Below are 261,013 nucleotides of genomic sequence, written 5' to 3' on the forward strand. Positions count from 1 at the left end.
TGTCCTCTGACTCTCCAGTATACTTGGCCTCTCCCTCTCTACTTGCTCCTTCCAGTCAACATTTACACGGGATCCAGTCTCTCTCGTCTTCAGCCGAAACACAGCAAAGCTCCTTACTCTGATCCCCTTCACAGCCCAGCATCTAGAGAGAATTGTCTGCACCTGCTGTCTCTATCTCCCCTCCCACATTGCCACTGCTGTGATGAGGCTTCTGCCCGGATTGCTCCCCTAAAATGCCCTCACCAGCCATCCAGTTTCTGCAGAGCTCTCTGCTGCTTGATCACTGTCTGCGAGTCAACATTTTCTTCCCCAGGCACCCCCTCCCCCAGATTTCCTCCTCATGGCTCCTCTGAACAGGCCTCCTCCATCACCTCCATCCGCTCCTCCTCCATCAGACCTGCTGATGCTCCTCAGAGCTCCCTCTCCAGCTTCTCCTTGAGAGTGTTCATCCATTCCCACTGTCTGAGGAAGGCCACATCCTCCTAGCCACCTTCTGTGACCCACGGGACCAACATAACACCCCTGCACTCTGCCCACAGAGGCCTGTACCCGCCATGGTGACCCTTGTCACATTGTATCATAAGTACTGGTAGACTTGTGTGCTTCCACCATCAGGCTACAAACCCTCAAGGAGCACATCCATCCCCAGTGCTCAGGACACTGGGGAGCAACAGGCTGCAAAGGGAGGCAGAGGCCAGATTATGAAGGACCTTGAGCTTTTTTGCAGAGGACCTTGGGCTTCATCTTGTATGAGAAGGTGGGCCACTGAAGAGTTTTGAGCAAAAAGCATGTCACATCTGTGCCTTCAAAGCATCCCTCTGGCTGGCCAGGAGAGGCCGGAGGGTTGGAAGAGAGTCTGAAGGCAGAGAGATCTGCTGGGGGTTGTGCAATAATCCGGGGCTGGATCATAGTGATGAGAGTGGGGGTGGTAGCGGACAGGATGTGGGAGGCCTACAGGTCACCCAGCTGGCTCCGTCGGTAGAGCATGTGACTCTTGATCTTGGGGTTGTAAGTTCGAGTTCTATGTTGGGTGTAGAGACTACTTAAAAATAAAATCTTTTGGGGTTGCCTGGGTGGCTCAGTGGGTTAAAGCCTCTGACTTCAGCTCAGGTCATGATCCTGGGTCCTGGAATCGAGCCCCACATCAGAATCTCTGCTCGGTGGCGAGACTGCTTCCCCCTCTCTCTCTGCCTGCCTCTCTGCCTACTTGTGATCTCTGCCTGTCAAATAAATAAAATCTTAAAAAAAAAAAAAACTTTTTAAAAAAGAAAAGAAAAATGTGGGATGCTTACTAGATCTAGCTGATCAACCCAGGTGCTGGAGAGGGGGCAGGGGGCAAGGAAGAAAAGGAGACAAGACCCACTCTTAGGTCTCTGGCCTGGGTAATCGGCTAGATGTTGGCGCCCTGCACAGACATAGGGAGTGGGTAGGAATTGAATAGGGAGAAATAATGAGTCCAGTTCATGACACAGGGACTTTGAAACACCTGGGGGACATCCAGGTGGGAATGCCTTTTAACTAAACAGATGGTGGCGGGTTGGGGTCTGGTACTAAGAAAAAAATCTGGACCAGGGGGTGGATTCAGGAATTATCATGGAGGCTCAGGTGTGGTCAATGCCATGGGCATGGCTGAACTTGCCCAGAGCAAAAAGTGAAGGTCAAGGACAGAGCCCGAGAGAAGCTCATTCACGGTAGGTAGCTTGTGTAGCAAATATCCACTTCTTTTTCCATGGGAGGCAGATACCTCCCCACCCCGCCGATGCTGGGGTGGCCACGTGACTGGGGAGCAGGCGGATGCTTGCATGGATCGGCTTGGCATCTGGTGCTCCGTTCACCCACTCTGAAAACATATGCCAGGCAGCCTCTACACTTCAGCCTGGGCCCCAGCAAGGGGGACCCTGGAGCAGACCGAAGCAGAGCCGCCCAGACTGACGGCAGACCTGTGAGTGAGAAATAAACGGCTTTTACAATAGGCCACTGAGATTTTGGGGCTGTTTGTTATGTAACATTATATCAGCAATAGCTCTCCTAATAGAATTTTAAGAGGAGGCAGGAGGATAAGAACCCTTTCCAGGATCACCGGAAGAACAACTACAGGGGAAGGAAGGAAATCAGGAGAGAGTGGGAAGAGAGCCTCAGGAGCGTCCAGACCTCTGGTGCTCTGAGGTCTGGGGGGGATGTTCGCACCATCTGCACCACACCCGTAATCTTCTTTCCCACAGGTGATGCTTGGGTCACCTTAGCTGCCTTGCCGGGCTTGAATCTGAATTCCAGATGTGGACGACTCCCCAGGCTACATCTTCAAGGCAGACTTCACTCCGGAGCTCCAGACTATAGTCTCCCTATCCCTGGATATCTCCATCTGGACCTCCGATGGGCTTTTCTAATTCCACACGTCCAAGACTGCCTTCCTCATACTTGCCACCTACAGACTGCTTCCCTTCCGGGTCCGCCCAATGGGCAGCCCCCCACCCATGCCGGAAACCTGGGAGTCAGCTTTCACACCCTCATATGCTGTCAGCAACCGAGCCCAGGGAACTCTCTTCCATCAGCTTCCTTCCATCTCACCTGCCTCAGCACCTCTCCCCACATCTGCTCCTCTCACCCCCACTGCCTTGGGGGCTCCCTCTTCCTCCAGGCCTCCTGGAGTGCTCTTCCTAAAGCACAAGGAGGTCATCCCTGGTGAAAGTCCCTGCCTGCAGGACAAAGACTGAACTTCTTAACATGATGCCCAGGGCCCTGAATGGCTCAGCTCAGTTGAATAAATCCATGAATGTCATTCATTCTTGTCTGGAACATATTCTACACCTGCCCCCAGCTCCCACTCAAACCTCAGTTTAGACCAAGCCTGGTCTCAACAGCTTTCCGGATCCTTCCCACCACTTTCCACTCTGTCCCGCCTCTTCCCTCACCGGACAAATTAAATGCCCCTCCTTTTTATGTTCCCCTTTCCAAGCCCCATGACATCCCATACTGGACCCCTTCTGTGCCCTCCCTCATCGCTCTTAGCTCAGTGTCTTTCCTTTCTGGTTTTTATTGTGGTGAAACATACGTCATGTAAAACTTTACCATTTTAACTATTTTTAAGTGCACAGCTAAGTACGTTCACACCGTGCGCCCATCACCACCCTCTATCTCCAGAACTTCATTTTCCCAAACCAAAACTCTGAACCCATTGAGCCAATGCCTCGCACTCCCCCTGCCCTACCCAGCCTGTGGCAGGCGCCGTTACAGTTTCGTGTCTGTGAACTTCACTGCTCTAGGTCCACCATGCGAGTGGACCCAGGCAATATTTGTCCTTTTGTGTCTGCTTATCTCACTTGGGATCACGTCCTCAAGGTTCATCTATGTTGTAGCCTGTGTCAGAGGTTCCCTCCTTTTTCAGGGCCGAGTAACATTCCATCATTCCTCAGCTGACGGACGAGTCAGCTGATGGGTTGAGTCCGTGTTGTGGCTGCTGTGAATGATGCCGCTATGATCACTGGTGTACAGATATCTGTTTGAGTCCCTGCTTTCAGTTATTTGGGGTGTGTTCTTAGAGGCGGAATTGCTGGATCATACAGCAGCTCCCTGTTTTCCAGCATGGTTGCAGCAGGGTACGTTCCCCCTACACTGCTCGAGGGTTCCCCTTTCTCCACATCCTCCAACACTTGATATTCTTTTTCTTCTTTTTCTTCCTTTCTTCCTTCCTTCCTTCCTTTTGCTATACTATGTATTATAAGGAGCCTGAAAGTGATCAGCTCACTTGTGACTCCAGCCATTGCTACAGTAACCGGCTTCTTGAAATGTTACCTGACAGCGCCTCCCCTCCTGTGCAGAGGTGCTCTAGTTCTCTGTTCTGGGGTTTTCTCTAATGCCGTGGCAAGGGGCATCTGCTCCTGTCACAAGGACTAGTTATCAATCACCCCACCTAACAGAGCTGCTCCCTGCCGCAGACTTCACTTCCCTACCTGGAACATTCTTTCTTTGTGTAGTTAACTGTCCTGCATCCTTTAGAACTCAAATATCACCTATACCAGGAAGCCCTCCCTGATCACCACTCCCTCCCCCACAGAATCAGACTCTGCTCATAACATCCTTTCCTTGGCATGGTTTGTCATGACATATTTATTTGTGTGCCTATTGAATCAACCCTTCTCTTGCTTGCTGGGCTGTGAGCTCTGAAAAGACGGAGACTGGGACTGTCTTGTTCACCTGGCATTCTTGCCACCTATCAGGGGGCACAGCCCATACCAGATGCTCAGAAAATCTTTCTTAAATCAATTATTTTATTCAACATTGAGCATATTTTTACTGAGTACCTGCTTTAGAGATAGGGATAAAATTCCCACAGAGCTTAAATTCTAATGAGGGGAAAGGTAAGAAAAACAAGTAAACATATACTATGGTAGTTAGTAACGGTTGCTAGGGAGGAAACTAGACCAGGACGAGAGGGGCAGGTGCCAGTCCACACAGGTTCATTAGGGTGGGCTCTGGCCATATTCAGACCAGGGACTTGGAGGAAGGGAGGCATGAGTTGGGGGGAGGTGTTCAGGCAGAGAAATGGCAGGGATAACGATGCAGCAGGTGAGGGCACATGGAGACGTGCTGGCCCCAGGCCAGTGGAGCATGCAAGGGGGAGCTGCCAGGAGACACTGTGGAAGGCTTCATGGTGGGTGGCATGGGAATGAACTCATGGCCAAGACATCCTGGAGGGGGGGGGCACAGCAGAAACCCCGAGGGACCTAAGCATTGTCTTCCCCTCCCTGCCTACGCTTGGCAGCACCTTGCCTTGTGTTTTCTTGCATTTTTCACCGTCCCTGGCTTAGGGCCCAGTGCCCAGCACTTAGTAGGTGCTTTCTTGATATAACTAACCCCATTCAAGAAAATGCCTAAAACCATTTTGCTCTAACAAGCTGTCTCAGCACAGGTGTGTGTCCTGCAGAAGACAGTTCAAAACACATTTGATTTTAAACTTCGCTTCCTTCTTCCTTAGCACCTCTCTTTTTGCCGGCTCTGCTGTGCTAATAACATCAGGAGTAATCATCTTTTTCAATTTAGAGAATGTTTCTCCAATTACTCTCTCTGCTGAGCCTCCAAACAGCCTTCAAAGCAGTGACTCTCCACTGTCCAGAGGCAATCAGGAGCACGGGCTTGGCCAGCACTGACTGATAGCCCAGCAGGCAATTCCCCCGAAGTTCCTGGACCCCTATCCCCCTGCCTGCCCTGGACAGGGACAATGAGGTCCTCCTTTCCCAGACAGGCTCTCAAGGCGAGGTCATCAGCCCAACATCCACCAGACAGGCTTGGACGCTGGATTTTTGTACCCCCTCATCGAGGCTCCTGATCCCTTCAGGGAAACGTCTGGTAACATGAGGGCTGACCAGCCTGAGCCGGAGCCCCACTACCCCCAGCAGAGGAGCCCAGGGTTTTGACCAGACGCACTTCCACTCAATTCCAGGACTCATTGTGTCAGGGCAGGAGGGAGATGGGCTGCATGCTCAGTGACCACCGAAATAGCTGCACACACCCCCCACCCCCAGAAGGGGAGCCCTATCCTTCTAGCAGCTGTGTGAGGAACTCTGAAAGAGACCTGCTCACCAGGGAGAGGTAGGGACAGCCTCTGGCATCCTTGGCAAGCACAGTTTCACAGGTTGAGCCCATGGGCCTGGAGTCTTTTTCCTTTAACTGCCACCTTCTGGAGGTCTGGCCATTGCCAACCTGATCCCAGAACCCAGCATTTCTGCCCTCCGATTTCTGGCAGCTGAGTGAAGGAGTGGCCATTCTAGCCCAAGCTTGGACTTGACCTCTCCTTCTCCTCCCACATCAACTGCCTCTTACTCCTCATTCTGGTCACTCAGTTATTGGAGTCTCCTTTCACCATAGTTGCTGGGCACTGGAGAACCGTGGGTGAATGACGACCATTCCCCTGGGCAGGAGGAGTTCACACTCCCATGAGGGAGATGCACACATGTCCACACCTACACACTGTGACCTACTGCAGTCTGTTGTGGGTTGTTGGGCGGGGGGCGTGTCCCAAGGGCTGTCAGGGGACTCCTGGTCCAGTCAGGGAGCTCAGGGAGGCTTCCCTAGAAGGCTTCCTGGTAGAGGTGGTACCTGCCCAGGCTGGATTTTAGGATTAGGAGGCATCTGTCACAGAAAGAGGTTTTTGGACAGAGGATTTCCCAATAGCATAAGCTCGATGGAGTAAGGATTTTTGTTTGGTTTATTACCCAGTACCTGGAACAATGCCTGGTATAGTAGATGCTCAATAGGCAGGTACTAGAAGAAAGAAGAAAAGGGAGGGAGGGATAGAGAAAGAGAGGAGGAAAGAATGAATGAGCCTGGGGTGGATATACTAGCAATGACTGGGTGTATTCTGAGGACCAAAAGTACAGTAGTTCCTCGAGGCTGTGGTTTAGGTGGGTGGGGCTGGGAAACGGGCCTTATCTCATCCCATTGTTGCTGGTGTCCCTTTCTTATCTCCACCCTGGGCCCAGAGCTACTTCAGGGATGAGACCATTTTTTCCTTTTGTGGTTCCCCAACCCCTGGTACACACACTGAGTTGATGTACACACAGGTTCTGAACCTGTGCTGGGTGGTAGAGACACGCAGATGACTCAGACTTTGTTCCTCTCCCTGCCAGCTCTGGCAGAGGAGACAGACAGTAAACAACGGCTACAACAAGAGGCAGAATGACCACAGAGAGCCACTACGGAGGTTCAAGCAAAATGAGACCAAGCAGGGGGATGTTGCTTCGGGAGTGAAAAGCAAAAAGGTCTTAGAGAAGATGGCATCGAACGGCATGGTAACCCTAAGCAATGGTCCAAGGGGGATGTTGGGGTGGGAAGAATTTCCAGTAGAGACAGCAGGCCCAAAGATGTGGTCTGGTGAAGGTGGAGCTGGGGGATGCAGTGGGGAAAGGGAGGCTGGGGTTTGGGATGCTGTTTGTTTTTAGGGGTTTGGACTGGATCCTCTTGGATCACCATGTGCACACTTGGTTGGGGCTGCTGAGTGGTCCCACTTCCCAGGAGCCTGTCAACTCCCTTCTCTCCAGCAGGCTGGGGGCTCCCTGCTCCCTCTCTCTGAGTCCTCTCTTTTAGCCTCACCAGGAACCTACTGACACAGGGCCTCATTCTGGGTCAGGCCCTAGCAAAGGGCAGACCACAAAGACAGAGTGCCTGGCACATGTTCCCTGAACGCCACTCCTCTCCTCTTGCCACATTTGCTCCCAAAGAAGGTGCTAGTCCTTTTTTCGGTGGGGGTGTGGGGGTGTGGGGGTGTGGGAAGAAAACTGTAGAAGGGAAATCAGCATCACAGAACATGAGATTCTCAAGAGATAGTAAAGATCTTCTAACCCTCCTTTCCCATTTGACAGATGAGGAAAATGATGCACAGACAGGTTTGTGCTGCAGGCCTGGTGCTAACAGGGCATAACCAACTTGGTAGATAGACACTGCCATAGTCCAGCCAGAGAAGGGCAGTGTTTTCCTTTAGGCAGGACCTGACCGATACTCATGATCCTTATAATCTGTGGGCCTTGCAGACCCAAGATGAGTCAGGTTTCTTGTGAGTCAGTCTGTTGACAAGCCATCCTTGGCCATTCCTAGCCCATCAAAAATATAAGTCCAGGGGAAGGGGATGAACAGGCCAATTTAATTAGTGTGGGCTCTAAGGTACCTTAAGGTAACCCTATTAAATTAAACCGCCTAGGGGAAAAAATAACTGTAATTATTTCCTTCTCTCCCCTATCGTTGTATTTCAACTCCCTCCCAACCTCCATGCTTCCCTCATTCACAAAACAACCTTTAAACTAGGGGCTTCCATACAGACAACCATAGAAGAGGGTTCAGTATTTCCCCTTTTCGGTACCCTTCCCAGGCGATCTCCAGGTCCCAGCAGAGAACAGAGTGCGTCCAGAGACATCCGTAGGGCCTGGCTGTATTCTAATTTAGGGAGGCTGTTAACACTGAGTAGAACATTATTCCAAAAATGCACCGAGTCTCCTTCCTGAACCAATGCAGATCGGTTTGCTGCGGGGCATTTCTTTTAAAAGCCCCTTTTCTCTTTTCAACAGATCAAAATAAGCAAACTTTAATGGTAGGGAATTATTCTTTATTTTGTTGAAATTTAGTTCTGAGTTTTCCTACTTGAAACGTGTTTTCCCCAGGACACTGACCTATCCTTTAATTGTTTGGTGCGAGGCATGTTAGGGGGAGGGGCGTTACTTGTTTATTGGAACAGCGCAGTTAAAAAAAAAAAAATCAACCTAGGCTAACAGTTTCAAGGCTCCCCTAAAGATGTATCCAAACAGGCAGCCAATCAGCGCTTACACAGCTTTTTCTGCTTGACTCTTTTAAAGAGACAGCGCCGACAGTGTTTTATCACATTTAAAGAGAACCGCGCTCTGAAAGCAGTCAGAAAATGGGGGAGTTTTCCCCTATTTCGCTGGTTTCTGGTCTAAGGAGGGAATCATAGTGTCTACTTGGGGTTCTCAGCGTGGACACAGAGGAGTCAGCGGCAAATAGCTGGGTCACTCTGCCAGCACCCCCCCCATTTCCCATTGTACACCTGGGTCACTGACAATGGAAGCTTCCCCTCCCCTCAAGCCTGACTCTTCCCCCCCCCCACTCCCGAATTTAGCTCCATTTATTTGAAGTTTGCAGATTTCTGTGGCGCGCATTTCTACGTTGCGGGGCACCCAGGTGACGCCCCGGTACCCGGGAACGGCACAGTCTCCGGCGGAGAAGCCAAGGGGCTAACTTGCCAGGGCTGGCAGACCTTAGAAATTTGGGAGCAATCACTCTCCCTTCTCTTAGCACAAGTCCCCCGTCCCCTCCCCCAGGCTCCCCAAAGCACGCCGAGGACCTCTATCGCGCGGCTCCACTTTGGGGCTTTCCAAAGTATTTTAATGATGTAGTAAAGGAGCAGCCGCGCGCCTCGGCGCCGGCTCGGGCCGCCCAGCTCGCAGCGTGGAGCCCCGGGCCGGGCTCTCGGAAGGCGGACAGGGCAGGAGGGAGGGCCGGGGGCGGGGCGACTGGGGAGCAGACTGGAGTCTGAGGAGGGGGTCGGGGTCGGAGCTCAGGGGGGAGGGCCGGCGAGGGGGAGGGGGAGATAAGGGCTGGGCCGACGCGGGCCGGGCAAGGGGGGTGGTGGAAAGGAGGCGAGAGTCAGATAAGGGAGAGGGACGTGGCGGGAGGGAGCCGGTGGCGCTCCGCTTAGGGGTCCGCGCCCCCTCCCCTTCGACGCTGCCGCAGCGCCCCCCGCCCCCCAATGGTCCCCGCCGCGGAGAGCGCCGGGCAAACCCCCTCGTCGCCGGGGCCAGGAAACGAGAGCTACCCCGGCCCGATTCGAGTCCCCTCCCCACAGCCACAGAAAAGAGAGGCGCGCGACCCCGGGCACCCCCGGCTCAGCCGCAGGAGCAGGGGCAGCGGCTCGGTGGAGGCGGCCGCAGCGGGGACTGCCGCGGCCGGGCGCTGACAGGGCGTCCCTCCCGGGCCGCTGGGCCCGCCCCCGCGCGCCGATTGGCCGAAGCCGCCATCAATCGCAGGACGTTGACGCCCGCCTCGCTTCCTCGCCCGGGTAGCCACGTTCGGTTGAGCTCCAAGTAGACCAGCGGCAGCGGCGGCGGCAGCGGTGCCGGAGGCGCAGAGGGCGGCGCAGGCGGAGCCGGGCGGGCGGGCGCGCGAGCGAGCCAGCGGGCGGCCGGGCCGGCGGGCGAGCGGCAGCGGCGGCGGCAGCGGCACCCCAGGCCGAGCCGGCGCGGGAGGAGTTCCAGGGCGATGGGGCCGCGGCCGGGGCTGACGCTTTGACAGCTGGAAAGAGCGCGGAGCCAGCGCCTGGGGGGGAGGGAGGGGAGCGCGGCGAGGAGAGCGCAAGCGGGCGAGCGAGCGAGGCCGGGGAGGGGGCCGGGAGCGAGGGGGCAGCTCGGGAGCAAGCCGGAGCGGTAGCGGCGGCGGCGGCGGCGGCGGCGACGAGGCTCGGCGCCCTCTTCTCCGCAAACCATGTTTGCCAAAGGCAAAGGCTCGGCGGTGCCCTCGGACGGGCAGGCTCGGGAAAAGTAAGCCCTATTTTCCAAGTGGCGGCCGCGCCGTCGCCGGGCTGCGGGAGGGCGGTGGGAGGCAGGTGGGCGGGCGGGCGGGGGCTGCTGCGCCCCGGGCCCGGCGCCGCCTGCCTGGCCCCTTCCCCGAGGCCGCGGCGGGCGGCGTGGGAGAGCCCATTGTTGGGAGGCGGCGGAGGCCGGGGCGTCGGGGGGCGCCGCCGGCGGAGGGGGCACCTGGTGGCCGCGGGGCGTGCCGGGCGCGGGGGCCCCGCGGAGAGGGGTGGGCGAGGTCCGGAGCGCGAGCCTGGGCGCCCGCCGCGGCGGCCGCACTTTGCCCCGCGGGCGCGGGCAGGGGGCGCGTGGCTCCCGCAGCCCCGAAGGCTCCTTTTGTCCGCCCGCGGCGTGAGGAGTGCGTGCCGGGGGCTTTGTTCGGCGGGGAGCGCTCTCCCTGGCCTGCCCCTCGGCCTCGGCGCCCGCCCCGCGCCCTCCGGGGCGCCGCGCTGGGCAGGGACGGCGGCGCGGGCTTGGCCCTGGGCTTGGGGGACAGTTGCTTGGGGGGGAGCTGATGAGGGTGGCGCTTTGCTGCCCTCTCCAGAGCGCGCTGAGCACCCCGGAGTCTAGGACTGAGTCTCCCCGGACCCTCAGAGCTGGAGAGAGGGTGGCAATGAGTGGGTCGGGAAAAGGAGGGAAGCTCTGGGGTCGGGAGGCTTACAGAGTTTGAGAGACCTAGGTGGATTTGGCCCCGATGCCAGTTGGAAGTTCAAGTTTGGGGGGCTGCTCTCTAGCCCTCACGGTTCGAGGCAGCGCGTCCCCTGGTACCCACCCCCTGACTGCTTCCACCCGCGGCCCGGAGACAGGGCCGAGCTAGCAGCTCACCTCTGGTTGGGGCCACAATGGGACAGCGCAGACAGGGCTGGAAGGCGGCTGGCAAGGTCCAGAAGCGAGCGCCCCGTGTGATCTGACTCCTTCCCTCTCTTTCTGTGCCCCTTGCCTACTTTCCAGGTTAGCTTTATACGTCTACGAATATTTACTGCACGTAGGAGCACAGAAATCTGCACAGACCTTCTTGTCGGAGGTGAGTGGAACTCCCCCCCCAACCCCCATCATCCAATTTCTTGACACCCCCTCTTCCCCACTATTCTTAGAGCCTTTGTTTTCAGGAGCAGCCACTGTGGCCACCATTTTGAATTTTTATCACCTTTTGGCATTTATTGTTAGTTGGTCTTCACAGCCTTTTGGCTCCGGGAAGCCCCCAGCCCACCCTTCCTCTCTGCTCCTCTAAGCGGTCTCTGCTCTCTGCTTTCCAGATTCGATGGGAAAAAAACATCACGTTGGGAGAACCGCCTGGGTTTTTGCACTCGTGGTGGTGGTAAGTTTGTGTGATAGTTTTGCGTGTGTGTTTGTTTTGTTCTGAGACCTGGGTCTGGGTGAACAAAGACAGGCAGCCTGGAGCAGAAGCCCACGCCTTAGCTTTTGGGCTTGGCACGGACCAGGGCGCCTCTGGACACTCAGACCAGGGCTGGTGAAGGAGGAAGAGGACAGCAGAGGCTGGTTCCTGAAGTTTTTGCTTCTCTTTGCCGTCCTATTGAGAAGCTCCTAAATCATGCCTAGTGTTTATATAGAAACTCCTTTACTTTCCTATCTCTCTCCGGGGCACCAGGCGGGGTCTTGAAAAAACCTTGAAGGATTTTTGTCAATTCTGCATGCTGCTTTAATTAGAGGGAGTGTGGGGGTGGGGTAGGGCGGGGAGGATACCAGGTCTGTTTTACAGCTGGCCTGTCCCTTCCTTTTTCTTCTGTGATCACCAAACCTTTAGAGAGCAGCTCTACTGGGGCCTTTCCCAGGCACCCTGAGAAAAAAAGCAAGAAGGGGCTGCCACTTCCTTTAAAGATACTGATTCAGACTGACTGGACCTTCCTCTCCTCTGTGGGCCCTCCCCCCCAACCCCCAGCATCCCTAAAACCACAAAGTTTCATTTTACCAAGAACCTTAACTGGTTGGTGTTGACCTCACAGAGTGCTTGTAGTCGGTAGTTGGTGGCTTTCCCTTATTTGTGACCCTTTCCCTCTTTTATCTGGGTCCTGCTGGGGTGGGACCTCTGTAGGTCCCGGTCTCTCCTTGTAGGTTTGCGTAAGAACAGGGGCTTAGGGTCAGCAGGAATGAGTCGCTGTGAGTATAAGACCTGGCTGTCTCGCGGGACCGATTGGTGGAGTCTCTGGCGTCCTTTTGAAAAGGACAAGAAAGCAGAATGGCTTTTGATATTTTGGTGGAGTTCAGAAGGATCGGAGTGCCACGTCTTGGGATCTTAGCTGTGCGTTTTTACCTGACCACCAGTTCAGGTTACTGTTCCGAGTCTCTTTGAAATACGGGGGGGGGGGGGGGGGGATGAAGTGTCTGTTCTAACTTGCACAGAGAAAATGAGTTTTTAATTATTTCTGCCAAACTTGGAACTGCGGTGCTGTGGCCTGAGGATTCTACCTGTAGGAGTGGGTGATAGGTTTTCTGGGGTGGTTTTGGAGAGCAGTATGTGAGCGGGGTGGGTGCGTCTGACCATCACAGATTTTTGCAGAAGTTCTGTTTAGGAGTAAATGTTACTGAGAAGGGGGCCAGGGAGTTTGTAGTGTTCGAAATCTTTAGTGTGTGGAGAAGTTAATCCAATGTGTGCAGCTTCAGGGGACAGAAAGGAATGTTTTTGAGCCTCTGTCTGCAGCTACTAGGAGCCTCCGATTTTCGATTTTCTTGTTGTGTCCGATTTTCTTGTTGTGTCCGTAAGCGGCCAGGGGCCCCGCCCAGCCCCCGCCCCAATCTTCTCCAGCCTTGTCTCAGGCCCAGGAACAGGGAGAGTCTGTTGTGCTGGACCTGAGCAGTGGTGGCTCTGAGCGGCTGTGTCTGTGGTCTTGTTAGAAGTTGCTTCCATGCCATTCGACACTGAGCAAATGACAGCTGAGACTCTCCAGGTGGGAGGAAGCCTAGGCGCTGATTCGGAGTTGATCAGGTCCCGGAATTTGGACACCTTGAGCGAGATGGCTTGTTTGATGATCAGCTGAGTCGGCTGTTGCTGATGGGGACAGCTCTAGACTGGGAGTCAGACTTATGCCCAGGTGCCTGTTTCCTTTGAGTGGTTCCCAGCCCTGGGCCTTGGGCTCCTGACCCCGAGAGGGTTTCTAAGGCCCCGTATTAATACCAGTGACTACCCCGTGTTTGTGTAAGCTTTTACTGGCTGACAGATGACTTGTGGGTCTGTTCTCATGTAATACAAGGTGTTAGAGTGACTATACCAAATCTTGGAGGCGGGGATGAGGCAGAGCTATTTAGCCCTGCCCCCTACCCCCACCCCCCTTTGCTGGATAGGTGGACAGGTGCCTCTCTGAGGAGGGCTATTTCAACATGAAAGGACAAGATACTGGGTTGTCGACAGCCTCTCCTTTGGCTAATTCATATGCATTCTTTAGGGGTGTGGGGGGGATGGTTCTTGCATAAGAATTCCTTGGGGGAGGGCCTGGATGGGACTGAGGGGTGAGATGGGAGGGGTGGGGGTGTGCACTCTGGGCTCTGGGATTAAGAACCTGTAGGTTTTCTTTATTGCTAGTCACCCAGATTGCTCCGCCTATGAATCATAGTCCTGACTTTGACAGTTTAACCTTTTTGTGAAATGTAGCCATTTTGGTTGGGGGGATCGTGGTGAAAGGAGCACAGATGAAGGAGGCCCGGATTCTTACCCAGATTCCTATCTGTCCTATCTGAACCCCCATGAATGGGTTGTACTAATCCATCCAAGCTTCAGTTGCCTCTTGAATAGAGTAGGGTTAGTCACCTCCCTTAAAGCACCAGGGTAGTACAAGCAAGGTCATGGGCGGGAGGCATCTAGCGCACAGTAGGTGCCTCATGGCCAAGAACTAATACTCCTAGGGCAAAGGTCTGGCTTGCCAGAAGACGTTGGTCCATTGTGTTTTGAAGCCCGAGTTTAAAGGCTGGACATGTGGGATTATAGCCTTTGGGAGACCCCGTGCTGTTAGCCCCATACATTGTGCACTTGTCGCGGGTATACGAGTGATAATTAGTAACCTGATCTTATTTTATTTTTCAACTTGCAGCGTATTCTGGGACCTTTACTGTGCAGCTCCTGAAAGGCGAGACACTTGTGAACATTCGAGTGAAGCAAAAGCCTTTCATGATTACGTGAGTAACAAATTTTTAATCCTGGCAATAATTATAGGGTTGGATAGCTCTAACTTCTTTAGTACCAGAAGCAAATACACAGCCATTTGGCAGTGGTCTTTGTTTTCTCCTGGCCTTTTTGTTCTGCCTACCTCCCTGCTGCCCTTGCCCCGTTCTAACTTGGGGAACCGTGTTTCGTAATGTGGTAATTATGCAAAAGAGTATAGATATCTATCTGGAGGATAAAATGGTGGTGTTAGGGCTCAGCCGTAAGAGGCTGATGTTCAGAGCGGACAGTTAGCTACCTGGGAAGGGACTGAGTCTCCTCGGTGTTGGTTTAATTAAAAAATTCGCCATCGCCACCGCCACAAAACAAAAACAAATATGAAACTTGTGTTTCAGAGCTGAAGTGGTGGTTGAGTGAGAGTTTGGTGAAATGGACTCCTTCCTTACTTTCCAGGGAGCAGTCTTTTCAGATTATGTTTTGAGGTGTGTGTGTACGAGTGTGTGTATTCACACGTGTGTGTTTGTTGGAGGGCTCAGGTTATGCCCACTGAGACCATGTGTACTTTGAAGTCCTTGACTGGTCCATAATCTTGTGTCCAAAATGTTCTTGTGAAGATAGTTAATTTCATCACATCATAGCGCTTGCTACCCTATCATTCATCCTCTACCTGGATGAGTTTCTTAAGATTTATGAAATGCTTATAAGAGCGACGTCTGCCGCATATCCATCTCCCATGGCAGTCCCCCTCAAAAAAAAAAAAATTAGACTCCAAACATGGGTTGGAGTCAGAATTTATGATCAGATGAAACACGATCTGGGGGGAGGTGGGAGATGGAAGGGGAGGCGTCTGCAGTTCTTCGAAGCCTCCTTTCAGGCCTCATCTCCCATTGGCCTTGTAGATGGGTGTCTGTGTGTATGTGTGTAAGAGTGTGAGTGCGCGTGTGCACGTGCACACAAGAGGTGGTTTATTTGGTCTTGCACTTTTTCATGAGGTGGGTAGGAATGGTCTCCAAGTTCTAGGGCATGGAAGTTGGTTTCTTGAATGTTGTCAGGGCCCATCCACTTGGCCAGGCCACGTGTGTTCCCTGCGTGCAGAGGGGGGACGCACCTAGGACATCAGAACCCATCTGGTTGATTTTCACAAGTGCCATTACCATGAATGTCTTTATGGTGACAATTGCTCCTATAGTAGACAGAGTTAGCCGCTCCGCAGGAGGCTCACTGGTTTTGAGACTACTCAATGGGATGAAATCTTGTTTGGACTGAAAAGTTAATGCCCTTGGACCAGACCGCTGAGGAAGTGTACCTGTTCTTGTGCCCTCTCCAGGGTTGAGAAAGAGAAGCTGGCGCACGGTACTTATGGTCTGGTAAACTTTCAGTAGTAAAAGGTGAGGTGACTGGTTCTCTTGTGATGTGGTTCTTCTGGGAAAATCCATGGTGATGATCATAGGGTTTCCTGAGCTGGAGGTTGGGGGAGGAGGCCAGAAGGAACATTAAGCATATAAAAATAGTTGGTGAGTTTGACCTTTCTACCTAGTAAAAAAAAAAATCTTCCTTTTTTTTTTTAAAAAAAAAAAACTGTTGGAGAGTGCGTTCCTGTGTGGCCAGTCTTTGCTGTGCAAATGGTTTCGTTTTAGAGTTGTGGGGGATAGGTGGACATGCCTATTTCAGGTAAATCTCTTAATAGAGGATGTCTTTGCTATCTTTTGCAAGTCATTGGAGAAGTTAATAATTTTTAACTAAGTTTGGTGCTCTAGCAAATGATGTAAGGTGGTGGGAATTTGTGGTTTGGTCTGCATCTTGAAACAATACGGGTGGCCCTGAAAGCTCACATGGGTTTGCTTTCCATAATTTATTAAGGAATGGTGGCAGAATTACGTGGCGAGTTGAAATCAGCATAGATGTGTAGAAGATGCTACTAAGCGTTGAAGTCCCACCGATTGAGGCCCAGGATTCACAGATTTGGGGGATAAAACCCTTTTTTTTTTTAAAAACCTTTTTGCTTGGTGTTATTGGCCTGAGAGTGAGGTCGCGTGGGGGGAGGGATGGAGTAATGAACGGCGACAGGGAGGGAACATCTGTATGGTGGAGGAGTTATGGGGTGACATTGGATTGCCGGGGTGACAGGACCAACTGGTAAATTAAGAGAAATTTAAGACAATTAAGAAAAGGTACTGTCTCTTCTCTTTGGCCTTCTCAGATCTTCGTGTCTTCTGTCCATTCCCATGGCTACCATCTAGTTAGCCCTCATTCCTTCTTGCTAGAATTGTTGTTGTTGTCTCTTTTCCGGGCTCCCTTCCTCTTGTCTGGAATGCATGTCTCTCTTATCCATTCAAATCGTATCCATCTCTTAACTTCTTTGTGGACTTCTGTGATGGTTTCCAGCACACTCTGATCACCCCACCTCATTGTCTGTGGAGACCATCTATCTGTGTACACAGAGCCTTCGTTGGCGGCTCTCCACGTACTGGGCCCCCATGCTGACCACTTTGGTTTAGTCTCTCGTTTCCAGCTGCCAGTGGCCTGGTGAGAGGGGGATTGTTAACTCCATTTCACAGATGAGGAAGCTGAGGCCCAGAGAGGCGAATCCGCAGCTAAGGGGTAGAATGAGGATCCAAACACAGTCCATCAGCGACTCCAGGGTCGCGGCCCCTGACTGCCAAGGCTCAGCCCCGCCGGTCCCTGGCGAGTGTCATTCGTTCGCACCTGTTCCCACTACTTTCTCTTCCAGGCTTGTCTTACTAATTTTTTCCCTGCCTGAGGCTGTTCATCCGTCTACAGAGCTGTCCGTCTCTGTAGCTCCCACAGTACCTTGCACACAGTAGGCATGCGTGCTCATTGAATGAAGGGATTAAGGACCTACAGGTAAGGAAAAATAGGTCATTTGGGCTCACTGACGAGCCTGGCCTAGAACAGCCATTGGCGTGTTGGAAGATGTTCCTTCGGTGCTTTCACTTTTGCTGGGTGGTCTTGAGTGAGGTGTTCTAACGCTGGTTAACTAGTTACCTTACATCCTGTCGGTAAGAGTGGGCAGTAACTGGCCTTCCCTCTGCCGTTGAGGTGAGTCAGAGATTCTTCTGGTTTGTGGGGGAGTCTGTGTAGCCCAGGTGCCACCCAGGCCTTGGTGGGGGTAGTGAGTATCAAGTTCTTGCGGGGCAGGGGTTGGGGAAGGGTTGCCCGGTTGCTGCTGTGGGGCTAGAACGGTCTTGGAAAAGGACCTCAACTGGGAAGATCCTGGTCTCTGCTCTCCTAGGGAAAAGATTTTGTGTTCTTGACAAATTGTCTCCCCTTCTTGACAGCAGGGTCAGGGATCAGGTGATGGTAAAGGTTCCTCTCAGGTCAAAGCCAGGCTGTAGGGCCTGGAATGAACCAGGTGACTCAGTGGGGGCGGGGGCTTACATTTTCTTTGAATTGCTGAGTTTTCATTTGAGTCAGTCTGTCCTCTCTCCTGCCCTCCCCCGAGCCCCCAAACACCTGGAACGTTATTTGTAAGCCCTGTTGTTGACCACGTGTAACGTGGAGTGTTTGGACATTCAGTATGAGAATAGACTTTTCTGAGAAATCGGTTTATCCTAAGTCAGAAGAGCCCCGAGGCCCTGGGAGGAGGCTCATGGGGACCCTGCTGTGGTTTTGGGGGGCTCTTCTACTCTCACCAGAGTGGCACTCCTCAGGGTATCGGTAAAAGGCCTTGGGGTGTCATTGGGTTCTCTTAGATCCTGTTGTCTGGGGCCTGGTCTTTTGTGGGGTGGACACCTGTTCCACCTGTGTCTCTCACCTCGGGCCAACTTCTCCGCTTGCTTCCCCCCACCCCCCCGGCCCGTGTGGCTGGTAGAAAGAAGTATTTTCGGTGCCTTCTCGGCTGCCAATGGCCCTTTCCCTTGTGTGGTAGCTAAATGTGTGTTTTCTTCTTGGTGGAGGAATGAGTGGAGTAGGTGTGCCCTGGCGGTGCAGCCTCTGAGCTGGAGGCGCTGGAGAGCCATGGGGGCTCCTTGCACGGCTCATGTCACGGCAGTCCTTTTAAAGCCTTTCAGGGCAGGCTTGTAGTTGGGCCTCATGGTGGCTTTATTGGTCAGGGGTTATTGTTGAGTTTCAGCCCCATTTCACAGATGAGGAAACCGAGGCCTGGAGTTCAGATAGTCTGTGCAGGGGCATGTAGCGGGGGTCGGGGGGTGGTGGCAGAGCTGGGACCAAATATGGATCTTTCAGGTTCTTCCTCTCAACTTTTGACAGCCCTCATTTATGAACAGAATTCCTGCTGAATGGAGGGGAGGTGCTGGCATTTGACCCCAAGTGTGCCCATGTATAGTCACTGAGGAAATGCATTTGGCAGCAAGTTAGTCTGAAGCCCCTGAGAGGTGAACTGCGGAATCACTGGCAGTGGGGGACGGGAGCTCGGGAAGGGAGTTTGTTCTGGTACAGTGGCTCTCTTGGCAGGGAAAATGTGATAAAAGCTCTGGCCTTTCCTTCCAGAAAATACCAGTGTCCCCACAAAGGAGACTTTGTACCTGATTTCGGAAGGTGTGCAGACTGCTGCCCCTGACCCTGGCCCCTCTGTGATTCCCAGGGAAGAACTTGGGGCGGATACTAGACATGGAATCCCATGACCTTGATGAGCGTGGAGCCTCAGTTTCTCCGCTCTGAAGACCTGAGGTCCCTTTCTGCTCTGCCGTCGTGAGCCCCTGACAAGGAGGGCCTGGCTCCCTTTCCCCCATGCCCCCAGCTGTGAGCCTGTGTCTCCAGGCTGCCAGGGGGGATTAGGCAAGTGCCCCAGAGGCCTAGGCGTGGACGTGAGCTGAGGTATTTGTGGCTCTGTGGCAGGGGTCCAGCGTCCTTGGTGGGTTTGAAATAGCAAAGTGATATTTGAGAGGGCTCTCCTTGGATGTGCTGAGCTGGGGTTCCTGCCAGGCGAGGAGTGTCCGTGCCTGCCAGAACCCTTTCGGGGGGCAGGGGCGGGAGGGGGCGGGAGAGGACAGCAGTGCAGGCAGAATGGGAGGGGAAGGGCCACGACGTGCCTCTGAGGAGCTGGGGAGTGCTCTCCCCAGAGATAAGCCAGCCTAGCCATCTGCCCAGAGGTCCTGGCAAGTTCGTAGCAGTTGCCTTTGGCTCTGACCCTTGGCACCCTTGTGTGGCAGATTAAAAAAACAAAACATACACACAGTTATTTCTTTCCCCACCCGCCTTGGAGCTTAGACTTTGTGTTGCACCCTTTCTTCGGGCTCCTACCCCATTTGCTGCCATTCCTCTTACCCCAAAGGCTGCCAGACTCTTCCATCGGTAGCTAATTAAACACTAAATGAGTAACTGGAATTGCATCTTGCCAGCACCCAGGCTGTGCAGCCACCTTAATGGGTTTCAAGTGGCGGCAAGACCCCAAATTGCAAATCCTTGCCCTTTATTTCAAGGCAGGAGGTGGGGCCGGGGCAGGGGCGGGTAGAGTGGTGGGGACCCAAACAAAGTTTTTGGCAGTGGTCACTTCATTTGAACTCCAAGACCAGCCGTGTGCACGTCTCTGCATAATGCCATCTTTGTTAGCTAAGCATTTGCAAACTTGGACCAAGAGTTAGCTCTGTGGGCCACTGGGCGGGAGGAGCCAGAGACACCCAGCTCTCCCTGCAGTGTCCCTGAGGCTGTCTTAATTTTCCAGGGGAAGCGGGTGCTCTAGTGGAGACCTCAGGCCAGACTTGCCTGGCCCCCTTCCCCTGACTTGTGTGTGTGTGTGTGTGTGTGTGTGTGTGTTTAAGTCTTAAGAGGGAGAAGTGGAAGGGAGGTGTGTGCGCTTGAGGGCCTGTCAGCCAAGATAACAGAAATGTTACACTAGCTGTAGCCTTTATAATAGTGTCTAGGGTTTAGAGTATTTAGAAAAATTAATCTTTTTTAGCTTGGTAATAATTCTGACCACGGCACAAGTGCATTAGACGATTCACATAAACTTCTTTAATACATGTTGCTAGGAGCTTACAGCAAATAGACAATAACGATTGTTTGTTTTTGATTCGCCAGGGTAATGGGGTTTTCTGGAGCCCTGGCGAATGGGCTTAAGAAATGCTTCTCTCCCGTGTTTTGGTTTTTTTTCTTGGGTCTTGAATCCTCTGGATTTTGAAGGGCTTGGGCTCTGGCTGGTGGCTTGGACGCACACCTAAGTTCAGCCCTCACTCTTGGTTCCTGGCAGGATGATAGACTTTTGTGTTCCCTGCTGTGTGGGTGGGGGAGTGGTGATCCCTTGGCACGGTTGTCATGAGAGTTGAGTAGTATCCCCTACATAGAATGGTTGTCTCTCTGTGCCTGGTGCCTGGTGAGTTTGTTTCTTTTGTCTCTGCAGCCCTAAAGTTTCCCTCCAAAACTTTTAATACAATGGGGACAACAGCATCTTTTTCTGGGAGGGCAAGCTGGCCTGAGGGAAGTGGACACTTTAATTTCCCATGGATGCCCGCCAGTGTCTACGTTCCCCTGATGTGCCATGGCATCCCCCTTCCATACCAGCTGTCTTGTCTCCTCCCCACGCCCCTGCAAGGGGCAGAGCGGGCAGTCCTGCCACAAGCTTGCTCCGATAAGTGCTCCCCGGAGACGTCTGCACCCCTTATCTGTGTGGGGCAGAGAAGTCCTGTCCCCATCCCGCATGGTGAAGTGGTAAAGACCCAGAGGGGGCTTGTGACTTGACATCAGCAGAAATCAGGATTCAGATTTTGGCTCCACAACAACCCCTTGTTCCTGGGGGAGCCTCTGCTGCTCAAGGTCCATTCTCTCCATGGTGGAATAGGCACAGGGTCATCCTGGCTCATCCTGCTGCAGAGGGGTTGAGAGAAAGCAAGGAAGCCCGGCCAGAGGTTAGTTGTGCGGTAAGGTGCTGTGTAGACGGTGACAGGAATGGACGGGGTCGAAAGCCGCTAAGTCGAGTTCCCCTGTTCGATATGGAGACTGCCCTTGCCCGCCTCCCATCTCACTCAACTTTTTGATGGTGCTAGGAGTCCCAAGAAGGAGCCTTAGGAAGCCAGCTGGGGAAGGGTAGCTGTCGCGGGTCTGTGGGAGGCTGATGCTGGTGCGGGGCTGCTTCCTGGTTGGGCTTCCTGGCCCAGCCTGAAGGACGTGGCGGTTAGTCGGCTCCCAGACCAGGAGCAGGAGACGCTGAGGTGTGTGCGGTGCTGGTCTGATTCACTGACTGGCTGCCTGCTCCGTTCACCGTCTCACTGAAGAGACAGATGCAGGCCAGGATGGGCTAAGTGCTCCGAAAGTCCTCGTGCGGGATGATCTCTGTCTTCCGAGGGACCAGGTTGCTGTCAGGACAGGTGGTGGGCGAAGGTGAACGGTCCCAGCCCCTGTGGCTGCCGAGAGATGTATTTAGCGTATATCTGTCTGCAGCAGGGTTGGAGGTGATGGAACTGGACGTCACCTCGTCATCTAACAAGTAGGTCAGCTGAGCTGCAGGGGCACCTCACCTGAGGTCTCCAGTAGGACTCACACCTGCAGACCCCATCGGGATCCAGGACACTTTCCTCTGCCTTGTTGCACTCCAATTGACGTGCAGACTCAGGCACGTCAATTGGCCTCTCTGTTTCTCTACTTCCTTAGGTAGAAAATGGGGTTGATGACCTCGTAAGGTTGTCCTCAGGTTGAAATGAGCTGAGGTGCCTTCACGCACCCGGCACCCTGCCTCTCTGATAGGGCCCGTCACGGCAGAAGCACCGCACCAGTGTGTGTTACTCCTTTTGTGACTGCACCTGGGGCCCTGGATGGATCCTGGTTTTCTCGTGGCCAGAAGGGCGGCAGCAGCAGAGTGGGCTTGGTGTGGGAGGTATGTGCCCCTGGACTTGAACTGTCACGGGCTGCCTCACCTGTTGATTAGCGCTCTGGATCCCTGGGTACGAATCTACCATCTTCTAAGTACTCCTGAGCAGCTGGGGGCTGGGATCACACACACAGCCTCCAGACCAGCCCAGGTGCTCGTGAGAATGAAATGAGACACGCCCAGGGGTACCCTGGCTGGCACCTGGACTGGGTTGTTCATTCAGGCGTCCGTTTTCTCTTCTGCTGTCCACGTCTTGACCTAGGAACCTGGAGCTTTCCCCTGCTCCTCCTCTGACCCTTTGTGTGGTCCCTGCTTGGTACCACACCACCTGAGATGGGGGCTTTTTCCTCACCTGCCCTCTGGCCCTTCTGTAGGGCAGATGCCAGCCTGGAATGTGGTGGTCTCCGCCAGGCCTGCCAGAACCCACCCCCATGGGAACACCCCTCCTTTCTTCTTTTATCCCCAGGAACTCTGTGTCTGTATTCACTTGCTACTTGCTGCCCAGAAGGAGAATGGTTAGGGTCAAGGTTGTATCTCTTCCCTTCCCAGCTTGTAGATTGCAAGTTCTTGAAGGTCAGGAATGCTTATCTGTACCCCCTGTGTGCCACCCCCCACTCCTGGGTCCTATTTCAGAGTCTTGAATAAATCCCTAAACTGGGGAGCTGGACTCTGAGCCTCGAGAAGTAGGAAAGGTCTGATCCCTGCCCGGGGATCAAGTGTGTTAGATACACATTTTGATGGAGGCGGGCAAGTGGCACATGGTAACGCCTTGTTTTGCAAACTGTGAGTTGTGACCCATTAGTGCCTTGGAAATCAACTTAGTGGGTCACGACTGGCAGTCACAAAAAAATGAAACCACTGTTATCACACAGAGTAAGCATAAGTATTATTTGGGGAAACCTCTGTTTTCTGGGATCGCCTTGTGAATACACACATGTCCTGAGTTTGCGAAGTCAAGCTTGCCTTCTTGGGGATCTTGGTCTAAACTTTGAAAGCCACTAGCCCAGAGAGGGCTGAGATTGAGTCTTGGAACCCACAGGTGGGCCGACTTAGGCCAAGTGACATGCGATTGCTGATCCCGCTTGGTGACCTGTAATAAGGAGGGAACGATTCCCACCGTGGCAGGTTCTTGAGAGCGCCGTTTCCTCACCGTGCCTCTCGCCTCCCGCACGGTGCCTCGTGGTTTCCGCGGTGGCCGCCTGTGGTGTTTGCTGCTGTATTATTCGTGCAGAGAACACGTAAAAGGTGCTCAGCAGATGCTTGCCGAACGTTGAACAAGCAGTAGCTCCCACTTGAAGGCTGCAGCTTGTCCCTGCTGGCTGGCCATCGGGCCCCTCCCGCCCTGGGTGTCTGCGGGCGAGGCGGGGGTCCCTGGCCCCCTGAGGAGGGTGTTGTTTGAACATCTGCAGGGCTCAGCCTCTGGCCACGGCAAGAGGCGAGAATCTTGAGAACTGGTCTCAGGGCATCCCGTCTGACCCAGCTTGGCCCAGCTTCCCAAATTCTCTGTCCCCTCTCGGTGACAGCTGTTTGCACAGCCCCCGAGGCAGGCTTTGTGTCTCCCGTTCTTTGTGTGTTTGGGGGAAGCGCCTGACATTTCACTTCTGTTTCACAGTCCTCTGACCTTAAGAAGCACGACTGCTCCCTGGGGCCCCTGTCTGAGGTTTTCCTCTGATCCTTCTCTCCCAGTCACAAAAGGCTGTTTGAGAGAGCAGGCTGTGGGGTGACACGCCTCCCCCGTGCCCGGGATGCTCCATGCAGCTTCATGAGCTCTCGGGGTAGGCAGAGCGGGACTTTGCAGATTGGAGTGGGAGCGCAGTGGGCCCTTAGTTCCAGGTGTCTGCCGTGGGCTGACTCTGTGCTGGTTGGTGCAAGGGACCGAAGCAGTGTCACGGACGGTACGCAGAATTTGGACTTGGAGGACCAGATGTCCAAGTGCTCGTTCTTCCAGATGGCCTTGGGTGAGTCATTTGGCCTCTCTGAGCCTTCGTTGGATCATCCGTGATCCGAAATGAAGTGAAGGAAGGCCTGGATTTTCTTTTTTTTTTCCCCCTGCCTCTCAAGCATTTTGGGTGTCGGGTGAGAGCCTGTGAAAATGGTTTGTAAACTGTGGTTCCCCTGTTGAGAAGGCTTTTTGGAATGTGAACAGACTGTCAAATCATAGAACGTGTGTTGAGAAGCACTCTCTCAATTTACAGATGGGGAAACTGAGGCATAGTGGGACCGTAACATAGCTCGTCCGTGGTCAGATGGACACCTGATTCCTGCAGCCGCCACTTAAGTCTGGAAAACCTTTGTTCAAGAGGCAGGCGCCTGTGCCTGTGCCACAGCTAGGAATTTTTCAGCTTGCTTTGGGCGATGCCGTGGGCTTCCTGTGGCTTTGGCCCTCTGTGGCCTGTGCCAAGGGGGGGTGCAGACGGCCCAGTGGGCAGGCCTGGCGTTGGGCGTGTGCACGCTGCTGTTCTTTTCTCGCTGTCTTTTAGAAGGCTTCCAGTAGCAAATGTTATCCTCTCTCTGGAGGCCCTTCCTCTTGGCAGCACCGGCCGCCCGCCGCCCGCCAGCTCCCGCTCAGCGAGCCCGCTTGTGTTACATGAGGCCGCCCTGGCCCGCGGCTCCGGTGGCAGGTTTCACTGCGGATCTCAGGGCTGGGGAGCCACTGCAGACGGGGGGCGAGGAGGGGGCTGTTTACGGCATGACAGGGAATTTCAGCCACCACGTTATCTCCGAATTGGCCAATTGATGGTTTCAGCAGAGCATTTCAGCATCGGGGAAGCCAATACAATTTGAGTTAGTTGTGATGACTGCCACTTTAAATACCGCAGTGAATTTCTGTCAGGAGCTAATGCGTGGGATGGGGAATTGCAGAAAACTTGATCACCAGAGTGCATCAGTCGATTCTGACCCCAAGCTATAGAAAATGAACTGAAATCTAGTTGACTGTCGCCACGTACTTTCTTTGGCATTATTTTGCTAGCAGCATCTCTGTCCCAGGGAACTTGAAGAGAAGAGATGAGGTGAAAATCATGGTGTTGGACTCTGGCCGCCACTGCTGGAGAAGGCAGCCTTCCATGGAGGGTTGAGCCGTTGGGAGTTGGGGCAGTAGTTTCTTGCTGAGGGATAAGTAAACCGTGGCGTTGTGGCGTAGTAACAACTAGTCCCTCATCTGACGAAGAAAACTGGTGTTTATTGAGCACTTGCTATGTGCTAAGACCTTGAAGAAAGTGTTCTTACTCAGTTTTTGTCCTGTTGGGGCAACACAGGGGACAGGATCTTCTTCCCGTTTCATGAAGGAAGAACTGTCGAGAACAGTGAACAAGTTTAAGCGCTAACTGTATGCCAGGCTCTGTTCTGAGCCCTTTAGGCTTTATCTCTTGTCGTCCTCAGAACAGCCCAGTGGGTTAGGTTCGGTCTGCATTCCCTTTTTGTAGAAAAGGAAAGAAAGGGAAACGGAGGCACTGGAGGGATTCGGTCATGTTGGAGGTGGACTTAATAGGGAAAGTGCTTTTCACTACCACAGCATGCTGGAATTAGTACCAGATTTGACGTCTTTGCTGCCTAATTAACTGACGACCCACTGCCCAGGCCAGGGTAGTTTAGTACTAGCCTTGGGAGGAGTAGGTGGGAGTGTGTCATGTGGGTGGTGGGTGAGCTGAAGCCCTGCCTGTGGGTCGGATGGTTCCTTACCGGGCTGGTTTTCTGTGACCTCACCTGGGAAGACCGCCTCTTGCTTTGGGCCTGCATCCCCCCATGGAGAGTTTTTCCCATGTCTTCACTGACAAGGCCACCTTTTATTAATCCTCCACCACCACCTGTGGACTCCATGCCTGAACATATTTCATTTGCAAATAGATTGCTTGCATCGAGTCATCATTTTAACTAAGAAATAGGAAAAATGAGAACTATGGCGTCGCTGATTAGAGCTGCTTAGCAGCTCAGGGGAGCTGGTGTGAGCACTCCAGGTTGGTAGAATTCTACTCAACAGAATACATTGGGAATTTTGGTTCCATTTCAGTTGAGGTAGACTGGATTTTTTTGAGCCAAAACAAACAAACAAAAAAACCCCACCAGCCATGCTTCAGTCTCCAGGAGGGTTTTCAAGAGACCTGGTTAGCATCCTCTGACTGGGAACCTGTGGCTTCCATCCTAGCAGTGTGGGAGGCTCCTTTGGCCTTGTTTTGGAACGGGCAAGGGTTGGGCTTTGAGGAGAGAAGGCCCTCGTGTTTTCCACCCCTGGGGGTCAGCTGGGGCAGAATGCAGAGTTTGTCCTGGGTGGGTCATCCTTTGAAGGGCAGGCTGCTCAAAGCCTTCCTGTAGGGAGAAAACTGGGGGGCTTGGGTGGCCCAAGGGCTGTAAGACTGCGTGGAAGGCTCCCATCTCCAGAAGATGCTCCCCAGACCCCTGTTCCCTCCCCTGCAAATAAGTCCCACCTTCCCTACTATTCTGAGTTGGCATCCAGGGGAAGGGATGGTTCACTGGGCAGAAATCCTCTATCACAACCAGACTTCCCCACTGACTGGCTGTGTAAGTAACCTTCGACTGACCATCGTCTTCTGTCTGGGCTTCACTTTCTTGATTTGTCATATGGGGCTGGTTGAGGGATACAAAAGTGATTTCTGAAACAGTGGTGACCAGCCTGCATTTGCCACACACCCTGGGCCAGGCCCTGTGCGTGGGCATGATGTTTATTCCTGGTCACCTTCTGCCGGGCAGAGGCTTTTTTATCCCCTTCTCTGGACAGGGAAACTGAGGCTTAACTGGTGATGAGGTCATTAAATAGGGGAGTCATGGTTTGACCCCCAGGCCCTCATTCCTAGTCTTCTGAGCCATTTATTCTAACAGACTTTTAGGTGACTTTCAGAGTGGGGGACCTCGGGGGTCAAAATGCACTTTGAAAGAACTGGATCATTTCCGGAGAAACCTGTAAATGTGTGTCTTAAAAAAAAAAAAAAAAGATGTCAGTGACAGTTGGCTTCCTAGTGAGATGAATGCCGGTAAACCTATTTTGACTGTTAACTTATTTTGTTGCTTAAAAGCCAGTGACATGTAGCATTGAATTTATTTTTCTTCACAACGTTTAAGTGTTTGCCACTTCTTGAGTGACGTGTGTGATTTTGGGAATTGCCTGTACTTTGGGAATGTAGGCCACCGCTCGCATTTCCAGCTTTTGCCTTAAGAGGGACTTGGGGGCAGGTGTGTGCGGGGCTGCACCTGAGCTGTGGCTGGCGAGCCGGGTGTGTACCTGTGTCTCAGGGCGTTGCCGGAGCCAGAGCCCGCTCAGAAGTTGGGGTCACGGTGGAGAACCAATCACAGGAGTCTTTGTGACTGGAAGCCTAAATATTTATTCTGTTCTGTCCCTAATGAAAACAAATTGTCAACAGTTGTTCAGTAACTGACTAAATTAAAATCTGTAATTAGTCAATTAGATTAAAGAGTTGGCACAACCTGATTGTATCATGCTGGTTAGGTTATTAAGAGAAAGGGTGTGATTTTTAATTACTGAATGCTAATTTTGACAGTTTCAAATAGAAACAGACGTGTTTTTCCCCCCTTTTCCTAATTCTGAATGGTTTGGAAAGTAAAGACACTCAGTGTGTAAATTATGGTTTTTTTTTTTTTTCTTTTTTCTTTTTTGAAGGAAAATAATCCGAGAAGGCCCTGCCATAGAGTGGGGAGAATTTACTTAAGAGGCCACATTGGATTTCATTGGATGGGTTAGCTGGAAATCCTTCCTTCCTTGAAGGATGGATGGCCTGGAGTTTGGCAGCTTTGTTTTTGCTTTAAATGAGAAGTTGGATCTGAGCTCCAAGTAGTTGAGTCCCCCCTTGTCTCTCACCCCATGGGGCTTTTCTGACCAATGCCCCAGAAGCAGTGGGCCGCAAGAGACAGAGTCCGGTGAGGAAACAGCTGTGTATGGGAAGTATGGTGGGACTCAGAGACACCAGCACACGTGAAGAGCCGTATCTGACTTTCTAGAAAGTATTTTCTCACGTACGGGGCAGCCATGTGAGAACGACAGACAAGGTGTAAGTTCTTACTGCTCTGCTTTATGGCTGAGGAGAGCGGAGGGCCTAGGACGGAGGTACCCAGGTGTGGGGTTGCGGGAGGGGTGGACGGGTGGGTGGGAGCAGGGCTGCACGCACGCACGCACGCAGGCACGCACGCAGGCAGACAGGCAGGGGTTCTGTTAGGCACGCAGGCCAGAGAGGAGAGGGGCGTGGCAGGAAGATGGGGTTGGAAGGCAGGGCCCGCTGGTGGATCTAGGGATATAGAAAGCCAGCAGAGAGTTGAGGATGAATGGAGTAGGCTGATTTTAAAGTGGAGCAAGTAAGTCCCTCCATTTGGTTTTTCTGGGGGATGCTATCTCATTGCCTCCCCTGCGAACCCTGGGTTACGGGTTGTAAGCAGCCTTGGAGCTGGGGGATGAAATTGGAGCTGTTTCCAGACCCCAGCATAGCCTGGATCCCACCTCCCCACCTTCCTGCTCAGCTCCCAGGGGCTCACATGTGGTCAGCCCTGGAGGCTGTAAGGTGCTCTGCACGGAGGTCATCTTATCTGGAGAGCCGCAAGCCATAGACGAGGTCCAGGGGCCGCTGCAGAAGGCAACCAGCCTTTGCTGGCTCTTGCCTGGGTCCTGTAGTGAGGGACGGTGGGTTAAGACTCTAACCCTGGATTCCCCGGCTGCGGGGCTGCTGTTTCCTTACGTCCTGCTGGGCATCCTCCCTGTGCCTCCGGGAACCACACTGAATGGTGCTGCTGACAATGAAGCACAGGCTCTACTATTTGCCATCTGAGTTTTCCATGATCCGTTTTGGAAGCACCAGTTAAAGTGGCCATTAGTTCTCAAGTTTAACATTAAAGCAGCTGGCGATCCACAATGAGTCTTTTACAATTTTTTTAATGTTTATGTATTTATGTATGTATTTGTTTTTTAAAGATCTTATGTATTTGAGAGAGAGAGAGTGAGAGAAAGTGCATACAACGTAGGGGTGGGAGGGGCAGGGGAAGAGGGAGAACTCGACCCCAAGACGCTGGGATCATGGCCTGAGCTGAAGGCAGACGCTTAACCAATTGAGCCACCCAGGCGCCCCCAGGATGTCTTTTTTTGAAGGAAGCAGTTTTGCTATTTGTATTTTTATACATATATGGGGCACTAGGGAACCAGAGTTCAGAGAACAAGGTGAAGCCGCCTGGGCTCTAATCCCCAATAGGGCTTTTACTTATTGTGTAACCTGTGCCAGTTGCTTAACAGAGCCTCAGTGGCCTCATCTGTAAAACGGGCTGCACTTAACTTGCAGTACTGTTTTGAGGTGAGGATGCCGAGCACTTTAGAAAATGCCCTTAGTATTTCTGGAATAAAAGAACGAGAGGCTGAAAGGTAGCCAGTGCTGTGGGGGACAGTATCCCTGCTTATTGAGCTGCACCAGGAATGTGTAGACACACGAATAAATGAGAGAGCCTGAATAAAAAGTAGGAAGTGTTTACAAGTGGTGGTTTGGTGTGTGTTCTGAATTTGGAATTCCTCTTTCAGACTCAGGATCCATAGCCAGGGTTAAAGAGGCGGTGTGTGTGTGTGTGTGTGTGTGTGTAGCGGCAAATAGAAGAAAGGAAGTGACATGGCTGGGAGAGAGTTTATTTTAAAAGCTTCCCCACTGATAGATTTGTAGTCCTGGGTAAATAGGGAAGCTTGTAAAACTTGATTCATTTTCTTCCTGAAGTCTGTTTTTGCTGGGGAGTGGGAGTGAGGACAGAGCTTCCCAGAGAACCAAGTGCTTTTTGGTTAGAAGTGTTTGTGTGTCCCCAGCACACCATGTACAGGGCCAGAGCAGGGTCTCACCTCCACCCTCTGCCCCCAGATCATCTTTCCCTTCCCAGGACTGAGGGCCCGTTGCTCGGCTTTGGTCTGGTCTCACCTAGGGATGAGCAAGGACTTCCTGCACTCAGGATGACTTCCTACTTCCTTCCTGGCCTGTGCTGCCCAGAGCAGATTGGGTTTTCTCTTTCCTTTTAGTTAGGCAACATATTCTCCCTCGTCCCTGTCCAGGCCTGTTCTGGAGGCACGGACAGGCGGCCTGAGTGACCACTGTCCAGCTGGGAAGCTAGGGTATGTTCTAAATTGTAGGCCCATGTGAGCTGCTCAGGAATTAGAAGCTACTGCACCCAGGAAACGACTGCAGAAATGGAAAGGTGGTCAGCAGGGAAAGGTGAGAAGGTGGTTAACCTTGTATGTTGGGAAAAGAAAAAAACAGGGAATTTTGGAATGTTGGCTGCGTATTTTTATGGTTAGGGTGGAATGTGAACCCTGAAACTTAGATACCAAACATAGCCAGGCTGTAGTTAAGGGAAGGGCCAAGCTCTCTACCTCAGGGCCTTTGCACAGGCTATTCCTCCTTGCTTGAAGCACTTTCCTCTGTTCTTTCTCCCCGTGGGGATCTTTATTCATTTTTCATGTCTCAATTCAGATGTCCCTGACTTCTAAGAAACCTCTCATAATCATCTTTGAGTCATCGGGCAGGAGCCATAAACTTGGAGCTTTTAACACCTGATGGATATTTTCATATTTGTGGACTGAAAGTGATCAGGAAGTACAAAGAGCTTGCCCACCTCCCAGGGCTCCCGTCTGTGCATTTAAATGGCTCCCTGAAGCCTTAATACCCCTGGCACATGTCAGAGTTCTGCTGCCCTGCCCCTGCTGTTCACCTTTCTTTCCTGAAATAGGGCTGTGACTTTTTTTTTTTTTTTTTTTAAAACAAGGCTAGTGGATTCAGCAGGTGAGTTGTTACACACTCCTTAGCCACTGTCCTGCTAGGGCTTTGATGTGTTGGTGGCGCTTCTGACATGAAGTGTCCTCAGAGATGTGTGGAAGAATGCTCCGGGTTCAGTTCGCCCAACCTTTTGCCCACTGCTGAGGTCTCTGAGGCTAGAAGCCCCGTGATGGCTCTTCTGCCTGGTTTCTACCCTGGGGAGAGGGTAGGCAGGCACCTGGCCAGAGTCCCGAACATCGTCCCACAGCTGGTGCCTGAGTGCGGCGTTCGCCTGGCATTGCGGGCAATAGCTGGCTTCTGACTCTCCTAAGACTCCCGCTTATCTGGGCAGGAGGAGTATGTCATGATTTGACCCCCTGTCACTCAGCATCAGTGGCGATTTTATCAGGCCACACAAGTCTACAGTTGGCCTGTGCATTATCTGAGAAGACGGTTTGCTTGGCAAGGAGGATAAACACAGTTCGGAGATGGGGGGTGCTCAGGCCTTGGGCCTGGGCACTTTGTGCTGTGGGGGGCTCCTAATTGCAGGTAGCTCTTCACCTCTTCTCAAGGGAGAGGAGGGCCGGCCACACCCTAGTGGAGGGGCTGCTTTAGTTCTAAGCCTACCTTCAGGGTTTTCCCAAGGCTTGAAATCACTTCCTTCAGACACTACCTTTTTGTTTGTTTGTTTGTTTGAAGATTTTACTTGTCAGAGTGAACGCAAGCACAAATGGGGGAGCACAAATAGGGGATCGGCAGGCAGAGGGAGAAACAGGTTCCCCGCTGAGCAGGGAGCCCAATGTGGGACTCCGGCCTGGGACCTTGGGATCATGACCTGAGCTGAGGGCAGCTGCTCAACTGACTGAGCCCCCCAGGCACCCCCAGACATTACTTCCTGTTGAGGCAGTCCTAATGGTGCCGTTTAGGGGGAACATTTTTTCCAAAATCCACTGAGGGCTCAGAGCAGATACTTGTTTTTCTCAGATGTTCATCCTGTGGTTTCGTCTTTCGTTGGTCAGATAGTTGGTGCCTCTGAGGTGTGGCCGCAGACAGTATAGCAGCAAATCATTTACCCTCACAGAACTCACAGACCGTTCCTCCCTCTTCCCTGGGGTTTCTGTGTTTTAAGATGCTAACTGCATCTTTGAATGCAGATACATTTGCAGGTCCGATGGGCTTGTCCTCCAGGAGGCACCAGGGAACGCTCCTGGTGGCCCCCCCCAAAAGCGGGTCTCCCCGGAAAGCAGTCCCTTGTGCCCCGGCCTGTCCCCGCCCTGTGGCCACCACGGCCTGCGGCTCTGGCTTTTGGGCTGGCTGCTTGGAGTTGACAGACTGTTCACTTCCTTCTCTATGAAGTGGTGGTAAATGATACCTCCGGGGTCCCAGTGTCGGTGTGTGTGCGGCTGCACACAGCCGAGCTGACTGAGGGCCTTGTCGGGTCTGGCTACGAGTTTGGAGAAAGCCATGATTGTACCTTGGAGACAGAAGAGGCGGAACAAAAATGTCCTTGCACGGCTGTTATTCTAGTAAAACTTATTTAAAGATTGGTTATTGGAAACACGAATCCACAAGAACATAAACTAGAGAAGAATGAAAGACATGCTGGTCTAGGGATGCGCTCAGGGACCTACATTTTCTCAGACCTGAGTTAATTTTTCCAGACTTTGCCAAAAGCACAAATCCTCCTCCTGGTTGGGGGGTCGGACACTGACGCTAGGCTGCGGGCCACCTCAGAGGCACAGGTATGTGCCGCCGTGTCACCCTCCTTTGGTGAGTCAGTGAGTTCTGGAATATCTCGTCCTGGGGAGGGCCAGGGTCATGGGCCAGGGCCCCTTCAGGCCTGGCCCATGCAGAGCAGCCTTGACGCCTGAGACACACGTGACTTCTTTTTTTTTTTTTTTTTTTTTTTTTTTTTTTTTTTAAAGATTTTATTTATTTGACAGAGATCACAAGTAGGCAGAGAGGCAGGCAGAGAGAGAGGAAGGGAAGCAAGCTCCCTGCCGAGCAGAGAGCCCGACGCGGGGCTCGATCCCAGGACCCTGAGATCATGACCTGAGCCGAAGGCAGAGGCTTTAACCCACTGAGCCACTCAGGCGCCCCGACACACGTGACTTCTTTCCCCCTCCCTGTTTTCTGTATGAAAACGTTTACAAGGACCATGGGTCCCCTTGGCGTTCTTCTCGTGAGGACAGAAGCTGTCATGGAGAGCCCAGTTTTGATCCAGAGTGGATTGGGGCCTAGTCCTTGGCCTGATGATTTGGTGGGCCAGTTGCAGGGGCCCCATCCAGGGTGTCACTGGGACTCAAGTGTTGGTCCTGGGGCTGAGGAGGATCCGTGGGAAGGGAAGCCATAGGGGAGGTGTGGCTTTGCTTGTCGAGGCCGAAGAGAGGGTCACTCACTCCTGCAGCAGCAGTGTCTGCTGCTCTGGGTGAGGGTCTGCCCCTGACCTGATACAGGTCCACCCCTGACCTGATGCCCCCCAACCCCGCCTGCTGCCTAGCCTCATGCACATGGGAGGGAGGCACCTGCCACAGCTCTCCCAACCTCTCTCTGGTCGCTTTGGCCCAGTTCCATTTTCCCTTCTCGGAGCACAAGCTCTTTACCACTCCTCAGGCCCCCATTGTCCCCGCTGCAGGACTGGGAGTGCCCTTTCCCAGTCCCAACAAATGAGTGAGCCCCCAGTGCCTCACTGTGTGATTGCACACAGTTGGTGCTCATTAAAAGCCTTGAGTTTTAAAACAGTAGGAGCGGAGGACCTGATGCCCGGTCATCGGTGCTCTTGCCAGGAGGGTGGGGACCGTGCTACCTGTGCTGTGCCAGGCACTTTGGAGGGGCTCAGCTCTGGGGGAGTCAAGTGGTTTTTGGAGGGGGACTCTGGTGTGGCCCAGGCATGGGGGGCAGCAGGGAGAGAAGGGAAGGAGCCAGATGGAGGGAAGGAGCTAAACATGAAGTGCATAGGAGGGCTGTGGCCTGTCCACAGGGGCACCGGTGGCTCCTGCCTTTCTCCTGCTGTCTCTGCTGGTGGTGACAGCCAGCCTCCTGGCTTCACCCTTAAACTTCCCCTTTGTTGTCTTGGACCCAGGCGTGGACGCCAGATTTGCTTTGTTAATGTAAAATGTGATGGCATCCTGTCTCTCCCCTATGAAAATCAAAATCAAATCAAAATGAAACAAATCAGGAGCCGCAGTACAGACCAGCCCTGAGGTTTCCCTGACTGTGGGACAGAGGCTCCACACCGCGAGCCAGACATTCCAGGTCTTTCTGGTCTGACCTCGCCCACATTTCAGATTTTGCCATCTTGATTGCAGACCTCATCCGAGTGTCGGACCCTCTCTTCGATATAGATTAATTATCGCAATCTCCCGGTGGGGCAGGTGGTGGTCTTAAGGGGAAAAAAACCCAAAGGGCCAAGCAGGTAGGATTTGAGAGTATGTGAGGGTACAGAGGGTGGCTGGTGTGTGGGTTGCTGGTGACAGCCCCCCACAGACTAGAAAACCCGGCACCTCGCTCCTGCCTCCTCGTTCCTGTATAGAAAGTATCATGTCTGTCACTGGCTGACACTTTGAGGGTTTGTCTTTTCTCCAAATAAATAATTCTTTGTCTCTCTTCAGGGTGGCGGATGGGGCTGGAGAGAGGGAGCTGATCAAAGGCAGCCTCCCTGACTTTGAACAAGTGGGCTGAGGAAAGGGGGCCTGGACAGGCAGGAGCAGGGGCGGGGTGGGGGGTGGCAAGGAGAGCCACCAATGTGCCACTGAGGCGGGAGGGGTGTCCCTATCACCTGAAGCCGCCTCCCAGAATGTGTAAATTGTGCATTCCTGGTCAGGGGATGTGTGAGTGAAATATTAGGCTAAATGGAGAGTTCCTTCCTCAGAGGAGAAAGCGGGCTCCCTTTTCCTGTCCCTTTGTCTCTTGTCCCCTTTGTCCCAGCCCTCCAGCTCTGCGGCCTCCCCTCCCCCAGCGGTTCCTTCCTTTGTGCCCCCGCCACTCACTCACCAGTGAAACTTAACTGGAGCCTCCAGTGGCTGCCCAGGCCCCTGCCTTGTCTCCTCCCTGTGGAACAAAAGTAGCTGGTGGGTCCTGGCCAGGCTGTCTGCACGTGGACTAAAAGGGACCAGATAGAGGGGCCCCAGCCCCCCAAAAGTGGTGGTGGTTAGTTTTGAAGTTTGGTGCTTGCATTTGGTAGCCCCTCCAGAAGGAGCAGCATTATTGGGGGGCCTGCTGCCCTAGTTAGATCTGGGGCTGGAGCTATGGCAGGGGGACCCCCCTTGCCTGGTGAAGGGCCCTAGGGTCCCCTTAAGAGCTCTTCTTTCTCCTGTCCTGAGCAGTTTGGGGGCCCTTTTGGTCACAAGTTTCTATGTGTGACACGTAGAAATAACAATAGGCAAACTCTCAAAGAGACAAAACCATACTTCTGGGTCCCAGAGCACCCACTTTTGGGACGAGATAGGCTTCATTATCTTTAAACCAGTGCTATCCATCACTTGGGGGTTAAGCAGAGATTGGGAGAGGAAAACTGAATTTGGGGAAAAATCTAGCTGTTAACTGGTTGAGAATATGGAGAGGATGAGCCCCAGTGAGTCTTTTGTGGTTGAAATGGGAACTCCAATGCCTGATTTCAAACCTGGTGGCCAAGGGTATGAGGCTGTGTGATTGCTGAGGCCGTGTGGCCGGGCACCTCACATTGGACTTGAGGGAGCTGAGGCCTGTGGAGGTCAGGTGGAGGTGGCTGTGGGTTTGCTGAGGCAGAGCAGAACTGAGGCTGGCTGGCGTGGCTCCGTTGTTGCCCACAAGTATTTTTCCTTACTTAAAGTATTTTGAGTTATTAACTTAATGATCCTCATTTAAAATCACGTTACAGGAGGGACACCTGGGGGTCTCAGTGGGTTAAAACCTCTGCCTTTGGCTCAGGACATGATCCCAGGGTCCTGGGATCTAGCCCACAGCGTGCTCTCTGCTCAGTGGGGAGCCTGCTTTCCCCTCTCTCTCTGCCTGCCTCTCTGCCTACGTGTGATCTCTGTCTGTCAAATAAATAAAATCTTTAAAAAAAAATCACATTACAGGAGATAATGTGTAAATTTAGAAGTGTTCTCTTCTGCTCTGGACTTACGTAAAAAAATTGACATCAGGTCTCCACGTGCATTTTTGGATGAGTGTCTTAAATGCTATCACCCAAGCCACTTTTTTGTCTTCTAACCCACTTTTCGAGCACGTTTCACCAATACTCCCATCCGAATCGTTTGATAGATGGTATTTTTTAAATTTGTGTAGGATTTCGTCTCTGGGAATTTTATCCAAAGCCACAGGGATCCGTTAGAACATGAAAACGGGCGGATTTGTAACATTTGGCTCCTTGGTATCTGTTGCTGGGGACACTTTGGCAGATTTGAGACCCCCCATTTTGATGCTGGTGAGCGGGGGGAGGTGCTGCCCTTTCCACGTGCCCAGTGTGATCCAGGACAGATGACAATAGTGCCAAAGGCTCACTTCTCAGGATTCAGTATGTGAAGAACGTGGGTTGGTGCCCTGTGGACAGTGAGCTCCCAGCAGATGCGCTGGTGGATGTGGATGTGGAGATTGGACTGGTTGGAGCACTCTGGCCCTTCCCGTTTACAGAGTGACTTTGAGGGCTTATGAGGCAAAGCCTGGAGACAGTCCTTGTCTGGAAGGCCAGGACCCCCGTGGGTTTTGATTTGGGGTTTTGGAGTGGGGGAACCATTCCAGAGGGAAAGGGGTGGTGTGGCACTTTCAGTCTTGGGAGCAAGAGGAGGCCCGTGGCTCAGGGACCATTTACTCATCGCCCCCTTGAGAAGCAGTCCCTGGGGCCTGCCCTCTGGCATTCCTAGAGTGGAATGTTTTAAATTCCCTGGGTTTGGAGCCTTTTTGCCCAGGAGGTAAGAGAAGCCTTGACCAGTCTGTAGATAGGACTCAGAAAAACATTTATGTTCTGTCTTGCATGTGTCTGTACTTCAAAGCTGGCAAAAGCGTAACTCAAGACCTACAGGGCCACCAGGTTCTGCATGTGCCCAGTGTCTGTCGTTGTCATGGTCATTGTTTGCCATCTCGCCATGTCAGGTGACACGCACACCCCTGGTCCTTGGTGAGGATGGACAGTGGCTGCGGGGTGTGTGTGTGTGTGTCCAGCTTTACAGGGCGTATTTGCATCACCCTTTGTAAATAAGGGCTGCTTTGAATACCCACCTCAGGTGCACCTGCATAGCGGGCCCTGGGATGCCCGATTTAGATGGCTGATGTTAATTTGAAACTGAAACAATCAGAAGTATGTATCTCGAGAAAAAAAGAAGAGCAGTGGGGGCCAAGACCCTTCGCCCCACCCCTGCACCAGAAGTCGTCACCCAGCTTGGGCTCCATGTGGATGGCAACGGTCCACTTGGACCGCCAGGCCCAGGCCCAGGCCCTGCCTCTAAGCCAGACTTTTCCCTCAGATACTCTATTTCATTGAGAGAATTAGCAAAATGAAATGGAAGTGGCTTGTGTGTTCACATTACTTTATGATGCTGTAAGCCATGCATTGCTTTTTCCAGCTGTGCACTGTTTCCCCAGACGAGCAGTTTCTGGCCCCAAAATGAGAAATGAGTATGGGGGTGGTAAAAATCAGGGTAAAATAATTTCTAAAGATTGGAGACCCTGAGGGATGGTGTGGGGGGCAGGGGCAGGGACAAGGGTTCTTTTCTGAATGGGCAAGGCCTAAGGGCCTTGTGGCTGTGTGTCTGTGTGTGTCTGTGTGTGTGTTTGTGTGTGTATGTGTGTATGTGAGAGAGAAAGAGAGAGAGAGAGAGAAGGAGGGAGAATGGAGAGGGGGCAGAGGGTCAAAGGAGATACCAGAGAAGGACCTAGAGACCCGGAGGGAGTGGGAGGGGGCCCTAGGAGTGGTGGCAGCTCTGGGTGGGGGGAGGGGTTACTATTTGCATAACTGATTGTTGCTCCGGGGGATTGTGGTGGGGGAAGGGAGGCCAGCACAAAGGCTCTTTCCTCCCCTCCCAGACCCCTCCTTTCTCCTTTCCCCTTTTGTCCCCCCTTTCCTCCCCTTCCGGTGCCAAGCCTTTGAGCCTAGTCAGCACCCCCTGTGCCCCCATGGATGGCTCAGGGTTGGCCCGGCCCTGTTGCCCGGCGGACAGGTCTTGGCTGTCCAGGCTCCTGTTGCAGGCAGGGCCACCACAGCGCCTGTGGAGTCAAGATAAAGTCCAAAGGAAGGCCTCTGGCTGTGCATCTCTCTTTAAAAGCTGGTACTTTGGGGTGCTTGGGTGGCCCAGCCATTAAGCAGCTGCCTGTGGCTCAGGTCAGGATCCCAGGACCCTGGGATCGAGCCCCGCATCGGACTCCCTGCTCCGTGGGAAGCCTGCTTCTCCCTCTCCCACTCCCCTTGCTTGTTCCCTCTCGCTGTGTTGCTCTCAAATAAATAAAATCTTAAAAAAAATAAAAAAGCTAGTACTTTATAAAAGGCAGTTTCTGTATGAACTCCAAAGTGCTTGCCTTGACTGTCTTTTCTGCCTGAAGGCAAGACTTCTGGGGGGAGACTGTGGCCCATGTCCCCTCTCTTAAGGTGGTTTCCCAGGGCCTGTTGTCTGGGGCCACAACCTGCCACTTGGGGATCTACCGGAGTTGAGGGTGGCTGCTGGAGGCAGAGGGCTGGTGGCTGGGGTGGCCCAGAGCAGCCTCAACTAAGTCTCAGAATGGGAGGCCCAGGCTGGTGAGCTAGAGATGGCCTTGCGTGACTTCTGTGTTTCGCTGCCCGGTGCACGCCGGAAGCAGTACTGTCTCCTGCGCCCCCCCCCAACCCCCCACGGCTTGGTTAAAGCAGTAACTGAACGGATGGTCAGGCAGGGATAAAAGAGTACCTAGTGGTTTTGTCATCCACCTCTGAGCCACCTCCCTGCCTGAGCCTCAGTTTCCCCGTCGGTAAAATGGTGATGACATTTTTCCGCCAGGCTGTCCTGAGGCTCAAGTGAGATTCACTGTGGTGGTTTTTGCCATAATGCTGAGCTCGCTGAGTCCTCCAGGCTCTGACCGGAGGGGCCTTCCCAGCATCTGGGGACAGAAGCAGGCCCTAGACTCCTCTGTGGACAAGTAGAGACTGGACAAGTGGAGACCATAGGGCAGAAAACTAGTGGGCAGTGCGGGGAGCTGAGCTCAGGGGTTGTCAGTGTCAGCGACCTCCAGCCTGTCTCACCTTGCCTCTCATCCCCTCTCTCCTGTCCTCTCCTCTCTCCTGTCTTGCTTGCTTTTTCACAAGACAAAGTTATCTGTTGCGAAGTAAGACTTGTACCTGTTCACCCAGGGTGTGGAGTGCCATGCTACCATTTACGTCTTCCCAGGGGGGCTCTTCTCCCCTCCCCCAGGCCAGAGTTCCCTATCTGTGTCCTCAGTCTTAGGCCTTCCAACAAAGTGAGGACGGAAAGCATTTCAAAGCAAATTCCTGCCCTGGTGGCCAGCCAGTTCCCCTGCTCACACAGGTTGGGAGGGGGGTGTGGGTATTGTGGACATCAGCGACAGCTCCCCCTTGGGTCTCCAGGGGCCAAGGCTGGGTGCAGGTGTGGGCTTGCCTTGGGGAGGGAGACAGGGGCCTGGGGAAAAGCTTGTGCCCATGAACAGCTTCACTGTCGGCAGCGTTCTCTGACTCACAGCATCTTCATCTGTGAGGTGGGGTGATCATTGAGGGTGATTTGTGAACCAGTTTCTCTCTGGAAAATGTTAGGTATTTGGTATTGATAATCCTGGAAAGGCTTGAGCAGGTAAGGAACTTGAGCTGGAAGGGGCAGGGTGGTGGATAGGATGAAGGAAAGGATGGCGGCCCTTTTGTGGCCAGCCGAAGGGATTAGTATCTAAGGGCACAGGGGCTGAGACAGCCCTCTCAGGGTGGGTGCTCAGAGGAGCCCGTGTCCACCTTGTGGGAGTCAGGAGCCAGCCTGCCAGCCAGCCGGCCACTCTGGCCACTCCCCACATGCCCCGTGTGTCTCTGTCTTGTGAACTTCCTGGGTATAGCTTGTCTTTCCTGCCCGAGCAGGTTTCTAGGCTGGTAGGGATGATGGGCTGAAAATAATAGCAGCTCTAGCTCCAGTGGTCGCAAATCAAATATAGCCCGGGACAGGCCCAGCCCATGGCACGCAGCTCTGAGGCCTCGGTGTGCATCCCTTGGCGGGGTTGGGGGGGATGAAGGGGGTGGGTCTGCTGAGCGGCATTCCTGTTTTTTAAAAACACTTGCTGACCCATCTAAGTCCCACCAGCACCCCCCCCCCCCCGCCCTCCAGGCCCAGTTGGCTGGATTTTGGTAACGCTTCTCAGCTCTACAACTAGAATCAGGGAAGGCAGTGCCTGCTTTTTATAGAAGAGGAAACTGAGGCCCAGGCAGGGAAGAGGCCGACTTGATTGATGGAAAGAGGCCTCAGAGGCTCTTGCAGATTTCCCTCCAGCCCTGAGCAGCGGGCTGCTAGGTCTCACCTTGCTCCCAAGGCCGTTGCCATTAGCAACCAACTTCCCCTGTTGGTTCTGGGGGCCCTCGAGGGGAAGAGGGAAGAAGGTGGAAGCCTGGCTGTCAGTCAGTCAGGTGGCATTTCAATGTCTGTGTCAGTGGGTTAGTGCAGGTGACACTGGGAGGAGGGCCTGGGCACATCAGAGCCATCCAGTGTGGGGACCCGTTGGTTTGCTATTAATTGTTCCCAGTAGCGGGGAGATTACACACAGGGACCCTCGCTTTGTGCAAAAAGATGCCACATGGCTGTTATACCGTACACGCAAGAAAACAGAAAAGGGAGAAAAGCATTGGCAAAGAAGACGACTAGAAGACGACTAGGCAGCAAGGTCTGCTGGCATCGGGTAGACTTTGCTCTTGTCCTGGCCCAGCTGTTCTCCAGCTCTGTGCCCTTTGCTTAGTTACCTGGCCCCCCTGAGCCTCAGTTTACCTGTCCATAAAACGGTGCAAGGTACAGGTGTACGTTAGTAGTGCAGGTGTGTGATGCTCAGCACCTTCCCTGACACTCCCAGCTCCTTAGTGAAAGATGGCTGGTGTAAGAACCGGAAACCTGGGAAGGGTGGCTGGCCAGTCAGTCAGTTACATCTGTCGAGTGTTGTCTAGGTTCTGCCAAAAGCCTGGTGTCTGGGGATGCAAAACTGGGTGAGGATCAAGCTAATGGTCCAGAAGGGCAGACGGATTTGACCATCGAGTGGGTCGGTCTTGGTCTGTGCTGGGTTGGGGACCCCGGCAGAATCTGAGGGGAGCCCTGAGAGGGCTGTGTCTGGCTGCTGCAGGGCTTGGGGGCTTTCTGGAGGGGACATTGCAGCGGGGCTTCTGAGAAGACAGGGAAAGAGAAAGCAGAGGGAAGCACATCCCAGGCAGGCGCAGGTCTTTGTCTTGGAGGACTGTGGGCAGTGGGCATTGGTAGCGGCTGACAGGTGGGCTCTTAGTCTGTGCTGGGCTCTGGTCTTGCCTGTGTGAGGTGACTTAATTCCCGAAACCAACCCTGTGAGGCCGGCGTTATCCCATTCTGCAGTTGAAAACCTGGGCCACAGAGAAGTTAAGGGACCTTTCCAGGTGCACACAGCATTCAAACCCCTAGAGCCAGGCTCCAGAGACACCCCCTCCACCCACCACGGCCTTGAGTCACTGCCTGGCTTGACAGGATCCAGATCTAGTTGCTGAGAGACAGAAGTTCATGAACTAGTGGTAAGACCCACTAGTTGGGTGCGTTGGGGAGTCCTCTCCGCCTCCCTCTATCTGTAAACTGAGAATAACACATGTCCACGAAACGAAGTGAGGTTCTTGGATGGAGTTTGCTTGTGGGTCATGCGCAGAGAGAGCTCTGTGAGCAGGGGGCTGTCACCCCCAGCAACTAAAGGAAGGGTGGTTGCAACTTAGAAAATATTCAACCGTAAGGCAGGCTCCCCTCCCCCACTGTCGTTGTTTGAGAGGCCAGGAGCCTGTGGGACTTGGGCAGGATTAGATAAAACGTGGGCAAAGTGCCCAGCACAGCACTGGCACGCGCAGCCCCAGTAAACAGTAGTCATTTTCATTATTGTGTCTTATCTCTCGATATTAGTAATTATTATTGATGGTCTTCTCATCAGCCCTGTGGGGTGATTTTAGCTTCACTTCATAGAAAAGGAAACAGCTTGGAGGGTGGGTAATGCGTCCAAAGTCACAGTAGTTGGCAAGACCTGGGGAGATTCTGAGCTGGGTGTGTCTCACACCTGTCCCTGCCCTCCTGTGTTACATCACGGGAAGGCTCCAGAAGGCCCTCCTGTGTGTTGTGTGTCGTTAGGTGAGGTTTAACACTTGACCCAGGCTTTCTCAGAGACAGCCTTCCAAACATGCCAGTTGTGTAGGGCAAAGCGTGCTTGTGGACATGTGGGCTCTTAGTCTGTGCCAGGCTCTGGTCTTGCTGCGTGGAGTAACTTAACCGCCATAAACCTGTGACACAGGCATTATGCTGTTTTGCGGTTGAAACCTGGGCCCCAGAGAAGTTCGGAGACTTTTCCAGGCTCACACAGCTTGGAAGACCCAGCATCCAAACCCCGAGAGCCAGGCGCCAGAGACCCCCTCCCACTTGGATGCTTGAGCTCTTGATGGTGACTCTCTTCCACCAGCAATGTCATTGTCCCAGGTCCAGGTGTATGACCCTGCCCTTGGCCAAATCCAGACCCGGAAGACCTCAGTCTTGCAAGAACATGCAGCTCCTATGCAGAAAGTCCAGTATGGTGACCCAGTACAGTTCTAAAAATAATGCATAGAGAAGTGTCCGCAGCTCTGGGGCTGCTGGGAGACCTCAAGGCCCCATTTGGGTTGTGTTCTGGCAGCGATGCCATGGCTTTTCTCCCACCTCCCCACTGCTGGGGAGAGGCGGCGGCCCTGTCGATTTGCACCCTGGGCCCTCTGGCTTTGGGCATTCAGGTCCCCAGGCTGTGTGCGCCCCCGCAGCACAGCAGCAAGCAATGCCGGGAATCATCCTTGAATGTGCCGCGATCCCAGCGGCCCTAGGCCCTGTGTGCTGGGAGCAGAGAACCCTTCCCAAGTCTGGAACTGAGTCTCACCTCGTCGGCGCTGCCACCCTCACAGCTCCCATGCTTGTGCTAATTCTTTGTTGATTTAGAAGCCTCTTCAGGATCGTGTAGTGCCTCAGGGCCACTCTTGTGGAGAGGAGCTGTAATCCCTCAAATATCATAATCCCCCACACTGGGTACTTTGGAACGCGGGCTCCCGTACACGAGCTTGTTGGCACCCTCCAGCAGTCCTGGGGGAGTGACGGACAAGGCTTCTTATCCTGGTTTGTTGATGAAAAGGCAGGTAGGTGGTTTTTGTGACTTTCCCCAGTCACACGTCCAGTGTACGGTGAGGCTGCGAGTAAAATCCAGTCGGGAGGCTAGTCACGGGGTACGGGACAGATGGCAGGTGCTCGGCACACACACCCACGCTCCTCCCTTGCCTGTGTCAGACATGGCACGCTGATCACGGTGACTCTTTCTTGTCCCCTGGGTTCGGGGTTATTTTCACTCGCGCGTTCAGCCAGCCATGGTCAGCTGAAGAACATCAGCCGGTAAGAGGAGTTCCTTGTCATCTTTGTCCCGCACCAGCTGGAAGTTGGCCGGTGATGTGTGCGTTTCCTGGTTGTTTGGATTTCTAGATAAGTGGAAGTCAGATGCATACTGTAACTGGATTCCAGTTGGAGGCCCTGGACCACCCTGCCAGAGCCAGCTACCAGCTTCCAGAAGGCCCGGGAGAGTCTCTGTGAGAGGCGCGGTGGTTGACTGAAGAAGGGCTGCTTGAGTCAGAGTGCCAGACGGGGCCCCAGAAGGGGATGGAAGGTGGGATGCACTAACTGCTGAGACAGGGTCGAAGCCTCCTGGTTGGAGGAAGCATAGAGGAGGCCACACAACTCCTTTCTATTCCAGACCCCCTGAGCTCCACGCCACACCAAGACCCTCATAGGATGGGGGGATCCTGAGTGGTGCAGGGGTGATGACGTCGAGGGGTGTGTGCACCCAGGAGGCCATGGGGGGGCATCCTGGGGGATCCCTTCTCGGCCAGAAGGCCAGGGACATGTTCTCGGACTGGTTGGTGAGTCTGAATATCCAGGCCTGTGCTGGGTATCTTCCTACACCAGATTTGAGGTGGAGGTTGAGTTTGAAGTTCTCATTCAAGTTGAACTTTGAATTCTGCATCTGACCTTGGATAGCCAGACCACGAGCACTTCTTCACCTCAGCGTTTCCTCCGTGCTGAGCCACAGAAACCATCTGCCACGGTCACCTAACTAGTGGCTCTCTTGTTTTGATCACGTAACTCTTCAAACATCAGCCGATTTCTTGCTGTCAGCCTCCACATGGATATTCTTGACCTTGGTTTCCAAGGTGCCTTTTCATCCGTCCACTTAGCTGCTCAGACCCTCTCATCTCCCCCAGCAGTGTCACCCCGATCCCCGCCTTCCTGCCCACAGGAAGGCTCCCTGGTTCATCCCCAACCCTAAACTCGTGGAGCTTCTTTTGGAGTAAGTTCAGCTCGAGCCCTCACCTTCTCCGGGAAGACTGGCGCGGCCCCTCCATTTGAGAGGACTCTTTCCCACATGAAATACACATTTAAAGAAAGTCAACCGGAACGATTAGAAGGGACCTTACAGGCATAGGATTCAGTGGTTTTTAACTTACTTTTTTTCCCTTTGTAGCAGGAGAGCCCTTTCTTTAAATGAGATCTTATGTGGGAGACCAAATAGTAAAACAGAAAACATAGCTGTCCACTAGTGTAAGGGAAGTGGGGGGCCGAGAGTCCTGCCCCTGAACTTCCCACCTTTATGCTTCCCCTCCTGCCCCCCGTGGCCCTCTGATTTAGTCCAGCTCCCAGGTGGAGGGGCGATGGCATGGGGTTCCCATGCCTCCCAGCCACATCTGGGGTACTTCCTAGTCTGTCAGCATTTCCCAGCTCTTCATTGAGATGTTCAGACAGGTTTCAGGGAAGGGTCTGCAGCCAGATGCTTGTGAGAAATTCAGGGGTAAGCCATTTCCTTACCGTAGGGCTTCTTGAGGTTTATTTCAGTGCATTGGGTTGTATTGCAGATCTGAGAATTGGGGTAGGGGAGGATAGTGGAGGTGTGGCTAGACAGTACACAATACAGTGATTCTCAAACTCGTTTGACCACAGGACCTTATTTGGTTGAGGAATCCTAAAATGGTTTCAGAAATATGAAAAGTAGGGGGGCACTTAGGTAGCTCAGTTGGTTAGGCATCTGACTCTTGATTTTGGCTCAGATCATTATCTCAGGGTCATGATTTTGAGCCCCGAGTTGGGCTCCACGCTGGGCATGGAGCCTGTTTAAGATTCTCTCTCCCTTTCCCTCTGCTCTTCCTCCCACTCTAAAGAAAGAAAGAAAGAAAGAAATACTGCGGGTGGAAAGTGACTGGGTTGTGAGTTGGTGATCGATTCCCGACCCCTCCCCAGGACAGCTGTGGGTCCAGTTGTCAGTCTAAGGACAAGTCCCTTTCCCCGGACTATGGCATAGCCTCTCCATCTCTCACAGCTGTCTGTTCTTCATGAAGTGTCTGGTTGGGTGTCTGGCGAATGGCTCCCATAAAGCCCCTGCCCAGCCGTGTCATTAGATGCTTGTTGTCTTTTTCAGTGATCGCCCAAAGCCTTCTAAGGTGTGACACAATTTACCTGACCCTCACTAGGGAACTGTTGGGATTGTTTCCATTTTTCTCATACTGTAAACAGCACTGTGATGAACATCCTCGTGGCTAAAGCATTGTGCCCATCGATGGGATGGCATTCGTGGATGTGGAACGGTCGGGTCACGTGGTATCCACAGCACACTGTATAAACACAAGTGTGTCCGCACCACACTGGCTTCTGAGTCTCACTTGTCTGCGCAGTTCCCGGCAAAGGTGCTAACCAGCAGTGTCGGAAGATGCCAGCGGCACCAGAAGCCTTGACCTTGGTAACCGGCACCTGGGAAGTCCGCGCAGGGCCTCGTGTTGTGGGCTGCGCTGCCCTCTCCAGCCAGTTTGGCCCTGGAGGGCTGGGACCTGGCCCCTCGTTAGTTCTCCTCTCCTGCCTGCTAAAGACTCCAGTGGCCGGGACTTCATACATATTAATTGATTTAGATTTAGATGTTTTTCCCCATGTAAGAGCTCGGTAGTGGAGACCCATTTATCTGAATGCTTTTTATGTCCCTGAAACCTTGTGCAAGAGGCACAGATGGGACGACAGAGACAGTGGGGCATCGGGGGCCTCGTTTGCAAGAAGGTTTCTGTCGCCACTTTTATAGCCTGGATCTTGCCTGGCTCCTGGAGGGTGGCCGGCCTTCTCAGAAGGGGAGTCTCGGGGGTGGGGGTTTATGGGCAGCGGTGGTTGGTGGCATTCTGTTTTCGCCCACGTAGATCATTTTGGAGAAGGACCAACTCGTGGATATGGACTAGAATGAACCCTTCAAAGCCACGGGGGAGGCTGCCATACTCGGGCCTCCTGTGTGCAGACCACGTCAGAACCACATGCCACATCACCGGAGCCTCGTGAAAACCCAGAGCAGGAGGTCAGGTTCCCCTCCTGCTCAAGGGATTCCAGGCTCTTGAGAGTTCTGGTACCTTGAACAGTGTCACACAGCACTCGGACTGGCAGCCTGGTCTGTCGAACTCAAAGCTGGACCGCAGTAAGCATTTTGTCCGGGAATCTCTTAACGTTTTATTGGAACAAAATCTGAGTGGTTACAAGGTCTTGTAGGAGATGAGGGCAAAACACGATGCTTAATTTTTAATTATGTGATTAGTACCTAAGTACTTCTGGTATTGAATATTGTCAAAACACAGAGGTGTATGAAATAAAATGGGAAGAGCATCTCCCCGCCCCTTGCTGCCCTTTTTCTGTGCATTTCCATGTGTTAATGCCTGCTCTGGCTCAGCCCTGAAGGCCATTGCGATTCTGACTGGAGGCCCTATTGTATGCCTGCTCTGTTTCTTTAATTTCAGCAAACCTGAATTAGACAGCAGTGTGCTAACTAACTCTGTAACTTGGGTAAGTCGTGCATCCAAGAGAGAGTAAGTGTTGGATGCCTCATCTGTATCCTTGGGGTAACAGTCCGGAGTGTCACAGGGGTTTTGAGAGAATTATGAGATAGCAGTGTCATGGCCCAGTGTGTATGGCACAAATGAAGTTAGGAGAAGGCTACCCAAGGTTGTGCCCCCAGTGTTGCAGGCTATGGGGAACGGGTGTAGTTAGTACTCTGCCTGACTGAGAGTCACATGGACAACAATGATATAAATAGCCATGAATACAAAATAAGCTATAAGTCAGCTATAAATGCCACCAGAGAGGTGTTAGCAGCAGATGGGGCTCCTGGCTCCAGTGCGGAGCAGTTAAACCACAAAGGGAACCAGGGAGGGCTTTCTGAGGGAAGTGCCCTCTGAGAAGGAAGGGTTGGGGGCCTTCATAGTACGAGCTTATGTCGCCTTGAGTTGGTGTCAGTCGGTATTCACGTCATTCTGTGTAAACGGACACGCCAGGAGCTCTGAGGCCGGAAGCATAATGTTCGTTCCAGGTGAGGGGTCTGAGGCAGACAGAGGGGAAGCAGCCCGCCCTGGGTCACAAAGCTGGTAAGTGTCCGGGCTAGGACTGGAGCTGAGGCATTCGGTATTCCATGCTCTCAGCGGCTGTGTGGCCCAGGCCGCTGGATTTCCAGGAGAATCTGGCTGGAGGAGTGGAGCAACCCAGGCCGGCAGGGCTGGGGGCGGAGGGGGAGGCAGCTGTTAGCAGAGCTGGGAATGGCAGGCTGTGCTGGCAGGGGGGAGTGGCCGTCCTGACACGGCAGGATAGGGTGATGGTAAGCAAATAAGGGAGCACCTAGAGCCACTAGCCTCCGTGGTAGTTGGGCCTCCCCCCGCTCCTGTTCCGTCCCTTGAGTGGGGGAAGCTTCTGGCCTTCCTGGCATCCACCCGATGAGTGATCACTCCCAACCTGCCCGCCCGGCTCTCTGGCTGCTCAGTGGCTCCTAGGCAAGCGTCACCCGCCTTCGTGGTCCTTCTAGCATCTCAAACAGTTGAGCCTTCTTGGTATTTCGGTCATTGCTTTTTTGAAGTTCATTGAAGAAAATCGACTTCCAGAGTTGTCTTGTACTAGCCATTACACACGCACGCACATGCACACAGTATGCATTCCTTCCTTGAAGGAGCCATGTTGGTGACACGACTGAGCATGTCCTCCCCTCTCGTACCTGTGGCTGCCAAGGCCCTTTCGACATTGTGTGTGATGCCCTTGCCCTTTGATTGCTTCACCGTGCCGCACAATGGAGCCTCTGTCAACACGCCAGCTCATTAATTTTCACTTGGTCCTATTGCTTCATCTCCATGCGCCGTTCACGTTGTCCAGTATTCTCCCTGGTGCTGGTTTGAGGGAAGCTCTGGAAAGGGCGGATGTGGATTCTGACCCTCCCCCCGTCACTTCTGTGAGGGCCTGGGTCTCTTCCATCTTGTCTCCCTCTCGGCCCTGTTGTCCACAGCTGTCTTGGGGAAAGTGCTGGGCACTCCGTTTGGGAGAGGTCTTAATTATTAGAGTGTTAAAATGAGCACAAATCTCACTAATTTGGTCTCCTCCAGGGCAGAGTTGTGTGAGAACCAAGAGAAGCTGGAATTGCGGATAACTGGTAAAAAAGACCGTTTCGGTTCAGTACTACCAAGTTCACTGTGGCAAGGAGGAGTGGCCGTCTGCCTGGGGAGGGGGAGGGCAGGATTTGTAATTAGCACATGTGCTTTGGATATGTGGAAGCGGTATTTCTAAAATCTTTTTCTTTTAAAATTTTATTTATTTATTTGACAGAGAGAGAGATCACCAGAAGGCGGGGGGCGGGGGGGAAGCAGGCTCCCCGCCGAACAGAGAGCCCGATGTCGGGGCTTGATCCCAGGACCCTGAGATCATTACCTGAGCTGAAGGCAGAGGCTTAACCCACTGAGCCACCCAGGTGCCCCTTTTTCCCTTCTTTTTTTTTTTTTTTTTAAAGATTTTATTTATTATTTGACAGAGAGAGAGGCAGAGAGGCAGGCAGGCAGGCAGAGAGAAGTGGGGGGAAACAGTGGAAGGGGTATTTCTAAAGGGCTCAAAACAGTCTGTCCTTTTGAGTATGAATTTGCTTAGACCATCCCATGTCCTCTTCCCCTCCCCATTTTTCTACATTGCTGATGTTAACCCTGGGCTAAGTATTAATTTTTTTTTGTAGAATCTGATTTTGCTTATATTTTTTCCTGTCGCTGGTGTTTTGTTTTTTAAGATTTATTTATTTGTTAGGGAGAGAGAGAGAAAACACGTGATGGGGGGAGGGGCAGAGGGAGAGAGACAGAGAATCCCAAGCAGACCTCCCCACAGAGCTCTGGTTCCCAAGGAGGAGCCCCATGCAGGACTGGCTGTCAGGATTGTAAGTTCATGACCTGAGCCGAAACCAAGAGTCGGGTGCTCAGCCACCTCTTGAGCCATCCAGGTATGCCTGTCACTGGTGTTTTATTTTGTGTTCAGAGGATTGCTAGGTTGGAAAGCAGGAGGCACCCCTCCGTCTTTCTGGCAGTCTGACCATGGCAGGTCACTTCCTCCTCTCCATGCCTCGGTTTCTCCATCTCTAAAGTGGAGGTGCTGAACTAGCTATCCTTGTCCTGAAACCTGGCTGTTTTTACGCCCCTTGTGTTGGGCTCTGGAGTAGGTTTCAGCAAGCTTTCTCTGCGAAGGGCCCGGTAGTAAGTGTTTTAGGCTCTGTGGGTTGTGTGCTTTTGGTCGCAACCACTCAGCTCTGCCTCAGAGCCCAAACGCAGCCATACAGAATACAGAAGCGGAGGGTTGTGTCTGTGTTCCAGTAAAACTTTGTTAACAAATAGCGGTTTGGGGCCGCCTTTGGCTTGTGGACCTTAGTTTGCTAGTCCCAGCTCTAGAGTGTTCTCTTGGGATTTTGTAATGTTTTCTTGTGCACGAGACTGGTCTGTAGGTAAGAATTTCTTACTTGAGTTTGAGACCAACACCTGAGCCCTCCGAAGCTTGACCTTGCCAGGAAGCTGGTCTGTCCCCAGTGTTTCCCCTCTGGTAACGGGGGAGGTGGCCTGTCCGGACTTCTCTAGAGAGCAGGAGTGCCTAGCCCTATGCAGATTGCCGTGTTCTGAAGAGTTGTAAGATAGGGTAAATCTGAGTCTGAGTAAGGAAGTTCTCCACCACAAAATAGCATACCTTTCCCCTATGTCCTTTCCCTGTGAAACACATCTACAGTGAGAGAGCAAAAAATCAAACCCTGCTTGCTTCTGTCACTGTATGGCTTTCTTGGTGTTCTATTACATTAATACAAAAAATTGGTGGTTCACAGGGTAGTTTTCAGGGACACCAGTGTTGTGCTCCCCACTCGTCTATGATGTCTTGTTTCTTTTCGAGGCTACTTCCTTGAGGGCCCAAGGAGACTGTGGTTAGTGAGGGGAAAGGAGCATAAATAAAGGTTACCCCTCTTCTTTGTAACTGTCAGTGTGGTATCAGATGGCTGATTTGGTAGCAGGGTTGTCTGTCATTTCTTTGAATTGTGTTAAGTAATACTTTTGCTCCAGATGAAGAAATGCTCATTATTTACATAATTGCTGAAGGCTGTGTGTGTGTGTGTGTGTGTGTGTGTGTGTGTGTGTGTGTCCTCCTTTTGAATGGAGGAGAAGGGAACACTTGTCCCCATTTCCCAGACTGGCAGAACAAGGCAGTATGCCATTACGAGCTTTGCCCTTCTGGATTGAAAATCGCACATGGCTGCGACAGGCAAACGTCTTTATCATTTTCCTGTGGAAACAGAGATGTGACTCAGCAAACAGTCTCTGGGCGTTCAGGGGTGCTGCACTAGAGTGGGCTTCCGACAGGCCTACTGCCTCCCTTCCCCGGGAATGCCCTCTAGAAAGATGGCCAAGGCTGGGAGGGTTTTGCCCCCGCCCTCTCTCCCAGACTCCACACGTAAATACGAGGCTGCGTGAAGCAGCTCTTTGAGGCTGAGACTGGTCACTCCAGCCCACCACCCCCATCCCATCAGATGAGTACTCCAAGGACGAGCACACGGCTCTTCAAAATGCAAGTCTCTGCTATTATCTGGGGGGAGAGAAAGAGGGAAAAAAAAATTCACCACTAAAAGCAGAACTAATCCCCAGGGCAGCCTAGCATGTGGCTGAGATACTCTGGCAAATGTTTGGACAGCTTAAGAAGATAAACTAGGACTTAAATAAATAAAACCAACTACCTGGTCTATGAACAAAGTTAGATTTGGGGGCCTGCTATTTCCTGAAGCTTTCAAGGCCAGGAGCATAGCGGGTGGGAAATGGACCATTGGGCGTTCCTTCCTGGTGGAATAAGCTTCCTTCTCCAGATTGTGGGAGCCTGGGCCCATGGAGGGCCCGCCTGGGGGAGCCTGGGGTGGGGTGCAGGTTTCAACCTGATGGAGCCCTCACTTATCCAGTGGACTGCCACCTACCTGCCCCACCCCTCAACCCCAGGGGGGCCTCCGCTCCACTCAGCAGCTAAGTCAGTCTGTCCACGAGCGAGCCCTGGTGGCCCCCACTCTTTGCCACACCTGTTTTTGGGGATGAGAGGACTATCAGTGGAGAGTCTGCTCTGTGGACTAGCACCACTCAGTGGGCGTGAGGAAGTTTTTTTTTTGTTTTTTTTTTTTTTTTTTAAAGTAATCTCTATACCCACTGTGCGGCTTGAACTCACAACCCTGAGATCATGCACCGTACACTCTGCTGACTGAGCCAGCCAGGTGCCCCGAGGAGGTTTGTTCTTCACTGAGCACATGTGGGTGTTTGGGATGGTCCAGGGAGGACCAGTGTTGGAAGTGAACACCCAGCAGGCTCTTGGGGGAGCTCCTGGTCCAGAGTGAGGAAATGAATGACCCGGGAGAAAAGGGAGGGATTTTTCAGGGATTTTTCCTTGCGAGGATATTTGTGTAGACGTGTTGATTTGTGGTCTCCCCTGCTTGTCCTAACCATGGAGGCAAATACCTCAATAAAGATAATCAAATAAGGTGCCAGACTGGGAGTGAAGAGATGTGAATTCTAAATCTTGCCTTAAGCCACCCCAGAAACCTTTGCCAGGCCTCATACCCCTCTTTCCTGAGCTGTTTTAATTATGCCCCCTCAGTCTCTTTCCAAGAGAACTTCTGGTTGCACACTCATTTAGTGAGGCAGGGAGAGGTGAAGTGGGGGCCGGCGGGGGAGGGCTGGCACTGCCTCCCAGCCAGGGAGAGTTAAAATGAGGCCTTTTACCTTTTAATGATAACGTGCATTGCCCGACTGTGTCATAGTGGTGTGGAGGGCTTGAATGTGTCCGGTGTGTCCAGTAAGGTCACTTGTCTTGATTTGGGCTGTCACTTCTGCAGCTCATAGATGCTGTGCTGATATATACCGCTGATTAGGGCCTTGCTCGTCTTGCTGGGGGCTGTGGGGTGGGGAGGAGGTTCTGCACACTCCTTACGTCCTCCCCGAGGCCGGGGAGGGCTAGCTCTCTTGGGGGCAGCATTTCTCCGCTTGGTGCCCGCCAGCCATCAGCGAGAGGTGAATTGCAGCTTCTGAGGGACTCTTGTCTTTTTATTAGGGGTGGTCAGTTGTCTCAACTGTTTGCCCTTCTCTTCTTCAAACCTCAGTTCATTCTTCTGAGAAAGGAGCAAAAAGCTCAAGATGAGCTATGTAAGATAGACACTGACATCTTTCTAGTTAGGACAGGCCAAGTTACAGATCGTGAATCTTCGAGTAGCGTTATTTTGTGAACTGGTCTTGGTTATACTTTGTCCCAGATTGGCAGCCTCCCGTTGAGGGCAGAAGTGATTGGAAGGCGTAGAGCTGGAAGTGGCATGGGTCCCTCTGTGAGTGAGGGTCTGTGAACTCCCTCTGTACTAACCCTAATCCTTGCACGAGGGGCTTTGATGTGCATTAGCCTGTAATCCAGGCTGCAGCCTGAAGAGGCAGCTAGGCGTGGCCTCCCATTTTGCAGATGAGGAAGTTGAGGCGCTAGGAGGTTCAGTGACATCCCCTAAGTCCTGTGTCTTGAACCGAGCTGGGATTTAAACTGAAACATTTGGGCTCTAAAGCCTGTGTTCTTTCTATGGCACCACACTGCCTCCTAGCTTCCTCCCTCGTGGAAGCTCCTGGGCAGGACCCAGGCAGGCGTCTGATCAAAGCCATCTGTAGGCCAGCTCCCCTGGGTCACAGACTTTGGAACACATTAGAACTGGCTGGGGACTCCCTGAGCCCTTTGGCATTAGCATTTTTTTTTTTTTAAAGATTTTATTTATTTATTTGTCAGAGAGAGAGAGAGAGTGAGCACAGGCAGACAGAGTGGCAGAGGGAGAAGCAGGCTCCCTGCAGAGCAAGGAGCCCGATGTGGGACTCGATCCCAGGACGCTGGGATCATGACCTGAGCTGAAGGCAGCCGCTTAACCAACTGAGCCACCCAGGCGTCCCTGGCATTAGCATTTTATAGTTGAGAAAAGATGGCCTGTAGAGAGAAGTGACTTGCCAAGACGGTGCAGTGACGGTGTTTGCTGATGCTTTTTAGATGTTTGTCGAGTATGCACTGCGTACCAGCGTTCTGTCCCGTGATTGAGGGTAAAGCAGCGAACGAAACAGACAAAATTGTTACCCTCGTGGAGCTCAAATGAAGGGTTCCATATTCCCCTGCCATAACTCCTTACCCTAAGGATCTAGACAGCTCCTTTATCCCACCATAGATTTGGAGAATGCAAAAATAATTTTTGTGTAATATTTTGAGCCCGAACACAAGGAGAGAGGTGAATCAGCGGGAGGAAAGAAGTTATGTAATCGACTCCAAAACTAAAGGAGAAGATACTTGGTTTGCAGATTTGTTTTCAATACCCATTCTTCCTATAAGTATTTCTCGAGCACCTGTTAGGTGCTGGGCACTGTTCTCCATCCTGAGCATTCAGCAGGTGAACAAAGCTCTGAAGGAAGGACTAGCGATTACAGTACGCTTGGTTCTTGCTGAGACCTGGCAGGTGCCGGACGTCGAGCTCTGACTCCTCCGTGGGTGATTGCCCATCTGTGATCTGAACATTGTCCCCGTGTAGGTGGTGAGTGTTGACTGCTCTCTGCGGCTCACCGTCTGCCCTCAGCGTGCCAGGTTGGGTGATGCTGGGGTGCCCGCTGCCAGTGTGGCGGCTCACCCCCCGCCCCCAATGATGAATGCCAGCCTGCCTCATTCCTGCTCTCGAGTCTGTGCTCTGCAGAGGCACCCTAAGCATTTGCGTGTTTGCATCATGGAACTTTCTTACTTATCCCGTGTCCCAGTCACCACCTGCAGCTTTTGCCAGAAAAACAATGACCTCTGCAGCCCAGAAGAATTTGACAAGGATGTCTAGGGAAACTTTCTGCTGATAAAAAGCCCTCTGCAGGTTAGTGAGGGGCAGGAAGAACATTTTCACATCCCTGAGGAGTCCTACGCTTTTTTTTTTTAAAGTCTATTTTAAAATACGAAAGACCCGACGGCTCCCCTTTGCATTTCCCTCCCATCAGCATTTTATCAATTGATAAAGTCCCTTCTGAAGGGGAGATCTTCCCCAGCCCAAGTTTTCTCTCCAGCATCTGCTTCACCATCCGTGATGGGGAACTCACTACCTATGGGGCGGCACATTTCAGTTTTAGGCAATTAGAATTAGTTTGACTCCTTCTTCCTTATGTTTTTTTTTGGGGGGGGGGGTAAGTTAATTATAGCAACTCATTCATGTTCTCTGTTCTTCCCATAAAATTCCTCCGCCTCCACCAGTGGGTTTCCATTTAAAATAGCTCCTGTTCTGTTTTGGAAGGCATCTCGCCTGGCTTCTGGTTTGCCAATGTTCTTCTGAAACGGTGGCTTCCCAGACTGACCTCCAGCCCCACTCTTTGGCCTGGCACCCTCAAAGTGTCTGGAGCTGGCGAGAGGGAGAAGGGTGGCGGGGCGAAGACGCTCTGGAGTCAGGAGCTGGCCGTGATCGGCTTTGCTCTGTGGTAGGTATTAAGTACGTTCCCAGGCCTGTTTCCTGCTTCCAAATGCCAACATCCCTGCCTCTTATGTGAGGTTTAGCTTAATCCCCAACCTTACCTAAATGTTACTTCTATTATTATTCAGAGCCGTGGGTAGAATTTCCCTGTGTTGTTGAAAGTGTGGGTGGGGACGCAGCAGCCGGACGCCCACTCTGCCTGGGATCCTCTTTGCTGGGTCCTTTGTTCTGAAGCCCTGTCCAGCCAGGATGGTGCTGTTCCCCTAATGTTGCTTATTAGGATGTCTTCAGAGATGAGATGGGACGGCTTCCTCAGTTTACAGCAGGGGATACTGTGGCCCAGAGGGTAGAAGTCGGCTTGTCCCCATTCTCCTGTCCCATGGCCAGTGAAGTTGGCCTTTGTGGCTGGAAGCCAGGCTGCTTGTCTCTTTTACCTGGTCAGAGCTGCAGCCCCTATAAAAGGGTCTTTAGTTTAATCGTTGTGGAATTGTCTAGGGGGTTTCTGGCTGGTTAGCTTTGGCCGACAGGTATTGGGGTTTACGCAGAAACCCTGAGGCTCTGTCCTTGTCTTCCTCTCTGTCCAGCTGAACTGCGCGCGCTGGCCAAGCCTTGGGGGCACACCCAGTGAGAGTCCCAGAGTGCAGTGTATCCTTCAGGTCCCAAGGGCCTGCTGAGCAAAGGCAGGGGTGGAGAGCTGGCAGAGTATGGAGTTGGCTGCCAGGTGAGAGGTGCTCCTTGAGGGCAGACAGGTGTGTCAGTCTTCATGTTTGTCCGCCTGGCGCCTGGCACATAGTAAGTGCTCAATATGGATTTGTTGAAAGGATTGGGATAAATGAGAGCAAACAATGGATGAAGCTTGGCCTTAGCCTGCCCAGCTGGTGGGCTGAAATGGAAAAAGCCAGTTACTTTTTATCTCCCAAATGTTCTTGGAGCTCCTGCCTCATCCTGGACACCTTAAGAGGGATGTAAAGGTGTGGTCACAGCCCAGCCCCTGAGTAGGTTAGGGAAGGAGACCCTACTGTAAGGATACCCCATGTCTCGATGGTATGGGAAGTATTCTGTAAACACTGATTGCCTGTCTGCCTTGGCCTTGAAGTGTCCCTCCCCAGCTGTTCCTGAAAGCGTCCCTCTGGATATCCCAGTGGCCAGGGTGTGCAGCCAATGATAAAACTCTAGCCAAAGCTCGGCTCTTCCTCTTCCTGGGGATGGGGACCTGCCCTTAGCCACCACTCACCCCACGGCCTCTCCTCAGCTCCTGTTGAACTTGACTGACTGACCACTCTCCGTGCAGAGGGCCTGGGTGACAGTGAACACGCTCATAAAAATCATCACTCCTCTCTGGGTGCAGTGCCCTTTGTGGCATGTCTTGTTAATCACTTGGCAAAGAGAACATGAGGACTTCAAGTCACTTGCCTGGATTTCTTCCCAGGTGTCCCCCTGCATGGGTGAGAGAGGTGGAGGTGGCCACGCTGGCTGGACAGTGGTTGAGGGTGGTTAGGTGACAGAGGTGGGCGGGGTTGAATTTTTTCCTTTTTCTCTGCTAATAGTGTCAGGACACTGGCAAGTCATCCCCTTCCTGCGCTCCAGAAAACCCTGTTGAAGTACTGCGCACCCCCTTGTTGCATATCCTGCCCCCTACCTGGCTTTCTTTTTTTTAAAAAATACTCTATTTATTTGAGAGGACCAGCCCGTGGGAGCGTGCAGGGCCAGGGCAGAGGCAGAGGGAGAGGGAATCCCAGGCAGACTCTGCGTCCAGCGTGGAGCCCAACGTGAGGCTTGACCTCAGGATCCTGAGATCATGACCTGAGCTGGAATCAAAGAGGCAGATAGATGCTCAACAAGATTAAGCCACCCAGGCATTCCCCACCACCTGACTTTCTAAGTAAATCCACAGCCTTCTATCAGGAATGGGGCTATGGTGTGTGTGACGCACTGTGGCCTGGTTTGTCCCATGCCTGCTGATGTAGATATGAGGGTGGGGTGGGGGGTGTGCTAGGCTCTCTGGGGACACATGGCAGCTCCTCTACCCACTGCTGCTGCCCAGCCTGTCCTTTGGGTCCCTCCCAGGGTGCCTGCTTCCTTTCCTCCCCTCCCTCCTGCCTTGGCTTTGTCTTTGCTCTCATGGGGAATTGGCCCCACTCTCCTTGCTTCCTTCCTTCCGGAGACCCTCTCTGGTCCTCTGGGGAAACCACACCGGCCCCCCGCTGGTAGGTTCATGGGTCAGGAGCCTCTGCTCCACTGACGGGCCCTGGCCCCTTTCTCCTTGAAGTCTGCTCGCCATGGACGGTGTGTGAGGTAACGGGGCTTCACCCCAGTGCTGAAGCCTGTATGGCGTTTTTCTGCCCCTTTGTGGTTTTATTAAGTTTCTGCTGTCAAATCTGAGAGGCTGAGGGAAGTCCTTTGAAAGATTTATTCCCCACAGACCCCATGAACTCTGGACCCCGTGAACTCTGGTCGTTGAATGCAAAGAGGGTTTAGTGGGTGGGGGTGGGTGGGAGGCTTTGCCTCTGAAAGGAGAGGGGCAACATCCCTGTCCCTGCTGGTGCATCTCCCATTTGTTGGAGATGCAGGGGATCAGGGAGGGACAGACTGGCCCCCTGAGCCCTAGCACCTTGGAGCCTGCACGCAGTTTCCAGGAACTGTGTGTGTGTGTGTGTGTGTGTGTGTGTGTGTGTGTGTGTGTGTGTGTGTAGGGGGCGGTGGGGGGGTGGGGGGGCTGCGGGGAGGTGGGAGCTTGTTTGGCAGCAGGCGCCTATCAGACAACTGGAAAGTGCCAGTGCTTTGCCTGGCCATCTGTCCCCCTCCGCCTGGCTCCTGTCCGCCTTCTGCTTACCACAGAAGGGCCCAGCAATAGTCTGCAGCGCAAGGGCATGGAGCCTGGCCGGGAGGGGCAGGCACGGTCCCATCTTGCCTTTGTTTACTCCCGGCTCCTCCCTGGCTCCCGCACCCTGTGCATGAGTTGCCAGGTGCCCCGAAAGTTTGCTGCCGCCTGTCGCAGTGGCCTGTCGCCGTGGTCCTGTCGAGGTGGTTTTGTGGCTTGGCAGCAGAGGCAAAGGAGGGTGGATGTGTGCTGCCTTTCTTTTCTCCCGTTTTCTGTTTGCTTCGGTGGAACCTCCCCCTTTCCCCTTTCCCCCTGCCCACTGTTTTCCTCTAGCCTTGGTTTAATGTGTGAGAGCACAGCCAGAGCCGGCCAACTCTCCAGGGTTTGGGCTCGCGGGCACACCACCCTCCTGGAGCTCGGGAAAGGGTTAAATATTATGGGGAAGTTCAGCCGGCACTTGCAAGATATGGTTGCCGTAGCAACAGGCCTTCTAATCTGGTAGGTGACCTGAGAGACTGGAGAAGATGTAGGGGTTGGTTTGGCATTTCATTATTTCATGAGGCTGCCTCTCCAGCTGGTTTCTCTGCTGAGCTTAAAGCTTGCTGTTCCTGCCACTAGAGTTACTGGCACATTCCGAAACAACAGTGTTGATGGCACTAGCAGTGCGTTAATGGGGGTCTGGCCAGGCAGGGTGGGCGGAGGAGAGGGAGCTGGGTTCCAGGAGCCTGAATGTGGGGCTTGTCCCCTCGAACAAAGAGGGGGGTGTGGATAGAAGGCTGTGCACTGGGGTTCGCTTTCCTGCATACAATAGCTGCCGTCTTGGAACACCACTGTGTCAAACGAATTCTAGTGCCTTGAGAGGGACTGGCTTTGTAGAAGGATTTTCAGGAAACTTCTTTAGTTGGATGAGAATCCTTAGATTTGTGGGGGGGGGCGCTCCTTAAGGTGGGGGAAGGACCCCCCCCCCCCCACTGCAGTGTCAACACTGGGCTCTCTCCTCTTAAATTTCCCTCCAGGTGGATGTGGTCCAGAAATTCCATTCAATTCTGCACATCAGTTGCCTGTGTCCTGTGCTCCCAGCCCTGTGCCCGGAGCAGAGAGATGTGGGACCAAATGCTTAGTTTCATTCATTCGCTCAGCAGATGTTGGTTGGGTGTTGCCTGAGTCAGGATCCACAGAGTGGGGGGAGGTCACACCACTCTCATGGCCAGAGAGGCTCCCCGGTCTACAAGGGGCCTTCCTTTTAGAGTGACCTTGAACTGGGGGCACCTTTCTCGGAGGGGTCTGCTCTGTTTCTCCTCTTTTCCCCTTGGCTGTGATTGCCCAGAAACCCGAGGGCCTGATAATTGGCATGAGTAGAGGCTGTGCTCCTCTGAACGCTGTGTCCTATGTGGAGTTCTGTGTTAGCCTGGGCCCCGGGTTCAAAGGGATTTCTAGTTGTTTGGCTTCCTGAGTTTCTTGCTTTTCTGAATTTCTTCCCTCTAGAGAGGTTGAGTGTGCCTGGAATCTGTGAGGGAATTTTACATGCCTTCCTCCCTCTCCCTGTTGAGAGAGTGAGCTCTGTGCAGAGAGGTCTGTGTGTTTAAGGCCCGGCAGACAGCTTTGGAGGCTCTCTGTTCCCATTTTCATAGATGCAGAAGCTGAGGACCAGAGGCCATGGCGTATCCACTCCTGGGCCTTCTGGATCCCAGACAAGCATTTGCCCCACTGGACCAGGTCCTGGTTGGGCTGTCCATCTACCGTGTGTATGGCAGATATGTGAGAAGGTCGGGCTAGAATGTGGGTCTTGATGGGTGGGAACAGGGCAGGAGGTCAAGGGACGTGCCCCCTCCTAAGATCAGGAGAGTCCATAGACAGTATGGTGCATTGGCTGCAGGCTTTGGCTTTCTGGTTCAGAGGATTGGCTTGGGGCAGTGGGATGGGAGGCTCACCCATTGCTGGCTAGCATGACTCCGTGTTGGGACGTGGGAGTATTCTTGGGAGGGCACGTGATGTACCCCCTGTAGCCGAGGGCCTGCAGCCAGCTTGGGTTCTGGTCCTCGTGTGCTTTGGCTGGTAGGTCCCATCTGCATCACAGTCTCCCGCCTGTAAAACTCTGGCATTGACCTCGTCATCCTCTGTCTCTCTCCCATTGCTCAGTCCAGGTCTAGGGATGGAAGCAGCATCTCTGCAAAGTCTCTCTGTACTTTTAGGCCTCAGACTGGCTTTTCAGTCACTGTAGGAGGTGGCTTTAGGGTTTTGCCTAGTTTTTAAATATTTGGGGTGTGATTTTTGTCCATTTCAGTGCATTTTAATGCATTTCTCAAGCTTTTGTTTTTGGGCTGTACTGTAGCGTTGAAGACTGGGGGGTCAGGCCACATCTTGGGGGCAGCCTCAGGACCCTGCCCACTTTTGTCTGACTTTCATGGAATCTGGAGACGTTAGTCCGAATTGGGTCCTGATTCTGCGTGTGGTTCACTTCAGTACACTAAGCTCTAATATTCCTGTGGGGAGAGAGCTTCTCAGCTTCAGCAGGGAGGTGGGGGGGGGGTAGCAGTTACACAGGGCCTTTAACATCTCAGAACAGCTAAAGGAAAAGATCCTTAGCGTTGAAGCTGTTGGGGTTGGGCTATGTGTACGTGTAGGGGTGTGTGTGTGTGTGTGTGTATAAGTGGGTAAGTCACTGTGTAGAGTAGGGCATGTGGGTTGAGGTGAAGATTTTTGGGATCTCGGGGATATAAAAGTAGAGGTGATTTTGCTCTTTCCCACCTTGGCTGAGATTTTGGTCCAAAGTTCTTTCTCTCACAATGGGCCTGATTTCCACGGAAGGAATAGATGTGCTGTGTTCTAATTAGAGAGCTGAGGCTTCATTGGACGCAAAATAAGTAAGACAGACTGTATTCGCTCCAGAGCTGGCCGAAGCCCTCGAGAGGCCTGGCCTCCCCACAGCAGGGGTGTGTGGAGAGCCTTAGCGGTTTCCTCACAGATGAGGAAACTGAGGGCCACATAGGGAATGGAATGACCGCCTGAGGACACATGACCATCAGGGCCAGCTCTTCCCTCTTATCCACTGCCCCCCAGTCTCTCCCACAGTTCTCGGGTTTGCCATCCAGGGGACGCACCTCAGAGTCTGCTTACGTTCTATAGGATTGGGTAGTTTTATGTTTGTTATGGGGGGGTTCTTAGTTGAGCCTCACAGATCCTATGGAGGTTCTGCTATCATTAACCATCCTCTGCTTTAGAGTAGGGAAAAATGGCGAAGAATTTACCCCCATATTGACATTTTAAAGCAGCTGATTGAGATGATGGGGAGGTTTCCTCAAGTTTTGCCTCGTCTGTGTATTTCTGTTAACAGTAATGATTGTAGTAAGTACCGTGCCTATCATGGTAGACTCTCGGATGGCCAAAAACATGAGTGAGATGCAGCTGCTTCCTGCCACAGAGCCTATGAGGCGAGACTCAGGATAGCCACCGTGCTCTGTGTTTGCCTTGTTGTGTTAATGTTGCCATAGTAAGACATGACGTGGATTTCTTTCTTCTCTGGAGAGTGGGAGGTGAGGGGAAGCCAGGTCGTGGTTTGGAGATGAGATGAAGCCTCTCAGGTGGGGGGGGGGGCGTGGACCCAGTGGGGACAGTTTCTGACAAAGGTTCCCTCAGGGTATTTCGTGGGAAAGTTTGACTCCTTTTCACGATGTCCCTTGAGGAAGCCTCCATACCTACCAGCCAAGAAACTGGGACCCATTTGGCTTTCCTGGAGAATGTCACTTCCTGGGCTAACAAGTTATTACTTGCTAGGTGAAGGAGCACTTGAATCAGTTTCCTTCAAGCTTCCTAAGGTGTCCTGTGCCATTTCTGAAGTTTTGGATTTTGATGAGGAAACTAGTGTCTCTAGGCCTTTGGTCCTTCTATGTACCTTGATCCCTGTCTAGCCCAAGACTCTGCAGACTGAGAGTTATTTTTCATAATAAGGAAGCCTGTTAGTTTGCCTGGAGAGTTCCCACTGTGTCTTGGGGATTGGTTATGGAGAAGAAACAGAGATGTTTCGGTGGGCGGATGGGTAGGTGGGAGGGTGGAATGGGTGGACGGCTGTCTGCTCGAGTGGGTTGAGTATGTGGCTCCAGGCTCGGATGAGTTAGAAGTCTTTCCAGAATGCCCTGTAACATTTGAGGACTTCTCAACAGCGGGGTGTACAGGTAGCAGGCAGGTCCTGAAAGGGCCCAGTGGAGTTTCTGACCATTCCCTTCTTAGCATCTGCTGGAAGTTCCTTCCTATTAGGTTCATCTGTGGAGGAACCTTGACTTTCGTGAGTATCCAGCGTGCCAAAGGAATATGGAACAATGGAGGAAGATTGTTTTTAAAGCTTAATTTATACTTGAATTATCACAGCTTTACCCTTGAGATCTGTGAATTTTTAGCCTTTGTGGCTTCAACAGTTCACAGGTGACAGGAGTAATTTATAACCTCCCAGAGCGTAACTTTGATTCTCGGCTTGGCCCCCTAGTCGCTGACCCTGGTGGGTAAGCCTGGCCCACTGTCCAGTGCCCACAGCTCTCGGGGGCTGCTTATTCATACACAATCTAATTTCATCCTTACAGTAACTGGGAATTGGGCGTAATTGCTGTGGCTTTTACACCTGAGAAAACTGAAGGGATTTTATGTCCTGTGCACACTCATTTTGAAAAGTAGAAGGAAGAAAAAGTCACCCTGTCATTCCACCACCTGTGCGAACACTGTGCTTACTTCTTTTGCGGGGTGGGGAGTGGAGGGGCATATTTCCTCTCAGGCTCTTTTCCTTCTTGTCCACTTAGCATTTTTGTGTAATTGTGTTCTAGTTAGAAAACTCTAGCAGTGAAGAAGCTCTGTAGGCTCCGTTTCCAGACTCTGGGTCTCCCCCCAGAAGGTATTGTTTCTGGGGGACTTTGGCTTGGGGCTTCACTTCACAGTCCCTGGGCCCAGCTAACCAGAGGAGCGGGAGTCTTCCATGCAGCCAGCATCCCTGGCTCAGGCATTCAGACCAGAGCAGGGCCCTTTGTGTCTAAAGTAGTAGTTGATTGGAGTGCTAATGAATCAATTAGAAAATTACTTGCTGCTGAGGTCCTCAGCCAAGCGAGGGTGTGCGCGGTCTTAGAAAGCCATCCGAAGGCCATATGCGTGTAAATCTCTCTTGGCTGTGGCCCTTGTAAATTGTGCTGCAGCCTTTCTTGGACCGGTTCATTGCTTGAGAAAAACGGGACCTCTTCGGCTTTGCAAGGGCTGCCTTGCGCGTGGGCCAGTTTTCTAGCATGCACTTTGGTCTCTTCTTCTGTGGTGAGAAAGCGAAGACCAGAGGACCTAGTAACGGCATCTGTGTCTCACTTTGAAAGAGGAACGTTTAGGAGCCATTCCCTTGTTCTTTCTTTTAGTCCTCTGCAACATCCCTGTCGGGAGGGACTGTTACTATCCTGTGCCAATTTTTATGGCTGGCGGGACTGGAGCTCAGGAAGGGGAAGCTACCTGCCATTCAGTCACCTGCCCGAGGCCATGGTTTGGCCTTAGATCCCCAGTCTTCTAGGTGTTCCTCTGTTGTCCTGCCCTTCCACACAGATGCCTCCCCGAGTCCTAGATCTTAGTGAGTCTTCATAGCCCCAGGTGGGGAGTGGCAGGTGGGACATGGCCCTTAAGGGTGGCATGGTAAAGGCATTTCTAGTTCAGTACCCCCGGGTTAGGGTTTGGTGAGGTTTCATTTGGGGCAGAAGAGTTGGAATGACAGCCAGCACATAGCTGAAGGGACCCGGGGTGGGTGATGGACTTGGGCGGGGGGGGGGGGTCCAGGTGGAATGTGGTAGGGAACAGCACAGGTGTTGACCTGGCCCGTCCTTGTGGAGCTGACGTGCTGGGGGCTGGTCTTGTGGGAGGCATTGGGTCTCCACGCAGTTTCTGTGATGTACTTCAAGACACTTGCCGGGGAATTTGAACCCGAAGTGGACATGGGTAGAGGGGAGAGAGGTTAAAAAACACCAAGCCGCCAAGCTGGCTCTTATGGACATCTTCTTTTTGTCCCCGCGCTCCGTCCTCAGAAGAGCTTCGTTAAGGCAGGTATTGTCACTCCATTTTTGCAGGTGAGGCCACTGAGAGCACATAGCAGGTGCTCAGTAAAGGCGCGTGTTGGCCAGATGCATGGCTTTTGGCCCAAAGGCAGTGGAGCTGGGTTTCTAACAAGACATCAGGCTATCTGTCCAGTGCTGGCACCTGTCCCTTGAGGCCAGCTTTGTTTTGTGGATTTGCTTTGAGTGTGAGTGCCAGAGCCTAGGAAGATTATAGTACAAGGTCCTGCTGTGGTCTCTAACCAACTAGGTGTGTATTGCCATCATGGCTGCTGCTGTCCCTGCCGGAGCATTCCTTTGTTTCTGGTGGTTTCATAGAAGTGGAAGTGAGATTTAGCAGCCACTCAGCTTTCCCTGCAACTGTTGTCAGTCCGCTGGCCTTGCTGCTTGTGTGCCTCCGTCTGAGTGCTAGTGTCGCAGGGGAGTGTGACTGGGATCCACCTGCCCTTATGCCTCAGGACCTCTGGTGACTCTGCTCCTTAATTGGGCAAGGGTGAGACAGCATGTGGAAACCATGAACCTCATTTGTCTGCCTGGCCAGCATCTTGGTCATTCTGTGTTGACTGGCCACACCAAGTTTTAGATACTGAAAATCCCAAACAAATCAAAGCATAGCCTCTGGTAGGAAGCAGGTTGCCTTTCTCCTTGTGGAAGCTCAAAATGCAACAGCTCTGTGGGTAGTCAGCTCTCTGGTGTTAACCTGCTTGGCAGACTGTTAAAGTCAAGTTCCAGGGGGTCGTCAAGTTGGTGGAAGAGAGAATTACAAGCATGGGGCTGGCTGTGGTGGGCAGGGCAGAGGAGGTCCACTTTCTTTGCCTCTTGTCTGTGCTCTTGACCTTCAGGGTCCTTCTTGAACTTTCTCCTTTGCTTTCCCTCTTTCTGCCAAGTCTCTTAACTACCAGCCACCTTCTACCTTATTCCCTACATCTCTGCATTTCCCAATACCTTGCACATTGCCTCAGATTCTCCTTGGCTGCACTCAGTTGGCAGGCCAAGGGACAGAGTCCACCACCCAGTAAAGATGACTTTGTATCACTGGGACAGGACTCTGTCCTGTCCCAGCAGATGTCGGTGGAAGGTCAAGGGTGGGTGCATGGATGTGTGGAGGTGGGTCGCATTACACTGCACTGGGAACAGTGCAGAGAAGGAGGAAGGGGCAGGTGAGAATGTAGTTGTAGGTTGTAGTGTTGGAGAGAATTCAGGATGGATTCATTTGCTGGGTTGTACTAACAGACTACCACAAATGGGCTGGCTGTAAACAACAGAAATGCAATATTTCATAGTACTGGGGGTTTGAAGTTCAAAATCAGCGTGTCGGCAGGGCCATGTTCTTCCGAAAGCCCTAGAGGAGGATCTGTTCTGTCTGAGCCTTTCTCCCAGCTTCTGGCATTGCCAGCAGTCTTTGGCATTCCTTGGCTGTGCCTCTGCTGTCACATGGTGTCCTCCCTGTGTGTCTTTGTGCCCACGTTTCTCTAATTTCATAAGGACACCAGTCATAGGTGAGGTCCCACCCTACTCCAGTAGGACCTTATCTTAACTACGTCTTCAAAGACTTGTTTCTGGATAAGGTCACACGAACAGGTATCAGGGTTAGGACTTGAAGGGATCTTTTAGAGGGACACAACTCAACGCACAACGCAGGGTGATCGTGCCGGCCCCAGATCCAGAGAGCATGTTCAAACTCTGGTTTGAAAGGGCCTTAAATTAAGAGCCTCATTGGTTCTGTAATTTCAGTCCGTCCAGTACGTTTGTGTTAGGGACCCTGCGCATGCCGGTTTCTGGGCTTGGCCCTGCGCAGAGAGGAGAGACTGCGTGGCCTTCACAGTGAGAAGTGTCTGTGGAGACTGGGCTTTTATATGCACGTACTTGAGGGGTGAGAAAGGTGGACAGGCTTTTCCCTTCCTGCCCTATTAGTTTTGAGGCCACCTGGATCCAGCCAGGATTTCCTCTCCCTGCTCCCTGGAAGAAGGTGATGGGGAAGGGCGTTAGGAACCCCTGGACCTGGAGGTTCTTTCAGTGTTCGGTTTCCTCCTCCTGAGTGAGGGCAGGACTTAGAAGGTTTCTAAGAAGGTGCTTCCTGGGGTCCGTTCCTGGCAGCCGTGGGAGCTTGGAACCATTTTCTTGGAAGGGCAAACGCTGTATCGTTTCAGGAGGGATAGTGCTTCATAGGGGCCCCTGTGTTTTGTTGTGTATAAAAATGAAGCCAGGGTGGGTGAGTGGCCTATGCATTGGGCCAGCCCCTTTACTTCCCTCCCAGAAGTTTCCTGTAGGAGCAGCGGGAGAACTGAGATTAGTGTACTCGCCATACATGAGAATTCTTCCCAGGACTTTACAGTCTCCCTGTGTCTGAGGAGGATTTCCACACAGAGGACAAGAGTGGAGCAGAAAGCATTTGTAGCTATTGTGTTGGTGAAAACCAATGTAATGTAAATAGGAAGTTGGGATTATATGTATCCTCAAAACGCTGCCACTGAAAACCACACACACCAGATGAAATTGACAACACGTGCCTGTAGCCTCCAGAGTGCTGTCTGCAGGCGGTGGGGGGACTTCATGCTCCTCACTGTCCTTTCTCTCGTCCCGTCTCCCACCCCCTCCCCACTAAAAAAAGAGAAGGAAATTAATTAAGCATTTCCTCCAATTCCTTCGCCTCTTCCAAGGCCTTCACCACCCTGAAGATACAGAACATGTTGAGTCCAGAAGATTCAGCGCCCTTTCTGTCGGTCACTACAGGAGGACAGTTGTATGTCCCTAAATGACCAAACCACAGGGGATCCAAGGAAGTATCTAGGAAGGACTTTAGTCTCCCCACTCTGCCTCCAGAGTGATAGCTCTCCTGAGAGTGGCTTGGATCCCCCATCCCCAGAGTCTACTTCTATAAATATTCATGATGTCAAGCCTGGGGATGGGCTTCACACAGGTAACTCCGTGAGTGATGAGTTTCTTGTCTTACTTCCAAGCAGCATTGTGGATGTGTGTTCATGATGAAGGAAATTAGATAAAATTCTGGCACTTCCACTATCCAGGGATTAGTATTGTTAATACCTTGATTTGTATCTTGCTGGTAGGACTTACTGTCGGATTCTTCCCTGCCCCTAGGAGGTCAGGTGCAGTGGGATGGTATCTGTAGTCTACTTGGCTGCTTGAGCCCGGCCATCCAACCATAGCAGCCTCTTGGCCAGCACCCTCCCCAGTCTGTGCCTGGCTCCTTGACCACTACCTCCCTTCTTGCCCTCTGGTCTTCTCTTCTTTGGAAGTGGAGACCGCCTGCCTCAGTTTGCCAAGTTGCATGTCCTCTTCTAAGGTTCTAGAACCCATGTCGCACGTGGTTTTCCTTCCAGGAGGCTTGCCCACACACTCACTACCTGTGGTGTTCCTTTCCCAAGTCCGGAGCTCTTTGTAACCCATGTTACCAAGAACCAGTTTCTTTCCCTTGGGAAGAGGGGAATGGGGTGTAATCCTTGCTCCCAAGTCCTAGAGTCTGGGACTGCTCTGCCAGTGGGAACCGCATGTGGGTCCAGTATGGAGCATGGCTTTAACCTTCACAGGCCCACAGATTTCCGTGGGACTGATGAGTTGGGTGTCCTCTCCAAACAGTATGGGTGGAAATCACTGTGTGTGTGATAAGTCTGGGGGATTGAAGACCTTTTAAACCCTTCCCTGCGGCCCTTCAGGGAGAGGCGTGCCCTCTGCCACTGGGCGTGCCCTATGGCTATCATGGCCCTGTGGTGCCCATTTTGTCTTCCGTAGGATGGGGGCGGTGACAGACAGCCATGTGCCGGTTATGCTGTTGAGATAGTGACTGTGGTTGTTAGTAGCAGCTCACATTAGGCTGGGTGCCCACCCTTCCCTGTGATCCAGCGAGGGGCTATACTCCCAGTCCCATCTCACAGGTGGGAAAACTGAAACTCGGAGAGGGGAAATAAGGAGCCCAGGGCCAGGGAATCAGAGTCAGAGTCAGGACCGCAGCACGGGTAGTGCGGTTTGAGAGCACGTGCCAAACACCCAATTTGCCGCAAGGGATGTAGTAGGTGCTCAATAAGTGGTAATAACAAAAGCCGCAGGGGTTGGGCACCGCCAACCTGTTGGTTGTGGGGCTTCCCCTCCCCTACAGGCCCCCACCTGTCCTAAGTATCTCCTTGGTGCAGGATCTGGGCTCCAGAGCTTTGCAGGTGGGTGGAGGCGAGCTCAGATCCGCCAATCCTGGGAAATGTGTAAAATCCTGTTCCTGAAAACCGGCCGGGTTCTCAAAGTGTCCCGGCTGGCGTGTTTTCCTAGTCACGAAACATGATCCATACGCTGTATTTTAGGACTTCCCATCTGTCGGCAGAGAGGGTTTTCACTTGAGGGAGCTCAAAGCGTGGCAGCTCCCCGGGGTTGGGGTGGGGGAGGTAGGAGGGGAGGTGGGCAAGGGGGATCTGTGACAGCAGGGTGGCTCTGCTCCTACACCCAGAGCACAGCCTGCGTGCTTGGGGAGCCTGGCACCTGGCGGACAAGATTGGGGTCCTTGGGAGGTTCCGGTCTGCAGCAGCCTGGATCCCTTTTCCCATTACTTAACTCAGTTTTTAGACAGATACCCCTGTTTCAGTTAAGCAGACTGAGGTACAGGAAGGTTAAGTGTCTTGTCCGGGGTTTCTAGGCTGCTCTGACATTAGAACTTAATGACAGTCGAAAGACTGTCCAGTGTCCTCTCCCTCCCCTGAGTCTGTCCTTCTTCTTGGGGTTCAGCTCTGTAGGTGGTACAGGGGAAGGTGTGGGAGACCTTGCCTGGGAGGGAGCGAGGACAGGGAGGGGTGAGGTGTGGGCCTGGCCCCTGGAGGTAGAGGCTGAACACCCAGAGGACTATGGATCCACCAATCTCTGAGGGAGGGCCGCAGCACATTCGAGGGTTTCTTTTTAAAAACGCATTAACTTGACCATAAGCAGGCCCCCTGTTTAAAAATAAATTAAAAAAAAAAAGATAAGCCAAACAAGTGGGAGTGGGAGGCAGGGACGGATCAGAACCGTAGAAAAACTAAAAGTGTGTTTGAGGGGGTCTTTCTTGATAGGCGGGCCAACTCCAGGCCAGGAGGCCATGCCTGGATTCTGAACCCAGAGACCATCCCGTCCTGTGCCGCTCTGCCCCAGTTACCTGTCTCCTTGGCTCAGTCTGTGCAGGAAACTTGAGCCAAAGCCAAAGGTTCCAGAAAACCCCCTCAGGGTTGAGGGTGGGTGGGGATGGAGGAGGCCTCCCATAGAGTATGGCCGCAATCCACGTGTGCAAACTGGTCTGGCCAGCCCCAGCACAGGCAGTTGGGTCTCCTTTTTCACCCGTAAGCCACTTGGCCCTCTCTCAGTTTCTCACAAATGCCATTCCCTGCCTACAAGGTACATCCCTCCCTTCCCTCGCCCCCTGGTCTCTCGTTTAGCACCTGCCCATCCTTCAGCTCTCGGCCCCAAGGATACTTCCTGATCCTCCAAGGGTCAAGCCTTCTGTCACATAGACCCCCAAGGCTCCCAGTACTTCTCTTTCATAGTGCTGACCACAAGTGTAATAAAAGAATTAACTTACCTTTTATAGCATTTAGCAGTGAAGCTTGGGGCAGGCAGGGACTAGTCTGTCCTGTTTGCCCAGCATGGCACAGCGAAGGGGGTATTAAATGCTGGTGGAGTGGGTGGGTGGCAGGTTTGGCCCATGGAGGCTGTATGGGTGAGGATGGATGGGAACAAACATGGGGGATCGGAATTCACTGTGATTTCCTAACGTTTCTAGAGGTACGGGCGCACTTCAAGGTCAGGATATGGTTTCCAGTGGAGCGCCTAACACTTGAAAACCAGGGAGACTTCTGCCCGCAGTGCCTTAGGCCAGGGTGCACAGCCTCCTGGAGTCTGTGTGTCTCAAAGCCGAGACAAGCTGGGTGAAAAGACACAGAGCCCAGAACCCAGAAAGGACTTGGCGGAGATCACACAGCAGAGCCTTTGAAGACCTTGAGCTGGGCCTCAGTGTAGTCGTTAAAAAGACAGTGAATCAGGCACCCGATGCTAGGTATTGTTCCCTCGCTCTGTGTGGCGGCTCCGTTGGGGAGGCACCATTTGTGGGGGAGAGGTGGAGGCTCAGTGAACTTGGTCACTTGCTTCAGAGCATAGCAGAGGTGGCATCCGAACTCAGGTCTTTCTGATTCCACGTCCTGGTGCCTCCCAGCAGCGACAACGCCCGTTCTCCGATTGGCTCTGGTGGGGACCCTGGCTCCTGCTAGCCAGTGAAGAGGTAGCAACTTAGAGGAGACACCCCTGCTTCCAGCGATCTGTGCTGGCAGGGGGACTGGTGGTTCCTGGAGACCCCCTTTCCTTGTCCACCTGGCTTCACCTTTCTCCATGTCCTTTCTCACCACCTCTGAGAGAGCTGCAGGAACTCCTCTGTCCCCTGGGCCTCCTGGAAAGGGACGGAGGGTGATGAGGCAGAATTTGCACTGTTCCGGGAGTAACTTTCCATCATTTGTGGCTAAAAATAAAATGCGCACTTGCTCCTCACTGCCTCTGGGCTTGCTTTTGGGGTTTCACGGGGAGCCACATGCCCCTTGGTTCCCCCCATGTTTCCTCCCCTCTGCAGGCATGGGGACTCCCACAGTTTGGGCACAAGGGTGGGCTCGATGCTGCTTGCCCAGCCTGAGAAGAGAGCCCACGGGGCCTGGACGAGAAAGTGCCTCTGTGCTTCCCTGCAGCCTCAAACATCTGTGCAGGTGGGCTGGTGCTCTGGCATGCACGGGGACGCCCGCTCCCTTTGCAAATACCACTGCAGCTGAAAAGAGAGACAGGCCCCCTTAGAGGGCTTTCTTTGTGCAGCCTGCTGCTTTCTGATATCTGGAATGCACAGAGGTAGGAGAGAGAAATTAATTTGTTCAATTAATTTTGTAAATATTGACTGAGCAGAAGTTTTATGCCAGTCACATGGCAGGGACCCGAGGGCTACCCGAAAAGCAGCAGGACACACAGTCCCTTCCTCAAAGGTGCTTATCCTCTAGGTGGGGGAGGAAAGATCTGAGTGTTCAGATAGAACCAGAGCAGGCAAGCTATTGGGGTCCTGGCTCCCCACAGCACCCTTCCTCCCAGAATTGGTTTGCAGCGTCTGCCAGAGTGGGAGCTAAATGCCGAACCACACATTTTGCCTTTCCCTCTTTTTAGGCACTTTAATTCCTTTCTCCCCCCACCCCTGCCCCCCAAGGGAAAAAATTATTTATTTATTTATTTTGGGGGCTGGGTACCCCGCTAGTACTCTACTTACATTCATTTACCTGGACTCACACTTACCCTGGGAAGTAATTTTTACTCTCATCCTTATTTTCCAGTTGATGAAATGAAGGCCCAGAAAGGTTAATTAACTTTCCCAAGATCCCACAGCTAAAATGTTGCAAAGCTTGGATTCAGATGTAAGCACATTGATTCCCGACAGCTCACTCTCCTAACTGCTAGCTGTATGGACACGTCTACACTGAGCACGTGTGTCCGTTAAGCACCTACTCTCTGTCCAGCGTGAGTTATCCTAAAGGTGCTTTCTCTTTCCAAAAAAAAAAAAAAATCTTTACTATGCTTTCCCTTTGATCTTTAATATTCCTAGTGACCCTGTGGGAGAGGAATTGTACCCCCAATTCCCAACTTCCTTTAAAAAAAAAAAAGAAAGAAGCCCAAGGTCTCTGTAGAAGGCACCACCCTTTAGAGGCTGCTGTTAAACCCTCTTCCCAAAATCTAGATTTGAGCCGGTGGGGGAGAGAAGTCCTCCGAGAGCACTGTGCAAACTGTAAAGTGGCTCACCAAACGAAGGCCGTGGGAAAAAGCTGTGTGCACAGAGGGGCCCACGGCCCTCATGCATCATACTTGGGGACTTCTTGCACTGTTGTCATGGTCTGGTTTCAGGTACCTGTGAAAAATTATGGTAATTAAAATGTAATTTGGAGTTCCCTGTTGGCTCACAGCAGCTGGTCCAGATGCAGGAGGCTGGGGCTGGCCGCCGCTGAGCAGGCTAAGGTTTGTTAGGGGTGTCACTTTGTTCTGCCCTTTGTGTTGCTGAGGAGGAGGGTGGGGGCAAGAGATAGAGCCGCTATTTTTACATTGTTCACGTCATGTTCAGCATTACTGGATGTTTGTGGTTGGGTCCCTGTTTAGCCTCAGCCGAGAAAAGAGAACTCCCTCTGCTGCTTTGGCCTGCATGGAAACTCAGGCTCACATCCCTTGGGTTTATGTATTTTCTAAAGGCAGAGGGACCCAAAGTGACCAGGCGGTCACCCTGGATAGGCCGGAGTGGTCTTATTAGGGCAGAAAGTTCTGGGGTGCCGCAGACTCCTTCCTGGGGTGAGGGTGGCCTCAGAGGCGGGAGGCCCTCTTGGCTTCATTCAACAGATGGGTTTTCAGTGTGAGATAACATGCCGGGTCTTTTTCCAGGTCTTTGAAGAGTGAAGTAGAGCCTTGAACAAACTCAGGGGTTAAGGGTCAGCCCCCACTCCGTAGAAATCCACGTACCCTTCTAACTCCCCCAAAACTTCACTATTTCTAATAGCTTCCTGTTGACCAGAAGCCTTACCAATAGCATAAACAGTGGATGAATGCAAGTTTTGTACGTTTTGTGTCTTCTGTAGTGTGTTCTTAGAATAAAGTGAACTTGGGAAGAGGAGATGTTACTAAGAAAATCATAAGGAAGAGAAAATATGTTTATAGTACTGCATTGTAAGAAATCTGTGTGGAAGTGGGCCTGTGCGGTGCAAACCCGTGTCGTTCAAGGTCAACTGTATTACCCCTCAAGGATTTCGTAGTCTAGTTGGGGAAATGGAAAGTAAATGTTGAATTTGGCTGGGCTTTGTTGTAGGTACTGGAGGCCCCGTACTGTCTTAGTAGGGGCCACAGGGGCTGTGGGAATGTGGAAGAGGGGCACCGGGATCACATGGGGCATCCGAGGTGGCTTCCTGGAGGAGGCGTTGAGTTGTAGGAGCTGACTAAGGGAATTGGGGGGCAAGAGGTTTCAAGTATGCATTTTGGTTCTCTTTACTGTTGAGCTTTATTTGTATACATACGTGACATTATGGGTGGTTATAAGTCATTATATCTTATTTTATTACCCAGTTCAAGTCCTGGCATTTTGTTTTTATACCCAAAGGGCGTGCTGTCTTTGAAAAGTTTGAGGGGGGAAAAATGCTGTGTGTCAGCCAAGCTCTTGTTGCTTCAGAGGCTGGAGACTGGAGGTCAGCCTGGGCCACACAAAGCCTGCCCTTGAAGTCTCCGACTCTCTGGGCCTGTGGGCACTTTCGGCACCTCTTCCTGCTCAAAGGGCAGACCAGGGTGGGTTATTGCATCAGAGGGGTTAAGGCGGCTGGCTTCCCCAGACCCTGGGCTCTGGCCTGTCTTATGCACCGAGCCCAAGTGTGCGTGACGGGGCCAAGCATGTGGTCCTACCTGCATTGCCTGCTGTTTGAGGCCTGTCACCCGGGGACAGTGGGGCTGCTGGCAGACCCCACTGTGAAGAACAACTGTGGGAGCTGTTGCCGAGTGAAAGTGTACAGAGCAGAGGGCACTGGGCCTGAGGCAGCCTTGCATGGTGTGGCACTTCAGAGCTGGGCCTCGCACCTCGAGTTTGCGAGAGTACCGCTTCCTTGTCCTTTCCACTTGCTCTGTTCGTAGGCATTCATCGATTCATCGATCTGACCTAGGTTCTGCCAGCAACGTAGCAACTCTCTTCCCCCGTGCATGGGTGCCATGTTGGGAGGCCGGTGAATTCAAGACAGTCCTGCCCCTGAGGGGGCTGCCAGTTCTGCGTGGTCCCCATGCAGGTGGCCATGGGGCCTGACCTGCCGTGTGCCGTCTGGGACCCTCTGCAGATAGCTGGAATGTCTTGGCGTGTCCCCACCATCCTTGTGAGCCACGTGCTGACACTGCAGCACGCCAGCCCTGTCCTTGGTGTGGGATTATTTGCAGTTAGTATTCCAAATGTCAAGTTCCCCTTGACTGGAGCTGAGCAGACGAAACAAAATGGCAGACAGATTAGAAGGGGCTTGAGAAGCCTTTTAGGATTTGAAAACCTTCCGTTGTTGACTTTGAGAAGCTGCTGAACCAGGCCAGTCTGCAGAGGTAGGACGCCTGCCAGGTGCCCATTGGCTTTCAGGGCTTGGGAGGCTCCAGCCAGTGCTGGCTTTTCTCCTCCAGGTGGTTGGCAGCTGGGGTGCCCACCAACCTTGGGTGGGAATTGGATCCAGTTCCTTTCTTGTTAGTACCCCCAAAGCAGGAGGGGAGGAGGGTGGGAGGTGAGGGACCAGGTCCTCCGAGGGCTTTGGGAGGGATTTGGGTGGGTCCCCCAAGATAGGGGGCCATGTCAGGCAGTATCTGTTTAATCTACGTTTTTTTAAAAACGATTTTATGTATTTATTTGAGAGAGAGGACAGATATAGTGAGAGAGAGCATGAGTGGGGAGGAGAGGGAGAAGCAGACTCCCACCAAGCAGGGAGCCCAGTGCGGGGGCTCGATCCCAGGACCCTAGGATCATGACCTGAGCTGAAGGCAGAGGCTTAACCCACTGAGCCACCCAGGTGCCCCTGTTCAATAGATTTGTCTTGCCTACTGCAAAGACTCAGTAGGTGAAAGGGAACTAGGCACCTTACCATATTAATAGTTCCTCTGGATGTCAGTGAACGGTTTAAATAGGGCTTGCCAAAGGTACGGAAGTTCCTGGCTAGAACCTGAGGGTGACCGCTAGGAGAATCTTAGGGATGGTCCTGTTCATTCCCTATTTTCTGCAGATGTGGGAGCCGCAGCTCAGAAAGGTTAAGTCATCTGGGCAAAGCCACACAGGAAGCCGTGAAGCTGGAATTTGAGTCTCTCCGGTTCTGGTGCTCGTGCTTGCACCACGACGTCACGTTGGCTCTTGCTCCTGGTCGGGGTTGGTCCTTCTGAGAGACTCGTGTGTCCTGCCCTTCCCCCGACTGCTTCCTTTTCCTGCCTGCATTCCCCAGGAATCCCTCTGCTTCATTCAGCCTGGGAGAAGTCGTAGGAACTGAAAGTCCGAGTGGGCACCCAGTCCCCCCAGCTGCTTCTCCACCACCTTCCAGGGGACAGAATGCTTGTCTTCCACGGTGGTGCCTGTATTTTCGTCCCCCCCCCTCCGAGGACAGGCCATGAGTCTCGCTCCTCGTTGGGCCGCTCCGAGTCCCAGAAAGGGTTCGTGAAATTGATAGGTCTGGCCTCAGGGGAGAGAGGCTTTAAATGGCGTGAACCTCGGAGGACTGTGGTGGGCCAGTTTGAGGTCTGGCTGGACGTGTGATCTTGAACGCCATCCTTGAGTCTGCCTCTGTGTCCTGCAGCCACCGTGGGGCGGATGGCAGAAAGGTCCTTGTGCATGATGGCTTCTGCCAGTGGCCCGCCGTTGCCGGACCCTGAGTCCAGGAGACAGATTTCGCTCCTCTTCCTTGCACACTTAGGCACAAGTGCCTTTTGTTCCCAGGAAGCACAGCTTGCTCGGTGCCCATCCTGGAACTATCAGCGGAATGTCATAAATCTGATTTGTGTTGATGTTGAAGAAATGAAACACATTTCTGTGGGGGGAATGCAGTGGAAGCCTCGAGAAGGGGCTTTGTTTGTGACAACAGTTTACACGTGTGGCTTTCATTTCGAGAGGATGGCGCTTTCCCTCCTGCCTTGTAGGACTCAGGTAGTCAGAGCCGTCTCTCATGTCCCAGTGTTGGGCAGACAGAGGGCAGCGCTGGCCCTGGGCCCTCACAGCTGCGGCTGTCCCCTGCCTAGTTCGGAGAGGCCAGCTTCTCTGGGCCCTGTCACCTCTTGGGGATCGCGGTTCTGGGGACAGCGCCTCCATGCTGGTTGAGTCAGAGCTGATGAGCGAACCCTCCTTGCTCCCATTCCAGGGGAAAAACAACAGGATGTAATTTAATAGGCATAAATGTAGAGTCCCGTACGCGGGTTCAAAAAGTACCAACTTCACAGGCACAGGGTGGGGAAGCTTCATTTGAACCGCGAGTGAGAAAGTGACCCTTGGCTTTACCTGACGGTTGGGTCCGTGTGCCAGCGGTTGGCCATGGCTGAAAGAAAGGAATGCAGGCTCACCGAGCAAGGATCGTGTCCGAAAGGAGAAGGATGATGTTGTTGTTGTTAATAATTCATAATAATAGCGAGGTGCCTTCCGTGCGCTCCCATTCCATCCTTAAAGTCCTCCTTTGAGGCAGGTCAGAGGATCCTCTTAATTCGGAAGAGGAGACCGAGGCTTTAGAGACAGAGTTTCTTGCCCCTTGTCACACTGTGAGGAAGTGGCCGAGCCGCCTGGAGCCCAGGGCCCGTGCTGTCTGGAGCGAACTAGAGGGTCACCAGATGGTGGGGGAGCTGGATGAAGAAATGCCGAAGGAAATGGCTGGTGTTGAGCTTGAAGGCGATTTTACTGAAGCCTGTCTCCTCTGTATGGGCCCTACTGTGTGCCAGGCGCCGTTCTAAACCGTTTATACTTATCAGTTCCATTATTACACTGTTTTGTCGATGAGGAAACAGAGGCACAGAGACGTTGCGTTAAGACCCCGAGTTGATCGGGCTTGGAAGTTTGGAATTCAGACCTGGTTTGTTGGGCTTGGAGTTGTTGGTGTCTCGGCCTGGCAGCCTTAGAGAGGACGAGTGTGGTCAGGATGGGGGCGGTGGGTGAGGGAGGAGCCAGCTGTGCCCTTTGTTCTGCCAGGCGGCCGGTCTGTAGGACACTGCTGTGTTTGGATCCAGGGAAGAACCGCAGCCCGAGGGTGGATGTGTACACAGGAGGGGCTTCTGCTTCTGCTCTCCTGAATCTGGACACCAGGTGGTCACAGAGGAGCCCCCTGGGGGGAGGTAGTGAGCTCCCTGCTGCCGGGTGACTACCCACCCGTCGGGGATGCCCAAAGAGGTGGGAGGACGAGGAGCCGACGTGTGTGTGGTAGGAGGGGCCCCAGGGGCCTCTCCATGTCGCTGGCTGGCTCCCACTCCTTTGTTGAGGACAAGCCAGGCTTTCCTGGCACCTCCCCCACCCTCAGGCAGTGGTGCGTCCCCGCGGACTGCTAGAGGGGAAGTGACCGGGTGTCCGCTGGGTCCAGCCTGCCCTATTAGGAAGCCCCGGCTGTCAAGCCCAGCAGAAGTGCTGACGGAGGCACCGGGAACAATGCTGCGTGGGAGGAGGCGTGTGCATGTGTTTGCTCGCCTCCTGACCTGAGTGCCAGCAGTGACACACTTTATTTGTCCCCTCTGGTCCCCGGTGGGCACTCAGCCTGCCTCCGAGGCGTTTGACTCCCACGTGGGCCCCTTGTTCTGGGTCAGCATTGGCCATGGCGCGGGGGAGCCAGTCATCTAGGGGTGCGCCTTTGGCTTCCCTGGCCTCCTGGGAGTTCTTACCAAGGAGCCTCGCTTTCAGCCCAGTCATGTCCCCTTGTCCCAGGCCAGGGAGTGGAGGCCCAGAGAGGTGAAGTGGCTCACCAGAGGCCCTGTAGCCAGCAAGTGCAGCCGAAGCTACAGTCAGGGCCGGGAGACTGGCGGTGGGGGCCGGGGGCTTGCAGGATCCTCTTGTCCACCCGGGGAGACAGGGCCCACCGTTGCAACTTGACCTGGCCGAGGCATGGCCGGTTGTCAGGGGCTTAGTCGGGACTGGCACCCGGGACTCCTGGGCCCCTCCCTCTTGCAGCCCCCTCCTCCACGTTGGGGTTCCTTGTGACCCAGGTGTGTGGCAGCTTCTGCTGCGCTGACTGATGCAGTGGCTGTGGCTGCCACCCAGGCTTCCTGGCCATGCGACTGCCGCCGCCGCCGCCTTCCTTGGCCGCCACCGTCACCGTCTGATTATCCCCCTTGTCACTTCCTTCGCCTCCCAGGACTGGGAGCAGCAGCTGGTTTCCAGGAACTTAGCCCAGTGGAAGGAGCGTGGGTTGAGCTAGGCAGCTTTGGGATCTAGTCACAGCTCTTCAGCCTGTGAGCTGGGTGACCTTGGGCAAGTTGTTTAACCTTTCTGAGCCCTGGTTTCTCACCTGGAAGATAAGGTGATTTGGAGGAGATAATCTCCAGTGAGTGACCTTCCAGCCCTGCAGGTCTGTGACTAACAATTTTCAAAAGAGTGAGTGGGACCCATATGGACCTGTGCTTGGAGGCTCTTCTCTTGGGAAGGGCAGCTGGCGTGGGCTGGTGAGAAAGGCCAGCGTGGGGCGGTGTGGGCCATGCACGCATTTAGATTCTGGCTTCGCCAGAGGACTGTTGCCTGGGCTTTGGGTGCTAGTGGGCCCTTGGGGCATGGGACCCCCACCATTCTTGGCCCCTTCTCTGCCAGTTCTTCCTCCTGTGCACCTGGACTGCGGGCACCAACACTGCTTGTCCTTAGTGGCAGCTGCTCAGGGGAGAGAGCTCGCTGGCAGACGCTTGGCTAGCTGACTGGCGTAGCCTTGAGGCAGGCGTGACAGCCAGGCACAGGCAGGAGCCAAGCCTTGCCACCCGTTCCCTGCATTGGATGCCACTGGATTTTGTCATGGGAGGAATGCCAGCCCTGGGCACCTGGGTGGCTCAGTGGGTTAAAGCCTCTGCCTTCTGCTCAGGTCATGATCCCAGAGTCCTGGGATCGAGCCCCGCATCGGGCTCTCTGCTCAGCAGGGAGCCTGCTTCCCACCCCCCCACCGCCTGCTTGTGATCTCTGTCTGTCAAGTAAATAAATAAAATACTAAAAAAAAAAAAAAGGAATGCCAGCCCTGTTCTTAGGCCTAAAGGGGGACCCCCTCCCCTCAAGGTGAGATCGCACGGGCGGGGTGGAGGGAGGGGAGTTAGAATTAAACCAGGAGTCTTCAGCCTTTGTAACTGCTCAGTCCCGTAGTCCTGTCGGCTGCCTACATAGTTTTCGTTCTTTGGTTTTCGCCTTGGCTGTGAAGTTGCACTATTTTCTGAACTAATCCTGTTTCGTGTAACCTGAACCCAACTATCTGGACATGAAGGGCAAGCTTTTTTCTCCTCTTCCTTAACAAAGGCTGTCCTAGACCGCAGCATCTGGAAATGATTCAGCATCTGGTCTAAGTGCTGGGTCCATGCACAGACACACTTTCATGGTGTAACGTGCCCTTGCCCAGATACTGGGCCTTTGTCTCTCTAGCGACACATGCACCTCTGCTGCTTTCTACATCGTGATTTCACCTGCGGAGGTTATCTTGCTGGGACATGTGCTTGTGTGTACACATGTGTAAAGCTCTTTTTTTACTTGCACTGAGGAAATATTCAAGGGCTTGATGTATAGAAAAGCATTTGCATTGATGGATGTTGCTGTATTTTTTTTTTTTTTGCAGAGTTTAATAAACCATATAACAGTGCCTTCAGTGACTGTAATTAGCTGATTCCTCATTATTCCTCCCGTCAGCCTCAGCAGGCACCCTAGGACCCCGTCCCCACTACCAGTGTGGTGGTCTCCTACCAGAGTTGAGTGCTCTGGAGAGCTGGCACGGTTAAGGGTGGCCAGTGGTGGCCATCCATTCGTGGTGTCTCTTTGCTGCTTGCTGTTGGTGTGGGTGGGAGCCTGTCTTAGGGGGATTTTGGAGCAGGCTGCGTCCTTCAGATTTGGGCTTGGGGGAGGAATGTTGGGATGGCACGGGGCTGGAGCTGTTGGTCATGCTAAGGTTTGGTCTCTGTCAGCAGACAGACCTTGTGTCCTCACCATGGGCATGATGGGCAGGAAGCTCTGAGGACCTCTGTGTTCACTCTGGTGGAGAACGGCCAGGGGAAAGTGAGATGGCCAGTGATGGTGGAGAGGGTCCCCTGTGAGCAAGGAAGGGGTCACCCTTGCTCCCCATTACCTCAAGGGACTGCGGGCAGGCTGACTTCTAGCAATACCATAGACTCGACATCAGGAAGAATTTGGTAACCACCGATGTGAATGAAACAGAAGCAGATGGGTGGTCTTGGAGGAGGTGCATGGGGGTGAGCAGGTCATGCCAGCTGACCCAGGGGGCTGTATTACTAGCTTCCTCTGAACTGCAGGTGAATTGGGGCTATAAAGTAAGGTGGGTGACACCTCCCTCGTGGTCACCACCAATCATTCTCCTGGCCCCAGTACCCCTTGGGGCAGCCCTCCCTCCATGATGGTAGCAGTTTGTGGTTTGTTACTTTTTTCCATTGACAGCTGAGTTTGGCCCAGGTCTCCCTTGGGCTCTGGCGGGATGGAGAAGCAGTCTCCCGTGGGTTTTCAGTTCTGCCCTCTTTGCTTTGGGGGGCTGCCTGCCACGAAGGATTTAATGCAGGTGTCTTTCCTCCCTTGGTTCAAGGCTCTGGTGGGTGGGTGCGAGGACTGTATAATATCTGAACCAGGACACTTCTGGAACCAGGCCACGCTCTGCATCAGTGTGCTAGGCAGTGGGCGTCAACTGGATCGTTTGGGATGTATGGTTCCTTGGTTTATGTCGAAAGGCTCTCCCCGCAGCTGATGCAACATTGGACCAAAATTCGCCCAAGAAGCCATCCTGGGCTCCTCTCCCTTGCGTGCCCCAGCCCTCACGTACGCTTTGGGGTGAGGAGGACAGCCACAAAGTCCAGCCCCTGCCGGGGAGAGAGAAGCGGCCAGGGCAGCTGTTTGCTGTAGCAGCGTTGGCTGCTGGGGCACCCAGATACCTAAGAAGTGGGGGGCTCCCTGCTTGGGATTAGGCCTCGGAGCAGTTGACGGGGAGCTGGATCCTGGAGTTAGGTCCGAAACATGTCTGTTCCTGGTGAGCCTGTGCAGAGCCTGTGGCTCCCTTGAGGGGAGGTGGCTACCCTGTAGTGCAGGGCCTGGGCTGAGCCTGGGGCCCCGGGTGGGTGGCAGAGGCTCTGACAGGGTGCTGTGTGTGGTGGCAATCTCCAGCCCAGCCCACTGTGCTGCTGCCTCTGCGTCATGACTCGGTACAGATTGTGCGGGAGGCCCAGGCTCTGTCACATGCAGTAAGCCTTGCCCCATGGCAGGCATGCTCCTTGAACGGAGAGAGGAAGTGGTCTTGTCCCTGGTACAATGTTGCCTTTAAAAAAGCACCTTGATTTAAGATTCCCCTTTTTGCAGCATATTTTAAAATGTCAGAAAGATAAATACTCAGCTTTCTTAATGTGTCTGCTTTGAACAGTCTTTAAAAAAAAAAAAAAAAAGTCTGTCATTCATTCTCAGGGTCACAGGCTTATTCAAACTCACAGCTACCCTCCTCGCTTTCCGTGGTACGACCGTTTCTCCTCCAGGGTCAGAGTTTTGGTGGGGACTAAGGACTAGACTCTCAAAGTCCCTTTTTTCCAAAAGTCCGGGAGATAACATTTGTTCCCCTGGTTTTGAATCTGGTAGTTTCCAGAACAGTTTTTTGGAACTTTACTGTTGGACCTGTGAAACAGGCATTGGCTTCTAGCTGCTTCCATATGGGGACCCTTCTCACTTCCCATGAAAACCCACCATTCAGAGGATCTGGGGAGGGAAAGTGTTGTATGCTCCAGCCCTGGGTCTCCAAGACGGGCAGACACGGGCTCCCCTGTTCCAGGATAACCGGGAGGAAATTAGGCCTGGTGTCAGAGGAGCCCCCATTGTTGTGGGGATGCGAGGCACCACATTTCCAAGCTTGGGGTAATGGCTTCTTTGCTCAGTGACAGTTCTGGAAGGGGGTTGGGCCACAGGTTGGGGAGACACTGCGAGGGGGTCAGATCAGTCCGTGGCCTTTATATCCTGTTGTCATTGCTTATGGCTTTTTGTAGACACCCGGGTGACCGGGCTGTCGATTTTTCTCCCAGAAGGAGTTGAAGGAACCCCAGGTCTTTCAAGATGTGAGTGAGGATGTCAAGACAGTGTTATGCTGGTTGAGGAGTGGGCAAAGCCGCCTTCTGCCTGAGGGAGAGCTGCTGGGGGCTTCTGGTTTGACTGGGAGTCATGCATAGTTGGGCCTGGGATGAACCTGGTGCGTTCTCTCTGGGCTGGCCTTTGCCATGATAGAGATGAGGAAACAGAGGCCCAGAGAGGTGCTGTGACCTGGCCAAGGCCACACGCAAGATCAGCAGTGAAACCGGAAGCTTGTAGTTACCTCGCCCTACAGTCTCCGGTGGGCCTGGCTTTTGATTCAGAGGCCCTGACTGTGGCATGTCAACAGAGCTCTGGGACACACCTGGCTCTCACAGGGCCTCTGCCCTCTTCTGGCCAAGCGGGTTAGATCTCCTGATGACTGTCCCTTCGGCATTGGCATGGAGGACCTTGCCTCCGCTCGGTCGTCACTCCCCTGCTGGGTGGGCCCTGGTGTGTTCCTCACAGAGCACAGGGCCAGGAGGGGAGGGCAGGGCCGGCTGCCTAGAGAGACCATCCCGATGGCCGTGCAGAAGGGGAGGGGGACACCCCCCCCCCGGAAGAGCTTTCGTTCTCCCGCCCAGTCCCCGAGTCGCTCTTCCTCTTCCCCTAAAAACCATTTGGAGGATCATAACATTTATCATGAGCTTTATTATGGGAGACTCTTCTTCATGTTTAAAAATAAACGCTGGCTTACAGAACTATATTTGGTACATGGAAGCCGTTTGCATGTAAATGTGCTTAAAGGACACTGCTTTATTTAAGATGCAGAGTGTGCCCTGGCTAGAGGGGTGCCCTGGGGTGGGCTGTGGGAGGGACCCCCCAGGTCTGCCTTGCTCAGGGCAGTTAGTTGGCTTGGAGTCTTCAGTCCCATTGACTCTGCCCTCCTTTCCCCGGGGACAATTGCAAAACAGGATAACTGGTGCTTAAAAAATGCATAGAAAATGTTTCTTATCACCACGTCATAATTGTTATGACTCAGAAAAGTAGAATTGCCATTCTCCTCTGCCTGTCTGGCCTCACTTTTGTTGCCTACCGAGTCCCCAGCAGCAGCTGCAGAATCATAAAAAAAAGGGAGAGAGAGAGAAAGAAAGAAAGAAATCCAGGGCGATGCTTTATTTATGTTAACGGCTACATTTGACTTGAAAATTCTGTCCCCTGAGCCTTGGGGTCAGCACGTTACAAAGTGATGGATGGCTGTCAGGAGCGGGCTGGGCGGCAGATTGCAAAGGGGGAAGTGGACAGATGACGCCACGGGCTTTCGGGGGCTTAGCAGAACTCAGACCTTGAAAGGAACGCAATGGAAAACAAAAGCAGATGGAGAGCTCTGCTTTGGGCTCTGCCCTTCCCTCTTCTCTTTCTTTCCTTTTCCCTCCCTTTCAGTTGAACACTAGGAATGTGGCAGGGACACCCCACTGCACCAGCACACTCCAGAATGTTTCATTGTTGGGGTGACTCTGGGGTAAGACCCTAGAGAGGCTGGGCCTGAGATGGTGGGCCCCCCACCTGCCAGTGTCTGAGTCCTGTTTAGAAACCAGGGGGCTCTTCCTCTGGGGCACCTCCTGGTCAGAGCCCCATAGACCTCTCGGGGTCCCCCACCTTCTTCTTGGCCTCATTTCCCAGGTCCAAAAACCAAACAGGAAGGACCACCTCTTCTGGCAGACCGGTCCCACCTTAGATCCAGGCTACTTCGGATTACGTTTCCAGAGGGCTTTCTGGCTAATCCTTGTATATTTTTGCCGGTGGAAACAAATGGCATTGGACCCACAGGCCTGTTTACAGATGGGGAGACACGGGAATGATGGAGGAGCTTTGAATTTTAAACATTAGCTAATGAGATTGCAGACGGGGGCACTGGGTGGAACGGCCTGGGTATTCCCAGGGAACACTGAGGGAGAGAAGCAGGCCGGGCTTCCTTGCTCATTGGCTCCACGGACCTTTACGGATCCCTTACCGGGTGCCAGTAGCCACGGAAAGTAAGAGCTCTGAGTGCTGCCCTGGGGTGTCCCAGCCTGGGTAAATAGAGGGTATGCACAGAACTCTGCAGGGAAGAGGGTGCCAGGAGGACGAGGCTGATACTTCCCAGAGGAGGAGCGGGAAAGGGGAAGGCGCTTGGGGAGGGCATTCTGGGCCGCCGCTAGGGACATGGGCGGGCACGGAAGAGCCCAGACCGAGCTGAGGCTGGAGCAGTGAGTGTGTGCTTTAGAATTGGGACGCCTGTCCCCAAGCGGACAGGATGGCCATTGGCTGTGATTCGTCATTTCCCCTGCCTCTGCCTCTCCCTCCTTGGTGCTCTCGGGCAGTTGTGTTAGAGACGGAGCTGGCTGTTCATTCATCCGCTAATTGTTTTGATAAGAGACTCTAATTATCCACTGCGATCATCAGATTACCGTGAGCTCCAGGAGGGAGATTGGAGAGTTTGAGCCCACTGCTGCAGACACTGGCAGCACCCTCTCCCCGAAAGGGACCCCACGTCAGCACCTAGCCCTTTGTGCCCCGTTCCCAGTTGGTGCCCACTGAGCTATGGCATGGAGGTGTCCCAGATGGCTGGGGTGGACCCTGGAAATCCACTGGAAAGCACAGCCCTGATCAAGCAGGACTTTCCCTTGGATTATCTTTTCCACTGTGTTAAGTCCACAGATAAGGGTTTTGGTTCTAGGGATTTCAGAATAAGGTGAGGAGTATGGAGAAAATCAGAGGAGAAGCAGTAATGCCTCTAATGAATTGACATCAGCAGTCAAGACATTCAAATGCCTTTTTTGGGGCCGTTTGATTAAGTTCTACTTACATGTGATTTTGGTATAAAGAGAGCAATAGGCAAAAAACAACCAGGAAGGCAGATTATAAATTAATCCAATAATCAAATCCTCCAGCAAAGGTAATGGAGAATGATGGTGTTGTAATTGATCTGATACGGACTCTTACATCAGTGGGAGTTACAGAGTGAGGGAGCATCTCATCTTGGGACGATGATCATGATCGCATCTGTCGCCCACGGAAAGATCTGGGGTGGCTTGTGTGATCTCTCCCTGCTCAGGACTTGTTGGAGGGGAGGGTTGTGCCCTCAGGGATTGTGTCTGCCGTCATTTAGGCAATGTCTGTAGCTCCCAGATGAGCTGGTGAGCCTGGTGACCCCTGAGCTAGAGAAGCACGATGCCATCCTGCCTTCTCCCTATGCGATCAGAGGTGAGGCTTTTTGAGAAAAGGGCAGGCCTGGGCAGTGCAGTCTGGCTGGGGACTGGAGTCAGGGTGGGGGCAGTGGGCAGGGGTGTGACTGCCCAGGGAAAGTCAGATCCTGGTCGGAGACACCAGGCTGCCATGTGTGCTAGCGTCGGAGGCTCTGTCTTCTCAGTGATAAGATGGTATCCCAGTGGGTGATGCCTGAGTTCCCTCTTGGCTCTGCTTTCTTGAGTGCCTTTGTTCTCGAACCCTCCCCCATGCCCAAGCACAAGCAGGAAGCCAGAGAACTTAAGTTTAGCTTTCCTTGGTTCTCCAGCATTGGCTGCTCCTGACATACTTTTCCCACCTCCTAGGAGAGGGGGGCCAGCTCTCTACCTTGGCTCTCCCATTGTCTTCACATTTGGGGCTCAGCTAGCTGGGAAGTTTGGCAACACCTCAGGCCATATATCTTGTAAACCGCCCTCCAGAAACGACCTCGTTGAGCAGATTTACCGATGTAGTGGGCCTGCCTGTTCTCAGGGGCCGCCGTACTAAATCACGGCAGGTCCAGTGGACTTGCACGCCTCGACACGGAACTTTTCAGAAAATTTCAGGCAGGATATATCACTGCCCCATTAACTCTCTGCCATTAATCTCTTTCTCCTAAAAACCTGGAGTTGTCCCCAAAGCACCTGGAACTTGGTGAAAAACGGACCCATTTGGTAAATTCTGTAAATCAGGCTGGCTTTTTCCTTTCCTGGCTCCCCAGGGGGGCTTGTCTCTATCGCCTTGGGGATGGAATGCCCTGGGGGGGGCGGGGGGAGGAAGCAGGTGAAGCTGCAGCCTTTCAGGCTTTCCTGGGAGCACCCCCGGGATGGACAGTGGCCTTGAGGCTCTCCCACTACCTGACCTGTGGGATCAGTGAGTGAGCAGTGTTCTCTGGGGGTGAAGACCAGGGCTGTCATCCGTGAGGGCTGCCAGAGACTGCGGTGGCCCGTGGAGTGGCACAGAGGCTGGCGAGAGAATGGGGCCACGCCAGAGGACTGTGTGAAAGGTGCAGGCCCCTTCCCTGATTGCCAGAGAGGGATTGTTTTCTGACAGGGCTTTGCCTACAGCCCAAAGACTGTGGAGAGCCTGTCCCACGTCTGGAGTCTGTGAGCTGGGGCTTTGGAGTCTACAGACCTGGGTTTGAATGCAGCTTCTTTGGTCACTAACCACAGGAATTCAGGGGTATTTGGAAAAGAAAAGATGTGACTTGGAAGAGTGGAGCCTAGGTGGTCAAAAGGAAGAATGAGAAGGAGCCGCTGTGACCTCCAAGAAACAGGTTCTGTGGGCCCCAGCTCCTCCATTCTGCGTCTGTAAACTGGGGGGAGCACACTCAGCGAGCATGCTTGAGGATTAAATGAGAAGGTTCTTGTAAAACGCTTAGCATAATACCTCGTGCCACCCGACTTTCAATAACTGATACTCAGTAAATCTTATGGGGGGGCACAGGAGAGGTGCTGTACCCTACTTGTTTGTCCTGCTGGGGTGGGCCCATGCTAGCCTGAAGGGAGGGGACTCTCGTTTTTTGCCAGTTCCCTACCTCCATTCCCCCAGTCTTTGCAGCCTTACTTAACAGGTAGAAGCAGAGATGGACGGTTGCCATAGGCCTTGCTGGGTCTGTACTGCTCACCTCTGGATGAATTCCCCTCAAGTCTCCCCTGTCCCTGGAATCCAGGCTTCTGGAATCCCAGATGGAACCTTTCCCCCCACCGCCCACTGCCTCTGCAGGCCTTCTCTCTGCCCTCTGCTTGCCTGAAGGCAGGTAGTATGGCAGGTAGTTTGGCCAGGAGCAGTCCTCCACTGCCTGTTGGGACAGGGTCTGGCTAGCAGGCTGGGACAGGAGGCTGGAGCACTACCTTCTCCAGGGAAGATGGGGAGCCTTGGTATCCTGCCCTGCTGGAGAAACTGGTTTCTCAGGCCTGCCTCCCAGCCCCACCTGCGAGAGGGGTCCCTGGGGCTGGGGACATGGATCTTGTCTGTTACCAGGATAGTTTACTTTTCTCCTCTTTTGGCAAAAGTCCGTGTTATCTGTGCATCTCTTGGCCTTTTACAAAGCTAATTAAGCCCTAGAGGCAGAGTTTTTTCTTTTTTCTTTTCTCTTTTTTCAAAGATGTTTCTTTCTCAGCTAAAGAATAGTTTTAGGTGCTCTGGGAGCTTAATTGACTTGCTCCAGGGCTGACCAGAGGTTCCCAGTGCTAGGGGATGGGGTGGGGGAGGGGGAAGGACGCTGGACCTCTCTCCTCTGTCCTCCCTGGAATGTTCTCATAACTCAGATACCCTGCCCTTTCTTTGTCCAGGAAGCCTGGAGTCTTCTTCTGAGTTCCTTAAAAATCCGAAGGCTAGGGTTCAGTGAATAGACCTGTGGAGTGTAAGTCATTATTTATCAGTATTGTCCCAGAAGGTGGGGAGCCTTCTGTTTTTATTCCCAGGTCCCCACCCACCTACCCCCAATAAGGTGCTGGGTGCAATTTGGAGGAAACGGGTGATTGTATAGGGTGTCTGCTCCATGACACTTGCTGTGTTAGACTTTCAAAGCTGCCTGGTGACACGAGTTGACTTAACATTTGAGGTCTAAAGTGGGCTGCTGGATTTGTCTGAACCTGGCTTCGTTGATTGGAGGGGCTGGGGAGATAGCCGGCTTACTTCTTGGAGACCACAGCTCTCCCTTCTTGTTCTTCCCTTTGCCCATCCTGGGAGAAAGGGCCTTGCCTTCTGCATCTCTTGAGTGCACACCCCGTGTCGCTGCCTGACTTGGCCTGGCCGTTATCTTTGGGTGCCGGTAAGTGCCATCTTGAATTTCTGTGCCAGATGCGTTATTCGGTGGTAGTGATAAGAAAGAACTGTTTGTAGTGAGTCCTTGAGGGACATGCCTCCTGGCCTGGATCAGAGAAGGCTGGCCATTGTCGTTGCTGGTGGCTGCCAGCCAGGGCCGCTTATATGCATACACTTCAATCCACAGAAGCGTTCCAGTTCCCCCAGCCAGCGCTGCAGTGCACCCCGTCAGAGCTCAGGTCCGTGCGGTTCTTCAGTCTGCATCAGCGCTGTCCACCACCCCCTTGCTGCCTGAAACTGTGCCTTACTCTGTCTCAGCAGCCAGCCAGCCACAGGAGGGAGAGCGGATACTTGTGACCAGACCAGAACCTTCCTGAACAGTGAGCTCATAAACTGTGCCTTAGGAAGGCTGGAATCAGGCCCATAGCTGGGCCCCAACTATGGCCTGGGAGGTTGTGGGTAGACTAAGTTTTCAGTCCCAGAGCTTTGGAAAGGGCAGGGTAGAGCAGTCCATATTCCATTTTCCCAGCCAGCTTTCTGGTTTTATTTCCAGGCGGTCCAGCGTTATGTGAAACATCATGGCTTCCCTCTTTTCCTTCCTTACCCAGCCCCTCACTTCACAGGCCGAGGGCCTAACACTGCACCCCCTGCGCACCCCCCCTTCATCCACCATGGGGAGGCATTCTGTCCATTTTTGTGCTGGTGGTCTTCCACTCCGTCTCCTCCATTCTGCTCTTCCTGATCAAAACAGCACACAGTAGGCACTCAGGGACGTCAGAATGAGGGACTGCGGTTGGTCTGCCCCCCCCCCCCCCTGCAGAGGGCATACTGGCTGCATGCCGATGCACCCGAGTTGTACCTGTCTTCATTTGATCTGCTCGGCAGCTCCCTGGGTTTAGCCTGCGTTCCCCCGTCTTTCACGGGGGCAGAAGCTGGGGCTCGGGCAGGTGAAGGCCCGTCCGGGCCCCAGAGCTGGCCGTCTGATTGTGCAGAACTGCCCAGAAGAGCCCCTGCAGCGTCCGCGGCTTATCCAGATGATGCAGTGCGCGCACTCAGGGCAGTAGCTGCGTGGGGTGAAGGGAGCCCCTTCAGGGACAGATGCCAGGGATGGACACCTGCCAGCCGCCGGGCCTCAAGCAATGGCTGGCCGCGCTCAAGTCCCTCACCTGGACGCTGCGGCCGGAGCTCTTGCTCTGCAGTGGTCGTCCGGCTGTGCTGCACCCGTGTCTTGACGCCCCTGCTTTCTCTTCTGCTTCATGTGCAGCCCGTGCTCTCCAGCTGGGCCCAAGGTCTTGCGGGCTCGGCGCCTTTGCTCCAGGGCATCCCTAGTCCCTCATGAACAGAGGGGCTTCTTGGAGTTCCCTGGATGTGCCACGTTCCCGTGTGTCACTGGGCCTTGGTGCGTGCCATTCCCCTCCACCCAGGATGCCCGTTGCTCCTTTTGCTTGCCTTTGGGGGGCCAGCTTGCCTTTAGGGGACTGGGCTCCAGGTTCTTCCCCAGCACACCTTTTCTGCCTTCTTAAGGCGCTCGCATTATTCATTCATCCCACAAATGCATTGGGTGAATGTCTCCATTTGCCAGGTACGTGCTAGCTGATAGACTGACTGAGATTGGGGATTGAAGTTATTTGTGCTTATCTCTCCCGCCTAGGTTCCTTGAGATCAGGGCCTGTCTGTGTGGCTCTGCTCCAGGTTCCAACACCTGGATGATACTTGGGATCTTGACTGTCCAGCAATTGGGCTGTTAACTTAAAACCTGTTCCGTGTAACCTTTGTCTTAGGCGTTTGAGGCCCAGCCTCTCTCCTCCTCGGATCCTTTTTTCTTTTTCCTCTTTTTTGGGAATTGGGGCTGGAGCCCAGAGCCAACATGTCTCATCTTAGAGGCTGGCTTTTCTTCCACATAACTTTTTTTTTTTTTTTAAAGATTTTATTTATTTATTTGAGAGTAAGAGCACAAGAGAGTGAGCACAACCTAGGGGACAGGGGAGGGGCAAAGAGAGAGAGAGTGAGAGAGAGAGAAGCAGATTCCCCACGGAGCAGAGAGCCCGACGCAGAGCTTGGTCCCGGGACCCCAGGATCATGACCTGGGCCAAAGTCAGACACTTTAACCAGCTGAGCCACCCAGGCATCCCATCTTCCACATAACTTTTATCTGATGCTTTTCTTCCCTTGGAAGTCACTGGTGATTGTGGTGAATTTCTCCCCCACTTGACTGGAAGGCCCTAGATGCTAGGGCACATCTGATTCACCTTGAAGCCCTACCCCCTTCTCTGCCTGGTATGGAGCGGGTACCTGAACGTCCGTGATGGTGGGAGCAGCAGGAGGTGGCCTCCAGTTGCTGGATTTCAGGGGGCTCTGTGAGCTGAGAGAGCCCCCCTCTGTCAAAACCTGAAAAACTGCGGAGTGTGTCCAGACAGTGAGTTCGGAACTGGGCTCTGGAGCACTGATCTTTGTGGTTGGCTGGTTCCTTAGGCCTTTCCCACACCACCTGCCTCCTTGAAAGAGGAAGGGGCCAATAAAAGGACAGTAAAAATACCGGAACACCGTGTCTTCACCCCCCCCCCCTTCTGGACCCTTTTTAAAGCCTAATAAATTGATGCAGAATCTGCTTTGGGCCATTTTTCCTGGAGGCAGTCATTGTGCCTTTGGAAGGCTGATGCCTGCCTGGAGGGTTGATTGTTAACAGACTCAGAGAGGGTCTGGATCAGAAAGCAGGTAACAGAATGGGTTTCCTGGGAGTGGGGGGGATTAAGGATCCTCCTAGTTGTTGGGCTGAAGGTGGGCTCAGTGGGTGGTAAGGTTTTGGAAGAAGCTGCTGAGCTGCTGATCTGGGAGGCAGTGCCCTCCTCCCTGGAGAACCCCTGTCCCATGCTGTTGCCGCCACTGCCGCTTGTGTGTTTAGAAATTTCCCCATTAGAGGTAAATCCTCAGGAGTTCCTTTACTCTGGTTTTTGCCTGCCTTTCTCCTCAATGAAAGCACATTTCTACACCGCTTGGTGTAGGCCTGGCTGGGAGCTACACAGGTGGTTTGCAGGCTGGTTCCTGGAGGAACTTGGGACAGTTGAACAGGGACGGAGGTGGGCTCAAGTCTAGCTCATCACGCAGAAGCTGTGTGAGAAGGAAGTCAGCTCTTCTCTGAGCCTCCAGTTTCTCATCTGGGGATGGGGGGTGAGGCTAGAGTTCCTCTTCTCCAGGTTAGAAGAATTAGAAAGCGTGTGTGTAGGGGACACCCAGGTGGCTCAGTCAGTTAAGCGTCTGCCTTCCGCTCAGGTCATGATCTCAGGGTCTTGGGATCGAGCCCCATGTCGGGCTCCTGGCTCAGCAGGTGAGTTTGCTTGTCCCTCTCCCTCTATGCACTCTCTCAAGTAAATAAAATCTTTAAAAAAAAATAAAAGAGTGTGTGTAGGAGCATTTGGCACATACTCAGTGCTCAGTAGTGGTCGGGTCCCTGTCCCCTGTTGAGCGTGGTCTGCAATAGCTAGTGTGGTGTAGAAAGTCTAGAATGCAAAGGAGTCAGCCGCGGAAGGGCAGCATCTCCAAGACTTTTATAAAATGGGAATACCTCCAGGTCAGGTTGCTGAGAGGAGAAAAGGAGATCGTGGGAAGAAGGTGCCTGGTATATCCTAGGACACCGTGAGCTTCTCCGTCCACTCATCCTCTCAGTGAGTTCTGAGGCTATGTTAAGTGGTGGAGGTCAGGCCGGGGCGAGTAGTCTGCTAGTCTGGAGGATCTCTGCAGTGGCAGAGCGGAGCAGAGGAGGGGGAAGGCTCCTGAGTGGAGCTGGGGATCTGGGAGCGAGGCCTGTGGGGGGCAGTGCTGCCTCCCTCTTCTGAAGGGAGACCCTGGTGGTAGTGGTGAGGGGGTGGGCGGAGGTGGGGGTGATTCTGGGGATGTGGCCCCTTCCCAGCATCCTGTTCCTTTAAGCCTGTGCTTCCAGCTTCTCTACGGGGAGGTGGGACTGCAGAGAGCTGCTTGGAAAGCTCAGTCTGCCCCCTCCCCCAAACGCTGGGGGTGTGAAGATGAACTGGGGTAACTACAGCTTGGTGTTTTGGTGTCTGCAAGAAAAGCAGAATTGGCTCAAGCTGCTTTCTCAGTTAAGGGGATTTAAGAAGAAAAAAAAATTTAATCCAACCCTGGTGATCAATCTGACACCTTCCCTTTTGAGCCCCAGATGGCTGACTGGGGCAGAAAGTTGGCTGCCGCGGCTGCTGGGGAGCAGAACGGTGTCCCTGTCTCTGTATAGGGAGAACCGTGTACTCTGTATAATAAAGCCCGCCTGCCTGGTTTGGGTTTTGGGGAGGGTATTTAGATATTCCCAGAAGGCTCCTGTTGGTTAAATGTCATTCTCAGAAGTGTCGTGTTAACACAGAGCTCGACTCACCCGGTTTGGCTGCCATGGTTCAGAGTCTTCCCCCCACTTCTTTTCCCCTCGCCGAAGTCCAGGGCCTGGTCACGCGCTAGATGGGTTTGAAGGAGGATGGAGACCCGGGCATGGCTCTTCCCCCACCTTAAGCAGGGCTGCCTGTCTTTGGAGTCCATTGGAGGGACAGTTTGGAAAGTGAAAGGACAATGTTCACTACACCATTATCTTATCACAGCTTCTAGACTCGGATTAAACGCTGTCCAGGTCTGCACATGTGTTTGTGGCCTGCTTTTTCTTTTGATAAGCATGCTTCTCATTGTTCCTAATTATACTTTAATGGCTGCGCAGGTTTTATTTAACTGTCATTCGTCTTACTGGATCTTCCTTCCTGTCTTCCCTGTTCCCACCCCTCCATTGTACATAACACTGCAGTGAACATCTTAGCATTTCATTTTTGGATGATTTCCTTGGAATAAATTCCCAGAAGTGAAATTACTGGGTCAGAAAGTATGGGCCTCTCCTTTCAAGATCCTTGAGTCATTTTGCCAAATTATTTTCAAACGGATTGTCTTGATTTACACTGATGCTGGAATAGATGAATGGGCATTCTGACTGCATTTTTGCTTGCACTGGGGATTATGAAACACGTTTTTAAAGGAAGCTCTTTTTTTTTTTTTTTTTCCTCTAATGAGAAATGTTCTAACCCTGACTTTTCTGCTTTTTGTACCAACCCCCACATCTGATTGCTCTGTGCTTCTTGGAGCGCCAAGTAAAGTGTGCCGAGTCCTTTCTGCTCCCTGGCTGCTGAGGGCTCACAGCAGTCCAAGAGAGAGGAGAGGGCGGCTGGTGGGAACACAGGTAGACCAGGTGTGATATCCTGCAGGATGAGCTTTGATTGCTGTCAAGGTTAAGGAGAGGAAGTTGCCTTGGAGAGCCTTGGCCTTGAGGAATGGGCGTGGCCAGTGCTTGCCAGGCACCCCCTCACTCATCGTTTTGTTCCCCAGTGTTTATGGGGCCTCCTGGGCACCACGCTCAGTGGGGATAGGGAGATGGATAGGAGCCAGACGTCTTTCCAGGCAGACAGAGTCACACACAGGGAATTTCTATATGATGTGACAGATGGCTGGAGAGGGTGCCATGGGTGATCAGGGCCGGAGTGACAAGCACTGCCGTTCTTTTGTTCTTGGGATTTTCAACTCCCTTCTCCCTTCCCTGTTCATCAAAGGCTCCCCTTACGAGCAAGGAAGGCTGGGCAGATCAACAAGTATTCCTTCCTCGTCCAGTATTCATACACAGGTGCCTTTTGACTTCATGGACTTGTTGTGCTGAGAAGAGGCATTGGAAGCCAGCAGCCTGGTACCTGTTGGGGTACAGTGGGTGATGGGGTGCTTACTGCCTAACTAGGCTGCTCAATCTATGCCCTTTCCCTCTAGGGGCCCTTTTGGGTCCTTTTAAGGAAGGATCTAAGGAAATATTTAAGGCCTTAGCATATTGGTCCTGGGAAGCAGGATTACAGGTGTCAGGCCCAGCTTTTTCCCATCCAATTAATAATCTAGTCCCAAGTCATTTTTGCACTCGGAGGCTTCCTCCCGTGTGTGCCAGGTGGGGAGGCCCTGCTGCCCCACCGGCATTGGTGAGACTGCCCCAGCCAGGTCTGGGTACAGCGGAGAGGCTACAGCTCCTGGTCACATCGTGTCACACGGAAGGTTCTTACGCCCATCTTCTTGTGGGTGGAAGAGCTTTGTGGCGTAGGGGAGTCCTGTATTGTTTCTGCTTCTCCATGGAGTTTGTGCGACACGTTAGGTCTTCATACTTGCTTTTTAGGATGTGTCCCACATGCTGGGTTAGTGTGGTTTGTCATTGTGTGGTCATCCTCCCCGCTGTCCATCCACCAGAGAACCAAGTAATCCTGTCTTCTGTTGGGGACTGGGGCTAGGGTTACATGTTGGGGGCAGGGGGCTGTTTGGGTGCCTGGGAAGAGCCCCAGGATAGGAAGGGAGGTCTGGTGCTGGGCCTGACTCTGCTGCTTACTCACTGGCTGGCTGGGCCCTGCCAGGCCCCCATTTTCATCTCCATGGAGAAGCCAACCACCTTGATTCTTTCTAGGTCTACAAAACGAAAATCCCAGGATTCCTGGTCACTAGCTGTCCTGAGGTTCCGGGAAAGCTTGTTTGGGGAAAGGTTGGGCATCTTGAACCTAAGTAGCGTGAGCTTAAGACCTCTGGGCAACCTTCAGCCATCCCCCCGGAAGGGGGACTCTAGTCTCTAGTGCTTTGTGTAAGACCTTGCTGATTTCAGAAACTTAGACCCACAGCTGGCTTCGGTGTGGTCATCTCCCTTTCCCCTCAAGTGCCTGGTTGGGGAGCAGAGAAGCCTGGAAGTGGAAGAGGACACAGAACCCCCAGATTGTGCCCGGGATGGGGTGGACCATAGGACCAGCTCCCAGCTGCCTTCCATTGTCTGCCAGGGCAGTAACCTTAGCCCCCTCCCCTAGGTCCTCCTTTTGAGAATAAACATATCAACAGGATTGATTACCCCATGGGTCCCTGGGCAGCTGGCTCTGGCCTGCATCTGGGGCTGATTTCTCCGCTGTCGCACACCCATTGTTTTGGATTATTCACTTCCACAAATCAGAGGTTGGCTTCACTGCCCTAACCCTACCACGACCCCCAGATGCTTGTTTGTCGGTTGAATGAACACTTCCTGCTCAGTGGGGCCGGTGGGGGTGGGCGGGGTGGGGTGGGGTGGGAGAGCCTTAAGCACACGTGGGCAGCCTTTGAGCCCCACCCCCCTGCCCTGATGCCGACAGGATGTTCCCATCCCAGCTCCTCCCCAGCCTGCCAGCCTAGCCTGCCTTTCCCAAGTGGATTCAGAGTAGAGGAGACATTTCCAGGAAGCTGGCTCAATCCCCTGATCTGGAAGAAGAACTTGGTGGGGAGGAGACTCTCAGGGGCGTCAGCTGGGCGCTGTCCTGTGGCCTCTGCCTCCCAGGTGGAATGGCAGGTCTTGAGTCCTGGCATCTCCAGGCATGGGGGTTGGTCTGCTTTGAACACTGGGCTCAGGAGCTGTGACAAGACAAGACGGCCTTCAGGGCAGAGAACAGGTCGTGACTTTGCTTTGAGCCCAGAGTGAAGGCTATGGAAGCGTGAGCGGGAGCATGTTCTCTGGTCCTCTGTGAAATCCCGTCTGTTCTTCCAGGCTCATCGTGAGCTACACCCTCCTTGTGAAAGGAAGCCCTCTTTGACCACTTGCCCCAAACAGTCCCTTTCCTTTGAAATACTACAAAGCTCAGAGATGGCGCTGTGGGCTGGAGCCCTTTTCCTGTGGGCTGCTGCTTTGACAAGAAGGAGAAAAGGCAGCTAGGCCAGGGAATGCTGGGGAGGTGCAGTTGGGTGTTGGCTGAGACAGGTGTGGACGAGAGCTTCTGTTGCTGGAGGGTGCGCCCGGTGCATCTGCCCAGCTGCTGCGGGTGCCACTGGGACCCCGGCCCTGTGGACCCGGGGACACAACACAGAGCTCAGTTCAGATGGAGTAATTCGAGGACTGCTTCTGTGCGCTGCCTTCTTCCTTTGGTGTGGTGGTAATGGTGTGGCTGGTTCTCCAGGTGAAGACCCTAGAAGTCGGATCCTCTCCTCTGCACTGGACATGAGGTGGAGGGTGGAGGGCGAGGTGGGGTAGAGGGCGGAAGGGCTGCTTGTTCCACGTAATTGGGTTGCTTTCCTGAACCTCCTGGCTTGCAGCTCCCTCCCAGAGTAACGGTGGGGATGTTGGTGGCCACAGGGCCAGGGTGCGTCACCCTCGTGTGCTGCACGCCCTGCCTGTTTGCTCTGACTTGATTTGGAGACCTCGCTGGTAGGGTCCTTGGTAGCGCTCCAAGCCCTGCAGCTGCACCACCCTGGGCACTCCCCGCCTCGGTCTAATGCGTCAGGTGGGTTGCTGGTCTTCATTTTGCCCCAGAAGTCCTGCAGGGCCCCGCTATCTAGCAGGGGTCAGAACCAACTTTAACTTCCAGGTTCTCCATACTGCCTCGCTGCCTTCTGGCTTTTTGTTCCGAAGCAGAGGGTCCCTGTGGCTCAGCCCTTCCCCAGGGTGTTTCCAGTCTGGGAGGACCGGAGTCCTCACTCCAAGCCCTTGGTGGGTTCCCTCTACCTTGAGCCCAGGCTGCCCAAGGCCAGACCGGAACTCTGCTGCCCCCTTCTGGGATGGCCCGCTCTCTCCCCATGCTTGTCCCCACCTTGCTTTGCTTTTCTCTCTATGAGGAGGAAGTGTTACTGGTTGGCTCAGTGAAGCGTGTGTGGCTCGGAAGACATCAGACCGCAGATTTCTTGTTGCTCAAGACTCCGGAGAGATGAGGGTGGGGACCTGTGCTCCTTCCAGGTGCCATTAGCCCGGAGCAGAGAGCACTGGATGGGACCCTGCGGAGACCCTTCTCACTGGCCCATGGCTCACCGGCACCCGTGGTTCGCCTTGTCTTGGGAAGTGGAGTTGTTCCCCCTGCCTGTCACTCGGGTTGTGGGCGGTTCAGTTCTCTGACAGACCAGCCCGTGAAAATGCTCTAAGGGGGGAACTCTTCTCTTCCCAGGAGCAGAAGAGGCAGAGCGGGAAGTGTGTCCTTCCCGCTCGCAGCCCGGGATGGTGCCCACCCCAGCCCAGCTTTTGCACTTAGCTCTTGTTCTCCCGGTGGTCTGGACTAGTACTTTGCAGACTGCATCAGGGAACCACTTACCCCAATTAAAACAGCCAGGGTGGGGGCAGGAGGAAATGGGCCCGGGGTGCGTTGGGAATGTTTTAGCTAATGCGGGGAGTGCTTTTTAAAAGGCAGGTAGAAAGTTTTTTTTCTCTTAGTAGATCAATTAAAGATCTTTCTTAAAATTAACCCCTGGAAGGTGTGTGTCGGTGGGCTCTGTTTCCCGATGTATACCCAGCACCGGGCAGACCTCCCCCACCCCGCAAACACATACTCTCGATGCCTTTAGCAATTTCTATGAAAGGTGACCAAGTGTTTTTCAAAAGAGCTCCCCCTCTGTGATAAATGCCAGGTAGTGACTGCGCCCGCGGCCCCTGGGGAGAGAGAAGAAAGCCTGGCCCAGCCCGGGAGAGCCATTTCAGGGAGGTGGGGAGGCTGGCTGTGCCGCCCCGAGGTCTGCATGGCCTGCTGGCAGCAGCAGGCACGAAGACGGGCATCTCGTCAGAGCCAGGCAGATGGCGTTCACCTGCTTGGGACATACTCCCTGGTGCCGGGGCCCTTGGAGTCGCTGGGATAATAACAGACAGCTGCCAGCTCTGGGGCCGAGATCTGCGGGCATTCAGACACTTGGGAAGTGTGCAGGGGAGAAGGAGCCGGCCCCAGGCCTCCCCTCCCCACCTCGGTTTGTCTTTTGTTTTGAGATTTGTGTGCAGGGGAGGGAGGCCGCCCCCCCAACATCCGAGCAACAAGAGTGTTTTAATAGAGGACAGTTCTGTTTTGGAAACGACAAGAAAGCGCCTTGTCGAGTGTGACCTGGCCTCCTCTTTGTCCAGCCTTCTCCTGCTTTGTGTGCACCCGCAATGGGTTTTGTTCCAAGGGGCAAAGGAGTTGGACATGGATTTGCTGTGTTCCTGGGGTTTTCTTTCTTTTTCCTTTTTTGGCAGCGGCTGAGGCTTTTGGTTATTTCTGAGTACAGGGCAGTTGGGGAGCTGGGGATTTTCAGGACCACTCCAGAGTCTTTGAGTTTTACCGGGTGGTGTCAGGAGCGGTAGAGAAGCCACCCGAAGCTACCTTGCTGACCGCCTGCTGTTTTCCCACCCCACTGAATACGTGGGGGAAGGGACCGGGAATTTCTCACAGCGCCCACAGCCTCGAATCCTAACAGGGACGTTTCCCCACCTTGTAGTCCAATGCAGGGCCGACTATTTCGAGAACCGGCTTCATTTCCCTTCTGTTGCCATGCAGGGGAGGGGCGCTGAGGCCTCCCTTCATTCTAGGGTCCTGTATCGTGGCTAAAGCTCAAGACTGTGTTGACTTGGTCTGGCTCGTTGTGGAAACTTCGGCTCTCATTAGGCAACTTACAAAATTGTGTACTGTTTGGAGGCGGCTCAGTCTGATGGGGTCTGATGGAAATTTTATAACCCCCCTCCAGGCAGAGCTTGTGCCTCACTCCTTCAGGCCAGGCCCAGAAGGCAGGTTTGCCAGTGGTGTCCTAAGGTGCGGGAAGATGACAAAACCTGCTTGATAGTCTACACCGCTCGAAGTCGCGTGCCCTGTTTGCTTACACGCTCTGGGAGTGCTGTTGACAAATGGGCCCGGTTCAGTCCCTAAAGCTATAGGCTATGTGTGCCTCATGCAGTCGAAAAGTGCATTATCACTTTGTCACCGTCATAAGTCGGACCAGCTTTTCCTCTCCTCTCTCTAACTATTCCAAATCCGTGAGAAGCCAGTGGCAGACATTACCTTTTTCTTAGGTATTCCTCATTTTCCGAACTGACCTAGGAATGAATCCCTGCCCCTCTGGTTTGGGGTGCATTATTCTAATCTTCTTTGTTATTCTAATATTGTTCTGGTGAGGGGCTTGGGAGTTTTTTGTTGGGCGTGGGTGTGCTTTAAAACATTCGTTCTTCAGCACTAGAGATTCAAAGATGAATTAGGATGGGATCTTTGCCCTCAAGGGGCCCACTGTCAAGGAAAGCCAGAGCATTGAACACAGTACAGCGTGTGGTTCCATGCAGGGCCTGGGCCAGGGTCAGCCAGGCACAGAAGAGGGAGAACAGGGCGGTTCTCCCTGGTCAGGGGCGACGTGGAGTTGGTGTAAAGATTGGTAGAGGAGGCGATGCTGGGGCTGATCTGGTAGTGGAGACTGGTGTTTGCCAGGCCGCCAGAATGGGGAGAAGCTGTTTCCTTCAAAGCAGGCAGTGTGCCTGAGGATTCTAGGGCCCGAAGAGCAGAAGGAGGAGAGTGTGATGGGAGTATAGGGTACCCCAGGTAGCAGGGCTTGGGTGGCCCAGTGAAGTCTGGCTTTCGTTCATCCTGGGGGCTAGGGGGAGGGAACAGCTGGAACCCTATCTGAGTCTTCCTGGTTTCACTCTGGGAATCTCGAGGTTGTGTGTCAAGGTGAGTAATGGTGATGGGCACCTGGGGGAAAGACTACAGTTGTCACGGAAAGAGCCCGGTGTCAAGCAGGTGCCAGCTCTGCTAGCTACAACTGTGTGACCCTTAGCAATCCGATCCTCAGTTGCCTGCTCTCTGAAATGGGTCGTATAGAGAATTTACATCTTGGGTTGGTGTGAAGGTAGATAAAGAGACGTGAGCATAGCAAGTGCTTTGTACCAAATAAACACATACTGTTGCTATTGGCTTTATAATGATACACCCGTAACAGCTCCTAAGAAGCGTCAGATGCCAGGGTGCTGGTCCCGCTCACCCCCCACCCAGGGATTATCCAGGAGAGCACTGAACATGGCCTCATATGAGGCCATGCTGTTGCCGTGGCTTTTTACCTCTGTTCTGCCAGTCTGGTTTCAGATAACCTGATGTTTGCTGATAATGAACCTGGTGTCCTGGCCTGAAACTCTATGCCTGTTCGGACTTGTAGCTTTTCCCCTGTCCTCCATGGGTGCACTCAGTGACACGGGGCTGACACCAGCCCGAGGCTTATCGCACCAAGGTGTACATTATCACATCCCTCCCGCTCTTTCCCTTAGCTAGTGTATCATCTCCATTCCGTCCTTGGGAAGGCCCCGTGGGTTCTGTGCAGGCCAGATGTGGTCCTGTCCAATGGGGTGGGCTGGGTGGGGGGGCTTACAGTCTAGGAGGAGGAATAAGGAAGGAACCCAGGAACAGCCAGCCTGGAGAGAAGGGAGCCAGGAGTTGGAGTGGGGGAGGGAGGGGCAGCACGGTCAGGTAGCTGGGAGTCTGGGAAGGGCTACTGAGAATCGTGGGTGCTGTTTTCCTGGGACCTCGAGGGTTAGGGTGTTTGTACAAACGATGAAGAGTGGGAGCGGATCTCGGTAGAAGATGGGGAGAGGTGGAAGAATGGGCTAGCAGGTCAGGGTGCCTGGGCTTGGGACAGAACTGGGAGAGGGCAGAAGAGTCTGCCAGAAAGGGAACCAGGTAGTAGTAACTCTCTGTGAGCCATGACCTCACCTGAGAGCTTCCTTGTGCCTCTGGCGCATCATCTATAAGAAGATCAGACTTGGAGTGCCTGGGTGGCTCAGTCCGTTAAGCGGTTGCCTTCACTCATGTCATGATCCCGGGAGTCCTGGGATCTAGAGTCCCACGTCAAGCTCCCTGCTTGGCCTGGAGTCAGCTTGTCTCTCTCCCTCTGCCCTGTTTGTGTGTGCTCTTCTCTCGCTCTCAAATAAATAAATAAAATCTTAAAAAAAAAAAAAAAGGATCAGACTTGAGTACATTGCTGCTTTGCTGTGGCTCAGAGCTGCCCAGGCTGGCCGAGGAAGGCAGTGGCCTCCAGCCTGAAGCTTCCTTCTCCTTTTAAAAGTGTTCCATGGCCCTGTGATTGCTCGCTGACATAAATTTCTGCTCTCCTAACTGGATCTAATTTGCTGTCTCTCAGCTGTGACATCTGATAATAGACAACTTACTGTTTATTGAATGCCTATCATAGGCTGCCCCCCATGCTAGGCAGGTGCTTTGCCCTCCCTGACCGCAGAAGGAAGGCATTCAGGGGACCAGGAACACAGGGAAGGGAAGGGCCTGGGTCTCTGCTAGGGAATTTGCATAAGGACCCTGGGGAGTAAGCTGGAGTAAGGTCCGGCTTCCCTTCTTACTCAGCTAACAGCCCAAAGGCTCTCAGAGTGCATCTCAGAGCTAGGATTTGTTCCTCCCAGCCCTGCTCCCCATACCACACCTCCCTCCAGATGCCTCAGCACTGGTCTCTGCCTGGCTTTTCTCCTGTCATGCACGGTAAATGTCTGCCAGCTCTGCTGGAGGGTCCCTTCAGTCCAGTGCATCCTTGCCCCTTTGTGATGGCAGTGGGGGTGGGAGGTGCTCTGGGTTTCTCTGGGGTTGCCTTCTCCATCAATAGTGGACAGCTGAGAGGTCTTCGGGCCAGGACTGAGGGTTGTTTCCACAAGTGAGGACTGGTCTGTTGTCCAGCCGCATTCCCAGCCTCAACCTCCTGCCTTGCACCAACAGTATTTATTCCTTATCAGCAGAACGTCCTGGCGCTGGCTCCAGCGACCCCTCTAGGCTCTGCTCTTCTGCCTCTGCCTGCCCCCCCGGGCATGTAGCCTTTGCACACACCAGACCTTCTTCCTAGAATGACCTGTTCTTCTAGAGCTCCACCTGCCATGTCCTTTCCCTACCCCCTCTTCAGCCTTACCCGACCAGCCTCTCTCCCCCTGAGAGGCCTCTTTTGCTCCCCAACGTGAGATGAACCCTGTGACCATGGAATGTCTGTGCCCGGTTGGAATGAGTGTTTCCTGGCCCTTTGGGGAGACCCTACCCAGTGCTCCTCAACTCAGGAAACAGGAATTGCTGCTGTGTTCTATAGGGCAGCGGGGTGGGCCACTAGTTCTTGGCCACGAGTCCCACGTAGTCCTCGTTCCGAGCTCTCTTCTCTGTGTGGTCCGCACTCTGCCTCCTGTTCTCAGCAGAACCCCCAGGTCCGAGTCCTGCTCTGCTCTCCACATCCTCTGTCATTTGGCACCGGCGAACCTACCTGACCAAGCCCCCCCCTAGTTGTAGCCAGATGTCACCCCACGCACCCAGTGTGTGGGGTGGTGCAGGGCTGGGGGCTGCCTCACCCCGACTCTTTCGCTCCCTCCACACTTCCTGTTGTCTGAAATATCACCTTCGACACCCTCCTGTCCTCTGCTTTCTGCTCATTGTTCATTCACAAACGTCATGGAGACTGTGCTGGCCCCAGGAGCTAGACACTAGAGTAAGGTCGTGCTTCCCCTCTGACTCAGCTAACAGCCCAAAGGCTCTCCGAGTGCACCTCAGAGCTAGGATTTGTTCCTCCCAGCCCTGCTTCCCATACCACACCTCCCTCCAGATGCCTCAGCACTGGTCTCTGCCTGGCTTTTTTCCATGCCTGTCCTCTTAGCTTTTCTCATCATCCCCTAAAAAAAAAGTGAAAAGAAATGGCTGGAATTCATTTCAATAGTATACTCTATTTATTCCTAAACGAATATGTCCAAAACACTATCATTTAAGTTGTAAGTGGTGTAAAAATCATTGATGAGTTATTTTTACAGATTTGCTCTTCATTCCAAGTCCTTGAGATCTGGTGTGTGTTTTACTCTCCGTCTGATCTGCCCGCGTCTCGAAGAACTCAGTAGCCCCTTGGGGACAGGGCTTCCATGCTGGACCGTGTGGGTGTGGAGATTTAGGAGCTGGAGATCTGCAGAGCAGTGGACCTATTTTATATTGTCTCTGACTCTGCCATTTGTTGGCACAGTGGCCTTGGGACGGTGGTTTCCCCTCTCCAAGCTTACTATCCGCAGAAGACACGTGGCCTCACCTCATGGGGTGGCTATAAGGCCTGGACGAGACGGGGGGCGCAGAGGCTCAGCATGGTGCCAAGCACGTGGGACTGGTGATTGTGTGTGTGGAGATGACAAACCCTGAGCGATCACCGGGGGCTTGCTCAGGGCCAGGACCCGCCGCTTGCCCCCTGGGCTGTCCATGCAGGTGGTGGATAGCATATTGCCCGAAGAAGGACCCAGAGTGACAGAGGGCTCTGTAAGCTCAGGGCAGGAGCTAGCAGGAGCCCTGAGGATGGGAGTGGTCATCTGGAGAGGCTTCCTGGTGGAGGCCCCACCCCAGACGCACCTTGGGTTCCTCTGTCTCCAGAGTGCTCCTCTCCAGCGTCCTGGCGGCTCCATTTGCTCACTCTTTGTCCTGTGTGATTAGTGCAGCAGGCTCCGCTCTTGTCTCTGATTATGTCGTACAGCGCATACTTTATTCTATCGGTACAATGCCATTGGCCGGGTGATTATCTTGTTCACTAATTGTTCGCGTGTCTGTCTCGTCGGCCCTGCCAGATCACCTGCGTCTTCGGAGCGGTGAGCCCGTCCTTGGTGCCTTTGGTCTCATGCTCCGTGGCAGGCTGGGCCTCGGGACCCAGGTTCGAGTGCTGTTGTCTGCCACACGGGCTTGTCTGTGGCTGCCAATGAGGTGCTGTCCCTCCTTTTACAGGGAAGCAGGGTGACACCAGTGATACAGCTAAGCCGCTCTTCGGCCCTCCCATTCCTGGACTCTGTGGCTGTCCCTCCACTGGTGGATCTTCAGGGTCCTCAAGGGGGTGAACAGTCATTCCTTTGCTCAACCAGGTATCCATTGAGCACCCTCGAAGTGCCAGGCATTGGGGAGGTAATGAACAAGACAGGCATTCTGCCTTCGGGGGGGCTTAAGGTTTAGAGAAAGGAACAAATGCAAAGGAATAAAAATGGCAGTATACTTAATTGGAGTTGTGTCGACATTCCCTCAAGCAGATCTTTGCATGTGTTCTGCACGGCCTTGCCCTGTGCTAAGTAAGCACTGGGGGTGTCCCAGTGAATGACCCAGGTGGCCCTGACCTCTCGCTTATGGGGCGGAGGGACAGACGGACAGACAGACAGACACAGACGTACTCGGAGGATGCACAGGCAGAGCTGCCCTGGGGGAGAGTAGGGGTCACCGGGCTGGGAAGCCCTTCAGGGGTTGTGTTGCCCCTCCTGCCCACAAGCCAGAGGGGAGGGCGCAGAGCTGGCGCCTCCCTCCTTCCCGTGGAAGTGTGTCCCGAGGCCGGGGTGTTTGTGCTCCCTGCCCTTGTGCGTCTGACATGGGGGAGTCTGGGGGAGGGCTCTAAACGCAAACCAGATGAAGGCGGTGCCCGCGGGTGCCTGGGAGCAGAGGCGGCCCCGAGAGCATGTGGCTGGGTCACCCTTTGTAATTATCACACTGTGGTGAAGGCCCCGGAAGCTGGGGTGGCGGCGGGCGGGGGAATGCTGGCTTCCCATCTGCTCAGCCTCTTTGGGCTCTGAATGGATTAGTTCTGTTTGGGCTGCAGCTTACGGTTGTGTGTGTTTTTCATCCCCTCCCGTTTGTTCTCTCCCTGGCCCAAACGCCTGCTTCAGGAGCTGTGAGGGTCCCGGGGCGGGAGGGAGAATTGCAAAGTGGCCATTATCCAAACAAGAAAGGGAATCATTGGAGTTTGCGTTCTTCTGGGCCTCTACAGAAACGAGGATGTGGCGGGGGTGGTGGGGGCGGGGGGAGGTGACGAAGCCTCGGGAAAGTGAGACGATGGGGTGCAACTGTAGAAACGGGGCTACAGTATGGTTTGTGAGTGACCCCGCCTGGTATGGTCTGCCCCACAGGGGAGTCGGTGGTGTGAAATCATAGTTGGCGTGCCAGTGGTGGTGTTCCTTGCACGTGGGATGTCTGGGTGGGCGCGCATTCATTTCCACCAGGAGAACTTGGTGATATTTCTGTTGCAGGAAACTGGGCAGAGCAGTAATGTTATGGGCAGTGTGATGTGAAAGACCCACGTGGACCTGCCGCTGACCTCGCCATGTGACCCCACTCCAGGCCTCAGTTTTCCCAGTCTGTCATGTGGGGGCGTTGATTCCTGTCTTACAGGGTTGTTGGTTTCGGGGGCCGGTGGGGGGGAAGCAGGGAAGGTCTGGAAGAGACTTAGTGCGGCCCACTGGACTCAGGAAGTATTCAGTAGAGCCTAAGAGTGCCTGTCTCTTAACGTCACACCAGGGGAACAGGGCAGTTGGGGTGCTGGCAGTGCCCCTGCATGCTGCAGGATTTCTTGATGGGCGTCAGGGAGCTTCTGCAGGTAAAACAGACTTGGCAGGAAGCCAGCGTTGCTTCTGCCTCCTATTTCAAAGGAAATAGAAGGGTGTGCCCTTACCCCTGTTGGCGTGATGTCAGTGTCTATGAGGAGCCCCATGGAGGGGACACCTTGGAGAGAAGGGCTGGGGAAGGCAGGGGAACCGCCACAGCCTCTGCCTCTCGGAGTCCACATTCTAGCTTAGAATCAAAATTTCACACATGTGGAACAATTAGAGAAAAATAACAGATGGCGTCTGATCAGATGTCACTGCTCTGTGAAGCTGTCCCAGACTGCCCCACCCTCTGGCAGAAATAATCCTTCCTTTCTTCAGGATCCTGGAGCCCATTGCAGGCCTGTGCGACACCATGCATGGCATTGGTCGTTTGTGCCATTAATTGTGCAACAGCAAATGTTTGTTGAGTGCCTCCCCGTGCCAGGTCCTGTCCTTGGTCCTTCCTCCTGTCCTTGTCGAGCACCTGGTCAGGATACTCTAGCCCATAGTCTCCACTTGGGGCTTCCAGGCTGGCCTGTGTGTTTCCTTCTGTGGGGCTCCTGAGCCCCCAAACCACTTCCTCCCAGGCTGCCTGTAGTCCTCTCTTGTGCCCCGCTCTCTCGTAGCACTCTCCTGTGTTTGGTCTTCCTGTGGGGGCTTTGGGCCGATCTGGAGGAGTCAGTGAAGACTCTGGCCAGCCACCAGCCAGGTGCTGCTAATGAGCTGTGTGATCTTAACACTCTCTGGTTCTCCCTGGGCCTTCGTTTTCCTGACTTAAAGCAAAACAAAACAATCGGGATCAGATTGAACAATATCTCTAGTATTGGTTCTGAGACTTAAGGGTTGTTTTTTCTTGTTGTTTTTGTTTTTGTTTTTTGGAGTGAAGGGGGGAATTGTATGGGCCTACAAATACCTTTGGTGTGCGGGATCCTTAGCAGGGCCCTGGAGATACCTAAGTGACTTTTTCGTGGGATCTCACAGTCAGTGGGAAAGAGTACATAGCGGATGCTGATGCTGCTCCAGGGGACCCAGTTGCTGAGTCCCAAGAGAAGGCTGTGCCCGGAGGGCTTCCTGTATTCAGTGACCTTTTCTGTGGGTCCCACAAAAGAAAAAGGAATAGAAGTTGGTGATTGAAAGAGGGGGTGTCTGTGAGGAGGGCATTGCCGGTTAAAGGAAACATCTGCAAGCACTTGGAAGCTCAAAAAGACTTCTGTGTTCAGGAAGGAGGGTTTGTGTGGCCAGAGCTGGAACTGAGAAGGGCCCAGCCAGGCTAATGTACATCCCGGAGCAGTCTACTGAGCTGATGAACCGGTGTCGTTAGTGGCCTGATTAGGTCAGCTTGGGGAAGAATAGGAACGAGGGGAGGACTGGAGCAGCCACACCAGTGAGGAAGCTGGTGGGTGCTCCAGGCCTGAGGACCGAGTCCAGATGGAGAGTGGGGTGCATGGGCAATGGGGCTGTTTTATGGGGGCGGAGAAGTCGGCCTGGCCCACTGAGAGCTGGCATGATTGGAAGATTGCCTACACCCCCTCGACCCTCAGCATTTTCCTAATAACTTGCTGCTCTTGTGCCCGAGAGGGTGGGCTTAGTGGTGATTGTAAGCAGCTTAGATTTGCTGAGGGTATTTAAAAAAAAAAAGCCACCTCTTTCCAAATTATCCAGAGAATGAAAGCATGGTGGCATAAGAGGCACCCTGGCCAGGTTCTGGGCATGTCTGTCTCCTACTGGGGGCCTTTGTTTCCCCTTTGGTGAGATGGCAGGGGGCGGGGGAGACACGGGCCCAGTGCCCGAGGTGCACTAGCCCACCCCCATGACTGCCGCCTTTGTTTCCAGGGGGTTGAGGCTCACACAGGGCAGGGTGGCTTCATTCTTGGCAAGTGGAGTGGAAAATGCCAGTGTCTTAAAGCAAGTCCCAGAGGGTGTGGGGATGGGTGTGTATGTGTACTTGGCTGGGCGTGCCCCCAAACATCTCCCTTGGACAGGGCATCTGTGTGAGTCTGGCTTGGAACCTGCACGGAGTCCCTTCCCTTCTAAAATATTATCCTACCTATTAAATATTAATACTAACCAACCTCTCTCAGCAGGACTGAACCCCTAGCGTACTCTGGCTGGTTGTTGCCTGTATATGCGTGTCTCCACGCCTGTCCTTGACCCAGTGTGGCACCTTGAGCAGAGCAGAGAGAGAGAGAGAGAGTGTGTGTGTGTGTGTATGTTTTGTTTTTGCTATTTTGGAACCATGGCAGAATTTCTCACCACTGCTAAGTTATTTTCTTGGAATGTATTTAGATGGAGAAGATGACCGAGAAGTGGGTGACGTGTATTTGCACAGGGATGTTTGCACACGTTGACTGTGGTGTTCTCAGAGCTGATATCCAGGAGCTGGCTACTTCCTCAGCCCTCCTCACACACTTGTCAGGGAAGGACTTCGGGGTACCTCCTCTCCGAGGGTGGGGGCAAGGGTGGATGGCAGGACAGGTCTTCTCTTCCAGAGATGCAGCCCTCTGGACCCCAGCCCATACCCCTCTTCCCACTGTGTCTCAGGGATGGGGAGCCGCTGTGAGCCCTGCACTCTGCCCTGAAGGGTGGCTGTCTCATGGTGTGGTGTGGGCATTAGCACACCCTGGTAAGATAAATAAAATTACTTTCTATTTATGTATTTGCATGTATTGAAAGTTCTGGACAGCACCGGCTTCCCAAGGTGAGTAGGCACATCTGACCCTGAACCCCCCAGCTCTAAACACTTCCTGCCTCCCTGCCCCTTTTGCAGTGCCCCCCCCCCATTTCTGTCTGAGTCTTTGACATCCGCATGGCAGCATGTCACAGAAGGGCAGAGAGGGGTCCAACTTGGGCCAGGGGCTGTGGTCCAGCACTCTCCTCTCAGGTGTCCCCAGACCTAATGAGCTTACCATGGGCAGGGCAGTGCTCTTCTGTTATTAAATGCAGAGCTGTGGTCTGCATGAGGCAGGCAGCTTTAATGAGATTAGAAAGCTTAACCGAGAGGCCAATTACATCTGGGCCTGTACCTGTTTGGGCGGCTGTCTAAGCCCCGACCTGCATCCGGAGGCTTCCTGGAGGCCTCCTGGGAGCCTGGAGGGTGAGGGGCAGAAGAGGCCTGCTTATGTGGCTAGTCATCACTGGACCCGGGGTCCGTTTTCCCTGGTGAGGGCAGAGGCAGAACCCAGGAGGAATCTGCTAGAACATCTGATCCAGGGGTTCCCAAAAACCTGGATCCCTGCAGCCTGGGAGAGTGGGCAGCAGGGTGGTTGCAGAGCTCCCGGGTGCTTCTGAGGTATGGCCCGGCTTAGGGACCAGGAGTCAATCCACCCCTTCATTTTATAAGTGAGGGGAAGGGCTAGTGGGGGGTGGGCAGCCAGCCAGGGATTTGTCACCGCAGCGTCCTCCTTTCTTCCCACCCCTCTGATGGTCTGGGGACCGGGGGTGCTGTTGCCCTTCTGGTCACACCACGCTTTGTGTTTGTTTCTTGATTTGTGTTCCACATTCCTGCACGAGGCGATGGCGACTTCCCATTTTACAAATGGTCAAGTTAAGGCTGAAGCGACCCGCCCCACACTGGGCTCAGTTGCAGGTTTAAGGCCTTTTTCTTCCACAACTGAGGTCTTCTGTCTGGTTCCTACCAGTGTGGTGTAGGAGTGGGTGGCATGGGTTTGTGATGACTGGACCCAGCCAGGAAGAGCTGTGACCTGGTGAAGACACTTGCCCATCGTGATCTTCGCCAGCAAGACAGGTCGGATGTGAAGCAAAGGAGTGGAGTTCTGACCTCCCAAGTTGTTGGGGGGATTGGCTGTCCCCGGTGCCTGCCTCTAGTGGCAGCTTGTTTCCGTTGCCAGGACACACAGCCGGCAAGCTTTGGGGCATGGGATGGGAATGCTCGGGGTTGGGGGGGAAGGGGGGGCTCCACAGGCGCGTGCTGCCTGGCCTGTCCCCTCAGGGCGAGGCCCTCCTAGGTGGAGCAGAGGCAGAGAAGAGTGTGTAGAAGCCGTGTCTGTTCAGCAGTTCTCTATGGAGTACCCGAAGGACGTAGGCCAGGCAGAGTTGTAGGGGAGGGCATGGAAACTTTCACAGACTCTGTGAAGCAAGGGTCATTAGCCCAGTTTTCTAGATGAGACCGCCAAGGTATAGACATCTTGGGATACCCGAGTCCTGGATCCCATTCCTTCCCTCGACCTAGGTCTTTGAGCTGGAGGCTGCATCTACAACAGAGGAACTGTGAGACCCCTCCTGTTTGGAGGTTCTAGATTCAGAGTTTCTGAAGGCCGGCAGATTACCTAAATCTAATTAAAAACTTATGTCTTCAGTGGAGAAGACCCAGGCCGTGGTCTCAAATGGAATTAGACAAAACAGGAGAAAAACAAGACTGCGTTGGGGGGGGTGGTGGCCCTTGGCCATCCACTAAGGATAGTCCTGCCATGTTTCTGCAACTCACGAGTTTCAAGCTAGGACAGAACCAAGATTCAAATTCAAGCCTTTTCCAGGGTTTCCATGTTTCTCTCTTGCAATGATTGCTTGAGGAGAAAAACAGAAACACGGAGAGATAAGGCCTCTCTTTGTCCCTTTTGACTTTGGGTTTATGAAAGTCTGTTCTGTTCTTTAAAGTTACGTCTTTATAAAGGAGAAAAGCAAGGAAGAAATTTCCCAGAAGGGCCAGGCCTAGCTTTGTCCAAAAAGCCCTTTCATAGTCCCCAGTCATTTGATGGTTATTGATTATTAGGCATAGTAAATATTTGGATTCTGTTCTTTGGAACCAACAGTCCTGCAGGGAAATAGCTTTTGTCCTTACAATAAAGCCACATAGAGGTCCTGGAAGAGTCATAGGTAGAGCTTCACGTGGGCTTGGAAGATGAAAAAAATCGTCCTGCCTGGTACCCAGGGTGGCCCAAGGGCCAGGTGGAGGGTTGAAATGGTGACGGGGATGTGTGGGCACTCTGGGTGGAGGGGATGGTCTGTGCACAGGCTGGAGACCAGAAAGTGCTCCTCAGGGCTGAAGCTCAGGGCAGGAGAGGAGGGAGGTTGGAGTTGGGGGAAGGGAGTGGCTGACATGAGACCACAGCCTGCCCTCTGTTACCTCCTTGTTTGTTGTAAGTCTCATGCCAGCCCCATTAAAGGTATCATCTTGTATTGGGGGAGCGTCTGGAGTCAGGGTGAATTGCCTGCCTATCTGAATTAGCCGGGGAGCTGGGGGAGCCGGAGCCCTCCTTCCACAGCTCTCTGCACTCTACCGCTTGGCAGCCCTCGGTCAGGAGTTCATTGGTATTGAATGTTCCATTGGATGCCTCTTGAGACACTTGGCAGGTGGAAACTGGTATCTTCTGATACTGAGTTCTAACTCTGGCTGAACCCGCTCAGGGACTAGTGTTTGCTCTGGGCTGGGAGGCAGGGACATTTGAGGTTAGCATTGATGGATGACTAGGAGTTCTATAGGTAGATCCATGGAAGGTGATAGGGAGCCTGTCTGGGAGAGAACGAGGAAGTAGCACACTATCCCCCGGGGAGTGGAGGACCTGAGACCTGGTTGGGGAGAGGCTGGAGCCATTCCCAGGGCCTTGTAAGCACAGGGAGGGGGCAGAACAGGGGTGCAGCTGGAGGACCCTGTGGGCTCAGAGAGCCTGGTCTCTGCCCTCCTTCTCTCTGCCCTTCTCAAGTTCTCATTTCATGTCCAGCGAGGGACTGAATCAGGGAGGAGGAGGAGGACGCATTCTTCCCGAGTGAGCTCAGGGCTTGCACTGTGGCTCATCTCTGATCACAGGAACCTTGTGTCTTAGAAACCTGTGGTTTGGGGGTTCCAGCTGTGAAGGGCCATCCTCACATTAGCAGAGGATTCCTGCCTTCGGGGTGCATTTTATGGGACATGGAGAAAGGCTTCTCAGGATGGGACCTCTGCCTCGCTTTCCTGCTTAGCTTCCAGCCAGGCCCAGGAGGGCCCCCTCCCACCTTGGATATCCCCAAGTCCCAAAGGTGGTAGGCAGGTTCTATCCACCCCATTAAGAAGCCTATGGAAAAAGAGGCCCCTTGGTCAGGGGAGCAGACATCTGTCTTCAGGGAGGGGGAGAACCAGGGCATCTAGCCTCTCTAAGAATAACCAGCAGGCTTCGGTTTGGAGGTGGAAGGGAGGCTTGGCCAAGAGGGCTGAGCTAGGCAGCCAGATCTTAGCCAGATGCATTAAGACCACTGGAATCTGTTCACTGCACCCAGCCCACTGGGCCCGGTCTCGATTTCCTTCCAAAGTGGGAATGGCTATGGGGGTTTAGCTCCCTGAGGCTACCCTGCTCCCTGTCATTGCCTGACAGCCACTGCTGCTTTGCCCAGATGTCAGCTTTAGTTAATTCATAGCTGTCTTGGGAGGAGAGGTATCCAGACAATCCCATCCTGCTGTGCTGGCCAGGGACTCTAGGACAAGTGGCCTGCCCAAGTCATTTGCCAGTAAGGCCCAAGCAGCACCAGCAGGCAGGTTTTCTGATGCCCAAAGCTTGGGTTTTGCAGGCAGAGGGAGCAGTGTGTCCCAAGACAGGCCTGGGTATGGTGGTGGCGGCGGTGGTGGGTGTGTGTTGTTTAGAAGGGACAGAGTAGTTGTATGGATCTAGCCAAACGGTAAGTTAGTAGGTGACTGAGTTAGCTAGGCTTAGAATTGTACTTTGTAGACATGGTAGATATTCTTGAAAAGCAGGATTTCTGCAAGGATTTTATTCACCCCCCAAAAATATTTATGGAGCCAGCGCCTTGTCTGTGCTGTGTACGCCCCTCCTGCCCCTGTCCCTGGGAAGAGAGCTGGCGACTTGAATAAGGAATTACCAGTCAGATGTGACACGTGCTGTGATGAAGACCACATAACTGTGATGAAGACCACATAAAGGACGGAGAGGCAGCACCCTGGGAGGGAGCGTGCAGGAGCGGTCCCGAGAGAGGGATGGACCTATGCCAAGACCGGTTGGGCGTGTGCATCAGGGAAATGCGGGTGAAGGGAAGGCCTTTGTGAGTCGGGGTCCTGAAGCAGTGTATGTGACAGTGGTGGTTCTTTCTCCATGGGACTTCGAGCATCTCACTTGTTGGGCCCTGATGCACGTCTCCATGAAGACCTTCGTTTTGCTTTCAGTTCTGTATGGAGGAGGGGGTGGTGGACCACCTCTGTGGGAAATCCTGGGTCTGTTTCAGAAGCCACATTTGGGCCCGATTCTCAGTAGATAAACTCCTCTGTCCCCTAGAAGCCTTTGACGAGTTAGGTCCTCCCAGGCTGGGCTCCTGGCCCCACCCCATGAGCGGGTTTCTCACTAGGATCCCAAAAGATAGGTGTTCTGGGGTGCTCTGGACCCATTATGGGGCAATGCTGGCAAGAGAGCCATGGCTTGTACACCTGGCAGACACCCAACAAGTATTTGTAAGCTCTATGGGGGAGCTCTGAAGGGCCCCCCTGCCTTGCCTTCCAACGCTTCACGGCTTGTCAGTGGGCCCCCGAGTTCCATGCACCGGGCTATACCGAGGACTGAAGCCAGCCAGCTCTCGCTGGATGCCTGACCTGGCTCGGCAGCTCCTCTGTGTCACTTTGGAGCAAACTAAATAATCGCCCTTGGAGGGCTTTAGAAGGCTTGCCTGGGTGGGCTCTGTTCTTCCGCGCCGCCAGGCAGGGTGGGCAGGTGATACGTCTTTGAGGGGCTGATTTCTGTGACCGAAGAATTGGAGTCAACCAGACCTGTGTTTGGTTCCTGAGGGACACCAGGAACCAGAGCATTTACCTTTCCTGCTTTAGAGATAGAGACCTGTATTCCTCACCCCCACCCCCAACCACCACCAAATCTATGACCCTGTAATCCTCTTGGTTTTTTTTGGAAAATGACCATTCTGGTTCCCCTTGTGTCAGCACCACTCCCTGTGCTTGCTCACAGCCCTAGGCATTGGGAGCAGAGCAGGAGAAGAGCTGCTGCTCTCTGCACTGACCCCGTGCAGCAGACCTTCCCCGTGCACTCCCGGGGTCCCGGCCAGGTCCTGGTTGGGGGGGGGGGCTTCCTGGACCTGCTGTGTTTGGGCGGGGGCTTGGAGGCCAGGTGGGGCAGCAGGGGACACCATGGGAGGGCCCGCTGCCAGCATGAGGAGCATTCATGGCAGAAAGTGGGCACTGGGTGGTATGACCTGTGTTGGCAGCATGGCCAAGCTACCAACACTCTCCCCCCACCGTGGGGCCAGTGCTGCTGGGGCGGTGGGAGGAGCTGAGTCCTGCAGCCCCTCCTGCCCCAACTGGAACCTCAGGGCTCCCCCACCTTAACTCTGTCCCTTTATAAATGAGGCACCCGGGGCTCTGAGAAGAAGGGGGCTTCTTGGCTCTTGGTCACCCAGCTAGTTTGGGTTGGGCTTATTGCTGAGGTGTCAGCTAAAAGGGGGTGTGATAGAGAGGTGGGTATGTGGACTTCGAAGTCAGGTGGACCTGGGTTCGATGCCCAGGACTGCTGCTCCTTGGCCTGCTGTGTGACGGCTTGTTTTCTTTGCCAGCACGGGGTTGGTAATGCCACTTACCTCCTAGGACTGTTGTGAGGGTCAGAGAGAAGTTGAAGGGCCAGGTGTCAGGAGACACCTGTTACTGTCAGCTGTTGGTGTCCCCGCACTCCTGTGGGCAGTGCAGGAACGGAGGGACTGTGGCTGGAGCCTGTTAACCTCCACAGGAGTAGAGCCCTGGCTGGGGGCCTCTCCCTGGCCTCCCCACTGCCCTGGAGGGCTGCCACACCATCCCAACCATTGCAGCCCAGTACTTACTGGGTGGGGGCCAGTGGAGGCTTCTCTCCCCCTCTTACTCAGTTGCTGGAGATCATGCCTGGCAGGTGCCTGGAACCCAGCTGCCAGGGGCCTCTGGACAAGGTTCTCTGCCTTCTACATCTTTGGCAACACCAGTGCCTGAGCAGGAGGCAGTCTGGCACCCGGATTTCAGGCAGTAGAGCCAGCTCTGCTGTCCACGCATCTGACAGCTGGGCATGGAGGGCTGCCCGAGTGGACAGTGGCACACTCTCTCGGTGCCCAGCTTCTCATGGTGTCGTTTGGTCCAATTTCCTTTGCGTTGTGACCTACATCATTCTCTATTTGCTAAACCCTCTGAGCAGGCAGCAGTAATAAATCAATTAATGACTCCGATGAATCGTTTAATGGCTGACAAAATAACACTAAAGCCAACAGCTTGCATCTCTCCAGCAGTACCAAAGGATGCTGGTTGACTGGGGTGGGGGACGAAACAGAGACTGTTAGCTAAATTAGCGCAATTAGCGCATGCTTTCAAGGCGTAGGTGGCATCTGCTCAGCTCTGAGCCCGTGCCCCGGCTGTGCAGACCACAGTGGTGGGCTGCTCACTGGCCTCCCACCTGGCCCAGGGTCCGTGTCTCTGGCCTTGATATTGGGAGACCCCAGTGCACTTCATAGACTGCACGTTCGTCCTGTCACAGCAGAGGCTGAGCCGAGGGCAAGTGGCTCTGTCCCCACTGAATTTGGTGCCAGCCGAGCAGAGTGTGGGCTCCCATTTTTGGAAAGATGTTCTGAGGGTCATGCCTTTAATGATTTCTCTTAACCTTAAAAGTTTCTGGAAGCAGGCGATTTTTTTGTTCTCTGTACACCTCAGTCCTGGCAGGATTAAGTTGTCATTGGAACTGAGTGTGTGTGTGGGTCCACGCCAGGGAATTTTCTGCTTTGCAGAGGCAACTGCCAGTGTTCTTGTTAAGGAGCTGTCACTGGCCTACTATGACATGTTTGCGGTTGTAAGTAGCTCCTTTAAGACTGTGTGTGTGTGTGCGCGCGTGTGCATGTGTGTGTGTTGCTAATGGTGTAAACCCAGGCCACGGAGCTCATCTCTCTTTAAGGAGAGAATCAGCGTTGTACAAATAGTGTGCTGTTGATCCACTCTTACTGTTCATTTGCAGGGGCACCTCTAGCCCTTAATCTCCCCGGTCTTGGGTGTACACGCCTAGAACCTGCGCCCTGTGCTGTGTGGCCTAGCTGGGGGGTGTTTGCACATGGAGGAGGGTGCCCTGGCTGGCATCCACAGTATAACCAGGTATTAATTATGTGGGGCTCCACCTCTTGCACAAACGGTACCCTTTGATCTAATTCCCAGAAGAGGCTGGGTGCTCCCTGGGATGGACGGGCAAGGCCTGGTGGGATGGTGGCCGTGGCCTTCTCAGTTCCGGGAAGGAAGCCAGTTCTCTTCTTGGAATTGTACTGATGGGAGTGCCTTTGTTTCGTTTTCTAAAACATGAAATCCTGTTTCTCTAACATGGGGTAGAGAGAGACCACTGCTCAGAAGAGTGGCTTCTGTTGAGCAGAAGATGTCCTCCGACAGCCACGACCCCCTTTCCTTCCCTGGCCTGGTCTGTGTTTGTGGAATCACGGAGACCCAACGGGTTTGTTGTCTGCCTTGGTGCTGTGTCGCTGGTGCAGGGGCTTCTGCTTGCCTCTCCCCAGTCTAGGCCTCAGCCCATCGCCTGAGACTCCAATTTAACTTCCCCACACCCCGCAGAAGACAGAAGGCTCCTCCTCTACAGAGGACTATGAAGGGCTCCTGGAGAACGGAAGGGCTGGGTCTCTTCCTCTCTTGACCTCTCTGTGCTGGGTGACCGTCTTGAAGCATCAGCTTCAGAACTTGAGACCTGAGAAGCCGGGGCGCGGCCGAGACTGGGTTCTGGTTTTAGCACATCTGGGCTTGACCTCCAGTTCTGCCCCTCCGAGCCCTGTGACCCTGGACAAATCCCTTGATGTCCTCAGCTAGAGTCCCGACTGGCTTGTTGGGAAGTCTAAGGGAGAAACTGGGCCAGCTCAGTCAGTCGCAGTGGTGGGTGGCCGACTCCCCTCCCGCAGAAGAGCCCCCCTGTGGAGGAGGGAAAGGCCCAGCCCCGGCTCCCCCCAACTCCACCCCCAAACTGGGCTGGGATAGAGCTGCTGGGATGGAGCTCTGAGGAGGTGGAGGCTCGGCGGCATCTGCGCTCTGAAGGAGCGGCTGTCGGAGGCCTGGCTTGCGGGGAGGGTTGAGATGACAGCGGTAATCTCTCACCTCTGTATCACCGCCCGCATCTTCGAGTCCTGCCGTCCTTTAAGGCCCTGGCTTGAGTGCCACCTCTTCCATAAAGCCTCCCTGATCCCACTAATCCCCGCCTCCCCGCGCCCGCCTAGAGCACCTTCCCACACCCCTCAACTCGCTGTCACCGCGGCTCATTTCATCCTCCAGACCTTGAGGGCAGAGCCACGCACTGTCATCTGCCGCCCTAGCAGGCACGGCGCGCCCCCACCGCCCTGGGAGCGAGCGTTTGCTGAGAACGTCCAACGTGTGTAAAGCACTCGTAACCTTTTTAAGCTTCCACCTACCTTGTTTCTCCTTCTCTTCCCAGGGTAATTTGCCAGATCCAGCAGCCTCTTCCGCGGGTTCATGCATTCCTGCACACACACTTGCATACACACACACACACCCCCCCCTCACCATACCCTTTGCTGAAGGCCGGGTCCCTCAATTATTTGCTGGAAGGAGCAGGGTTAGGTCAGTTTCCTTAGGGGGAAGAGTAGAACAGGTAGAGGATCCCAAATGCAGAGAATGCCTTGTGCTTGCCCCATGTCTGTAATGATCTGCTGTTTCTTTTCCTAAGTGTCAAAAAGCATACAGAACTCCCCTTGCAGGGTTGGTCGGAGACTGTTTTGGGGTTTCTGGACCCAAGACTGGGGGAGGGGTGGAGGAACAGAGAGACTAAAGTTAGAGCCACTCATGGTCATGTGCTTCTCTGTGCCTCAGTTTCCTTAAACAGAAATGACGTCTCAGTGGGGATGTTGAAGAGTCCGTCACACCATCCCCTCCCCTGATCTCTGGGGTCAGGACGAAAGGCAGTTACTGGTCTCCGCATCCCTTCTCCACGTCCGGCCGTTGACCCCCTCACCCAGGACACTTGGGAAGAGGCTCCGGTGCCAGGACAGCTCTCCCTGGGGCCTGATGGCCTGACTGTGGCTGGTCAGGGCTTTTTCTGCCTACACGTGGCCTTTTTTCCTGTTGCTCAGCTAAGAGCTCAGTGCAATCTCCCTGTTTCATTGAAATAGCAGGACCTCAGCCACCTCGTTTGGAGCTGAGCAGAGGCTAGGGGCAGGAAGGCTTTCAGTTGCCTAGGTCACACCGTAGGTGGTGCGCAGCCAGAGTAGGAGCCTGGTCCAGGGACCCTCACTCCAGGGGTCCTCTATGCTGATAATCTCCATGCAACACCAGGCAGTGGTGGGTAACCGAGGGGAAACTGAGGCTGAGACAGTCAGCATGGCTCTGAGTCAGAGAGCAGAGATCAAGCCCACCGGTTCAGATCTGCAGTGTGCTCTTGCTGTGTCCCAGCCATGAGCCACCCCAAGTTAACATAGGCTACCACTTCCTGAGGCAGCTTATGCTGATGCTCAGACCTGGAGAAGCTTTTTGTAGCTCAGTGCATCTCCTGCTGGACCCAGAGCCGTCCCTTGGCACCAAGAGAGCACAGCCACTCCTCCTTCCACGTGACAGCCCTCTGGCTATTTGGAGGCAGGGATCCTGTGTCATTCACTCCCGTGTGTCATCTGAACCTTTTTTTTTTTTTTTTAAAGATTTTATTTATCAGAGAGAGAGTACACACAAGCAGGCAGAGAGGCAGGCAGAGGCAGCGAGAGAAGAGAAGCAGGCTCCCTGCTGAGCAAGGAGCCCGATGTGGGACTCAATCCCAGGATCCTGGGATCACGACCTGAGCCGAAGGCAGCGGCTTAACCAACTGAGCCACCCAGGCATCCCTGAACCTATTTTTAATACCAGTTGGTTCTGTCTCTTCATGTAGCAACAGCTCTGTGTTTTCTTCAGGCTGCAGAATTAGAGCCCCTCTTCTCCAGAACCGATTCTCTTCTGTGGTCTGTGCTTAAAGCCAAGAGGCCTCTTCTGGTCCCCTCTCCCTCTTTTGACCCTGCTTCTCTCTGTCTTGGCCTTTCTGTCTGGGTGATGATATTCTCTCCGGTCCCTTGTCAACGTCTTCAGCTCATCTGTCCTGCTTCAGTTAACAATTCCTCTAGGAAACTCGGCCCAGAGGGACAGAGCTTTTTGCACAGATTGCTGAAACCCCTGTCTCGACACCTGTGCAAGTGTCCCCCCTTCTCCTGGACACAAGCATCCCACAGAGACCTCGTTTCTCACAGAGGCAGCACAGGGATGCCTTCACTCCTCCAAGTGACCTCTCTTCCCATCTGCATGCACCCAGCCAATATGCCACACATCCTGTGGTGTCCCGCGTGCTTGGCCACGTGACCTATGTTGAGTTTCACTTGAGAAAGGCTATATACTTGGTGGTTTTGCGTGTGGGCTCTGTGCTGCTACACGCCGAGGCCTGAGTATTGGGGTGGGGCGAGGAGGGAGGGGATTGCCAAACAAAGTTCCATTTTGCAGCCTTGTAAACCAGGAGGGGCTGGCCAAGCTGGTGGGAGTCCTGTGGTTCACTGAGCATTTGGTTTTATTCAGTACACTGTTGATTTCTGTTTATTTATTTCTATTTTTATTTATGTTTAAGATTTATTTATGAGAGAGAGAGAATACATGCATGAGTGGAAGGGGCAGAGGGAGAGGGAGAGAGAGAGAAAATTCCAAGCAGACTCTGTACTGATTGTGGAGCCCAATGTGGGACTCGATCTCAGAACCCTGCGATTGTGACCTGAGCTGAAACTAAGAGTCAGATGCTTAACCCGCTGTGCCACCCAGGCGCCCCAGGGATCACTTTAAAAGATTGAAAATGAGTACAAAGGCCAGGGGTGGGGGGATCCCATGCTAATTTGTGAGTGAGGATAGCTGAGGTTCTCTGGGTGGAGGCTGGAAGAGAACACCTTGCAGGGACCATCCCCCAGACCCACAGTTGTGGAAGGAAGCATGAGCACTTGTCCCCTAGCACAAGATGCTCTGAGATGCGAGATGGGAGGTCCAGGGAGCTTGTCTCCTGGTTCCTCTGGACTGACCCTGCTGTTCCTGGAGCCCTAGGGGCTTACTGCTACAGAGCGAGAAAATGGCCCGGCACCACGTCTGGGACTTGTCGCATGCATTTGTCCTCTACTGGTGTTGGGTGGGTTAGTGGAGGGTGCCTTCGGATGCTCGGCACTAGCCAAGGGAGGGGAGGGTCACTGCTGAAAAGCAGATGTGCTAGTGCAGACCGCCTTTTGTTGGAGGGCATGTGGGAGACCAGCCAGCTGGGGCTGGAGTGCAGGGCAGGCTGAGCCTCCGCGGTGAGCGCTGGGCCCGGCTGGTTTTGTAACCACCGTGGGATCGTAAAGAAGGCCTACTCTTCAGGGAGAGGGTTGTGGGATCAGTCCTCCTTGGAACGCTCCCAGGCCATGAACAAAAATACCCTACTTTGCAGGGGGCCTCAAGGAGCTTCAGGCAGTTGTCTGTAGGCACCTTGAGCTTGGCATGTTGACTCTGACCCCCGAGTCTTAGAGGAGGCAGCTGGCTGCAGTGGGCCCCGCCACCCGGTGCAAGGCCTGTTTTCTATTTAGAAAAGAATTTTAAGTTATTATTTTTTTTTTAAATGCATGAGTTACCAAACTGCATGCCTGATTAGATTCTGCTTTTTTTTTAGTCCATGTACGTATGCGTATTTAGATAAATGTGGGTGAGGAGGGCCTGGGCGGGGCGAGCTCAGATGTCAACGGCTATTACCTGCAGGCTCCGATAACAGAGAGGTGTCTGGGTGGTTTTTTTTTTTTTTTTGCAAAGATTTTATTTATTTATTTAAGAGAGAATGAATGACAGAGAGCATGAGAGAGGAGAAGGTCAGAGGGAGAAGCAGACTCCCCAAGCTGCTGGGAGCCCGATGCAGGACTCGATCCCGGAAGTCCGGGATCATGACCTGAGCCGAAGGCAGCCGCTCAACCAACTGAGCCACCCAGGCGCCCTGGGTGGTTTTTAATCTTTGATCTCTTACGTCTTCTTTAGTGAGCAGAAAAGAGTTAAAATTCAGAGTCTTCTAGAAAGAGGACTGTCCTCCTGTTCATGCGCTAGCTGTTCTTTCCCGTCTAACCCTGCCATTGGATGCATGGGGAAACTGAGGCTCCCAGCAAGGACCTGAGCCCATAGGGAGGTCTCTGGCTTCAGAATCCAGTGCTCTTTACTTCCCTGCCCTAGTGGGAGGTTCCATCCCTTGGACCCCCCACAGCCCCAACAGCTGTAGGCCGTGGTAAACGTCAGGGGCTTTCGTCTGGGTTTTGTGTTTTTAGAGAAAACTCACATGAGACGCTTTGCTGAGTGCCTTAATGGAGTTCTAACTCAAAGCTAGAAACCACAGGGAGAGGCCGATTTCTAGCAATCCGGAAAGGCCTGGCTCCAGATGGCTAGGTTTGAGCAGGTCTTTGAATAATAAAAGTCGTAATCATTTATTGAACACCTGCTGTATGCCCTCCCATCTCAGAGATGGTTATAAAACAGCCTCTGCTCTCAGGTGTGGGGGTGGGAGGAGGGGGTCTGGGGACTGGGTTCTGTGAACCACAGGTAGTACTTAACCCTTTTGTTGCCTGGTAAATCTGTTGCTGCTTTTCATTTGCTTCTTCGTACTTTTCTGCCCCTTTGAAAGTTTTCCATTATGAGCACATAATTCCTTCATAATCAAACAATAGCAGTATCTGTCATAATTCAGGTTAATTATTTTGCTTATGTTTGCTGCTGGATGAGGCTTTGAATGATAAAAGTTGTCTCCTCAGCTTCCTGCTACCTTAATCACTGCTAATACGGCTTTCCTTTCATTGGAGGCTAGCAGAAATCTGTCCTCCCCACAGATGTCAGAGAATTGCACCATCCATGGTTACCCCAGCCCTGCATTCAAAGGACCATGGACCCTGCACCCACACACCTACAGTTCCTAGAACCATGAACTTCTAATTTTGTAGGAAAAGGAACTCTCAAAGGGAGGGAGCCTTGTAAGTCATGCTCCCGGGTTCAAATTTTCGTTTAAAAGTTTGGGGTGTTTCTTTTCTTTTTTAATTCTAAGATATCCTTATGTGATATCCTTAAAATATAAAGAGTTCTTATATATCACTAAGGAAAAAGGCAAATATACTGATAACAAGGGACATGAACATCTTTCCATAATAGTAGATCTTGAAGTGGCCAGCAGAGACCATTTCAAAAGGTAGTGACCCAAAAAATAGGTCCGAATACAAGAGAGGTACCATTTGGTAACTGTCAGGGTAGCAAACACCATACTTGGTTAAATAATGTTACCTCTGTATAATACTCTGTATAAAACTCATGTTTTCTTTGGCCGTGTAATGAGAAGGGGAAGTGCTCTTGACATTCTTTAAGAAAACACGATCGCTAATTTTCTTTTTCCTTTGCTGCGTTCTATAAAAAGGAAGTGTATACGAAATGATAAATGCTAATTTAAAGAATCAAGTTGGTGAGAATTTCCAGAACTTTCTGTAAAAACAGAGCATGGATCTGGGTTGAAGGCTGGAGAGGAGTAGATCCGGACAAGGAGGACAAACAGGCGAGGGCTGTGTTGAGCCTGCTCTCCTCATGGAGACGTTTGTGTTCCTGTCAGGCGGGGTGCTCGTGTCCACTTCAGAGGCCGCCTGGGGGTTCAGGGAGAGAGAGGGCAGGCGGGTGGCAGGGAGTACCCAGCCTGTTTCTAGCATCAGGCCCAGTGGCTCCTGCCAGGCGTGCCACCCGGGGCTTCCCCAGTCAGGAGCTCCATCTTTCCTGTCCTCATCCCCCAGACAAGTTGGTGCCACATTTGTTGAATAAAACATTTAGTCAGTTTTAGCAAGACAAGGTTTTGCTTTTCCCTGTGTCGCCTACTCCTACCTTCCTGGTAATTACTGTCGCTGCCCCCGCACCTGCTTGACTGCGGGACTTGCACAAAGGTGTGAGTCATTGGAGAAAGACCGTGTCCTGGGAGGGCACCTCAGTTTGAAGAAAGATGGCATTTCTCCTCCAGATCTGTATGCACGTGTATGCATACATGCATTGGGGGTGTGTGTGTGTGTGTGTGTGTGTGTGTGTGTGTGTGTACACATGTATATGAACTTTTTTCTTTCGGTAGGAGGGTCACTTCTATAAATGATCTGATGTTTGGAGGGATAGGTAGATGAGAATGAGCCAGAAAACTTCCACTGAAGAGTTGGAGGAGAAGGTCATGTCCATGGTGAAACCCCGATCATGACAATGGAACGGTAGAGACGTAGGACGGGATTTAAAAGCACAGAAAGAGACCCAAGCCTTTGTCAGGATTTTGCCTCTGGATTTCAAATGAGTGGGGCAAAATCGTACTGCCTGAGAAGTAAAATCTATATTCTGTACCAAAATAACTTCCTGAAGGATTAAAGAGTTAAATGGAAAACCGGTCTCTGACAAAACTTGAGGAAAACGTGTGTGCCTGTTTACCTCCCTCTGATTTTTCTTTAAAACTTTCCTGCCCCTGCTTCCAGGGAATGATTGTTGGCTGTAAATCCTGAGAAGTTGCATTTTCACAGACCCACCAACCAGAGACAAAACAGTGTAGCTAATGGATAGCCTGGCATAGTCCCCCAGGTGGCCCTTGCCCAAATAGTAGTGGGGTGAGCGGGGCGGGGGAGCCCTAGACAGAGGCAGGCTGGCCCCTCATCCTCCTGAGTGGGGCTCTCACCTGAGAATGTGGAAAGACCTCATTTGTAGTGTTTGGGGATGCTGGTCACACATGACAGGTTGGTTGGCGAGAGAGAGTTGCCTGTTGGTAGGCAGAAGCATTTGAGAGGTTGGGCTGGCCTGGCCCGCCCATCTCCACCCCAGTCTCTTTAGCTGGGTCTGCTAAGACACCCAGCGCCTGCCCATAGTGAACCCTCCTTGCTTTCAGATTACCGGCCTATGCACAAACATAGGCCATCCTGTCCCATAATCCTCCACAACCCTGACAAGCAGGGAGGACAACGGCGACCCCCAGTTTGTACAGGAAATGAGCTGGAAGGCCACTCGGCTTGCCCACGGCCCTCTGTTGCTGGTACGGGTAATGGCCCTGGAGCCCAGATGCAGGGGTCCCTGGGGGGTATCTGTTCATCTTGCCATGGCCAATGGGATTCACACATTACCTCATTTCCTTCAGTCTCAGTTGGAAGTTAGGACTTCTGGTTCTTCTTTCCTGGCTGAGGAAAGGGAAGAAGTGAATTCTGCTGCATTTGTAATAGAAAAAGGGGCCTCCTTCCGTTTCCTGACCCCAGGGGGCTCACTCTTTTCCCAGAGAACAGGTCAGACCCCTGGGAGGAGATTGGTGATTGAGTCTCAAATTCTCAGTGGGGGGTATGTGTGAGGTTGGTGACATGGAAGTGGAAGTAAGGGGGTCCTGCAGGAGGAGCCAGGGGGAGGGGTGTGTGTGCAGGGCACCAGCCCGGGTGGCAGTGGGGTGTGTGTGTGTGTGTGTGACTTGCCCCATCAGCCTCACCCTGCCTGTGTGCGTGCAGGCCCACGTTCAGACATGCTGACCACATGGCAGGTGGGACACAGATTGCCTGGAAGGAAGCCAGGCTGGGGAGAACAACGTCTGTTCACCCCCGGGAGGCATTTGCTGAGGCAGATGTACTAGGTAAATGCTGGAATAGCAGCATTTAAGAAGAAAAGTGCCTCCACTCCCTGCGCTGCACAGCCCACCTCATCTCTTGTGGCCCCCCGAGACCCTGATGGGCCCCAAAGACCCCTGCCCTCCTCAGGCTTTCCAGGGACGTTTCCCAGCAGGGCTCCCTGTTCATTCATTAAGCTGTGGGTAGTGATTGACATGCTCTCCGTACAGCATGCAGCCTCTTGGAGGGGACGCGAACATTTATAAAGCCCCTCTCCCCCCACTGCCCTGTAGGGACCCCATAAAGCAGCTGAGTGTGTAAGGCAGGGTGTCCATACACTGGCAACAGCTGCCGTGCACTGTGCTCTGCGGTGCGTGTGCAAAGCGGTAGATGATGTTCTCCCATTTTAGAGATGAGAAAACAGAGGCTCGAAGAGTTCATCACTTGCCCAGTGAGAGACACACCTGGGAGGGTGATGTTCGAGGAGGGTCTTCTTCAAAGGATGTGGGCAGACTGGCAGGCTGGGAGAACAGGGGCAGGGAGGGGGGAAGGGGTTGGATCTCCGGGTCTCTCAGGGTGGATCCCGCCTCTCACTCTCCCGCTTCCTTGTCTCCACAGAGTGCAGCAGCCGCCCCGAGCCCTGTGCTTGGCAACATTCCCCCCAACGATGGGATGCCAGGAGGCCCCATCCCACCGGGTTTCTTTCAGGTACGTGCTGGGCCCCCTCGGTCCCCTGCTCCTTTCGCTCCAGGCCAGGCCCAGGTGGGCAGGAGGGAGGGAGAGAGAAGTAAGTAGCAGCTCAGTTTGCCATGGTCTAAATACAGTTGCTTTGTGCTGGTTCCAACCGCCCCCCATCCCTTTCTCCACCCCTTCCAAAACCTGAAGAGGGGAGAAAAGAGATGGGAGCAGCCCCCCACCCCACCCCAGGTCCCTTGCACGTGCTGTGGCACTTCTGCCGGAGTGGGTTTTCTTCACACCAGCTTCAAAGGCACAGCACAGCCGGACGCCCCTGGTTGGGGAGGCAGTGGGGAGCTGTCTTTTATAACAAAAGGTTTTTTTTTTTTTTAAATAACAAGTAAACTGTTCTTTGTTTCTGTTGTGTTGCTGCTGTCATCGTCATTGTTTACTTTGACTGTCCAAACTACAAACCTTAGGCGTAATCTAAAAAAAACCAAAAACCAAAAAACAAAAAACCCACCATCCTGGCAGGTCTCAGAATCCTTTCCCTCTGGTTAACCACTTCATTTTTTCCAAGTGCAATCGCAGTCGGCATCCCGCGAGCATCTGTGCCACACTCCACCCGCCAAAGGCAGGGGCACATCCCACGTGGGGTGGGAGTCTGGTCTTTTCCCAAAGACCCCTTGTCAGCCTCTGGGGGCTTCATCTCCTATCAGGGTTGGGGGTTGCTGCCAGGCGCCTCTGTGCCTGCTCCTCCCCCTATTTCCACAGTCCCCTGGTACAAGGGATAGGGGGTTTTTCGATTTTAAGCAGGCTGAGACCAGGGGTGCCATCTCAGAAAGGAGTTAGTGTGCAGGGCTAGAAGGAGCTTCTCTGAGTGTAACGTTTCATTCATTCAGACCTGTCTGTGGCAGGGTTTGGAAACCTGCCTGTGTTCCCCACCCCTTTGAAAGGCTAACACTTCCAGATAAGACTATGGAAAGAGCTGTCATATAGAAAAGAGTGCCGAGATCTCTCTGTGAAGCCCAAGAATTCAAAACTGGGAGCACTGAGACGAAGTCCAAGGAGAATTTTGCTTGGTTTGAGCCAGAATTGCACACCTCTTGCATCCAGCGGTGACACGCAGGCTGCGGGAGGCGGGGCTCCCTGTTACTAAGACATCTAAGCCAAAGGGGGACAAACCCCTCTTAGGGATGTTCAGGGGATTTTCTCCCTGGGTGGAAGATGGCCTAGGTGACACTTCTCCCTTGTAAGATTTCACATTTGAGTTGATCTTGACTCTCAGGAGAGAAGGGTTTGGACATGCTGCTCGCTATCCAAGGAGTGAATCCATGAAATTTAGGTGTTCCCCAAAACCAGAAAGAGCAGGTTGCCTACCACCATGATGGCGGTGAGGGGAGTCATAGGGATGGCCGTTGAGGGCTTTGGGTGGCCACACATACATCTGCATGTCGCCCGAACTGGAGCCTTGTCGTGGGGTAAAAGGGGGTACAGCCTCAGAAATGGGGTGTGTAGGCTCTAGGTTAGACCAGACCAGGCATTGTTTGGGGCTTGGCTTGACATAATAAGCAGGAAGAGGGGCTAGACTTGGAAGAGAATGGGACATTCATAACGGACCCAAGAAAGAAAGGAGGCAGACAGGCTTCTGCCCTTTCCCCAGAGGGGAAGCCCGGGGGCTGCTGTCTGAGACGGTCCTCCATGCCGAGGGACGGCCATCTTCCTGGCCACTGCAGGTGGGCGTCCTGTACCTGGTTGGTCTTTCCCCCAGGTGTTACCTGCTTGGGCCTTCTTTCCCAGGCTCACACATCCTCCCACATGAGGCCACGGGTGCACCCTGGACACAGTGCCGTTGTGGCTTTCCTGCCTGGTGGACAGAGCCCCGGGTACCGGTCTCCACCTGCGTGCCTGTTGAGGCTGCTCGCTGGCGTCTGAGTGCCCAGTGCAGGCTGCTGTGGTGGGAAGAGGTGGACACTAGCCAGCTGCATTTGTTAAATAGGCCGTTGACTTCTATTTTGGCCCGAGTCTGGGGCTAGGCAAGGTCTGCCTGATAATGTGGGCAGCTCATAACTTCCTGCTTTGGTAGAATTGTCCATGGTTAAGACCTAATTCCAGACATACTTCTCAGGCCCTCCCCTGTGACGTTCAGGGGTGTGTGGTCAGAAAGCCCAGACCGAATCCTGTCCTTATTTGGCCACTTCCAGCCACCATCAAACAGAGGTAACTTTTGGATCCTCTTGAGTGGAGGTCTTTTCTGAACCCCAGTTGGGATGAACCCACCAAGAGTTGGGGTGGGGGTGGAGGGTGGACATGGAGGCAGGGACCTGTGTGCCCCAGACTCTCTACTTCCTGGTGACTTTGGCTGACTTTGTCCCTGTCATACCCTCCTCAGGTGAGGACATTGTTTTCTAGTTGGTCAGGTGAATACGAAGGCGGTGGAGGTGCTTCCTGGCTGTGATGCTGACCCCCTCGGGCTGGGTCAGTGCTGAGGGGAAAGGGTAGCTCTCCAGAAGGAGGTAGTGACTGCCCATTTCCGGAGTAGGCCAGCTCACGACCAGAATATCAGCTATCGATTGCGGCCCCGCCCCTGCCTCGCCTCTCCCACCGCTGCTTTGCCATTAGAAGGGAAATAGAGATGCTATCGGGTTTAATCGGCTGCCAACAATTGCACTTCTTCCCCTGCTTGGCCACAGTCTGGGCGGGCAGCTCTGTGGCTGCAGGGGGCGGGGAGGGGGGGGGTCTTTGCACCAAGGTTGGCTGACTCAGCTGCGACCAGATCCTGTCCCATGGTGGCCAGCCCAGTTTTCACATCAGGACTCCACCCCCAGTTGGTGCCAAATTTCGAAGCCAGTGGGGCCTCCCAGGTGGGTGGGTGGGTAGACAGCAGCTGTGTCTACCCATCCCCCCAACTCCAGCCCTACAGAAAGGAACACAGGGGACTTACTTCCTTAGACTGCCAGGCTGTGAGGCTACTCCTGGGGTTGGAAGGTTTGGCCATCCGCGCCTTAGGTTCCATCCGTTGGCTTTTTCTTACTTAGTGTTGAGGGGTCTTGTGGCACGAGATGTGTCTGGTAGCAAGTTGAGGGCTGGTGGAGAGGTGGTTCAGGACCTGGCCTGACCATACCTCACAATATTGGGGAGTATTTTGGGGTTCTTGGGGGTACGGTAGAACTTAGCCAGGACGTTCTACTTCTGTGCGTTCCTTGTAAAAAGACACCTTCATCTTGGCATCCCCAGCATCTGGCACGCACGAGGGACCCCGGGAGTGTTTGAACTGAGTTTATTCGCGCTGCTCACGTTACCAGGAGTAGAGCGCCGCCAGCCCCAAAGCTCTAGATCCTCATTCTGTCCAGGCTTGGAGGGTCCAGGGGCGTTCTGGAGTGGGGAAGGATACAGAAGGTAAGAGCCTGAGGACACCTGTTCTAGTCCCCTGCTTGTCCATAGACTTGCTGAGTGACCTTGGGCAAGTTGCTCACTGTCTCTGGGCCCCAGTTTCCTTGCTAGTAGATGAAGCAGGGTGGACCAGATGGTCTCTGAGGGCCTTTCCAACTTGGATTTTCTGCTTGGGATCCAGATGGATTTTACATAATCAAGCAGTGGCATTTTTTTTTTTTTCCATGCTGCTTAAGTCAGTTGGGCTGTACATCTGGCAGACTCTGCTTAGTTTTGGCCAAGCCTGCTGGTCTGGGTGGGCCCCCTCCCAGCTCCTTGGCCCTAAGGTAGTTCTAAGGGAGGTGCCCTTCAATGAGGATTTCTAGGTCTAGAGCTGGGGAATGGCAGGAGGGCAGGGGTCATGAAGAAGGGAGCACCGAGTACAGGCTGTTTTTGTTCTTGTTTTGTTTTAAATTCCAGTGATTGTTTTCAGTTATGTCGTGTTTTTAGACATGCGACTTTCATTTTGATCACCGCGCTTCTGCAGAGGGGAGGCATGGCTGACTGGGGGAGAGAGACTGGGAGAGGTGACTGACCTCAGTGAGCAGCTACGGGCCATAATTGGGGTCTCAGCCCAGGCTTGCTGGCTCGGGACCCCAGCGTTCTAACTCAGTGGTCAAATGCATGTCTGGTTGTCTAGAGAGAGAATAGAGAACAAGAGAAAAGGAGGGAAATGATGGAGGGAGAAAGAGAAAACTCTAGCCATCTTCTCTCAAAAGCAGGCAGTGTTTCTGCTCCGATGCCAGCCCTGATTGGTTGGTGGTGGCTGCTGGACCACTGTTGGGAGTGATTCTTGAGCCGTGTGTGGGCTCAGTGGATATTGGTGGGTGTTGTCTGCCGTGAACATGCAGATGTAGATGGTAGTATGTGACCTCTGAATTTGCCATCCCTGATCGAGGGCAGACTTTGTACAGATGCAGAATGGAGGCCCAGAGGCAGATGGGACTGTGGTTTGTGATAGCGATCAGCCCCCTCTGTGAGGGCATGGGGCTTGACTCTGGGCCATAACTGATCAGTCCTGGTCTGCCCCCAGGAGCACCCAGCCTAGCAGAGAGGCTTGATGGGTAACCCATGCCCTGGAGCAAGAAATGAAGGGGCCTGCCTGCCAAGGGGCTTCCTGGAGGCCACATTCTGGGGTAGGGTCCCAGTGAGGGGAGGATAGGTAGTTGCTCCGTAGGAGATGTGGCTGGAGAGTTTGCTGGCAACTTTTGCTGGACCTTGTGGAGAACTGTGGGCTCTGTCCAGAGGTAGTGGGAGCCACTGGAGCACCCTGGTCTGGATAACGCCTGGGCCAGGTCTGTGTTCCTGAACAGTTCACTCTGCACTGGCTCTGTCCACTCTGTGGAGGAGGGAACCTGGGGGTGGACCACACTGAAGATGGAGACTGGTGTTGCCGAGATCCAGTCAAAGGATTAAAGAGCAAGTCTTCTCTGGAAGACAGTCTTGGGGGAACCCAGCTCCCTTTGCCAGAAGCTCATCACGTTCTGCTGTGAACATCCCTAGATGCTTTCTGTTGTAGTGGGACACAGTATGGGTTGACATGTCCCGTCCCCCCACCTCCCCATTCCAGGGAATTCTCATTCCGGCCAGCCGAGCCCACCCACCTCTGAGGTCTGCCTCCAGAGAACCCTCCCCACCAGTTATGGAGAAGTGGGGAGAAGAAGCATAGTCCAGAAACCTAAGAAATTATCCAAAAATAAGAGGGAGAGCTAGACGCATGACCTTGGACCTTCCTTGCCTGTTGAGATTATAGGGAACACGCTCCTCATTTTTTGCAGAAGTAGCCGGGGTTTCTCTGGGAGAGGAGCAGCCTCAGGAAGTCTCTGATGACTGACTTGGAGTGTCTGAAGTTTGGCCACATAGAAGATACTCAGACCAGGGGCGCCTGGCTGCCTCAGTCAGAAGAGTGTGCGACTCTTGATCTCAGGGTTGTGAATTTAAGCCCCACGTTGGGTGTAGAGATTATTTAAAGAAAGAAAGAAATCTTTAAAAAAAAAAAAAAAAAGATACTCAGACCTGCCTCCTCAGCCCTTAGATCTCAGCTCCTTCAGAGAAAAGAAGAGGGAGGCCAGTTTGAGTCTTTGGATGTAAGACAATTCTACCACCTGCCTACTTAAAGTAGTGAGCTCCCTGGCACTCAGTGGTAACCAAGTAGAGACTCTGCCCAGTAGAGAGCCCTCGGGACTGAGTGCCTTGGGGTGGGATGGTGTGTTTCCAGGGAGGATCAAAGCTCAGTAAATAAGGGCATGGAGGTGGCGGCCGCTCAGGCAGTTCCCAAGAGCTGGGTTGAGTGCTGTCCATTTCCTGCCTTCCTCTCCGGCAGCAAGCAGGCAGCAAGCAGCACAGTGAGCTGGCATTCCTCTTGCCAGAAAGCTGCAGCGGCAGGAAAGACCTCTCTGCTGACTAGAGCCAGGGTGGGACGAGGAGAGGCTTGGGAAGAAGCAAACCACCTTGTTTATGTGGTTTTCAAAGCCTGTAGCAAAGGGAGGACTTGGTGGTGGGGGATGGGGGGCGTGGGTCCGCATCTGATGGATGGTCAGTCTGAGGCCAGGATCTAAACCGCGTGAGGCCCAGCAGACTTGCCGGTCATCCTGTAGCCCATTGGCCAGACATGGTCTCTAAGGCCACAGTGGCCTCCCAATCACACAGCCTCAGTGAGCACCTCGGAAAAACGAGGCAGCCCCGTACCCGCCCTCAAGGGGCTCAAAGTCTGGTTGAGGAGGCAGGGAATGATTACACCAACAGTCTGGTGCCACGGGGGGCAGGTGAAGGAGCATCTGGCCTAACCTGGGGTCCATTTGGGAAACTTCCCTGAGGGGCTAGCCTAGAGGAGTGAAGTCTGAGCAGGAGGCAGTGGCCAGTGAGTGGGGAGAGGGGGCAGTAGGCCGGTATGTGGGTGTGAAAGGGGCAAGCTTTGGATGGCAGGAGGCCTGGAGAGATACTTCAGCTTAAAGACAGGGGAGCTATGGAAGGTTCCTAAGAAAGGAAGTGACCGGGTTCCAGGAAGACCCAGCAGCCTGGAGAGGCTGGACTTTTGGCAGGCTGCCATTGTGTAAGTGTGGATTCCAGGCTGTGGTCCCGGGGGCGGGGAGTGGCCAGGCCCTGGGCAGCAGTGGTGCCTCAGTGCAGTGGCCTGTGCCTCCCTGCCCTGAACTCAGTGTCTTGCTGGATGTGGGAGCGGGGAGGAAGCAGAGCTGGGAGGGCGTGCCCAGGGTTCTGACTTGCACTGGACTTCGGGGCACTGAGAAGCTGGCATGTGGTCCTGCGGCTGCCCCCTTTCTCCTTGAGGCTCCCAGCCCATGCTCTCAGGTCCTAAAGTAGACCTGTCTGACCTCCTGTTGTAGTTGTTGGTGGAACACTCTAGATTAGGAAAGGTATCCCCGTGTGTGATTCCATTTGACCCTGGGAGGTAGGCCTGAGAGCTAACAGCATTTCCACTCAGGATGAAGAAACCAAGGCTCGCATTGGCCGGAGTTGCTCAGGAAACATGGGTGTGGACCAGGTGGTAGGCTCTAGAGCTTCTCAATGAATGCCCTGTCTTGGGTGGGGAGGAGCAAGTCCCCTCCCTTTCTGGGCCCCACGCTCTGGCCCCTGACCCTTGCCCTGGCTCCATCACTGAGGGCAGGAGGGGTTCTGATTGATGTGCTGTGCCAGTCTGTGGAAGAGGAGGACAGAGATGCCGTGGGGGGGGGGCGTCGGGGAGTGTGCCAGTTCCTTCAGGGGGCAGAAACACCCCTCCTCCCTGCCCCTCACCCTGCTGTCTGCCTCCAGACTGACAGAAGGCAGGGTTACCCCTGCTGAGAAGGATTAGACAGGAGGCGAGGCACCCCAACTGCTGGGCGCTGGGCTGCCCCCTCCCCCAGCCCCACCTGTTCCAAGCCAACGTAGTGCCCCCAGTCCCGCAGCAGCCCGAGCCCCCCCCCACCCCTGTGTGAACAAACCAGCAGTGGCTTTAAGCCCAAAGACCCCTGCCCTCCGTGTTGGATATCCTGGTTTGAGTCCAGCCCTGTTGCCAGACTGCTGGGTGTCCTTGCAGTGCCATCCTCCCCTCTCTGGGCCTTAGGTGCCTTAGAGGACTGTAGAGACCCCTGGCTGCTGGGAAACCTGTCGCCTGGGCTGTCCCCTGGCCCCGCCATAGACCCACACAGAGTTCTCCCTCCCACCAAACCCCCAACAATTGCCCAGCCTGTGTGGAAAGGCCAGGGCAGGAGAGAAGGTGGGGGGAGGCTTTTCTTCTTGCCAACACCACCTCCACAAAGGTCAGGCTGTGCTCCCGCCCCGCCCGGCAGCCAGCCTGGTGCCTAGCGTCTGCCCAGCGGCAGAGGACCGCGCCGGGGCTCCTAGCAACCGCGGACAAAAGGTTACTCCTGACGTGCCAGGCTGCTGGCCCCCTCGCCCTCCCTTCAGAGAGGAAAACAAAGTTGTGGCCTTGACTGGCGCGTGTGCCTGTGTGCACGCGTGCGGGCGTGTTTGTGTCTGTCTGCACACTCAGGCCACCTCTCTGCCCCGCCAACAAACGTGAACTCCGCGTGTCGCGCCATAACTCTCGCTGATGAAATGGAAAGTTGGACATAAATCAGTGTCTGCCGCCCTGTTAGCTACGCACCAGCAGCCAGTGCCTGGGAGGTTTGCTCGGTAACAAAGCACCGGGCCTCTCCGCAGGCCTCGGCTGCCCCCTAACGCAGAGCTGGCCCCGCAGCGGGGAGCCCAGCACCGGGGAGCCCAGCCACTGGTCGCCTCCGCCTCCCTGCTGAGGACCTCCCCGGCCACAGGTCTCTGCTCCCTTTGCTGGGAAAGAAAGGGAGCGCTTTCCAGAAGGACCCTGGGACCTGGGAGGCTCGCACTAGTTCTTACTGCTGCTCCTAAAACCCCTGGAGACCCCAGGGTGTCCCCTCTCTCCTCCTGAGCTGTGAGCTGACTTGGGTCTGACTTTCAGGGAACCCATCCTCAAAGATTGGTGTCAGTAGCCCCTTCACCCCTCGGGTTTTAAAAGCTTGGACCGATTTACCCTTTTCCCCTTTAGTCCTGGTTTTTTTACTTTGGATTTCTCTTAGATTAGATCCCCCCCACCCCAACCCCCGCATCTGGGAGCTGCTCTGCCCGTTGTCCTGTCCCCTGTCCCAGCGCCATGACTGGGTCCGTCCCCGCCCTCCCCCTGCCACCCCCACCATGATCCTTCTGCCTTTCTAGAGGGTGGAGGAGCCCCCTGTGTTTTTTGTTTTGTTTCTTCATAGTTGGCGGAGGGGGTAGACCCTTCTGTGTTCCTGCTTCCACCTTCTGTGCAGATCATGCTGAGGGTTTTTTTTTTACCCTTTAAAAAAAAAGGTCACATTCCTCAGCCCTTGTAGCAGAAGAGGTTGGAGGAAGAGAATTCCAGTGGAATCCTATAATAACATGCCTTGGCATTATGTGGCTCAGGCTAGACCCCCCTGAATAAGATCACACCACGCTGAAGGAAACTGCCCTTTGGGGAGTCTGGGCTGGGCCAGGGGGCCGGGCCGGGGTCAGAGGGCTTTCTCACATCTCACCGAGTGCTAATTGTGAGGTGCTGTTCTGAGACCTGGGATGGAGCAGCCCATCCACAGGGCGGGTTTCGGGCTCATGTCCTCCTTCTGCCTAAGTGAACTCCTCAGCCTGCCTTTCCCCAGAACCTCTCCCTCCCCCAGATGAAGGTCTTGGGATAAATGAAGGCCCTGGGCCAGACCCACTGGTCGCCCAGCAAGCCCCTGTCTCTTGCTAATACCCAAATGGGGGTGGTTACACTTGGTAAGAGTATGGCGGGGGGACCACAGCTTTTATGCAGTGTTCTCTCCAGGCTGGGTGCTGGGCTCCCCTGGGGCCTCCCTGACTGGGGGCCACCACATCAGCTCTGCACGCAGTGCAGGGATGGGGTGTCGGAGGGCAGCAGCCCTGGGAGAGGCCTCCTATGGACACCTTCAAAGAGGGCAGCGCAAGGTGTGGTGGCTGTGACCGGGAGCTTAGGAGGAGGACCCCTGACCTCCCCGCTCCCTCCAGTGCCACTTCCTGACCATATGTTCTGGGGAGGTTACCCCATCTCGCTAGGCACTGGTGTCCTCAGCTGTGCTGAGAGCACTCATTCATCAAATCACAGTGCCTCCTTGGCGGGGCTCTGGTAAGGACGGACTCTGCATAGAAACATGGAGCTGTGCTCAGTGCTGGTTTAGTGCTGCTGTGGAAACACTACCCGTGGGCTTTAGGATCCACAGTGATGAGCACCTGGGCCCCTGGAAGCTCATCCGCCATATTCCTCTCCATCCCCCCTCCCCTCAAGGCCTTCTGTCCTTCCATCCTTCCATCCTTCTGGGAGGCCCTGAAGTCACGCAGCCTGGGCTGGCATGTGGGTTGCCTTGAGAAGGTCCTCTAACCAATCTGGACGCCATTGCTTCGCCAGACAGCTGGGGTGAAGATAGCCCCAGACTCCCCGGCACCTGTGGGGATGCCAGGAAACAAGGCCCACAAAGCCCTGCCTGGTGCCCGGCGTGGCTAAACACTCAGGTGTCTGTCTTGGGGACGCATATAGGTATGTCCCAGGGCTGTTCTTGTCTCAGAGCTTGTCACGGTGGAGCTAGGTCCCGCAGCTCATCCAAGGGCACGGGTCACTGTGGGTGCTCTTCATCCAAGAAGGGACTATTCCTAGAGGCTCAGCACAGCTTTGGTGGCAGTGGCGCATGGGAGAGGTTCTGGTTGTTTTCGATGGGTATTAGCCTTTCAGTTAGACCGACGTGTTTGGGACCTAGCAGGCACAGGCCCCTTTAATGTGTTACCTCACTTAATCCTGCCCTATGTGGCTTAATTCCTTGCTCCCTGGTCCACCCAGGGGGAGTTTACAGGGGAGGTAGAGGCAGGGAAGCAGGTTGTATGGCCGGGAGCTTCTGATTCTCTTCCCGCCGGGCTCATTAATATGAATTCTTTTTTGCGCGTTCATGTCGACTCTCCCGCCCAGGCATTTGGGTCTTTGCCGGGCATCCTGAGTTCTGTTACCAGCGGGCCTCACCTGGGTGTCATTTGAGTGTCTGCTCCCCACCTGTGAAGCAGGAACAGCTTCTACGTGCTTCACCAGCTAGGACTTTGGAAACACAGTCGGAACGAAAGGCAGACCAGAATTCCGCACCAGCCCTCCTTCCCAGGGACTTGGTTCAGCCATCTGTTCCTTCAGTACACATTCGAGTGACAGCCCTCTGCCCATCTCTCCGGGCCTCCCAGGGTCGGGAGGCCAGACAGAACCTGTCTACAGGGGTCCACAGTCCATGGGGCTGACCCCAGCTCTTCCTATCGATGATGTCCTTGCGTTAAAGATATAGAGTCTGGGCTCTTGGTAAGATACTCACAGTCTTTGTGATCTAAGCCCTGCTACCCTCATGCCATTACTGGACCAGCTGTTAATCCCCACGATGGGCCAGGGCCGGTGCCCTTAGACCCAGCCTCTGCACCTCCAGCATGGCTGTGTGGCCTCTTCTGTAGACAGCAGCATTCTCCCCTGCCCTTCTAGAAGGCTCTTCAGTCTCAGGTCAGTGTTATTCAAGGAGACTTGGGCGAAGTCTTGCCCTATCCTTGCCCCAAGAAATACATGCCCCGACAGTGAGTCTGATGAAGAGCCTTGTCCTCAGAGTAATCACAGCATCAGTTCCGAGAAACTTACTCAAGAGCGTGGAGAAGTGCAGTCAATTCTGGGGCCGCGGCTCTACCATTCTGGGCCTTAACCTGCCCGTCTGTGACATGCAACCCCATTAGGGGGCAGGCACGGGAGGGGCAGTGGCAAGCAGGGGAGACCCGGCTCCTGTCCTCTGGGGCATCAGAGGCTTTTGGGGCAGAAGAAATAAGTGTCCACTTCAGGGGCCAGACGACTCCAGAAGAGTTGGCTGAGGCGCGCTCAGCATCAGGCAGGCTGCTGGAGGGCTATGCCTCCAGCCCGAGGCGTGGCAGGCCAGGAGGCGGCACCCTGGGATTAGGGTCTTGGGAGAGCCTAGTCAAAGAAGGAGGGGCTCCCGAAGGATTCCTTGAGGTGGGGGAGATCTGAGCCACCTCCTCTGCTGAGGGTCAGTTCCCAGCACTGGACTGAGTACTTGACTCTCAGTATCTCAGTCCTCCAGCTCTCTGGGAGGTGGTGAGTAAGAATGGCAAGGGTGGCAGACGGTGCTCCTGGCCATGAATCTGGGGCACTTCAACAGCTCCCCCCCTCCTCCCCACACACACTCACTCAGCTGTCCCTTGTGCTTCTGTTGAGGTTTGCCCGGTTGCATAACCCACTGCCCAGTGACTCTGGGCGGGCTTCCTAAACCCATTTCTTCCCAGAGTCCTTGTTCTTTCCCTTGCCCCATCCTGTTGCTTCTGCTTAGCTGAGGAAGGAAGACGAGCTCTTGGGCCATTCCCTAAGCTGTTCTGTCTTTGGGGAAGAGGAGGCATGAGACTGTCTAGTCATCCAGGGAGCTACAAAGCACAGGGAGAACTGTGGCTGACTTTCCTGTTGCCAGCTCAGCCGTCTTCCGCTCAGTGGACAATAGGGGATGAATTCCGGCATTCTGGATGTGGGGCTTCCAAAGCCCTGTGCCTTCCCTCCCAAGTTGGATATGATGAGATCCTTACTTTGTGGATCGTTTTTCGGGGTGCGAAGGGGTAGCAGGGTGACGGCTATGTGCATGCATGTGCTGGAGAGCTTAAAGTAGAGCAGGAATTCTCTGGGTGGATGAGGCAGTGCTTTTTAATATGCACCTCACCTTCCCTGTGCCGCTGTGATTAACAGCAGAGCTTGAGCGCTGGTGAGAGTGGAATCGAGGCTGGCGGGCAGGAGCAAGACGCATCTTTGCAGCTCTATCCATTTTCAGAGCAAAAGGCAATCTTTTGATTTGGAGTGGGGGGTGGGGATTTGGTTCTCTTGACAAGGTTAGCTGTTCCTAGGGATCGGCGTGCTTCTGGATCCTGGGTCCGTCTCTACCCCTCCAGCTTACCCACAGAGTTGGTCTCTACCGCAGTGAGTCTATGTCAGGGAGAGAGAGGTTTGCTCTCTGGATCCTGGCCAGAAACCCACATGGCTAGGACTGGGTATTGGAGACCTTCCCCAACATGAAAGAAGGCTAGCTATTCGGGGCCAGAGTGTGGCTTAGTGGGAGAGCGGGTCTATACCCCACGTGTAGTTAGCTCCCGAGACAGCCATGAACTCAGTTTTCCTGTGGCTACGAGTCTTGATTTCTAACTTGAGAGGCACCATAGAAACATCTTTGGAAAGGAAAGGAACGGATGTGTAGTTCCCAAGACCTAGATCTGATTGGCATGCTCATGCAGGAGCTCCTAAGGGTTAATAACCCTGCTTCTCAGCCTGGAGGGCCCAGCCCCAGGGTCTCCATCTTGTGCCCACGGCCCTCCAGCACCGTGGCCACACTGCCCCTACAGCATAGGGGCCAGTCTCTCAGCCCAGAAGCCCCTTCTCTTTCTCCTCTGCCAGAGGACACCTATTCCTCCTTCCAGGCCCTGCCTCAGTGTGCTAATTCTCTCACTGCTGCCCTCCTGCTTCCTAGGGCTCCTGGTTCCATGCCTGTTGGGGTGCTGCCGTGGTAATAGTTAGACCTGGGTCTCTCCCACCAGCCTGGGACTCTGGTCCACAGTACTGCTTGTTCACGTGTGTCCAGCGTTTAGTGCACCCTCGGCCTAGGGTGCTGGGACCCAGTGGCTGGATACACTCCCAGATGGACTGGATCCCACACGTGGTTTTTTCCTGTGTCCCCCAAAAGGATGCCTGGTACATACACGGGCACGGGCACATACAAAGAATCTCCAGCATGGGAGCCCCAGAAGTTTAGTAGCTGGAGGCATGGTCATCTCTATTCTGCCCCCCACCCCATCCCAACCATAGCCCTTCAAGGTAGAGGCCCTTCCCGAGATGACCCTAGAGAAATTCACCACATAGGAGAGGGTCACACAGTGTGAACCTGCTGAAAAAACTAAGGGCTGGAATCGAGTCCCCAGAATGTTCTGTGTTGGCATTCGAGGGATGAGCTCGTTCCCCAGCACTTTGGTGAGAAGGAGACTGGGAAGGTACTCTGGGGCCAGCCAGCTGGATGTGAATGTTGGCTGTCATGTTATAAGGATGAAAGGTCATTTTGTGCAGGACCAGTGGTCAAGAAAACTGGGGCTCCATGACTGGCGGCATGGCATCATGGCAGGAGAACCACAGCTCGGGTTTGCTGACCCCTGGTCTAGCTCTCATTCTGTTCATCCGCAGTGGGAAAAATCATGGCTCTGACAAATAATACTGTAATGTCATTGGACTTCAGTTTCCTTATTCTCCGTGGGGTTAATTTTTGCTTTGTTTGTCTTATTGGGGAGATCTGAGGCTAACAGTCAGAAAGTAGATAATGGTACTGTTTTATTTTACCTTGAGGATTTTTTTTTTTTAAGATTTTATTTATTTAACAGAGAGAGATCACAAGTAGGCAGAGAGGCAGGCAAAGAGAGAGGAAGGGAAACAGGCTCCCTGCCGAGTGGAGAGCCCAATGTGGGACTCGATCCCAGGACCCTAAGATCATGACCTGAGCCGAAAGCAGAGGCCTAACCCACTGAGCCACCCAGGTGCCCTACCTTGAGGATTTTAAAAGACCCCAGTTTTTTCCCTTTTTCCACCTTGAAACCCATTCCCTATCCCAAGGGTCAGCATATACTTTCTTGTGAAGGACCAGGTAGTAGATCTCTGAGGCTCTGTGGGCCATCTGGTCTCTGTCACAGCACTGACATTGACAAACAGTTGTTGTGTGGCAGCAGCTGTGGACCGGGCACAGATGTGTGTGGCTGTGTTCCGATAAAACTTTATTTGCAAAAACAGGCAGTGGGCTGTATTTGGCTGGGAGCCAGTTTGACAGCTTCTCCTTTAGCTCAGCGTTGTGGCTGTGCTCTTGGGGTCCTCACCCTGCAGCTGATCCCAGCCTCTGTTCTGGGTCTGCAGCATGGTGCAGGCCACGAGGCCTGGCCCTGGGACCGGTGAGATGGGGCTCAGTCTTCCTCTCTGTGCGAGGGCTGGGAAAAGAGGCGGGGGTGGGGGGCAGTACATGCCAGAACTCTGCATTAGGTCTTGGACGCTGCCACTACTTTCATTTGCCACACTTCCTCCCTTTGTTTTGAAAACCATCGCCTGCTGATTCTGGTCTCCGTGGGGGCAAGCGGGCCTCATGTCTGTTGAGAACGTTCGCTGAGCACCTCCTGTGAGTGTCTTGGCACCAGATTCACAAGTAGGCAGACCTCTCACCCTTGCCGTCCGCCCGGCCCCATCCCAGCTCCTTGGAGAGGTGCAGTGAGAAGTGGAGGTCAGCTAGGGTCTTTGCTCAGACAGAAATCAGAGTCTTCTGCTGATCTTTGCCCAGAGGGGACCTTGGTGGCCGTATAGATTGCTGATGGTATGCAGAGGTGACCCCAAGGGGGAGACGTCGTGTACTGTCCTCCCTCTAACCGGCCATCTCCCCACCATCCCAGGAAGAAGGGCTGCCACCACTTCACTTTTTTCTGGCAAAACCCATCCTCCTGGTCTGGTGCCCCCAGAAGGTCTTGATTCCTGTGGGCTCATGTCCTAGGCAGCCCACTGCCCCTGACGTGGAGCTCTCGGGGTGGGGGGTGCGGTCATGCCATTGGGTGTGGCCCAGCTCAGCCCCCTGAGGACCTGCTGGGTGTGTCCTGGACTCACACTAGGTGGACACACAGATGGCTCAGGCTCCCTCTGCCATTGAGTTGGTCATCTCAGCTCCAGTTCTGGCCTGTACCTCCCACGTACGCACGCACAGAGGAGCTTCTATGGGGAGGGGACAGACAGAGGCAGGAGAGGAAAGCAACTGTGGGAGCCACTGCCAGCTTGGTTCCCATGGGTCAAAGTAAAGAAAGAACTTTTCCTCTGCTGAGGTGCGTGTTAAAGGGGAGGGGCGGCTGAAGCTCTCCCTCCCTCACCTAGCCAGGTGGTCAAGTTCACGCTCCAGGGACAAGGTGGACTGCACCAATGGACGGTGGGGGGGGTGGGGAATCAGTGGCACTTGGGCACTCCTTGGCCCCCTGTCCCCAGAATGGGCTTATGCCATTTTCTGTCAGCATTTGTGTCCAAGGAGCAAATTGGATTGTCTGCCACATGCCTTTTACCATGTGTATAATTAATGTAATTTTATATTCTCTCAATTAAAGTGACACGCCCAACAGGCAGATGACACAGGCCCCTAGTAATACAAGTTGTCTGTCTCCGTGGCCTGTCGATAAAACACGCCCCCAGCCTTGCCAGGCCGGGGGCCACTGGCCCCATGAGTGAGGAGGGATGAAGATGTGCAGAGTGTTGGGTCTCTGAGACACCTGAAACTTCCAAGTGCCATCCCCAAAGGCCTTCTGTGAAGACAGAAGGCAAATTTTGGCCAGTGGTAAGCATGTAGCATTCTGCGGCTTACAGAGCATTCTCCTGGCTTTCCTGTGAGGAACCCAAACTCCATGTCACCTGAACTCCTCCCCTTTGAAGATGAGCAGCCCACACCCCAGGGAGACAAGGCAAGACGCCAGCTTGAGTGCCCTGGGCTCTGGAGCCCAACATTTGCCCCTGGCCACAGCTCGTTCACATGTGTGCTCTCTCCCTGGCTCACCTCTGCACCCAGAAAGCCTGGAGTTAAGCCTCAGCTCTGTTTCCCTGACAGTCCATGATTTCCAGTCAGGGAAAGGCAGCCTTGGAGAGTGTGAGGTGGCGCCAGGTGAAGGAGCAGTGAGTTTTAGAAGTATTGAACTTAGCACTTAGCTTTTATTACTTTTCTCCTTAAAAAAAAAATGCACTTTTTTTGTTTTTTTGTTTTAATTTGACTTTTAATTTTAAAGCGCTATCCTCTCTTTTCTGGGAGAATCTTGAGTTCAGAGGACCAGCTCGGTCACCCCATTGGTACTATTCTTCTGGGTCCCTTAAACTCCGAGGGGTTAGATGTGTCCACCCAGGGGCCGGCTGACTGTGGCTGTGGGGTCTGCGTGTTAGCCAAGCCTCGCTGCCCTGTCCGGCCCCTGCCCAGCATGTGCACACGGCGGGGAAAGCCGTGCCCATGCCCTCGAGCAACCTGCATGGAGTCTACGGATTAGACACACTGTCTGAAGAGCAGCGCCCCGTGGCGGGGCAGAGCAGGCTGCACGAAGGAGGGTGTGTGGGCTTTCAACAGGCTGAGGGGGGCGCTCCCAGCAGAGCGGGCCTCACTGCTGCTTTCCCCATAAACGGGCAGTGAAAGGCCACCGGAGCATGAGGCGTGAATGCGCGGCCACGGAAGCCTAGGGACCTCCCGCACACCTAGCGCTGTCACCTGCACCACCCCACTGCAATGTCCCTTTTTCCTCCTGAGGGAACTGGACTCATCGTGTGCCCCGGAGATGCTGGGAGCGGCTGCCAGCCAGGGCCATGGAACCTGAAGCGTTTGCCATTGTGCCATAAGCCCATCTACCTCCCGAGGATGGCTTCGGGGGAAGTGCAGGGACTCAATCAAGCCAGCTGCGACCCAGAGGCATGGGTGGCTCATGCTGACACTCCGAAATGCCTTTCTGCGGAGACCATGGCTCTCTTGTGCCGTGGGGCTGTTCTGCTCCCCTCCCTCTCCGTGACAGGAAAGCCTCTCTCACTGAACTCTCAGTGTCACACCGTTGCAGAACCTCCCAGGCCCCCAGGCCCTGCTTACAGGGCCCTCGGAGTCTGTGAGATGGGACGCTACCCAGCGCTGGAACTGCAGGGAGCAAAAGGAGAAGTGCGGGAGTTCTGGATCTCCGGTCAGAGATGTTGGGACCCTGGAGACAGAGTGGCAAGTCCATTAACAGGGTCTGGGGCAGAATGAAAGCCCAGGCAGGAAGTGGGCACGTTTGCCGCTCCCTTCTCCCAGATTTGGTTGTGGGGTTTCCCACTTGGGGTCTCTCCCCGGTGCAGGCCTCCCTGGCGTCACCACCCACCCCCCCGGCCCCGCCAAGTGGGGCAGTGCCCTGCAGTGGGAAGATTTCTGACCAGTCAGGGGACCTCAGTTCTCAGCCCAGCTCCCCATTGGCCGACATTCTACAGCCACGCTGGGCCTCAGTTTACCTGATACCTTCTCTTGGACCCCATGGCATTTTAAACTGACATAAGCTCATTTGTCACCGTGTCCTCATCCTTCTCCGCAGCTAGCCTGACCAGTCTGATGCGCCTCCGTCACCCACCCCCAGGATATGGGGCTGGCTGGACCCCCGAGGTCAGCCTCCAGAATATGTATGTGGGTGAGTGACTGGCCGCACCCCCCCATCCTTGAGCCTCTAGGATTTGTTCCTCTGCTCCTCATGCTCCATGTATGACACGGAGGCACCCTTTGTGGGCTTGGTGGAGTAGTGGGCCAGCTCAGGTCCCCTGGAGCTCTAGAATCAGACTTGGAGCCTGGTTCCACCGCTGAGTGGCTTTGCCAGTGGCTTCACCCTTTTGAGGTATGAAACGGAGCGACTGCTAGCCTTTCCAGCCATGAGTCCAGGGTCATGTGAGCTAATGCAGGTGATGTGCGGCTTTATTACTATCTCCATTTCTCTGACGAGGGAAGCGCAGTCAGTGGCTGAGTCCACTTTACCTACAGTGGACAGGAGTGTGATTGTCATGAAGACATCCCCCAGCTGGGATTAGACGATGCGGCTCTGCCACCAGTGCATTCTCTGTGGTCTTGGACAGGTCACACCTCTGTCCTGGGCATCACTTTCTCCCCTGTAAATGCAGGGCACTGGGAGAAGCGACGATCTGTCAGGGCCACCCACTGCAGACAGGTGTAGCTCTCCCCAAGCTGTCATTGGGAGCCTCAACTTGGTTTGATCCAGTACTCTGTGCACCTCAGATGTCTGCCAATAACCATGTGCTCTGTGGCATCCTGGGAGGGTGGATACACTGTTCGTGAGGCGGAAATCCGTCGACGTCTAAGCAGAGCTGGACTCAGGCTCTTTTTGGCCAAATAGGCTTCCAGATGCACCTGATGTTGGTTCTTCTGAAGTTTTCAGCGAGTACAAGCCAGGAGGCCCCATGGGGCAGCCGTCCTGTGTGGGAAAATTCATCCGTACCATCAGCGTTTGGACTCCCTCGTTCTCCCACCTTCTACCTGCACCCGCTCCCCGTGCCTGCCAGATCCATTTGGAGTTTGGGGAAGAGAAAAGCCCAACAACCCAAAGAAGGTCAGAACCCTCAAGCAAGGTCGTTTGTGGTCTGTCTCCTTGTGACCTTTTGACCAAGTGGGTAAGGAGTTGAAAAGACCATAAAGTCTGTCTTCTCAACCACCTACCTGTTGGTCTCTTGTGGAGAAGGCAGGGGAGGAGAGAAACTCCTCTTTCGGGCGCACTGAACCACAGGGCAGCAAATCCCGTTCCTCCTTGTGGAGCTGGGAACAGGTCTGTCGTCGTCTTAATGTAAGCAGCCGTTTTCAGTGCAGTGCCCTGTACTCTGCCCCAAGAATGCATCAGGCCTTGAGGGGCGCCTCCCTGTGCTGTTGCAGACTGTCCCAGGGCCAGAGTCTGGACGCAGATTGAGTGGCAGACAGCTCCAGGCCAAGTAGAGGTAGCAGAGACCTAGAGGATGGGGCTTTGGCTGGATGTGGGTGACCACCAGGAATTGATAGGCTTCTGCCTTCATGGAGGAAACACTTTTTGGCTCACAGAGCTCCTAGCTGTGCTAGGGGCTGTGCTGGGAAGTACACGAGCAGAGCCCGGTCATCACGTACTCTGAGGTGGGACAAGAGCCCCCTGCTCTGGGGACACGGGTGTTGAGCTGCGTCTCCGCCTGTCTCGAGATCATGGTGGGGTTTTCTCTCCAGGCAACTGGGCAGCCTAGGCCAGGGTTCTCTTGTCCTCAGTGTTCCAAACCCGGGCTCCAAGTCATGGGGGAGATTTCTGAGAAGGCTGCTCCCTCCCCAGACTTCACAGCCCACTTGCCACCTCTCCCTCCCAGCCAGAGAAGTTGCTGGACCAGCCCAGGTCCTCTCAGACCAGCCGTGCGCTCCCAGGCCTTACTGCTCATTGGCCATCTGTGTTGAGGCGGCTGCTTGGAGGCAAACTTGTGCCATAGCTGCTTCTTCAGGGGCCAGTTACCAGAGTCCTGCAGGGAGCTTCTGAGGGAGGTAGAGAGGTGAGGCACGAGTACTGGCCTGGCCTCAGAACGTCAGGGCGCCCAAGCAGCCATAATCTAGGGGCAGGAGATAGCTTGGAATGGCCCTACAGACCCAGTTTCGAGCATTGGCCCTAAGTAGAGGCTGCCACTGGTTGAGGTCCCCTGTGGGTGGCAGACACTCTGGGGCTCTTTCCATACCTTTTCTACAGTCTGCTGTCAGGTCAGCTACTGCTTGCCTCCCCTGGCTCACAGGGCCACAGGTGTGGGGGATCTGCCCAGAGACACGCCGCTCTCCCCGAAGGAGCTCTGGATTCTACAGGGGAAGGGCCACGGGAGTTGGAGGGAGGAGGCACTCCCTTCTTGCCAAGAGCTGGGAACCAACAGAAGGCCTTTTGCCCCCTCTTGGCAACTGGACCTCACCCTCGAACCCTCTTCTTCTGTTCTTTTTATTTTTCTTTTTTTGGGGGTTGGCTTTGAATTATCTTATTTTGTTTACATTGCACCCAAGTTTCATGGTACAAAAGACTTGCAGGTGCAAATATGTCCCGCCTTCATTAGCTTCCCCTCCCTTTTTAATTTATGTGATTTCAATTTTCCTTCCCTGTACTGTTAATTAGGGGACCCTCTAATCAGCGCCATTATCACAGTGGTATTCATGTTTAGGAAAGCCGCTAAACAAATGCTTGCAAAATTGCTAAATGGCTAATTAATGTCTGTTAATTAAGAAAATTGCTCATGGTAACAAACCATGCCGTTGCTGGCAGCCGCTAGAAAGACACACACTTGTTGAAATTAGTAGCGTGGCAGGTAGGGGAACATCTGCTCCACAGAGCTCTCCGGAAGTGAGCAGCCCCTCACTTGGCCGAGAACCTCCAGGCCTGTCCTCAGCAGCGCCCCCGCCTTCCCGGACGGCCCCCTGCCGTCTTTCCCTGCACACCTCTTTTCCGTGTCTCTGGGCCCACCGCCCAGTACCAGCCCCTCCACCCCGCCCTGGCTCCAGACTGCGTTTTCTGAGCAGGTGGGAGGCTGGGCAGCCTGGCTTTGAGGGAGAAGGCTGACGAAGAGAATCCTACCTGCATCTCGAAGATTCTCTCTCCCTTTCCTCTTTAATGTAACCTCCCCCATCCCCTGTGCCGGTTTTGGACTTTTCTCAAAAGCGACTTGCGAGAGTAATGATGGCATGATCTAGGGTAGAAAAGAGTGAATTCGGGTGAGCTCCTCGTCACCAGCCCCTGTGTCCAGCTCTGAACATCCCGAAGGCAGGAAGGAGCTTCCAAGTTGGGCCTTTTGTGCTTTTTGATTGACCCGCAGTAGGAAATACGTTTGACGTTGTGAACCAGTATACACACACACATATATATATAAATGTGAAAAGAAGTGAGTGAAAAGATTTGCCTTTATACACACAGAGCTGTTAGACAGTTTCTATTCTGTTTTTTTATTCCGTTCCAGGTTTTTAGGAAGCAATGGTTGCAACCCACTAAATTGATTTCACCATCCACTAATGGGTTGCAACCCACAGTTTGACCTATCCTGTGGTTTGAGTGAATTCACCTGCCCATCTCTTCTGGGGGGAGTCAAGGTCAGCATAGCCCAGGGCTTCTGGGGTCAGCTCGGGACTGTGGGTGGCTCACTGCTGGCTAGAGTGGAAAGCCCAGCCCCTCCACCCACCCACCCAGCAGTCAGGGGCCTCCAGCCCCATCCCCCTGCCAGCTTGAGTTCTGGGCTATAGGAGTCCAGGCAAGCCTCGGGGCCATCAGGCATCTCATCCTGGTTTTGCCGTCCACCAGTTGTGTGGCTGTGGCCAAGTTCCCTCACCCCTTGAGATCCAGTTTCCTCGTGGGTAAAAAGAATGAGAAACCCCACTTCATGGGGCCCTTTAAAAGTGAAGGTGAATTAATAAAGTTCACGGCATGGGTTCTCTGTAACCGTCCGTCCTTTTGTTCCCTTGTTTGTCTGATCTCTGGCCCAACCTGACTCCTCCTGTCTGTTCGAGTGCACCCATCAGGCCCCCTCCCCTCAGCAGCGCGGCCCAGGAGCCTGCATCCTGTCTGTGTTCCCCTCCACACCAGAAGCTCCCCCAAACCAGGGCCTTGCTATGCGTCGCCGTGCTCTCTGAGCCCATCACAACCAGCGTATTTAACATGGCAAACTCCTCTCCAGCCATAGACGGTGCCCGGGCGCCCCCCCCCCCCCGCTCCTGCATGCTTTGGCAAAGGAGCTGGGTTTTATTTCCCGTCCCCGTAAACCGCCCCGTGAGTGTGTTCATCGGCTTCTCTCCCTCCCGCTCTCTGTGCCCACCGTTGAGCCTGCGACCCAAGCCACCGCCGCGCACCTCCCCGCCAGCCAGAGCCCGCACGCCCGCCCGCCGCCTGCCCTTCGTTTTGGTTTAATTTTTGTTCTTTTAAGCTTCTGCGCTTCTCCATGTGCTGTGATCTATAACCTGCCTCTACTGTCTGGCCTCACAGGGTCCTCCGGGGTCACAGCCCTCGCCGCACGCACAGCCTCCACCTCACAATCCCAGCAGCATGATGGGACCCCACAGTCAGGTAAAAAGCACTGTGGCTCGCCCGCCCGCCGGGGGGCGCGGGGCACGAGGAGGACAGAGCCAGCAGAGGAAAAACAAAAATAAAAAATGTACTCTAGCCATTGCTTTCGAGTCTCTATGGACAAATGAAATTAAAAAGAAAAGTTTTTTACCCCCTCCCCCCCCAAAGATAGTCTTCATTCCTTGGATATCACACCCAGCTTGGATCTGAAACCAAAAGAAAAGCAAATATATTTCTGTGACCTTGTCAGCGGCCTTTATGTTTTTGTTTTTTCCTCTCTCACTTTTGGTTTGGTTTTTGAGTTTGGTTAACCATTTGTTCGTAACCGAAGCTGCATCTCTAGCCTTTCTCTGTGTGCGCTCTCGCTGCTCCTGCCCATCGCCCCGCACAAGTCAGGGAGCCCGCTGGCCCCTTACCGTTCTCATTGTGTTCCCCCACCCCAAATCCTCGCTCCCCTTCCCCACACCCTGTGTCAATGGTTTCTGTGTGTGTGTGCGCGCACGCGCGTGTGTGTCCAGCTCTGTCCGCACACCCGGAACATTTTGTGTATGAGGCCCCTTCTGAGTCGTGATTTTCCCTTCCTGAAAGCAGAGGTCTCTTCCTCGGCCCCACATCACTGTAACGGCTCCTCCCTCTGCGCCCCCTGCCCAGGCCCAGCCGCGCTCTCCAGCCACCCAGAGTAGATGTCCGCGGGCACACGCGGAGTCAGGAGCCGCCCGTGCAGGGCGCCTCTGTTGTTCCCTCCACCCAGAGGAAGTTGTGCCCAGAGGGAAGAGGCCACTGGGAGAAAGAGTTGGAAAGATGGCCGGTTGTAACAAAACTGGACTTGGTGGCTTGGAGTGCAGTCGTGTTTGTCCCTGGGCGGGAGTGCAGGCTGTCACTGAACTACTTCCCTGTAATTGCAGCCTTTTATGTCACCGCGCTACGCAGGCGGCCCCAGGCCCCCGATCAGAATGGGAAACCAGGTACTGTACCTTTTCATGTTCTCTCTTCCCTCACCCAGCCACCCTTGGCCCCCGCTGGACTATGACACCAGTCCAAACTTGGGGAAAGGATTCGGAAGTGGAGGGACAGGTTTGAGTGCTGGAGGTAGCTTACAGGCCGGTCTCCGAGGAGGGCCCTTTGTCTGCTCTGTGTTCACAGTACAGCACCTCTCCCAGCATTGCCTCTACCTCTCCTGGTGGGCTCTGGGCAGCAGAGCAGATCCTGGTGGTTCCTGGAGCCCAGAGGGCAGCAGCAGAAGCAGCCCCAGTGGGAATGCAGGGTTTCAGCTATTCTAGGGAAGGTGGTAATGCCCCTGCCCCCTCCCTTCCAGGCCCTTCTTGGAAAAGGGTCTTCCTCCTTAATGAAGTTAATTGACAACGTGCATTTTTTTCCTGGAAGCTTTTGAGAATTGCCAAGGCTGGTAAATATAATCCTGCTATTAAGGGGAGAAATGGCCCGTAGGAATGCTTAGATCAGGAGCCTGGATGCAGCGGAGCAGGACGCTTGCGAGTTTCTAAGCAATGTCTGCCTGTTTCCCAGACCCAACTCAAAACAAGAAAGGATTTGTTCGTGTAATTAGAAAAGTGGTCCGCTTATGGGGAGGGTTTCTCGGCCTGGGGTTGTGTGCCTTGTGCTGGCCCATTAGGGTTGGCAGTTCTTAGGTGGTCTGGAGAAATCGGCCCCCGGCCGGCATCCCTAGTTCAGCCCATCCAGGGGCGGGAAGGGAGCTGGAGAGGTAAAGATAAGATATCTTTTGAGGATCGACAGACTTAAAAGAAACTTAAAAAGAAATGTTAGGGAGGTTTCTTTTCATGCTGAAGTATTTTTTTTTTACATAAAATTCTTTGAGTGACCTTGCAGAAACCCTTCAAAAGATGTGACCGCATCACCAGCGCCTCTAGCCCCTGCTGCCTCTGAGCTTGGGAGTTCTCTTAGCAGCCAGAGCGGCCCTGTTGTTTCTGTTCCCGGAGCACTGCAAGGAAGGGCTCCCTCCAGGTGCTGAGCTGCAGGGCCTAAGGCGAGACCCTCATAGTCCGGGGCCACCAAATTGTACTGTTAAATTGCCTGTCAGGTTTCCAGTTATTTTTTTTTCCACCTCCAAAAGTCTTTTGTTTCCTCTTTCTCTGACATGAGGGAGAGAGGTAGATAAGAATCAGACACCCAGCTTTTTGAACAAGGAGGGACCCTTGGGCATGTCCCAGAGGAGGAAGCAGGTCAGAGTGGAGGAGTGGCTTCCCAGAGTCCTGCAGTAAGCCGGGTCAAGTGCATCTGCAGCTCCTAGCCCAGCACCGCTTCCGCGGCCCCTCACCCGGTTCAGTTAGCGTTCACAGTTGTGAACGTGCTGGCCCAGCCACCGCGAGGGTGGCCTCTGCTGTCGTGGGCGCGGGCCCCCACAGCACCTTCTCCCCCCACCCGGTGCATCCAGGGGCTCTCCTTGGCCTGAACTGGACTCCTCCCCATGGAGGGAACAGATGCTTCCTTATCATCAATGTGGCCTTTTCTCCAGCAATTAGGGGACACGAGAGGAAACATGTATGTTCCTATTTATCAATTAAGCATGAGCCAGCGCCCAAGAGAGCAAACAGAGAATAAATCTGTCCTCTGCACCTCACATTGCAAAGCAGTCGGAACCTCCCCGCCAACCGCCGCCCCCTCCCCACCCCTGCATTTGGAAATCTATACCGATTTCCAATTTGCTGTGGACTCAAGAAGTGTTTGCCTTCCAGGGAGGGACGTGCCCCTCTCAGGGGTGTTGCACCTGGGTGGGGGCGGGCAGAGAGTGCCTCAGTTGGTGGTGGAACAGAACCCTCGGCTACCCCAGTGCACTCAGGCCCAGCTGAGTCTCACAGGACTGCCTGTGGTAGGGCAGTGGGAAGGGCACTGGGTGGGGGACAAGAAGCTAAGGACTGTTGACCTGTCCCCTGAGCTTTACAAAGCTATCCTCCCACCTGCCTCTCTGGTGACAGGTTTCGGGCCATATATAGAGGTGAAAGCATTGTTGTTTTTCCAGCGAGAGTAGGTGGGTGGGTGGGGAGCAATGGGGATCAGTGGGGCTGAGGAGAGGAGGATCGGGACCCGGGTTTCTCAGGCAGCCTTCCCGTTCCCGTCCCAGAGGAGCCCCCGCTGGCCCGTGGCTGATGGGGGCAGGCAGCCGGGGGACCGTGCAGACGCTGCTGGGATTTGTCCATTCCCTGGGCAGACGCTTCCTGCACCGGCCCCACAGTGCTGCAGGAGAGCTGCTGGCCTACTTCCCGGAGCCCGCGGGACGGCCCCAGAGCATCGCTTCCCTCACAGGCTCCAGAAGTGACATAGCGAGCGCTTTCAGCCCCACGTACAAGCCGTGCTTTTGCTTCTTCCTTACATTGGAAGGCCTCGGCCTCCTCTGTGTGAGACCCGTTATCTCGGTCACAGCACATCTGCCTTCCCTCGTAGAGGAGGCTGAGGTAGCCCTGTCCCTAGCGCTGGGTCACCCCAGTGAGGGCTGGAGGGAAGTGATTCTCAGACTCCCACTGAGCCTCCAGGCAGCACTGCGCTGCTCCTGGGTCCTGACACAGCAGGGTGCGGGGACCCCCAAGGAGGAGCTCCCCTCGAGGTCTGTCCATGTCCTCGCTGGGCTACCTGGAGGGGGAGTGATTGCCCGCCTGCCACGGCTGCTCCGTCAGGGTCATAGGTGGGGACAGTCTATGACCTGGATGGTCCCCTGTCCACCCGGACATCCTAGGGTCCCCCAAACCAGACAGCCTCAGAGGCAGGCCTGCCTTGATCCTCTCAGGCCCCTATAACCGGGGTCTAGAAATATCCCAAACCCACAAGTGGGCAGACCCAAACCGGTCAAGTGATTGAGAGCTGGGGACCTTGGGGAGAGGAAGCAGGGCTGGGAGAAAGCGAGAGGTCGGAAGAGCTAAGACCGGGGGCTAGAGAGACAGACTGTGAGCACCCCCAGGCACTGGAAACAGCAGGTCCTCCCAGGTTTGCGTGGCCTCCCACGAGCACCCCTACGCACTGGACACACACACACACACACACACACCCCATTCTGGAGCTCGGAACAGCACTGAGAACTAGTCTCTTTGCTTACCACCACCCCGTTCCACAGCTGGTTTGGAGGTCCCCTCTGGGCCATCCCCCCGGCTGCGCTCGGGACGGGGCAGCAGAGGGGGCAGCTGTCCCAGTCCCAGGGGCCCAGCCCCTGAGAAGCGCTGGCGTCTGCAGAGGGAACAGGTGGTCCGCTTTCCCAGAAGCTTTCCCTCTCAAAGTCAAGGGCCTGTGTTTAAGTCCTGAGGCACGGGGTTCCAGAAGCACACACTTCCCCTCCAGCTATGCTGCTTATTTTTTCCTTTTCTTCCCGATTGCTGCTGAAATCGCTTCAGTCCCAAGTCAGTCAGTTTTAGCAGGTCCCCACCGTGAGTGTGCCAGGCGTCCACTCGGGAAGCCCGTGGCACCCTGTCCTCCCCTTCTTCGCAGAAGCCACACCAGCACCCGCCACTTGGAGCAGGCTCTCGGGGGGCAGCCTCTCCTTCAGTCTCCTGCTCGCCCCTCTCTGGGAGGCCTCTTCACCGCTGGGGCCGGGAGGGGGCATTTCATGTGGAGGACGAAGACAGGGAGTCGGGGGCCTTTGAGCCTCTGGACCTCAGTTTCCCCATCCAGACCTCAAAGGCCACCTGCTCCCCTGTACAAAGACCCCTGTGTAGTGATAGGATTTTTAGCTGGGGGAGTCTCCTGGTCCCCACACTTCAGGGGAGGGGATAAGGTGAGTTACATCTCCATAGGTGAAGGAAAGACGGGGTATGGCTTAAACCGCTGGGGCCAGGTTCGGGAGGTGAGTGCGGGGGGTGTGCTGCCGCTGAGGGGCATGTGGCTGGGGCGAGGCCAGGATGAGCCCAGGCTCTGGGGACACAGACCCGTGGAGAGAGTGGGGTGTGTGATGCTTCCTATCCCACTGTCTGCCGCTCCTGGGGGCCTTGCCTCCAACCCCAGCCGGCAGGTCGGGGGGCCATGTGTGGCCCCAGGAGGGTGGTGGTAGGCTGGGCCAAGCAGGCGCATCTCTCTCCAACCCCCAGCCACTCAGCGTGGCTCTCACGTTTCTTTCAGCCTCCGGGAGGAGTTCCTGGGACCCAGCCGCTGCTGCCCAATTCCATGGATCCCACCCGACAACAAGGTAGAGGGCAGGGCAGGGCCACCTGCTGCATGGGGAGTCTGTGCTGTTGGCCCCCCGTCCCCACCTCACAGCTCCCCTACTCTCTCATGCAGGGCACCCCAACATGGGAGGATCAATGCAGAGAATGAACCCTCCCCGAGGCATGGGGCCCATGGGTCCCGGCCCACAGGTAACCCCCTGTCTGTCTGTCCATCTCCCTGGCCATCTATGTGCCCCCGCCTACTCTCCTCCTTCCACAGTCTGTCAGTCGTTCGTGTCACTCAGCTCACAGGGGTGAGGGGAGAGAACACGGCCCAGTCCCCAGCTGCCTGCCTGTCCACAGCTGGGCTGGCCCCCCACACAGCCAGGAGCAGCCCCCCTCGGTAGGCGGCAGGCCAGATTAAGGGGCCTTCCGGGAAGCTGGGGGAGCGGGGCAGCCAGGTTGTATCTGTTGCCAGATACTGCCCTGGGAGGGTTTCGAAGACTTTGGAGGTGGAGGGTCTGATGCCCAGGCAGTGGTGTGGGTTCTCTGGGAATCCCAAAGCCTCCTGGGTAGTGGACTTGAACTGGCTTGGGGTCCCGATTTGTTGTGACCCAAAGGCGGGATGAACAAGGGGCAGTCCTAGCTGTGCCTGCGACTCACCATTTGTCTGTCCTTGGGTGAACCTTTGGACCTTGGTGGGCCCTTATAGGCCTTGGTTTCCCTGTTTCACATGAGGGGAGGAGGAGTGTGTCTACACCCATGGTTCTCGGTGATGCCACCCCAGGGAGAGGAGGCCAGGCTGGCCAGGAACCCTAAAACCCCCTTCAACCCAGAGCCTCAGCCGATTTCTTGGCCCTGACTCCAAGCTAAGATTTCTTCTTCTTCTTCTTTTTTTTTTTTTTTTTAAGATTTTATTTATTTATTTGACAGACAGAGACCACAAGTAGGCAGAGAGGCAGGCAGAGAGAGAAAGGGAAGCAGGCTCCCTGCCGAGCAGAGAGCCTGACACGGGGCTCGATCCCAGGACCCTGGGATCATGACCTGAGCCGAAGGCAGAGGCCCCAACCCACTGAGCCACCCAGGCGCCCCCAAGCTAAGATTTCTTCTGACCAGAGAGGTTCCATTGTCAAAAAGGATCCCTTGAAAATCTCTGGGAGACATGCTGTCAAGTGCTCTGCCCACCTCTTTGCAGTTATGGCACAGCGATCAGTCCTTCTGACCCAGCTCCAGGCCTCACAGGTACAGGCTGGCTCTCACAGGACCACTGCCAGGTGGTCTGACAGGCCCTTCCTATTCTCGAGCTTTCTCACAGTTGCTTCCCACCCTCCGGAGTATTTGAATGTGGCCTTGTTTTCTTCTAGTAGCTATGGCAGAGGGTTTGCTGATCTGACTAGCTAAAAGAAGCTGCAAGTCTAAATAAGGAGAAGGGAATTTCATTTAGTGAAATCGGGAGGGTTTTGCTGTAGGGTGTTCCTTCCCTTTTCTGCCCTGCCTGGAAGCCTGCTTGTCATCGGGGGTCCATCCCCCCTAACTCAGTGTGCAGATGTTTGCATTCTCTGGGCCCCTCCCCGGGTTTCCGGTTCCCTCGGGGAGGAGGAGGAGTGCTCCCGCTCCCGGGCTCCCAGACACGTGTCCCGCTGGGAGGGAGAGGGGTCCGCCCACACCCAGAGTCCTCCGCTCCGTCTGGAGCTGTGTTTACAGCACCCCCCGCCCACTGCCTTCTTCTCGGTGGGGGCTGCAAACATCTGTGGTGCTGAAGGATTTTAGGGAGGTCCTTGTCTGCTCTTGGCCCCGTTATCCTACAGTGAAGCAAGCGTGCGCCAGTTCCAGCTCTGGTTTTCTTGTTTGTTTGTTTTCTTTCCTGAAATCCCCAGGGCTTGTGTTTTCACCAGTTCCTTTTGAGCCCCCAGAGCGGCCCCTTCCTGCCGTGTGGCTGTCTCGAGTAGACCCCAGCTGGGTGGCTCCACCAAGGAACTCGTGGGAGGGGCCTCGGGGTCTGAAGCAGAGTGTTGCCTCCCCTGAGTGGGGAACCTGTAGGTTCCCCAGCTGCACTTCAGAGAGACTCTTGGGGCGGATAAGCAATGACCTTGGACTTCCACAAAGTCCTGGGGACTTTGGGGGCGCCAGAGGTTGGAGTGGGAAGGCCCCTGCCCGCCCCTCTGGGTTCTTGGAGGCCTAGCAGCTGCATCTGTAAAATGGGCAAGAGACCAGCACTGGCCATGTAGGAGTGCTCGAGGGGCGGCTCAAGTTCTCGGCCTGACGCTTGGCATCAGGTGCTCTTCGTGAGCAATGTATATCTTCCAGTGGTTCATTCAGTTGTTCAGGACTCTTGTTGCCTGTGTTTGATGATTGCTTTGAGCGGGGCGTGCTTTTGTTTTTTTAAAATTTTCCTGGTCAAGGCCATATGTTAGCAGTTCATTAAGCCTGTAGTAATCCTGAGGTTCTGGGAGCTGGGAATGGACGGCAGCAGACTGACTGAGAGCAGAGTACTCTCTAAGTGTAGGACTTCCTCTTGGCTTAGCAGGTGTCTCCTCCCGTCAGAATCCCCGACCAACAGTCTGGCACACTCTTGTGGCACGCTTTAAAGAGGAGAGGCTCCTAAAGGCCAAGGTCTTACCAGACAAGGCCTCTTGCGTCCAGCCAAGTGGTGTGCAAGGGCAGAGCTCTCCTGTAGGCCCTGGGAAGGGTGACCCAGAGGAGACGGAGAAACCAGCCCAGGGATGAGGCCAGTTGACCCACCCCACCTCCACCAACCTCAGGGGCTCTGGAAATGTCTCCCTTGTTCTTTATTTGACTTCATTGTATTGACAGAGAGACCCTAAAGTGCTTTGCCCGTGTCTCCTGTACCCATCTGGGTAGAGTGCAATCTTAAAATTCCAGGGCTAAAGCTCCCTTAGAATAACCCAGACTGTCTGCCCCCCACCCCTCACTGGGGACAAAAGGGGCTGGCCTGATGTGGGGCAGGTTTGGGGGTCAGCCAGGAACAGGTACAGCAGAGCCTAGAAGTTTGGACCACAAGGCTGAGGGTAGGACCTCCCCACCTCCTGCTCCCAGGCCTTTCTGTCTGTCCCCATGGGTGCACTCTTGCTCACTCCTAATGGACAGGAGAGGAACTTAGTGCTGGAAAACAGGGCTGCAGCCACAACTCAGCCCAGGACTTGTTGGGCCTCTAGTCCCTCATCTGCAAAATGGGTAGCCAGGAAATCACCTGACAGGGTCCACCATAGGCCTGGTAGGAACAGCACAAGCTGCCTGCAGGGTGTTCCACAGACCCCACTCCCTCCCCAGAATACCGGCTCAAGGGGGCAGAGCAGGCAGTGCTGTCTCTGCCACAGCCTGGGCTCTTAGAAAAGGAGGCCAGTCCCTTCGGGCAGCCTTTATAAGCACCACTGTATGCACAGTGCTGTGCTGAGAGCAGGCACAAAGGTGGGAAAACCATCAGTCTATTAGTCCAAGTGGGGAGTAAGATTGCTAATAGCCAGTGACGACTCTGGCTTTCTGAACAAAGAAGAGCTACAGTGTAGTCTTGGGTCTGCTTATAGATTTCAAAGCCAGGTGGAGTGACATTTGCCCTTTCTGAGCCTGTGTTGGGTTTTAGCCTAAATGTCACAATGGACCTAGCAGACCAAGCATTGCCCTGCCCTTTTCCCCGAGTGTCTCAGACAGATTTTACTCTGGTTTGGTGCAATGGCCGCGCCAAAAAGGAGGTAATACATACCCACTTAGTTACAGTCTTTCTTTGAAGAATTGTGTCAGTGTCTGATAGGAGTGTTTTGGCTAAGTTTTTCAGAAGGGAGTCCCGTTGGGAGGAAGCTAGAACTGCACAGGCTTCTGCTTCTGTGGACGGAACCGCGGGCCCCCTCTGAGATGCTGTGGCCTGTAGATCCCCTGGGTGCCGATGACCAGCGGTTCTGCTGTTCAGCCCGGGATGGAGTCCGCACGGGCGGGCATCAGATTGCCATCTTAGCTGTCTGTGTTTGAGAAAGTTTGCATAAAGGATAACCCCTGATCTCTAGGACCAGTCCTTAGGCCACCTGAAAGACATCGCGTCTCTGCTGATCCAGGACAGCCCAGCTCTTTCTTGGTTCCTACTTGTGGCTTCTGAGCAGCAGCCTCAGCAAGACGTGGAAGGATCATAAACCCGGCCAGAGCGGCTGGGGGCTGGGTGGGGGGAAAGTGGGGCCCCTAAAGCACTTTACCAGGGGGCCCCATAGAGGCCCCCAGGCCCATGGAGGACAGGACCCTGCTGCCCAGGAAACTGCCCAGGAAACTGCCCAGACTGTGTGTCCGAAAGACTGGAATGTTCTTTCCCTACTTGAAGGTGAAGATAGTGCTGAGAGGGCTGTGGGCAGCCCCAAGAAGGAGCCCCTCGGACTGGGAGCTGCAGGGAGTAGGAGCAGGCCCCAGCAACTGTCGGCTGCCCAGCACTTTCCTGTGTCCAGCCACAGTCCCCAGCACGGGGGGCCGTTCATTGTTCCTGACAGCTGGCCAGACCCCTCTGCCCAGGGTCCGGGGTGCCCGAGTGATGACAAGGGGGAGGGGTGGGAAGTCAGGGACCAGCGCCATGCCATGAATGTGGCCAGCCCCATGTCGCACCAAGGGTCCCTCCCCTCATGCGTCTAGCTGCCCCTGTCACTGAAGAGCCATGCAGGTGGCGGAGGAGGTGGGGGACATCTGGCTAGTGGTCACCTTGCAGTCCGGCGCTATGGACAGGTGGACATGGAGGGAAGAGAACCATTTCCGTGGAGTCTCTGAAACCATGCTTCCAAGCCCTCTCTGAAAAGGTTGCTGTTTCTGCTTTGAGAACTTCCCCCCAAAGTTGACATTCAGCCCTCCTTTCACCCCTGACTTAGCACGCACCCCTGGGCAAATCTGTGGCCCCTCCAGCCGTCTGGCCTACTGTCTTTGAATCAGGAGGGCATACGTGGCCCTCCAGGGTCTGTGCCTCTGGCAGGGAGGACCTGGTGGGCAGCCTCCCTCTTGGGAATCAGCCATGCTGCTCTTAGGGAGGCTCTGGAAGGTGAGATTGAAGTGGGAATAGCAACTGGTGCCCCAGAGCCTCCTAAGGGGCAGCACACTGCACGGGCGGGTGTGTTCCAGGAGGGAGCCTCTGGCTTGTCATCTCCTGTCACCCTGTCTGTGTGCTGCAGCAGCCCAGGCTCCACCAGCCCCCAGGCCGGCCTTCCTCTTGCTCTTCGGTGGGCAGGAGAGCCAGCAGGCTGCGCCCCGAGGCCCTGGGAGGGGTGTCTGTCCACCGTGGGAGAGTGGGCTGCCTGGGGAGGGGGCAGGCTCCCTGTCCTGAAGCGGCAGAAGTGAGGCCGAGGTTTGTGGAGGGTTTAGTTGCTGCACGTGAGGCTTAGGAAGGACCCTTGAAGACCCGAGGTTCTGTGATGCTTAAGACAGCATTAAGGGCTTTGGTGTTCGTTCTGCTGCTAACATCCCAAATCAGAGCACACCTCGGAGAGCTGACAGAGCTCTTCAAAGCCGTCGTTCCATTTGATCCTCACGGGCCTGTAGGGCTGGGGGCACTCTGCCCCTCAGCATTTTCATCTTTCAGACAGGGACCTCAATGGGGCCGTGGTCACACACGTGTGCCCAAGCCGGGGCTAGCCCTCCTGGGCTCTGACCTCACGTCTGTGGCTCCGCCTGCCAGCCTGTGCCACCGTGGATTGAGAGGGCCCGGCTCCTGCACGGGATCCCTCTGTGGCTACCCGCTCTGCCTCCTCAACCCCAGCGCTCGCTCTCTGGCAGTCAGCCCCAGGCCGTTCCCGTTACTGTCTCCGCACGTGGGTGTACTCTTTCAGACTCCGAGCCGCTGTCAGGGGGACCAGGCAGAGGAGGTGGGCCCACGGCTGTGAGGTTCAGGAGCCGGACCTTGGCTGAAGAGGCCACCACCAGTGTGACGTTGGCTCTGAGTTGTCACCAGATGCGTGGTGGGGACAGTGCTGACCCAGAGGCTTGCGGATCTGGCTTCAAACCCCAGCTGAGTCACTGGCTTACTGACATTGGACAGATCTTTCTCCCCTCAGATCCTCGGTCTCCTGTTCTCTAAAATGGGAGCAATGCTCGCTTCGTGGCGTTGTTTGTTCTAAGGACAAGCCAGAGACAAGGACAAGCCATGTGTAAAAGGTGTTACATGCTCAGCTCCTGCCATCAAATTTCCATCAACCTTACTTCGTTCAGATACTACAAAGGCAGAGCTTAAAGTGCCAACCAGGCTTATCTTACTCTCTGTCTCTTTACTTATTCACTCCTTCATTGGTTCAGCACCGAGTCTGTGACAGCTGGTGAGGGGGTGACGCGTGCACGGAGCTCATTCAGATACAGCCCCCACCTTCAACAGGTACTCAGAGCCCAGTGGGAGAGACACGTGGCCACGATCATAGCCCGATGTGGCAGGAGTCAGGGGATTGCTGTGCATTATGGGGGTGAGCAGTTAACCCCAAGAGGTGTCCAGGGAAGGCTTCACAGAGGAGGTGCTCTTCAAGCTGGTTCTGGAAGATGTGTAGGAGCCCAAGTGGAGAAAGGAAACAAGGCATTTCTTCGACAAAGAAAATAGCACTGAAAGTGGGGAGTCGGGGGTGTCCGTGACAAGAGGTTCCTGATCCCAGCACTCTCATGACTCACCACAGTCTGCTTTGGGGGTTTGTACTGAGCTGAGGAGGGACTCTTCCCTCAGAGAATTGGTGACTCCTCCTGCCACGAGCGTTTCTTCCTGCTTCTCCAGCACCATGTATTTTGAGGGCCCCATAGGCTGACCCCTGAATCAGGCAGCCTGATCCAGGGGTTGGGGGACAACTAAAGGCGGGGGGCAGTGTCTATACGTGCTGGACCGTGGGGACAGCCACCGGCCAGGCCTTTCAGGATTCCTTCCCCTTCCACATTCAGACCCAGCCTCCACCCCCGCCCCAGAATTTCTGAGCTGGGCAGTGTTCCCCAGTCAATTCTGTTACAAGTCCACTCTGCCCCCCCGCCCCCAGACCTGAGATGTGAGGGCTAGCCAGACATCCCCATGCTTTTGAGAGAACCATCCTGAAGCCTCCCTCTGTGCTGGCTTGTCATTGTGGTCCCATCACATGGTCCCCGCCCCCTCACCTTTTTTTAACAAATACATTGTGTTTTTTTTCCTCATCAGATCCTTTCCACAGACTAATCCTCTTGCTTATATTCTGTTTGTCTTTCCTCCCCCTCTTCTCCCTCCGGTTCCCCTTATCCTTCTCATAGACTGACCCTTGGTTATCGTTGCAGAATTACGGCAGCGGCATGAGACCACCGCCCAACTCCCTCGGCCCCGCCATGCCCGGGATTAACATGTAAGGCACAGCTGACCCTGCTGTTGGCTCAGAGCCCGCGGCTCGCCCACCCTCCTGCACCCCCAAGACACTCACGGACAGGGGCATGCTGGGCACCTCACTGGCCCTCAGTCCCTTAGTGGTGGTGCAGGCTTGTTGGCCATACTGCTGCGTGTCCGCACTCAGTGTGGCTCTGAGCCTGTTGCGGCCCTGCCCACCCATTCTTCGAACAACCCCGGGAGCTGGTGGTTATCAGCACCCTCCACTTACAGACTGGGGAAACTGAGGCCCAGAGAGGTGATGTAACTTGCCCAGGCTCACACGACTCTAAGGGATAGGGTCGAGATTTGAACCCCTGTACTGTACCAGTGACCACCAACTGCTTTAACCTTAACCCTCCCCCCGCACCTTGCAGGGAGAGAGCCCCGTGAGAATCTATGCGCCCCCTTCCTGGGAAAATGCGCACGCACAGGAAATCTTAGATATGCTGTACGTTTTCTGTGTCATTCATAGGAGCATGTAGGTTTCCACCCACGGAGCTGCCCATCGCACCCCGAGAGCCAGGTGGTGCGTAAGACCCTAGGCCCATGCAGAGGACCTCCTGTTAGTGATGTCAGCCCGCTCGTTCTGGCCCTGCTGGCACCACCCCGTTGGGGTTGATAAGACCTTGTTCGTTGTCATAATTTTCTCTTTCTCCCTCTCTCAGGGGCCCGGGAGCTGGCAGACCCTGGCCAAATCCTAACAGTGCTAACTCAGTGAGTACCCAGGTGGGATGGGATGGTGTGTGCCAGGGAGGGGCTTCTGGGGTCCGGTGTAGTCTGGCCCCAGGTCAGAGGTGTCATCGGAGGCGGGGATGGAGCAAGACTCCCCCACCCTCACCCCCCAGTGCCTGCAGAGAAGAGCACCGCTGTAAGTGGAGGCGTGGGAGGACCGGGGTTCGGGCCCAGCCCAGCCCGCTGCTCTGCAGGAATCCTGACGGGTGAGCTGAGGGCTGGCTTAGAGAGCACTGTCTCTTCCCTGACAGGGCTGGCTGCCTGCACTCAGAGGGCAGAGCTGGGAGAGGGCACCACACAGAAGGCCAGAGGGCTGGGGAGAAGCTCCCACTTTCCCGTCCTGAACAGGAGGCTCTCCCATGTCTGCGCCCCCTGCCAGCCCCCTGCCAGCTCCCTGCCAGCTCCCTGCCAGGGCTCTCAGGATCAGTTCAGTGTGGGAACTGGGCTCTGTTAACACAACTGGTCCCCCATGGGAAACTAACCAGGGGGGCCCACCGCCTCTCCCCACAAGAGGGGGTGCGTCTCTGGGTGGACTGGGGAGCCCAAGGGCACCGGAGTATTTGAGGAAGTGACTCTGACCATGGCTCCCCCACCTCTTGTTTCTAGATCCCATACTCCTCCTCATCACCTGGTACCTACGTGGTAAGTGTGTGGGGATAGGGCACTGCATGTCCGACCACACGTGACTGACGCGCACAAGATCTTCTCCCAGGGTCCCTGTCTCTTTCCCCTTCAAAACATATTCTGAGCACACGTTCCAAACTGTGCTAGAACCCACTATCACTATTCTGGTGGCCCAAAAGTCCCCCAACGAGGCCTAGAGTTGGGTCCCCATCTTGGGGGCTGACCAGTGGCCCAGCTGGTTTCTACCACAGGCGTCTGGTTCCACCCACTGGTGTGTGTTTGTGTACACATGCACACCCACGGCTGCCTCTGGGTTTGAAGAAAGGACTGGGGTGGGTGTTGGGGGTGAGGGAAGTCCAAGTCCAGCCCCCCCAAGGCTTGAGCACTCGGGCTCTCCTTGAGCTTTATCAAGAGCTGAACTCCGGGCTGGACCCTGCGTGAGCCCTTGTCTTTGATGTCACTGGAGCTCAGTGGCTTCTCCCCACCTGTATCATTGCCATGGGTTTTTGATGGCCGTTTTTTATCTCATTTCCAGGGACCTCCTGGCGGTGGTGGTCCCCCAGGAACACCCATCATGCCTAGTCCTGCAGGTAAGAAGGCTTGGGGAGAGGGTGCCATTGCGGGAGCAAGGGGTCCTGGAGGGGCCCAAGTTCAGGCCCAAAGATTACCAGCCATGCCTCCTGAGCAGCATTTACCGCACCAGGTATCTTAGTGGCAGGGATTTAGGGGATGGAGGCCCCTGGTGCCACTCACCTGCCTGTGGCCTCAGCTAGGCCACACCTCTCTGGTTCAAGGATTGGGCAGAGTGGGGAGATCCAGGAACGAGGGGTCTTGCTGTCCTCGGCTCACATCAGTTGGTAAGCACCTGTCCTGGCTGTGCCTATCTCTAGGTGACTAAAAAGGGGCTTTGGAATTCTGGCATCCTGGGACCAGGACCATGTAACATGATGCCTCAAGTTCCCAGCACTCTTGGCTTCTGGTCCTCTCTATAGGAGATCACTTCTCCCTCTTTCCTGGATCGGAAGAGGGCATGCGTGTGCACCTGCAGGCATGCACACACATGCATACACACAGAGCATCACGTTCCATGTTCCTCTTCCAGCTGAGACTAACACACTACCATCTAGAAGGAATTCCACCATAGTCGTTACCTACCCAGAGAACAAGAAGCGGGAGGCAGCTGGATTTCTGCCTGAGCAATAGGGGGCCTGATCCTGATAGAAACATGTTAGCTGATTTTCTAAGGAGACTTTGCCACTTAATTGGGGGAGACGGAGGGGTCCCTCTGTCCCCAGACTCCTCGGCCCCCAGTAGCAGGGGAGCCATTCGGCTGCAGTGGCGGAGCTGGCGGCTGTGATGTTCTGGCTCCCACTCCCGCTCCCTCTTTCTGCTGCTGCATTTTGATGAGCTGCGTGACCTACATTCAGACTGGGTCACATTAAAACACTCCATATGGTAATGCGTCTCCAGCCCCATCCTTGCCTCTCCCTCCTGCCCCATCAGCTTGGCAAGGTGGCCCCTGGGTAATTTGTGGCGTTTCTCTCCCCGATTTGATTAAAGCTGCTGGGCAGGATTGGGAGGAGAGCGCAGGTGGCTGTCCCCGTGTGGTCCCCGGCGGTGTCTGGGGACCAGATTGGGTTTGGGGTGGGGAGATGAGAATGCAGACCTGCCGCCCCCCCTTTGCCACATTCACGCTGCTGTCCAGAAAGGCATCCTGGAATTCTTCGTTTCAGGGTTGAGTGGTTTTCACAGTTGAATTTTCTGTGATTAAAAACTTTGTGAATCTTCATTAAATACAAATTAGCCAGAAAATGGTGGTACTTAGAGGAGATTTTAGGTGATAAAATACAAAAGAATGAGTTCAAGTGCCACGAGTTTGTTTTAATTAAGAAATGAATTAATCACCGCGACTTGTGGGTTTCCACTGTTCTACAGATTCAACAAATTCCAGTGACAACATCTACACAATGATTAATCCAGTGCCGCCTGGAGGCAGCCGGTCCAACGTAAGTCCGCTTTCTAATAATTTACATATCAGATACCATAACAAATCATAATTAACTTCATCAGCTGAGGGGAAAGCAAGTTTAATTGATTTCAGCCATTTGTTACCAAAGATGAATAAAATAAACCGTCAGAAAAGTGATTAACTCTTCGGGAACTCGTTTCCCATTTCGTAGCTGGGAAAGATGGGGGATGGCCTGATGCCCTCCCCTTCAGTCAGAGTCAGGTGCCTGACCTCACTGTGGGGGTCCCCGCCACTCCCGGTGGGGTGTCCGTGAGGGAAAGCACCAGGCTCTGGGTGGTCCTGGGTCCCACCCTGCCCTGCTGATGGGCTGGGCCGCCCCGGGCAGTCTGGAGCCCTCCCGGGTCTGGAGCCCTTCAGGGGATCCGCCTGCCCTGTGCCTCCAGCCCCTTTGGGAGCCCCATGACTCTTGCACCTTGCGGCTTCTAGGCTTCTCCTCCTGTCATTGCCTGGCTGAGAAGCCACTCCCTCCCTCTGGGCTTCACCAGGTCCCAACCCTCAGTGATGTCGCGGCTCAAATTCCACTTTGTCTGATTGCTGCTCACCCACCCCGTCCATGTCCTCTGTCCTGTGCCCGATGGCCCTTTGACTCTGCAGCTGTGGCCTGTCTCCGTCTCCCAGCTGGGAGCTCCCTGAGGAGAAGGCTGGTCTGACTCACCGTGGCACAGAGCCCTTCTGCACCAGGCGGGGGAGGTGAATCACGCTGGCCTTGCCTCCCGGAGCGTGTCTGGAAAGGAGACTGCGGGGGGACGGAATGAACAGTCTGGACTGCAGAGCCAGAGGATGGGCGTGGGGCCCCCAAGTTATTCTGGCCTATTGGGGTGCTTCGTTTGGTTTTGTGGGTTTTGGGTCCTGATGTGACATCTGAATCACCACGGGCCTAAAACACGCATCGGGGGGCTGCCCCGTGCTACACACTGCACGTGTTCAGTCCTCTAGCAGCCTCTGAAGTGAGCATCTCTGGAGGCCTCCTGGGTGCTGTGAGGGACTGAACCCGAGCATCACTTTGACTGAGAAGCCTGGGAACCCCACTCCTTTACCCTTGCTCCACCATCCTTGTCCGTCTCCTTGGCAGCCGGCACCCCCGTGACCCCTGCTTATTAGGGTGACCACCCATCAGGTTTTCGCACTAAAAGCTCGACATCCCAGGACACCGAGTGTTCAGGGTTTTGGCGGTGGAGGCGGGAGGTTGGGGGAAGAGAGTAGGGCTCTTACGGCAATCCCCAGCGCCAGGGCCTGAGCTCACTAGGCTTTGCGTCAGCTGGAAGTGGCGCAGGGGACCATCCTGCCGCCCACATTGGTGGCCTGCGGCTCCTAGTGGGCCGTTGGCGCCGCGGCCCTCCTGGGGCTGCGGGTCAAGTGCACAGGGGCCTGGACAGGGTCTGCCCAGGCTGTGCCCGCGGGTCCATGGCTGTGCTCTGTGTCGAGATGGTGCAGGCCTCATTTTCCCCGCTGTGAGTACCGGGGCCGTGGTTTCAGAGGCGAGAGCCTGGAAAGGAGAAGGATGGAGACCCCGACCACCCCAGAACAGCGGGCGCCGGGCAGAAGGACACACGGCGGCTGGGAGAGGGGTGCGGATCATGGCCAAGGCCACAGGGATGGCAGGCAGAAAAGGAGGAAGGGGGCAGGGAGGCCCTGGCACGCGAGGCCTGAGAGGCGCCCCGGCGCAGTCAGGGAGAGCGGCCACCCGAATCATTAGGGCATAGCCCTCGGACATGTCCGCCACTGCTGCCAGGCCAAGCCCTCTGTGGCTCCGGGGACCGAGGTGGCCCCATTTCCGGGCCCAGAGGCCCCGCCTGTGTGTCAGCAGAGGGGGGAGTGTCCAGTCAGGCGGATTCTGTCGGCTCTCGCCAGCCCGGGGGACCTTCCCACAGTCTGTCAGGTGGTGCCTCACGTCGTGGTAACAAAAACCTGTCCCCTGGCTGTTTGGTACTTGGACTCCAGAGCTGGATAGGGCTTCACATCAGCGTGTTGGGTTCTGCAACGATTTTAATGAAACTACAGAAAACAGGTCAAAGATGGCTCTCCTCTCGTCCAAATGCAAGCTAGGCTTGGCCCCTCTCTCTGCGGATTTGGCAGACAGCTCGCAGTTAATTTGGCCCATTTCATTTGGTATAGGAACTTCTTACCTGTTAACTGTCCCACACACCTTGTCCCTGGCACTGCTGCCAAAGGGTATGGCTTGCCTGCCTGTGAGAGCGGGCATGGAAGGTTTGGCGTACCTATCAGTCTCCTTGAGATGTGCAGATACAGCGAACAAGACTTCGGACTTGGTCGAGTTGGAGGCCCCAACACGAGCCCACATGGTGGCTGGCATTACTGCTGGGCCACAGAGAAGAGTCAAAGGCTCAGCCCGCCGTGACGTCTTTCTCTAATGGGAACCACACTGAGAAGAGAACGTCGAGAGGAATTCCAGGAAGATAGAAATGTGTATGCTGTGGCTTCAGAACTGTTCAGTGATGTCGCAGGAGGGCCCCAGGAGCCTAAAAGAGGATGAGCAGATCGCACCTGAGTCATTGGGGATGGTTGGGGGCTTGCGTCAAAACCTCATTGGCCAAAGTGTAGGGACTTGTGTTTTGGAAATGAGGTTGCCCAAGAACTCAAAACATGTCACCAGTAAAGAGCAGCCAGGTTAAATAGCACTTTCTCATCTTCTCGATTAAAACTGTAACTTACAGGACCCCTGGGTTGGCTCAGTTAAGCGTCTGGCCTTCGGCTCAGCTCATGATCTTGGGGTCCTGGAATCTAGTCCTGCATCAGCAGGGAATCCGCTTCTGTCCCTCCCCCCTACAATCTCTCCTTGCTCTCTCTAATAATAAAAATCTTTAAAAAAAAAAAAAAAGAAAAACAATTCACTTGGAGTCCAGCTTGGAGCACACAAATACATCTCACGTCTCTGCTTTAAACCATTTTCCCGGAGAGAGAGGTTTAAGTGAGAATGACATCGTGGTGCTTTGGGAAGCTTAGAAGTGATGGACGTCTGAGACAGGACAGCCCAGCTGATGGATTTAGGGATGCAGAGGGACTGGCAAGTGCTGGTCTCCCTAAACCAGCTTGTTAATACAGAGTATGATGGACCCATTAGGAGAGCCGTTAATACAGAGTATGATGGACCCATTAGGAGAGCCGGAGGAGAGTCTCCACAGGTCCCCAAATCCGTGCAAGTCAGCGACCTCCCAAGCACTCCATGCATAGACGCATTTGTGGAGGAGGTATTTCCGGGTGACCGTGTGGGGCTGACAGCGGGGCCTGATTAGAGCAGAGTGGCAACTCACAGTGACTTTTGCACTTGCCTCCGTATTGAGTTTGCCACTACCTAAAGGAATTTAAAAACCTGGCCTAGAGGTTATGGGCAATCCAGAGAGGTACTGTGGGGAAAGCAGGCACTGTCTGCCATGTTGTACCTGCAAAAGTAAGATGGGTCACCCCAGCAGCTCATCAACCTGGCCTGGCCTGGGCCCATCCAGAAATGTGCCGCCTGTGTTCCCGTCTGGATGCTCAGGATATCCTTGCTTCATCAAGTTGGACAAATGACCTTCCTTGAATGGATTATCCAAGACACTTAACTTGAAACCATGCTAACTACGTCTTTGTACAAAACTTCTTTCTAATCCTTGTAAGGGGGTGGAGTGTGAACGAAAATCCCCATTATAATATAGGACAGAAAGAAACATGAATTTTTTAAAAGGATTATTTATTGGCGCCTGGGTGGCTCAGTGGGTTAACCCTCTGCCTTCAGCTCAGGTCATGATCCCAGGGTCCTGGGATCAAGCCCCACATCTGGCTCTCTGCTCAACAGGGAGCCTGCTTCCTCCCCTCTGTCTCTCTGCCTGCCTCTCTGCCTACTTGTGATTTCTCTCTCTGTTCAATAAATAAATAAAAAATCTTAAAAAAAAAAAAAGATTATTTATTGGAGCACCTCGGTGGCTTAGTTGGTTAAGTGTCTGCCTTTAGCTTGGGCTGTGGTCCCAGGGTCCCAGGATTGAGACCCGTGTCGGGCTCACTGCTCAGCTGGGTGTCTGCTTCTCCCTCTCCCTCTGACCCTCTCCCCTGCTTGTGCTCTTATTTGCATTCTCTCTCTCAAATGAATAAAAAAAATCTTTAAGAAAATTTATTGGAGAGAGCTTGCATAGGAGTGGGTGGAGGAAGGGCAAAGGGAGAGAGAGAATCTCCGGCACACTCATTCCACTGAGTGTAGAGCCTGACTAAGGGCTCGATCCCACGACCCTGAGATCGTAACCTGAGCTGAAATCAAGAGTCAGACACTTAACTGACTGAGCCACCCAGATGCCCCAAGAAATGTGATTTTTAAAAATCAAACATAAGTAGTATCTGTTTAATCAGTCCATTGCATTTAGCTTCAAGAAAAAAAAAAACAAACTTACATTTGTATATTTTAGGACTACATCATAATATAGTCTATAGAATTTAAATATCCAATAAAGAGCTCAAATAAGTCACTCTATTAGAAGACAGAAACATAAAAATGTTACATTTTTCTCACAGAAACCATTTATTTAACTAGTCCTCTATTCCCTGCTCCCATTAACCAGCCTTAATATGGCTTTATTGAGATGCTAGCATTTATGTAACAAAGTCACTAACAGAATAAAGAAGCGGTGCAGGGACAGTGCGTGTCCCCAGGCAAGTGCATGATGTCGGACCGCTGTTCACACCAATACCCGGAATCCATGCAGCAGACTCTGTCTGCCTGGCGGTGCTGAAGCGATAGAACACTTCTAGGAAAACGGGTGGACATCCCTGTGGCCTGGATGAAAGCAAAGCCTTCTTACCTAGGACCCTGGAAGCCCAAGCGACAAAAGCAAAAAGCGGATGAATGAGACTTCATCAAGATTGAAAACTTCTGCACTTCAAAGGGATGCCTTCCAGAAGGTTAAAAACACAGGCCAGAGTGGAGAGAACATTCGCAAATCACATACCTGATGCGGGACTTGAATCCAGAATACTCCGAGAACTCTAAAAACTCAGTCACGAGAAAACAACCTGGTTTAAAGAATGGACCAAGGATGAGAACAGACATTGCTCCAAAGACGTCCCAGTGGCCCATAAGCACACAAAAGGACGCCCCACTTCGTTGTCAGGGAGATGCGAGTGGAAACCACAGTAAGCTTAGCCCTGTGAGCCCACAAGGCCGGGGACACCTCGGAGCCCTCCGCTGGCAGGAACCGAAGAGGATGCGGCCGCTGTGGAGAACCGTCTGGCATGTCCTCGAAAGGCCACACAGAATCATCACGTGACCCGGCACTTCCACTCTGGGGTCGGTCTCTACCCACAAGAACCATGATGTATGTCCACGTAGTGACGGTATGCAAGTGTCGAGAGCAGCGGTACTTGTGATAGCTGCGACGTGGGGACACCCTCTGTGTCCAGTGACTGAAGGGACTGATGAAATGCAGCCTCGCTGTCTGGTGGAACGTGATTTGGCCAGAAGAAGGAGTGAGGCACTAATTCACGCCCAAACATGAGTGAACCTTGAAGACAGACTGAGTGGAGGAAGCCGACCACAAAAGGTCACGCAGGATTTTGTTTATACAAAACGTCCAGAACAGGCAAATCCATAGAGACGGGAAATGAGGTAATGATTGTCTGGGTCTGGGGGTTTGAGGGGGGCTGGGGAGGGACTGCTGATGGGTACAGGGCTTCTTCATGGGGTGACGGAAAGGTTCTAAAACAGATTTGGCGGTGGTTGTACAGCTCTGAATATACGAGAAACCTCTGAATTATGGGCTTGAAATGGGCCAATTGGATGGGATGTGAATTCTATCTCAGTAAGGCTGTTAAAAATAATACAGAAGAGGCACGCCCGGGTGGCTCAGTGGGTTAAGCATCTGACTTGGTCTCAGCTCAGGTCTCAGTCTCAGGGTTATGAGTTCAAGCCCCATGTTGGACTCTATGCTGGGCGTGGAGCCTATTTAAAAAAAAAATACTAATACACAAAAAACCACAATGATCTAAAACTTAAAGTTTTTAAAAATTTATTATGTTAGAGTTCTGTGTTCATAGAATTATCATGCTTGGAAGCAGATTTGTCTAATGGAGTTGTAACCTAAGCTGACTTCCTAAACCCTTGTCTTCCTCTCATTTGGATTAAGAAGTGTGAAGTTTGTTGCCACATGTCAGAAGTGTGGCCCTAGGATGCCTCCAGGGTGGCGGGAGGCGAGGAGGCTGAGACTCTGGTGGCTGTGAGTGGGCAGATGGCCCCGAGGCACACCCTCCCAGTCTGGGCACACTGGTCTCTGCCCCGGCACTCCCTGCTGCCACCTGCCTCTTGCGCTCGCCCAGGACCCCTGCCTAGAATGGCTTCCACGCCCTGTCTCTGCCTGGCCAAATCCTATCCCTCAGTTATTCTGGCTCCCTGCCACCTCCATGCAGCATGTTCTGATTTCTCTGCCCTCTCCGCAGTGCCTCTTCCAGAAGCTTTGGCCCTGCCTTGTCTGCAGCTCCCCGAACTCAGCACGTCTGTTCCATGGGGTGGTTGGGTGTCTGTAGCTGCGGGCTCCTCTTCCAGGCTGAGGCCCAGCCTTGACTCAGCTCTGTGTCCCTAGCCCCCAGCACGGGGCCAGATGCCACATGGTCCACCCTTGTCCACCCTGACGTCCGGTGTGCCTCACGGGGCCTTGGCTCTCCAGACAAAGCTCAGCCCTCCCTTCATGACCGTGTGATGTGACCTCCAGCCTTTGGTCTGGTCTGCGAGCCCTGCACAGGCCTGAGGCCCAGGCTGGAGCTGACTCCGCCTCTGCCCTGTGACCCGCCTGCGCCACCACTTCGACGTGGGGACGTTGTCAGTGGCCTCCCTCTGTACCGTCCCCTGCCCGGCTTCTCCCCCCCCCCCAGTCGCTCAGTAGACCCCATCTCCTCACCACCCCCATGGAACTCTTTCGCTTCTGAGGAAGCACTCAGAGGCTTGTGGAACAGCCGCCTGTGCCCTGTCCCAGCACCTCCCATCTCTGAGGGGGGACGGGGACCTCTGGCAAAGCATTTCCTACTCTCTCTGTGCTTTAGTTTCCTTATCTGTAAAATGGGGAGAAGAAGCATTAGTACTTTCGGCCCCTGGCTGGGCACAGGCAGTCTTCCGTTTGTGTGTGTGTATCTGTGTGTGTCTGTGTGAGGTTCTGACTGGTGAGCCACACACTCCACCCCAGGGGCATAGAGAGCCCAAGTAAGTCCATGCCATTTGGTTAGAGAGTTGTCCCAGTATGACATGGTGTGGCCTCAGCCCAGTGTCTTTCCCTGTCTGGATTTGGTTCCTCACCTCTGCCCGCACAGCTCCAGGGGCCAAGGAAAGGGCCCCATTCCAACCTCCTGGCCCAAGTCAGACACCTCCGTGTGCCTGACAGAAGGGCTCTGGCAGAGTGGAAGCTCCCAGCTCCCTGCACTGCTCTTCTGCAGCTGGGTGTGGGAGCCTGCGAGAGAGCTGCAAAGGGCCTGGGGCCCACTCAGCCACCACACCCTGTGTTTCTCCCCCAGTTCCCGATGGGTCCAGGCTCGGACGGCCCGATGGGAGGCATGGGCGGCATGGAGCCACACCACATGAATGGATCGTTAGGTAAGCAGGCACTGGCCCTGTGGCCACACTTTACCCTGCCCGGCCCTGCGCCAGCATCCGTCTTCAGCTCAGCCGGGCCTGGTCCCCCACACTGGCCTTGGCTGGGCTCATAGGAAGATGCCCGGAGCTCCAGCCAGGACAGGAGACTCTCTGCGCAGAAGTAGTGTGGGATCTGGGGTGGTCTGGAGGCCTCTCCGTGGAAGAGCAAACACAAAACTGAATCCGAGCTTTCCTTCCTTCTAGGGTCAGGTGACATAGACGGACTTCCAAAAGTGAGTTGTGTGTTCTGTTTCCTTGCTCACAGCATCCACCCTGCCCCAGCCTCAAGGCCCCAGAAAGCTTGTCTCTTCATCGGGTGGGCTGGTTGCTGGGGTGCTGGGGCTTACCTCCTCTCTCCTCTCTCCAGAATTCTCCCAACAACATAAGTGGCATTAGCAATCCTCCAGGCACCCCTCGAGACGATGGTGAGCTAGGAGGGAACTTCCTCCACTCCTTCCAGAATGACAATGTAAGTGCTGTGTCACCCCCACCCCCACCCCTACTCCCATTTTGCCCCTGGATTCTTCCACTCACCCCCACGGCCAGGGATCGTTCCTTTAACAAGTTCTGGAATGCACTGCCCAACACCAGCCTGGCTGGCTGGCGTCCCAAGAGCCACACCATTGGCTTTCTCCTTGGTCATTTTTCTCTACAAAGTGCAGAGGCCCCCTGCCCCCCAACCCCCGCTGCATGGCCCCAGCCACTGCCACCCTGACCGCTGGCAGGTTCTTCTGGAGGCATCAACAGTGCCTGCAACACTGAGAAAGCTGATGTGGCTGGAACAGCCCCGGGTTGGGACTCACGAGGCCTGGGCTCTGGCGCTCTGGGCAGCATGGTCTCTGGGGGCCACTTCTGTCTGACCTGGGGAAGAAGGTTCATGCAACCAGAGACTTCTGGGGGTCTCCATGCAGAGGGGCCAGCTTCTCCTTAAAACTCATTTGAAGAAACAGCGTCCTGCTCCAGCAGCTTTTGAGAACCCCAGACCACCGCCTCCCCCCCCCGCCGGCAGAGCCCTGGCTCACCCTGTGTGGGGAGGGCAGTATCTGCTGCTTCCTCAGCTGGAAAAAGGGGGGATTTGAGAAGAGAAAGGAGGGGGTGGGGGGGACCCTTGGAGCTCCCACCGTGGCGGGGGCACAGGCTAGTGCCTGAGTGGGCAGTGCCATCCCAGGCTTCCCCACACCCCCAGATGGGCCCTCTCCAGTTCCCAAGGCTCCCACACCCTGGCCTCACAACCCTGTCTGCTTCTCCCCTTCCAGTATTCTCCAAGCATGACGATGAGCGTGTGATCCCCTCCTCTTCTCCGAGACGCTGAGAGAGCCGGCATTGCAGGCGGGAAGATGCCAGAAATTATGCAAGAAGAAGTGAGGTGTCATTACCCAGGAGCTGGGGGAGGGGCATCTCCCTGCTCCCCCTCAGCCCCCACTCTCCTCCTCCAGTCCCCCGACCTGTCCCAATTTTAGTTTCATGCAATAAAAAGGCCGAACTTTTTATTCCATAAAACATGAAGGACAAAACTCAAAATAAAAATATATTTCAAGTCAATGACCAGAAAAATCCCACCCCTTGCCCATTCCCAAAAGGACCTTTTATGTACGTGACACTTTTTTGTTGTTTTTGTTTGTTTGTTTGGGGTTTCACCGTTACTGGGATTTTTTAATTTGTTTTCAAGGGGGGTTTTTTGGGGGAAAAATTTTTAAAAATGGAAGCTTCTAGCAAGCCCACCCCCACCCCACCCCAGTCAACCTCTTTGCTTTCTTCTTTAAAAAAAAAAAAAAGAAAAAAGGACAAAAAAAAAAAAAAAAAACAACCACGCCCTGCTGTATGTTTGTACCCAAGCCCTTCCACCAGGAAAGCTAGTCTAGGTGTGAGGTCTCACGCTGTCTTTGTAGCCATCTAAAAATAATGATAATAATAATAAACTGGGCAGTTTACAATCGGTGGTTTCTTTCAAAAGGCCTTTTTTGGAAAGAGAAAAGAAAGTCACCTTTCTCCACTTGGGGTTTTTGGTTCGTGGGGATGGGCAAGGGAGGGTCAGGAACCTGTTTGGGTTTTGCTTGGTTTCTCCCGGCTGAAGTGGCACCGGCAGTTGCACACCTGGGACCCCAGAACTGCCTCCCCCACTCCCACCCCATTATGTGGCCCAAGGGGCCTGACCACCTGACCGCTTTCAGGACTCCGCGGCAGCGGAGACACGCTGTGACCCAGTGGCATGCACTGTTCCCAGGACCGCTTCCTCCTCTCTCTCCTGGACCTTCCCCTGCCCGGCCTCTGTGCCGCTCCGGCCCCCTCCTCGGCCCCCACCCCAGTCTTCCCAGCGAGAATCCTGCCAGCTGGGTGGTGGCCTGGACAGAGCGCAGTGGGGGAGGCCGCCCCCAACAGGATGGCTATGACCTGGGACATGGCAACTGTGACCCCCGCGTTCTCGTCCCGTGGCCCTGGCTTGCATCATCCTCGTCGTGTGTGGGGGTGGGGGGGGACACTGTAGGGCTGGAGTTTGGGTTTTCTTTTGTTTTGTTTTTTCCTCTTGATTCTTGCTTCTTTTTCAAAGATGGGAAATTGACCAGAATTGCTCTGTATACGCTTAGAACTGGATGGAAAGACTTTGGAATAGCTGTGGGGGCGGGGGACACCAACCAAACAGACGTGCTGTTTCCGGTCCTGTTTTTATTTTCAAAAACCGACAAATGCGACAGTGGAGCCTGTCCCCTCCCAGGAGGGGTGACTCACGGCCTCCCTCACCTCACCGCTCCCATCGAAACCTCCCGTGTCTCGCCCTAAAGACACCTGAATTCTTTGTACATTTACAGCCCCTCCTCCCCGCGCCCCTGTAGCTGCTGTCTGTTCTCCTCCCTCCCTCCCTGATCCATGTATATCATACTATGTGAGATACCATCTGCCTGAAAAAAGACCTTGTGCGGATTATTGGGAACATTGTAGCTGTTTCTGTGTTTTTTCTTACCTTGTAGTCTGGTTCTGAATTAAGAGAGGAAAAAAAAGTAATTATGATACATTGTAGTTTGTGTACGATATATGTTGATAACGTTTTATTAAAGGGACATCTTTTTTCCGCAGCCCTTCCTGACATGTTTGGGGGGGGGTGTGGGGGACATGGGTCGGAGTTTATCATTCTGACTACAGAACGCAAGGTGGCCAGTTGCCCGCGGTTTTTGTGGCTGGTGCATAACAAGACCTTATTTTGTGTTCAAAGTGTTTACGCTCTTCCTGGGCATGTTAATCTGCAGTTGCTGTGTGGGGTCGCAGTGGCCTTTGGGGAAGGGGGGTTGGGAGGGAAGACCGCAGTCTCCCATCAGATATGTGGGGGCGCTCTAAAATCCAGCTTCAGCTTTGGGTCTCAGACACACACCAGTGTGCCAGAGGCTGTTTTTCAGGGCGTTGAACAGGTGCAGGCTGCCTTGTTACACAGAGTCCGTGCAGGCCACTGGGGTCCCCAAGGCTGCAGCCACAGTGCCTTTCCCACTCGGATGGATGCTTCCCCGGGCAGAGGCTGGGGACCCCCCCGGGGCACACTGATTGTCCCGTTTTTGGTTTGGTCTTGTTTTCACCTCCAAGGCAAGGGGGAGCTCTTGGAGGACTTTCAGAGTAGCCTTCGGCATTCTGGAAGGCAGCTGGGTGGGGCTGGGCAGACGTGGCGAGCCCCGGTCCCAGCCTCCATCCACACATGGAGAGCTGGGGCGAGGTAAGCAGTGGGGTGTGTGGGTTTGGACATTGAGAAAGTAGAACTTTCTGCTTCTCTTGTGCTCCCAGGACCTTGCTCCAGGCCGCATGTGGGCTCGGTACACCTTTACAAGGTCTCACCCTTCCAGACACTGTTCTGGCCACTACTACTATCTGTGGCCATGGACAAGTTAGTTCTTACGTGTGTCCTGTTTCCTCATCTGTAAAGCTTCCTCCTGGGGCATTGTGAGGACGAGCTGGTGTTTGTGAGCAGTTTAGAACAGCGCCTTGCATCTGTCACTAACAGCAGTGCTGGCGGTTAGGGCCCCTGGTAGCCCTCCCTGAGGGGAGTCCAGAAGGGGGTGACAGGAAGAGCCGGGAGGACCTGGAAGCTCGCATCTCGCCCTTCCCTCCTCTTGAACAAGGCTTCTGGGCTCTTCCTCCGCATAGACCTCTCTGAATGACTGGGCAGAGAGCACTCGGCCTGACCCACATTCACAGCTCTGAAGGCTTTGGCTCCCTGAGCACTTGGCCTCTGCCATGCGGGCCCTGTGCTGCTGCCAGTGCTCTCCAGGCAGGCAGGAGCCATGGTGGGGGTTGCTGAGCCGGAAGGGGATCCTGCTTCTAGCCTCACCAGCTCCCCCACCTCTGCTTGCAGGATGAGAATACCGAGTGCCCCCCAGCAACCCCTTGAGGCCAGGCGTTTCTCCAAGCTGGGGACATCCAAGTGTTCCTTGTCCCTAGAATCACCCAGCAGGTGCTCAGTTACTCATGGAGGAACTGGGTGTTTGTTGGGTAGTCACGCCTGCATACCGTCCCCTCTGTGGTGATGCCTGCTGTGCCACCTACTGTGCCACCTACTGTGGGCAGGTGCTCAGGCAGGGGAAAGGCAGCCTTCACGGCTTCCGTGGACCCAGAGGAGACCCACTGCTCTGTCAGCATCTGCCGGCAAACTGGGAGCCCCTGGAGAGGAGACCAGGGCTCCTTCTGTAGCTCTGGCTCCAGCTCCAGCTCCCAGCACGAGGTCGGGCAGGGCACACAGATTTTTAGACTGCGCTGACTGCCGGACCGCCCTGGAGGTCTGCAGCAGGGGACCTTAGGGCTCGGGCCCCAATCCTGATCCGGTCTTTGGTTCTGCCGCGGCCCGGCTGGGGAGGGGACCCACGGCCTGTGGGCTGGAGGGGGCAGGGCTGTGCTGCTGCCCACAGGAGGGACCCTGGATGGATGCAGATGGTGGATACAGACGGTGAAGCTGAGGCTGCAGGCTTGGGATTTGGGGGAAGCGGACACCTCTCTGTGGAAAAGGCAGCTGTCATCACATGTGAGACTCCCAGCTCTTCACACCACACCACCTGCTCTCTGAGCCTCAGTCTCCCCATCTGTAGGGGACGATAAAACCCGGCAGTCCTGTCTGCCTCGCCTCACAGATCAGCTGCGCCAGACCCAGAGCTCAGCTCTGAGATCCACAGGGGACACACCAAGGCCAGCCACAGGGCTGTCCTCACTCAAGGTGGACTGTGGCCCAGGCCCACCCTGTAACACCGGCCCCTCCCAGGGCAGTCCTCAAACCACAGGGTCATCTGCTGGCAGCTGACTGGCATGGCCGGCTGACTCACAGCCTCGCTCCCACAGGCTCCAGGGGTTTCAGCCAGCCCAGCCCGGCCTCAAGCCGCCACCACCATCCCACCCAAGCCTAAAAGGTAAGTTGCAAAGTGGCTACAGGATGAGCCTGGGAGCCAGACACACAGGGGCAGAGCTCCACTTGGCCATTTACCAGCTCTAGTGGCTCGTGCTGCCCCTGGATCTCCCCTGGAGAGGCCCTCCAGCAGGGCCAGCCTCCCTGCTTCCCTCCGGGACTTGCCCTCCCTGCTGCACCTCGGGCTCTCTCGCTCTGAGGAACAGTGCGCATCCGATGACTGGTGGCAGGCCAACGGTGTCTGCAGAAAGGCTCTCCGCTCCTCACCTCTGCTCCAGGGCACCCACAGAACTGGGAACTGGTCGAGACCTCAGGTGCAAACCCACAGAGCTCGGGCTCTCTGCCCACCACACCCCATCACTCCCCACAGGGGCTTGTCCTCGAGACCTTCCCCAAACTCACCTGAACATCTCCAAGTGTTTACCTAGGAAGCAGACCTGTACCACCCACTGTGTGACCTAGGTGGCCTTCTACTATCTGAGGTCCCTTACCTCGAGGGCCCAGAACAGTGCCCAGCACACAGGCATTCAAGCGCTTCCCTGAACATGGAAACAACACGGGAGGACGAGACAGGGTGCTGGGTCTACAGTGCAGGGCCCAGGGCAGGACTCAGAGGTGGTGTGCACAGAGAGAGGCCAGCCAAACCAGGGATGTACTTGCTCTATTTACCCAGATGCTAGGGAGAAATCTACAACGAATGTTCTAGTCAGAGTTCCTGCAGCCCTGATGAAATGTGCCTGCAGTCTGGAGAGTCCCTCAAGAACCCAGGGAGCCTCAGAGAGCACCTATCCTGTGGCGGCCGCTCCGTGTTCACAACATGGGAGGTCATTATCCTCAAGTGTCAAGTGAACAAGGTGAAATTCAAAGAGATGAAGATTCTTATCTGAAGTCATCTTAAGTCAGAGCCGGCTGTGGACAGAGCCCGGCTTACCAGGGGCAGGTCAGGCTTCAGGGCCCGGGCCCGGGCCCACGCCCACGCAGAGGCCCGCTCACAGCGGGGCTCACATACAGCTATGGGCACCCCCCTCCCACAGCTCCCCCCCACAGGCACAGGCTCCGGGGCAGCGGAAGGGCTCTCTATCGGCAACCAGACCACAGGTCAGGTGAGCGCGGAGGCTCCAGGTGGCCCAGCACTGCTCTGGATACAGCATCTTGTGCAGAAGGGGCCGGGGCGCTCGAGACCCTAGCGTGGTCCTGGGTTCACACAGCACCGTGCAAGTACAGAGCTAAAAACTTCCTGAATGTCTCAGGCTGGAAACCAGTCGGCCCAACAGGTTCCTGGAAAGAACACAGTCCATTAGGATCGTGCTACAAGGTTTAGTGGCAGCAATGAAAACAAAGGTGGATTTTATGTAAATCCTAAATGTCTGGATAATGCCAGTCTTCTCCTCTCATGGACCAAAGAGGGGCACCAGGGAGCCGGCAGTGAAGAGATACCCGAGAGGCTGGGCTGGAGGACACGAAGCTCTCCTAGCACTGTTGACACCGCCCCTCTCCCCAACCCCTCCCCTAAACCACCATGAACCAATGGTCTGCTGCCCCCTTTTCATTCCCAGGGACAATAATCCCTCACTCATTCACACACATCGATCAGGCCCCTTCCCTCTGTACCAGGCCTGTGCCCTGTGCCAGAAACCCGACAGTGGCTTGAATCTGGCTCTGCCCTCAAGGAGCTTACAGCCAGATCTCCGTGTGACGATAAAAGCTGACGGGCCTCACAGCAGACATAGGGAAAAGATGCTCAGAAAGCAGAGATGACTCATGATTTCCCATGAGTATGAACGAATCTTACAGGGCAAGCAGCATGGGCCAGAGGGAAAAAGAAAAGGCAGGTGGCCTCTGAGAGACGAGTCTCTGTGCCAGCACAGGTAGGAAGCAGAAGGGCAAGGCTGGAGCCTAGGGCCTATGCTAGGGGCCCAGGGCTGGGGGGCGGGAGCCATCTGACCGGCCAGGATGTGTCTGCCACTAAGTCAGTGTTCTGGAAGGGAGAACCCAGAGACACACAGGGGAGGAAGAGAGCAGGGTAAGAGCAGAGAGTACAGAGGCAGCTGGTGTGGCTGCAGGTGACAAGCAATGGTGTCTGGGGCCAAAGAAAAGGGCCCCACCCAGGGAGGCACTTCTGGGGCAGAAACAGCACTGGCAGATGCTGGAGAGCTAAGCAGGCAGCTGCCACGCCGATTCTGTTCAAAAGTCCAACACCAGCTCCACACAGCACACCAGCTCAGGCCTGTGTGGGACCCAGGACACAGCTAGCCGCAGACCCAGCAGCCCCCCAAGGTCCCCTTGTCCCTTCAGGGTGCCTATTGCTGCCTGTCCTCACATTATGAATCAGAACGGTCACTGTGCACTGCACAGAAAGCAGGCCGGGACTCTGCCGTGGAGCACCAGCAACAGTGACAAGGCCCCAGAAAGAATCCCATGTCCGCGGGAAGAAACGAATGAAGGCCTCGTCCACAGGCCCCACCCCTGAGGAGCTTGGAGCTCCATTTGATGGAGGAGAAAAATCTGGAAACAGCAGGACTGTGCTGTGATGGGGGAACACGGGGGCTATGGGGACCCACCTGAGGGACTGCAGTGGGGCTAGCAGTGGGATGGGGCGGGGGTGGGGAGGTCCTTATTCTAGACCTGGAAGGACAAGGAGAGGATGGCCCGACCAAAGAGAAATGGAGGGCAAGGGGAGAAGGGAGACACCCCCTACAAAAAAGCAGCAGCACCCCTGAGGGGCCCAGGCCAGCAGCAGCAGGGCACATGGGGGCACCGTGAGAAGCTAGCCATGCTGGGGGCACAGGGAAGCAGGAGGGGCGTGGAGGGCCAGGCAGAGCCCAGGACAAGAGAAGCACTCCCGGAGAGATCCTGGGCAGGAAGACCCTAAAGCCAGGGTCCCCGCTGCGAGCGTCCCTTCAGCTCCACCCCTGGCTCACTCTGGGGACACGGAGTCACGGTCCCGGTCCCATCACCAGGCTGGAGATGGCAGGACTTACCACAACCACCTTCTTTTTGATCACTGGGCGACACCAAAAATGCTGATAGAGGAGCTGGTCTGAGTCCACCCAGACCAGATTCTTGACGCCCTCGTCAGAGGCCAGCTGCGTGGTGTTCAGCTGCAGCACAAGGAACTGGAAGACACGTCCATCGGTGCCCACGCTCTGCACAACTACCGGCTGCTCCAAAACCTTAGCGTCATTCTGAGAGTGAAACGGGACAAGAAGTCAAACCAGACACAGTGGGGCGTAAAGAACAGCACCGAACCGGCAGCTTCCACAGCCAGTGCCCGCTCCCGTCTAAGGCTCTGACCGCGGGGCAGCGGCCAGGGCAAGGCCGTCCCTCCCTCCTCCGGCCCGACTCTGCCTGACCCCGCGCCTCCCGGTTGATAAACACACAGAAGCAGTAATTCCTGCCGTGGGGCGGTGAGGACTGGGCCAGTGGCAGAGTACAGGAAGGTGATGGGAGCTTAATGATGAGAAATCCCTCAAACCTGTGGGGTTATCCGATGGCAACAACAGTGACACGGTTCCACCAATGGGTCAGTGAATATATAAGCTCACTCAGTTCCCACTCTACGTGCCAGATGAGGAAACAGTCTCAGCAAGGCTAGGGACTGGCCTGATGTCCCACAGTGGCCCGGCCAGCACTATGCCTACTCGGTTCCCACAGCGCCTTGCTCCCAAGGGCCTGGCGCCCCAGAAAGCCCGGCCCTGGGCTTCATGCCCCTAGTGCGGCTCTGAGAAGGCGTCAGGCTGCCGGGCTACCTGCACCGGCATGTCCAGCAGGCTTTCACCTGGCAGCCTGCGTGCTGGCGCTCCCCTTCAACGAGCGCCACTCGGTCCGGACCCCCGAAGCAACCAGCTCCCGCACACCTTGCACGTGCTGGGTGGGTCACCGGCTTTACAGCCACCAGTAAGCTCATAGATCCAGCAGTCTGTCCCTACTTCACAGATGGGGAAACAGCATCGGAGAGGTGCTATCATTTGTGCAAGGTTGCCCGCGGGACACGAGCCAGGATCAGACCTCACGCCAGGAAATCACTGAAACCCCTCCCATCGTGGCCGGGCCCTGGCGTCCCACACCATGGGACAGGAGTACCTCCTTTCACTCCCAGGAGTGTCCCAGGGTGGATGAGAAATGACACGCTCACCCCCTCACCCCCCGAGGCTTCGCAACAGTGCAGTTGGGTGAGGGCCAGCTGCTGGACAGAGAGCCAGCGGCAGGCCCCGGGAAGCAGAGCATCCTTGATCCAAAAACGCTGCCTACGTCCACCCCTCCAGAGCGGAATGGGACATTAGGAACAGCTAATGTCAGATGGCGGTGTAGGCCACACTGGGACTGCTGGCCTTAGAAATACCTGTTCTTAGCTGCATGAGAAATAAATAAAAAGAAAAGTACCTCTAAGTGTTAGCTGAGATTCTGTATTGACTCTTATCTCCCTCTACAGATCAATAAAACTGCAGGTAGTACATAAATTTCTCAGCAATTTTACCTTTTACATGGAGGCTCTTCCCGTAATTGCTCAACTTCACATCCCCAGGAATAATTCGTATACCTGGAGGGGGTGGGGGAGGTCTCCCCTCCTATCCAACCGGGTGGCAATTAGCGGCAGCATCGCTAGCCATGCTCTGCTGGCAGCAGCTGGCACAGGAGCGGCGAGGAGCCTGCAGAGCAGGTCCCTGGCGTGCCACCCTGCCCGCTCTGCTCTCCCCTGCCTGGGAGGTGGGAGGCAGCACATCTTTTGAAGCTAGAGGGATCAGGGCCGCAGTGCTTGCTTCCCTACGCAACAGCTGTGGGATCTTGGGCAAGTCATGTAACCTTCCAGAGCCTTACTAAGTACATAGTCAAAGAACGGAAACAAAGATAACCTTCAAGGACTGAAGAGACACAAGAAGGTCACATAAAGATGTAACAGCTGCCAATCTCTTAGCTGTGTGACACCGGGAAAGGCACTTGGCCTCCTTGAGCCTCAAGTTTCCTCAGCTACAAGGCCAGGAGCATCTGCCACGGAGGGCTGCTACAGGCAGTGGTTCTCAAACCTCAGAGCTGTGGTTCTCAAGCCCGAGCTAAAGCCAGTACCACCCGCAGGGCTCCTGGCAACACCTGTTACTTGGGCGTCACCCCGGAGTTCCTGATGCAGTAGTATCTGTACCTCCACCAAGTTCCCAGATGACACCTATGCCACTAATCCAGGCCCACGCTTTGAGGAACACGGATATGTAGAACCCTGGAATGTAGCAAATGCCCAATACAGGCAAGGTCCATTCCACACCCTATTGCGTTTGCCCAACCACACCCCTCCAACCCCACTAGTTCCTAGACCAAATAGGATGGGAAACAGGGAAAAGAGAACATCGTGAATCTCTTCATTCCTACTGGAGGGCCTCAGATCTAGGAGCTGGCAGCTCTCAGCACTCCCCCAACACAAACCCCTCCACCCCCCGCACCGCCCCGGGATCCAGTGTCCCAGGCCTGCTTGGGGAATCCCATACTGCCACTCCCTACTCCTTCCCTCGAGGCCGTTGCTCCCTGGCCAGGCTTTCCCCCATTTTAGGGACAGCTCTGTGGGACAACTACTCAGCCCGCATTCTAAACAATCCAGGTCCTTAAGACCTCTTCCCAGAATCAAGGGGCTATCACCAAGTGGTGTCTTGGTCCCCAAGCCTGTCCTCATTTGGCACACAGGTCTGTATCATCTCTGCTTCACCTCCTCCTGCCCGTGGAGGATTGTGCCCCCATTCTGCTCTCACAGAACCACGGGGGTGTACTAAAGCACGAATAACAAAAGCCCGAGGAGCTGGGCATACCCAGTTCTGCCCCCTTCTCCACCACTCACTGCTGTGTAATGCTGACAAGCTGCTTAGCCTGCTGGTGGTTCAGGGGCATAACTGGAAAATGGGGATGACAAAGAAACCTCGTGGGCTATTCTGATGAACACATGAGGTCTCTTACATAAAAGACAAGCAGGCACACAGGAGGCCCCCAGATGCCAGTTTATCTCCACAGGGTGCGTGGAAGTGCCTGTCCCTGGAAGTCCTCAAGGAAGGGATCCCCCTGCACCTCCCTTCTTCCTTTAAGCAGTGTAAGGCAGGAGGCCAACACCACGTCAAGTAGCTCGGTGGTCTTCTCCACATACATACCCCATAGAGGCGCCGGGCCTGGACCAGGGCGTTGCCGAAGGCAAACAGGATCATCTTGGCCCGAAGCTGATCTGGTTGAAAGCGGTGTGGCCGTAAACTGGCTGTCTCCAGGAAATACAGGGTGTGGGGATAGGGGTAAGGATAACCCTCATGGAATCCTGCAAGATACATCATCATGTGGAGGAACGGAAATTGGTATCAGCCCGTCCCAGAGCCTTTGGAAAGTCACCTCGCCCTGGCTCAGTGCCAGGCACCACAGAGATTCTGTAAAGGCAGATGTCATCACTATAGTTCCAGGGATGGCAAACCAGTCTGCCAGCCACATCGCCCCCCGGCCCCCGCCTGTTTTAACAAACAGTTTCTAGCACAGCATAGCCATGCCCACTCACGGACACAATGTCTACAGAGTAGCTGTCGGAGACCCTGTGTGGCCTGCACAACCTGCAATATTTACCATTTTGGCTCTTTACTGAAAATATTGCCAACCTGTGCCAGGTTGACTCCTGTGTGCTAGCTCTAACTCTACCCCTTTCTCACTCATTCAAGCACACAGGGGACAGCAACTGCTAGTAGAAGGAAACCTGGACGCTATGCTAATTATTTTTTCAAAAGCCAATCACTAGCAACATCCCATACTTTATTATTCGCGATAAAGGCCTCGCCTCATGCCTCCCAAGTGCTCTGCAAACACTAGCACTGTGGATCAAAGCCGAGCCCTTGTTCCTCCCAGCCACAACCCTGCCAGGCCACCACGCGCGTCCCCTGCGGCCAAGAGTAAACCCTTGGTAGGCTGGCAGCTTCCAGAATGAGCAACCCAGATTAGTGGAAGTGGGTGACAAGGAGGAAGAAGCTGGGAAAACATGGGCTCTGAAAAATCCCAGAAGCAAGCACTACTTAGAGACGGCCTCCGACCTTGCTTCAGCTGCTCAGCACTCCCTGTGCGCCCAGCCTGAGACAGGCGCCAGGGTCAGACAAGAGCCAGGAGCAGAGGGTGAGCATGGCCTGCCACTGCCTTTGAGGGGCTCCGTCCTGGGTTGGGGGGAGGAGTCCACACAGAAGGACATATGAAGATCTGAGCGGGGTGAGCTGCAGCTGGGGAAGGACAGAGGAAAGGCCCCTGATGACAGATGAACTACTGAGGAGAAGACAACAAGAGGTGGACAGCCACACACGCCAGGCAGAGGGAAGAGGACACACTAGAGCCTGTGGTGAGAAAGAGCACAATGTGTTATGTCTAGCTGGACTACGGCAGAGGGCGCCGGGGGGGGGTGGGGGGGGCAGCAGGGGACTCCTCAAGGTGAGGCTGAAGAGAGGGACCAAGACCTGAGGCCCTCATGTTGTAAGCTGAGGCCTTCCACCTATACCCGGCAGGCCCTGGGGAGGTGGGGACGGGGGACTGAAGGGACAGAATGTGGGTGTCAGAAGGGTGCTTCTGGAACCGGGAACCAGATGGACCAAGAGAAAACAGCCCAGGTCAGGCTGGCCAGCTAGCTGGGAGGTTGCGGCAACAGGCTAGGCCTCCTGGAAGCTGTCACCGTGGAGATGAAGTTAGAAGGAAGGCGCTACAACTCCTAGGGACTGACTGGAGGGCATGAGCCGTGGGCCTGCCTAGCCTGATGCTCTGGCTTCTGTCGCTGCAGCCAGGGGAGGTGGTGGGGCCTTATTCGATGGACTTTTGATGAATAACCCCATTCAAGGCCTGGAGGGGGTTCCTGAGTCCTAGCAGGAGGTTGGGCAGGGTTTATGGGTACACAGGAAGAGGGGCGTCTTTCAAGTGACCTATGAATAAAGGAAACACTTTGCACCTGGCCAGAAGCCCCATAGCCACCCATTACAGCTCTGATGTAATAGTTACCTCTCAGGGGTCAAAAGCAAAGTGGGGATACACTGCTATGTGGCTCTCAGAAGAAAATACGCGTGAGGTGCGGAGCATAGACTCAATATTTAATATACTCCTTCCCTTCAGAAAAAGCACGTCCCTCATCTCCTCGCTGTGTGGAGACGCGAGGCTGTGACACTTACCTGTGTTATCTTCCACATCATAAACATTGGATTCCTGAAGATCAATAGTGGGAGATATGGGATAGAAGGTCTCAAGAACATGATTCTTAGTAGCTTCAACCTCCTCTCTGGAGGCGATGGTGGGCAGCGGATCCTTAGCGTTCAGTCGAGCTCCACTGGAACCACGGACCTGAAGGAGAAAAGACTCTACAAGGGGAGAAAGACGATTAGTCTACCCTGATCCAAAGCCTTACCTCAGCTCAGCCAAGCCTAGAGCCTCCATCCTACCATGCTTCTCAAGTCTTAACTGCTTTCCCAGCTCATCAGCCTAATCGCAGAAAACAAAACTTTGGTCAAGATGTTGAGAAGGGGACCAACCAGAGCACTCTTCTTCCTGTGTTCCCTTGCCAATGACCCTGAGGCCACCTGGCAGTCTGGATTCGGGGCTGCCCCACACAGATCTTCCCAAGCATGTGCTCTATGCTGGGGACCCAGAAATGAGTGAGAGCTACCCTCTGCTCTCAAGAAGCTTCCTAGTTGGTAAGTGTATACATAAGTACAAACCATACTCAGAGACAGCAGAGAGGAAAAACTGACCTCCTCTGGGAGGCCTGGGAACCTTCCTGAAAGTGGTATGCCTTTGAACTGGTTTCCAAAGGATGGATAAGAGCAGAGTTTCTCAACTTTGGCCCTACTCTCATTTTGGACTGGCTAACTCTTTGATGAGATAAACTGTCCTGTGCACCGTGGAGGTCTGCCAGCACCCCCGGCCCCCACCCACCAGATGCCAGTAGAACACCCCCCGTTCAAGTCATGATAATCAGAAGTGTCTCCAGACCCTGCCAAATCTCCCTTAGGGCGCAAAACGCCCTTGGTTGGTTAATAGTCACCCAGGCAAGAAAAGGGAAGGAAAAACATTTTAGTTCAGGAGGAACATGTGCGAAGGCACACATGTGTGCTGCCCCACGGCAGAGTTTAGGGAGACAAACCAGGTGACGACCAGAATGTGGTAGGGAAGGAGGGAGGGGGCGAAGGGGGAGGAGACTAGAGGCTAAGAAGAAAGGCTATTAAACTCAACAACCAACAGTGAGGGAATATCAGGCCAGTCAGAAAGCTTCACCTAAGACAGATCGGCGTCCTGGCTACACAGACGTCAGTTTATGAGGAAACACACACCTGACACACCAGCGAAGCTGCCACTACGAGCGTGTGCGCATGCCCCTACCCGAGGTCTCCACAGGAGGCCGCATGCACCCAGGCAAGATGTGCCTGAAAGGCTCCCCTGAGAACGGCCTCCTGAAGATTCTCCACAGAGCCAAATCTTCCTCTGGAGGTGCTCTGGACAGTCAAATCACAGCGCCATGGTAACAGGTCAGGGGTGATGACCTTCTACATCTAACAGCTGGTTCGGTCCACAGCACCACCACCCAATTAGCACGTGGTCTCCCTCACTGCGTGTGTAAAGCAGGGATACCACGTCTGTGGATGGATGAACTCTGAGCTGCTTGGTAAAACACGTCACGCCCACACCTCAGGAATAGTTTCCTAAAATATTTCCTGTTTCCTCACATATCATCTGCAAGGAAGATAAATGTGCCTGGACCTCTCCTAACCTTGGGTTTCAGATTCTCCCCACAGACCACTCTAGTGTGGTTTCCAATTCAATTCCCTCCACATCCCTCCTCCAGTGACAGCTCCAAATGGGGCAGTTTAATTAGAGGTAATAGTTGATGACGGGCCAACAAGTACTCCTCTATTAATGAGGTTCACTAATTTCCTTAGTGGTGCCATTACCTCTGCATAGCTGACTCCTTGCCAGGAAGTCCATACTCAAAAGGGGCAAGCTGGAGAAACCTGACCAAGCAGATGCCCTGAAAATCCCCAATCATTCCAGAGCCGGTTTCCCTGCGCCAGGATTCCGCTAGTCGGAATGCTGGTGTGCCTGGAACATCCCTGCTGGCAACTCCTCGGGTGGCCATCACCCACCCAACCCTCGGTCAGCGCTGCTCACGTGCCAGGAACTGTTAGACACCGTGCACAAAAACGAGTGAGACACGGTCCCTGCTGTCAGGAGCTCACTTTAGTGGGAGGACAGAGGAGAGATTAGAGAATTCCAATACGGTACAACACTGCTCTGGTAACAAGGGGCACGATGGGCACCAGGAGCACAGAGGCAGACTAGCTAACATCCACACTCACGTAGGAACAGGGCTGGAGCTGAGCCTCACGGACAAGTAGAATTTAGCCAAACAAGGAAAGTAGAAAAAAGCATTCCAGACAGAACATACAGCACAGTGCAAAAGGTGTAAAAGCTTGATGCCAAAAAGCTGCAAGTGGCTGAAGTGTACATTTGGCCTGGGGGTGTGCTGGGGGAGGGGGCGGTAAGAAGGAGAGAAGACCAGAAAGCCCAGCTGGCGGCCAGATCAGTGGGGTGCATCTGATCATAAATGGCTGAAGTTCCTGGGAGGCAGTGAAGGGTCTGAAACAGGAGAGGGAAGTGAACTTTAGAAAGATCACTCTAGCAGCTACGTGGAAAACGGATTTGGAAAAGGAGAAAAGCACGAATGGGGTAATAAGGCTCTGACCATCGAGTACAAGCTTTGTGAAGGCAGAAACCGCCTGCGCTTTATTACTTCTTATCTTCAACATTTAGGCCCTCACGGGGACTCAACAGATACTAGATATGGCTGAATTAAGTCATGGGAAGAAGTGATGAAAAACAAAAAAAACTGAGGAACACCCAGGGGCTCAGTGGGTTAAGCGCCCTATTCTTGACTTCAGCTCAGGTCATGATGTCAGGATCGTGAGATTAAGCCCCACATTGGGCACCGTGCTAGGCACAGAGCCTGCTTAAGATTCTCTCTCTCTCTCTCTCTCTCTCTCTCCCTCCCTCCCACCCATCTTTCCCTTAAAAAAGAAAAAAAAGAACTGGTCTGTGGCTCAGGACAGGAGGATGTGTCTGATTCTACAAAAGTGGTCTGTGAAAGTTGGAAATGAGCACAGGCAAGGACACGGTGGTGGTGAGCAGGTAGTGGGGTTAAGAGTAGAAAGATAAAAAACAGACCAAGATGACCAACCTCGATTCCAGGTGGTGGATAATCTGTAGTTTCTGGCATAGATCCGCCTGGCCAGAGAGGGATGCTTGAAAATCTGAGATCTACACAGCTGTAGCAGACTGTCCACAATGACTGGGCTGGGAGGAAAGAAGAGACATTTGGAGATTTAAAGCACAAGGCTGACTCTAAAATCCATCAACTAGAAACCTTACTGAGTTGGGGGAAACTTACCAGTAGGCCTCTCTCTTGGGGGTGTCTTCAGTGGAGTGCCAGAGACGGGCGTGAGAGATCACATTCAAAAGGCGTTCATCTTGGTTCTCTATGCAGTTCTTTGGATCAGCGACGAGGCTAAGCACTTTCTCAGGAAGTCCTTCTATTAACTTGGTCTTGGTAAGCCAGAGGGCCTGCTTTACACCTTTAGGGTAATCAATCACAAAAACAAAACAAACAAACAAACAAAGAAGACAAGTAAGTATGAGTTGCTTAGGTCTGCCAGTAGCATCTTGGGGAGAGGTCTGCCCTGAGACAGGATTTGTACTGTGACATCTGAGGAGTCAGAACTAAAACAAGAGTGGAAGTCAGGACAGCCGATTCCAACTCGATGGCAGGCATGACAATCTTCCTGCGGATGGTCAAGCTGACTGAGGTGGTGAGAGCCTGCACAGGAGTGATTCAAACAGCAGCGGAGATGGCTGGGATCTTAAGGCTGAATTTTGTGGGAAACAGTCCATCTGTTACCTGCAAGATTCAGACAGACTCCAGACTCGAGGACTATATCAGTAGATGCCAGCATTTCAAATCCTCAATCCCTTTATAACCAACATCCAAGTCCCTGATAGGAAAAGCCAATGGTCGGGGCACCTGGGTGGCTCAGTGGGTTAAGCCTCTGCCTTCAGCTCAGGTCGTGATCTCAGGGTCCTGGAATCGAGCCCGGCATCAGACTCTCTGCTCATCGGGGAGCCTGCTTCCCCCTCTCTGTCTCTGCCTGCCTCTCTGCTACTTGTGATCTCTCTGTCAAATAAATAAATAAATAAATAAATAAATATTTAAAAGAGGGAAAAAAAAAAAAAAAAGGAAAAGCCCATGTCTACCAAATAGATCCCATGTATTAGGTGTGGGCTGAGGGTGAAGCCCATGCTGCTGCATCAAGGGAAAACAGCTTCTGGAAATAATGGAATAACTTACTAATCATGAATAACTTCAGGGGCCTTGAGTTTGGGAGCACTGAAACAGATATCTTTCACATCTCACCTAACCCTGAGCTTCTACAATGAGCTATCTTTAAGCAGATTTTTATACGTAGAAGCCCTATGAAATGCACTGCTGTGATTTTTCAGACGGATCACGCGTTCTATTTATTAGAGGATCCTCCCTGGCCTCGGTACTGGAAGGTTGGGCTTCTCCTTGGATAGTACAGTTTTGTCTTACAGACATGTGAACTGCATAACTGAAAATGGTCCTCCCTATACCAGGGGTCAACAAACTTTTCCCTCAAGGGCCAGATAGTAAATATTTTCAGCTTCTGAGCCATACATTCTGTCACAACTGCTCATCTCTGCCGCTTTGGCAATGGAAGCAGCCAGGGGCTACAAGTAAACAAGTGAGTGCGGCTGTGTTCTAATAAAACTATTTACAGAAACAGGTAACTGGCCAGGTCAGCTGACACTGCTCTGCACCCTAAACAGGCTGAGAGCCAAGTTTGGGGCTCCCCTTTAGCAAGCGGAACCTCACAGAATGGATTTTTTGTATTCACCTCACTGTTTTATTTCTCCTTCACGTAGATTCCCTGACCTGTATGTTTTTAATTTAATTTGGCTGTGCTGTAAAGTTTCTGTAAGGTGCCTGAAATACTTTTCAGGAAATGATGGGATATAAATAAACAAAAATAGATTTTTTAGCCCAGCGCTACGGACCTAAGCTCTGCATCAAATCCACATCCCAGTCCCCTACCCTCAGAACAAATACTGTATTCTTGTCCATGGCGGTAGTCACAAATTGACAGCAGGCTGGTGATGGCTTTGGTTAGCAGGCTACTCTCACCAGCACGTATCTTCATTTGTAAAGCTATGCCCGGGATTAAACCGAGCCTAGGATATTCTAGGGGAGACACTCTCAAGCAATTTCCTTTGTGCTAGTAAATGAAATGCTATGAAGGAATGAGACTTCATTTTGAGGCTTATAGGACATGGTAAATACAATCCTTTAGAAATATAACTTCTGGATTTTATGGTGCAGCAGAAAAAGCCCTGGACCAGAGTCAGATAACCTGAATTTTAGTTCTGGCACTGCCGTTGTTCCTTAAACTTCACAGTGGATTAAAATATTGAGATTTCATGGTTCCCTAGGATATGAATAATACATAATCATTAGAGCTGCCACTTACTGAGCACCACCATCTACCCTGTGCCAGGAACTTTATCTACAGATCGGATGGGACTTTATGGAATGGAGGATGAAATTCAGAGACTAAAAAATTTGTTTCAAGTCACATACCCTGTAAGTGATGATGGAGAGGAGAATCTGAGTCTGTCTACCCTAAAGCCTAGTAATGTTACAAGGGTCACACAAGGGTGGGGCACCTGGATGGCTCAGTCCTTAGCATGGACTCTTAATCTCAGAGTCATGGATTCTAGCCCCATGCTGGGTATGGAGCCTACTTAAATTAAACAAAATGGGGCGGGGGGGGGTGCCAAGTCTTGTGAGGTCCATTACAATACCCGGGTAGGGCAATGGGAATGTTTAGATGCTGGAAATTCAGCTTTCAGGAACGGGTTTGAGCGGCTTAAGAGGCTGGCCAGTTAAGTTTTTTTCAAATCTAGGATTTATTCTTTGGTTTAGTCCCCAAATCCTACCAGGTCTCTTTCTTTCCTAATTACTCCTTGGAAAATACTGCTTTCACTACCTTGACCATTTTGTGTTTCCAGAACCTGCCCCATCCCCACAGTGATTTGGGGACTAAGGAAGAAGAGGTAAGAAGAATAGGGAAAGGGACTCTCAATAAAAAGCTCCCCCACCCCCATGGACTCTGGAAAATAATTCTGGTTCTGCTCTAGACAGACTGGTTTCGTTCAGCTCAGTCATTATGAGCTGTTCTTAGTAAAAGGGGAGCAGAAATAGGCTAGATGGCTTTTAGGTCCAGAACCCTTCCTTGAAAACATCTCAGCTCTGACCTCTGACAGAGGACATTGACCTAGGACACAAGACAGGTAGCCCTGGGTTCACTATTAACCCACGGCACCTGTGTGGGCACCTCTCTGTCACATTCACCAATCCTGCCAAAAGAGGCCATAGACCAGATTAGGCATGCTTTCTGCTGTCTCTTTCAACTATAAACTCCCTCCATCGAGTCATTCAATGTACAGTTATATCTCCAGGGTATTAAGAGAGGGAAGGGTCAATGTGATAATCTAATCAAAACCACTGAGTTCACAGAAAATGGAGGCTCCGGAAATTTCAGCCACTTGCCCCAAATCACACAGAGTTAGATGGAGGCAGGGACAGACCAGAAACCAGGTCTTTTCACTTTGCCATTCAACCTAACACTGCCTCACAGAAGCACACTTCTCATCCCACTTAAACCTGAAACCCTCAGAAGACGTCATCACTACCCACTTCGCAGCCGAAGAAACCGAGACCCACAAAGTTGCAAGGCCACGGAGAGTTGGGGTCAGTGCTGGGTGAAGGAAGGAGATCCCCTCCTGCCCGTCATAGGACCTCACCCTCCAGGAGGCGGCAACGCTGGTGGAAGACGTAACAGGCCTGATCCTTGTACAACGGCTGCTCGTGAACCGGGATTGGGCGGCGGAACTTTGGGTGCGTCCAACCCGGGTCCCAGGGCGGGAAGACCGGCCTCGCCAGCCCGGGCATGAAGTGCATCTTCCCCGCGTACGTGATGGGCTCCAGTCCCGGGATCTCGTACACCCTGTCCAGGGGACGAGGCTCGGGCTTCCGCGTAGAGCGCACGCCCCACTCGTACGCCCCGCGTCTCGGAGCCCCGCAGTCCCCAAGGCCGAGCCGCCCAGGGCGAACCAGTGCCCGCCTCGCGGGCCCCACTGCCAACGCCATACCAACTTGATCCCCCTCAAGACCTCCACCTGGACGCCGCCATGTTCCTGCGCGCAAGGCCTGCTGGAAGCGAAAGGGGCTGGGCGCCGAGGCTCGTTTTATGAGTGGCATCCACTTCAACCAATCATATTCAAGACATTCTTACTTTGCTCCGACTATTTTCACTTTCTCATAAGTGAGACAGTCTTCCCGCCTCCCGGAGGGAGGGGGCCAGCACCCGGAGGAACGCGTCCCGAGGGGAGGCGCAGGTGTGTAGGTGAGTGGTCTTGTTAAGAGGCTGCAATAGGACCAGTGTTAGAATACTAGTACTTCAAACCCGAATTTAGGGCAACCTTGACCGCTTATGGGCAGCTGAAGCTTGGGCTTGGGCAGGGCACTTCCCTCCGAGCCCCAGTGTCCCTCACTGTAAAAATGGGTTAGAAATGCCTAAGTTAGCGTGCCTGCACAGCTCCCGGCCCGAAGTGGGTGCACTGAAGTTTCTTGCCTCACCACTCACTTCCCACGCTGCGGAACCTTGACCGCTGCCGCTCCCGGAGTCGGAAAGTGGCCCTGGCCACCACACCAGCGCTGCGTCCGACTGCGCGCCCCTTCCCCGGCGGGATCTAGTTTCCATCCGTTTCCTCGGGGTTTCCCAGATCTGCCTCCTAGAAGCAAGGCCTGAGCTATGGAGGTGTTCTTTGCTCCTTGTGCCCACCAGCACCGGTTTATCAAATGATTGCAGTGTGTCAGGCGCAGTGGTGAGCGTCGGGTTTGCGTTGGTGAAAAAATAGCTATGGGATGTAGAGCGTATGGGCAGAAAGTAACTAAAGTCAGTAAATAAGCAATTGGAACACGCACACATATTTCCTATTCCTTTCCCCCTTTTTCTTTATAGCACTTAACACTAAATATCGCGTTTTCCATTTTGATCTTGTCTAATGACATCTCTTCCACCAGAATGTAAACTCCATGAGTGCAGGGGGTTTTGCTTCCTGGCTGCTCTATCCCTTGCACCTAGACGAGTGCCTAGCACTAGTAAATACATGCTAAATGAATCAATACATAATCGAGCTAAATAGAGTGAGAGGAAGTGACCTTTAAGGCCTGAAGGGTGGGGAGAACCATCCCACCAGGGACAACAGGATGTGTCAAAACCTGGCTTAAAGTAGTGCGTCTTAGACTGAAGAAAGAGGTGAGGCCAGGAGGAGGCAGGAATCAGGTCTTTAAAGTTCATGACAGACTTGGCCAATTTCTCTGCCAATTTCCAAAATACCAAAGAAAGTAGGGTAGTTAAGACATGGAGAAGGTAAGTTTAAGGCAAATACTGATAGGAATAACCCCCACGCTGTCTTGCAGTTTACAATGAATAAATAGAGCTTTCCCTTCTCTCACTTTATCTTGCAAAAACTTCAGGAGTAAAAAAAGCATAAAGAGGGCTCCAGACTTCATTCGCTCACCATACACACCTGGTCCATAGCACAAGATAAAAATGGGTTGCATTATTATGACACCATGCTAGGCTGCAAGCTCTCTAAAGGTAGAGAGCCTGTATCCTATTTACGTCTTGTGTCCCAACATGTAGCACTGTGCCTGGTTCTCAGACCTTTTCTATAAACTTAATGAACATTCACCATTCACTGGAACCTTCCATATGCCAGCCTTGTGCTTAGTGGTAGAATAGAGAAAGAATAAGACATCATCCTTGTCCTCAAGGGGGTTGCAGCCTGCTAAACCTTCCTGAAGTCATAGAGCTCATGAACAGTAGATCCAAGTTTTCTGAAACCAAACCCTTTCTTGTATAAGAGAAAGATGTATTGCACACAGAGGGACTGCCCTTCTAAAACCAAGTGGTAAGAGGATTTGGACAAGTTCTGATCAGAAGGAGCCTGGGGACCAGGCAGGAAGATTGGATTCAAGCCAGAAGGCAACTGGGGAGCTGTTAAAGGTTGCTAAACAGGAGACTGGTGTGATCAGAACTGGTGGCAGGTATGCTGATGGATGGTGTAGGGAGAGATTGGAAGCACATCCTCTGGGACCATGGGAAACTCCAGTGTAAATGGACATGGGAAGCAGGATAAGTAGAAAAGTTCTTAAAGATTAGGAATCACGGGAAGTGATTGTTAACCGAGAAACCGGACCTCCCTGTCTTAGGAGTTAGGTGACCTTGGGTATGTTATTAACCACCCCCAGACCCCAGTTTTCCTATTTAAAAGATGACATCTCTAGTACCAGCCTCATTATAAGGATTAAATTAAATGCAGCAGTTTGGTGGGTGACTTACCTGAAGGAAAGAAATTAGACAAAAGGGGCATCTGGGTGGCTCAGTTGCTGAAGCGTCTGCCTTCAGCTCAGTCATGATTCCAGGGTCCTGGGATCGAGTCCCTCATCGGGCTCCTTGCTCAGTGGGGAGTCTGCTTCTCCCTCTGCCCTCTCCCCCCACTCATGCTCAATCTCTCTCTCTCACACACACAAAAAAATAATTTAAAAATCCAAAAAATATATACTATTTAAAAAAGAAACTAGACACAAAAGAATACATTGGTATGATTCTGTTGACATAAAAGTAAAAAGCCGGCAAAGCTGAACTACAGTGGTTAAGTTTCTACACAAAGGGGGCAAAACTAAGGAAAAGCAAGGGAATGATTATACCAAAGGTCAGGATGATGTTTACTTTGTGGGGGATGGGAGGTGATCAGGAAGGGATACTTATGAGGGGATTCCGGGTCACTAGCCAGGTTCTTTGTACTTGACTATGTGGTTGTTAACAAAGGTGTTCCTTTCTAACATTTTAACTTACTTCTAAATAATTTTGATAATCGTTAAGTTGTACATAACTATTGTATTTTCTCGTTTAAACTATTTTTTAAATTCAATGAGCTTTTCTATGTAAAGTGCTTATCTGGCACCCAAAGCACAGGAAGAAATCAGGAAACTTTGGGTGCCAGCTCTGATCATTGCGCCCTGTCTGCCTGCCTCCCCTTCCAGGCAGCAGGACTCAGGGTGAGTCCTCCCTGACCCAGTGCTCACACAGAGTTGGGCACCTGCGGGCCTCAAGGCCAATGGGAGCAATCAAGGTGACCAGAGTGTAACCCACATGTTTTCCCTCTCTCTCAGGCCAACGGGGGAGGGCCTAGGCCTGTGGCCTCAGAGTCGGACCTGATCTGGGAAGAGCACTAAGTTGTCCCTCCCAGACTGCTCAAGCCCCACCAATGATGGATGAGAGGGAGGAGGATGCCGATGAGGAAGCCTGGCTGCAGCTTCGGCCGGTGGAGCCCTTGCCCTCCCAGTGCTGTGGCAGTGGCTGCTCACCTTGTGTGTTTGACCTCTATCACCAAGAGCTGGCAAGGTGGGAGGCAGCCGGAGCCAGCAAGAACAGGAGCCTGCTGAGTGGGGAGGAGTCACAGGTGAGGGAGGGCTGCTCCTCAGCCAAGACAGGTCAAGGTGGCAGTGTCAGCACCCTGCACCCATGTGGGGAAGATTTCCCTGACTCTGCACGGCAGAGAGATCCAGGTTCAAAGCCTCGCCCGGAACTAGGCGTGGGGTCGGCCCAGGCATGAATGAGGTTTGGGCATTTTACAGGAGAGAGATCTGTGAGTCATGACATTCAGAGAAGACTTCCTGGAGGAGGTGCAAGTGAGTGGAATGTTAACGGTGGTGGGCTGAGACTTAGAAGACATGAATTTGAATTCCTGCTCAGGATGTGACTTTGGACAAGGAAGCTACTACCACTCAGGCCTCAGTCTCCCCACATGGAAAATAAGGATATTAGATTAGATCATCTTAAGGTCCCATCAATTTCTAAGTTCTACAAAGCTGGGTTTTTAGCAGGTTTGAAGGATGAGTAGGTATTTCATACGTCAGAGATGAGTGTTCTGGATAAAGGGCACAGCTTGAGCAAATAAAGACTCCCACACCAGGAAGCAGCAAGGCATTCTTGGTAGAACAGAGAAGAAAATGAGGCTTGAGGTTCATCCACAGGGCCCTGGAGTGTCCAGCCAAGGAGGCTGCACTTGATCCTGGGGCTGACAGAGCTGCAGAAGGCTTCCAAGTAGGGGAAGCTCAGTGTGAAAAGCTCGGGCCTTCTTCCATCAGAACATGAAAGGGAGGTGAGGCGGGACTACTCTTTATTATTCAGAAAACTGCAGAGAGATAGCCTGTCCGGAAGGGAAAGCAAGAAGGGTGCTTGCGCCTGCTTGCATGTCTGCTGGCCCCAGGTCCTAGCTGTTGGATATTTTCCTTTTACAGAGCTGTCCGTCCAAGCTGAGCCCAGAGACCTTCCTGGCCTTCCGCATCAGTGCCATGGACAGACTCACTGAGGACACTTACCGGGTTCAGTTTGCACTCCCCAGGAACTGCCAGCTCGGCCTGCGGCCTGGCCAGCACCTCGTCCTACGGTACACTCAGGTAGTGGGAGGCCAAAGCTTCGCAGCCCCGCTTAGCCGTTTGCTTGCTGTGTGGCTGAGGGCAACTTGCTTAGCCTCCCTTAAGCCTCCACTGATCACCCTTAAGACAAACGTAGTGCCCCCTGACTCAGAGGATTCTGGGTTTGTGTTTTCATAACAACTAACAACAGCAACAGTAACAGCAAACACTTCTGTGGCATTTACTCTCCAGCACACAGTTCTGTGTGCTAGGACTGCCTCCTAGAACACCTAGGAATTCACTGCATCCTCACAAAACCCTGTACGGAAGGTACCATTATCATTTGCAAGAGGAAACTGAAGTCAGAGAGGTTCAGTAACTTGCCCAACGTCACACAGTTAAGAAATGGTGGAGCCACAATTTGAAGGCAAGCAGTCTGGCTCTAGAGCCTGTGGTATGAATCTAATATTAGTGCCAGTTGAGAGGAAGGACTCTTGTCCTTGAGAATAAGGGACTTGCCCAAGATCACACAGCTAGTAAGTCCTGCAGCCAGGATTCAAACCCCCAGCCTGACTGCCCAGCTACACTCTACCAGTCCTCTGAAGTTCCTTCCTCTTCCCAGCCTCCTTCTGCCCTCTCCCACAACTTTGACCCCCTCCCTCTGCACTCTCCCCCACTGGCCCAGGGACAAGGCCCTTTGGGACCTGCAGGGGGAGGCATCTGCTAGGTGGTCGACTCTGGGTCTAAGGCTCAGCAGAGAGAGATGAGCTCTAGATGTGAGTGTGGGAATCACCAGCCGGCACCTGGGCAGCATTAGGGGGTGTATGTGGCGTGGAAAGAGGGAAGGATGGAGGACCGAACCCTGGCAACTCCAGCATTTGTGGTATTGGCAAGAAGGGGGGAACCAGCAGAGCCGACAGAGGACAAGGAGAGTGTCTTACTACGGGTCACACTCTAGCCACTTGCCTCATGCCATCCCCCGGTGTTTGCACCCAGTGTGTCCAGCCTGTGGCCTGGCTGGCTGTCATGAAAGCTCACTATCCCAGTGGCTCCAGGGCAAGTCACAGCCCCATGCAACCCTCCATCCATAAGTCAGGGCTGCCCAGCACTCCCTGTCCCTAGCTTGGCGCCTCTCCTCCACCCTCTCTGCTGCTCCAGCAACATTCCTAACATAGGTAGCTAACCGTGTCCCTCCTTTCTCATGTTCCAAGGAGGCTCCCAGGGCTCCAGTTTCCTTTCCCACCGAGTCCTCCCTGCTCCTTCCTCACACAAGTGCTTTGCTCCAGCCCCGTGACCCACCCACCAGTTCCTGGCTTGCTCTGCATTTCCTACCTCTAAGCTTTTGCCCGGACTGTGCCCTCTGCCTGGAATTCCTTCCCGTCCTGTCCCCATTTTCACCTGTGAGTGGCCTGCCTTTTTCAGAGCCAGGAGGGTAACGAAAGTTCTAGGAGGCCTCCTGAAGCTCCCCGGATGAGAGTGGTCCCTCCGTCTGGAGTGTGTCTGTATTTACCTCTGTGATGGCAGATGTCACAGTGCTCTTGGCATCCAAGCCAGGCCACAGGTTGTGTTTCTATTTCCCTGTTTGTTCCCCAAGTGTTCCTTGAATATTTCTGTCTAGCTTCTCGCTTGTGATGCATTAAGGTGGGGCCTTTTAATTTTTTGTTATTTTAAAGACTTTAAAGATATTTATTTGTTTACTTATTTATTTGACAGAGAAACAGCCAGAGAGGGAACACAAGTAAGGGCAGTGGTAGAGGGAGAAAGAGGCTTCCCGCTGAGCAGGGAGCCCAACTCGAGGTTCGACCCTCAGACCCTCAGATCATGACCTGAACTAAAGGCAGACACTTAACAACTAAGCCACCCAGGAGCCCCTTATTTTAAAGATTTTATTTATTTATTCGTCAAAGAGAGAGAGAGAAGGGAGCAGGGGGCAGTGGCAGGCAGAGGGAGAAGCAGGCTCCCTGCTGAGCAAGCAGCGTGTTGTGGGACTCCATCCCAGGATCCTGGGATCATGACCTGAGCCAAAGACAGACGCCTAACTGACGGAGCCACCCAGGCATCTTTTTTTAAAGATTTATTTACTTATTTGAGAGAGAGAGTGCATGCCCAAGTAGGGGAAGGAGCAGAGGGCGAGAATCTCAAGCAGACTTCCCAGTGAGCACAAAGTCTAAATGGGGGCTTAGTGCCAGGACCCTGAGATCATGACCTGAGCCAAAACCAGAGTTGGACGCTTAACCAAATGAGCCACCTAGGCGCCCCAGGATGGGGTCTTTTTAATCTTTCCGCGTGTCCAAGAGGAAAGTTTTGCACACAGTAGGACTCAAAGGTGGAGTGCTTGGGTGTTTCTGGGAAGCTCTGAGGTGTTGTGTGAGGAACCCTGCTCTGGAGTCAGTCAGAGCTAAGGATGTATTTAGCTGTGTGACCTCAAGCAAGTACCGTCCTAAGCCTTGGTTTCCTCATGTGGGTTATTGGGGTCTTTTGGGGTTTTTTGGTTTGTTTGTGTTTTTTTTAAGATTTTATTTATTTATTTGATAGACAAAGATTATAAGTAGTCAGAGAGGCAGGCAGAGAGAGAGGAAGCACGTTCCCCACTGAGCAGAGAGCCTGCTGTGGGGCTCGATCCCAGGACCCTGAGACCATGACCTGAGCCGAAGGCAGAGGCTTTAACCCACTGAGCCACCCAGGCGCCACTTTTGGGTTTTTTTGTTTAAGATTTTACTTATTTATTTGAGAGAGAGAGAGTGCGTGTGCTCACAAGCTGGGGGAGGGGCAGAGAGAGAGGGAGAAGGAGCCTCTCCAGTGAGCAGGGAGCCTGATGACACAGGGCTTGATCCCAGAACCCTGGAATCTCGACCCGAGCGGAAGGCAGACGCTCAACCAACTGAGCCACCCAGGCGCCCCTGGGTTATCATTTGTTAAATGAGATAACGTGCACAATATGCTTGGTGCATAGTAGTTATTGACTACAACATGACTGCTACTATTATTACTTGTCATTATCATCCTAGCCTCATTGTTGATAACATCATAGAGAGGATTCGCGCATGAGGTCCGACTTTGGAGTAGGGCACCGTTGAGGATCCTTCTAATTCTGATGCTCCTGGTACATGGTAGTAAGTGTTTAATAAACATTAACAGTCTTTCTCTTTCTTGTTCTGTGGTCGAGAAGAGGTCAGGAAACACCACAGTGATGTCCTAAAAACAGCCCCCATCATCAGTGGACTCTTTGAAGACTTTGCCATCTGTGATCCCATAGAACCACACCACAGGGACACATGTGGTTGTCCTCACTTTACAGAGGGGCAGCTAAGGGATCACTGACCTGCCTGGGTCTCACAGCCAGCGCGTGGCAGTGGGGGAGCCCAGCGCCCCTTTTTTCTGCTCCACCTTCAGTGAGCACCACTGGGGACAGCTGGGCCCCAGGTCTCACCAGCCTGGCACAGAGGAGATACCTATAAGTGTTTGTTGGCCTGGCTGACTGCCTGACCATATACTTCTCTTCCCCAGAGGGAAGGTGGATGGCTTAGAAATTCAGAGAGCCTATACGCCCATCAGCCCTGCCAACACAGAAGGATACTTTGAAGTTTTAATCAAGGTGAGCCAACCCACGTGGGTGCTCTTCAGACGGTGTGGACTGACTCCGTTTGGCAGCTGGATCGGGATGGGGCGGTGCTCAGCCATGTGGGAAAAGCCAGTGTGTTCACATGGGAGGAGGCTGGCTTGAGGAAAGAACAGGGGGAGTAAAGGAAGCTTTCTCCCATCTCCTCCTTTCCCGAGGCGGGGGGGGGGGGGGGGCTCGGGTTGGCACCTCAGACCCCAACAGAGACTGATTTTAGGAAAAGGAAGCTCAGATTGAGAAAGGTCACACTGTTCCCTCGTGCTTTCTCAGCTCTTCGTGGAGAGCAACCCTGGGCCCAGGGGAAGGGGCAGCCAAGTCGCCAAGCCCCTGCTGTGTGCTGGTTGCTGGGCTCCAGAGGGGAGTCAGACAGAGTGCCTGCCCTGGGACAGAGGGCCAGACCAGGGCAGGATGTTGGGATGGACACCATGGCGGGAGGCCCCAACCCAGTTCAGGGCAGCTGGGGTGCAGGGAAGGCAGCGGGCCTTCCCAGCAGAAGCTGAGTTAGAGCTGCGAGTTGAAGTGAAGGAATGGAGAACCGGCAGGGAAGGGTGAGAAGAAAGCTCTCAGGGCCAGGAACAGCGTGCGCAAGGGCAAAGGAGGCACAGCTGGGGTAGCCGTTAGTGACCTGTCCCGGCCTAGAAGGGGGAGAGCAGGCAGAAGGTGGGGCACGGAGCACCTCGTGAATGGGACTAACCTGAGACCATTCTCAGGGCGGAGATGGCGCCAATGCGTTGGAGTTGGGCCTTGACCAAGGGATACAAATTGGCAGTGGTAGGAAGGCATTCCAGGCCTCAGCCTGGGCAGATGACCAAAGGGAAGGAGGAGTGAGACAGGGTCTGTGGGAACTGTACCCAGTCTGATTGGCAGGAGGGGTGCTTGTGGGGCAGCCGAGGTGGGTGTGGCACTTGGCAGAGATGAGATGAACAATATAGTCTGGGTACAAACCGCCCCCATGCCCCCAGGACCCAAGGTGTCGGCACCGGATATGTAAGAGATCTTAAAGATCCAATTAAGTGGAAAAAATAATTAGGTTGAAGTACATGAAACTTCTGATACTCTAACATTTTTGACTTACAGAAACAGTGGTTTCATACAGGTCAACCTACTACATAGTCGACATTGTCATTTCCCACACAGAACCCTAGGGAACAGTGGTATTTAAGAATAGCTTTCACATCCTTTCCTTGTAGCATGGGAATTATTATTCCCCTTTCATTGATAAGCAAACTGAGACCCCAGGAAGACCCGAGGCTCCACAGGGAGTAAGAAGTGTGGCCGGTGAGTGAGCCTGGCCTCTTGCCTCCAGAACCCAAGCACTGTCTTGGCTCCTGCCTTCCCTGACTGCACTCAAAGCCCGAGTGTTTATTCCCTCACACAGAAGCTTGGATGGGATCCCTTCGCCACGCAACTGTTTGTCTGGGAGATTCCACAAATCCTCTCCAAATGGCCTGCTTCCCCAAGCTGCTCGTCTGGGTGTGTTTCTGTTGAAAGGATAAGCCTGGAGACAGTTCTTCAGGGCAGCTGGATCTCTCCCAGCTGCAAGGCTGATTTTCTCCTCGTTTACCAGAAAGCCTCTCTTTAGAGAGATGCTTAATTATCCCTAAGCCGCTGGCTGGGAAAAGCTGGAAATGTCTTTGCAAATTGGGAAGGCACTCGGGTTTTTTAGGGTTACCTCCCGTGTGGATGGGAGGGAGGAACTCCCATCGCTCAGGCACCTTCTGGGCACTACGCACTCTTTCCAGCTGTTTCCATCTCCTTTCAGCCTCATAACCGTCCTGCAGAGTAGATCGTATTATCCCACTTTACAGATAAAGAAACTGAAGCTCAGAGTGGTGATGTCACTGTCCCAAGGCCCCTTGGGTAATGTGACCCCACGTGGAAGAACAGAAGTTCAGGATCGGTTCTGTTGGACAAGTGTGTATTGAGCAGGCTCCGTGTGGGGGCTGGAGGCACCGAAAAATCCTTCCTTTCTCCTTGAGCGCTGTCTGTGCCATGGGGCCACTCAAGCCACAGCTGGGCCTGTGCCTCCCCCAAGACTGAGGTCAGAAAACTGGTGTGCTTGCCTCCAGCAAGTTAAGAGAACTGTAGCCTCCCTCCCAGACTTCTGGCAGGAGGGCTGAGGCCTTCCCTTGCTTTATATATATGGTACCCAGCAAAGTCAGCGATGCTATCAGAGGTAGCTGTGGTTGCTTAAAAGCATGACTGGTAACCAAAGCCCAGTCTCCTTCAAACTGAGTTATATTCTCACTCCAAACACCCTCCCAGTCCTCTTAGAGCTTCCCCCTCCCCCTCACATTCCTGTGTCTTGGGCTGTGCTACCTTGACCATACCTGATGCCCAGAACCCTCTCTGTGTTACTGCTCCCATCCCTAGTGAATGCAGTCTTTTTTTTTTTTTTTTAAAGATTTTATTTATATGTCAGAGAGAGCATGGGCAGGGGAAGTGGCAGGCAGAGGGAGAAGCAGCAGGGAGCCTGATGAGGGCTTGATCTCAGGACCTTGAGAGCATAACCTGAGCTAAAGGCAGACATTTAACCGACGAAGCCACCCAGGTGTCCCTAGTAAATGCAGTCTTAACTAACCTGCAAGGTCCAGCTCAAACTTATCCTCCTCCAGGAAGCCATCCTTGATCTTACTCCATTAGAAGTGACTGTACCTCCTCAGGGCTCTCTCAGCATTCTGTCCTTTTCATGGGGTGTTAGGTAGTCTCTACCTTGAATGTATCAGACTTTGGTCCCTCCTAGTTTGTGAGCTCCTTCAGGAGGGGTCCTGAATCTGGATTAATTGATTGATTCATTCATTCATTCATTCATTGAGATATTTATGAAGTCTTTCCCAAGGTTCAGACACTGGCTGTTTTCATGGAGCTTAAGGTCTAGCTGTGTTCCCTGTAGCCCCAGCATGGTGCCTGGGCCCCAGTGGGCAGGCCCACAGGAAATATGGACTGCCCGCTCCCATGAGGGAATCCCCTGCACAACCTTTACTTTTGTCAGCAAGCCAGGAGACAGTGTAACACAGAGGCTGCAAACGAGTGACCTAAGAACTGATTGCAGCACATACATGTATTTGGTTTGGGCCTACACAGCGTTTTAAAATTTAGAATTAGTTTCTGACATTTCAAAGATGGGTGCTTTTACATGAAAATGTGGATCTTTTGCCCCTCTTAGAAAATCAAAAGATAGAACATCATCAGCCCCACAAACTACATCCCGGGATCTGCAAAGTGACTTCCTCCTTTGGAAGGAGAATTCCTGCACTCACCCGTTTACCACGGTCCCCACCACCCCCTGTTGCCTCCCTGATACTGAGAGTGAGTGTCAGTTGATGTTACTCATCTCTTACCCAGTTCTGTACTCGGTGCTGTGACGTGCAGGGCACCTGTAGTCGCGTGGGTCAGAGACCTCTGAAGGTAAGGCCATTGGCCCTGTGGTTCTTATCCCAGCCTCACCGTTTCCCTTCTGGATAAGCTTCTGGGTTCATCTGAAAATTGGGAATGACAGTACCAACTCAGGGGTGACTCGGAAGGTCCTCTGAGATGGCACCTGTCGGGCACGTGGCCTGCCGGAAGGGCCACATGTTAGTGGCTGACATGGTTGGTACGGGCAGCATGTACGTGTCTCAGTGAGGTTTCCTTGTGTTTGCTCCCAGTGCTACCCGACTGGGCTGATGTCCCGGTACGTCAAGTCCTGGAGCACAGGAGACACAGCTTTCTGGCGAGGACCTTTCGGCGACTTCTTCTATAAAGCCAACCAGGTCAGTGCCAGCACGCTAGGCGGGAGGCGCCTCCCGCCTGAGCCTCCAGGACCACGGTTTGCACGTGTCAGGCTGTAGAGTCACACTGTGCCATTCTTCCTGAGCCCAAGCCCAATCCCAAGAGTGTCCTTGAGTTTGGACGTGGGAGGAGACGGAATGGGCCTCTGCATATGCTCTGGAACTCTCCAGGGCTGCCCATTGCTTAGCAAATCCACACTCACGTACTTGGTACTCAGGAATCCTATGCCGCCAGACCCTGCAATATCTTTCCACTGTCACATTCCAGCTACAAAACCATGGAGACCACTCCCTTAAATATGCCCCATAGCTCTCCACTCAGGAACCCACGCATCCCAGCCTGAAGGCTCTTCCCCTCATCTTCCCGGCATGTGCATCTCCTTCCCTGATGGGCCCGGGAAGAATTAGTCATTTCTCATCAGTTGGTGCATATCTGGAAGGCAGCTTGGCAGTGTGTACCAAGAGTCTTAAGAATCTTCAAATCCTTTGACCCAGTGATTCCACTCCTGGAAGTCTGTCTTGTGGAAAGGATCCAAATGCTGCCTGTTGTGCATATGTTCACGGAGGCTTTATTTATAATAGCAGGAAACTGGAGGAAACTGGATATGCAGCCATAGGGGGACAGCTAAGTGCACGGGGTTACAGGTACTTGATAGACTATTATCCTGGATTTTAAAATAACGTTTATAAATGATGCTGTATGCTTATGCTGTAAGATCAGGTGACAAACGCTATGTATGAAACTGAATGTGCAACAGGTTTGGGAAACAAAGTTTAAATGCACAGAAAATATGCGAAAAGAAAATGCAATGCAGGGGTAGCAGCTCTGGGTGGTAGAATTATGGGTGGTTTTTGTTTGCTTCATTATACTTTCCAAATCATCCGCAGGGAGCCCATACTACCTTTATAATTAGGAAACAATGCAAAACAAAAGCAAATGAAAAAGAACGAATCATTCCTTTCTCTCCATTGTTTTTATTTAATATAAAAAGAGCTTTTATTGGTTTTTTTTCCCTTATTACACATATGATACATGTTCATTACCAAAAAAAAAAAAAAAGAAAGAAAGAAATCAGATATAGAGAGGCAAAAAGAAGAAAGGAAAGAACACCTGCAGGCCGTCTACCCAGACACACCAGTCTCACTACCTTCACAGATAACTTTGCAGCTCCTCTTCCACACACGGTGGAACGCCCATGCACGCATCCATGTTTGTGTGTGTAACAAGTGCGTGCACCTACATACATGTGTACAACACCATGAGACACGTGTGTAGCGCTGCCTATGGGCCAGGCCCTCATATCTGTGCTAAGGGTTTGGTTTACTCCACCACAGCTCTGGGGTACTGCTACCCCCACTTTACAGATGTGGCCGGTGTCTGGGTGGTAATAGCCCTCGGCAGCGTGCTCCCTGTGTCAGCCTTGCTCAGCCTTGCATTTTAGCTGAGAGTGTCCCTGTGTTCTCCAGGCCCTTGTCAAGGGACCCGAATTGTCCCTGTTTCCCCCTGACCTAGAGGGGACCCCTGATGTACACTGTCTTGACCATCCCTTCCGGGGGGAGCCTTCCTGCCCCCACAGAACACCCCCGCAGAGCCCCGGCCCTTCCCATTCAGGGGTGTTGTAGGGTCAGGCAGTGTAGGGCCAGACAGAGACATGGTGTCTCACACACAAACTTGGTTTCTGGGACGCACGAAGGCATGGTTCTGCGCCTGTGGGGACGCCGAGCTGCTCTGGCCCTCTCCCTGGCCCTGTCTTGTCGCTCTGCAGTCACCTTCATTGTAGATGGGACATCGTGACTGCCCTGAGGCTGGCATGTGAGCATCTGTCTGTGCGTTCCCGCCAGACATTCACAGGTCTCCACATGGGGCCATGATGATGCCCTGTCCTCCAGAAGCTCACTGTGTGATGGGGGACAGACGCCCACACAAATGGTGGCAGTACAGCATCACCGATGTCATGAGGAGGGGGTACAGAGGACTGTGGGGATGCAAAAGAAGGATACCTCACATGCTCCTGGCCCAGGGAAGACTTTCCAGAAGAGACCCCGAGGGATGGTGGGAGGAAGAGGAGGAGCAGGCGGGCAGGGGACCAGGAGGCTGGGGACACGCACACAGGACAGGGTGGTGCAGACAGCAGCAGGGCTCAGTGAGGGAAGGGGTCGAACTGTGTGGGAGCACCAGGATCCGCACCAGGCATTTGATGGCATCTTGTTTAATCGCCACGACAGTTCTGAGACACATGTTACTGTGGGGAAGGAGCTGTTGTTTTTTTTTCACCCGTGAGGAAACTGAGGCTCAGAGAAGTGAAAGCACTTGGCCAGATCATTTGGCTGAGGATTTAGACCCAGGTCTGTATGACTGATACTCGAGGAAGTATTTCATGCTGGGGTGTGAGAAGCATTAGCTGTCGGTGAAGCTGGTGGAAACTTGGGTTGCATTCTCAGAGGCCTAATCTCTAGAATGAAGGAGGTGACTAGCTTGCTGCATAGGACGGACACTAACCTTTAAAGCACTGACCTTAAAGAAGATCACATCTCCTAAAGAGACCTAGAGGCAGGAGATGGATTCATGGAGTCAGTAATGGGTTGATGGAATTGGGCCCTCCTGGGGAAGAAATTCGCTTATATTGCATGGCTCTTCTGTGCCAGGGCTGTCCTGGGCGCTTATATGTAGTAAATATCTCAGTCTAGAGCAGGCTCAGGGATCCATGCCAGGGCCCTCAGATCTCTACAGGGCTGCCCTGGGGCAGAGAAGGCAGCGCAGAGGGCAGGGCTGTGATAGGGGTGGCAGACTAGGCTTTGGCAGGAGCAGGTTTCAGCTCAGTGTGAGGTGGAAAGACCTCCCTGGCAGGGGAAGTCAGCCTATGACAGAGCCATCTGCTTTGGGAGGTAGTGGGCTCCCTGTCAAGAGAAGTGTGTAAGCAAAGTCCTGTGGAGATGCGTAGGAGAGCAGCTGAACCACTTGTAGGATGGGCTACACCTTTTTTACGTTCCATTTCAGCCTCCAGATTCCATGATTTCTGTGACACAGACCTCATAAGCTGTAGGCTTTCACAAGCAAGGATGGCTTCCTGAAGGACGTGGAAAGGGGACCTCACACAGGTGGGACCCCCAGGAAGGGCTGTGCTGTGCTGTGCAGTTCAAGCAAGCCCAGGAATAGGCCATGTGGTGGGCGTGTGGGCTGAGACCTACCCTCTCCCCATTCTGTTCCCCAGTATGGTGAGCTCCTCATGCTGGCTTCAGGCACTGGCCTCGCCCCCATGGTGCCCGTCCTGCAGACCATAACAGACAACGCAGAGGATGAGACCTTTGTCACCCTGGTCGGCTGCTTTAAGACCTTTGAGGGCATCTACCTGAAGACCTTCCTCCAGGAGCAGGCCCGTTTCTGGAACGTCCGAACCTTCTTTGTCCTCAGCCAGGTGAGCCCAGCATCGTGACTTCCTTCTCTGATTGAGACTGTGCCAGCCCCTTGCACCCATCCTGAGGATCTGCTGTGGCCTCCCTGCCCCAGGGCTGCAGTAAGAATCCTTGCTCCAGGTGGGGACCTCCACCCTGTGCCCGGCAAGGAAGGCAGGTCTGGTTCCATTTGGTGTATGTGGATTGGGAACTGACGCTGGAGAGGTGGCGGCGCTGGCCTGTCTGCACTGGGGGAGAAGCCAGGACTGGAGCCCCAGGCTGAGCTCTGGCCCTCCCCACCGTGCTGTGCTGCCTGTCAGATGCCCCCTGGCCTCACCAGATATATGGGCTGGGGGTCTGTGTGTGGAGTCAGTGGGCCAGGCCATAGATGTCCCCAAGGCTGGGATAAGCTCCTTCGGGGCAGGGATCGCTTGTCTGGATCACCAGGCTCCCTTCGGTGCTCAGCCGGGTGCCCGGCACAGAGTAGGCATGCTTGCCATCAAGGATTGGTGAAGCAAGCGGATATGGGGTCACCGCATTTATTTGAGCCCCTCCCACAGCACTGTGCCCCTACACGGGAAGAAAGCTGCTTCCAGACTCTCCAGGCTACAGAAACTTGAACTAGAAACAACTCTGCCTCCTGACCCCTGCCCCTCTGATTCCTCCTCCCTGCATGCACTCAGGCCACCTTGCCCTCTCCCTCCCCTCTGGCCCATAGGTTGGGAGATGGGGGGTCTTGTTCCTTAACCCAAGCCAGGCCCTGAGCTCCCTTCCCCTTGGTCTGCAGCTTTATTTCTCTTCCATGCGCCCCCAGAGCTGTGTTGCTCAGGGTCGGCCTCACTGCCCAGGACTTCAGAGCACCCTTCTCATCAGCTTCCTACTTGAGGCAGCCTTAGAGTATCCCCAAAGACTGGCGTGATCTTCCCCAGCGTGACTGGGTGGGGCGCTGTCAGGAAAACGGCTTACCCTCCCCAGTACCAGGGCTCTGGGATCCTCAGGGACCAGGTTCTGTGGGCTTGTCCATGGGACAGAAGGCCTGGTGGCGTGAACATGAGGAGGGCCATGCTTGGTGAGCATTTGCAGCGACAGGAAAACTGAAGGCCGGGGAATGAAGCAAAGGCTAGTGTGCAGCCCGACCTCGTGCCCAGAATGGGCCTGTCCCCTCTGCTTGGGGCCCAGCTCAGGGAAGGTGGGAGGAGTGGCAGCATCACCAGGCTGTTGGTCGGCCTTTCTGTCCCCTGACCGCATGCCGGGTGCCCACGATAGGGAAATGAAGATGACCTGCCCTGTCCTCCAGGCACTCACCTTGCTGTGGGGAGACAGCCCCAGGGACGGGGCTTCACCAAGCACTTTCTCCCTGCCTGGCACTGTTCTAGGCCCTCTGTGGGTGTGAAATCATTTAATCCCACCACAATCTTAGGAGGCTTGTGTTGCCATCATGCCCGTGTTGTAGAGATGGCACAAAGAGATTAAGAACCTTGACTGAGTTGGTAGAGAGTTAGGTGTGAGCCCAGGAGGTCCTGGTCTAGAAGCCTGCTTTTACCATGTGTTGGTATAAGACAGCACATGGGGAGGGTGCTGAGGATGCTGGAAGCAAGCAGGGAGGGCTTCACAGAGGAGCTGGCATTGAGCCTAGGCTTGAGGGCAGAGTTAAAGTCGACCGGCAATTAAGGGTCTTCAGCCCTGGGCCAGGGCTTTGATGATGCCAGCGGCCTGGGCCTGGGCAGATGAGTGGGCTGGCGGTCAAAGGCAGGGACAGGTGAGGGGTGATGGAGGGGGAGGTGCCCCCTTGACCTGGGATGCTCCCTGGCCTGGCGAGGCTGTAGCCGCAGCAGCCCCACGGGGCTCCCTCTCCAGACACTCCCTACCAGTTGGCCCTTCCTCTTGCAGCCGAAAGGGCAGCCCTGACCCCTCCACCACCCTGCTTCCAGCCCTTCCCTGGCTCCCCACTGCTCTCAGGACGACAGCCCAGCCTGCACGGCTACACCAACCCATGTGGCTTTGTCTCCTGGCACACCCGCCCTGCGTGTCCTGGTGTCACTGGTCACTGGTCTGCTCCTGGCTGCGAGGGCACCGTGCTCTTCTGGCTGGCTGCTGGGCCTGCCTGTGCTGGTACCATCCCCATTTCCAGGAGCACTTTCCCCGCCTCCTCACCTAACGCCTGCTCACCCCACATATCTCTCTGCTGGGGTGTGACTCTATCCCAAAAGCTCTCTAGAGCCCCCAGACTGGCATAGGTGTTTCTGCTGTCATAGCTGGGGCTCTCCTCCTTGACAGCAGCTACCCTGCAGTGCCATCACTGATTGTGGGCTCCCCACCCCACCTGGGCAGCAACTAGACCCACTGCATTTCTGGGTGTGCAGTTGGGAGAGGGGGACTATGCCAAACCTAACTAGCCTGGGGGAATTGGGCGGTGGGAGGAAGAGGTGAGGCCGGTGGGCCCTGCAGTTCCGGCCCACAAGGGCCCTTTGAGTGGGTCAGAGCATGGAGGGGGCATGGAAGGTCCAGATCTCCAGAGAGGATCCCCTGTGAGCACTGCAGTGGGGTCAGATGAGCTCTGTGGGGTGGGCCTCTGAGGCGCTGTGAGAAAAGGCCTGTATTCATCACAGTGGCTCACAGAGGTCATGGTCACTCAGCCGGGACGTGGTGGCAGAGCTTAGATTCCAGCCTCCTCTCCTTCGCGTCTCTCTGCTTAGCCCCAGAAGCTAGAAGCTGCCTTGATAGGGTCTGCAGAGGGGACGGTCCTGTTCTGGTTTTGTTTGTTCAGATGCTGGGCGTGTGGTGTCTTGCCTCCATTAGAGATCGTCAGACTACACATACTTACTGACTTGTGCGTTTTCTCTGTGCGTATTGTACTTCGGGGGAACGTCCACTTAAAAGAGAGAAGTTCCTCCGGGTAAGCTGGAGGTGGGGCTTTTGTTTTGTGATCCCGAAGATGAAAGCCACCGGCGAAGGCTAGAGGAGCAGAAAGAGAGAAGCCCGGGTCACTGGGGCACCGCGCACCCTGGAATCCTTCTTCCAGCCTTTTTATGTGAGAAATAGCACCCTGCCCCCCTTGGTTAAGGCACTGCTGGCTCGGATCCCCAGGACACAAAGCCAGAGCGAGACCAGAAAGCTCGTCTGTTTCGAGCAGCTGCCACATCCCAGTGCCTAGCACGGTGCCGGGCACAGAGTGCCCACTCAGTAAAAATGGGTTCCATCAACAAGGTCATTAAAGCCTGATGAAACCAATGAACACATGTCATGCTCCCACGATGACAGTGGTGGACAGCCTTACAAAGATACGGGGAGGCCCCCAGTCCTGGGGAGCAAACATCCCCCTGGAGTGACGGGTACAGCGGCCCCTGGGAGGCAGTGAGAATTGGTGGGTCCTGCCTCCCTGCATGCCCTGGGGTGTGCCTCCTCTTCCCCGTGCCTCACCTGGGAGGATAAGCACCCCCCGCTACCCCCGGGCTTGTTATGACAGAGCCCCCATGCCAAGAAGTCTCTGGCCTGCAATACTGCTAGCTAAAGGTTGCCTTTCCCCCGCCCCCCACCTCAGTTTCCTGGTTCGACAGCGAACTGGGAGAACTCTGAAGACTTCCCAGTAGTCACCTGCATGATTTCTCATTGTCTCAGGAGAACTCCCCGGAGAAGCTTCCCCAGAGTTACCGGGAGAAGACCCGCTTTGGCCGCCTGGCCCAGGGCCTGATCGAAGAGCTGGTTGGTTCCTGTCGCAGAAAGCCATTTGCGTTGGTCTGTGGCTCAGCAGAGTTTACCAAGGACATGGCCAAGTGCCTGCTGTGTGCAGGCCTGGCCGAGGACTCCTACTTCCTCTTCTAGCCCGGGCCTCCTTTCTGAAGCCCTGGCCAGGGTCCTGCCACTGGAATACTGGGAGAAGCGCAGACTGGAGTGCAGGCCTGGCCTACTACTCACTGGCCCGGAGACCGTACGTGAATGTCTACCTCCCTGCTCCTCCAGCTCTTACCTACCCCACGAGGTTGCCAACTCCCTCAGGCCGACATACTGCTGGGTGGAGGGAAGATGGGATCGCAGGAGCCCCAGGAGGGGGCGTGGGCGTCCTGGAGGACTCCCGGGAGAAAGCCAGGTCCATGCCAGGCCCAGGGATGAGTAGGCGTTGGCAGGAGAAGGTGCAGGAAGAGCTTCCCAGGTGTCTCAGATTAGAGGGCTTGGGGCCTCCCATCACACCCTGCCCTAGAAATGCCTTTTCTAAAACCTGCTTTCCCTGGAAACTGCGTGTCCTTGCTGTGGTCTCAGGGCTGGCTCTGATGCGTTGCTTGCTGAGTGTTTAGGGAATGACCATAGGGGTAGCTAAGAGCTCTTTGGAGGAGGGACTTGCCTTATGTACTTCCTGTGCCTCAAGCCTGACACAACGCTCTCGGGTTCTGTGACCTGGTCACATTCTCCCAGCAAGGTGGGTCCTGGATTACCTTTATTTGTGCGGGGCCCAGGCCTTTCCTGCTGCAAACGGCTCCACTCGCAGTCTCCCTTCCCTGGCTCAAGAGCCCAGCCCAGAGTCCTCTCCTGAGCAAAAGAGGTACGGAAACAAACACCCCTCCCTCCTGCAGGCAGCCAGCTCAGCCCGCCTTTAGCTCCGGAGCCCTGGTGACGGTTACTATGGAGATCTAAAGATAGAGCAGGAGTCAGGAGACCTGGGTCCCTCTCCCTGCTCTGCCCACTGAGCTGCTGCTGATTCCGCTCCACCCCCACTGCCCTCCCCATTGAGCCCCTCCATCCTACCTGGGGCAAGACCTCTCCAGGGACCTGGTGCTCCTGGGCGGCAGGCGGCGGGCGGCGCACTGCGGGCAATGAATCCTACTTTCCACCGCCTGTCCTCCACCGTGCTGCCCCAGCTCAGGCCGGCCGCAGGCGCTCCCAGAATCAGAATACTAAGCCATGAAATCTCAGAGCCAGAGGACCATGGAATCACTTAGAACATTATAGTCGTGGAATCACAGCCCTCCTCACACCAGAGATTAAAGTTCAAGACTCCAGGAAGCATCCCATCGAATAGACTTCTTGTGTGAACAGGGAAAGCAAGGCCGCATGTGGCGAAGAGATGGACCCAAGGTAAAGCAATTCGAGGCAAAGCTGGCATGAGAAGCCAGGTCCCCTGATGTCACCTGTACAGAGAGTTGGGTAACCGGCGGTTTTCAGACTGGGCTCCATAGGACACTAGGGTACCATGCATGGCAGCCATGAAGGGACAGCCCCATGGGGTCTCCAGGCCCCCCACAACCGGAGCCGTTCTGTGGTCATCCCACTGATATATCAGAGTGTGGGGTCACCTCCATTTGTGAAAGGGGGTTTTCCTGCATGGCCCAAAAAGTTGCAGGCACATCTCCATCCTGGGCCGTTGTTTGGAAAACAACCCAGCAGAGGCATCTGGAGGCGGTGCCCGAGGTTTCACGCTCTGCTTTTCGGGCAGAATTTGACAGTCACTTAGAGGACGGGAAGACTGCCTGGGACCTTCCCCAAGAATCCTAGGCACCTGAGCTTATCAGAAAAGACTGTTGGTCATGAAATCGTTTTCATTTTGTTTAACTCAGAGTTTCCCAAGCTTATTTAACTGTAGGACAGTCCTGTCCACTAGAATCTTTTGAGAGCAGCATTCTATGGGCTGTACTTTGGGACACGCTGGTCCGTGGCATGGCCCCCTTGCACACCCCTGAGTGTGGTGAGCTGTGAGGCCTGCACTAAGCCTCAGAGGTCCCAGTGGGAGCCGTGATCTCTTCCTGCCTCTCCTGTGACTTGGGCAAGACACTTCTCCCTCCGGGCCCCTCAAATGTGGGCGTCTTCCTTCCCCCCCTTCCCCTCCCCTGGGGCATTCTGTTGATGCTCCTCACAGATATTCCTGGAGGGCCTGTCATGAGCCAGACTGTTCTGGTCACTCCGCCGCAGAGCTTATAACCCAACAAGGAGTGCAGAAATTAAACTCGTAATTCTAAAAGGGATGAGTATTCTAAAAAGGGAGGTATGGATACCAGGCGAGTGGATGGCAAGGGCTTTTTGCCTAGTTCTGGGGGGCCAGGGACATGCCACTGCCCCAAGGGTAGAGGCTTCAAAGGCAATACTGTCGCTTAGAGTTAGGGGTGGTAGGAAGTCCCACATTAGAAATGGGGGCCTGGGATAGATCTTTTGTGTCTTTGTCCCATTTTATGTATTGGATATATTAGACATTAGACACAGCCACTCAGCAATAGCCATTAGCCCCTCTTGTCCTAGAATGTGTTGCCCTCCCCTTCCCCTAGTCCCACATGGCATCTGTACCGTCTGGATAGAGTGGGGTCTCTTATCATGGGATGATGGTGAAGACCCAGCCATGCCTGTGGTACCAATATACCAAAAGACCTCATATCGTCCAGAGACTGGAAACCTCCTGCCTTGCAAGATGGTAAGTGAGCCTAAGAAGGGGATTGGTTGGGGTGTATGAGGATGGCCTCTCTCAATATGAGGGTGGACAATTCTGCCCATCCTTCCTGATAAAGCCGCACCCACCGCATGATGTCTGGGGCATGCCGTCGGGATGACAGCAGCCAAAGGACTCCCGCCTGAGTTTGGCCCCCTCGGTGTTTTGCCTGCAGCACTTCCACATTCCCCTGGCGGTTTTCCCAGCTTCTCCCCTCATGCCCTCCATACTGCAGCCAGACCTGGTTTTGCAATCCGGTAACACTTAGCAGGAGAGCTTCCCCCCAACAGATTTTGAGCACAGTGCATTATTGTTGACAGAAGGTCCTATATTGAACAGCAGATCTCATGGCCTGTCACTCCCTTGCTGAAAATGCTTCAGTGGCTCCGTGTTGCCCTAGGATACAGCATCACAGCTCTGTCTGCCTCTCTAGAGGGGGCCCCTTGCCCCCAGCTCTCAGGTTCTGCCCGAGCACTCTTGCTCTCTCATTAGTACGGCCCTTCCTGTTTGCTGCTCTCTGGGTCTGGGCCATCCTTCCACTCTCCCCTCTTCCACTCGCCTTGGCCTCCTCGTCCCCGAGGACTTACACAGCTCACTACTCCTTCCTCTCTGAAGCGGCACCTGCCTCGACACTGCCAGCCAGGCTAGCCAGCAGGTTCCCATGCGTCCTGCTGCTGTGGCGTCTCCCCGACTGCCTCCTTGGCAGGTGAGCATATCACGGGCCTGTCCCAGGGCCTGTGCATCATGTCCCCAGCGTGGGAGTGTGCCTGGCACATCCCGAGTGTCAAATACCCGCGCAGTAAACAGGAAATATACGTGGAGTACTTTACAGGTTGCAGAATGCATCTCTCTGTGTTGAAGCCCCGGATCATCCCCAACATGCCCACGATTTTATTACCCTGCCTACTGATGAGGAAAACCAAGCTTCCAAGACGTGAAGCAGTCCTACAAGGTCACGTCGGAATGCACAAATTCCAACATGCTGCAGTTGTCGTAAAGGTTATATGTGACACATGTGTGCACCAGGAGACGTGTATAAAGATGTTCTTTGCTGCACCATTTGAAATAGCAAATAAAAACTGCCCATATGTCCATCAATAAGAGAATAGGGAAATAAACTATATTCATCCAGTAAAATAACGCACAGCAGTTAAAATGAATGAGATCTACATGTATCGACACAGACTCAATTAAACACAGTAATTGAGTGAAAATCAAATCGTAGAAGGCAAGACAGTGAGATACCAATATTTTGAAAGTTTAAAAACGCAAAATAATGTCAAATGCTCACTGAGGGGGTACACCAACTGCAAGGCTGGTGGTGACCTCAGGGGATGACATGGGGTGAGGGCTTTTTTTTTTTTTATCTGCTTCTGCATTGCTTCACTATAAAAACATCTGCAATGAATATGGCCAGATACGAACATCGGGTGACTCTGGGTGATGTGGTCCCTGATGTAGGCTTTTTCTGTATTTGAAACCATTCCATAATGAAAGATTTTAAAAAGACGATGAGATGCGCCTAGTCACACTGCTTCAGAAACTAGAGGCTTAAACACAGTCATGCCCACCCCCTCAAGTTTATGCCTCCAGGCTTGTCCAGCTTCCATTTGAAACCGTCGTGAGCGCCTGCTAGGTGCCCTGGTCCCGATGCCACGGCAAGTAGGAGATGCACCCTTGGCACTCAGCTTACAGCTGTTCCCTCTGCTTTCTGTTGTAAATGCAAACCGGAGTGACTTTCTAGACACCAGAGTTTGGGGCTCGTTTGTTTTATTTTGTTTTCCTTTTCAAGAGAGGCAGGACTAGATTCAAATCTCTTGCCAGTTGTGTAAGTATCCAGAGCAAATAACTTGGCCTCTTTGAGCCTCAGTTTACTCATCTACAAACAGTTGCAGCGTCGCCCAGGCTTGTGTAAGGATGAAGGGAACGTGTGTGGTGGGCAAGTGCAGTGCCTTGCCCAGAGCAAGTGTGAGAATCCAGCCCCGTCCTTTCTCCTGTCTCCCTGGTGTCTCCTAGCCGTGCCTGGCTCATGGCTGGCCTCTGAAAACAACACTCGTTCTCAAACTTTCCACTCTCAAGAACTCCCCTTTTTACTATTTTCCCCATGCTTTGGAAAGATTTTGATCCCAAATTGCACATATTAAGTCATTATTAATTTATCTCCCATTTTTTATTAATCAAAGACTAAGCTCTGGCCCTTAGAGCTTCTGATCTGCACAGCCAGCTGGGGGCTGCACGCGGTTGACATCATTCCCGCCAGAGGCGAAGGAGGGCAACAGCCAGGGTGGTCCGAGTGGCCTGAGGAGGGGCAGTGCAGAGGCAGCGTTTTCATTTCCTCTTTCGCATTGAGCGTGAACTGTGGGAGCCGCGGGCGTCACCTGGCTGGGTACTATTTGCACAGGTCTCCGGCTGGCACAGGGCCCCCATGGTTCCGGGAACTCTCATGCCACAGGTCTCATTCTAAATAGATGGGGTGGACCAGGGCCACACAGAAGAGCGTGAGGTTCACATAGGGGGAGGTGGCAGAACTGTCCTGCACGTGGATCCCACAAACTCTGGCTGGAGACCACTATGCCATCCTGACTCCTGCTCCCGATTCTGACGAAGCACATTGGCTTGTAACAGGGCGGGGTGACAGCCTTAACCAGGCCCCGGGTCACAGCGCTCAGCTTAGAGACACACCCCCCCCTCGCTTCTAAGTGGCTCAGCCTACAGTAAGTGCCCCAGGGGGCTGAGGCTTGCTCTAGGGCACCAACCCGCTACACTTGCGGCCTCCCAGGGATGGGCTCAGTGCCTGGTCACCAGGCGAGCCCTCATGCAGAGAGATGCAGGAGCCGGGTGCTTATAAGGACTTTCTGCAACTTCCTCTGGGTGCGTGAGTGGGAGAGGTCGCCGGTGATCAGTATCCCATAAGGTGTCTCAGTGCTCACGATCTTTAGAGACAAGTAGCTTCACCGTTTCGTAGGCAAAGAAACTGACAGATACTCAAGAGGTAAAGCACCAGGTGGAGAAAGTGGTGGTCTTGCATGAGGGGAGGGGTCCGTAGCTTGCCCTCTCTCTCCCCACCACCCCAGCTAGCACGCTGTCCGGCCAGTGAATGTGGACATGGCATCTGTGGAATAAATGAATGAGCTGGTGGGAGTCCATGATCATGGGTTGGGGTTGAGAGGGTGTAAGGAACGTGTGCGGCGCTGTGCCTGGCCCGCAATGGGGTCTCCGTGAGCAGGGATCCCCTTCCTCTGCCCCCTCTAAGGGCAGCAGTGCTCTCTGCTCAGAAGGGAACCTTCATGCCCAGGCCCATGACCACCTTGGGGGTGCTGTCCCCCGTGCTCCAGAGAGAGGGCTCCAGGGGATCTCCAGCAAGCTCTACAGGCTCCATTCAAGCAACCCTGAAGCCTGTCCAAGCTTCCCGCATGACAACTCAACAAAACCCAGCCCTAGTCTGCCTTCCCTCCATGTTATTCCAGGGAAGAACGTGCCCTTGGTCTTCCAGCCTCTCTGCCCTCCCTCCCTCCCATATTTTCTGCCTCACCTTGAAGGGCTAGCTGTAACTTGTGGGGCCTCCTTTCTCACCTCCCTTCATTCCCAACCCCCTACACTCTGGTACCCACCCCACATGTGTCCCTGGAATCTGGAGATCGTTTTCCAGCAGCCTGCAATGCTGTTGTCAATTCCCTCCTTTCTGAGCCTGTTTCCTCAATGGCGTAGTAAGTCCTACCTCTCCAGATTATTCCGAGAACTAAGTAACCCCTTCCTCCGTGTATTCAGCAAGCATTTTTGAACACCTGCTTGTGTGCAGGCTTTTTGCCGGGTTCTTCAAGACACTGACTTTGGAGGTGTCTGCAATTCCCCCGGGGTCACAGACGCTATTAGAATAAATGTGGAAGAGCCTGGCATTCTGCCTACACGCTGTGGGGACATTCTATGAAGTTGGGCTCTGTCTCATTTTTCTACCTTCCCTGGCCCTCAGTTTCCACAGGTAAAAAATGGGAGGGAAAGGGGCTTGGACTTGCTCTCTGAAGTCTCCTCCAAACCCAGATGGCCCAAGGTCCTGGCCCACCCTCTTCCTTGGGCTGCCCCACCCCTCCTCCTCCCTGTGCCCTTCCCTCCCTCTCACCTTGACTCCAGGTAGGCCTTCCAGCAGGGAACAGCGATGAGGTCCTGGAACCTGGGTGTGTGTGGCAGCTTCTCTGTTTGGAATTTGTGAAGCTTGAAGTTGGGCGGGGAGGGGGCTTCTTTTTTTTTTTTTTTAAGATTTTATTTATTTGAACGCGAGAGAGAGAGATCACAAGCAGGTAGAAAGGCAGGTGGGGGGGCAGTTGGGGGGGGATGAAGACTCCCCACTGAGCAGAGAGCCCAATGCGGGGCTCGATCCCAGGACACTGAGATCATCACCTGAGCCGAAGGCAGAGGCTTAACCCACTGAGCCACCCAGGGGCCCCCCTTCTTGATGGGGTACCTGATGAGGGAGCGCTGCTTCCCTGACTGGGATAGCCAGTGGCCTGCGGGGAAAGCCAGGTGGACAGGTTGGAGGCAGGAGGGACCAGGGCTCTCAATGAAAAAGGCTGCAGGAGTCCCGCCCCCAGCTCAGCCTCTCCAGGCATCTCCAACCCTCCGTCCCAAGTCTGCACACCAGCTCAGACCTCATCTCCCTCCTCAGAAATGGGCCTCCATGTGGGTAGATTCGGTGTCGCAGGAAGAACACGCATGGGCTTTCGAGCTGGTTATACTTTGGTTCAAATCCCAGCTCCACCAGCGAGCAGCTGTGTGATCTTGGGCAAATCACTTCATTACTCTGAACTGACTTTCCTCATCTGGAAGCTGGTGATACTTTTACTGCTTCTCTCAACAGATATTTATCAACACTTACTCTCTGCCATGGGCTGAAATACAGCCAGGATGAAATACAGGTCTCTGCTCTCCCAGTGATCAGGGGCTTGGGGAGACAGCAGCCAGGGGTCTCCCCCAGGGTAGTCGTACCTCCCAGGAAGGGTTTGGAAACCCTGGGGGATACTAACACCTCCTCACAGAGCTGTGAGGGTGAAGTGACATAAAGTACACAAAATATGGAGCACTGGCCTGGTACACAGTAGGTGCTCCATAATGCTTGTTGAATAAAGGCACTGATAAAAGCAACTCTCTCTGAGCTGCGATTACCAGACCATAAAATGGAGCTTGGTAATCCTTACCTTGCAAAGTTGTTGTGAAGATATTGAACTTTGTTTAAAATAATGAATTTAAATCAGTAAATAGAATGTACTACTTGCCAAGTACTGTTCCTCTGAAGATTTTATTTATTTATTTATTTATTTGACAGAGAGAGAGATATCACAAGGAGGCAGAGAGGCAGGCAGAGAGAGGGGGAAGCAGGCTCTTTGCCAAGCAGAGAGCCCGATGCGGGGCTTGATCCCAGGACCCTGAGATCATGACCTGAGCCGAAGGCAGAGGCTTTAACCCACTGAGCCACCCAGGTGCCCCAGTACTGTTCTTCTAAACCCTTTACAAATATTAATTCATTATTCTCATTCACAGATAAGGAAACTGAGGCACAGAGAGGGAGGTTAAGGAACCTGCCCATGGTCACACAGCTTGGATATGGCCGGATGTGAATGTGCCTGGCAAACAGTTAGGAGCTCAGCAGTTGCTGGGGGAGGAAGGGAGGTTTTAGGCTTGGGATCCAGTGTGAGGCAGGAGGCTCTGGAAGGTTCCCATGAGCGGGAGCTCTGGATGGGGATGGGTGGAGCTGGAAGAGGTGGAATGTGGTGGGTGGTTGAGAAGGACGGGAGGGCCCAGAGCAGTAAGAGGAGGCAGTAGAATACTCCAGACACCGTCCTGGAAGTTGTAATCCTGGAACAGCCGTTGCAACTGTGTCTCCTGAGGCAGGGAAGGTCACCAGGGCGGTTTCCCTCCCTGTATGTAAACTTGAACCTTGTTAAATGTCCTGGCTTGCCAAAGAAGCAGGACTAATGGGCCATCAAAGGGAAGGGAGGGAAGAAGATGGGCCAGCAGGAGGCTTCCTTCCTGAGCCTCCCCCACCCCTCTGCTCCTGGCCCTGCAAATCCTCTTCCAGGACTCCCCCCCCACCCCAGTCAGTACTCAGACCCAGCCTTGCAGCTCTGCAGTCCTGGGTTGGAATCCCAGTCCTGCCACTTAGAGGACTGTGATCCTGGGTCATCGCTGTGCCCCAGTCTGTGCACTGCTCAATGGCGGGGCCTACTCGGAGGGGATGTGTGGATTACAGGAGACGACCTGACCTATGCAAAGGGCTTCGCCCACCAACTTCATGCCCACCCTAATTGTTAGTGTAGCACACCCAGACATTGACAGTGCACAGCTCTTCACAGTTTGCAAAGCCCGTTTCCTCTCGGACCTTGCATTTACGTGCACAGTAGCCCAGGGAGATGGAGAGCAGGATTAGTAAACCTCTTCACACAAGAGGAAACCGTGGCTCCAGGGGGAAGTGAGTGACTTGCCCAAAGTTACATTGCCTGTCAGATGTGAAACATGGGTCCAAACCCAGGACGATCTGAACCCAGACCCATCATCCTTTCCACTAAACCCTGGCTAATGGCAGTGGCCTAGCATTGCTGAGGGGGAGCAGGGCCCATGAAGGGGCCTGTCCTCTTCCTGGCCCCCAGTTCTCTCCCTGTCCCAGGACCGAGAGTACCCACCCTGGCCAAGTCCAGCTCCTTGGCTGTGCTGTGGGGGCACTGCCCCCTCCCTGCGTGGTTGGGAGATTCAGTGAGATATGGTGTAGAGGACCCGGGGCCTGTCAGGCCCCACAAATGGGGGCAATTCTGGCCCCCTCCTCACTTTTCTTCCCATGGCCCAGGAGCCAGAGGCTGTGAAGGTCATACCCTTGTCTGGGCCCTCCCGGAATACCAGGTCCTTGGCCCATCTGTCCTTCTGGGACATCATTCCTGGTATGTGGCTTTTGCAGCACAACCTTGGGAAAGGACAGGGCAGAGCAACGGAGAGAAAAACAGACACAGAGAGAGGAGAGACGGGGGAGGGAGGCAGTGTCCTCTTCACAGAGTCCCAGCCCTGGGGCTGGTTTGTGGCTCCTGGTTTGTGAGGCGCAGCCCCTTTCTGCTGTCCCCCCGCCCCCAGGGTCTCCAGTCCAGCCCACCATCAGCCTTGGCTCTGTCAGAACCTGCCTCCCTGCTTTCAGCTTTCCGCCTTGCCCTTCTCCCCTTCCCTTCGTCTGGTCTCCTGGTTGTTGGCTGCCCTATACCCTCCCGCCTCCTTTCCTCTTCTGCTCCTCCCTCACAGCCTCACCCACTCACCCCAGGCCACCCGTGGCTTTCTAGCAGGCCCCAGCAGAGGTCTGGGAGGTGACATGCCCATCCCCCACCCGACAGGGCCAGTCCCCGCAGACATCCAGACATCTGGAGGAGAGGGTGTGGGTGCTCCCCAGGCGTCCCTCCGTCCTGGCCTCTACCACCAGGCCTATCCTCTCCGGAAGCTCTCCTAAGTCCCTTGGGCCCTGGTTAATGGAGAGATGTGACTCCCTGAGGCCCAGCCGGGAATCCCCTGGGGCGGCACGGGCTCCCTGCTCCCTGCGCTGTGCCACACCTCTTTTGTCAGCTCAGACCGGGAAAGGGAGGCTTGAGGCAGCACCCTTGCTGTCCCACAGTACCCACCCCGTACCCAGGTGGAGTAACAGAATGCAGACAGGAAAACAAAATTGGCTTGGAGAGGATCCTCAGAGGTAGACGTGCCGGCCAGAGGCGACAACTGGGACACAGACCTATAAGCCGTGTACCCACGGAAATAGACATGAGTTTATAACGATAAACACGGACATGTGGAACGGTGCTGATCCCCTGCCACGGCCACGTGCGCACACAGCTATGACATTTGCATTTGGACACAGATGGACCCCCAGGGAGGGACTGCCCCTCGGAAATGCTTGTATATATCCAGAGAGAGCACTGGGTACATACAGGCCTAGATGCGTATCCATAGACATCGAGACACGTGTCTGCGCAGGGACAGCAGTAGGTGGGATCCCTGTGCTTGCACAGAGAAGTGCACTTGTGCGAAGAAGCAGTTCTGCGTGCACAGTGTTGGGTACAGGTGCAAAGAGCACAGGGACACATAGAAACAGAGTCATCCCCAGAGAGATTAGTGTACCTGGTGCCTGATGCATAGACAGTAAGAAGGGCTCACGTGCCTGAGGAAACCGCACGACCAGCGGATGACACAGGGGCACCCTGGGACGGACAAATCCACACAGTGACAGAGACAGGCGTGTATGGTGGCAGCCCCCCACCCCAACCCCAGATGTGCTGACAGCGCTCCTCAGGGACAGCCCTCACGGCCGCTAGGTGTCTGTGGCACCGCAGAGCCCGTCACGGGGACGAGAGGCATCTCTGTGACAAGACACCCCCTGGAAGCTCGAGAGCACGACCTCAGGCTTGGCTGTGGGAGTCTGCACAGCCTGGAACCAGAATGCTGCCAGGCCCCCGGTGTGACTGTCCTGCGGAGCTCAGGTACTCCCTAAGGACCCTAGTGGGCAGGCTGCTTCCCTCCTTCTCCACCACCTCCCCTGGGGACAGACTGCTGATGGCAGGGAGGGGTAACCAGCAGGGGACACCCCACCCAGAGGAGACTTCCAGGAGAGTGGAAAAGACCAGTGTGAGCGGACCTGAGGTCTGTGGAGCTGTGGGAGTCTGCACAAACAGAAGGCAGGAGGAGAGAGAGCGCATCCCTGTGCTCAGTGCTGGCCCTCTTCTCCACACGCCATGTGTCTTCCCCTGTCTAGTCCTCACAGTGCCTGACAGATGCCCACCATTCTCATCTCACAGCTGAGGACACAAGGGCCAGAGAGGCTAAGTGACTTGTCCGAGGTCACACAGTAGCTTCCCGAGTTGTTATCTGAACCCAGGTGGTCTTGGTTCTAGGAACTTCAGGCAAAATCACACCACCAGACCCCCTGCCATTCCCCTGGACAGGGTTAAAAGCACATGCTTTGGACACAGGTGAGCATGGGCTCAGATCGACAGGGACACTTCCTAGCTGTGTGTTCCCGATTAGTGCCATCCACCGGCGGCTGCTGAGTATTTAGTGCACGCTCAGGGACGGTGTGCTGCAGGGACGGAGACGGTGAGACAATGCGCTCTGGGCCAAGCCCTTTGTGGGGCGCTGGAGTGAAAGCCCAAGAGGACAGGATGTTTGCACAAAAGCCAGGTGGCCCTCTCTGTGCTACGGGTGGGCCCCAGGCGCGGGCACTTTCCCAGCCTGGGGTGTGGGCATGACAGCTCTCTGGAGGGGGTGGCAACATTCGGAAGGGTGAATAAGAGTCTGTCAAGGGATGATGGGACAGAAAGAGGGGCAGTTGAGTCTCAGGGCACAGCACGTGGAGTGAGGGAGATGCCGGCCGCTGGCATGTGGGGAAGAAAGGAAGGAAGTCTGAGATGTCCTGGAGAATCAGGAATGCCAAGCAAAAGACTTGGAATTTTATCCGGAGCAGAGGGGTGACTTGGTCAGGTCCATATTTCAGAGATGAGGGCAGAGAGCAGTTTGGGGGGGAAGGAAGCAGGCCAGAGCTAAGGCACGCCAGCACCGGGCAGGAGCCGGGTGCTGAGTGTGGGGAGCGGTGGTCTGAGAAATTGTTCCAGAGCCTAAAGTGCTCACCAAGCTCAAGTGCAGAACGGGAGGGAAGGGAGGTCGAGGCAGCTGCGACATTTCTGGCTTGGTGAGTTGGTTGTGCCACCGCCTAGAATCAGAAACCCCAGAGAAGAAGCAATTTTGGGGGGGGTGGCGATGAGTTGGCGGTGGGCTGAGCAGCCCAAGGGGCACTCTGGTGGTTACCCCAGTTACGAGCACAGCAGCCATCCATGCCTTGCGCTGTGTTGACCAAATCCTGGTGGGTTTTTTTGTGGTAGCAATATCCCCACAAGTGAAGATAAGAAGTGTAGGCACAGCCTTCAAGAAGCTGGGCTCTGAGAGCCAGCTGATGGGTAGGGTGGGAGGTGGAGGGAAACACAGGCTCATGGGAAGTGTTTGTACCCCAGCCACCCCCATGATGCCTAAATGGGGATGGGAGAAGGGCAACCAGGCAGGCGAGGCCGGGGACCTGGAGAGAGGGGAGCTAACGCAGGATTAGGTCCCTGTGGCAGTGAGTGGGGTGGGCTTCCAGGCACAGGATGGGGAATTGGCCTCGGACAGGATGTGGAACAACCGACCCTTAGGCTGGAGGGAAGGGACGCGTGAGCACTTGGAGGCAGGGTAAGGGCTGTGAGATGAAGGAGTTTCTGCTTTATGTCTTTTCGGCTTGTCAGGAGGGCTTGGGGTCATCCACAGGGGGAGACTGGTGACTGTCTGGGATGATGTCTGTGGAGGGTCAGAGAGAGCCACCTAGGGAAACACAGAAAGGCTGAGGGGTGGAACTGAGACCCACAAATGGCTGGAGCACTGAACAGGTGCTAGTGCCGCCGCGTGGTGACAGCGTGCTGCCCTGCAGGGCTCAGAGGCCCAGACCTCTAGGGGAGGATGGGGCCATCTGGTCTGGTCCAGCAGATGTTGTGAAAGAGCAGGATGGCCCTGACCCTGGAATCTAAGCCCAAGAGAGGAGAGGGGGCACAGTATGCCAGCTGCGGGGAGAAGGGCAGGGAAGGAGACCAGAGGTTCCATGGAGTGTGGGAAGAGACGGCTGTTTCAGGGCTGGAATGAACATTTCAGGGGTGAGTGATTCCAGGGAGAGCAGGTCAAGGGTGAAGCCACGCTAAGGGCGACAGTCTTCTGTCCTGGACGACTCTGTTGGTGCCCCCGTGGCCCTGCCCACATCCCTGGTTTCCACCATTCCTGGGCTTCCGGCTGCAATCCCTGCACTTCAGGGCCTTCCTCACCCCTCACTGGAACACCGTGGGGCCATGGTCTCCACCACCTCCTGGAGGTGCTCGTGGGGGTGGAGCCTCGGTCGTCCACAATGGCACCTGCTCTCCGGCATGCCCTCAACTGGCTTCTTCTCACCCCTGGCTCGGTTCCCCACGCCCCTGCCCCTGCTTCCTGGGAACACCTCCCAAATCAGCTACTGGCCCTTGAATCCTTGTCACGGGGTCTTCCTGTGGAACAACTCGACCCAAGACAGGGGGCTCAAACCCTTTGGGTGTTTGTTTCCTGCTCTGTGAGACAGGGAGGCTGATATGCGCCTGGAACATTGGCCGGGCACCCGCACGTGGGGGTGAGGATCCCGGCACCAGGCCCAGCGCTCAGTGGGCACCAGGTCCGCGCCGTCTCTCATGCACATGGGGTGTGTGTGTGTGTGTGAGACAAAAGCTCCTGTCCCCTCAGATGGCCCAGGACAGCAGAACTTTTCTGTTGCTGCCAATCAAGCCCCACAGGTAAGCCAATCCCTCAGGCCCGACCGTCCCCAATGCTCTTTGCTGAACACCTGCCAGGTGGCCTCCCGTGCTGGCCGCAGAGGGCTCCCTGGGGACCTCCTGATGCAAGGATGGGCCAGAAGCAACACGTGGTCTGGCCCTCTGAGTTCCTCGGAGGTAAATAAAAATCGTGCTTGCTCCCAAGCACGGAGCCAGGCACCAGCTAAGACTTCCCACGGACCGTCTCCTCTCATCCTCGCAGCAGACCACAGGCTACTAGCTTCCTCGTCTTCGTGCTCAGGAGCCGAGGCCTCAGAGAGGGTGGGCCACTTTCCCAGGCTGCCCCAGCCTGGCAGGAGTGGCAGGGCCAGGAATCAGGCCTTGTCGGCCCAACCAGAGCCCAGGCTCCTCGGGAGGCAGGAGGGTGCCACGTTTCCCTCAGATGCCCTGTGCAGCCTTTGCACAGAGAAGGAGCTGAGGAACGAGCTCTGGGCTGAACAGAACCAAACATGGCTCCCGGGGGAACTAGATCCTGTTTCCTGTGGGACGCAGAGCCCTTGAAGGCGTTCCTGCGGCCCCACTCCTGGCACAGGGTGATGCTTAGGCAAGGTCTGTGGACCCGTCAAGGAGGTAATAGCAAATATTCCTGTGGGATTTACACTGTGGCCCAGATCTGCTGTAGGAGCTGCACAATACAATTTTTCCATTCTGTTACTCTGGCTGCTTTCTTCCATGAAAATAATCGTTTCCCTCATCAGCTGCCCACTCCAGCCTCCTTCGCTCTCCCTCTGAGCTAATCTAAGCATGTCTGAAAGATGCCTTTCCCCCTTGTCCCACTAATTAGAAGGTCCCTTCAGTTCCCCCGTGGATGGGGATGGGACAGCCATTGTGCTGGGACCAGTGAATGGCCCCACTGGACAGATGAGTAAGACTGAGACCCAGAGGAGCTAGATGACTTGTTCAAGACCATCCGGCGGCCTAGAGGCTGACTTAGGGTGGTTTCCAGATCTGCCCAGCCCCAAAATCATGCCCTTCCTCCACCACCAAATTCCCTTCCCGCCTTGAGACGCTTCCCTTCCCAATACAGTGTGGCCAGTGCAGATCTCAGAATGTGTCAAGACAGTGACACCAGATCCGTCACCTTAGGGTGGAATGAAGGGAGCACCTGGGGATCAGCTTACTAATTCGAGGGGCCGATGAATTATTCAGGCTACCATTAACTTGGAGGCCCTCTCAGACTCACCTCTCTTTCCCCTGCTCCAGACCCTCAGATCCTGGCCTGCCCCAAGCTCGGCAGACCCGCGGGGGCCCCCCAGTGAGGAGATGCTGGCGGAGCTGGGGTCCTGTCTGCTGCTGGCGGTGGCGCTGCTGGACCCAGGCCCCAGGGCCCATGCCATGAAAGGTAGGTGCTCACGAGGACAGGCAGGCTCTGTGAGGGGGTGGAGGGTGGCTGCCAGGGTCTCAGGAGGTTTCCATGTGGGAGGCCAGAACGCAGGAGGCCTTTCTGGGGGGAGTTGACTGAGTTGAGGATGTCTTTGCTTCTGAGATGGTGAAAGACAGTATTTGCAGAGTGCCTGTAAATATGATTGCATTTAATCTTCACCACAAACCTCAAGGTGGGCATGAGTCCTCCATTTTACAGATGAAGAAACTGAGACAGAGAGAGGTTAAGTAACCTGTCCAAGGAGGCATAGTTACCAAGAGCTAAGGGAATGGCTCCGAGAACAGTGGAAGGTTTATTGTGCTTCCCCACCGCGAGCCAGGTGAAATCAGAGTTCCTCCTGATGGCATTTGGCATCTCCCATGTTTGACCCCAATCTCTATAAAACGTCTAGCCTCGGTCCCCTGTGTCCCTTGGGCACCCCGTGCTCTGGCAGAGGATCGTACCCCTTCTGGAAATGCTTCGCCCTCTGTCTGGAAGGTCCCTGTTTTCTTTTGCCTTCTGAGAACTGAGACTCATCTATCAAACTCAGATCAAATACCACCTCCTCCAGGAAGCCTTCCACATCCTTTCATCAGCCTCAGAGGCTCCCACCTGGGAGCTCCCAAAACTCTGTGCCTGACCCTGACCCCGGGTTGCCTTGTGCTGCTCCAGTGCGGTTGTGTCGTGTGCCTATCTGTGAACAGTATCATTTCACTGGTCTTCAAGGGCTGTGCGTGTTGGGGGGCTGGGCAAGCAGCCCTCAGTACCTGGTTTTCCTACAGGCTCAAGTGGGGCTTAAAGAAGGAAAGGGAAGGGGTGCCTGGGTGGCTCAGTGGGTTAAGCCTCTGCCTTCGGCTCAGGTCATGATCCCAGGGTCCTTGGAACAAGCCCCACATCCGGCTCTCTGCTCAGCAGGAAGCCTGCTTCCCCCCACCCCCACCCCACTTGCCTCTTTGCCTACTTGTGATCTCTCTCTCTGTCAAATAAATAAATAAAATCTTTTAAAAAAAGAAGAAGGAGGAGGAGAAGGAGGAGGAGGAAAGAGAATGGGCCAGTCACTTCATTGGTGGCAGAGGTGGGCGGAGGTGGCGGAGGTGGGCCTCTCTCTCGTTCCTGTAGTGGGAGAAGCTAGCTGTTCCTATTTTCCAGCCTCTGGGGCTATAGCAGCCGCAGGGTGGCCCTGGGGTTCAGGGCGTCTGAGTCCCGGAGAACAAGGCCTCCCCTTGTGCCAGCACCTGAGGCCTCCTTGGCCACAGGAATTCTGCTCCAACACTCCCAGGGCTTTTCCTGTCCTGTGAGCAGGGCTGGGGGAAAGACAAGGGCAGACACTGGACAGGCTGTCTCTCTGTCCTCTTGCCGTAAAGGCACGAATCAGACAGGGTTCCTGCCCGGCCTGCCACAGGGGTCAGGCCTGGAGCCTGGTCAGGCCTGAGCTGGGTGTACATCTGTGGCCGTTGAGGGAGTAGTTCTGTCTCATCGGTGCTCACAGCCACCCCATTTCACAGATGCGTGACTGAGGCTCGGGGAGGCTAGGTGACTGTGAGTTTGCACAATTTCCTCCCTTCAAATTGTCCCCAACTAACGACTTTCTTGTCCCTTCTGGTCAAACTCAAACATCACCTTCCCTGTGAATCTTGTCCCTCCCCTAACAGTGCTGGGCCAGCAAGATTAGCCCCCCTTCCCTCGGGCCCCCTATGGCATTGCTGACAGCTGCCCCCATTCCACAGTGCGCTCCCCCCCCCCGGGGGGGGGCGGTGCATGCTGAATCAGCCCAGGCCCAGTACATGCTTTTTGGCCTTTTCAGTGAACAGAGCTAGGAAATTAATTTTTTTTGAATAAAAATAAATCTTAAATTCATACTGTCTTTAATTCACACTGAAGATCGCAAGCATTCTATTTAATTTTTTAATTTTATGGTTGTATTGCTCTCCTCTTACGTGGAACATCTTAGCTTCTATTGACATTAACAGACGTGCTTCATTCCAATTTATAAAATACTGTAAGAGAGCAGTTCTGACTGTTACTACAAACAGTAAGTCTCCTGAGTCAAGTTTCAGATTTCTTTGTGCTGCGTTCTGTCCTGGGGGACATATCCCACTAGGAAGGCACAGTCCAAAAAGTCTATTTCCAAGTCATCTGAGATCATTTTCCCCCATGTGAATGTGTTTCCAACCTGATATGTAGTTACGTTCTTTCGTTTCAATATGGGAATTTTAGGGGTTACTCAAAAATGGTTTTTCGCTCATTTAAAAATTGCACTAAAAGTCATTCATGATTATAAAGTCAAAATTATAAAACAAGTCGCTTTGAAAGAGGTCTAGCTTCATGCCTGTTTCCCTCCCGTGTGTTTACTCCTTCCCTTGACAGAAAATCATTTTTATTTGTTTCCTTCCATTGTTTTCTTTAAAAAAAAAAAAGATTTTATTTATTTGTTTGACAGAGAGATAGAGAGAGATCATAAGCAGAGGGAAAGGGAGTGGGAGAAGCAGGCTCTCTACTGATCAGGGAGCCCGATGTGGGCCTGGATCCCAGGACCCTGGAATCATGACCTGAGCCGAAGGCAGAGGCTTAACCCACTGAGCCACTTTGGCATCCCTCTTTTTTTAAATACAAGCAAACACGTGCATATAAGAATGTACTCGTGACTACAGTGAAACAGGCCGTGCTTCTCTTCACTGAGGGTGGGGGTATTAGCATTTGTAATTTTCAAATTCCCTATGGCACACGCCTAGGATCTGGCATATAGTACTGTCTCATCTAAAATTATAGGTCTGCCCGGACGTTTCCATCTCCTCTCCCTGCCTTGTTTTTCTCTGTCGCACTAATCACTCTTCACTATGCTCTGTTTTACTCGCTGTGTTTATCATCTGTGGTCCCCATCAGAAGCCCCCAAGAGATTCCACGAAGGCAAGAATTCTTTTGTCTGTTCTGTCCCTGCCGAAACCCCAGCACCTAGAACATTGCCTAGCCCTCAGACGGTATTTGTTGAATGAATAAAAGTGTGCTTGTTAAGTATTTGAGGATTCAGCAGATGAATGAGCAAACGTACGCATCCATGAATTGATTTAGGTCACGGCCTCATGCTCCCTCACCACATCCCAAAGACCCAGCTTTGTGGCCGGGTCCACCACCCAGGGCCCCAGTGCTGACCGAGCCTTTCTTCCCTTTTGCTCCAGGTGTCAAATGTGGGGGTGTGCTCTCAGCACCTTCCGGAAACTTCTCCAGCCCCAACTTCCCCAGGCTCTACCCCTACAACACAGAGTGCAGCTGGCTGATCGTCGTGGCCGAGGGCTCGTCGGTGTTACTCACCTTCCATGCCTTCGACCTGGAGTATCATGACTCCTGCGGCTTCGACTATTTGGAGGTGTACAACGGGGCCTCGGGGGACAAGGGCAGCCTGCTGGGGAGGTTCTGCGGCCAGGTGCCCCCACCACCCTTCACCTCTTCCTGGCATGTCATGTCTGTCGTCTTCCACTCAGACAAGCACGTGGCCAGCCATGGCTTTTCTGCAGGCTACCAGAAAGGCAAGGAAGGGGGGCCCTGCGGGGATCGGGGGAGGAGGGAAGAGAGCCAGGGGCTGAGGCAGGGCTTGCTGGCTGCTCCCGAGCCTGGGTGACCCTGCTGCAGCAGCTCGGGGGTCAGGACAGCTTCCAGCGGCGGTCAGGGGGGTTGTGGGTCCCCACCTTCACGGCAGCAGTCCTGGGAACACTGGGAGGGTCTCACTGTACCCAGGGCTAGGCCTCTTGGGCTCGCCGTCATCCTTTTTATCCCATGCATGGCATCAGGGTGAAGGGAAGGACAGCATGCCGCCCCTGCTGCCCGTCCTTCTGCGGTGCCCTGTCACTTACAGGCACAGGGACCCCCCCCCCGCCCCCGCACCTCCCCCAAGTCCTGGAGTAGAAGTTGCACGAGGGCCATCTGTGTGGAGCTGGTGACACTCTCCCTCCCCAAGCCTTACCTAATGCCCTTTACCTTGAGGAGCCCTACCCCCGCCCCTTGGTCTAGTGCGGGAAGCAGAGGCTTTGCTCTCCTCCCCTTTCCTCCTGTCTCCTAGTCTCTCTGCATACACTCAAACCTCTTCCCTTCTCCCAAGGCCTTACTCATGTCAGCTCAAGCCACAGACACCCGCAGATGCTCCTGGGCACAGGGTCCCCCAAACAACGATCGGGAGGCTCTGGTGGGACACCCCTCGCTGAGCTGGCTTTAGAGGCACAAAACTTCAGAATGCTAAAACGCAAGAATCACAGATCGATCTCAATATGGTTTTGGAGTTTGGGACTCTTCAGTTTTTAAAATGTTAGGGTATCAAAGTTATAATACCATAAGCAATGTTTTCCAAGTTTTTAAAAACAGGAGTACCATTAGACCAAATGGAAGCTTACGTTAATCCCTTATATAGAAAAGAGGTAAAGGGAGTATTTTCTTGGTATGCATTTACTGTATTTTGTAAGTTCACGTTTTTTAACACTTGCTTATTATAAGCCAATCACTGAAAACAGAAGTCAATACAATGGCCTCCAATAAGTGAAATCTTTGCATATAATCTGTGACTGTGGACACTGTCGTCCAGCTCATTAAAGAGAGCTTGAAGATAGTATAGGAGTGAAATTCGCCTCACATGCAGGCAGATAGATGCCCTGGGGGGCGGCTGCAAAGCTCCAGAACACAGCTTGAAAAGCTTCTGCTAAGGGTGTTACATGGAAAATGATCTCAGAGACTGTCAAAACCTGCTGTCTCATTTCACAAACAATGAAGTTAAGAGCAGAGAGGGGGTGTGCCTTCCCAAGGTGACACAGCTGAGAGTGGGAACACCAGGACAAAAGAAGTATTAGCCACCCCACCCAGAGCAATTCCCGGTTCACAAAGCCAAGCCCTGGGGCAAGATTCTGGAGTCTTGGGAAACCAGGTTGCCAACCCCCCCCCCACCTCCCCGGCCTCCAGCTGGTGGGGACATTCATCACCACCCACCTCCTGGCTGGATGGGCAGTGCTGGGCTCCAGAAGGCTTTCTTTCATCAGCCTCAGAGACTTTGCATGAGCCTGTGCTTGCTGGTTCAGGCTGGGCAGGTCTTCTGACCTCTCGTATTCCCACGCAGCTCAGGGAGGCTGTCACTTGCCCAGGGTCGCGCCCCTCCTAGAGGCCAGAGCTGAGGACCGACACCCGTCTTCAGACTTCAAGCCCGTCTCCACTTCACCAGATCCTCTCTGCAAGCCTCTGTTTCCTCTGTTAGGGAGCTTTGGGAACATTCCCGAACTCGGGCATCTCAGCCTCTGTGTGCAGCGGGCCTGGTAGGAGGGGACAGTGAGAATCACAAGGTCAAGTTCCCAGGCTCTGCGGCCAGGCAGGTCCTGCCGTCCTCGTTACCAGCTGGGGTGGGGGTGGGGGGGTGGTGCGCCTGCCATCAGGGCCCTGCCCAGATTCCTGGGGCCTCATCACTTCAGTGGCTCCTGCCAACCTCTGCATCTCTATGTGAAGGCTTCTTCTGAAGTCTCGGCAGGTTACCTCCATCTTCACAGCCCTCAGCCTGGACTCTCGGGAGCTGGTGTATGAATGCCCCAGCTCCCTTTCTCTCAGGTCACATAACTCTGAGTGTGCGCCTGACGCCATTCCCAGGGTTCCCCAACAGGGCTCGGCAGCTGGCTTGACAATGCCCTTTACTGGCCCTTCTGTCTCCCCCATAGAGTCCTTGCGCTCACACCCTTGTCTCAGGGCCAGTCTGGGTGAACCCAGACTCCCCCAGGTAAGTTACTTACCTTCTCCGTGCCTCCATTGTCACAACCGTAAAATGGGGAGAACCACTGTGCATTCCCCTAGGGTGATGGTATTGGTGTCAAAAGACAGTGTCATTGCCAAGTGCCAGGTCTGTGCCTGCCCCTTAGCAAGCGCTCAGTGATGGTGACAAGGTTCCCATGGAATACCCATGGGGGAGGCACGTTGGGGAATATCTGGTTCCCAAGGGAGGGGTTTGGGGGGCCACGGGGAGGAAGAAAGATCAGCTCAGGAGGGCTTCTTTGCAGATGTGTGTGGTGGCGTCCTGACGGGCCTTTCAGGGGTCCTCACCAGCCCCGAGTACCCGGACAACTACCCCAACAACGTGGAGTGCCACTGGGTGATCCGGGCCTCCGGCCCCGCCACCATCAAGCTGGTGTTCATGGACTTCCAGGTGGAAGGCAATGAGGAGTGCACCTATGACTACGTGGCCGTGCTTGGGGGGCCTGGCCCCGCCCACGGACATCACTACTGTGGCAGCACACGGCCCCCCACTCTTGTGTCACTGGGCCACGAGCTGCAGGTGATCTTCAAGTCTGACTTTAACATTGGAGGCCGGGGCTTCAAGGCCTACTACTTCTCAGGTAGAAGGGGCTGGGGCTGTACCTCAAGTCTCTGTGCATGTTGTATGTGTCCCTGCCCAGCCAGTGCCAAGGTAGAAGCATGTCACCTCCTCTGTGAAGTCTTCCCGAATGGCTCAGAATTAGTCCAATCTTTCAACTCCTTCTGGAGGTTGTTTGGTTTTGTTTTTGTTTTTGCAGCGTTAATATAACATTTATCATTTATGTTTGTGGTTGGCACGTTGATCTCCCCAACTACGAGCTCCTATGGGTTTGTCTCTACCTGCCACATAAAAGGGATTCAATGTGTGTACAAATGAATGAATGAACCCTTGACAGTGAAATGAACTAGATAGTGGAGGAGATGGAGAAGGAAATAGACAATGACAACCCACTGTGATCTATGTTAACAGTAAGAATCACCGATGACTTCCTGGAGGAGGAGACAATTGAGTAGTGCTTTGAAGTGGTTAGCCGGAGGCAAAAGGAAGGGAAGGGTATTCTGGGCAGAGATATCAGCATGCCCGAAGGCAGGAAAGACAAAGAGGGTTTAGTGTGCTTGTATGCTAGGTGTTGTTTGGGGAGGCTAGAAGGTAGGGCTGGATGTAGGGCAGTGAGAAAATGAACAAGGTCATGTCATGAGCCACCTGTCTGTCTGTTAAGTCCAAGTTTGGACTCAACTCCAAGGACAAGTATTAGGTCTGGTGATTGAATTCCTAACAGGACCAGCCCTTGTGAAGTGGACTGCCAATTGGAATGAGAGTCCTGGCCTTCAGCTAGTTTCCGTTTAAAGCAGGCTTTGGGATCAATTGTCTGGTTTGCCAACCACGGTGCCCACCACCCACCAGGCTGGATTTAGGACCTTTATGGAGCCCACTGCCCAAGAAGGTGACAGTCTCCACCTTTCTCATTGTTATCCCTTCTGTCCCACTCTCCCCAACCCAGGAGAATGCCAGGAGGTGTACACAGCCATGCGGGGCAACTTCTCCAGTCCCCAGTACCCCAGCGCCTATCCTAACAACATCCACTGCCACTGGACCATCCGCCTGCCTCTGGGCTACCGGGTCAGGCTGTTCTTCCTGGACCTGGACCTAGAGGGTCCCAACAGCCTGACCAGGACCTGTGACTTCGACCATCTGGCGGCCTTTGATGGGGCCAGTGAGGAGGCCCCCCTGCTGGGGAATTGGTGTGGCCACCACCTGCCAGCACCAGTCACCTCGGGCCACAACCAGCTCTTGCTTCTGCTGCACACAGACCGCAGCACCACCCGAAGGGGCTTCTCTGTGGCCTACATTGGAGGTCAGCTGGGGTGGAGGGTGTGGGCATGCTGATGGCGGGGATGGGGGCCGAGTCTGGGGTCCTTCACAGCTTCCTCCCTCCATCCCACCAATCTCTTCTCGGGAGTCTACAGCATCACTGACTGCTGCCCTGGGACCCCTGAGACCACACCGATGTGGCCCTTGCTTATTTCCACCCCACAGAGCCCTGTCTTTCCAGCTTCCAACTCCACGTGCCCTAGGTCCCCACTTCTCTCTCCTTCCCTCTTAGGCCCTGGCATCTCTCATGAGTGGTTTGTCCTGTGTATCCAGGGGTAGTACACAAAATATGGCCATATTCCTTATGATAAACAGTTGGTGTAACCATGGAGTGGTGGACAGGCTTTGCTTGTATCGGTCATAAATCCTGACTGGCAGTGTCTTAGACATGGCTTTTGTTTTCCTCACATAACAAGAAGTCTGGAGCTAGGGAGCTGCTTTGTTGGGTTAGGGACTTAACACAGTCTCAGCTGGTATCTCTGGGATTCTCTTGACCTCATGACTGCAAGATGGCTGCCACAACTCCAGACATCATGTCCACATTCGAGGCTGAAAGACCGTAGAGGAGATGCCAGCTACAAATGTCCCATCATCAGGAAAATGAAGGCATTCTCAGAAATCCTTAAAAGACTTCTTGGTCTTGATATTTGAATTTGGTCAGGTGTCATGCTCAGCTGCAGAGGCGGCTGAGGACTTTGGCACTGGGTTTTTCCAGCTTCCGTAGTGCCTGTTAGATTTGCCTGCCAGCAGCCTCCCCCATCTCTCCCCTCTTCCCGCCACCCTTCCCTGGCCCATGGGCCCAGAAAAACCCCTGCTCTGGACCCATTTTGCCCTTTACCTGAGGAGGTGAAAGCTTCTTATTGTGCTTGGTATGGAAAAGGAGGTGCAAAGAGAGGAAACACTTCACTGTAGTCCCATGGCCGGGGGTAGCGGAGGGGGGCAGCCAAGACTAGAACCCCTGCCTGCCTTCTTTGTGGCCCAGCAGGGCCCAGGGGGAGGGAGCCAGGGTTGAGCTCAGACAGACCAGGGCCACATCCAAATGCTGCTATGACCGACCATCCAGTGGCCTCCTCCGTGCAAGGGGTTGATGAATGCCCTCTGCAGGCGGTCATTTGGATGAAAAGAGGGAACAGGGGACATCCTTGATGAGGGTGGATTTCTCTCCCTCACGCACGCGTCTAAAGCCTGGTCTGCTTTCAAACATCTTTCTTCTGTCCTTAGCCCCTACACAAGTGGCGATGGGGAAGGACACGGCTGCGCCCCAGCGAGCTAGTGTCAGTGAGTGGCCTGGGCAGACCTACCCTCCAGGGCCCCAGGTGGCTCCACCCGTAACCTGGGGGAGGAGAGCTGTCCCTTGGGAGAGCGACCCCTCCTAGGGTTTCACTCCAGAGAGCCGGGAACACGGGGTCTGTCACAGCTAGCCGGCAGGTGGTTTTTCTTCTCTGCGGGTCTCAGTTATCCCACCTGTAAAATGAGGAGACTGGGTGAAGGACCTTTAGGGTCCCCTTTGGTTCTGATAGTCTTATTTCCAGGCCTGGGTCCTCCCTCTCCCAGCAATGTGGGATCTTGGACAAGCCCCTTCTTCTGGAGCCTACAGAGCCCGAGGGTGGCGCAGCTCTGAACCCAACTCTGTTCCAGGGGCAGGAGCCCCCACTCCCACCCGCCCCACCCCCCTGCCCAGATTCCTATGGGACCCCAGGGCCAGACAGGGGCACTCGTGCTGGGCAAGGCTCCAGAGGTGGCCCAGGCTGCCGGTGGCCTCCCGGCTAGAGGACAACCTCAGCATCAATCAGGGTGCTGCGCCGTTCAGCGCTGCCAAGATCATTGTGGGAGACAGCGGGCCCATAAATCGCTAGCTGTCCAGACACCGGAGGCTGAAATATGTCTAAGGCATTTCCCGGAGAGGGCCTAAGAGTTCCGGGCCTCTGCCTGCCCGCTCTTCCCTTGCCCGCCCACAGGCCGCCCCTCCCTCCCCCTCCACTGCCCCCCCCCAGCCCACACTGCCCCCCGTACACACACGCATACTCCAATACACCCAGACACAAAAGCTGCACCGTCTGGCCCTGGAGGGCTGCAGGGGCCCCCCAGATAGGATGGAGGGATCATCGATAAAATCCCGGCTCAACCCCTGCACACAACTTCACCTCTCAGAGCTTCAGTTTCCAGAAGTGTAAATTGGGTTTCATTGTGCCCACCGCATGGGGTCATCGTGGGGAGAGAGTGGGGCTTCTTTCTCTGCCCTTTGCAAAGCTGCCATTCTGCCCCCACCCCAATACATACTCTGCCTTTCCCTGTCCTGCTTCTCTGCTTGATTTTCCTTCAGCCTGCTCTGACACATCTTTCATTTTACATACATTTCGCCCCCTTGCCCAACTAGAATGTAAGCTCCAAGAAGGCAGGAAGTTTTGGCTGTTGGGGTTGTTTGGGGTTTTTTTTCCATTTCTTTTTCTGTGGTGGTTAGAATAGTGTCCTGCACATAGTAAGCCATCAAGAAATATTTGTTAAAGCGTTGAATGAATTGCTTGGCACATGGTAAGGAGATCAGCACATCGTAGCTCTTCTTATGATTAAGAATATTCATTCATTCATTCACTCATTTACTCACTCACTCACTCATTCATTCACACAGAATTCGCAGCACCTGCCAAGTTCAGTGCCAGGCTGTGAGGACACAAGAAGGCCAGGTGCCTGCCCTGGGGAGCTCCTAGTCTGATGGAGTGAAACGGAGTAACACACGTGAAACATCCCTATTAGGCTGCATAGATGTCTCCTGACTCTGGGCCCCGGTTTTCCCACACACCACCCCTCGGATGGGGTCTCAGGGTGGTGGGGGCCGACTTCCTGCCCCTAAGGCCTCCAGCGGCTCCTTCCCTCCGTCCCCAGTCGTGCCCATGAACGTGAGCTGCTCCCGCACGGACTTCCAGATCCTGATCTCCGCACAGGCGCTGGCGCCCCTGGAGAGGACCAAGGTCTACCTGGGCAGCCGCAACTGTGCCGCTCAAGAAGCCGGGGGCACCTTCCGGATCCAGGCCCGCTTTGACACCTGCGGCACTGAGTCTCAGGTAGGGGCTGGGTGGGGGCGGTGGGGAGGGCAGGCGGGAGGGAGTGGGTCTGACCCCTGCTGAGAGGCACCTGCCATTCCTGAGAATTCAGCTTCTCTTCCTGGCTCAGTGACCCCACCACCAAACTGGATCCATGTAGACACGACAAAGAACTCAGATGGGAGACAGAGAAGGGAGCCCTGCTGTGTAACCCAGTGACAACCCTACTGAAGACTCCTCCTGCAAGGCCCCGACCCTGACCATCCCTGGAGGCCTTCCTGATGTTCCTTCCCTTCTCCCAGGAACTCCCCATCACCCAGACCTCACCCCTTCAAGACTCAGAGCTGCTGGAGCCTGGCTGCCTCCAGCTGCCCCTTCCCCAACCTGTGATCCAAATGGCCCCTGTGCTCCACAGAACAAAAGGGCCTTTCACGTAACAGGATCCACTTCCCTCCAAAGGCAGCATGGCTTACAGATGAATTTTTTCCACTCTCCGTATATTTTCAAGGCCTTGACCCCAGATCTGGGGCCCTCAGAGTCCCTGGGCCGTGGCCCAAGTATCTCAGATGTCTGCATTCTTAGGGACAAGTGAAAGGGGAAAGGAGAGATGCCCCCCTTCCATGGAGAGCCCACCCCCACCCCCATGCCTTGGTATCCGGGGATGTGCCAGACTGGCTTGGCGGAAACCATGCACTTTCCAGCAAACTGTACCACCCTGCCCCCCACATTAGCCAAATGTCCCCTCCAGCCCACCCGTCCACACCCCAGCCTCCGGCGACCTCTGTCCTTTTGACCTGAGGAGAGAAGTGGGGGCAGTCTTGGCCACCAAGAAGATCTCCCCTCACCCTGACTCCGTGCCCTAAATCCCCCAGAGGTTTTCTGTGGACACTCCACAGAGTCATGAAATGACGGGGACAGAGAATCCCAGAGGCAGGGAACCATGAAGCGGAGAACCAGGAAGTATGACGGACTCTCAGCGGCTCAGAGGCTGGAACCACCACCATAACTTGGAGCCACAGAATCACAGAATCTTGGGGCTAATACCATAGAAACATAAAGGCTGAGCACCTTAGACTCCTGGATTCCTAGTGTCGCCCTTTTATGTCCTAGATGCACGAAGACCCTTCTCTGCCCCGAGTTGCTCTCAAAGAGGCACAGCTCAAACAGCCCAAGGCAATGCCAACCTTCCTGTGCTTCTCTTAAAAACCACTGGAGACTTGATTTCGTGACCGTAACAGTGCATCTTGTGTGGCTGGCTTTTCCCCTTCAAGTCTCTTGCTCACCAAAACCCCCGAGAACTTCCACTTTATGTGATTTTTTTTCCTCCTTTCTTTATCACGTGGGCTGACTCCCAGGCCCCGTATTCCTTCGCCCAGCGTCCCAGTTCTATACCACAAAAATCCAGGACACCGGCCCTCCTCAGAGGGTGTGGGGACAGACAGGTCGAGGGCACAGATGCAGAAGCCTCTTTTGTGGAGGTGGAATCAGAGCCTTTTGGAAGCTCCTTTGTAACTCAGAGGGGTGGCCCAGTGTCCAGGGACACCAGGTCCCTACTGCTCCTGCCTGCCCGCTCCATGTGAGACAACTTACTTGTCTAGAAGCTTCATCTCAGAAGTGCCACCACTGGACGTGGGAGGCCAGGCAGCCTGAGGGGTGTAACGGCTGCTGTGGACATGGGGTGGGTGGGGAGAGTAGCCCAGTACAGCCCCCTGCCCCGGACCCCACCAGACTGCCCATCACAATGCTGTCCCTAGGATCCTGGTCCGAACACCCCATGGTCTTCTTAGCAACTTGATTCCTGCCTCCCTCATCTGCAGGGGTAGGGAAGGCCACTGGGATGTGCGCCCCTCATTTCACTCCTCAATGGCTCTTCCTAACCCTGGGTGGTGCCACTGGGATGGCCAGGGACTCAACAGGAGGGACACACCATGACTGCAGGCATCATTGGGGGGAAGGATTCCAGGAGGAAGGTCCCATAGCCAAGGATAGGGCTTCCGACTGGGAGGCAGGAGACTTGGCTTCAGGACCCAAGTCTGGGCAAAGTACTGCCTTTGCTGGGCCTCAGTAGTCACATCAGTAAATTGCCAAAAAGGGAGATTGAACTAGATGCTTTAAAGACCATTTTGGTTCTACCTTCTTTGGTTCGAGTGAGGCCCTGCAGCTAAGAGCTGGGCAGATCCAGGTGAGCGCACGTTCCCTGTCACTTTGTCATGTGACCTCAGACAAGGGATTTATTTAACTTCCGGGCCTCAGTTTCCTCATCTGTGAAATGGGGATATTAATGGTACCAATAAGGGAGGGTCGTAGTGAGAATGAAATGAGATAACATACTTAAAACAGAGCCTGGAACAAGGCAGATGCTCTTGCTGTTACTATCTTTCATAGACCCCTGTTTCCTTGAAGCCAGAGCAAGCGTGGACCCATCAGATCTGATATCCTTCCAGACACCCCATAGTGTCCCTTTTACAGGTGGGGACATTGAAGTTCCAAGTGGGGAGGGAGTCGGTGGCCAAGCTGGGCCTAGAACCCAGGCTCCTAGAGTTCTTCTCCCTTGGCACTAGAATCCCCTAGAATCCCCAACTATCTAGAGGCACAGGGTCAGGCCTGGCCCCTTCAGGTGTGAGTGACTGTCCCTTGACCCCCACAGAGGAGAAACAACACCTCGGTGATCGTCAGTGTGCTGTACATCGACTTCTCGGCTGGTGGGCAGGAGGACATCCATGAGTATGAGGTCCGCTGTGAGCCACGGCGCAAGGAGGCTTCTGTTCACCTGCTGTCTGGTTCTGACTGGCTTGGGCCCTATGCTGCCACAGCCGAGCACCTTCAGGAAGCGCCCCCCAGGGATGAGGTGGAGGCCCCGGAGGGCCCTGTGGCCATGGTGGCTCAGGACACCAGCGACATTGTCTTCCTGGGCCTTTGCATCCTAGCCGGAGTCCTCATGGTCATTGCCATCGTGGTCCTGATGCTGCTGTGAGTGGGCAGGGAGCTGGGTGCGGTCTTCCCTGGGGGGCAGCTTGGGGTCCCACAACAGGGGCAGGGCCGGGTGTCATCGACTTGTTGGTGGCTGCTGGCAAGTCACCGTCCCTCTCTGAGTCTCACTTTCCTAAGGAGGATCCACGTGCCCTCTACCTCACAGAGTTGGCATGAGGCTCAGAGAAGAGCCTGAACGGATCCGAACCTTGTAAACTATGGCATGTTGTGTGTGTGTGATTGTTACCGATTTCAAAGACAGTCTGCTACCGAAAGAAGTCTCCGGTGTGCGTTACTTGCCAATGTGGAGAGCTGGGGACAGAGGGTAAAACTGACCTTCCATAAACACACAGAGCTTCACCAACTCGGGATAAAAATAAGGGCATCTCTTATTTTTCCAACTCATCGATATTCACAAGCCTTCATTGGCAGGAAGCTCAGTAACCGTCCAGGGCCCTCCACTCTCCGGAACTGACTCAGGAACCTTGAGGACTTTGTCCCCAGCAGACCCCAACCGCCTCCAAACTCCAGGAACAGAAAGGGAGCTGACGCCGTCATCCCACCCTCCGCCAGGTGGTGTCGCTATTGGCGGCTGGTTGTGCGCCCCCCAGTGGATCCTGTTTGGGGAGGGGGCGGCGAGGGTGCTGGGTGGGATCCCTGGGTCAAACACAGGCAGGCCCACACTGTGCACCGCAGGGAGACTGCAGCGGAGGACTGGTGTCTCTTTCACGCCGGTGTTTTCCTTACATCGATGGGGGTCCTTGACTCCCCTGATGTTCCCCATCAGATGAGTTCTCTTTGGAGACTGGGGGCCTTCTCCTGCCATTGGACCTCACTGAGACCTACTCCAGCAGCCCCGTGTTTCTCTACGTTTACCCTGTGGGGGGGCGGGGGTTGGGTTTCCAGTGCTTTCCTGTGAGAGGGGCTCTGGCATCCTTCTGAAAATTGTTCCAGCCGTCCCCAGAGCTCTACGGATCAAGAAGTGGAACAAACTTGTTAATAAAAAATAAACAAAAAAACGCAGTTACAATAACACTGCTTTCTCCTGCCCACCTGTATATTTGCATAATGAATCCCTTACAATCAATAGAAATCTCCACATGGACCCTGCTGACCACGGGTATCAATTAAACATATTGTAGCCCGGTTACAGTTCCTTCAACAACCCAGCCAACATCTGCTTGTTTCCAGCTTTGTCCCCGCTGTTGTAATGGGCTCTGAGCACACAGCAGCAAAGAAGTCAAATGAGATTCCTGCCTTCAGGATGCTTAATTACATCTGGTGTAGCAGTGTCAGGGAGAGGGAGGAGACAGTTGGTAAATTGCAGAGAGAACAAGAGAGAAAAGAGCTAACAAAGTAAAAAATGAATTAAGCAAGGGGAAAAGAGTTGTCTGGACATTAGGAGAACTGGGCTCAAGTCCAAGTTCTTCTTATTAATTATGTGAACCTGGGCACTTAGGTCACTTAGATTGCATAAACCTCGGTATACCCATCTGCAAAATGGGACCACTGTCCATAGCGTGCTGTGGGAACGTAGCAACACGATGAGCAAGGGAAGACTGGCAGGGTACTGTGCCAGCAAGGGAGTCTTAATTGACACCCTGGCCTGTCAGAGTGGAGGCCCCTGGAGGAGGGGCCCCTTCCTCTTTTTCTCCCACCCACCTTCTCTTTTTCAGACTCCTCCAGATGCTAAGCTAACTTTGCCAGCCTACCAACCACCTGGGTCTCAGTTTCTTTGGACAGGACTTGTCACATACCAGATCCTCTTTGAGGGCATCCCACAGGGTCCGCTTTCTTGCCTGCAAATTGGGGTGATGTGAATAACACCTGCTCCGTCAGTTCTGGGGGAGGGGTACTACATGAGATACTGCATGACCATGCACAGCTCCTGAGAAGGATTCAACACACCTCAGTGACTACCTTTGCCCTGTGAGCTCACACATAAGTTCTGGCCTAGAAAGCCAAGTTCTCAGCCCAATTTTGCCCCTGACTTGCTGTGTGACCTTAAGGAGACCACTCCTTTCTCTGGCCTCAGTTTCTGTTTTTCATATGTGACAAGCGTCATTATCACCTCTGACACCTCCACTGTCATAACGACTTCCTGCAAGCGCCGACCATGTGGCAAGTTAGGTTGTAGATCCGCTCCCTTAAACCTCCTGGTGAGGCAGACAGAATTGCCCCATTTCACAGATGAGGAAACTGAGGTTTGGGGAGGGAAGCGCCTTACCCAAGGTCATTAGGTGATGAAAAGCTGGAGCTAGGCTGAGAGGAAGCAGTTCTTCCCTGAGCTGGGGACTGTGAACCAAGGGGGGCTTCTTGGGACCCCGGGCCCTGTTCTCAAAACCCAAGGACTGTGTCTGGTTGGGAAAGGACTGAAATGGCCGACAGGGAGAGGTGGGGCTTATCTTCACGGAGTGTCCAGATCCTGCCACTCTCAGCCCTCTGGGCAGCCAGCACGTTGATTATTCTGCCTGAGCCGTGGGAAATGACAGTCTTTATGACAGTACAGTGTCTATTAGAAATGAAAGAGCTGAAATGATACCCATTAGCCAACACGCCCAACCCCAGAAAGTGTCTAGGCATGGCAGATATGGCACAGCTTTCCTGTTCACCTACCAGTGTCCCCTTTGCAGAAAGTGGGGGACTTGAACTCCACCCACTGGCTATGTGACCTTGGGATTGCCTCCTCCCAGCTGGGAGCTTTGGGTCCTCTCACCAGCCTGTCCCTGTAGGACCAAGTTTACTGAAGAGGAGATCCTTGCTGGGCAAAAGAATGTGCTGGCCCTCGGAAAATGCCTTCTCGTCTGTGGGTTGGGCAGGCCTGGGTTCATTTGCACTCTTCCCTTGACTCTGTGACCTTGGGCAAGTTGCTTCACCTGTCTCAGACTCGGTTTCCTCACATAAGGAACACATAAGGGACACAAAGACTCCATTTGCTGAGTCCCACATCTGTGGTATCATGGTCCCCTGGTGCAGTCCAAGTCGAGGACATTTCCCAAGTGTGTGCTCTGCGCTGCCACTGCACAGACACGGCCCCCCCTCAGGTGCTCACTGGCCACGGGGAAGAACCGGGCATCTCAGGGTCAGGAGACATGTTCCCTGGAGGGACACCACCATCCAGGGGGCCCCTCGCTTGCTTTCCCCCTGCCCTCCAGTTTCCCCGAGGCACCACGATCTATGTGGTCTATGTGGTCAGCTTCCTAGAACAGGGAGCAGGGTGGAGAAGATGGACAGCAGATCTTGATGGGCAAAGAGGAACCAGCACAGAAATAAACAAAGTGTTTTCCTTTTCTTTCTTTTTTTTTTTTTAAATTTATTTGAGGGACAGAGAGAATGAGAGAGAGCATGAGAGTGGGGAGGATCAGAGGGAGAAGCAGACTCCCCAGTGAACAGGGAGCCCGACGTGGGACTCGATCCTGGGACTCCAGGATCATGACCTGAGCTGAAGACAGTGGCTCAACTGACTGAGCCACCCAGATGTCCCAAGTGTTTTCCTCTTAAAGACTTTTGGAAACAAGACAAGGTTTAAATTGATGACTCAGCTTGGGTAAGTGCCAGAGGAGCCCAGGGGGATGACTCATGCAGCCAGAAAGACACATCAGGCAAAGGAGAAGGAATGGCATCCCAGGCACCAGGAACAGCATGTGCTAATGCAAAGAGGTGCGGAGGAGTACGTCACGATAAGGATGGGAAGAGGGCTGGGGAAATGGGCTTGGAGGTATGTTAGGGTGAAGGTGGGAAGGCGGGATGGGAAATTACTATTTATTTATTTATTTTTAAGATTTTATTTATTTATTTGACAGACAGAGATCACAAGTAGGCAGAGAGGCAGGCAGAGAGAGAGGGGGAAGCAGGCCCCCTGCTGAGCAGAGAGCCCCATGTGGGGCTTGATCCCAGGACCCTGGGATCATGACCTGAGCCGAAGGCAGAGGCTTTAACCCACTGAGCCACCCAGGTGCCCCAAAGTTACTATTTAGAACACCTGGATGGCATCTGCAGCTTCTCTCAGAACAAGAATGGAAGCAACCCTCTGTGTCCTTGGCTTCAGAATGAAGACACCCACTGGACCAGCAAGGTCAAGAAAATACTCTTATTTTGTCATCGATGTCTTCTCTTGGAACCCAGCCCCCATGCAGAAGGGCTCTGGGTCTGTGGGCACCATGCATGCTGTCTGGGAGTAAATCACGTCGGCACAGTGAGCCAAGCCCTGGGTTCACGTCTGTCTCTCTCACCTCCTGGCCTGGTGATGCTGGTCTGCAAAACCACCAATTCTCTGGGCCTCCTTCAAGAGTCACTTCCCTGGTACCTGCCAGGATCCCAGACCCTGCTCCGGCTCTGCTACCAGCTTTCCCTAACAGCTCCACATCTTGGTTTTCTCATCTGTCAATTGAGACAACAGCTAGAACATTTGCCACAATGTACTCTCTGCCAGGCGTTGTTCAAAAAGGATTTTGTTTTCATTTAATTCTCTAAACAGTAGTGATTATCACTCCCTCCAAGAAACAATTTGAGGTGGGATTCAAACCCAGGCAACAGATCTGGCTGCCGAGCCCAGACCTTAGAGTAGAGCAGGTGAGGGGAGTCTGTAGAAACAGGTCGAAACTGTCACTCACGTTTGTAGCTGTAACAAGCTGTGTGTTAGACAATTAATACTGAATCCTTTGTTATTCTCAGAATCTAAGTATTTTCTGTAAGTCCTTGTAACATTGCTGTGAGAGGAGTATGGGTATGAGTCCCATTTCACTGATGAGGAAACTGAGGCACTGAGAAATTAAATAGTTTGCTTGAGATCACAGCTAATAGGTCCCATTAGGTGAAGGTTAGTGTTGAGAGCCAGGAATTACTTTTTTTTTTTAAGATTTTATTTATTTATTTGAGAGAGAGAAAGAGAGAGCACAAGCAGGGGGAGCGGCAGGCAGAGGGAGAGGGAGAAGCAGGCTCTCCGCTGAGCAGGGAACCTGATATGGGGCTCGATCCCAGGACCCTGGGATCATGACCTGAGCCCAAGGCAGACTCAACCCACTGAGTCACCCAGGCGCCCCAGGAATTAGTTTAGAGACTTCGGATGTGTTTGCTTGTTTAGGTCTCACAAGGAGGCGCAGAGGCTGTGTTTCTGACCCGTGGTCCTATGGCTGCTTAGTGATGCCATCAGGCCTCTGAAAAGGCGGCCTGACTTCAGAGTCCCCGATCGTCAGCAGCGGCCCCCACTCTTCTTGGCACAATGCTTTGTGCACAGCAGCTTGGTTAAGTAGAGACCGGTCTCAGTGTGAAGCTGCAAAATGGGACCTGGACTTCCGAGGTCCGACAGGGCCAGACGAACTGCAGCCTGTCACAGGTGCTTTGTCAGCGCTCCAGGCTGCTCCCAATGTTGTCGCCAGGGGCCTGTGGCATCCCCGGCCTGCCTGTCCCGCCCACGCGGTCGCCAGAGCACACGGCGCCCCAGCCAGGCCCGGCTGCTCTGGACACCCAGCCTCACCGCCTCCCAGCACCGGTCCACATTCCCCTCCAAAGTCAACGCCATCCTGGCTGGCTTCCCTCCTGGAGAATCAGTGGGGCTCACTGCCCTCTGCTGGCTTCGTCCAAGCCCACCCAGACTCCCGGAGCGGCCGGCACTTTGGGGAAGGATGCTCTGGTTATCTCTGTGCCCCGGCCCAAGCCGGGCTATCACCTCACCCATACCCAGAGCATCCCTGGCTGTAGCCGTGGGGGGCTTCTCCACCAAGAGCCCTGAGGGAGATAGAACAGCAGGGGCTCCCAGTCCGTGAGCCCTCTGAACACTCTCGCCCTCAGGACCACCCCACTTTACAAATGAGGACGCTGACAGGCTTGCCGGAGACCACCCAACTGGGAACTCGTGGGACGGGGACTTGAGCCCAGTTCCTTCTGGGGGCTCTTTCCGCAAAATCAGAACCACACAGACTCTTCCAGATGGCCCCCTGGTCTTTGTGCTGCGGACCTTCAGAGTACTTATTCGAGACTTTGAGTGCCTGGCCCCGAACTGGTAGGTGTTGGAGAAACCGTGCCAGTGGAAGAGGCGTGGGGAGACCTGCCCCTAAACCACCCGTAACACAGAGCAGGTGAGTAGAAGAGGAGCCCACACTGCCTGGAAGCAGCCAGGGGCCCTGGAGACGGTGAAGCCCGGGCAGGGTCCTGGGGGATGAGGAGACGTGAAACAGGACGCAGAGGAGAGAGGCTGGAAATCTCTGGACACAGAGGAAGGCCTGTCAGTCAGGCAACGGCTGGAGATGAGAGATTTGGGAGACTCAGGGGAACCCCAAGTTCACCAGTTGCACACAGCACAGAGTAGACAAGAACGTGGAGGGGACAAGTCCGGGAAGGTAGGTGGGGACAGAGGCTGACTTTGAGAGACTTCCCGTACAGTGGCCATGTCAGCTCTTGGTCCCCTTTTGGTTACCCTCAGGACCCCCTGGTGTATAAGGAGCTCCCCAAATCATAAATCCTGTACATTGGCTTTATAGCTAAAGCTTAGAGAGCAGGTGATTAGCCTAAGGGCCCCTAGAGGAGCCAGAATCACACCTGGGTCAACTGACTCCATGGGACACTCTATCCCCGTAGCACAATCTCCACACCCTTCCTCCTTCCTGGGGTCTGAGTTCCCGCCTGATCACTGTGGGGGGCAATCAGGGCCCAAAACCCCGGGATTCCCCTGGCAACTCTGTTGACCAAGCCCTGCCCCCACCACCTGGGCCAGGGAGTTTCCCTGTCTTTGAACTCAAACACAAACCCCAAACAGAAGCTACCCCACACCTGAGCTCCAGGAAAATGCAGGTTGAGCCAGTGGGGAGTGCACATTTTTGGCTCACACCCAGGAGAGAAAAGGAAGCTGTTTGAATAAAAACTTTCCTGGACAAGTGCCCAGCAATTTAGTTTGTCAAAGTGCTTTCCCCAAACATTCTGTCTTTTGATCCTCACACCTGTCCTGAGAAAAAGGGACTGCCCATTTTACATAGGGGGAGACTAAGGCCCGAGAGGTGAAGGGTTGTGGTCAAGGTCACAGAACAATAGCATTCTAGGATCAGAAACAAGTAGACCCAGGAGGTGGCACGTGCTGCCACACATCAATAAATGCCCCCACTCTGATGAGTGTAGATGGTGAGAGTGGAACAGGGGAACCACTGAAACTGAGTCTTTCAAAAATGCACAGTGGTGAGGAGGCAGAACTTGGCGGGGGTGGTTTCTGGGGAAAGGAAAGAGTGAGGAAAGGTCTGGAGGTAGGAAAGCAGGTAGACCATTGGGTTCAATGAGCAGCAGAGTGTGGGGAGACCTGGGGGTGGTGCCCCTCCCTTCCCAGGGACCTCTTCTCCCCTCCTCTGTCTCCCAGCTGCCTCTCCCAACACCGGCTCTGCTGTTGGCTGATGCTGTTCGGATCTGTCTCGCCCGTCCTTCTGGAAGTTCCTGGAGGTCAAGGACCATGTCCCATTCAAGGCTGGCCTGGCACAGAGCTAGAAGCAGTTAGTGAATCAGAATGAATGATGAATGCGTACACAGAGCCAGCTGTGTTACATCAAACAGCAGCGAAGAGGTTTCTGAACACTAACCATGTGCCCCCAGGTGCTTGGCTAACTACTTTCTACATGTCCTGCGAGATCTATTATTTTGTTTTTATTAGGATCATAATCTCCATTTTCTAAATGAGGAAACTGAGGCACAGAGAGGTATAGTGACTTGGGTATGGTCCCAGAGCCCACAGTTGCCTTTGAGATTCCAACCGAAGCCATGGCTCATCTGAGAGACTTTGTACACACTCTCAGCCGTGTGGAGAGAGAGCCTCCTTCAAGGCACGTGCACATGCAGGCACACACACACACACACACACACACACACATATACACCATGAGTACCCATGCCACCGCCCTGTGCTCCTGGACACCCGCTCCTTCCCAGCTCTGCTCACCCCCTAGTGCAGAGAAGAAGCTCCCAGGCCTGGTGGCAGGCTGAGGGCGGGGTGGGGCGACAAGGAGCCAGGTGGCCTCTGGGACTAGCCCACTCCCTCTCTCCTCTGGGAGGCAGCTTCCTATCATTAGGCAACCCCAGCTCTGTCAGGGTGTAGAAATCCTTTTATACAGTCTCTCTCCCCTTCTATACAATCCCCACCACAAAATGATGATTCCCTGTCATAAAGGAAGCAAAGATTTCCCATATGCCTCTGATGTACCATGCCCCGTGATGGGCTCCTGACAAACTCCTAGAAAAGATGACGGTGCCCGAGGTCCCCCAGACTCAGAGGTAGAAAGGGAGCTGCAATCTAGATGGGCCAGACCCTGCAGGTCAGTGAGTCTTACACTGCCCAAGTCTCTCCCCAGGATCCCCAGGACCCCCAGGACCCCTTAAGGTCTGAAAGAGGACAATGCAGCCTCAGGGAGCCAGGGAGGGACCAGAGAGCGGGAAGCCTTGACTGAGGTCACACAGCTGGGGGAGCAGGAGCTGGAACCAGGGCAGGGGGTGGGGGAGAAAGGCAGGAGCACATTTCCAGCCAGAGCTGAACTTGGGGCTGGCTGGGGGCAGCCTGGAGGTTTGGGGAACCCCTGCCTGGACACTGGGCCTCTTCACCAGCTCCGTTCAATAGCAAAAGGGAAGGAGGAGCCCACTGGTGTCAGGTGTCTGGACCAGGCGTGCAGGTGTGAGCAGCAGGGCAGGGACGGCTGCCATGTGTCCTTGTGCGCATTCACATGCACAGCTGCATGTGAGCTCTCTCACGTGGAACTGGGGCCTTGCAAAGGGGATGCGTGTTCGTACGCAGGCAGGTGTGATTGTGAACATACGTGTGTGTGTCTAATGTTACTCTCGTTGCACTCTCACGAAACCCCATCTTTTCCAGTGTCTTATTTGATCCCCACCGTAGGGCAGGGAGGGAGGCCCAGCAGAGGTGGCAGGGAAAGGGAGGCTGGGGGAAGCGAGGGCCTCTGCTCAGCATGAGGGGAAGGGAGTCCGACTTCAGGAGGCAGCTGTGTGCTTGTGTTCGTGGACAGAGGTTCCTGCGTGTGCCTGGGTGGACGCTGTGTCTAGAAGGGACCAGAAGTGATGACCCCTCAGGCCTGTCCTGGCTCTGCCAAACATGTCCCTGCAGAATGGCAGGGTCAAGAGTATTTGGGGTCTGTGTGGGCAGGAGGGTGTGTCTGAGTATAGGTGTGCCTGGTGAGAAAGCCTGTGTGCGCTGTGCGTGCATCCGGGTTTCCTCTTCCACCAGACCGCCCCTGAGCGCCCAAGACTGCCCAGATGGATGGGGGACCCAGCTCAGAGGACTGGCCAGAGGCTCACCAGGTCCCTCTGCCCAGCTGGCAGAGCCTGGGGCTGGCGTTGGGCGCAGCGCCACCTTGTGGGGCCACAAGGAGGGATCCGTGGTATCTCCAGGAAGGTGAGGGCCTCCGTGGAAGAAAGTGGGATGCGGCTGGGGACCAGTGGTGTGGGGGACCTAAAAGGCCACACCGCTCCCAGATCCTGAGCCATGAAATCTGGGGTGCACCGATTTCCTGGGATGAAAAAGATCCAAAATGCTTCCCTGAGGTTTTCCCCCTGCCTTCCAAACCAGTCCCTTAGCTGCTCCTGGCATCCTTCTCCTTCCCTGACTCTTAAGTGCTATTCCCATTGACTAGGGATGACAGACACGTGACTAGTCCCTACTGCTCTTAGAGTTACACCTCTAACCATTGCTCTACCTGTACCCACTGTCAGTTGGTTTCCCATGCTCTGGTGAGAATGATGATGGTATGTGTGGAATGGTGTGTGTGTGTGTGTGAATGGTGTGTATGTGGGGGTATTGGTGTGTATGTGACAGTTGTGATGGTGTACACATACCATGTGGTGGTGGTTGGTGTGTGTATGGTGGTTGTGACAGTATGTATGTGCGTGACTGTGATGGTGTGTGGTGGCGTGTGGTGGATAGGATAGTGTGTATGTGGTGGTTGAGATGGTGTATATAATAGTTATAATGCTGTCTGTGATGGTTGAGATGGTGTGTGTGTGGCTGGGATGATGTGTGTGTTGTTGGGATGCTGTGTGGTTTGGATGGTGTGTGAGGTTGGGATGGTGTGTGAGGTTGGGATGCTATGTGAAGGTTGGGATGCTGTGCAGTGGTTAGGATGCTATGTGATGGTTGGGATGGTATGTGGGGTTTGGGATGGGGTGTGAGGTTGGGATGATGTGTGCGGTTGGGGTGGTGTGTGAGGTTGGGATGGTGTGTGTGGTTGGGATTCTGTGTAGTGGTTGGGATGCTATGTGATGGTTGGGATGGTGTGTGTGGTTGGGATTCTGTGTAGTGGTTGGGATGCTATGTGATGGTTGGGATGGTGTGTGGGGTTTGGGATGGGGTGTGAGGTTGGGATGATGTGTGTGGTTGGGGTGGTGTGTGAGGTTGGGATGGTGTGTGAGGTTGGGATGGTGTGTGAGGTTGGGATGGTGTGAGTGTTGGTGGGGGCTGAATAGAGCTTTCAGATCCCTCACATCTTGTTCGACCAGAGCCATTCCACTTGTGTATGTTTTATGGATTGGGGTTCCTTGTGACTTCTAAGAAGGCACGTGTGGATTTGGAAGGTTTGCAAAGTCATTGCTTGAGGATGACCAGTTGTTTTTTGTTCCTTCTCCATGCCAAGCAACTCCATACCTCTGTACTTTCCCTGTCTAGAGAAACATTGCTGTCTCAAATGGCCCACCTCCAAGAAGCTTCTGGGGCTTAGTGGCACGGATAGGACCGTCCCCTCCTCTACACACCACTGCCCTTCATCTCTGCCTCCTTTGTGCTCTTCTTACATGCCTAGATGAAGAGCTCAGTAATCTCAGTAATCACCAAACTAACACTCTTCCCTTCTTCTCTGCTGACTCATGCACGGGGGAGAATGAAGCCTTGTCAGTGGTTTTGGGCAGCACACAGGCTGGTGGGAAATACAGACACACAGCACTGTGACATCAGTGCCATAATGGAGGGGAGCCCAGAGACCCCTGACGTGGGAGCAGGGAGGCAGAAAGAGGCTTCCTAGAGAAAATAATCCCTAAGCATAGTTTTAAAGAGGAAGCGTGCACCTGGAGAGGAGGTGGGGAAAAGTGTCCCGGGCAGAAGGAACAGCATGTGCGAAGGTCCACAGCATTAGAGAAAGTGGTTGGCTTATGTGACAAACTGTCAGTAGCTGAGACTGCGGGGTGCAGACTGTGTAGGGGGAGCAGCAGTGTAGAGAGCCTGAGAGCTGAGGGAGTCGGGTTCCAGGGGCTGTGGGTGCCAACCTGTGGAGCTGGAACCTCATTCTAAGAGCAGAGCCATGACAGGGAACTGAAGAGATACTGACAGGGTCAGATTTACTCTGAATCTTTTTTTTTTTTTTTTTTTTTTTTGTGGTGAAATACACTTGAGTGGCACCTGGATGGCTCAGTCGGTTAAGCATCTGACTCTTGATTTTGGCTCAGATCATGATCTCAGGGTCGTGAGACCTAGCCCTTTGTGGGGCTCTGTGCTGAGCACAGAGTCTGCTTGGGATTCTCTCTCTCCCACAGTAAATAAATTTGGCCCCATCCCCCCGCTCATGTTCTCCCTCTCTCAATAAATAGATAGATAGATAGATAAAATCTTGAAGAAAGTAAATACACTAGAATTAAATTTACCCTTGTAAGCAAGTTCTGGGGTACTTGATGCCCTCACAATGTCATGCACCTTCAGCACCACCCACCCCCAGAGCGCTTTTCACCCTGTAAAATGGCAATACTGACTCCCCTCCCCCCAGCCCTTGTCAACCCCCACGACAGTCCTGTCTCTGTGAACCTAATCCCTCCAAGGACCTCATTCAAGGGGGATCACGCAGCATTTGTTTTTTGGGGCCTGACTGATTTCACTCGGCCTGGTGTTCTCAAGGTTCACCCAAGTTGTAGCCTATCGCGGATCTCTTTCTTTTTTAAGGCTGAGTCATATTCCGGCATGTGTGTTCACACTGCTGCCGTCTATCCATTCACCAGTCGGTGGACACGTTTTAGCTCTTGTGAATAACACTGCTGGGAATGTGGTCGACCGAGTAGCTCTTGGAGATGCTGCTTTTCGAGCCTTTGTGTGTGTGGGGGGGTGTACCCGAAAGTGGGATTGCTGGGTCATGGGGTAGTTCTAATTTTAACTTTCTGAGGAGTTGACACCCCATTTCGCAGAGAGGCCGCCCCCATTCATATTCCCATCAGAGGGGCCTGATACTTCTGGTTTCTCTACATTCTTGCCGGGGCTCCTTTTCCTCCATTTGGTCTTTTGTTTGTGTGTTTGCTTGTTCTTGGTAGGAGCTATCCCAATGGGAATGAGGTAGTATTTAAAAAAAAAAAAAACAAAAAACTAATTCACTGAGGTGAAATTACTAAAACAAACCTTTTTTTTTTTTTTTTTTTAAGATTTAGGGGCGCCTGGGTGGCTCAGTGGGTTAAAGCCTCTGCCTTCGGCTCAGGTCAGGATCTCAGGGTCCTGGGATCAAGTCCCGCATCAGGCTCTCTGCTCAGCAGGGAGCCTGCTTCCCCCTCTCTCTCTACCTGCCTCTCTGCCTACTTGTGATCTCTCTCTCTCTCTCTGTCAAATAAATAAATAAAATCTTAAAAAAAAAAAAATATTTATTTATTTATTTATTTGACACAGAGAGAGAGAGACAGCGAGAGAGGGAACACAAGCAGGGGGAGTGGGAGAAGAAGAGGCAACTCCCTGCTGAGCAGGGAGCCTGATGTAGGGTTGGATCCCAGGACCCTGGGACCATGACCTGAGCCAAAAGCAGACGCTTAACGACTGAGCCACCCAGATGCCCCCAAACAAACCATTTTAAAGTGAACAATTCAGGGGGCTTTAGTACCCTCCCAGTACTGGGCAACCATCACCTTTATGTAGTGACAAAACACTGTCGTTGCTCAAAGTGAAACCCCTTCCCCGCGGGGTAGTTTATCCCCAGGGCCCCTCCACATAGCTCCCGGCAGTCCCTGTTTCTGCCTCTCTGGATCCATTTATTCTGGGCGTTTCAAAGAAATGGAAGCGTGCACCACGTGACCCTTCGTGTCGGGCTGCCTTCCCTCGGCTTTGTGTTTTCAAGGTTCACCAGCACTGTGGCAAGTACCAGGACTTTAGTACTTTTTACGGATGAGTGATAATATTCCACTGTGGATAAACCACAGATCACCGATGCATTTATCCTTTGACACACATGGCGCTGTTCAGGCTTCCTTTTGATCCCTCTGGATGCGTCCGTGCAATGGCTTGGAGGGAACAAGCCTGGACATGGAAGGAGGGCTGGGGCCGTGTCCATGACGTGGGTCTAGGGTACTGGCCGTGGGAAGGACAGAGCAGTGCGTTCTCCAGGGGGCAGATGGTTGTGAAGTGCTAGAAGGAGAAATGAAAAATGTCTCCCTGGTTTTATGAGACAAGCTATAGAGGATGAGAGGTTGGAGAAGACTATCATGAGTTCAGTGGGGACCTTGCAAGCTTGACTTGTTTGTGGACCACCCAGATGGAAATGTCCCCCATGCAGTTAGAGATGCGGGTCTGGAGCTTCAGAGGGAGTTCTTTCTGGGCAGAGCATGGGACTTGGCGGTCATCAGCGTGTAGCTGATATGATCAGGAGAGAGCAGGGAGGAAGGGCATGGGAGGGGCTCAGAACAGGACCCCGAGGGTCCTTGTACACTATATACTCTATAAGTCAGGTCCTGACCGTCTTGCTCACCACCGATCGCCAGACCCAACCACAATGACCCATGACCAACACTTTAAAAACAGCCACTCACATCTGGTGGGAGGAAGGGAGGAGTCCACAAAAGCCTAGGACCCAAGAGGAGAAACCAGAAAAATATGATGCTGGAAAAACCGAGAGGAATGAGTTTCAAGGATGAAGTGGACGGCAGCTCTTGCAGCCATCAGTCTGGGTGACAACCGACAGCCCCGATTTATATGTGGGAATGGAATGAGCCCCGGTGGCCCAGGCCAGTGACGCGTGAAAGGGGAGGCCAGGGACAGTGCCCAGTGAGCACGAGGTCGGGTTTGCAGAGCGATGCCAGGTCGGGGTAAGCCTGAGAGCCCCTGCAGGAGAGATGTAGGCACTGGAGACCAGAAGGCCTCATCTGATCAGCCTCAGGAAGCCAAATGAGTGACCTTGGCTGAGTACCTCCCTGCTCCGGTATTCAAACGGCTGCTCTTGAGGGGTTTCCGTGACTCAGCTGCCTCCTTCACTAGCTGCCGCCCTCGATGACCCTCCCCAGGACCAGCCCTGACTTGGTGCTGTGACCCAGGCCCTTTGGCTCTGCAGAGGGAAGGGCTCCTTACCTCAGGGAAACTTTCCTTCCTTCCTTCATTCCTTCCTTCCTTCCTTCCTTTCTTCCTTTTTCTTTCTTTCTTTTTCAAGATTTTATTTTTTTGAGAGAGAGAGATTGTAGAAGCAGGGGGATGGGTGAGAGGGGCAGCAGGTAGAGGGAGAAGCAGGCTCCCCGCTGAGCAGGGAGCCCAATGCGGGGCTCGATCCTAGGACCCTGGGATCATGACCTGAGTCGAAAGCAGACGCTTAACAGATTAAGCCACCCAGGCGTCCCACCCTGGGGAAACTTTCTAAGAGGCCTTGGGAAGTAGTTAGGTTGGGAAGGCATAACTAGACGTTTCTGGATGCTGCACTGGAGTTTCCAAGACTCCAAAAGAGTTTCCTTTCCTCTCTCCAAAGCTGAGCTTTTCCATAAGCCCCAGGCACAGCAGATGGGGTGGGAGAAGCATCTAGGGAGAGCTGAGGGACATTAGACACCTAGCGTCAGAGGGAATATTGGCCTTGCATCCAGATGGCTCAAGAGACCCCCCATCCCTCCCTCACTGCTAGCCCAGCGGGGACACTCATCAGTGGTGGGGGAGCTCTGAGGTAAGAGGAGGGACACCAGGACTTTGGGCTCAGCTTGCTCACTTCCTTGCTGGCTGGCCTCAGGCCAAGGGCTCCTCTCCTCCAGGACAATTTCTCATCAACCACGGAGGCACTTGACTGCCTAATGCTGTGATGTTCTAGGGCTCCAAACTGCCATGCAGAGACCCATAGCAGACACAGAACAGCATCAAAGATCCCCTAGAGATGGAGTGGCCAGAAATGGGTGTGGGGATCAAAGATTTCCTTGCTGTTTACTGAGGGTCTACTAAGCACAGGGCGCTGTGCCAATGACAGATGTGCAGCCTAGGAGGTAGGAACTCAGGTTCTAGTCCCACTTTTGCCTTTAACTCCCTGAATGGCCCAGCCTCAAAAACGACCCTGTTCAGGAAGAGAATCATGGGGAAGCAGCACAGATCGCTGGCCCTACACCCTGAGTTTCTGATTTAGTAGGTCTAGCCTGGGTCCCAAGAATTTACAATTTTAACAAATGTGAGGGTGACACTGAGGTTGAAGGTGGAGGGAATGCACTTTGAGACCTGCGGGCCTAGCCTTTCCCCTTGTCTGAGTCTGAATTTCCTTGGCCAGTGACAGGGAGAATCATACCAGCCCTGTCTACCCCTGCCGAGGGGTGCTGTGAGGTGCAGGTCAGAAAGCCAGGTGAATTGTGGAACTTCTCAGAGCTGACTGCGACCTCAAGATCCATCTGCTTTGAACTCCCAACTTGACAAGAGAAGAAACCAAGGAGCAGAGATGTCACAGACCAAGGTCACAGTCAATTTGAAGGGGACAGAGATGGAATGAGAGCCCCTATAGACTCCACCATTCTCCTGGGGTCCCCCTGCCTGAAGGAGATGTTTTAGCATGCACCTTCCTTCCTTCTTTCCTACCTTTCTTTCTTTTTCTTTTTCTTTCTTCCTAATATTTTATTTATTTATTTGACAGAAAGAGACACACAGTGAGAGAGGGAATACAAGCAGGGAGAGTGGGAGAGGGAGAAGCAGGCTTCCATTGAGCAGGGAACCCAAGGCGGGGCTTGAACCTAGGACCCTGGGATCATGACCTGAGCTGAAGGCAGATGCTTAACAACTGAGCCACCCAGGCACCCCAGCATCTTTCCTTTAAGAAGAAGTGACACTACATGGTGTTTGTAGCAGGTGCTCTGAGAATCTCACCTGTGTTCTTTGGTCACCACCATTTCTGCGCATGTCAATCCAATAGCTTTCAGTGCCAGCCCCGACGACTCTCCCTGAGGACTTTCTCTGGCCTCGGAGCCCTCTCCACCTGGACTGCATGCATGCAGGAAAGTTGCCAGAGACTCTACACCTACTTCTCCCGAGCAGCTCTCAGCCAATGATGGGGGGATATATACCCCAGCTCCCTCGCCCCTCCATTGGGACAATTTTGAGGCACACTCTACACCATCACCCAGGATTCCTCAGTGGAATCGAGTGCTGGCTGGTTACAGCAGAAACTCGCTTGCTAATAACCTGCTTTGCTTCTTTCCCTTCCTTGTCTCACTTTCTAACAACACCTCTACAGAGGCTAGACCTCTCAAATAAACTATTTGTTTCAAATGCTTGTTTTAGGGTCTGTTCCTGGGAGAACCAGTCTCAGACAGTACAATAATAATAATAATAATGGTAACTTTCATTTATTGAGCACCTACTATATATATCAGGTATCACACACATGTGACCTCATGTGATCCTCATGACAAGACTCTTATCACTTCTAGGTAACTGCTGAGACGGTTTGGGTTCAGAGGCCTGGTCAAGGCCTGTTGGCTGGTAAGCTTTCAGTAGGACAGGGTGCCAAGGGACCTGGGCTCCCTCCCAGGAGGCCCAGCCCCCACTGGGTGGTCATGCCCAGAGAAAAGGCAGTCTGGGGCACTTTTCAGCCCTGACAATGTCCGCACAGTAGGCCCTATTCACAGTGGCAGCAGTGGGACTCCTTCTAAGGGCCTCATTAGCTGGGGATACTGATGGAGGAGGAGACAGCTGGAGAGGAAGAACAGGCAAATACCTTACGGTGACTGCAATCGACAGACTAGTTTGTGACCACTCCTGGAAATCCCCAGGAGTACCTGGGGGACGCATGGAGAAGGATAAGGTCCTGCCTGTGTAGAAGGGGATTCAGGGCTGTTATCTCTGGACAAACACAAGACTTCATTTTGTAATCCCAGGTGGGTGAAGCTGGGCAACGCTTCCTAGTGTTTGTGTGGACGGAATATGGTCTTTGTTCCTGGAAGTGCAATGTCTTGCTTTAGACTTAAGGTTCAACGCCAGTCTGCGCCATAGTAAATATTTTTATTATACAAAAAGGCAGCTATATGGGTAATGATAAACCCATGGGCTCATGTACAGTAAAATATGCTCCCTGGATGGTACTCGCCGGCCTGCGGTAGACTTCACACTGGGCCCATTTTCCCTGGTGGGAGCTTTGAGTGTGTCTCCTCGTTTCTGGCCTCAGTTTCTTCACATGTCCCAAGTGAGGCGGCTGAATGGGCCCCAAGCTCTGAGGTCCCAGGTCTGGCAGGGCCTGTGGCTCTCCCCCAGGGCCACTTAGCAAACGCAGGCAGGTTGCTGGCCCAGTCTAGCCTGGAAGCAGATCTGTAATTGAGCCTGCGGGGTCCCTGTGACAGGCACAGCCTGTAAATCTCAGCTGGGGAGGCAACCCAGGGAGATAAATGGTTCTGCAGCTGACTCTCCTTGCACTCTGGGAGCAGCCCACCTCTGGGGTTAACGTGGAGAGAAGGGAGAACAGATAAAGCTATTCCCCACAGATAAGACGCTCAACAGGGGTGGGGGTGGGTACGAGGACCCAGGCCACCCCTGCAGGGAATGAGTGGTTGTAGAGGGGTCTTTGTTCCTTGGAGCCCATGAACATGGATGCAAGAGGATTTAAGCAACACAGTGACGTGTCATAGATGGACTGTCACAGAGGATTTACATGCCCTCCCTGTCCCTCGGGCTCTGAGCCCGGACACTGTGTCTGAGTCAGCTCAGTGTGCCCAGCACCAGGACTGGGAGAGGGTAGGCATCAGTGAGTATAAATAATAGAGAACAATCATGATCACTAATGAGAATGCTGATTGCTACTGATAGCTAACGCCAGTCTGCGCCAGGTCCTGGGCCTCCTGTTCTGCATGTAATCCCAGAAGGCATGTCTCCGTGACACAGAGATGTTAAGTAACTTGTCCAGGAACTCTCAGCTAGTAAGTGGCTGAGCCAGGAGTTAAACCCAGGTAGCTTGGCCCCAGAGCCTGGGCCCCGATTCATTCTGCAAAATGATCAATACAGTAGTGACAACAACAACAATGAAAATTCATTGTGTCGGCATCTGTCCCGGCGACTGTGGGAGGAATGGATGAAGGATGGGCAGGCGTCTGCTGGGTGGCCTGGCAGAGGGAAGCAAAGGACGAGGGCTGAGAAAGGTCCCCACCTGTCTGAGGAATAAGGAGACACTTGGAAAGACCGGAGCGCAAAGGGGCAAGGAGAGAGATGAATTTGGGGAGGGAGGCAGGGGCCAGGTCCCCACGAGCCTCGAGGTGCCAGACTAAGGAGCACAGCCTCAGTCACATGGGTGAGGGCAGGGAGTGACGGGCCAGGTGTTAGGACCGCACCACCTCCCACTAGCTCTGAGACCTTGGACAAGGCAAATTCCTCTCCTGGTGCCTCAGCTTTCTCATCTGTCAACTGGGGGTGATAATCCCACACTCTGGCTCACAGGGCTTGGGCAAGGATTAACGAGGCCACAGACGGAAAGGATTTTGTAGACTGTAAAAGATTTCACACATGCAGGTTGGGGGCTGGGACAGAAAGAAGTGAAGGGACAGTACTTGTGGATGCAGCTGGCTGCTTTTCACAGAGAGCCTGTAACTTTACGCCAGCTCTTCCTGTTATGAAAAGTAATGCCATTTGCACACGGTGCTGCCACTTGCCGTTTGGCCTTTATGGCCTCACTTAAGGATCCTCAAACCTTGAAGTGAGATGTAATTATTACTGCCTTACAAGGGAAGACACCGGGGCATGGAGAGGCGGCCTAACCCATGCTAGCTGTGTAAGCCGGAAGGGAGTTGAGGCATGGCCTAAGTTTACAGCTGCGCTGTTGTGTTCTTTCTTTTTAATTTTTAAAAAAGACTTATCTAGGGGCGTCTGGGTGGCTCAGTCGCTAAGCACCTGCCTTTGGCTCAGGTCATGATTCCAGCGTCCTAGGATCGAGCCCTGCATGGAGTTCCCTGCTCAGCGGAAAGCCTGCCTCTCCCTCTCCCTCTGCCTGCTGCTCCCCCTGATGGTGCCCTCTCTGTCAAATAAATAAAAATCTTTAAAAAAATAAAAAATAAAAATAAAAAAGACTTATTTTTTTATTTGAGAGGAAGCGAGACCATGAGTTGGGGGTGGTGGAGGGAGAGGAAGAGAAATCCCTAAGCAGACTCCCACTGAGCCTGGAGCCCGGTGCAGGGCCCATCCCAGGACCCAGAGATCACGACCTGAGCCGAAATCAAGAGTCGGACACTTAACTGACAGAGCCACCTAGGCGCCCCTGCACAGTCGTGTTCTTTCTAGTTGGTCTCACAAAACCTAACTGATACTGAGCTGCCTGTCAGCTCAGAGGGCAAACCAAGGGCACAAAGGTGCCAGACGGCCAGACATAGCAAGAACTGTTGACAGAGGCATTCGGGATTGGACTACTTGCCATCCTGACTTTCGGTCAATAACCTGGGAGGTCTGTGACAGGTCATCACTTGTCATTTAACGGAGGCCCCAACTTGAATTCTTCGTTGCAAGACTGGTCTGTGGAGGCAAAGCCCTGCCTGGCCTCTGCATCTCAGCTCAACCTGTGGTCTTCTCCCCCTTGGGAGAGGCAGAGTAGTCCGAGATGGGGAGGCACATGGGCTCACAGGCAGTCCATCTGGGGCGCAATCCCAGCTCTGCCACCCAAAGCCGTGTGACCTTGAGTAAGTGGCCTCCTGTGTCTGAACTCCAGTTTCCTGATTTGTAACATGAGGATGATAATGCCTGCCTCAAAGTGCTGTTGAGGATTAAAAAGCTCACAGTGGTTTGCGGCCCCTACAGGAAGCCCGGGGAACAGGTCAGAGCGTGGGCTCTGGGAGGGGGAAGGGGAGACAGGAGCCTTCCCTCACACCAGGCACCTTTTGGTAACCTCTTGTTTTTCAACCACGGTGGGGGAGTGGGGCTGTTCAAAATAATGCATGTAAAGCTCTTAGCACAGTCTTGACAGAACACTCTGTAAATGTTAGCTTTTATTGTTATTATACACATATTATTATAAATCGGTTTTTAAGAACTCTGTTTCTTTGTGGAAAATGACTCCTCCCCCACCCCCCAAAACAAAATGCTTCTTGATGGAGCAAAATGGAAGTGACTAAAGCAAGGGACGCTTCTTAGTCAGAATACGGGAGTTTCATGGGGCCACCACCTGCCTTTGACTTGGCTCCTCACTGAGTCAGGCAAAGCGGACACCCGAAGACCGGGAGGAACACGGCAGCTTCGCAGAAAGGCTGGCCCACTCAGGAAGGGCCTCGAATGCCCATCTATCCGTCCACAGCCCAGGGCTTGGCACCTGTCTTTGTGGTTTGCTGGCTGGGCAATCCTGGGCCAGTCATCAAACCTTCCTGAGCCATCAGATTTTCACTTGCCTAATGGGGACAATGATACTCCCAGGCCTTGTAGGGCTGCCAGGAGGCTTTGAGAGTTCTGTGAAAAGCTACCATGATCACATCTTCAACTTCATCGTTAGAAGGCATTTGGGCTTCATCAGGGACAATGTGAACCAGGACAAGGCTTTCTGCCTGCTGTGCTAAGTTTGGATTCTAGCGGTTAGAGAGGTCACTCTCGAGGCCAGTGTGGAGCAGGGACTGGAAGGGAAGGGCGAGGCGGGGACTAAGAAGGGCTGTGTGTGTGACCCTCCCATACCTACCCCATTTGGCCTCTCTGGACAACACCTTTAGCCATGAATTGAACTCACCCAGCAAAAGGATGGTTCTGGACTGCAACAGGGAAACAAAATCTGAATGTAACTAACAGAGCTTTACCTTATCCACTTGCCTGGGATGGTATTTATGCTAATCCTATTCCAAGCAAAAGCAACTCAGACCTCAGCTCTGGGTTCTATACCATCTGTCGACCCACATGCTCTGGATTAGGGTTTCCTGTGTAGCACAGACAGGGCTGCTTGGCTGTGTGGGGACTCATGGGCCAGTTCGAAGGTGTGGAGGGGAGCCACTCATTCAGCACCCATGTACGGAGCCCTATTAGGGGCTGAGCCCTGTGCCAGGCACTGGAGACCCAGAGGAGGGACAGACAAGTTCGCCTACCCCATGAAGTGTGTGCTGTGGTGGGAGTATACCAGAAAAAGAGACAATAACTGAGTATAGTAAGCAAGTAAGTTGAGATGGGGTTCAATGCTGTGAAGATGTGTCAGAGAACGGCTTGGGCGTGAGGGCTTAATTAGAGAAGTTGGTGAGGGAAGAGCTCTCTGAGGAGGTGAGACCTGCACGACAAGGAGTCACCACGGGGCGGTCCAAGTGTGTCAGGGAACAGTGAACGCCAATACCCCAGCAAAGGGCCAGAGTTGATGAGTTTGAGGAACAGAAGGCCAGAGCAGCTGGAGCCAGGGGTAGGAGACAAGATGGCGACAGGGCCAGAGAGGTCAGGACCTTGGGGACCTCGTAGGCCTCTGTATGGGGTGTGTGATGGGAGCCACTGAAGGCTTTACGCAGAGGAGTGACATGACCTACAAGTCTGTTCTAGATGCTTGCTCCGGCTGCTGGGTGGAGCACCGATTACAGGACGGACAAGAGCACACCCGAGGAGACAAGACAGAGGCTCTGGCACTGGGGTGTGGAGAAGAATAAGGGTGGAGGTTCCATTTTGGAGGCAACAATGAGAGAAAGAGAGGGAATGTTGACTGCCCAGCAGTCTCTGGTGGGTAACAGGAGTGTGCTGTGTGGTAGCTGGGATTATGATGATTTGATTCTCTATCACACGGCCTCTCCAGAATAATATTTGATCAGCTCGAGAATTGGCCCGGGGGCCCCCATGATAATGCTCGATGCATTTCCCCTCATGGGCTGTCCTCAAATCATGTCCCCCATGGCCATGGGCTGCTTGCCTCTGAAGGGAACCTCCTCCCAACGGCCATGCGTTTTCTGGCTCTGAGGGAATCCAATCCTGAGTGCTTCCTCGGGGGGCTCTGCTGTCTGCATCAGGCAGGAGAGGATGGGCCTCGGGCACAATGGAGATGCATTGAACGGAGACGCATTGACACAGCAGAACCACAGGAAACTCAGGGCCGATGGCAGTCTCGGTCCCTGTCCAGCACGGTGAGATCCCGGGCAGGACCTCGCCTGGTCTTCCAACGCCCTCATTCAATGCGTGCACACTGAGCTCCTGCTCTGTACTAGACTCTGTGCCAGGGACATGGGACTGAATCAGGCACATCCCTGCCCTGAAACTCAGGGAGGTGGAGGGGGAAACAAAGAGTGCCCGATGTGCCACAGGTGCTCAGGATTTGCTGAGTAACCGTGACCTGAGTAGTCAGCCCCTGAGAACGTTCCTCTGCTTTTACTTAAGTCTTTCCTCATCTCAAAAATCGCAAAAAATTTCCCAAGTAGAAATTTCCAGCCCACACTTCGGGCCCTCACAGACCGTTCCGCACCTCATTCTCCACTCTCCCTTTGGGCCGTTCTTCCTCTGCCTGCACGTGGGCTCCAGCCATGTGACTGGTCTCTGGCATTCCTCTGTCATGCATAAAGCTTCCTTGTACCTGGAGCATCACTCGTCCCACTTACTCCCTGGTAAGCTCCTAGACACCCAGCAAAGCCCAGTTCCAGAGTTAGCGTTTTTGCAAAGCCTTTCTGATTCTCTCCAGACCAGGCCCCACCATAGGCATGGTCAGGCCGTCCCTCCATGAGGCTCCCAGAGCCCTCCACCCACTCCTCTCTAGGGCAGATTGCTATGGACTGATGCCTCAGTGTCCCCCCACTGGAAGATGAGCGAGGATACAGAGCCCCCGTCAGCTCCTCTCATCTCAGGGCCTGGCATAGAGGAGTGAGTATGCGGTAAGCATTTTCGTTCATGGGGGTGAAAACGGCATGAGCATGGCCGTAGAAGAGATAGACGAGAGGCATGAGCGCAGAAAGCTCAGCAGGTCTCCAGACAGATTTCAGCCACTGGAGAAAAAGCTGATGGAGAAGATGAAAACCAGATCCCACTCAGAGAGGTGAAAAAGTAGGACAGGAGAACTATTTGGGGTTGTGATAGGGGATATAAATATTGATTATGTTTACGTGATGCCCTCAAGGGCTATTAGCTCTGGGCTCATTTTCCAACATAAATAAGAGAAGATAACCCTTGCCATTAAGGACTTAAGGTCTATTAATAGGGAACAAAATACCTGTACATACAAACATCCTCCCCTTCTTTACCTCGAGACCGTTTCATGATACTCTTAT

The 261,013-nt window shown here is 53.9% G+C and overlaps 4 protein-coding genes across 13 annotated transcripts; 3 read left to right on the top strand and 1 right to left on the bottom strand.

The window, feature by feature from the left end:
• Window positions 1–6,642: 6,642 nt before the first annotated feature.
• SSBP3 (single stranded DNA binding protein 3) lies at window positions 6,643–171,066 on the top strand. Of its 10 annotated transcripts, none has more exons than XM_080801450.1 (18): window positions 6,661–6,788; window positions 11,025–11,097; window positions 11,330–11,391; window positions 14,117–14,201; window positions 123,570–123,659; window positions 145,623–145,703; window positions 146,609–146,668; window positions 150,780–150,846; window positions 150,939–151,015; window positions 158,057–158,121; window positions 158,807–158,855; window positions 159,480–159,515; window positions 160,033–160,087; window positions 161,433–161,503; window positions 169,012–169,090; window positions 169,334–169,362; window positions 169,497–169,598; window positions 170,386–171,066. In XM_080801450.1, exons 5-18 carry the CDS (start codon window positions 123,624–123,626, stop codon window positions 170,413–170,415), a joined length of 837 nt encoding a protein of 278 aa, XP_080657576.1. In that variant the 5' UTR covers window positions 6,661–6,788; window positions 11,025–11,097; window positions 11,330–11,391; window positions 14,117–14,201; window positions 123,570–123,623; the 3' UTR covers window positions 170,416–171,066. The 10 variants fall into 10 exon arrangements, with proteins under 10 accessions (XP_080657580.1, XP_080657576.1, XP_080657573.1 ...); XM_080801447.1 differs by lacking the exon at window positions 6,661–6,788 and adding an exon at window positions 9,875–10,040; XM_080801454.1 differs by lacking the exon at window positions 145,623–145,703 and having other exon boundaries at window positions 6,643–6,788.
• Window positions 171,067–173,573: 2,507 nt separating this feature from the next.
• Window positions 173,574–189,805, bottom strand: MRPL37 (mitochondrial ribosomal protein L37). The gene is made up of 7 exons (XM_080801446.1): window positions 189,402–189,805; window positions 185,914–186,097; window positions 185,704–185,819; window positions 182,648–182,833; window positions 180,626–180,783; window positions 177,482–177,685; window positions 173,574–175,778 (listed from the first exon to the last, which is right to left on the bottom strand). The coding sequence occupies exons 1-7, from the start codon at window positions 189,745–189,747 to the stop codon at window positions 175,701–175,703; spliced, it is 1,272 nt and encodes a 423-aa protein (XP_080657572.1). The 5' UTR covers window positions 189,748–189,805; the 3' UTR covers window positions 173,574–175,700.
• A 139-nt stretch (window positions 189,806–189,944) lies between these two features.
• On the top strand, window positions 189,945–209,099 carry CYB5RL (cytochrome b5 reductase like). Its single transcript, XM_080802793.1, has 7 exons — window positions 189,945–190,003; window positions 192,841–193,130; window positions 193,972–194,120; window positions 197,596–197,683; window positions 201,355–201,459; window positions 204,690–204,893; window positions 208,489–209,099. Exons 2-7 carry the CDS (start codon window positions 192,936–192,938, stop codon window positions 208,690–208,692), a joined length of 945 nt encoding a protein of 314 aa, XP_080658919.1. The 5' UTR covers window positions 189,945–190,003; window positions 192,841–192,935; the 3' UTR covers window positions 208,693–209,099.
• Window positions 209,100–223,929: 14,830 nt separating this feature from the next.
• Window positions 223,930–237,689, top strand: CDCP2 (CUB domain containing protein 2; the record flags this gene model as incomplete). Its single annotated transcript, XM_080801820.1, has 6 exons — window positions 223,930–224,008; window positions 227,206–227,553; window positions 230,047–230,382; window positions 231,304–231,657; window positions 234,558–234,736; window positions 237,363–237,689. The coding sequence occupies 6 exons, from the start codon at window positions 223,930–223,932 to the stop codon at window positions 237,687–237,689; spliced, it is 1,623 nt and encodes a 540-aa protein (XP_080657946.1).
• Window positions 237,690–261,013: the final 23,324 nt, after the last annotated feature.

The sequence above is a fragment of the Martes martes genome, assembly GCF_963455335.1.
Source record: "Martes martes genome assembly, chromosome: 4".
Classification (NCBI taxonomy): Eukaryota; Metazoa; Chordata; class Mammalia; order Carnivora; family Mustelidae; genus Martes; species Martes martes.

Excerpts from the sequence above, each read along its gene's own strand:
- SSBP3 (XM_080801447.1), top strand. The coding sequence starts at position 9,985 with ATGTTTGCCAAAGGCAAAGGCTCGGCGGTGCCCTCGGACGGGCAGGCT. Across the intron at positions 158,856-159,479 it reads ATCCTAACAGTGCTAACTCA|ATCCCATACTCCTCCTCATC; the intron begins GTGAGTACCCAG and ends TCTTGTTTCTAG. Across the intron at positions 160,088-161,432 it reads CATCATGCCTAGTCCTGCAG|ATTCAACAAATTCCAGTGAC; the intron begins GTAAGAAGGCTT and ends ACTGTTCTACAG.
- MRPL37 (XM_080801446.1), bottom strand. The coding sequence starts at position 189,747 with ATGGCGTTGGCAGTGGGGCCCGCGAGGCGGGCACTGGTTCGCCCTGGG. Across the intron at positions 185,820-185,913 it reads CCCAAGAGAGAGGCCTACTG|CCCAGTCATTGTGGACAGTC; the intron begins GTAAGTTTCCCC and ends CTTTCCTCCCAG. Across the intron at positions 180,784-182,647 it reads TGATGTGGAAGATAACACAG|GATTCCATGAGGGTTATCCT; the intron begins GTAAGTGTCACA and ends TGTATCTTGCAG.
- CYB5RL (XM_080802793.1), top strand. The coding sequence starts at position 192,936 with ATGATGGATGAGAGGGAGGAGGATGCCGATGAGGAAGCCTGGCTGCAG. Across the intron at positions 197,684-201,354 it reads ACTTTGAAGTTTTAATCAAG|TGCTACCCGACTGGGCTGAT; the intron begins GTGAGCCAACCC and ends GTTTGCTCCCAG. Across the intron at positions 201,460-204,689 it reads TCTTCTATAAAGCCAACCAG|TATGGTGAGCTCCTCATGCT; the intron begins GTCAGTGCCAGC and ends TCTGTTCCCCAG.